The 230,506-nt window shown below is 40.1% G+C and overlaps 24 protein-coding genes and 1 long non-coding RNA gene across 47 annotated transcripts; 14 read left to right on the top strand and 11 right to left on the bottom strand.

The window, feature by feature from the left end:
• The first annotated feature begins 903 nt into the window (after positions 1 to 903).
• Wbp2 (WW domain binding protein 2) lies at positions 904 to 4,922 on the top strand. 2 transcript variants are annotated; one of them, XM_011144444.3, is made up of 6 exons: positions 904 to 1,058; positions 1,400 to 1,734; positions 1,930 to 2,082; positions 2,242 to 2,394; positions 4,023 to 4,108; positions 4,499 to 4,922. In XM_011144444.3, exons 1-6 carry the CDS (start codon positions 1,003 to 1,005, stop codon positions 4,532 to 4,534), a joined length of 819 nt encoding a protein of 272 aa, XP_011142746.1. In that variant the 5' UTR covers positions 904 to 1,002; the 3' UTR covers positions 4,535 to 4,922. The 2 variants fall into 2 exon arrangements, with proteins under 2 accessions (XP_011142746.1, XP_011142745.1); XM_011144443.3 differs by lacking the exons at positions 4,023 to 4,108; positions 4,499 to 4,922 and having other exon boundaries at positions 2,242 to 2,987.
• On the bottom strand, positions 4,894 to 7,428 carry LOC105185154 (uncharacterized). Its single transcript, XM_025304953.1, has 2 exons — positions 6,171 to 7,428; positions 4,894 to 5,835 (listed from the first exon to the last, which is right to left on the bottom strand). The coding sequence occupies exons 1-2, from the start codon at positions 6,957 to 6,959 to the stop codon at positions 5,620 to 5,622; spliced, it is 1,005 nt and encodes a 334-aa protein (XP_025160738.1). The 5' UTR covers positions 6,960 to 7,428; the 3' UTR covers positions 4,894 to 5,619.
• A 588-nt stretch (positions 7,429 to 8,016) lies between these two features.
• On the bottom strand, positions 8,017 to 11,346 carry LOC105185158 (ubiquitin domain-containing protein UBFD1). 2 transcript variants are annotated; one of them, XM_011144453.2, is made up of 5 exons: positions 11,265 to 11,346; positions 10,343 to 10,714; positions 10,039 to 10,229; positions 9,754 to 9,942; positions 8,017 to 9,667 (listed from the first exon to the last, which is right to left on the bottom strand). In XM_011144453.2, exons 1-5 carry the CDS (start codon positions 11,275 to 11,277, stop codon positions 9,557 to 9,559), a joined length of 876 nt encoding a protein of 291 aa, XP_011142755.1. In that variant the 5' UTR covers positions 11,278 to 11,346; the 3' UTR covers positions 8,017 to 9,556. The 2 variants fall into 2 exon arrangements, with proteins under 2 accessions (XP_011142755.1, XP_011142756.1); XM_011144454.3 differs by lacking the exon at positions 11,265 to 11,346 and adding an exon at positions 10,993 to 11,205.
• Hex70c (hexamerin 70c) lies at positions 10,546 to 17,682 on the top strand. Of its 2 annotated transcripts, none has more exons than XM_025304948.1 (6): positions 10,546 to 10,551; positions 15,154 to 15,484; positions 15,574 to 15,992; positions 16,080 to 16,396; positions 16,485 to 16,843; positions 17,158 to 17,682. In XM_025304948.1, the coding sequence occupies exons 2-6, from the start codon at positions 15,178 to 15,180 to the stop codon at positions 17,562 to 17,564; spliced, it is 1,809 nt and encodes a 602-aa protein (XP_025160733.1). In that variant the 5' UTR covers positions 10,546 to 10,551; positions 15,154 to 15,177; the 3' UTR covers positions 17,565 to 17,682. The 2 variants fall into 2 exon arrangements, with proteins under 2 accessions (XP_025160733.1, XP_011142758.1); XM_011144456.2 differs by lacking the exon at positions 10,546 to 10,551 and adding an exon at positions 14,557 to 14,844.
• Positions 17,683 to 20,437: 2,755 nt separating this feature from the next.
• Positions 20,438 to 24,725, bottom strand: LOC105185160 (hexamerin). The gene is made up of 6 exons (XM_011144457.3): positions 24,484 to 24,725; positions 23,717 to 24,050; positions 22,910 to 23,337; positions 22,370 to 22,689; positions 21,682 to 22,034; positions 20,438 to 21,142 (listed from the first exon to the last, which is right to left on the bottom strand). Exons 1-6 carry the CDS (start codon positions 24,694 to 24,696, stop codon positions 20,733 to 20,735), a joined length of 2,058 nt encoding a protein of 685 aa, XP_011142759.2. The 5' UTR covers positions 24,697 to 24,725; the 3' UTR covers positions 20,438 to 20,732.
• Positions 24,726 to 26,730: 2,005 nt separating this feature from the next.
• On the top strand, positions 26,731 to 31,000 carry LOC105185204 (hexamerin-like). Its single transcript, XM_025304975.1, has 6 exons — positions 26,731 to 26,977; positions 27,410 to 27,743; positions 28,119 to 28,549; positions 28,770 to 29,089; positions 29,402 to 29,754; positions 30,294 to 31,000. The coding sequence occupies exons 1-6, from the start codon at positions 26,765 to 26,767 to the stop codon at positions 30,701 to 30,703; spliced, it is 2,061 nt and encodes a 686-aa protein (XP_025160760.1). The 5' UTR covers positions 26,731 to 26,764; the 3' UTR covers positions 30,704 to 31,000.
• Positions 31,001 to 34,929: 3,929 nt separating this feature from the next.
• Hex70a (hexamerin 70a) lies at positions 34,930 to 39,570 on the top strand. The gene is made up of 6 exons (XM_011144458.3): positions 34,930 to 35,221; positions 35,761 to 36,097; positions 36,365 to 36,777; positions 37,817 to 38,136; positions 38,397 to 38,749; positions 38,865 to 39,570. The coding sequence occupies exons 1-6, from the start codon at positions 34,997 to 34,999 to the stop codon at positions 39,269 to 39,271; spliced, it is 2,055 nt and encodes a 684-aa protein (XP_011142760.1). The 5' UTR covers positions 34,930 to 34,996; the 3' UTR covers positions 39,272 to 39,570.
• Positions 39,571 to 39,845: 275 nt separating this feature from the next.
• Positions 39,846 to 46,397, top strand: spz6 (Spaetzle domain-containing protein 6). The gene is made up of 8 exons (XM_011144459.3): positions 39,846 to 40,562; positions 43,570 to 43,771; positions 43,942 to 44,059; positions 44,144 to 44,254; positions 44,407 to 44,526; positions 44,621 to 44,899; positions 45,306 to 45,597; positions 45,746 to 46,397. Exons 1-8 carry the CDS (start codon positions 40,542 to 40,544, stop codon positions 45,851 to 45,853), a joined length of 1,251 nt encoding a protein of 416 aa, XP_011142761.1. The 5' UTR covers positions 39,846 to 40,541; the 3' UTR covers positions 45,854 to 46,397.
• On the bottom strand, positions 46,238 to 49,975 carry LOC105185163 (spermine oxidase). The gene is made up of 3 exons (XM_011144460.3): positions 49,744 to 49,975; positions 48,805 to 49,345; positions 46,238 to 48,622 (listed from the first exon to the last, which is right to left on the bottom strand). Exons 1-3 carry the CDS (start codon positions 49,919 to 49,921, stop codon positions 47,764 to 47,766), a joined length of 1,578 nt encoding a protein of 525 aa, XP_011142762.1. The 5' UTR covers positions 49,922 to 49,975; the 3' UTR covers positions 46,238 to 47,763.
• Positions 49,976 to 54,300: 4,325 nt separating this feature from the next.
• On the top strand, positions 54,301 to 55,560 carry LOC105185164 (active regulator of SIRT1). Its single transcript, XM_025304925.1, has 4 exons — positions 54,301 to 54,509; positions 54,592 to 54,693; positions 54,884 to 55,032; positions 55,269 to 55,560. Exons 1-4 carry the CDS (start codon positions 54,449 to 54,451, stop codon positions 55,383 to 55,385), a joined length of 429 nt encoding a protein of 142 aa, XP_025160710.1. The 5' UTR covers positions 54,301 to 54,448; the 3' UTR covers positions 55,386 to 55,560.
• Positions 55,269 to 56,901, top strand: Nrk1 (nicotinamide riboside kinase). Its single transcript, XM_011144461.3, has 2 exons — positions 55,269 to 55,405; positions 55,957 to 56,901. Exon 2 carries the CDS (start codon positions 55,999 to 56,001, stop codon positions 56,584 to 56,586), a length of 588 nt encoding a protein of 195 aa, XP_011142763.1. The 5' UTR covers positions 55,269 to 55,405; positions 55,957 to 55,998; the 3' UTR covers positions 56,587 to 56,901.
• CSN3 (COP9 signalosome subunit 3) lies at positions 56,707 to 59,693 on the bottom strand. Of its 2 annotated transcripts, XM_011144466.3 has the most exons (5): positions 59,479 to 59,693; positions 58,909 to 59,169; positions 57,981 to 58,705; positions 57,508 to 57,772; positions 56,707 to 57,125 (listed from the first exon to the last, which is right to left on the bottom strand). In XM_011144466.3, exons 1-5 carry the CDS (start codon positions 59,531 to 59,533, stop codon positions 57,112 to 57,114), a joined length of 1,320 nt encoding a protein of 439 aa, XP_011142768.1. In that variant the 5' UTR covers positions 59,534 to 59,693; the 3' UTR covers positions 56,707 to 57,111. The 2 variants fall into 2 exon arrangements, with proteins under 2 accessions (XP_011142768.1, XP_011142767.1); XM_011144465.3 differs by lacking the exon at positions 56,707 to 57,125 and having other exon boundaries at positions 57,418 to 57,772.
• A 556-nt stretch (positions 59,694 to 60,249) lies between these two features.
• Positions 60,250 to 66,961, top strand: LOC105185166 (dynein regulatory complex protein 11). The gene is made up of 10 exons (XM_011144467.3): positions 60,250 to 60,974; positions 62,101 to 62,311; positions 62,568 to 62,845; positions 62,944 to 63,253; positions 63,330 to 63,614; positions 63,914 to 64,158; positions 64,359 to 64,646; positions 64,885 to 64,977; positions 65,066 to 65,183; positions 65,279 to 66,961. Exons 1-10 carry the CDS (start codon positions 60,471 to 60,473, stop codon positions 65,389 to 65,391), a joined length of 2,445 nt encoding a protein of 814 aa, XP_011142769.1. The 5' UTR covers positions 60,250 to 60,470; the 3' UTR covers positions 65,392 to 66,961.
• A 2,579-nt stretch (positions 66,962 to 69,540) lies between these two features.
• FASN1 (Fatty acid synthase 1) lies at positions 69,541 to 86,699 on the top strand. The gene is made up of 10 exons (XM_011144469.3): positions 69,541 to 70,069; positions 76,472 to 76,641; positions 76,742 to 77,095; positions 77,453 to 80,610; positions 80,816 to 81,293; positions 81,622 to 81,973; positions 82,047 to 83,527; positions 83,827 to 84,770; positions 85,051 to 85,287; positions 85,545 to 86,699. Exons 2-10 carry the CDS (start codon positions 76,533 to 76,535, stop codon positions 85,644 to 85,646), a joined length of 7,215 nt encoding a protein of 2,404 aa, XP_011142771.1. The 5' UTR covers positions 69,541 to 70,069; positions 76,472 to 76,532; the 3' UTR covers positions 85,647 to 86,699.
• Positions 86,416 to 88,604, bottom strand: LOC105185167 (2-oxoglutarate and iron-dependent oxygenase domain-containing protein 3). The gene is made up of 5 exons (XM_011144468.3): positions 88,349 to 88,604; positions 87,714 to 88,151; positions 87,487 to 87,640; positions 87,189 to 87,312; positions 86,416 to 87,104 (listed from the first exon to the last, which is right to left on the bottom strand). The coding sequence occupies exons 1-5, from the start codon at positions 88,501 to 88,503 to the stop codon at positions 86,968 to 86,970; spliced, it is 1,008 nt and encodes a 335-aa protein (XP_011142770.1). The 5' UTR covers positions 88,504 to 88,604; the 3' UTR covers positions 86,416 to 86,967.
• A 4,080-nt stretch (positions 88,605 to 92,684) lies between these two features.
• On the top strand, positions 92,685 to 104,185 carry LOC105185169 (alkaline phosphatase 4). Of its 3 annotated transcripts, XM_011144471.3 has the most exons (9): positions 92,685 to 92,761; positions 95,384 to 95,548; positions 97,452 to 97,554; positions 98,910 to 99,130; positions 99,633 to 99,825; positions 101,293 to 101,459; positions 101,706 to 102,017; positions 102,652 to 103,081; positions 103,327 to 104,185. In XM_011144471.3, exons 3-9 carry the CDS (start codon positions 97,470 to 97,472, stop codon positions 103,566 to 103,568), a joined length of 1,650 nt encoding a protein of 549 aa, XP_011142773.1. In that variant the 5' UTR covers positions 92,685 to 92,761; positions 95,384 to 95,548; positions 97,452 to 97,469; the 3' UTR covers positions 103,569 to 104,185. The 3 variants fall into 3 exon arrangements, with proteins under 3 accessions (XP_011142773.1, XP_025160751.1, XP_011142772.1); XM_025304966.1 differs by lacking the exon at positions 92,685 to 92,761 and having other exon boundaries at positions 95,153 to 95,543; positions 97,449 to 97,554; XM_011144470.3 differs by lacking the exon at positions 92,685 to 92,761 and having other exon boundaries at positions 95,154 to 95,548.
• Positions 104,186 to 104,286: 101 nt separating this feature from the next.
• Positions 104,287 to 107,239, bottom strand: LOC105185171 (uncharacterized). Its single transcript, XM_011144472.3, has 2 exons — positions 106,971 to 107,239; positions 104,287 to 106,320 (listed from the first exon to the last, which is right to left on the bottom strand). Exon 2 carries the CDS (start codon positions 106,307 to 106,309, stop codon positions 104,804 to 104,806), a length of 1,506 nt encoding a protein of 501 aa, XP_011142774.1. The 5' UTR covers positions 106,310 to 106,320; positions 106,971 to 107,239; the 3' UTR covers positions 104,287 to 104,803.
• A 123-nt stretch (positions 107,240 to 107,362) lies between these two features.
• On the top strand, positions 107,363 to 113,265 carry LOC105185173 (solute carrier family 41 member 1). 7 transcript variants are annotated; one of them, XM_011144480.3, is made up of 7 exons: positions 107,363 to 107,420; positions 110,785 to 111,205; positions 111,473 to 111,944; positions 112,026 to 112,173; positions 112,251 to 112,453; positions 112,525 to 112,673; positions 112,827 to 113,012. In XM_011144480.3, the coding sequence occupies exons 2-7, from the start codon at positions 110,822 to 110,824 to the stop codon at positions 113,010 to 113,012; spliced, it is 1,542 nt and encodes a 513-aa protein (XP_011142782.1). In that variant the 5' UTR covers positions 107,363 to 107,420; positions 110,785 to 110,821. The 7 variants fall into 7 exon arrangements, with proteins under 7 accessions (XP_011142782.1, XP_011142781.1, XP_011142779.1 ...); XM_011144479.3 differs by having other exon boundaries at positions 107,377 to 107,420; positions 110,782 to 111,205; XM_011144477.3 differs by lacking the exon at positions 107,363 to 107,420 and adding an exon at positions 108,623 to 108,960 and having other exon boundaries at positions 110,782 to 111,205.
• A 4,154-nt stretch (positions 113,266 to 117,419) lies between these two features.
• On the top strand, positions 117,420 to 139,331 carry LOC105185172 (solute carrier family 41 member 1). Of its 7 annotated transcripts, none has more exons than XM_025304919.1 (8): positions 117,420 to 117,752; positions 118,437 to 118,637; positions 132,639 to 132,990; positions 133,425 to 133,604; positions 135,748 to 136,187; positions 136,326 to 136,546; positions 136,689 to 137,034; positions 137,344 to 139,331. In XM_025304919.1, exons 2-7 carry the CDS (start codon positions 118,543 to 118,545, stop codon positions 137,027 to 137,029), a joined length of 1,629 nt encoding a protein of 542 aa, XP_025160704.1. In that variant the 5' UTR covers positions 117,420 to 117,752; positions 118,437 to 118,542; the 3' UTR covers positions 137,030 to 137,034; positions 137,344 to 139,331. The 7 variants fall into 7 exon arrangements, with proteins under 7 accessions (XP_025160704.1, XP_019697848.1, XP_025160703.1 ...); XM_019842289.2 differs by having other exon boundaries at positions 118,069 to 118,637; XM_025304918.1 differs by having other exon boundaries at positions 117,420 to 117,759; positions 118,069 to 118,637.
• A 3,763-nt stretch (positions 139,332 to 143,094) lies between these two features.
• LOC105185174 (RNA exonuclease 1 homolog) lies at positions 143,095 to 149,750 on the bottom strand. The gene is made up of 9 exons (XM_011144483.3): positions 149,574 to 149,750; positions 147,061 to 148,775; positions 146,431 to 146,800; positions 146,091 to 146,257; positions 145,297 to 145,761; positions 144,461 to 144,758; positions 144,207 to 144,369; positions 143,818 to 144,077; positions 143,095 to 143,725 (listed from the first exon to the last, which is right to left on the bottom strand). The coding sequence occupies exons 1-9, from the start codon at positions 149,671 to 149,673 to the stop codon at positions 143,640 to 143,642; spliced, it is 3,624 nt and encodes a 1,207-aa protein (XP_011142785.1). The 5' UTR covers positions 149,674 to 149,750; the 3' UTR covers positions 143,095 to 143,639.
• An 8,361-nt stretch (positions 149,751 to 158,111) lies between these two features.
• LOC105185177 (probable cytochrome P450 6g2) lies at positions 158,112 to 160,478 on the top strand. Its single transcript, XM_011144491.3, has 5 exons — positions 158,112 to 158,868; positions 159,008 to 159,232; positions 159,476 to 159,753; positions 159,833 to 160,013; positions 160,102 to 160,478. The coding sequence occupies exons 1-5, from the start codon at positions 158,208 to 158,210 to the stop codon at positions 160,269 to 160,271; spliced, it is 1,515 nt and encodes a 504-aa protein (XP_011142793.1). The 5' UTR covers positions 158,112 to 158,207; the 3' UTR covers positions 160,272 to 160,478.
• Positions 160,479 to 160,644: 166 nt separating this feature from the next.
• Positions 160,645 to 167,071, bottom strand: LOC105185175 (FYVE, RhoGEF and PH domain-containing protein 1). Of its 3 annotated transcripts, XM_025304956.1 has the most exons (9): positions 165,758 to 165,970; positions 164,938 to 165,326; positions 163,343 to 163,807; positions 162,485 to 163,203; positions 162,160 to 162,365; positions 161,664 to 162,029; positions 161,095 to 161,540; positions 160,804 to 160,989; positions 160,645 to 160,726 (listed from the first exon to the last, which is right to left on the bottom strand). In XM_025304956.1, the coding sequence occupies exons 3-8, from the start codon at positions 163,804 to 163,806 to the stop codon at positions 160,884 to 160,886; spliced, it is 2,307 nt and encodes a 768-aa protein (XP_025160741.1). In that variant the 5' UTR covers position 163,807; positions 164,938 to 165,326; positions 165,758 to 165,970; the 3' UTR covers positions 160,645 to 160,726; positions 160,804 to 160,883. The 3 variants fall into 3 exon arrangements, with proteins under 3 accessions (XP_025160741.1, XP_025160742.1, XP_011142787.1); XM_025304957.1 differs by lacking the exon at positions 164,938 to 165,326 and having other exon boundaries at positions 165,758 to 165,974; XM_011144485.3 differs by lacking the exons at positions 164,938 to 165,326; positions 165,758 to 165,970 and adding an exon at positions 166,545 to 167,071 and having other exon boundaries at positions 160,646 to 160,726.
• A 127-nt stretch (positions 167,072 to 167,198) lies between these two features.
• On the top strand, positions 167,199 to 171,037 carry LOC112589909 (uncharacterized). 2 transcript variants are annotated; one of them, XR_003113850.1, is made up of 3 exons: positions 167,199 to 167,347; positions 167,618 to 167,831; positions 170,999 to 171,037. It is a non-coding gene; the product is annotated as an uncharacterized LOC112589909 (long non-coding RNA). The 2 variants fall into 2 exon arrangements; XR_003113849.1 differs by lacking the exon at positions 170,999 to 171,037 and adding an exon at positions 168,516 to 168,699.
• On the bottom strand, positions 169,686 to 179,544 carry LOC105185179 (solute carrier family 41 member 3). Its single transcript, XM_011144492.3, has 9 exons — positions 178,873 to 179,544; positions 176,229 to 176,336; positions 175,657 to 175,926; positions 173,588 to 173,883; positions 172,370 to 172,697; positions 171,649 to 171,946; positions 171,347 to 171,552; positions 170,988 to 171,136; positions 169,686 to 170,896 (listed from the first exon to the last, which is right to left on the bottom strand). The coding sequence occupies exons 3-9, from the start codon at positions 175,922 to 175,924 to the stop codon at positions 170,714 to 170,716; spliced, it is 1,728 nt and encodes a 575-aa protein (XP_011142794.1). The 5' UTR covers positions 175,925 to 175,926; positions 176,229 to 176,336; positions 178,873 to 179,544; the 3' UTR covers positions 169,686 to 170,713.
• A 20,270-nt stretch (positions 179,545 to 199,814) lies between these two features.
• On the bottom strand, positions 199,815 to 212,463 carry LOC105185207 (uncharacterized). Of its 2 annotated transcripts, XM_025304937.1 has the most exons (3): positions 212,261 to 212,463; positions 211,937 to 212,098; positions 199,815 to 204,660 (listed from the first exon to the last, which is right to left on the bottom strand). In XM_025304937.1, exon 3 carries the CDS (start codon positions 204,605 to 204,607, stop codon positions 200,972 to 200,974), a length of 3,636 nt encoding a protein of 1,211 aa, XP_025160722.1. In that variant the 5' UTR covers positions 204,608 to 204,660; positions 211,937 to 212,098; positions 212,261 to 212,463; the 3' UTR covers positions 199,815 to 200,971. The 2 variants fall into 2 exon arrangements, with proteins under 2 accessions (XP_025160722.1, XP_025160725.1); XM_025304940.1 differs by lacking the exons at positions 211,937 to 212,098; positions 212,261 to 212,463 and adding an exon at positions 206,704 to 208,384.
• Positions 212,464 to 230,506: the final 18,043 nt, after the last annotated feature.

Raw genomic sequence — 230,506 nt, 5'->3', positions numbered from 1 at the left:
ATACTATGGATTGAAAATTGCAATCGCATAAATCAGGTAATCTAAATCTTGGTTAAGTTGGTTCAGCTGTAATTTTCAATCTATAGTCTAATACGGGCGTAAGATCCCTCGTTTGAAAGAAAATATGAAGGAATTGTAGGGAGAATAGAAAGGTCTGTGAAAGAAACAGAATATTGTTCATAATTAATAATAAACATATAATTTTATTTTTTAATAACTACAGAAAAATAATATATGAATACCAATATTTGTTGCAAGGGAAACTGCGGAAAAACTTTACTAATATTCTTACAATAAAATTGTACAAAACAAATAAACGTTGAAAAGAATACTTATGTTAATGTTGAACATAATACTTAGTACTATCATTAATAATATGTAAATATTTAATATCACACACTTTCACTGTTATTGAACGTACCTGATGCCATGTCAACCAATTTTTAAAAATGTTCATACCTAACCACGCTGTTCTAAATTTTTAAGCTCCAACTATCCTCTTCTCGATACCACTGGTTGAAGGTTGGTCATCCATTTTCACAGCACTTAATATTTTATTTAACAAAAAATGAACATTATGATTGCACTGTGATATCACTGATTGCACTATCACTATTCTTACACACTACATATAAACACTAAGTAACACTTACATTACATTAATTAATGATATTAAGAAATTATAATGTTGATGTGACATAACATAAATATAACATATTTAATGTTTACTGGGTAACCTAACCCTAAACCACGCACTCGCGGAAGAAACGCGGGAAAACAACTCGCGGAAGACACAGATATTTTGCGCGGGACCCTCCATGGATCCTCTGTCATGCGTTTTAAACCGTCAGTGGTTTTTGACATATATGTAGCCGTACGTCACTTCAGGCATGCGCTGTAGCGTGGGAAATTCTTTGGATCTCCCAGCACTGCCGAAGAGAGACGTCCGTTAACGGTCGTCAAAAGTTTGACATCGTCGTGTGGTTGCAGGCGTAAGCAAATATGTCATTGAATACGGCGCACACCAACGGTGGAGTTCTTCTCCATTCTGGCGAATGGTAAGCAGTGTGTTGTTAGATTTTCGTGTCGACAAATTTGTGTCTTGAGTATTCTTGGTCGTGACAGTTCTTTGCAGCGCAATATCGCCATGACTTGGCCGTGACGGCGATTATCTTGTTATCGATGTCCTTTGTACTTTATTGAAATCGGTCACCTAATTATGCAATGACGTTAATTTAGGTCGTTTAAGCGAAATGCTTGATCTACGTTTGGCGGCAGTGTTCGACCACGTAGCTCGTAGCTGACAGTCATCGTAAAATTGCGCAAATTGCATAAAGTTTTACGAGAGCCACGATATCAATCAGTCAATATCATGTGTAACATATGATTTCCTCGACAGTATCATACTCTTCTGCGACAATGTCAGTATGGAACTTCACGGGCAAGAGCAAGCGGAGTTTATCGGCAAGAAGCAAGGCAGATTGTACCTGACGACGCACAGGTTGATCTTCAATGCGAAAGATCAGAAGGAGAGGATGCAGTCGTTCAGCTTTCCGTTTGTCACGTTGAGCGAGGTCGGTGTAGAGCAGCCGATTTTCGGCGCTAATTCCTTAGAAGGCAAGTGTCGTGCTCAGCCCAATGGTAACTGGATCGGCGAGTGCAAGTTCAAGGTGAAATTTAAGAGTGGTGGCGCGATAGAATTTGCTACAGCCTTGCAGAAAGCTGCACTAATGGGTGAGAAATTCATGAAACATCCTCTGTAGTAAAGCATGTATAATGACATTTCAAGTTATTTCTGTTTCTACCTTCATTCAAGATATTAGATAACGAGATTGATAGTATTGTCCCAAGTATTTATAGATAATGAGAATTTATCAGTCTGGTTTTCGTAATCTAATGTGTTTATTGCATTACTTATGTGACCTTTAGCTCAAAGCAATGGTCCGCCGAATGATGCACCTCCACCGTACACACCTCCTACATCTGAGTGGTATCCGGCGCAACCTTCAGCTTATCAACGACCACCTTCTGGTTATTATGGATGGACGCCTCCGACTAACGTATTCCCAGATGTTCCACCAGGTATAACATTGACCTTTTAGTTATTGTCACATATGTACTGCACAAATACATCATACATACACTATGCGCGACATGTTTGGTATTTTAATCTATTACGTTTAGTAATTAATCTCATAGTAAGTTATTTAAGCTTAGTAATTCTCATATTTTTGTCTTTAGGAAATACCGTCTTCATGACAGATAGTCCTCCACCATATCCAGGTATATACTCGTATGCTTTCGGACAGGGACAGGGCCCTAGCATTGCAGTGAGACACCAAGGAGCACCCGGATGGGCAAACCCGAGTTACAACGGCCAGCCGATGTCTCAAGGTGCGTATCCCGGCGCTTACGGGCAACCGCCTCACAGCGGTTATCCGTTAAACCCACCACCGTACTCGCCGTATCCGCAAGTCAATGCACAAGGTGGATCTTATCAACAACCAGGATACACTCCGTACCCACCTCACTACTAATGAATTGTAATGAGTGCGTATAATACGCGTATGCGTGTAAAATGTGTGCCTATTCGCTTAATGATATAAGCTATAAACAAGAATGCGATAAAAAACAAAAAAAGGAAAACAATATAACGCTTCTCTGAAGATGCTGTGTCGAGTTATACCGAATGCGAGCAGTGTGCAAATATTTTCAAGTACCTCGTACTCAAAGAAACACATTATAAATGTTCTCTCGTGGTAAGGAGAGATGAGCGATTTTGCTTTGGCTTGTTCTTCGAGGCACACCATCGCTGCGTCCTCTTTTATTCATTGCCGGTGTAAAGACGATGTCGGTTCCTCCTTTGTTTGTGATTACTTTGTGAATTTTGTGATTACTCCTCCGTTAATTCCACGAAATAATAAGACACGTTATATTAGACTATTAGCAACGAACATTACGATAATTAAATGTTAATTAAAGGACAATTTGCTGTTTTTTATTTAAACCTATCAAACTGAGAGCTACATTTTCGTCGGGAAATTGTGAACAAAAAGGAAAAAAAGAAAAAAAGACTAGACAGCACAGGAATCGAAAAAATTATCCAGCCGACGGCTGAGAAGATAATCACGGTTTCGCGTGCTAAACTTGAAAGTTTTTAGTCCATTAAGCAACGCTGATTACGCAACGCGTCCTTACACGATCTGAAACAAGATTGACTTTCACTTCACTCAGTTATTATCTTATAGTTGTCACAGATAGCACGCAGACAGGCCTGAACGGGCACATTTAGCCAAGTTTTTGCGTCTTGTTATTCCTGATCTGTGTCGTATTGAACTTGAACAAACATGAACTTTAAACATATATTGTTTCTCTCAAATGTGTAAATAAGTGCGTGGACAGTTTGTCGTTCGATCTGTCAGATGATTGGTACCCAGACGTTTGACGCACGTAGTATCGAATAGCAAGTTAAAACACACTATGTGGGGATAATAACATGCATTTGCGCAAATCTTTCATCGGGAAGTTAGTGTCGCGAGAGTTAACGCGTAATCTAATGTGTGGTTGAATTGCCGAATGATCAAAGGGAATGTTTCTGTAAAATTCGGTTATGCGAGATTTTAATAATCAGCTATAAATAAACAAGTAAACAACGGACGTAACTTTCAATAATAATAAATCAAATCCAAAATTATGCCAAATAAAAAGAACTTGAGTGCATCGAGTAGACGTAACGTTTGTATGTATTTTCTTAGCATTGATATTAATAATAACACTAACGTCATATGAATTAACACATGACTACTCATCGTCATCACATCCAAATTTTCCATCTAAAAGTCAGACATTCGTGGAGTTCAATGTTTAACAAAAACCTTACGCAGTTTCTGATTGAACAAAAACTCTCATTACAGTTGTTATTATTGTAGCGATGTAATATCCTGTATATTGTTAATTTGCAACAGCCGCGAGTACTTTTAATTATATATGTGTATTCCACGTCATCCTTTTCTATTCATCAGATGCAAAGGCTACTGCAGATGCGCAGAATGCATATTACGATCCCAACAGGCCTCAATGCGCTTACGTTCCACCACCGGAATATTATGTAAGTATAACTTATTCAGAAATATAAAAGATGGCCATATAAAAAGACCGGTAACAAAAAATTTGAGATCTTTCGAGAAAAGAGACGTTTTCTCATACCTTTTCTCCTTTCGAGAAAGAATTATCCTTTTTATAATCACCGCTTTTTATAGTCGCTCTGATACAAGAAGAAACACAAAAAGAACGTCATCTTGTTATTCTCTCGTGTGGTTATATCACGAATGGTAAATCATTTCGGGATTGATAATGATAATGACTTATCGTATATAGATACGGACGTAGCCAATGTTTCGATATTACGAGTCGTTTGATGTAGTACGGTCTTAGAGGATCTTCACCTTTAGCATATGCAAAACTTTGTTTTGTCGGCAATTCTTCTTTTCTCTTCCAGGAAAGTCCACCGGCTTACACGAAGAAGTACCAGTGAGGATGTGCACATCACATCAATGAGCTATATAATACAATCGATACGCATTCCACCTTGGGCAAACACCGCAAAATTCTGTCCCGTCGCGCATTTAACGTAACAAAGCGTCTCCATGTTTGTTACACATAGCGAGCTCTCTCTCGTTAGCTGAACGAGAAATAGCTTCAAAAACGTATCGCTAAAGACGCACCACTGTTTCTCTTGATACAGCGTCACGCGATGTTTGAGCACGAGTATTGTCGCGAGTACTCGCGACAACGCCGCTACGTATTAACACCAGTATTTACAATGATTTCTAACGTATATGTTTTTTTTTCTGGAACCAATTGTATTGTGTTTCACGCGAGTCTATATTATACTATGTAATAAAAGTTTACACACATGTAAACACGCGTGAGGGATCAATTCACGTACCGACTATATACACACATCTACACACACACACACACACATATTCGGCAGAAAGTTATACATAACATGTTTTTTTCAATTCTTTATTCAAAAATACAAAAAAGAAAATATACGATACATAGCGCGAGTATAAAAAGTGGGGATCAATGTAAATCTTCCTTTGAACGATCTATATACAATTTAACGAGAGATAGTTTGCATGTTAAGAATTCTGGACGTTCTCTCGACAGCTAGCTTCATTCTTAATAATATATACACTTAATTGATTCTTTCGTTGCAACAGTTTTTCTCATCCAGATGATAACGCGTGGAGAAAAAAAAAAGTAGATCAAAGAATTATTGAGACCGATGAAACGCAGGCAAGCGGAATTTCAACAAAATTCCCATGTTCACGGATAGGAAACGACGTTTATACATTGTACGTGGACATGCGGATTCCCTGATACTTGCGGACGGATAAAAAGGAGAGCTTGTGGAACCTCGTCCGAGCAGCCCTCATCAGAGTAGGTGTCAGAGACTGAAGATTGCGAATTAAAAGTCAGAATTTGACGAATCAATTAATTTGGACTTTGGCTCGCTTCGTCACGATTGGTCAAATCTCAATCATCGATACGCATAATCTTCAGTCCCCGATACCCGATCTTAGGCGAATTTAAAAAGACGCGATTAAAAGTCTATCCATATTCCGAGGTGATCGTCAGACTGAACTCGCCATTCTCGACGTAAGTGCTGTGGTACCAGATTCGCGTGTCCAGCAACACAATGTCCGCCGTGTCGACGGAGAATTCGAAAGATTTGCACTCGCTGTCGCATTCCGGCGTGGGAGCCACGATCCACGTTTTGCTACCGATCACTTGAGCCTGCCACATGAGCCGCGAGATGTAATCCAGCTGCGAGAGATTAAACAAAATTCTGAATTCTGGCTAAAGTAATCCAAATGAACATCAAGTCGCAATTACATGCAATAATAATTTCAATCAAAATTGCCGATTCTTTTAGTTAACTGAAAGTTTAACCGCTCAATATCCAACATCGCTGAACGATCGATCTCGAACGAAATCTCTTTCCGCGGCTTGTTAACGTCGTGGAGGGAGCGAATATTTCTCAACTTGGCACTTGGAAATGTTTATTTTTTTACGCTTACGAATTTACGCTAGAAAAGGAAGAGACTCACGATCGCCGTTCGGATCGTTATTTATCGTTACTTCGTCCGCGCAACACTCACGTGCATAACGGCACCCTCCTCGTAGCCCAAGAAGATGTAATTGCTGTACGGTATCTCCGCGTCCTCCGGCAGGAAGGGGGGTACGCTGTAAAAAGGTTTCATCGCGTCCAAGATCCGCGGATGGCAGTTCTTCCAGCCGACGTACCAGGCGTTCTCGCCGTCGCGGAGCGATGCGCGCCGTTCGCTCATCGCGAACACCTCGCGCAGGTTCGCGAAGTTGCTCTTGAAACGCAGGAACTGGCACTCCTCCTCCACCGATTCGTAAGCACCCTCGGTGCGCTCGTACAGATCCCGGAAGAATCGCAGGTTGAACCGTTCGCGCGCTGGCCAATTGTAGCTCACGTTCTTGATTATCATGGGCCGCGACGAGTAGGAGTAAGCGCGAAATTCCTCCCGAGTCAAATTCCGCAGGATCAACGGCGCGTCGACGTCGCGGCAGTAGTCGCAGTTCGACACCGGCCTCGTAAATTCCCACACGAGGTAATTGTTCGGCAACAGGCATCGGGTCTCTTGGAGGCTCCTCAGCGGACTCGTCAGCGTCGTAACATTCGCAAATCGCAAATATCCGTTGCAGAGCAAGCTGTAGAGGAACGACGCCAGTAATACCGCCAGGACTCCCTTCCGGTGCGCGCGTCGCGGAATCGCGAGAGCGCGCTTCTTCGCGCTTTCGCTCGCGTTCAACGCGACAAATTTCAAATCGTGCGTCGCGGCCCCACGGCGGATGAATTCTTTGGTCAGCTTGAGAAACGCCTTTCGCACGAACTCCGCGTCGTTTTCCGACGCGGCCATTCTGGCGTTACAATTCTGGTTACAATTTGATTTTCGACCGATCTGTTGCTCGCATGATATTCCCCTGCGTGAAATGCGGGGAGTACCCGAGAGAGTTGTCTTTGGGTTCCCGCGATTGATTCTCTTCGGCGGAACAATACGATATTCCGCCAATTGCGGCTGTACAGACCGTGCGTACGCGATATCTTCCTTTATATAATTCTAATGCAGAATCTCTCAACGATACGATCGTCTCGATAACGTAACGATTAATCAGCACATTCTTCTACGACGCGTTTTTATCACCGCCTGCGACATTCTTCGCGCGTCAACGCAAACAAATTTGTTGTCCACAGATACCTACGGTAGCACAGACATCCGTGCACGATCTGTGTGAATCAGTCGCCTTACTTACATCTCTTTGACATCAACTAGTTGTTTACATTGACGAAAGATGATAAGAAGTAGATATCCGACTGGAGGGCAAACGCCCGGAACGACGTGTCATTTTTCTCACGATCACAACGACGACGACGACGACGACGGCGAAGGCTGAACCTTCGACGCAGGCGAGTCGCACAAGTTGTTAATTCTCGGCGACGAAATGAACAAACAATAAACACGCAACACTGATGAACGACGCGGTCTACACGTTCGTACGCGCGACATTTCGCTCGGCCTTGAGCTACATACTTAAGCGCGACTGCTGCTGCGGCTGCTGCCGAGGAGCGGCTATCGATTACACGGCGGAGACATTCATCTCCTGGTTGGTGGGGATCCTCCTTCCAACTGCTCGCTCACATCTGCCTTCTGAATGGAAGACCGAGTCCGCTTAGCCGCGGCTAAGTACTTTAACAAGATGTTTCCTGCGCCATGTGTCCGACACGTGTTCTTTTTCCGTTCCTGCGCCAGCATTAGAAAAATTAAACTAGAGCATCCTGGCGCGTTCGTGACAAAATACGTGACGAAACTCTATGATTCCCTGGCGCTCACTTTGTTATCTTCGGAAATCTTGTATCGGCGGAAGTGACAAGAAAATCGACAAAAGAACGGTAAAGAGAGAAAGATTGAGCGACGGTAAAAGAGCGAAAGTCTCAGAAGTATTTATTTTATCAAATCACACAACGTAATGTACAAGTCCCATTCAAACCGACCTCCGAAATAGATTTTCTCGGCACAGGTGATAGTACCATTTTATATAATAAATTTTGATTCGTTATCATCTTACGCTTCACACGCTGTTAGACAATTCGTGTTAGATGGTGGTATAAAACCTAATTTACAGTTACAATACTAAAGAGAATACGCAAGTCTTTTCTTACAGCATGGAGTTCTTACAAGTCGTGAGATAGCGATGAGATCAATTTGATCCTTTTTCTTTTTTTTTTTTTCGTTTTTGTTCCTTCAGTTCTTATATCTTGTGACTGTAGGCCAATTGCGAAACGGTTAAGTGAATTCTCTAATTTTATTTAGCGTGAAATTCGTTGTTACTCCTCCAACAAGTCGACACAATGACATCGAAATCTAAACGTGTTAACATTTCTTTTTTTCTTTCTTTCCATTTTGCCTTTTCTTCAACAGACATTGGCCGTATTTCTATTCGGCGGTGACGCAAAGTTGCATACTACTAGCTGATATTACACGAAAACAAACATATGTTTTTTTTCATTGTACAGTAAAAAAGGTATGTGTGTGTATATTCTTTTTGTCGCAAAAACTGCAATTAAAATATATAAAACTTTGTTAAAGCTCAACATGTACCAAAAGTAGATCTCGAATAGATTTCAAATCATAGCGTGTGCATGTATGTATGTTTGTATACGCATACGCACATAATCATGTCAGATGTTCGACAAGCCGAGCATTATACCGAGCATATTATATAAGAACTTTAACAAATTATTCGCGCGTTGTAGAAATAACAATAATTTAAAAGTTTGCTTATAAATGCGATATTACGACTTTAATTTATTTATAATTGCGATTTCATAAAAATCAGTGTATCTCGTTTAACCGTGAAGTGATACGTGTTGACATAATTAATCAATTCTAATTTTTATACTGCTACATGTATGTGTAAAATCAATTGTTTTATTGCTCAGATATGCAAAGAAATCAAATCATGAAATAATAAGTTTCTCTTATATAAAATTTCTCTGCAAAATCTACAATATATGAAATTTGTAAATACGACGCTTCGATAAAATAAGGAAAGTAGCAAGTAGTGTAATCGTAAGCAAACATACAATATTATCATAACGCATCATTAATTATGGAAGTTCCGCTAATCACAGTTTTCGTATAAAGGACTGCTTAACTTACATCCAATTGTGTAGGAAAAATTCCGAGTATAATTAAATCTCGACTATAAAGATGCAAAACATTAGCGTATAGTGTAATTACATCAGTTTTCCCAATAAATCAAGACTAGTCACCTAAAATATTTTCTCAGTGGGACAGACTACGTTTATTGGGTATTCCTCGATGATAATTCAACTCAAAATAAGTTATTACTTACTGTTAAAAATATGTGTGACTAGTACAGTCGTGTTTGTGTTAATGTTTACATCTGATTAAACTTTGCTTTTACAGAGATAGAAATGTCCATCGACTATCAATCAGAAGTAACACCACTTGCCAAGAATAGCGTCTTTAATAGCGGATATATACTGCGCAGGGACCCAATATATCCAATACCTTGATGCTTCCGTAGTGCCTAATTGTATTGCCTGTGGATTTTCAAGATTATCACATAGATCATTATTAATCAAGGCTAATGAGATTTGTAAAATAATAGATACAACAAGTAGCATACCATAATATGATATTCGGGATGATCGTGAATCGGTTCACTGTGGACACCTTTTATGGAATTCATAGGTATTTTGTCTGTTCTTTCTTTCGTGCCGATCCACAATTGGTCTTGCTCCAATTTAAATGTTAATCTCACCTTTCCTCCAGATTTATTTAACATTCCAGCTAGTGGAAATTCAGGCAAAGGTTCCTGTATAATCAGTTTGGTAATTTTTACAAACATTTAACATTTTAGTTTTAGATATGCAACATAAAACTAACTCAGTCCCTGTACAAATTGTCGTACCTTGCTATCTAATATTCCCGGCATTACATCCTCCGGAATTCCTTTATCTAAAACTTTCCTATGTATCTTTTGTTGTGAAAGAGGCTCCTTATTCGCCGAGGAAACAGCTTCATCATTGAGCTCCTGTTTGGTTGGAATTGACACAGCCAATACGTCATCTAACTTTGACCCAACTATCATGACTTTGGCACCTTCAATATCATACATGTGATAACGATAACTTTACGAGATAAAGATAAGTTTGCATATAGCTGTTGCTTAAGCTTAGCACTATTTTCAACATAATGATTCAATTGATTGTTACCTTTCGTTACTCCCAAATTCCTAAGAGTTTGATCATCTTTGGCTAATCCTTTGAACATGACCTTTTGCATCGCCTGTGGTACTGAGATAATTTTCTGCAAATGCGTCTTTAGGTCGGCGACTGTACTATCTAAGGCAAAATTCACACTAATTTTCTGCTTGTTGTAAATCACTTTGAAGTCTACATTTTCTGTGGGTGGCTCTTCCGAGGTGGTTGCAGTTGTATCTTGTGACTCATTAATATTGTTTTCATGTTGCTTCGTGCTTTCTTTGACCTCCGCTGCCAGGTTCTCGGTGGACTTTGAAGTTGATATCACTTCCGAACGAGGTGATGAACAGCAGCATTTATCACTATTTTCATCTTTCGCTGTGTCTAAACGGGCAAAAAAAATTGTATGAAAATTAAAACTTACGAGATGAGCAAACTTTTTTTGTAGAAATTTGTTGCATTATCGAACATGACGATTGCTTTAAGCGCAAACTGATCGCAGAATGGAATCAAAATTGTATAACTATTCGATCAACAGTATCCGCTATATCCGTGCAAAGAAGCGCGAGTGACTTCTAGGAGATCATAAGGTTAAGAATTCCAGTATGTTTATTTGAAAACGGAAAAGACACGTTTCAGAGCTAAATTAGGTGCAAACGTACGTGGCTGCATCGGTATCGAGGACAATTTGAAAGTCCACACTTGAAATATATTGCAATGGAAAATAAAATTATCAGAATCGTAAAATTATCTAGCGTACACAACACACACCGTATACAATAGTGTATTCCGGTTTAACATCGCGATATATCTAGACCGTGAGTGTGCTTTTTTGTGCGGTCGCGAGGAGAGATGGTAAAAGAGAACAAAGAAATAACCGTACGACAAAGATTTTTCCAGAAAGCATGAGAAATAAACAGGATTTAGCACATACCAACGTACTCCATGTTGAACCGTATTTCATTGACCAATCAACGTTATCACAGAGAGAGAGTTGCGCATCCGGATTCTCTCGCCTTTGCAAGGGCAATGACTTTTAAATTTTTGAATCTATATATTTACGAAATACAACATAAAATATTCAGAGAGGAAGGGGATTACTCACCTTATAGGAATAGAGAAAGGATGAGTCATTAAATTCAAATTTAGTCGACATCAAAATAGCTGAAACTTTTTTTCTAACCTCGTACAAGCAGTTTCATCCTAAGATTTGTTCAAAAAGAGTCGACAAGATTTTATTAAAGAAAGAGCAAAGCATTTTCATTAATTTACAGTGTTGTACTAATATGCTATTCTTTTTCATATCGAATTTAACGTTTAAGTAAAATGTAACTTTTTGACTGTGATTGCTCATAAAGGCTCAACAAATCATCACATAATATCTATTAACAAATACACAGACAACTAAAAGTTCCTTCTTTAAAGTTATGTTTATCTCTCTCATTATATTACTATATTATATTATTTATATTTAATATATTTTTAATACAACAAAAGTTCGACTCGATTATGGTTCGAATCTTGATTAAATGGTTCGAATCTTGATTAAAAATCTGTAAGCCGGTAAATTGTAGTTCGAGTCAGGATTATAATACAATAATTTCAAATTTTTAGCCGAGACTCGAACTACTAAATACCAACTTTGCAGATTTCCATCCGAGATTTAAACTACTAAATATCGGCTTGCAGGTTTTCAGCAGAAATTCGAACCATTAAATACCAACATATAGTTTTTCATCTAAGGTTCAAACCAATAAATATCGGCTTACAGATTTGTAGTCGAAACTCGAATTGCTTGTTCTTTTACTGTCGGCAGAATAATCAGCTTTATATAAAAATAAGCGATACATTAAATCCGTTTTAATTTTTAACTTAATGTTGCAAATTAATTTCTTCGTTACAAGTTTTCACTCATCTTATGAAGAGTCAAAGTGATGTATAGGCTAAATCTGACAGTTTTACGAGAAATAAGCAGAGAAGTAATTACACTATTCAATATTTATTATCAATATTTATCTGGATTGTAATCTAGCGAAATATCTGCAGATGATTCATGCAATATATTATGAGTGTGTGTGTATTGCATAGCAATTTAAGGACGTATTAAAAATTTATATTAAGATGTAATGTAATGAGATTAAATATGAGTGTTTTTACATCGGGGGGAAATTTAACATTATACAAGCTTAAAAACAATAAAAAATATTATCTCTCCAATTTTCAAGACTAAAAATTTAATTGGAAAAGAAAAAGAAAAAGATTCGTGCAGTATAAAATTTTATTTTACCCATCTTGAATTTATCTTTTCCCATAAAATCACAGGCTACTTAATTGTATCATTAATAACGGACTCAGACTATAATGGAAAAATACGAGTGTCACATAATCACATAATCACTCCTACTGTCTTATGTGTTTTGTTCGGAATGTAACGAAATTACTTATATATCGCGTGTGTTATCGAGCCAATTTTGTTATTTGGCAATTCAAACCGTTCGACAGTTATCGAGTCTCAAGGAATGCTAGGGGGATAAATATGATAAATTCTAGAAGACCGCGATAAATCGGCGCGTGTCGTCGATTCGTCAAACATCTGTGCTCGTATATCTCGCGACATTCGCGTGAACCTTTAAAACAAACATCTCTCGAATATCATTCGCTCAGCAACAGCTTTATCGATTCGATAATTTGACGGTGTGGCAATGGCAACTTAAAGTCATCGTTGCCACACCGTCATTTTATAAATATATATATTTTATATATATAATATATAATATATTTTATAAATTTGCATATATATTTTTTATTTCTGTAACAAAAATATTTTTTAACGCTCAATTAGAATCCGAACTAAAGCAGTAAACAAAGAATATTAGATTAACGTCTTGAAATGTTGATTTCATGTGTATCGCCTGATGACCACGTCTTCATTGCAAATTTTTAAATATTACAAAAATATTACCTGATAATATAGTCTTTTTGCATGTTATAAAAATGATTTAAAAATATCTTGCGGAATTCTTTGCAAATAATAACAGAGAATATAACATAAAGTTATAACAGTTAGTTAAAACAGCACAGGATATAGAACACTAAAACGAATAAAAACACATATTTAAAACAGAATCCAATTTGCTAAAATAGATTTAGATATTCCAGTTGTGTGTGTGCGATCGAATTATTTGATTTTATTTCAATTTAATTTCTCAACTGTACACTGTATGGAAAAAATTGAAACTAAGCTACATGGAATACAAAAGTTCCTCAATGTAACTCAACGTAACTCTAGTCTCTAATCTGTATCCTAAGTAAAATAATGTCCTTTTATGTATTACGAACAATAAGAAATTACCAAGAGCCGAGAGCAGTTTGCTCCCGTTTTCCTTTTTTGTTATTAATATAATTATGTTTACGAGCAAGAATTTCTCTGGACTTTTTATAATTTGCATATAGGTATCGTATTAATTACGCGAGTCGTTATTGCAGTAATTGCCGAGGCAAAGCGAAAACAAGTGGAGAATACCAGAGATAAGAGTTAACGAAAAGTAAACGTAATGCACGATTCGGCAATAATCTCTATTAGGAAACATCAGCTTATCCTAGAATACCGATCGCCATCTTTGAACTTTTAGCTGTACAAATTGATGTATACACAATTACGATGTCACGACACACATTATATTTTTATAAATTTTTCATTTCCCCCGGATATTTACGGAATCAAGTTGCGAACAGCTGATAATAATGCCATCATTAGAAACAGAATATTTCGCCGAGTAATTGTTCTTCAACCTTTCGATTCCCAATGCGGTAGATTTGTTCCCTCGAAAAAGAAAAGAACTCGGTTTAATATCGTTCAGATCGATCCACAAGCGAAAAAGTACTGCAACTTTGCGACACACCATGTGCGATAACGAGAGAGACGTCAAGATCGACGATGGAATTATTTTATGAAATAAACACAACAACAACTGCGAGCGAGTATAGGTCTCGGCTTATCTGGCGTTTGCAAAATCGCCGTGGAATCGCATTTTTTTCGTTTTCTCGTCACTTACGAGAGCGAGTGAGGGTGTATTCGAAAGGTGCGACGCACTCGGAGTGCAGATAACGAATGCGAGAGAACGGGAGGCACCTAAATAAATCGTTAGGGTTAAGGCCAGCCGATTAGGATGAAATCGCCCCGATTTTACCGCTATAAAAGCTCGCGTGAACCATTCATCGGCCAGCTACCCACCGCCTCTGTCGACCCGCAGAGGTAGTCGCTGAAGACCAAGGAAGGACGTCGAAGGCTGAACGAGATGCTGAAGGAACTGCTGTTATTGGCGCTCGCGGCGCTATGCGCGTCGGCGATGCACATCCCCGGTAAGACCGCGGACATGGACTTCCTGCACAAGCAGAAGAAGATCTACGAGCTGTTGTTCTTCGTCAAGCAGAACACTCTCACCGACACCGAATTCTACGAGATCGGCCGCAACTATGACATCGAGAACAACATCGACTTATACAAGGATAAGGTACTCTAAACTCAACGTCAATTTTGTCAAAGTAAACGTTCTTCAAACATAAGTATTTCTTAAAAATTGGTTGATCAAGACAGCTTGGATTGATCGAGATGCTCGGAAATATTTACTGCTGAATATTTCAAAAATTACTAACGAAAAGATCTCTCTGGAAGATTTCTTAGATTTTCTGTCTCTCTCTCTCTCTCTCTCTCTCTCTCTCTCTCTTTCACACTCACGCTTTGTGACTTAAACTTGATGAAGTTGAACGCCCGCTCTTTAACATTGTATAATTTGTTAATCTTATTATTTGATCCTCCGTAGGCGGTCGCCCAGGAGTTCTTGTACATGTACAGACAGGGCATGCTCCAGCGCAATGCCATTTTCTCGCCGTACTACGAGGAGCACCGTGAGGAGGTGAAGATGCTCTTCAAGCTCTTCTATTGCGCCAAGGACTTCCAGACCTTCTACAAAACCGCTGCTTGGGCGCGTCTCCACCTCAACGACGGCGTCTTCACGTCCGCCTTCTCCGTCGCGGTCTTCTATCGCCCCGACTGCAAGTACATGAGGGTACCGGCTCCCTATGAGATCTACCCCAATCTGTACTTCGACAGCAACGTCATCCAGGAGGCTCACCGCATCAAGATGACTCGTGGTAACGTATCTTCAACGACTCGAGGGCGGATAATGTTACGCTCTTCTGAATGTTCTTCCTAACCCTTTTCTTGCCTTGCGCGCTAACAGGTCTCACCACCACCGGCGTCGACAACTACGACAACTATGTGATCTACGCTAACTACTCCAGCAACTTTGTCGAGCCCAACTTGTACGAGGAGTACAAGATGGACTACTTCATGGAGGATCACAGCTTAAACGCCTTCTACTACTATGTCCGTCAAGTCTTCCCGTTCTGGCTCGACATGAAAGAATGTGATATCCCGCAGAACTTCCGTGGTCAGTTCTACTACTTCCAGCACAAGCAGCTGTACGCCCGTTACATCTTGGAACGCGTATCCAACGACTTCGGCTGCGTTGAAGACTTCGATTGGAACAAGCATTTCTATCCCGGCTACTACTCTACCTTGATGTACAACAACGGAATGCAGTTGCCGCAACGCCCACGCTATTCCAACATACCTTTCTACAAGTACAAGTACCTGAAGGTGAGCCCGTCCGTTGCTACTTTACTCATTCAGTGTCATGTGTCCATTTCATAAATTCACCCGGCGATTCTCACCGACTTTCCGCAGGAAGTCGAAACTTTGGAGATGCGCATCATGAATGCTATCGACCTTGGTTACGTATACGACAAGACTGGCAAGCAAGTGAACATCTACACCCCCGAGGGCTTGAACATTCTCGCCAATATCATCGAAGGTAACGTGGACTCGTGCAACCGACGCTTCTACGGAATGTACGACGCCCTTGCCCGCGACATTCTCGGCTTCAACTTCGACCATAGCCAGAAGAACAAGGTGGTCCCCAGCGCCCTTCAATGTTACAGTACCAGCATGAGAGATCCAGGATTCTACCGTCTCTACAAGAGAATCATGTCGTACTTCTTCAGGTTCGTGAACGAGCCTCTTTTACGTCCACGTCCACGACTTTCGAGTGCTTCTTTCGGTCACACTTGCCTCTCTTTCTATTTCCCGCAGGTACAAGAAGTACATGCCGTACTACACTCAAAACGATCTGATCTTGCCCGGTGTGAAATTCGAGTCCGTCAGCATGGACAAAATGCAGACGTACTTCGACAGCTGTGACACCTACATCAACAACGCTGTCGACGTGGAGAACTTCAAGGACGGAATGAAGTTGCGTCTGAAGGCCCGCCGTTACTGCCTCAATTACAAGCCGTTCACCTACCGTTTCAACATCAACAGCGACAAGGAATCCAAGGCCATACTCAAGATCTTCCTCGGACCTGCTTTCGACAAGTACAAAGAGAACGACGTGTCTTACCTCCGCGAATATTACAAATACTTCGTCGAGCTAGACAAATTCGTCGTGACGCGTAAGTCCAATTTTCTAATTGCTATTTTCTATTGCTCTAATTGCCTGCTCTTCTTAACTGAACTAATGTTGCGCTGGAACTTTGTTTTCCTTTCCCCTCAACGGCAGGTTATATGCTCGTGTCACTTTAAAGACAAAAAGTGCAGCCTATTTCAGTTAAACTAGATAAATACCTATCCTGCAGACTCTCGTAATTCTGCGAGGTCGCTTCGAGTAAATATTTTAATTCATTTCGAGTGAGATCTTACTCCGACAGGTTTGGAGACAGGTGTGCATCGTTCACGCTAAATCATGCTGTCGTTTATTGTCTTTCAGTGAGACCAGGCTCCAACACCATCGAACGCCGCAGCTCTGACTCGAGCTACACCATGCCCGACATGACGCCCGCTGACGTGTACTACAAGAAGTTGGAGAAGGCTGTCGGCGGTAGTGAACCGTTTACTTACTACGAGAAGGTCTTCGGCTTCCCCGAGCGTCTTTACCTTCCTAAAGGCAAGCCCGAGGGTATGCGCTACAAGATGTTCTTCTATCTGAGTCCGTTCGACGAGACCAAGGTCACGAACGTAGAACTGCCGGTCTTCGGTAAATACATGATGGACGGCAAACCATTCAACTTCCCACTCGACCGACCGATGAACCCGAGGAAGTTCATCACTCCCAACATGTACTACACGGATGTGTTCATCTACCATACCAAGGAGACCGAGAAGACCCACTATTGAGTCACTTGCTGACTTGATCAAAACTCCATTCAATCTGGACAGAAAATTTTAACAGAAGTTGTCGCCGCCAGTAGAGCGGATCGCGAAGTTTCTTTCAATAAACAATACTGAGAGACTACTTGATGCGTAAACATTAATTCTTCTGCCTTGTTTATTTAAACCATACCTTAATTTCCTCCCATGAGTGTGTCGAAAGTGTAAGAAAGAATCTTTTTTCAATCTTTGTGCGATATCGTATATCGCAATACATCGGTATACTCGTGACTTCTTCAGGCTCGAATGACTTCTTTTGATATTGCGTGTTATAATTAATCATGAGAGATTTTATTCTTCTGAAAATTATTATGATATTATTCCGATTACTATAATTTACTCTGAAACAAAAATTATTTGCCGATGGTTCATTTCAACAAAGTATCTTGAGAAACTGAGGAAGACATCGTATGAGAAATCTTATATAAAATTCTAGTACGTTTGAATTTGACAGCAATGTCGAAAAAGACTGGTACGGTTTTTCGTGATTCGTATATAAATTAAATTTTAAAGAAAAAATAACTATAAGCTCAATTTTCTTCCAGAAAAAAATTTGTTTCGTCATACATTCAAAGACTACATATTTTTAATATATATAGAACTATATATTTAGAATATATAGACTATTTAGGACATATAGACTATATATTTAGAAAATATGAATATAATCAGTTTATTCGAGATTTCTGCGACATGGTAGAAAATTTTGCTTATCATAAAAATATAAATGCAGAAAATAAATATAATCAAATAAAAAATAAATATTTTCTAGAATCTCATTTATCATTTGTAATATTCGCTCCTTCTCTATCTCTCTGTCACACATACATAGAATGAACGAAATATTAAATAATAATTTGATAATGATTTCGATAAGATATTCAATAGCTCGGAAACATCGATTTGTGATGAAAGTCATATGGTCGTTGAATGCAGTTTAGACTGTGAATTTTGGGGTGAACGAAAATTTAATATTTTTGTTAATTATTTTGAATTTAAATAAGGAGATTTTCACAGTGGATTTAATCACATCTACTTGAATAAAACTTATGTTGTTAAATTTTATATCAATTAATTTACAATTTCTTATGTATTATTCAATATGGTCTTTAAAGAAATAAAAATGGGTAAAACAACACAGTTTTTTAAATGAGTGTTTAAGAGATCTAAAAATGATTTTAGTTCCTTTTTTAAGGAACATTTTCCTTTCTTTTTTTTACATGAGTATTCTTCTTATGACATACAGTTTGAGATATCTTATATTCTATTTCGAAATATTCTGATATAAAATACGAAATATTTCATAAAATGTGAATGTCTTATTGGCGGTTTATATGAATACATTTATGTATAGATCGACGAAAAGAATCAAACGATATAAAAATATATATATAATTGTATATTTTGTATTTCAAGAAAGATCCATATTATAATATTATTAATGCATATATATGCAAAAAACAAGTGTGATCAATCAATTCACCTCATTTCTAATTTAACATTTCTAATATCAAGAAGCACATAATTAAATTGAATGTATCGACATATATTACATTTATAGAGCGGTATTGAATAGTTTTATTTGAACTTGAAGTTCCATATAAGTGTAAAATAGATGAAATAAAATATATTAATAGCTCGCGCGCATCGCAAATTTATCGTTAGGTTTTTTACGCAGCTGCGCCAAGATTTTTTGCATTAAATATTTATTATTGCATTGTACAACTAATTTGTTATAATAACAAATAAAATAATCATATAACTCAGTGTTCTAGTGTTAATAGTGAAGACATTGTTTTCGAAGTAACGGGCTATGTGTCATTGGGGGTTTTATCTTTAGTTTATCTTCAGATTGCAAATCGCTCTCATTTACAGAATTGATGTTGAATAGAGTTTTTTAGTTGATGCCATTATTTTATTACATCACTTTTCTTGTAGAACAGTCTTGTAGAGTTTTATTTATAGTACTCAATAGGAGAATTTTATTTAAAGAAAACCGTTACTTATTAAATTAACATATTTCTGCACAATATCGATAATAATAATTGTGACATGATTGAAACTCGGATTGAAACTACATTTAGATTTCTAATTTATCGCGGCGTATTCTCTTACCATTGTTCCCGACGTTGACGTTGCTCGCAAACAACAGAATTTCGCACCTACATATGAAGTATTTCTGTACATTTATTTATCGTTTCTTATCAAAAGATTACAACATTCATATTTGCGGCTTTGTTGAAGGATGTGTTGACACATGTGTGTTTATCGCTGTATAATTACAAAAGATCGTAAGTAACAGATTTATCGCATAGATAAATGCATCGAGTATCTTCGTGAGAGCGAACGTCGTGACACAACCATCAAAATCGTCGCATCAACAAATTTCGCAATGATGCAGACTCAGCGCATGGAGTAGCATGATTTCTCGACACGGTAATATGCAATATGATAATATCTATATCTGTGCTTAAAAAAATACAATCTCGTTTTTCTTTCGTTTCTGATTATTTTAATCGCAGCAACAGTAGCGGAGATAATCAGCGCGTTTTAACTTGCGCTTTTGACTAATTCGTTTAAATCTCCGCCTTCTGAGTTTTATCTCCCGTTACGACGATCATCATAGTAAGAATAAAAATAAAACTAAAAATCTAGTAAAGTAGTAACAAAAGGCTAAAAGAGCTCAAAAAATACATGACATAAATGAAAACAGAATATTACACAAATAAAACCGTTTAATCTTCTTTGCTGTCTCGCGATCGGATAGAAAGGACGAGAGATTGATTGATCAGTAATAGGAAAGGAAATCCGTTGCAGGTACGAGAGAGAGAGAGTCAAGATAAGGTAAAAGAATGTTTCGGAAAATTTATTTCATGTGTATAGCAGATGCATCAAACAGAACACAACGGTATGAGAAGACAATGTTGCTGCTGTGCGCGCTTCTCTTCCCTTATTAGAGTCAAACGGGCTGTTAGTTTGGCAATCGCGCGTATCGAATGCAAGCTGTAAACGAGGAATATCGTATGTATACGAGATAATACATCACATTGTCTGAAACCATAGCCAAAAGAGAAACGACAACAATGAGTGGATGCGATCGGTCGATTAAAAGTCAAAGATTGCAGGGAGATTTCTTTACACGGTAAGATTCAATTCTTCAGCCTGTCTGTGGTAAACCAGCACGTCCTTCATATAGAAGTTGGGTACGGTGAAGTTGAAGCTGTGAACATGTCTGTCGAGCGGATATCCCAACGGGCGGCCGTCGAGCACGCTCGGGCCCCTAACAGGAGATCGGATCTTGAAGGACTTGGTCTCGTCGAACGCCGTTACGCAGACGAACAGCTTCAGTGGCAGACCTTCCTTCTTGCCCTTGGGAAGTTGCAGACGGTCGGGGAAACCGTACGGCTGACTTGGGTAAGTGAAGGTCTCGTCGCTCTCGATGGCCTTCAGAATCTTCTTATACAGGACGTCGCTCGGCACCTCGTCGGGTACTACGTAGACCGACTCGTAGCTGTTGCGCTCGATCTTGTTGGTACCGGGTTTTACTGCGACAAACGACGGGAAACAGCGGTTAAAGATTTGTTTCGGACGGAAATCTCGAATCTTGTATGTCGGAAGCAACGAACACGAATAAGACATCAATGTCAACATTAGCCTTTAGACATTAGCTATATGCAATAATTACAGACTATATGGTCGATATCATAACTATTGCTGCGTATCTAATAAAGTTACTATTATTATCATTATAAAAGATTCCTTATTATCTCATTTCCCTAAGTTTTCACAGTCAACTTAAAAGTGACTTTTTCTTTCCAAAATTGTAGACAGGAGAAGAAAGTTTTTCAATTTTCTACAACTTTAAAATTAGTTTGAAAAAAATTCCGACTAAATATTCTAATCAAGCAATGTTCATTCAAAGTGAAAAGTGCAATGGTATCATAATTACTATTTTCTGAGCTCCTTTCGATGAAAATTTCTTATTTCTCGATAGTCTATTATGTGAAAACTGTTAAAACGAGCATTTGACACTTTTGAGAAAACGAGAATACGCGCCGACGACGACAAGAAGTTCGATACTTACGGTCAACGATAAACTGGTCCATCTCCAAGAAGTTCATGTAATTCTCGCTTATGTCGAGTTCGTGGCCGTGAACATCATATTTCGGTCCTAAGAAGATGCGTACGCTGGCCTTCGTATTCTTGTCGCTATTCACTGTGATATGGTAGGTGAAGGGTTTGTGGTTGAGACGATACTGACGCGCCTTGATCAACATCGAGTGAGCTTTTTCCTGGCTAGGTATCGACAAGGCGTTATTGACGAGCGAGTCGAAGTGGTCGAAGAAGGTCGTCAGTTTGTCCACGGTGACCGACTCGATCTTCACGCCAGGGAAGACAAGGTCATTGTGCGTATAGCACGGCAGGTGTTCCTTATATCTGTAAGACAATCAGTTTTTCATTATCATCAAAGCACGATTTTGTAATAACTCGTCGTTTGTTGGTTCCGTTAAATTTGTTTGTAAGAATCGTTAATAAATGTCCCCGAAATTCGCTTGGCGAGGGAAACAACGGAAAATGTAACGATTTATTATTTCTTGAGTAACGATAATGAGTTTTACTTATATAAATAAATAGATAATGAGTCATACTTCTTAAAATGAGCAATGATAAAGGCGACAAATTATTTTTTTTTACTAAGTTAACAAATTACTCTGAAAAAATTATTTTTCTAAAGCCTAGCCTTATTCATTTGCCTAGCCGCAATCACGTACCTCATCAAATAGGTAACGATGTTCTTGAATATTCCGTAGAACGCGGGATCTCTCATGCTGGTGCTAACGAAATGGAGAGAAGAGGGCACGACGTGGTACTTGTCGATCGGGTCCGGGACGAAGCCAAGGATCTTTCTGTACATATATTCCACATCGCCGTAGTACTTTTCGTTGACAGAGTCAGCATTGCCATGGATCACATTGCAAAGTTGGTTCAAGCCATCCAAGGATTCGTAGATGTTGGTACGTTTGCCGTTCTTGTCGACGAGGTAGCCGCTGTCGATGGCGTTGGATATGCGAGTGTGGAAGTCTTGCAGAGCCTGTTGGAACATTATCCAATTGTGAGCGCAGTAACAGCAACAATAGCAATGCACAAATGTCGAAAGGATCTCTTTGAATGGTGAAATAATTGCTAAAATTAAACTAGTGCTTCTACATAAGAAGTTCGTGATATCAAATGAGGATATATATTGCCGAAACATACTTCAAATCAAGGCTTTGACTAAAGTTTATTAAAGAACCGAAGGAAGATAAAAATACCTGAACGTAACGATGGACATGGAGTGGAATCTCAGAGTTAACAGGACGTTGGATAAACGGCACTCCGTTGTGGTAATGCATCGACGGATAATAACCGGTGACGATAGGTTTGTTCACATCGATGTAATCAATCTCGCCTATGTTGTTGGATAGTCTCTCCAAATAGTAGCGAAGGAGCATCTGTTTGTGCAAGTACATGAACATTTCGCCGCGAACATGCTGGGGCATGTTGTACTCGACGCTATTCATAAACGGCGGGAACTCATGGTATGACATGAAGTAGTAAGCGTTTAGGCCGATATCCTCATGGTAATAGCTCAGCTTTTGGTTTTCTGGCACTTCATCCCTGACGATGTAAGAACCGGTGTAATTGGTGGGAATATAGTAAGTATCGATGCCACCGGTCGTCTTCTTTACGCCTACAATACCTGTTGGATCAATCAATGTTCGATTGAAGTCTCATTTGTAATACTCAAGAGTGTTATTTTGCACTAACCGTAAAGTATCAAATAAGGTAAGAAATGCGTACGTCTCGAATTATAATTCAGATTCTTCGGCAACTTAATAGTCGGTATAGTTTCTCTACGGTCGATGGAAATCAACTCGACGTGATAATTCACTCGTTAACATTTATAATATTATTCTATCGTGTCCTCACATTGTCGCGAGAGGATGTGTAGAAGGATGGGAAACGGTTGGACGAGAAACGAAGAGTCAACTCATTATCGATAATGACAACCGGAAAATTTCTGTCCGAAATTCTCAAAAGATCAAGCGATTGATATCCTTATTCCTTTCGGTACTAACCTGTGTTACCCATCGCGATGTGATAAGCCTTGTGTAAGACATCTTCGTTGAAGTAGAAATTCGGGAGGACCTCGTACAATGGCGGTACACGGAGAGTGTTGGTGTCCTGGCGGTGCAACACAGCGTTGGTCAAAGCGTAAATGTACATGTATTCGTTCACGTAGAATCGCGCAAACACTGCTGTGTTGTAGAAGGTGTCAAAATCCTTGGCGGTGCAAAAGACGCGGAACAGGCAGATCATCTCGTCATGATGCAGAGGGTGCATCGGGGAGAATATCTCGCCTCGTGGTAGCATTCCATGTTTAAATCGCTGCAGGAACTCGGTAACAACAGCCTAGAACAATGATGAAAGACGTTGTGCTCTTTTACCGTAGGATCGCGATCAAAGTCGAACATTTGAAAAGTATTAAGTGTCATTCAAAGAAGCAAAGATGGGAGATTTTGGTAGAGGCGACATCTCCGTCCACAAAGATTTTTCGACGATTGCGCGAACGAAGATTTTCTCTCATTGTAGTGTGATGTAGTGTCCGTTACGATGAAACGTCCATTAACGGTTTTGTATTTGAATATTTATAGTATCCTTACTGTTATAGCTCAATCATTTCTGTTAAAAAAAAATCTTTCACGAAGGACGAACTTTGCTCTGCCGCCGTTTCGAAGGATAATGCGAATGCAGCCTTTAACGTATAGTGCATTCAAGTTTCCAATAATTCACAATTCCATAATTTCACAGGAATTGTTTATCGCCACGTCTATAAAGCGTGTACCTGGTCATTGTAGGAAGAAATGTTGTCTTCGATGCTGAAAGCTCGTGCTTTTTGGTAGAGTTCCGGATGGTAGACGGTTGGCTGGTCGACGTGTGCGAATAGTTCGTAGATATTCTTTTGCTTGACCAAGTATTGTTTGGTGGCGGTGCGTTGCGGCACCTCCGTGGCGTGGGCCAGGCACGCTGCTGCCAAGAATAACACGATCGCCTTCATCCTCGTGTGTCTGATGCACGAAAGATCGGCCGGCACCGTAACCGTATCGGTTTATATACTTGCTGTCACCTAAGGTATCGGTGAAGGAGATGCGAAAAGTTGCGGAGTGTACGATTAAGAAACCGATGAGGTAATTGGTATACCGATTACGACCAATCTTTTTTTTCTCTTCTCCTTTTACGATCTTTCCCACCATCCTCTCTCTCTCTCTCTCTCTCTCTCTCTCTCTCTCTCTCTCTCTCTCTCTCTTTATCTATCTCCCTCTTTGCTTGCTAACTTGTATAAGAATTATCGATTCTGGTAATCGTGTGCTCTTTGACACGTTGGAAATCCGGGATTCTTGCTACATTTTTGCGTGTTTGCTGCAAATTATTTAATTTTATCCCGATTATTTGCTCCTCGAAGTAATCCTTTCGCACAAATTCGCGACAAGTACTCTCGGACATTCGCGAATGAATAAGCGAATGAATTGTACTCGATATAAATAGAGTTAGAATAAGTTACATATGACAAAAGATAAATTTTATTGTAGTACATTCAATGTTATTATCTCCGCGTTCTCCACCGAGTAATCAATGCGTTTATTTCCGAAAAAATTAATACGCATATGCAGCAATACATTGCAATATACTAATTCATGACTCACTTAGACTGGAATTGATCGACAGGTTTCTTCAATTAGTGCGTAAAAGAATTAGAATATGTGAATTGTCCTTAAAATATAATTTGAGCAACTTTATGTACTTTGATTTTCGTATTTCAAAATGAGCTCTTACGCACTTTTTTCTATCATTAATAACTGAAAATAATTTCAATTGTACCTCGAACCACTCGCATAATAAGATAACGAAGACGTCCGTAAATAACATATCAATTGTTTAATACATACATGATAATATTTTTATTATAATAAAATGTACCCGTAAATTCTCTTTACACATACGGTGTAATGTTTTATTTAAGTTTATATAGTAATTACTCGTTCAATCATATATATACTATATGTTAGATTTCTCAGTTGACCCCACTATTTAGGGAGGGAGAGAGAGAGAAAGAAAGAAAAAGACTAATATTTGCTCAATTTATCTCATTTGATTAAAAAGCTTTTGCCGTACACAAATAAGAAAATTGTATGAATAACACATTATAATCATGTAATCGCATAGGTGACAGGTCACACTTACGATTTGAGTTAATCAAAGTTGTGATATGTTATTTACGTACGTCTTCGTTATCTTATTATGCGAGTGGTTCGAGGTGCAATTGAAATTATTTTCAGTTATTAATGATAGAAAAAAGTGCGTAAGAAGCTCATTTTGAAATACGTAAATCAAAGTACACAAAGTTGCTCAAATTATATTTTAAGGACAATTCACAGATTCTAATTCTTTTACATACTAATTGAAGAAACCTGTCGATCAATTCCAGTCTAGGTGGATCGTGAATTAGTATATTGCAATGTATTGCTGCATATGCGTATTAATTTTTTCGGAAACAAACGCGTTGATTATCCTGTGGAAAACGCGGAGTAACATTGAATGTACTACAATAAAATTTATCTCATTTTCTTTTGTCACATGTAACTTATTCTAACTCTATTTATATCCAGTACAATTCATTCGCTTATTCATTCGCGGATGTCCGAGAATACTTGACGCGAATTTGTGCGAAAGGATTACTTCGAGGAGCAAATAATCGAGATAAAATTAAATAATTTGCAGCAAACAGGCAAAAATGTAGCAAGAATCCCGGATTTCCAACGTGTTAAAGAGCAAACGATTACCAGAATCGATAATTCTTATACAAGTTAGCAAGCAAAGAGGGAGATAAATAAAGAGAGAGAAAGAAAGAGAGAGAGAGAGAGTGAGAGAGGGGGAGAGAGGATGGAAAAGACTGAAAAGGGAGAAAAGAAAAAGAAAGATTGGTCGTTATTAGTACATCTCATCGGTCTCTTAACTGTAAATACCGCGATTTTTCGCATCTCCTTCACCGATATCCTGGGTGACAGTAGGTATATAAACCGATACGGTTACGGTGCCGGCCGAACCTTTGTTCATTAGACACAAGGATGAAAGCGGTCGTGTTATTTTTGGCAGCGGCGTGCCTGGCCCACGCCACGGAGGTGCCGCAACGCACCGCCACTAAACAGTACTTGGTCAAGCAGAAGTGTATCTACGAACTGTTCGCGCACGTTGACCAGCCGACCGTCTACCATCCGGAACTCTACCAAAAAGCACGAGCTTTCAGCATCGAAGACAACATTTCTTCCTACAATGACCAGGTACACACTTCATAGACGTGGCGATAAACATTTCCTGTGAAATTATGAAATTGTAAATTATTGGCAACTTGATTGAACTATACGTTAAAGGCTGCATTCGCATTATCCCGCGAAACGGCGGCAGACCAAAGTTCGTCGATCCTTCGTGAAAGATTTTTTTTAATAGGAATGATTCAGGTATGACAGTAAGGATACTATAAATATTCAAATACCAAACCGTTGATGGATATTTTATCGAAACGAACATCACACTACAATGAGAGAAAATCTTCGTTCGCATCATCATCGAATAATCTCCATGGACGGAGATGTCGCCTCTACCAAAGTTTTTCCATCTTTGCTTCTTTGAATGACACTTAATACTTCTTAGATGTTCAACTTTGATCGCGATCCGACGGTAAAAGAGCTCAACGACTTTCATTATTGTTCTAGGCTGTTGTTACCGAGTTTCTGCAGCGATTTAAACATGGGATGCTACCACGAGGCGAGGTATTCTCCATGATGTACCCTCTGCATCATGACGAGATGATCTGCCTGTTCCGCCTCTTTTACACCGCCAAGGATTTTGACACCTTCTACAACACGGCAGTGTTTGCGCGATTCCACATGAACGAGCACATGTACATTCACGCTTTGACCAACGCTGTGTTACACCGCCAAGACACCAACACTCTCCGTATACCGCCATTGTACGAGATTATCCCTTACGTTTTCATGAACGAAGATGTCTTACATAAGGCTTACCACATCGCGATGGGTAACACTGGTTGGTACTGAAAGAAATAACGATATCAATCGTTTGATCTTTTAAAAATTTCGGACAGAAATTTGCCGGTTGTCATTATCGATGATGAGTTGACAATCTTCATTTCTCGTCCAACCTATCCTTCGCCACATTCTCTCGCGACTATATGAGGACACGATAGAATAATATTATAAATGTTAACGAGTGACTTATCACGTCGAGTTGATTTCCATCGATCGTAGAGAAACTCAACTGACGATTAAGTTGCCGAAGAATCTGAATTGTAATTCAAGACGTATGCATTTCTTATTTTGTTTGATACTTTACAGATAGTGTAAGATAAGACTCTTGAGTATTACAGATGAGATTTCAATCGAAGATTGATTGTTCCAACAGGTATTGTAGGCGTAAAGAAGACGACCGTCGGTAGTGTCGACACTTTCTACATTCCCACCAATTACACCGGTTCTTACATCGTCAGGGATGAAGTGCCAGAAAACCAAAAGCTGAGCTATTACCATGAAGACATCGGCCTAAACGCTTACTACTTCATGTCATACCACGAGTTCCCGTCGTTTATGAATAGCGTGGAGTACAACATGCCCCAGAACGTTCGCGGCGAAATGTTCATGTACTTGCACAAACAGATGCTCCTTCGCTACTATTTGGAGAGACTATCCAACAACATAGGCGAGATTGATTACATCGATGTGAACAAACCTATCGTCACCGGTTATTATCCGTCGATGCATTACCACAACGGAGTGCCGTTTATCCAACGTCCTGTTAACTCTGAAATTCCACTCCATGTTCATCGTTACGTTCAGGTATTTTTATCTTCCTTCGGTTCTTTAATAAACTTTAGTCAAAGCCTTGATTTGAAGTATGTTTCGGCAATATATATCCTCATTTGATATCACGAACTTCTTATGTAGAAGCACTAGTTTAATTTTAGCAATTATTTCACCATTCAAAGAGATCCTTTCGACATTTGTGTATTGCTATTGTTGCTGTTACTGCGCTCACAATTGGATAATGTTACAACAGGCTCTGCAAGACTTCCACACTCGCATATCCAACGCCATCGACAGCGGCTACCTCGTCGACAAGAACGGCAAACGTACCAACATCTACGAATCCTTGGATGGCTTGAACCAACTTTGCAATGTGATCCATGGCAATGCCGACTCTGTCAACGAAAAGTACTACGGCAATGTGGAATATATGTACAGAAAGATCCTTGGCTTCGTCCCGGATCCGATCGACAAGTACCACGTCGTGCCCTCTTCTCTCCATTTCGTTAGCACCAGCATGAGAGATCCCGCGTTCTACGGAATATTCAAGAACATCGTTACCTATTTGATGAGGTACGTGATTGCGGCTAGGCAAATGAATAAGGCTAGGCTTTAGAAAAATAATTTTTTCAGAGTAATTTGTTAACTTAGTAAAAAAAAAATAATTTGTCGCCTTTATCATTGCTCATTTTGAGAAGTAAATCTCATTATCGTTATCGTTACTCAAGAAATAATAAATCGTTACATTTTCCGTTGTTTCCCTCACCAGGTGATTTTCGGAGACATTTATTAACGATTCTTACAAACAAATTTAATGAAACCAACAAACGACGAGTTATTACAAAATCGTGCCTTGATGATAATGAAAAACTGATTGTCTTACAGATATAAGGAACACCTGCCGTGCTATACGCACAATGACCTTGTATTCCCTGGCGTGAAGATCGAGTCGGTCACCGTGGACAAACTGACGACCTTCTTCGACCACTTCGACTCGCTCGTCAATAACGCCTTGTCGATACCTAGCCAGGAAAAAGCTCACTCGATGTTGATCAAGGCGCGTCAGTATCGTCTCAACCACAAACCCTTCACCTACCATATCACAGTGAATAGCGACAAGAATACGAAGGCCAGCGTACGCATCTTCTTAGGACCGAAATATGACGTTCACGGCCACGAACTCGACATAAGCGAGAATTACATGAACTTCTTGGAGATGGACCAGTTTATCGTTGACCGTAAGTATCGAACTTCTTATCGTCGTCAGCGCGTACTCTCGTTTCCTCAAAAGTGTCAAATGCTCGTTTTAACAGTTTTCACATAATAGACTATCGAGAGATAAGAAATTTTCATCGAAAGGAGCTCAGAAAATAGTAATTATGATACCATTGCATTTTTCACTTTGAATGAACATTGCTTGATTAGAATATTTAGTCGGAATTTTTTTCAAATTATTTTCAAAGTTGTAGAGAATTGAAAAACTTTCTCCTTCTGTCTACAATTTTGGAAAGAAAAAGTCTCTTCCAAATTGATTGTGGAAACTTAGGGAAATGAGATAATAAGGAATCTTTTATAATGATAATAATAGTAACTTTATTGGATACGCAGCAATAGTTATGATATCGACCATATAGTCTGTAATTATTGCATATAGCTAATGTCTAAAAGCTAATGTTGACATTGATGTCTTATTCGTGTTCGTTGCTTCCAACATACAAGATTCGAGATTTCCGTCCGAAACAAATCTTTAACCGCTGTTTCCCGCCGTTTGTCGCAGTAAAACCTGGCACCAACAAGATCGAGCGCAACAGCTACGAATCGGTCTACGTAGTTCCTGACGAGGTGCCGAGCGACGTCCTGTATAAGAAGATCCTGAAGGCTATCGAGAGCGACGAGACCTTCACTTACCCAAGTCAGCCGTACGGTTTCCCCGACCGTCTGCAACTTCCGAAGGGCAAGAAGGAAGGTCTGCCACTGAAGCTGTTCGTCTGCGTAACGGCGTTCGACGAGACCAAGTCCTTCAAGATCCGATCTCCTGTTAGGGGCCCAAGCGTGCTCGACGGCCGCCCGTTGGGATATCCGCTCGACAGACATGTTCACAGCTTCAACTTTACCGTACCCAACTTCCACATGAGAGACGTGCTGGTTTACCACAGACACGCTGAAGAACTGAACCTTACCGTGTAAAGCAATCTCCCTGCAAACTTTGACCTTTAACCGGCCGATCGTATCCACTGATTGTTTTCGTCTCTCTTTTGGCTATGGTTTCAGACAATGTGTGATCTATTATCCCGCATACATACGATATTTCCCGTTTACAGCTTACATTTGATACGCGCAATTGCCAAACTAACACAGCGTTTGACTCAAATAAAGGAAGAGAAGCACGCACAGTAGCAACATTGTCTTCTCGTGCCATTGTGTTCTGTTTAATGTATCTGCTATACATCTGAAATAAATTCTCCGAAACATTTTTTTACTTTATCTTGGCTTTTTCTCTCGTACCTGCAACGAATTCCCTTTCCTGGTACTGATCAATCATCTCTCGTCCTTTCTAACCAGTCGCAAGACAGCAAAGAAGATTAAACGGTTTCATTTGTGTAATATTCTGCTTACATTTATGTCATGTATTTTTTGAGTTCTTGTAGCCTTTGGTGCTACTTTACTATATTTTTAGTTTTATTTTTATTCTCATCATGATGATCGTTGTAACAGGAGATAAAACTCGGAAGGCGAAGATTTAGATGAATTAGTCGAAAACACAAACTAAAACGATTATCTCCGCTACTGTTGCTGCAATTAAAATAATCGGAAACGAAAGAAAAAGGAGATAATGTTTTTTTAAGAATAAATATAGATGTTATTATATCGTACCACCGTGTCGAGAGATCGTGCTTCTCCATGCGCTGAGTCTGCATTATTGCGAAATTTGTTGAAGCGATGATTTCGATGTTTGTTTCACGACATTCGCTCTCACCGAAGATACTCGATGCATCTATACGCGATAAATCTGTTACTTACAATCTTTTGTAATTATACATCGATAAACACACATGTTAACACACTCTTTCAACGGAGCCGCAAGCATGAATGTTGTAATCTTTTGATAAGAAACGATAAATAAATGTACAGAAGTACTTCACATGTAGATGCGAAATTCTGTCGTTTACGAACAACATCAACGTCGAGAACTATGGTAAGAGAATGTGCGATAAATATGTTAGAAATCCAAACGTAGTTTCAATCCGAGTTTCAATCATGTCGCAATTATTATAGATATTGTGCAGAAATATGTTAATTTTATAAGTAACGATTTTCTATGAATAAAAAATCAAATCATTGCGTTACCCACACTCGACTACATATGTGTGTAATTTAACTTCTCCTGCTCTTTCTTTTTTTCTTCTTCTTTTTCTATCTTTTATATATATATATATATATTTATCTTTAATTGTATCTACATAACACTGATATTAAATTACGTTGTCTTCACGAGGAGAGAAGCGGTTACGCTTATGATTTTCTAGTCACAATAAAACTGTAAAACGCGGCGATTTAGCACTTATCACGGGTCATGGAAACGGCGACCCTTTGAGGATTATTAATTATCAGACTGTCAGACAGCAGACTTAATAAGTTGCGATACGTGAATTCTTTTATCATTTTAACTCACAGCTATTCATTGCCGATCTGTCGTGCGGCATTTTTATCGTCGTCCGACGCGACGATCGTATCGCCACACATCGATCATATTGCCACACATATATGCAACAAATGCATCTGTACATTAATATTTCCAAATGTGCGACTAATATACCCGTAATGACATTCCACCGGTTGCAATTTATGTAAATCAACGACCATTACGTAATAAATATTTTATATTTTAATATAGTATTAGTAAAAATGATGTCACAAAGAGTCAGCTGTTGAGAAAAAGTGTTAAAAATTTGAATAAAAAATATTTCTAAGACTTATAAAATTGTGGTGTAAAATATTAGGTGTACAAATGAATAATCCAAATTATTTTAAGCAGTTATGAAATCAATTTTAAATTTAATAAATTTTCCCGCTCTTTTGTGATTATGCAATGTTGACATATAGCTATTAAAAAGAACATATAGTTTGGCGAAAGACCCAACATAACCTTCAAAAGTATTCAGTTCAGTACAGCCGAAAATGACAACAGATAAGGTGCATATCCGACACTGCATTCTTTACGAATTCCAACAAGGAAAAAATGCTACAAGAGCGTGCGAATCGATTTGTTCCTTTCTCGGCGAAGGTGTTGTATCGTACGATGTATGCGCATTTTGGTTTAAAAGCGGTTTAAAAAATTTCAGTCTAATCGACAAACAACGCCCTGGAAGCCCTTCGAAGTGCGATAATGATGATTTGGAACAACTGCTCGCTGAGAATTCGGCACAAACACAAAAAGAGCTTGCAGAACAGTTGGGAGTAACGCAGCAAACGATTTCCAAGCGCCTACATGAGATGGGAAAGATCCAGAAAGAAGGAAAATGGGTTCCGCATGAACTCACTGAAACCAACAAAAATCAACGAGTGGCAGCGTGTCTTTCTCTTCTCAATAAGCAGCGTCGAAAGTCTTTCTTTCTGGAAAATCGTCACGGGCGATGAGAAATGGATACTCTATGACAATCCGAAACGCAGAAAGTCATGGGTAAATTCCGGGCGAATCATCAAAATCGGTCGCAAAACCCAATCGCTTCGGAAAGAAGGTTCTTCTCTGCATTTGATGGGATATCAAGGACGTGCTTTATTATGAGTTGTTGGAACCAGGTGAAACAGTTATTTGTTACTGCGGACTGCTATCAACGTCAATTAATCTGCTTGAGTCAAAAATTGGAACGAAAACGCCCATATACTGGCAAAGGAGAACGTCCAGTGAAATTGTTGCATGACAACGCTAGGCCACACATTGCTTCCAACACAAAAGACACCATAATGAGTCTTGGCTGGGACGTCTTGCAGCACGGCCGACGTATTCACCAGACATTGTTCCATCCGATTATCACTTGTTCCGGTCGATGCAACACGCCTTGTCCGATCATGCACTTCCAATCAGTGGATGAGATCCGAAAATGGCTTGACGACTTTATCGTGTCCAAAGACGTAACATTTTTCCGAGATGGAATTCATCAGCTACCTGAAAGATGGCTTAAAGTTATAGAAAGCAACGGCGAATACTTTGATTGAACAATTTAATTTACTTTCTTCTAAAATAAACCTTGAATGTAGCTGAAAAAATTGGATTATTCATTTGTACACCTAATAGTATTAAACGTTGTCATTAAAATCACTGGAACAGATCATTAAAATCTGTTTGCAACAAAATATATTATAAATTTTTTAGTGTTAAGTTGAAGAAGGCTGAAAATTTGCAAATATATCATGATATAAGAAATGTTATGGATTCAATCGTCAATTTTATTTTCTTCTCACTAAAAGCAATTTAATGTATATCATTTTAAAATCCATCGACGTTTCGAAATCCCAGGATTATTATAATAAGTGTAAACTGTAAAATTCGAGGATAAATTGCCACATAAAAATGGTGGTAAAATATATTTATAATTTGGATCGAAGTCAAAAGTCATGAGCGATAAGCGACCGTATTTATATTTACGCGGTCATAATGAAGTCCCAATATCGCCGGTCAAAAGACAAATTAAACAATTTAACCAGCGAAAGCGCTACTCGCCATAAACATGATTCCACTAAACAGGGTCCTTACGCAAATGTATTCTCGATTGATTGCGATTAGGTGTTTTCAAAGATAACACCTTCACGATGACCCCTCGCGCGAAAATGTATCTGTCCGTATCGTCGCGATTGACAATATTTACTTTAAGAACGGAGTTTATCTTACGAGACGAGGGATCGCGAAAATCATCGAAACGACATATAGAATGAACCGAATTAATATCACACTTTCCGATCGCTCTCTTCATTACTCCCATACGTCGAAAAATTCGAATGGGACATTCGATTTTATATATACGCTACGATCTTGAAGATTTACCGCAGAAAATTATGAAAATTGTTCACCTTTTTATGAGATCACGCTAAAGGAGAAGATTCATGATCGAGATATCAAAATAAATAAATATATATATATATAAATATATCTAAATAAGGGAAACTGAATGGGAGCTGAAGGGAGCTGAAAGGCGACAATAAGACGAACAAGCAATAGTGAACATCTGCAGCAATCGCATCTGCGAACAATGATTCATTCGAACAACATTGAACACTGGCGGCAGAAGAGACGGATGCAAATGAGAGCAAAAAACCTGTAGATTCGATATAAAGGCACGATTTGTCCGACGCCCCCGTGACCTATCGGTTTGATTGCGCGCTCGATGAAAGTGTATAAAAGTGCGTGTTTCGTCGTCGGAGCGTCGCTCAGAATCCGTCTCTTGAGCTGAAATTACTCTGCGACTACGGAAAGCTGGGAAAATGAAGCGGGTGGCGGTATTGGCCATCGTCGCGGCTATCTGTTTCGCTCTGGTAGCGGCAGACTACAATACCGCGAAGGTCGCCGACAAGGACTTTCTCACCAAGCAGAAGAAGATCTACAATCTCCTGTACTACATCTCGCAACCATCCCTCGTGAACCCCAGCCTGTACGAGGAAGGCCAGTCGTATAACATCGAAGCCAACATCGATTCTTACACTAACACGGTAAGCAATGACGTAATTAACATGAGATGACAAGACTATGTTGTATTAACATGCTAGAGCAAGGGTTCCCAACTGAGGGTGCGAGGAGAAGTGTTTGTAATTAATAATGATAATTAAGATGAATTCTGGAGTAATCCGGCATTTTTACCATCAAATTAAAAAAAATGTTACTAAAATTATATGTATTCGTTACGTATCACTATGCGAAGTTTGATACCATGGATAATAATTTTAGAATATTAAAATGATAGTTAATTTCTATAAAACAGTACTATGTAATAATAAATTATTATAAATTAACTTCTTACCTTAAAACCTTAACAACTAATTTTCACCATAAAACATACGAATAATTCTTTTTTATAAGGGGTGCGAAGGTTTATTGCTAAATTTTTAGGAGTGTACGAAATACGAAAAAGGTTGGGAAACACCGTGCTAGAGTATGCGCCAGGCTTCGACAAAGCCTACATATTTAATTGGTTAAATCTTACTAATCTTTCCAATCGTCGCTTTACCATCGACTTTGCATCATTTCGCAGGCTGCAGTGAAAGATTTCCTCTATCTGTACAAGTATGGTATGCTCCCTCGCGGCGAACTGTACTCCCCGTACTATCCGAAGCTCCGGAAGGAAACCGAGGCCCTATTCCGTCTGTTCTATTATGCCAAGGACTTCGAAATCTTCTACAAAACCGCACTCTGGGCGCGTATTTACATAAACGAGATGCAGTTCGGCGAAGCCCTGTACACGGCCGTTATTCGTCGCGAGGATACCAAGTTCATTCAATTGCCGCCACCTTATGAGATGTATCCGTATGCGTTCTTTAACGCCGAGGTGCTCGAGAAAGCGCATCATGCAAAACTCTTCGGCAAACTCGGTGAGTATTTAACTGACGCAGGAGGGAAACTGATTTATTTTGAAGCGTGATGCGAGAAGAAATCCAGAAAATCAGGAATCTTCAGATATAATTTGGTTCTTTTCTACTTGTAAATCTTCTTCTGAACTTGTGAGTCTTGCAGCATCAGTCACATCAGTCTGAACGATAAAGCTGAATGCGACCTGACGAAGGAGCCGCTCTTTATAATAAATTAGTTAAAAACAATTGTAAAATCATTACAAACGTTGATTTGAATGTTCAACGCAGACTCGAAGAAATTCGGCGCCTACGACGTTTATATCATCCCGGCGAATTACTCCGGATGCTACATGTCGCACGAGCATGACGTTGAGCACACGCTCACTTACTTCACCGAGGACATCGGCTTGAACGCCTACTACTTCTACTTCCGGAAAGAGTATCCGTTCTCGTTGAAGGGCGAGGAATTCGGGTTGCAAAATTATCGCGGCGAGGAATACCTGTACGCTCACAAACAGTTACTGATGCGTTACAACTTGGAACGATTGTCCAACGACGCCGGTAAGGTCGAGGATTTCGATTTTCGGCACAAGGAATTCTACCCCGGCTACTACCCGATGATGACCTATCACAACGGGCTGCCGTTGCCGCAGAGAGGGTTCTTCAGCAAGTTCCCCTACTACAAGTACAAATACATAAAGGTATGATGATTGGTCTCAGTTGTAATGGAAGCTTCTCTTTTTGTCTCATTCTGCGTTAACTAAAATGAGTGTTTGTATTGATTAACGGTTTTCTTTTCCAAAAATGCGATTTTTTCTCGTCAATTTTTTTTTTAAATTATGGATTTCATCTTGATAAAAATGTTGAATATTACTGAAAAAAACTCCAATCGTGTCCTCGAGACTTATACTTAAAATATATGTGGCTCTGAAATTTTTTGCAATTTAATAATTTCAACATGGCGACCATATGCATGTGTCACCATAGATATCCTCCGGATCCTTGGGAACTCGGTCGAATAACTCGTTATGAGTTGCATTTTATCAAAAATTATCCAAAATAAAAGTTGTCCCGTTGACCGAGTTCTTTCACGTAATAGGTCCCAAATTTGGGTCCGATGTATTTTTTAGACCTAACGGGGCCCAAAGTTGATTTTTTGGTGCAAAACTTATATTTTTTATTACAGATTTGAAAAGTACAGAAAATTTTACGTCCAGATATATATTTTTGAAATTACAAGTCTCGAGGACACGATTGGAGTACTTTTCAGTAATATTCAACTGATTTTTATCAAAATGAAATTCATGATTTAAAAAAAAATTGACAAGAAAAAATTGCATTTTTTGGAAAAAAAACCGTTACAAATCAAACCGTTACAAACACTTATTTTTTTATGATTTTCGCAGCGGATTCCGAAAGAGTACTCCTAATAATGTACTTTGGATTAAAATTTTCGAGCGTTTTCATAAAAATTCATAACATTGAAATCAACGCGAAATTTCTGCCCCAGCTGGCATTAATGGGTTAATAAATTCGATCTAGATTTGCCTCACATTTTTCACGAGAACGGCTCGCGTAACAGTCAATCGAGATGTCTGCTTGTTTATCAATTCACGAAAGGAAACAATAGATTTTTCTGTCGTATACTTTATGACAGAAAAATGCTGTCGTAAAGTATACGACAGCATTGCTAAGCTGGTGATGGTGCAACTTTTTCGTCATTTCTCTGATTCCCTATAGGAAGTAAACGAGGTAGAGGCTCGAGTCTCCGCGGCCATCGATTCTGGATATATCATAGATAAGAGCGGCAAGTTCATCAACATCTACGCACCCGAAGGTATCAACATCCTCGGCAACATTATCGAGGGCAACGCCGACTCCTGCAATCCTGATTTTTACGGCAGCATCGACGTTCTCGCGAGAAAAATCCTCGGCTTCAACCTGGAGCCGTCGACGCCTTATCAGATTATTCCAAGCGCCCTCGAACTTTACAGCACCTCCATGAGAGATCCCGCGTTCTATCGTATTTATCAAAGGATCTTCGACTTCTACTACAACAAGTACTCGCACTTGATGAGCATTTACTTTCTAATAATTCTTCGAAGATAAATTTTCCGAGAGAAACACGATTATATTTTTTATAGTAGACGTATATAATAACGTATGATTATACGTGGCCATTTAGAGATGCAATTCATATATAATCATTTCTCTCGAGTTTTCTGTCGAACATAACACGTTCTGAAGTCGGGGAATACTTATTTCCTCCACTTCGTTCGCATTTTACATTTTTGACAATATCAATTTGTTTCGCGTCCAGGTACAAGATGCACCAGAAACCATATAACAAGAACGAGATTGTCTACCCTGAACTGAAGATTGAATCGTTCACCGTGGACAAGTTGATCACCTACTTCGATCAATTCGACACCTCGATCAGCAACGGTCTCGTGATAGACGATGCGAAGGAAGCCGAGAGCATGTTGATCAAAGTTCGTCAATATCGTCTCAATCACAAACCCTTCAGCTTCCACTTGTCCATCAACGCCGATAAAGCCATGAAATCCGTCATTCGCATCTTCCTCGGCCCTAAGTACGACGCTCACCACAAACCACTGGACTTTGTCGAGAACGCCAAGTACTTCTACGAAATGGACAATTTTATAGTCGACCGTTAGTACAAGTTCATTTTTCTTTCGTACAATTTAACTCGATTCAAATTAATCAGCTCTTGTCTTGGTCCCTATCTTCCGATTGTCTAATTTTCTCCTTTTCATTACATACGCAGTGAATGCCGGCGTAAACAAAATCGTGCGCAACAGCCAAGACTGTTTCTTCGTTATACCCGACCCGGAGCCAAGCGAGGTGTTCTACAAGAAGGTGATGAAAAGCTTGGATGGCTCGGACTCCCTGTCTTACATGGAACGACTTTACGGTTTCCCAGAACGTCTTCTGTTGCCCAAGGGCAAGAAGGAGGGTATGCCCTTCCAGATATTCGCGTACGTAAATCCGCTCGAGGGTGAACCCGTGCCTTACATGTCCCGCATCTTCGGCGGTTACAAGTTCGACAAGAAGCCATTCGGATTCCCGTTGGACAGGCCCGTCCTCAATTTCCGCTATGACGGACCGAACATGCAATTGAAGGATGTTCTCATCTACCACAAAGACGAGATGGAGCTGAACGTCACTTACTGATGGCTCGATCGCATTAAGTTTCCTCTTCCCTCTCCACTCTGATCATTTAATTCGATGAGTAGTGACCATTCGCGACTGAACATATGTTTGAGAATGTAACACACTTATCTTCTCGTATGCAATCCACACTGAGAAGTTCCAAATATGATACAAACATGTGTCAATTGTTATTCACGCAAGGCTTAAATCAATTTTAACAAATTTTAATTCATGTTTTAATTCACTTTTACTGACTGACAGTTACCTAATTTTTAAGTAATTATTTTTACAAATGTCTCTATACTCCCTTCCCGATGCCGTTTTTCTTAGACACTACTAAACATCTTGTTATTGTTCACATCTTGTAATTCGTTCAATTTGTCCTTTTTTAATCCCGGTTTTAGTTTTTATCTATAAAATTAACAAAACAGTATATATATATATATAAAATCACTCATAAGAAATTACTATTAAAATATAAAGAACATAAATAAATCTAAAAAAACATAGAATTAGCTATTCCCGTGTATGAAATGATAGTCTCGAGAATAATCGATTTAAACGAGAGAAATAAAATAAAATAATACAATAAAAACGATGCGTCAAATTCAGTTTGTGTTAGTGCCGTTACCTCGGGTTCAACGAATTAACGTTTCTTTAATTGTATCCACATAAAAACGAAAAATCGTGTAAACTTTTTTTTTTTAAATACATGTTAAAACAATATTGATTAATCCACGAAGCAAAGCGTAGTGTATACTTCAATATTATCAAATATCACGCAAAAAGGTAGTCGATTTTGCCGTACAATGCACAAGGATGTGTTTAATATTGAAGCATTTTTGTAGACAGAAGGAGAATCAGAACTTAATTAGAGCGATGCAATGATACATATTCGTTAGTTATTACGTGAAAAGTAGGCGATAGTTAATGCATCCTGATTGTAACAATGGCTTATCACGATTCTTCGCTTTTATCGTAATCATACATAAAGATTGGGAGGGGAAAAGAAGCCTTCCCCCTCTTCGTGCCTTTACCTTACCGGCGGTCAAGTACACGGTAAGCAAGGTGAAGGCGGACAGGGGGGCAGGTGAGTGGCCCATCGCACAGTGTTACGCTATAGGATTGCAAGATATTCAGTTTTGCTATGATCGTCGACTGGTAGACAAGCCAGAAGACTGGCTCCGCGAAGACAGTCTCGAGGAAAGTTCGGTGGCCTCACGATTATCGCGGAAAACGCTCGTTTTCTTCTCGCTTTATCTTTTCTCACGTCGTAGCTGATAAACGCGCCATGGAATTTCGCACCTTTGTCGTAAGTTACGAGTATTCCTCATCGTTACGATCAGGATACACTAACTATCATCTACTTTTCACGTAATAACTAACGGATATGTATCATTGCGTCGCTCTAATTAAGCTCCGATTCTTCTTCTGTCTACAAAAAATGGGTAATATTAAACACAATATTAAACACATTCCGGTTGAAGGGAAGAGAATGCTGCTTCTTCTGTAAATCAAAGTCTAAGGGTAAACAATTTTGTTTCCTTCGACCAAAATGCGTGTGAATGAAATTACGTTCATTGTCGCGTGAACTCTCGACTAAATATTTTTCTCCGTGAAAAAAAAAAAAAAAGAAAGTAGATTGCATAACACACGCGAATGTGAAAGGAACGTCTCAGAGATGCCTTTTGGACGTTTTGATACGTCAGACATGTCTTTGAGACATCTTAATTTTCTTTGGCTTTTTTGCTCTTCTTTCTGCGATATATTTCTCGCGCGCGGTCGAGCCTATAGAATTTTCAAACGTCCAATTCCGCGATGTTAGAATGCAACACGAGGTGCGCGGAATTTCAAATTAATCGGGAAATTAATCTCGAATCAAGTGGAAAGTTCCGTAAGCACGGTCGTGATGAATCGAGCCTACCGTTTCTGTTTCAATACCGGTTTGGAGACGTCACCGTCCTCGTAACTGTATCGGCTCTTCCTAACGCCTCGGACCTACCGTAAGAAAGTAGGACGGACGTCCACTTGGCGCGGCAACGGGAAGAATATCTACGTGAAAAGTTTTCTATGAGGGTCGTCAAACACGATCCGCATCGTTCTAAATTACGAGAGTCAACCCGCTCGTTATTCTCGTTGAACGCGTCGTCGCAAACGTCGTGCAGTCGGCGCGCTCGATGCCCGGCGAAAAACTGAAAGCGCGACGCGCGAACAACGGTAACGGAATTACGGTATTCTTATCTTGAAAATCGGGCTACCGGTACCCGCGCCGACATGCATATATTTATATTCAATCGCGCGCATTCGCCGCGTATGTACGCGGTGGTAATAAATTGCGGAGCAAAATTTGCCACAGGAGTTTTATCTTTGCCTAGCATAAGATCTCTTCCAGTCACTCGAGACGTCCTAAAGCATTTTTCCTTTTCAGGCATTTTAGATAACGCGTTTAAGATAATGGAATATTTTATGCTGTTTAGGGGTGATAGTCGCGAGAGCACTTGAGTACTTGGAAGTATTTTCATGTGCCGCGTCTTCTAACGAAGTAATTATATATTGATATGTGTGAAAATTGCTATTGGCGAAAAGATGAAAGATTATTTTGAGATATAAATTACTTTATCAAAAACAAGACAATAAAGTAAGCTTTGAACGGCTTTATGTTGACGCTCAGAAAGGTTAAGGGATGAATAAATTCTTGATCGGCTGTCCATTCGAGATAAGACGAAGCGTAATAACTGAACGACGAGAAAACACCTCGACAAAAGCGTCCGCTCGTTCGTTAGGAAATCCAAGATGATCAATGCGCCTCTCGGCGATGTTTGACTCGGCTGATCGGCAATCACTCGGTAAAACCGCGGAACTCGGGATGGGTAAGACCGATGTGGAAATTGCCGTGAGAAATTCGTCGATAGAACGGTACAACGCCTCGGTTAGTAGGGCAACGCTCGAGCAATGCGCGCGATCGCATTATAAAATAGGCTGAGCGGCCCGAAGCGAGGAGCGTGGATCATGGACCGTATACCGTTAACATCGAACGCATACTTCGGTACAACTACGAGAGGCGATACCGTCCCAAGCGTGCACCGACACGGTGCGTCGACGTAACGCGATGTAACGTAATACTTGTTACCTGTCTGCCGTTACCTGGCTGCCTTGCCGTCGCACGCACGCAAATCTCACACAAGCGCCGTCGTCGGAATTTCTTCTTTCACTCGGGCCGTGGCACAACAGCAAAATGCCTCACACACACACACACACACTCTATAGCCTTGACATACGAAGTTTTTACTTGCTCTTCTTCTTGCTGATGCTGATCAGGAGACCTATTCTTGAACTACTTGCGTATACGTAAGTGGCAAGTTTCGACTAATCCCTAGGAACCGTATTCTTGACAGTCACAAGTGAAACGTATATGCAAATTACCATTCGCGATGCAACGAATGGGTAATATCATCCGTTTCTCTCTCGAAACATATATGATACGTTATGCAAAGTACAGAAAGTAGAGTATAAGAGTACACATAGAGACACACTGTTATTAAGAAGAAGAAGACTTCGACGCTAAGATGGCTGAAAGAGTGGAAAATAATAGCTGACTTTACATATCCGTAAGAGAAATAATAAATACGAAATTTAAGAGAAAATAGTATATAAATTTCACTGCACTTTAATTATAGAGTGAAACTGTATAATGGAAATAATGGATTTAGACGATATAATAGTAAACATACCAGTTATATACGCGTTAGAACATGCTGAAATAATGGAAGAGCCAAGAAGATTTTTCCATATTAGTTCCATATTTTCCACTTTATTCTGCTGAACGCAGCCAATTAAAGTTCGTTGTATCGTATTTTTTAGGTCGATATTTGCAAAAAGTACATACTGTTTTCCAATGTTGTCAAACGTAATTAAACGCAACGTAATTAAAGCGTACACGTTTCTAGTTGCGAATACTAATACAATTAAGTTCAAGAATACCGTGTCACAGAAACGTATGCGCCGTATTTTTACCGTTCGCAACGTATGTACATACGTAAAGTTGCGTATACGAGATTCAAGAATAGGGCCCCAAAGACTGAAGTTATGCCATTTTGACTTTCGCACGATACAAGTTATATCGATTACATTGATCGCATCAATCGTATCGATCATCGACATCGATACGAAATTAATCGATGCGGGGATTGCCGCGGTGTCCTGCCGAGGTGGGAAAAAAGTGCTGCACTTTCTCTTTTCGCCGTTTCGAAATTGCGCCGCGATGTATTGCCGAATGGCGCGCGTTCGCTCGTTTTTCATTTTTCGCTTTCGTACTTCAGATGATACTCTTGTGTGCGTCGTCTTATGCCGAGGATTACGAGAAACTCAGAAACAACAATAACAAACCGATCGTCAATGATAATGAATCTGCGGGAAGAGACGAGCCTCCCGAGGGTTACTACGCGTTCGTCGAATCGCCGAACGCGGAACCACCCCGAGTTCGACCGCCGCCGTACATCGACAGCGATAAAGAGTGTTATGGTATCTAAATGAAGAGGAAAACTATAATTATACACGCAAACAGACACACACTTTGAACGGAATTATTATTTTTCCAACGCGCAAACACTCGTAAAACACGAAATGTTTCTTTTCTCGCTGCCAATTGCACGCATGAAACAAACTTTTCCAACGTGGCGTTCAAATTTTAGATAGCGGTAAGCAGGGAAAGGGATTCGTCTCGATACATAATATCTGCGGCGACTTGAACAAAGGTTATATTCCGCGGAATCCAATGAAACAATACGTAAATGGTTCGTCATATCCCTTGTAAGTAATCACAAACTATTATCATCGAAACCGCGCCCAGCGATGCGATTGAGACATACAGCTGTATACGAATCTTGTTCGCAGCGCGTTGATAAAGAATCATACCCTCAAGTTTCTCAGCAAAGCGTTACCGATTCTCAAGGCCGACGACTCGTTGCCGAAGGTTGCCAAAGTGCATCAGTTATCGCAGAATTCGTAAGTGATTTGAATTCTAGAAATTCTCCGAATGTTCGATGTATCTCGAGTTATTTTGGAGCATTTGTGCTATCAGGGCTTATTTTTCATTGATTATCGGATATGCTAAAACTTTCGGCGTAAAAATCGGCTAACAGTGTGTCCTTTCGTAGCGTCGATACAGACGAGGAGGAGAAACGCGGCAGAAGCAGAAGATCCAGCCCGACAGATTCGACTGTGGCTGGGGATTCCAGCCGAAACGGGCGCAAGTTTTGTGAGAACGGCGGAGGAGTGTAAGTTGTAGCGCGATTCCAACATACCAGTTCAGCGTGTCGCGAGTTAGTTGCTACAATCGATCGTAACGAAACTACTCTCTCCGACGAGCAGGGTATGCATGTTGTACAAGGCGATTCAAGGCGAGCCGATCGCGCCGTCAGCCTCGGTCATCGAACGCCGGGATGAGCCGTCCCCATCCGAGTATCGACGTGGTGAACGCGTACCTTCGCAGGAGAAAACGGAATACACGGGCCCACCGACACCGTGCCCGGCTAAGGTCGAATATGCCACCCCAGTTTTCGCCAAGAATTATCAAGGTGTCTGGAGATACGTGGTGCAGATACCATACGAGGGTTACTTCACGCAGACGATCGAGCTCACCAGATGCATGTAAGATACCGGTTGTAGCCGGATCTTATCCACTTGCTCGCGTCGGCTAAGCTCAAGGTCAAGTTCGAGAGGCCGAGTCTCGTGTTACTCGCTCGTCGTAGCCGGCGTACGACGTTTCAAACAAGTTTCATCATACTTGTCCAGATGTTTGTAGTGAAATAGTCGCGGAAGTAATTAAGTAATAATAACGTCAAATAAAGTAATTAAGTAATAAATACGTCAATATTTTAATTCGCTGCTCGATAATGTAAGTGCATATCATATAATATACGTCGTATGTCGATGTAACAATTACATCGTTGAGTGCGAAATTATAATATTAATGTAATGTCGCTAACGCTAGTTCGCGTTTACTAAAAAAGTATAGTTGAATGCTTGAGCTTGAGCCAGACACGTGGTTACACAGGCAATCGAGATGTCATTACTTGGACGGGGGATGCTTGTCGTCGCCGAGATGGACAAGTTTGTTGGTTGCCGAGATCTTTTATCCGGAGACGTTCATAGAAGACAATCAAGGTTCCAGCCCTGGAACCTCACCTGGGACACGAGAGCCTGTCGCCGGATCGCCGCCACCAGTCCATGATTTTCAAAATTATCAGCAATACCTGCAGAAACGCGCGAGTACTGGGGAGGCGCGTAACAACGGTAGCGTTCAGCAACATCACTGCGACGGTGTCGACGAAATGGGTTGCTTCCAGGTGAGAACGTGATGCACAATCGCGTCGAAGAAGTCGGCAATCTTCCCCCCATCCCTCCCCCCGTCTTGCTTTGTATTACTTAATGCTAGATTTGAGAAGATTGTTAAATTTCTATCCGTCCTAATTTCCTTATTATTATTCCTTTCAGGTACGGCTATATTACGATTGGTTTTTGGTGCCGGGGAGCTGCAAATGCTGGCGGCCGGATTACTTCAATCGATACGTTCGTCGCAGCGGTTCCAATGTCGAATTATGACGAGGTTCGTGAGGACACTTTCAACTCCCCTCCGAGAAAGCCTTTAGGCCGCGTAATTGCATCGATTGTAACCACACGCGCTGACGAAGCTGACAGCGACTCAGCTGAATCGCTCGATACATCGCGCGCAACCAAACGTTGCCACGTGTTTACACTTATACGAGATACTATTTATTCAAAGCGCCACATGTGCACACTGTGTCAACATAATTATTTGATTTTCATTAGTTTGTAAAGGCGATAATTTCGTAGGCTGTAACGTTAAGACGATCAAACGTGTTTGACTATATTGATAGACTGCCAGCATCCACGACTTGCTATTACATCTACGTCAAAGAAGGAAGGTCTGTATGTATGTTAGGAAAGATATAAAGAGACATCACAATCGATATTCCCCACAGGGAGGGAAACATCTCTATTACATTTGTATTAAAAAAAAAAAGGAACATGAAGATCATACGTGTTGCGAAGCTTTTCTCGGCTCTGTATGTTAACGTACGTAATGTATGTTTCTCGAAGCTGGATTCACGAGAAAACACATATACACATTCTCTCTCTCTCTCTCTCCTGCCCCCTCTCTTTCTCTCTCTCTCCTGCCCCCTCTCTTTCTCCCTCTCTCCACAGTTTCTTAATGCAACTGGATGTACGATATCGCTGTGATTTTGTCAACGAATTTGGTCGAGGAATCTGCTGTTATTTATCAAATGCATTTTCTTTCATATTTATTTCAAATTCAATGACTAGATTAATGTGTTTTTGTCCATGACGGAATCTCTCTTCGCTAAATAATAGGTACTAATAGGTGATAGGTGATAATAAAGAAGTCAAGCAAGCAAGTAAACGCGTACGATCGAGAATGGAATTCGCTGCCATGATGCGCTCTTCTTCGACCTCCCTTAAAAATCTCACTACTAATTCGCTGTATATGCATGTGCATTCTTTACGTAGGACATATATACATATATACGTAAGATATCGCCTACGTAAAGAACAATTATTAGAAATATCACGCGCGCGAATATTGAAAAATTGTTTAGGCTAGCCTCGGATCCGATTGGACTTAATATATTTATCTACATCGATTTAGCGAACAACATTGTACTAAATTCGTCCGTTCTTTATATAAAATAAACGTTTAGGTGAACACGTAAGAACGTTCGCCGTCAATTTCCGGATGTCGGTCCCACGCTCGATACCTTACCTTACGTCAACGGAGGAGACGTGAATATCGCTAAACGTAAAAAGAAACCAAATAGTAAATAAGAGTCTTATTGGTGCGCAATATAAATTGTATATGGCAGTAAATAATTATACTCTCTTTCTCTTTCTCTCAACAGTAACCAGATATTGACATATTTGTGTCAATTCTTTTCAATGATTGTACAAATATCAATGATTAAAAATGATGTCGATTAAAGTATAATTATATTATACTATTTCTTCTTACGTTTGAACCTCCTAAAGCCATATTCAACATTCACAGCAACAAGTTTTCCGTCGAATGCGTTTGTGGTAACCATAGTGACAGCCTGCGATACGTCTCGGTGTCGCTATCTTATTTCGACTCGTCAACGAAATGAAATACACGCATTAGAAACAGCACGATAAATACACGAGATAAATCATCGCTCGTGAGTGCTCGCGAATATCTCAAAGTTTCCAAAAGCACCGTTATATACACGACATTGCGTATGTGTGAGAGACGACAGTGTGTGTGTGCCTCGTTATACGACATATTTACAAAACAAAAATGTAAAGTCGCGCAAAAGAAAAACGTAGATTGCGCGTATATGTATAGCCGCTAAAAATACAACGTGTCTATAAACGTCCACGATTAAGGCCTAACCGCCTGAACATAGGAGCCTGTACGTTGGTTCCTTAAAAGAAGAAGGAGGAGAAAAGAGTGCGCATTAATTCAAGGAGATGCCTTGTATCCACGAGCTGAGATCGCTGGTCTCCTCGCAACTGAGACTAAGCGCCTGCTTCTCGCCTGGTTTCGCATCCAACAGCAACTCGGCGGCCGTACGACCGGTCAAGTACGCGCCGTGCACCGTGCTGTAGAACGAGGAATGGGTGTGTTCGCCGGCGAATGCTATCAAAACGGCTCTATTCGCGCCGTCCTTCTCGCCGTACTCCCGCACGAGAGGTTCGGCCATGCTCCTGATGTCCAATTGACTGGCACCGACGGCCATCGCGGTGTAGGAACCTCGTGTATACGGCTGCGAGTGCCACGAGGTGCGCAGGCAGTTCTTCGGGGTCGGCACGAAGGGGTCGTTGAGAAATCGCCGCAAAATCGTCGTGCACACTTCCGTCACCTCCGTGGTGCTCAGCTTCTCCATGTGCTCGGCCGCGCGGCCAGATATCCAGCCGAGTAACAGCGTGTCCGTGATCTTCGTGAACGAGTATATCTTCCTGAACCAGGTCTTACTGATGTCCCCCCTCTCAACGTCAGACAGTCGGCTGTCGTCCCAGAGAAGCATCACTTCCGACACACTGGGGTTTAGGAAAGGTCGCTCGTACTCGAGGTATATCTTGTCCACTGTACCAAACATCAATCTGTCTATCGCCTCGAGTTTGTAAGCGGGTAACGACGGTTCGAACATGTCCTGAGCTGTCCTTTTTAAAACGCCCAACGGCAACGTACAAACCACGTGTCGTGCGCTGATCGTTCGTCCGTTCTCACATTGTACTTCCACGAGGTTGTCCGTTTTAGAATCGAGGTCCTCCGTGGAGTCGGCGCTGATGCTAGAACGCTTCTGCTTCTGCCACCTGATACATAAGGAAGGAACGAGCTACCGATTACTTTCTCTCTGCCGAGTTCGTCACGTCGGTATATATATAATTCTACTTCTCATAAATTCTCGAGCGCAATAAAATTCAGCGTATTAACCATAAATACATATTAATATGATCAACTGAAGTCCTGACAGGAATAATTGCTAAGAACTCACCTGATCTTTGTCACTACATGCTTGGTAAGAATACGACTCTTTGGTATGTGCTTCGCGACTGGCTCCAATATAGCACTGTAGCCATCTGGAAGACTAATGTTGCCACCTTGAAGTTCATCATAGGAGCCCATCTCCAAAAGATCCACCTCGTCCATGGTGTCGCATCCCGTGACGCATGTTTCTCTCTTGAGTAGACAGTCGAATAATAACTGCCTCACTCTTCTCTGTTCAGGCGGCAAAGACGACAGGTATATCTCTGCTTCTAGAGCAATATGCGCTCCCACACTGTTTATTCCATCCGGCGGACTGTACGAGCTCAAGAAATACTCTTCACATCGTCTCAGAAAACACACATAAGCTTCATAGATTTCACGCAATACTGGAAATGGCAGTTGCTTTCCGTCCTCTAGTGCCGCTACTACTTTATGAGGTTTTGGAACGCTTACAATGTCTATTAAGCCGTTTGCCATTGCCAACTCGAACATTGGATTTCCCAGGACACCGTGGATCCAGTTCGCTCCTAATTCAACCTTCTCATTGCCTAAACCATGTGAACAGACAAGGGGATAAAGATTTGTGTATGTAATGTGTAAAATATATCGTAAAATGATATGTAATGTGTGAAATATATTGTATTCAGTTTCCAAAGAAGATTATACAGAATCAATATTGAGTAATTTTCTCTCGGAAAATTTGACTTGTTCCCTTCTTCGCAGCATTGTCTCAAGTATATTTGCTCAAGTCTTATATCATCACTGACATTTTTACGATTTGTATGCATTCAAGAGTTAAATGGACACATAATAATTCTAAGCATCCTAGTGTATTATTACTGTAATTATAATATTTGTCAGTGCGATGTTATGCTGTCATGTTGATCGAATTTACAATGAAAATAAACGCTCTGACAAAGTAAAGGAGAGGTTACGTCGATCGTACCGACTTGCGCAGCAATAATCCGTCCACCTATCCGTCCGCGTGCCTCTACGATGAGAAAATCTGTCTCGTTGTTCTTTAACAGATGATTCGCTGCCGACAAACCGGCCATACCAGCACCGATAATCAAGATTTTACACGAGAGTCGGTCATCGTCCAAGTTATTCGCGGATTCCGCCATGTTCGTTGATATCCGTCACATATCAGCGATCCGTCATATATCAGCTGACTACAGCTGATAATAACGCCCGAGTTTAAATAAGGAGAGATAGAGACCAAACTCACACATGAGGCCGGTTAGACCTGTCAATTTTCATTAGTACCAAAGTCTCTTCTGAGAGTCGCTACTGTCCAAAGGATTATAACTAAAATAAAAAAGAGATGATAATGAAGTGCTTTGAAAAATATTTTGCAGCTTAGTTGCTAATTTTAAATAATAAGAGATTGTTGCATATCAATGTATATAATTGCTGAAAAAGACTAAATTGTGATTGGAGTCTCGGCTAAATTTAAAATTTTTTTAACCAAAACTCAAACCACGAAATACCGATTTGCAAACTTTTAGTCAAGATTCGAATGATGAAATACCGACTAATAGATTTTAAGTTGAAACTCGGTTGATCGATTCTTTCGACCTTTTCATAGACTACGTTTACACAGCCCAATTTACGCCAAAGTTATAACATCGATGATGCCGTATAAACATTCCTTTACGACGAAGTTATTATATTGATGTAGTAACTCAGTCATTTGGTGAAGAGGCTTAAGGTCATTCTACAATACATGTCGTAAGTTGTAAGCCGTAAGAATTGGCGAATCACAATCGATTATTACAAAAATAATCGGCTATAATTGGTCAATTCTTACGGCTTACAACTTACGACATGTATTGTAGAATGACTTTTAGGCCTGGTCTACAATATGTGTTGTAAGCTGTACGCCGTAAGAACTGACCAATTATAGCCGATTATTTTTGTAATAATCAACTGGATTCGCCAATTCTTATGGCTTACAACTTACGACACGTATTGTAGACCAGGCCTTAAGGTCATTCTACAATATGTGTCGTAAGTTGTAAGTCGTAAGAATTGACCAATTATAGCCGATTATTTTTGTAATAATCGACTATGATTCGCCAATTCTTACGGCTTACAACTTACGACACGTATTGTAGAATGACCTTCAAGACTCATCTACATTAGCTATAAGAGTAAGGCTGTAAGGTTGTAACGTAAGCTGTCAGCGAATGAAAATATTTCATTTCGTGTCTTGCAACCTTACAGCCTTATTCTTACAGCTAATGTAGACGAGCCTTTAGAGTTTCTACATCGACGTAAGGAAGACGTGTAAACGGACGCAGTGTAAATATGACAATAATACCAATATAAAAATTGAACATCTTAACTTGATTGTAAAATTGATTTATGTCGTGAAAATTGTAATACGGGTCCGAGATCAAGCAAATGATTTGGTGTTAAATTCAACAAATGTTGTAATATAATTTCTTTCTGACGCTTTCGCCGTTTAATAAAAATATTTCGTACATATAGTATATATTGCATCGTCATATTTTCTACTATTTTCAAATATATAACAACAAATGAGCGTACGCTTTCCATATTTTCCATGATTAATTTTTTCCAAAATTGATAACCTAAAATTTTAATTTCATTTTTAGTTAAATATTATATTTTATTATATAAATTTTACTATATAGACTACGTTTACACGGCTTCTAACTTCGACTTAGTAACGCTAATGTTATAATAGGATATAAATATCCTACTTAAGGTAAGTTGCGTTTACACATTTAATCTTATCTATTTGAAATAACATAATAACTTTCGAGTGAGTCAAGGATTTCCATTAATACCAATATAAAAGGCCGAAAAATGAAATGATTGTGATTGTAGTCTGAATATAAAAGAATTAGAATATGAAAAGAATAGTATGTAAATAAATCAACAAATAAAGTGAACTTTTAGGTTATATTATGAATTTGAAAATTATAAAATATGTATATATCTATATAGTAAAATTTATATAATAAAATATAATATTTAACTAAAAATGAAATTAAAATTTTAGGTTATCAATTTTGGAAAAAATTAATCATGGAAAATATGGAAAGTGTACGCTCGTTTGTTGCTATATATTTGAAAATAGTAGAAAATATGACGATGCAATATATACTATATGTACGAAATATTTTTATTAAATGGCGAAAGCGTCAGAAAGAAATTATATTACAACATTTGTTGAATTTAACACCACCAAATCATTTGCTTGATCTCGGACCAGTATTACAATTTTCACGACATAAATCAAATTTAAAATCAAGTTAAGATGTTCAATTTTTATATTGGTATTATTGTCATATTTACACTGCGTCCGTTTACACGTTTTCCTTACGTCGATGTAGAAACTCTAAAGGCTCATCTACAATAGCTGTAAGAGTAAGGCTGTAAGGCTGTAACGTAAGCTGTCAGCGAATGAAAATATTTCATTTCGTGCCTTGCAACCTTACAGCCTTACTCTTACAGCTAATGTAGACGAGCCTTTAGAGATCGTAATTGCTATCGTTCAAGTTAGGATCGTCTACAATAGAGTCGTAAAGTCATAGAATATGGTCGTAGAGTCGTAGCTGGTCGACTGAAAGGTTATTTTCGATCGCAAAACGCTTACAAGCACAGTCGCTTGAGTTGGTTCCAATCCAATTTCAGCGACTATTGTGACGACTTGAACTACAATAGACCAATCAGAGGAAAGATTTTATATATCACGCTATGTAAACAACGTGGGAAAATGATATCGGTGTGTGGACGGCATTTATTTATTCATTTTTGATAAAGTCACCTTCACAAATTTCATCAGTATCACAAGGATCAATAATAAAGAATTTATCAGCAAAATCGCCTACTTGCAATAAAAATTTTATTAATATTTCTGAAGGCAAATGATTGATAAATTACTATTTTCCACAGAAAACTTAATCATTAATTACATTCTTAACACTTCTAAATAAATTTCAGATAGCGAGAATATTGATCCAGCAAATAAGCATAACCTCAAAGTGCCTAACAGATTAAGTGCTAAAACAGATATCAGAAAAAGGAAGAATATAAGTCTTAATGTGAATTCTCTAATTATGAAATCCTCACAGGCTGTTACTGCAGCCTGTTCAGCTTTGCCAGCATTGCTGAACAGTACGACTTCCATGCCAGATACAGAAAAAGAGAAAAGTATGGTGACAGTCTTATTACATGGAATAAAACGTGTATCTATGCAACAAAGAATAAAATGTTTTATCAAACTGTTTGAAATATTGGAATCATTTCAGCATGAGTGAATAATTATATAGTCATTGCTGATAGAAAATATTAAAAATATAATTGTCTTGTTATAGCATATGTTATAGTGTAGTTGGATTCTATATGGAATATTGTCAGCAATCAGCAGAGAAAGTTATGTAAATGTTATAAAATTTATCTGATTGGTATATATTTTTAAATTCAATCAAGATTAAAAGCATACCATTAATCAGATTCACGTATTTTTACACAGTTGCAAAACTTTCTTCTCTATATTCTCTATATAACAGTTGTACTGTTAAAAAAAGAAAACTCAATATGAATATTAAAAGTAATACTTTTGTGGAACATACAGTTTAATCATGAAATAATAGCCTTGCTTTGTGGTATCAACAGATTTTCATAAGATATATCATCTTATATAAGATGTTATAAGATCTTATATAAGATATATCATCTCCTTTTTATATATCTTTTTATATATCTCCTTTTTCTAAGAAAAGGTCTGACAATATGGCACAAATAATCATATTGGACAGGTGTCATTCGTGTCATACTAAAAAATTTTTCATGATCTGTCTCATATGCCTCTTTGAATTGTTTATTGAAATATCCTAAATAATCTCTGCTTCTTATTTATAGGTCTTATCCACTATCTTCTTTGCCTTTTTCGTTTTAGATATAAATATATCGATATTAAATTCAAATGGTAAGCATTTAATAACAAAGAAATATTACAAATTGCATGGAATTCCATTATATTTCTATTTCAATAACACACATAAACACAATCGATCATTCGTATTATTGTACGAGCAATATCCTGCTCACTAATTAGTTTACACTCCGATCCAGCGACTAACTGAACTTTATACAAGCATCGCCATAGGACCCAGCTCACGACTTTACGACTTTACGGCCGGTATTCATAGTCGGATCTTATATTTAAGACCGTCTTAAGTTTATCTTCAAACTCTGTATAAAGCATTTCATTGGCTATAGAGTATCTGAAAGTGAATTTAAGACGGTCTTAAATATAAGACCTGACTATGAATACTAGCCTACGACTTTACGACTTCACGATTTTACGACCCCATTGTAGACGTAGCATTAGAAGTCGTGTAAACGTAGTCATAGTCGAGTCTTATATTTAAGACCGTCTTAAGTTCATCTTCAGATACCCCGTAGCCAATGAAGTAATTTGTACAGCATCTGAAGATAAACTTAAGACGATTTTAAATATAAGATTCAACTATGAATATTGGCCCTTATATTTGGCTGTAGGACCTTTCGAAGCAATCAATGGTAATGTTACTTACAAGTAAAAGCAGGTGAAAATTCATATACAGCACAGTTTAATATAAAAATCAAGTTGTTGTAATAGTCATTTCAAAGGAATGTCTAAATCACTCGTGTATAAAAGTTTGGAAATATTCGACGATTTATATGAGGATCCAGGTTAGTTTATTGCAGCCACGTGTAATATTTATGAATCGACAAACTTACAGAAAGATATTTCGTACAAAATAATGCTTTGCAGATAAGAAGAAGAAAAAGAGAAAGAAACAGGACTCCTTGTACACGGGTACCTTTGAACTGATTCCTCCTAGGCACAGATTTACCACTGAAGAGGAGAAAGCAGGTTAATATTGTTGGTTAATATTGCTGATCATCCAAATTATATATATATATATATATATATATATATATATATGGATCGTTATACACAAATCGGCACAATAGTCTTAATAACTATCTGGTCCATTTTTATAAGTGATTTATATAACTATTTTCAAAATTATAATATAAATTTTAATTTGTTTCCTCAACAGCTGTAATTCGTATGCTGGGTAGATCCAACAGACTTACTCCTCAAGAGGCTAAGAAACGTCTAGCTGCCCAAAAAGATCGTACTGAAGAAAATGTACAACGACTGCTCTCACTCAAAACTAATCAGTTGAATTCTAATATGTCAAACAAGGTATAAGAACTTGATTATATTTTATGAATTTATTAATTCCATATTACTATTGTTTGCTGTGTATATTATTTCCTGCTCAGTATTGTATTAATGAATAATTAACATTGCAAAATAACTATGAACTATATAATAGATTATACAGTAAGCTTAGTAAACATATGATGCAAACACAACACAGTATTACAGATAAGTACTTTAAAAGTTCCCTGAATAGTTTCCGAATTCATTTTTTTTAGCTATTACAACGTGCTGTAAAGAATCGTATAAAGAAGCAAGAGAAACCCAAAGAATCAGAGAAGACAGCTTTCACGGAAGAAGATTTCAAGAAGTTTGAACAAGAACATATAGAGTGATTATACATCGAATTATAAAGGTAGCATAGCAAATTAACGAAATTAAAGTATAAAGCATCAATGATGTTTAGCACTGACTGCCAAAGAGGAAAAGCGATATTGATATTAACTTCTGTTCTGTTTTTCTATTATACCGTCTGGGTAATTGGCTTGCCGTTCATCGACGACGATAGATTGCGATCTCTTTTTTATTCGTACAACCTAGCTCTGACGGTTCCCGCGAGTTTGGGTTTAATTTTCATCGGCGGTTTGATGCTTTTTACTGTATACCACGTGAGGCCATACTTGTCTATAGATAAGACTGAGAAGATGGAATAGTAATTTAAGCAGTAATTGTCAGATCACGTGGTAATGCTCAGCAGTAATTGTCAGATCACATGGTAATATCCGCAGGCTATATCGCGTAATCGTACACGTCGTGCCTTTGTGTGTATACAATCCGTGTGCAAATACACATGATTTGTGGCACAAAACGTGTTGGTGTAAACGTTGTACGATAAGTATCGATTATATAACGATCTTACACATCACTTCTAGTTCCGGGCTCTGCAATATCACTTCACTTTTACAGCATTTATCGTGCCGCATTGTAAAGTGTTCTCGTTAAATAAAAATGGCAACGACAAAGCGATGGTTTGTTATTGGAATATCTGGAGCTACTTGTAGTGGGAAAAGCACGTTGGCTAAAAAAATTTACGACAATTTCCCGGGATCTGTCATGGTGCAGCAAGACGATTACTTCTTGCCAGTGGACGATCTGCGTCACGTCAAGGTGGCAGAATTGAATCATATAAATTGGGAAGTGATGACAAGTCTGGATATGCAGAAGATGCATTCCGATGTTCTAAAGATACTCGAACTTCACGAGAAGAGTACCGCGCACTCGTCGGGAAGAAGGTTGCTGATACTGGATGGCTTTTTGCTGTTCAAGCACAAGGCTATCACGGATTTGTGTGATCGCAAATATTTCTTGACGCTGTCGGAAGAACTATGTTGTGAACGGAGGACGAATCGTCCGTACGAGCCGCCTGATCCGCCAGGATATTTCGAGAAAGTGGTGTGGCCCGAATATATAAATTACAAGAGGGAAATTACAGGAGATAACGAGCTATGCGCGACTATAACATTCATTGATGGATCTACTGACGTGGAAGAAATTTACGAGACAGTCTCTAAAGAAATTAGTCAATTGTTACTTTAGAGGTACTTCAACTTATCTTTTATAAACAACAAAATCGACACGTTTAAATCGACAAACGTGTCAAGCACGGCAAATAAAATTTGTACACATTCCTGAAAATTACAAAAAATAAAGACTCTCTAGTTTCAACTGAGTTATTAATCATTATGATATCCAAATTACAAAAGAATAGAGATTCCAGTTTCAGTTACGAGTTATTAATTATTGTTATTCAATAAGAACGAAAAAAAAGTTGCATTAACTTGTAACTTGTAAGCTTGTACGATGTTTTTCCGTAAGACTTTCGCCAATTTGAATAAAAGTTTATGTTTTTAACACGTTTTATACACGATGTATGTTGATCACTCTGCATCCATATATGTTGCGTATAAAATCTAAAATTATTATCTGTCTGAAATAATGTGTTTCTATTTTCCAAAATAGTAAGATACTTAACATAAGAAACTAAAGTTTAAACGCGTGCGAGTAACGGTGTTGCAAGTACGCAGTTGATAGTTCACACATCGACGTATGTTTCTCAATTCTCTAAAACGTGTAGCCTGCAACGAAATATCGCAATATATTAATCACCATGTTTGACATGTATACGGTTCGTCGGTAACTTTGATAACAAAGCCTGCTTTAGACGCATTAACGACTTCGACGATATATTTTACTCTGCAAGCCGTATTTACAGTATGTGCGATTCTTATTTGTAAAGATTCATTTTCACGGGACAGATAACATATATCGTGCGAGTTACAAAGGTATCTCTCTCGCATTGTCAATCATCCAAAACAGGCTTTCAGATAATGAAATCCCGATTTTCAACAAGGTCTCCATGATTACTCATTTTTTTTCCTTTTCTTGTCCTTTTTTAATAAAGATAACGCACAACGACATGTGTATGTTACATAGAATAAGTATTGTGTTTGGTTTGACCTTGCGCATTCGTAACATTCGTTGGTGTAGGTCCGGCAGCTTGATCATCCTGGTCATTCTGCCCACACGCTTTGCGTACGTATTGCGGCGTAAGGATAACTTCCTCTTCCATCTCTTGCACTCGTTTGTCTAATTCAGTGCACGCTGCCATCTCCTTCTCAAAGTTCGCTAGCATTTGAGGTGAGTTATATTTCTCGGGGTCGTCATGAAACACAACCATGCCGTCTTTCTGATTGATGGTTGCGAATATCTCGCCATCCTCTATCTAAAAGCACGCGGAAAATGGAGGGTGAATGAAGATCTCGTCCATGCTGATTACATGCAATGTTATTATAACAACCAGTTCTCCAGTGATTTTCGAAAATACAACTTGTGAACTATGAATAAAGGACAAATTTCATATCCTCTTCATTCGATTATAGAATACTATAACGAATATTCGGCACACGCGTCGTACGACGATGGAAACTCACCATGTTCAGAATATAATTCTCCGCGTCAGCAGGTCCCGACAATTGAACTCTACTCGCGACATCACTTAAACTAAGTGTTAGAAATGTTTTTGTCAGCCTCTGTATGTTCTTCTTGTATAAGTAAGCGAGCACTTGTTTCACAAGTCCCAGATTATGATCTCGGATGAATAATTGCTGATACTTGGTGATGATGCTCTGCACTTCCTCGCAGCTGTTGATCGAGTAGGCTGTGGCTAATTCCTGATACTGCTGACTCAATGGTTTGATGTATCTGTTGATCACTTGGCTCGTGTACCTCGGTAAGTTCAACACCTTCCCGTGTAATATTAATGAAACCAAAATGTACTTCTTATAGGCCTCCAGCATAATGTAGCTCACAGCCATCGCGGGCGTCGTTACGCACACTTCGAAGAAGTACAACGCTCGATCGTAATTCTTCAACGCTGTGTATATCATGCCACCATAATAGTAGTACAGTAAGAAGTATTTTGAATCGAACTGACCACCTTCCTGGCTAATACCCGTGACATCTATGTCGAGGAACTCAAGCGCTGGCTTCATACATTTGGATAAGAGGCATAGCTGGCAAAGATCGGCGTGTATCGAAGTCAACTGGCTATCGAATAGCTGTATTTTGCGTATTGCACGACGCAACAATTCAATCCCACGTAATGGTGCTTTCGACTCCACCAGACTTTGTGTAAGCAGGTGACATAATTCTGCATCTGTGTGAATATAGTTTATTAGCATCATATAATGTATTGTAACAGTGTGAGTGTGATTGAAACAAAGAGTTTGCTCGCTATATCTAATAATTATATCAGAAATTTTCACAAAACATATTAAACTGGAATAGAAATGTTTTCAATTAAAACAGGAGCAATCAAGATACAAATGAAAATAGCAACAAAAAGATTTGCATACTTACATGTATCTGGAGCAAGTCTAACTTGTTCTCCATTGCATCCTATAATAAATTCCTGAACCTGATTGAACAATGATTTATTTGCATCGGAGTTGTTTCCACCATTAGGATTGGGTAGTGAAAATTTTGCACAGAGTACTGCTAAGATACCCAATGAGTGTTGCTGTAAGTCTAATGTTTCCAAAACGTTATCCAAATGTTGTCCATGTTTTGTTAACACTTCAGCGCTCTTGCTTATGACCTCACACAGTTCCCTGAAATTTCCTGGGGGAGCAATTGATGAGATATAATCTAAGTGTTTGATTCCCTTATCACACACACACACATATATATATATACACACATATATATGTATGTACATATATGTACACACATAACATAAATATATATGTATATATATATAGTCTAACAAGAATTTATTATTTATATTATTTATATGAAGTATAATGCGCGAATCGAAAGCTAGGTACCAGATTCCTTTCGCGGTGGCTTTCAACAAAGAACTTCTCACACCGTTCTTTGTTGTGAGGTTAAGCCTCCCGTTTTCGCGACATCCATGAATTTTCGGCGTACCTTGTTTCGAGAGCGTCCGAACGTTATTTACAAACTGCTCCAATGCCGATGCCATTGTCGCGTATGCCTACTTGTCATTACCACTCTCGATTGGCGGATAACGCGTGACTGTCTATTTACAGAAATTATATTCGCAAGCAAGCACCCAGTCGAGATGACGTTTTGAAACGAGGACTGGAGAATGCAGCGCTGGTCTGACTGATAGTCGGTAGAATTGCGCGCGACTATCGAAAGTCACATGGATATCGATATACACGACACCTCGAAGTGTACGCGATGTGTAATAAGATATTTTTCGAATGTAAAATCCATCACGATTCGTAATTTATGATACAATTTGAGAGATGGGATTCTACTTACGATTTTACACGTCGTGTAATGCAGCAAATACGTTCGAAGATTTACAGATAATACATCGTAAAAAGCGAAAAGCAAAATCAAGAAAACAATCTTAATATACGGGAAAAATAAATGCAAGAGCACGAAGGATGTGTAGTTTTTACGTATTTAAGCTAGAAATTTAAGCTGTTAAACTGTTATTTAGTAAAAATCATTTCAGATATATATATCTTTTGTATCTTTTTTCATTTTTTTTTCTTTTTTTCATCAACACTGATCACTGATCTAGCGAGTGTTATAACAAGCGTAGAAATCGACCTGTAAGATACATCGAGATTTTTTCCTTTTTATTTCATTCATTTCATATTCACTTTAACTTGAATATACCGAACAAATATAAACGTAAACGTAAACAAAACGAATCGGATAAGCGCTCATTAAACTCGCGTGACTGCTTCCAATTTTTATGGTCTATTTGTCGCTACGGCAACAAACGTCCGGATCCTCGTCTCCTCCGTCGATTTGAACTGGTTGCTCGGCAACCAAACAATCGCTTTCCCGTTCTTCTGGGGTGCCCAACAATCGGCACCTTGTCGAACACGAGGAAAATCTCGACAGGTGCATTCCCCGTGTAAAACGGCGTCGAGACAAAAATGTCGAGCACAACGTACGACGAGCTGTGGATGAAGGCACAGACGTTGCTCGCGGAGACGATTCAGACAGACACGGTACTGCAAGGTGCGAAGCCCCAACGAGATCGTAAGAAAGCGCACGACCTCGTCGCGGCGTTGTACGTAAGATACATATTGGCGTGCAACAAACTCGAGCAGTGCTACGACCAGCTGGTGCAGCCGCAGAAGCGACTACTGCTCAAGAAGTCGTTGAACGCGAGTCTCGGCAGGGTGCTAGAGTTGAAGCACGAGCTGGTGAACATCGACCTCGCCGAGCACAATTATTACGATGACGTGCTGATCGAGCGCGGTGTCACGCCGCAGGAGGCCGAGATCCGCGTACCCAGGTACTTTAGACATGAGCGAATCGCGGAGATCGAGGAGAGACGTAGGTTCATGGAGGACACGCTGAGAAATCTTGGCGCACTTCGGGACACCGTCATGCCAGAGAAGATCACCCAGTCGCAGGCTATACGACTTATCCAGGTGTTGTGGGAACCGAATGATGCATACTTACGTTTATACAGGGTATCTGTTCGACCCCACCCCTGGATCTCGGAAACGGCTTTAAATATGGAAAAAATATTTCAGACAAAAGTTGTAGGATATTGAGGGGGACACATGATAAAAATATGGATTTGACCTTGAGTTGACTTTATCAAGGGGCCAGGTCAATGTAATCGATATTTTCTTAAATGGAACCTCCTATTTTTTATTGCATATTCTTGTAGCCCTTGTCGAGACGTTTTCAAAACACTACCTATTTTTGTTTTTTGCGCAAGCCATTCCCACGATATGAAACTTCAAAGTTGACATACTGCCGGCATTCGCATTATCCAAGGTGTACCGCGTGGAGGTTTCACGGTCGGATTTACGCCTCTTGTGTGTGCGTGTGTGCCTGTGTGCATGTGTGCAAAGTAGAGATAAGGTTCGTCACTCCCGTAATATTTTTTGATTCCAAACCATCTCTACTAATGTAAGGGGAAGAAGAAGAAGAAGAAGAAGGTGAAGAGAGACAGTGAGAGAGAGAGAGAGAGAGAGAGGGGGGGGGGAGGGAATTTGATTGAAGAAACACATACACACACGTGGAGAGGGTTTGGAGTCAAAAAATATTATGGGAGTGACAAAACGTGGGATCCTTATCTCTACTCTGCACACACATGCACACAGGCAGACACACACACACGCACACACAAGAGGCGTAAATCCAACCGTGAAATCTCCACGCGGTACACCTTGGGTAATGCGAATGTAGTATGTCAACTTTGAAGCTTCATATCGTGGGAATGGCTTGCGCAAAAAACAAAAATAGGTAGTGTTTTGAAAACGTCTCGACAAGGGCTACAAGAATATGCAATAAAAATAGGAGGTTCCATTTAAGAAAATATCGATTACATTGACCTGGCCCCTTGATAAAGTCAACTCAAGGTCAAAGTCCATATTTTTATCATGTGTCCTCCTCAATATCCTATAACTTTTGTCTGACACATTTTTCCATATTTAAAGCCGTTTCCGAGATCCAAGGGTGGGGTCGGACTTTACCGATACCCTGTATGAAGTCCGTCCTTGATACACGATCGTTCACACCGTACTCATAAATTCTGAACTTTAGGCTCACGAGCGAGCGAGGCAGGGTAGACTTCGATATCAATTTATGAAGGAAATTCGCGAGATGAAGGAGAGATCGACCATTAAGCCGGAAGCCGAGGGGGAGGACGAGGCGAGCGGAAAGCTCGCGGCGCTGAAGATCCAGAAAGTATGGAGGGGATACATCACCAGACGTTGGGTTCGCAAGAGACGTCTCGAGGAGATGTTGCTCATAGGTAACATGGAAATGAGAAAAGATCAGAAATCCGGAGTAAAGTAGCATCGAGTAAATAGCGACTTTTCATCCATTCTGCGGGAATAACACGTTTCGTTCAACCTTCGACTTTTGAGTAAGCGATTGTCTGAATGTCGACAAGTCAATTATGCCTTCGGAAGCAATCATTGAGAGCGGAAAGAAGGGAAAGCATTCGCTTTTCCTTCCCGTATGACCCGATGCGAGCTAATCGTGTTAATCGAGAGTGGCCATCAAAGGTATGCTGCAGCCCAGCCAAGTGATCACGGAAAATGCCAGGCAAGTGGAGAGACTGAAGCAGCAGAGGCGCGAAAAGCAGTTGGACTTTCAGCGGCAATACGAAGCTCTGCTGCTCGAGGCTAAGGAGAGAATTCGTAGTGAGAAGAGCGCCGTGATGGAGGAGAACATCAGGAGCGAAATTCGAAATTGGATCGACACTTACTTCCAACAGACCGGAAAGATTCCCGATCTACCGTCCGCTGAGAGCGGCGGTTCGCGAATGATTTTCAGTAGGCAGGTGATGCGGAAACTCTCGAGATCGAATGTCCTAATATTTTGCTAAGCGCGTCTTCTATCTAACTTCATCCTCACGATCAGTTCACTTTCTTACCGCAGGGAACCGAGAGTACCGTAAGTAAGTCTACGGCGGTGTCGTCGAAGGACTCGAAGAAATCGAAACGCTCGAAGTCGAAGAAGGACAGCGAGACAGAGCAGTCGGAGGACGAGACTGACGTAGGATTCAAGTCTGTACCATCCAACTTCCTGTCGGAATTGGTGCATGCGAATCAAGAATATCAGGAAGTCTGGAGAGACAAGGACGAGTCCGGGAACCGCATGCAACTACCTTATCTCGATATGATAGAAGCGGATAAGACCAGGGAAGTCGAGGACGAAGTCAGAGTGGGTGTGGATCAGACGATAAGAGGTGAGTGAAGAGTTACACATTAATGAATGAATTTCTTAAATAAATAAATAAATTAATTGATTACACATACAATTAGGTGATATAGAAGCACTTCAGGCAGCGCTGGATAGGGACAAAGGCTTCAAGGGGAAACGTGCGAAGAAGCTTCAGAAGCGAGTGCGCAGAAGCGGTAAGAAAAACAAAAGGAAAAAGGAGAAGGATTTAACGCCCGACAGAACAACCGAATCTCTCTTCGAGGAGCTGCTTACTCAGGGTATCATTAAGCTCAACCAGGAAGTCTTGCTCGATGAGTTCAAGGGTGAAAAATCGTTCGCGAATTACGACCTCCGCGAGAAAGAAAAGGATCCTTTGCCTACGCTCGGTACACACATTCGACCTTTCATTCAATTATGTTTTCAATTTATTAATTCGAACTCGATGGCCGTGACTTCTTACATATTGAATATTTCTATCTTCACATCTGCCTCAAAGCAAAAGATCCGATTGATTCAATTTTCGTTTAATTGCATTCCTTTTGATTTAATATTTTTAAATTAATCAAGTCTGTAAAAAAGTTTTACTTTATAGAAAGTACGTTTTTTCTTCGTCTTAATACGACGTCGGAATGTCGATGAACGAGTTGTTCTAATATCATAATGGATCGTATTTATTGTGCATCAGGAGATGTGAGACAACTCATTGCCGAATACTGCATACTTCCGTTGGGCGATCATACGCTGAGAGAACTGACGCCTCTCGTGAGGTCGATTTTGATAGCCGGTCCGCACGGCAGCGGTAAGAAATTGCTGGTGAACGCAATTTGCACGGAGCTCGGCGCCACGCTCTTCGACATCACGCCGGCGAATATCGCCGGCAAGTATCCTGGCAAATCAGGACTAATTATGCTCGTTCACTTGATCTCGAAGGTTTGTAAGCGAAGTTATGGGTGGCGGTCGGTTGCGTCGAGCGACCGAGCGTTAAACTTTTAGGTAATCAAATTAATTAACTTCTTTTTATTGAGTTATTATACGAGAGATTATCGGGTTAATATTCTGCCGCTTATGAGCTTACGACCGGGCGATTTTCCGTACACGAATCACGTGCGAGAACTCTGTCGTTGGCGAAGGTGTCGCGACTACTGCAGCCATCGGTGATCTTCATGGACGACGCGGAGAAGCCGTTCGTGAAGAAAATCCCGAAAACCGATAAGACCGATCCGAAACGCTTGAAGAAGGATTTACCGAAGTTGGTAAAGAGCATCACGGGCGAAGACAAAATTTTGCTCGTGGGGACATCCAACAAACCCTGGGACAGCGATCAGAAACTCCTGTATCAGACATACGACAAAGTAGTGTACATCCCTAGGCCGGACTACGGTACTGTGTCTCTCATATGGAAAGATTTGTTGTACAAAGTGAGTGATGGCCACGAAGATGAAAACGTATAGATATATCGCTGATACATTTGGTGCGCGAAGCAAGAAGATCGGTTGAATTAAAATATTAAAATATTAAAATTATATTAAAATTATTAAAATTATTAAAAATATAATATTAAAATTATTTTAATATTAAAATATTAAAATTGTAAAACATTAAAATATTTTTACATTTATATCTACATTTACATTTATTTTTTTGACCTCTTTTTAGTATTCTGGCATTAATCGGCAATTCGATACACCGGCCATGGCGAAAGCCTGTGACGGTTTTACAATTGGCACTATCTTAGAAGCAATCAGTGAGGTATCGAAATTGCAAATCTATTTCAACGTTATCTTAAGTATTCAGTTTGAAATTTTAATTAGAATGTATCAATTCACGTTTGACCCAGGTGATGACCACGAAGCGTATGGTACAACTTCGAACTCATCCCCTGACACATGTCGAACTGGTGAACGCGTTGAGTTTCAAAGATCCGGTGTATCGCGAGGAGGAGGACGCATTTCTAGGTTCGCGATGATGTATAGTAGCACCGCGAGTGCTACACAAATATGTCAAAAACTCGTCATCTTATTCTTTTTCATGTTGCGACTTAATGTTACAGGCTGGTTCTCCAAGACACCGACCTGCCGACGCAAGCAGAGGACTCTCGAACTGGAACTCGAGAAATTAAACGAGGCAAACGAGTCGCAGAAGAAGAAGAAAGGAGCGAAGTAACTGATGAATTTGTTGCTGCATGATAAAAATAAAAACAAATCCGCCGTGCTTTACATTCCAAGGTTAAAAAAGTTACTTTTGAAAAATAATTCGTTATCGTCTCTTATCGTTGCATATTCTTGAGACTATGTCTTGATAACCCTTCTTTTTACCATTCACTGATGCTCATTCCGTATATATGTATGTAACGGAAAAAATAGAGTCAAGATCGTGCTATTAATGAGAGAAAGTGATAGCTAACGGTGTTACAAGTAACACGTTATTTTTCATCCGCTACATACACTGAATTTCAAAACGATTTAAACATTTTTCTTAGATGCAGTTTAGAACGCAGCAAATGTCCAATGAGGGAATTTAGAGAACTTGTTTTCAGGGAGTTTTCAGAAACAAGTTTTCTTATTAACCCATTGACTGCTTCCGCGTTCCGACGTGCATTTAGAAAAAGAAAAAACAATTGTAAAAAAAACATTTGGGGATTTATTATTATTATTTATTACGTTTCATGTGGAATCGGTGAGATCTTCATTGAGTGGCTCCTGCTCGATTTCTTCTTTTTTTCTCTTCTCTTCTCTTTTCTTCTCTTTTCTCTCTCTCTCTCTCTCTCTCTCTCTCTCATTCTGTTCACGACGATATATTTCGCTTACATTAAGCACAAGATTGGTAAAATTAGTACGATTTCGTTTTCGTAATAGTTTTCACGTAGTATATCGCGTGATGGCATGTATGAGACCGCAGGTCGAATAATCAATTGATTATTTCAGTGGCGTGTATCATCGCGCGCGCCAGACTGTTCTCGGCTTGCTCCTCGAGCCGATATCAATGTCAGTTTTGATTAGCACAACTGCAATTTGTATCGTCGTCACTCACAAAGCCGCATCTACGGAGCTAAAAACAGGATGCTTTGCACAGATACTACAAAAGTCTTCACCGTCACCTAACCGTTCGACCGTGATCCGTGTCTCCTGCATTTTATTCCGACAAATTATGTTTAATTATATATTCATAGATGTCTGAAATTACGGAAAAAGTTCTCGAATAGCAGAACGTATAATACTATCCTTACTTTTTCTCGATGGAAATCAATACAACCTTCATTTCATCATTGTTTAAACATACATAATACAATGTTTTGCGAAAATTCAGGAATTTGAAATTCATCATTGCGCACTGACATTCAGTGATCTTAATCACGAAGCTTTGCATGCTAATCGCGATGTACACGATAAGTTCCGATGTTTTGTATATAACCGTATATACCGTAGTAATTTTACATAAACAATATACCGTCTGTATATATTTTCGTAATAAGCTTATTGAAGTGCAATAGGAATGAACTTATCATCATCGCAAGAAATCCGACTTTAAGAAATTTTTGTAAGAGATACTGGATACCCGGTATAGTCAAATGTATTGACAGTCAATATGATGCAAGTATATAACTTATCACTTTCTACCCGTATGTAATACGAATCTCGTGATGATAAGCGGAAGATTTACATTTCTTAAATATGCCAAGTGCTATCGTGCCTTATCTATATTTTTCTCTATTTCTGCAACGGCTTGTTACATAAATATCGTATGTTAAGAGAGATTTACATTTTTCATTTGTTTAGTCGTCTCCACGTAATTATATACGAATTGTGAAAACAAAAGAAGTAACTTATATTAATTTTTTATATTATATTTATATTAACTTATATTTATTTATTAAACTTATGTTTATTTTAAGACTGACTCGTTTCTTTGACAAACAAGATAACGAAACGTGATTTCCATAAAATGTGATGTAGAAAGGCGAATTACGCTCTCTATAAATATAATATAAAAAATTAATATAAGTTACTTCTTTTGTTTTCACAATTCGTATATAATTACGTGGAGACGACTAAACAAATGAAAGATGTAAATCTCTCTTAACATACGATATTTATGTAACAAGCCGTTGCAGAAATAAATAGAGAAAAATATAAATTCCACGACTTTTAGAAACGCGTTGATATAGAGATTGCTTGTGTGATGTCGTTGTCGTCACATCCCGATCATGATATGGAATCGAATGTGGATGAAATTGATTAGAATAGAGTAAAGTTGACTTAAAATTGACTTAAAATTGACTTAAAGGTAATCGAAAAATAGAGCCTCGTCGCGTATTCGTTTCCGCTCTCGGAAGTTTTGTCGATAGAAAGATATTAACTTCGAGTTTCGAGCGTAGGGAAGCAGCCTTTTGATCGTCAAACAGAATCCAAGTCTCCTTCGGTCTTCTCCTATCTATCATTTTCCCTCTGTTTGGTTGGTCTTTCGATTAGAAGTTGATTGTTCTTCTACAACGGGTTCGGGCAGGTTAGCTAGTAGTAGCGTGTTTATATTTCTGCATATACCGTATTCTCTAAAAGTGAATCAGTGAAACTCACTGTCAATCAACGATTATGTACTGATTGTCAGCGCTAATATGTAACTAAATATACGTAACTAAATTTCGTATTACTGAATTTTTCAGTGGTATACTTAGCACTTAGCGCATAATCGCTGATTGACAGTGAATTTCACTAATTCACTTTTAAAGAATAGAGTTTTCAGATGTGGTAAATAAGGAATTTTCGCAATACCGTCTCTCAGATACGGTAAACGTAAATCGTGAACGTTATTCGTTCAGAAATAACGTCGCAATCAATAGCATTGGGGAATTTTTGCAATACCGTCATTCAGATACGGTAAACATAAATCGTGAACGTTATTCGCTCAGAAATAACGTCGCAATGCATGCGACCAATAGCATTCATGATTTCCCTGTATAAAATGTCGAACTGAAACGTATTAAAAAGCATTGACATTTTAAATACGTCTAAATTCTGCTTTCTGATCCGAAGAAAGAGATTGAAAAGTATTAGTTCCTATTAAATTTCACCGCGCTAAATGCGAGACGGCAGTGGTGAATGCTTCGCATTAAAAAGGATTCAATTCATTTCAAATATGCCTTGCATTCAATCGCAATCGATAATTTTCAAATGCGAATTTTCGCATTGAAAAGTATTCATTTCTTCTTTTAATTGTTTTCGGATTCAGAGGCATACGAGATTTTCACGTTCTATTTCCCGTAGCATTGAAAAAAAGTATTGGCCCGCGATTCAATCCGAGATTTCCGCAAAGCAGAATTCACGACGAAATCTCGTGAATGCGAAACAATACTTTTAAATGACATTTTTATACAGGGAATATACCGTAGAGTTTTCAGATATGGTAAATAGGGAATTTTCGCAATACCGTCTCTCAGATAAACGTAAACTCAGGTAAACGTAAATCGTGAACGTTATTCGTTCAGAAATAACGTCGCAATGTACGCAATCAATAGCATTGGGGAGTTTTTGCAATACCGTCACTTAGATACGGTAAATGTAAATCGTGAAATTGGTCGCGTATATTGTAACATTATTATTTCTGAGCGAATAACGTTCACGATTTATGTTTACCGTATACCTGAGAGACGGTATCAGGGAGTTTTTGCAACACCGTCTCTCAGATACGGTAAACGTAAATCGTGAACGTTATTCGCTCAGAAATAACGTTGCAATGCACGTGAGCAATAGCATTCATGGTTTACATTCACCGTATCTGAGAGACAGTATTGCAAAAACTCCCTAATGTCACGACAGAGCATTACCATGGTGAAGTGAGGCGCAGCGCTGTGAGACGAGGCGAAGCGACGCCGACGCGGCGACGCGCGCTGCGATATATCGATCCACTTAGCTTTCACGTGCTTCAGGCTGGTGCGGTGCATCGAGCCGCACCACTCCACGCCACGCAACACCACGCTATACCACGCCACGCCACTGCCCCTGGCTGGTAAAAAGTGTCATCATTTCCTCGATAACATCCCCGACGTGTTGCGCAAAACGAGAGACGCGAGAACGGGACGACGATGGTCCGCGGGATGTCGCCGCGCCGGAGAGCATGTGACATTCGCATGTCCACGCACCCCGTCGTCACGAGATGTGTCGCGACGCCGGGCCGGGCCGGGGAAGCGAAGACGCTAGAACCACGAATGCCCGCGCACGACGGGTGTGGACAGACGCTCGGGCTCGGATCCTTCCGTTCGTACGGCGCAGATTCACGTTCCGGGATACATTCGTCTCGCCGTCCTCTTGCAAACGCGCGCGCGCGCGCGCGCACCTGACAGCGCGGCACGCATGCGCTCGCCAAATCCGCCTTCCCATTGGCCGCCACCACATGGTCTGATGTCAGACCACGGAACCCATCCAATTCAATAATAAGGAGATGCCCAAGAGCCGGGTTAGACGGCAGCCAGTCCTCCATTTAGTCGCCGATGTCGAACGGTTGCCTTCGCAACAAGATAGACTTGCTCGCACCGTGAGTCAAGCGAGTGCATTTATTCCACGCGACTTCACGATAACATTGATACGCGTAGCTCAGCGAGGAAGCAGCGCAGTCAGTCAATCAGTCATCAGTCATCAGTCAGCCAGCCAGCCAGCCAGCCAGCCAGCCAGCCAGCCAGCCAGCTAGCCAGCTAGCCAGCCAGCTAGCCAGTCGCCGCGGTCACATTCAAAAGATCGACGCGATCGCGCCACCGCGACACGGACGATCTTTTCCTCCTCTGCCCCTGCGACGACGTTTCTCGCTTCGCTTTCCGTCGGGATTATATTTGCACACGAAGCTAATTCAGGTGAGTCCTGGCGATCGATATCGGCGATCGGCGTAATCGCGCCGTGCATCTCTTCCTCCGAAGGATTTATTCAACGGACGGCGTCAGGCTGCGGCGGAAATTCTGCAACACAGTCCACGCTGCGCCACTTCTTCATAAAGCCCGTGTCAGACTTGAGGCCGGTCGTTACAACTTTTCGGTAAATTAACTGTGATAGTTAAATTATATGTTTGTCTTTGTTTTTTTTACAATTCAGAGAAAGACAAACATATGCTTTGATTATTAGATAACTTATCAAGAAGTTGGAACAACTGGTACGTTGAAATTTTCTTGTCTGAACCAAGAGTGTATTAAATATTTAGTTTAACGTTGAAGGAAAAAGAAACGTTTCAGTTGCAGTACAGCGGTAGTTTTGTTACGAAAGGGTAGGTCTGAGAGTATTTGAACTTTGCGGATTAGAGATTAGAATTCGAGGAATCGATTATCTTCGAGGCTTGGTTTTCTTCATTCCGATTCGAATTTCAAGCTCTCATTCGCAACCTTTTATTTTCGGTACCAGAATCTCTTTGCAGAATGCATATCAGACAAGAGTCTGTTTTCTTAGCTGAACTACGTTGCACTTTCGGCCTTTGGAGTGAAAGAAGTAAGCAATGTAACGAGATGCAGAATTACGGATCGGAGAAAGAGAGGAGAATTCGAAGAATTCACTAACTCTGATCTTGCCTTGCTTCGTTCGCAAAATTGTCGTGATTAAGTGATTAAGTCTTTCGTCTACAAAGTTTGGTTTCTGTATATTTAAGTTATTAATTAAACACAGACTTAAGATACGTAGAATCGTCGTAGCTAGATAGACGTTTCTCGGTGTTCCTCCGAAGTACAATGCGTTCGCCGCGAGGAGAGTATAATACCTGGAGAATATCATGCGTTACGCGATTTCTACGTCGTACACATCGGGTCGCGATTGGCTCTTCGACATGGAAAAATATTGGATTAATGCACGCGCATTTGGCATAATCGGCCGGCTTTCCTCCGGAAATTGCCGACCAGTATCGGGCGGAACAATCGCATTGGAAACTCCCAGTAGAGTGTATCTAGACTCTCGCGCAAAATTAGAATAAAAATATAAATGTCTTTCTTCTCTTCAAGCCTCGTTGAGACGTCTGGAAATTTATACGTTGCGAAAGTAATATTCATATGAATTATATAAACGCACCGTGAAAATTATTTCGAGATAAAAAGAAAACTTTACGAAAACATATGTATCGCGAATAAAAGTTTTGTTGCACAAATAGATAGCGGGTTGCACGAATAGATTATATAAAAAAGAAAAACAAAGTCCTCTGTACCTCATAAGACGCAAGAGTGTTGTGTGTGACGCAGCGCGCAATCCGTAAAGTAACGGAACTGACGAAACACAGAAGATACGACGATTGTGGTAGCGAAATTATTGTCCCCCCTGATTGTTTCCGATCGTACACACTATCGTGTATACATGAACAGAATATCGCTGAGAATCGGAGTGAACGGAAAGGCAGGGCAAAGTACGAAAAAACTCTGTTTTTTTCCTTACTCGGTTTTACGCGTTCACGCAATCACATGATTCGTACGAGCGAGAAACTCTAGTTTGTCATTGTTGAAAGAGGGCACCGGGACATTGCTTTCGTTTCTCTAGCTCTGCTCACACCGCCGATTTCGCTAAAGTTAGAGTAAATAACGTTTCCATTAACGTTTCTGCATAACGCGCGAGGTCTTACGTGTGCGACGTAGTAACGTAATGATTTCTGCGAAAACCACCGAATTGTGAGACTGCAATTTTCTCTTAAATCTGGACACGTAAAAGCAGAGTGTATTTTTAATTGATGGATCATTACCCTTGTCCTAAGAAGAAGACAAAGTTGCATTGTTCTTGCCTAAGCGTTGTCGAAATAATACAGTATAGTCATATAATACAGTATATTGAAAATTTCAATTAAGAATAAACGGGAAGAATGAAATTTCAGTGAAAATAATTCTTAACCGGTGTAAACTGATTCTTAAAATGGAAAAAAGTTTCCGCTTAACGCTGGGCGCTTTGTGTATCTGCAGTATTCGAATTTAGATTTTTCTTCATTAACATTTTACGAGATAGTGGTCCGTTATCTGTGTGCTGAATTTATTTTGCTTAATTTATAGCCATATTCATAGAATTTATAGAAATTACAAGTTTGTGCCTTTTTGCGTTGTTTTTTTAATTCTAATTATATGTAAAGCCGACGTGAAGAATATAATTTAAGCGCGTATTCGTCTTTCGTTAAGTATAAATACAAAGTATCTTCTAAGTTTACTTTGCAGCTGTCTTGCTTAGTCGACCCAAAGAATTATTTTGAATTAAACGTTCTTCTTAAGTTTCTTCCTTTACTTTTTTCTTTTTCTTTAAACTGATTCCAAGTGAACAATTTATTTAAAATATCTTCACGTGCCGACTTCACAATCAAGAGACGAAGAACTCCGCATTTGAAATTTAATATTGAGAACCCGCGGTATACCGAGTACCTTGGTCTTTACTTCACTTACTGATATCGTGACTTACTGATATCGTGACTTTCATTTGGCGCTGCACGTTTTTCTAAATTTCCACAGAAATTTCTTAAATTCTTCCTTCGAAAGTACGTTATAATTGATTAATTTCTCAATTGTCAATTACTGTCAAACGCGCGTGTCCGTGCGAATGCGTGGGCCCATCTCGGGAGATTCCGACGGTTCTTGGTCGTGTGAAGATATGACACTTGGTCATTTGCCGCGGTTTATTTCTAATGGCATGATTTAATAAGGCTCAACAGGTCGAGCGACGATTAATCGAGCGACGAACAATGTGCCTTCATGCGCCACAAGAGACACGGCAGCCAATGATCAATAATTAATCGCCATGGACAATTAGTTTTCGATTTCGTTGTCGATCGCATTATCGATGCGAGCGTCTTCAAATCCGTCACTTTGCGATGCTAATGAGCCGTATCGAATTATTTGTGCGGCGGTATTATTATCAGCCGTTTACGGTGAGCTGGCTACGGCTACGGATGTTATACGAGATAAAACGAGCATGAACGAAGTCGATGAAATCGTCAAAAGGCACGCGCAAATTTCAAAAGTACGGAACGAAGGTTTGAGATACGCTCGAGATGGTTTACTCACACGATTAACTCACTGTCAAGTGCAAAGAAATCTACACGACACTCGATTCCTTATTTGCCGCACGCGTCATACTGTCTGAAGTTCTCGTTATCGTACAGATAGGTGCAGGCGCACTATGCAACTGATTAATCGCGATTATGTTTGTTATATTAATGATTAATCTTGTACAAGAATAGAGTGGTGCTGGTAAAAGAGAAAGAGAGTGAGAAATATATTATCGGATCGTTATAGATCGGTTTCTCTTCAAGATCGTTTTGAAATTTGTCAAGAAGATATTGCGCGGATAACACGTAGTGTTTCCAGCGTTTATGAATTTTCATAAAGGATTTAAAAATCGCTCTAAAGAAAAAAATGCAGATAATTCTACTTGTGAAAAAAATGATTAGTTTTCTTTTCATAAAATGTCAATGTCAAATGCATATGTATATAAATAAGTATATGTATACAAATAAGCATGTTTAGAGATTATAAATATCTACAACTTTTACGTGCTAACATTTATAATTTCTAATTAACAATATAATTTATCATATATTTGTATACTACTCGACTGTTTAACGTAATATTTTTCGCTCTTTCGCATGAAATAAGGTTTGAATATCTAAATAATAGGCACATATCACACACACAATAAATAGTCAAAGATAAAAACTGTGATAATTTTTATTTCATAATGATGAATATCATATGAATGAATGCAATTATAGATTTTCGAAAGAAGAACAAGAGAGAAGGAACGAAAATTATTATGAAACTCAGTTGATATATTTACAGACGGAAATTTGAACGTTTTTAACTTTTCCTATCCGAGTTTCGTTTCCTAAAATTTGAGATGCTAAGAATGGAGAAAACATTAAAAAGTATCGATAAACTTGGACAAAATTACTAAATATAACGCAAAGACAGTTATCGCGCGAAGTAGACGCGTCACGTTTAGCATTGCCAATTTCACGAGGCTAGCTCGTGTTGTCATATTACCATGTTTTACCACATAGCGTATACATATCACATATAGTTTCAAGGATAATCCGCTGTTTACTTACGTCGAGTATGTCATAGATATAATTTTTGCATCGCTTACGTCGCTTCAGAATATCGTGAAATTTGAGGAAAGCAGTTCGTTCTACGTAAAAATACCCTCGGTATCAAACCACATCTCATTAACAGACGCGCGGTATACTTGCTTGCGACACAGTTTAGACAAAAGCAAGGTGCTTATCAAATTATCGCAATCGAATCAAAGACTAGCGACAAACGATTGTTAAAAAGAAAAAAAATTGATTTTTGTACTGATCTGAAATCGAAATAACTAAATTAGATTTACTAAAAAATCGATCTAAAAGCCGCTACATTATTTGACGCGGCTCAGACAATATTCTGGCAAAAGAATTTTGACGAAAAGGAGGAAAAGTATTCACAAACCGTTTCAGAAGCGAACGTACGTCTCGATATTTAACAATCGCGCGATAGGATTTATTTCGCGGTTGCGTGCGCTTTGCGTCGCATAGCGACGCGATAATTCGATGTTAAATTCGACTTTTCGATTAGAAACTCTTCCCATGTGACGACAAAAGATGAATGACATTTTCTGTTATCTAGCAATTTCACACGATCGATACGACATGGTTTGTTGCATAATCGTTCGTTATACAATGTATTGGCGATCTTACGTAGGAAATATTCATCATGCACGGGAATTTTCTTACCATAAGTCATAGGTTTGATATAAAAAGTTTTCGGTGATGTTATGCGAAAACTTTTTCTCCTACACAGTATTATATTTGACATGATGAGTGTGAAAAAGGAGAAATTTTTTCCGAGTGTTTCGCAAGAAGTATCTGCAAAAATTGCTCATGCGATCGAACGAAAATCATCGGGAGGTCTTGAAAGAAAATATGATATAACTCTAACGCTTATGCAAGTATGATTTTTCGCTGATCTCTAAATATCGAGTCGATGGTTATGTCATCGCTGGATCGATCGACGAATTTTTTGAGTCGAACATGCAACGAACGTCGCTGATGCTCGCTAATATGTACTTTGTAATTACGATTGTTATTACGGTAATGTCGACAAGCGATTAATATGTGTCGTAGAATTTTCCCAAATGTTATGTTTGGTATGAATATTCTTGAACATGTGGATACCTCGATTGCAGCAACATCAAATGCATCGCGTGTTACGTCTGAGATGTTTTTACATTTTCAATTACGAGAAATCGATTCGTGTATAATATTGCCGCTAGATTATGCGGCTATGCTAGAACGTATTCGACTGTGTATAATCAAATCAAAATTAACTATATAGTTAATAACAGACCAATGAATATGTGCATTTCGAATGTACGCATTTTTTGCAGTTTTTATTGAATTTGAACTTAAGCATTGTAGTAAGAACGAGCGGAACGATTGGAATCAACAATCAGCGCAGCAATTAGCATAGCAGCCAACAGCAATAATAATGTTAATAATTCTAAAGATATGACAAAAACAAGGTCTTCTCCCGATACGAGAAAATTGTCTTCCAAAGAAAAGTGCCTCTGAATTTTGTTCGACGAGATTGAGACGAGACACGGATGGCACACAAATAATCTATCGTGCGAGTATCGTGTACGATGTGATACTATACAAAGTTTCTATCGACCCCGGGTCATCGTTCCTCGACGCGTTACGATATATTCGGAGCATGTGTGTGCATGTGCGAGGTGTGAAAGAAGAGAGAGGGCGATGAAGGAAGGCAGAGGCAACGAAAAGGGGAGAAAGAGCGACACCCGCGAACAATCATAGCACAGAATTGGTTTATCTCCGGGTGAAATTGCTCAATTGAGATTACTCAATTAGATATGCTATGCGCCAATTGAACGTAATTGCGCATAATAATTGTTCACGGGCTGGTCGCCGCTTAGCTAGACTAGACTAGCTCTGTCAAGCAACGAGTTCAGATGTCGCTACTATGAACCCGCGAGAATGATATCCCCGTCTTCTGTTGATTCGCCGAGAACCGCCGCGGATCTCGTGATAACATCTCTCTGTGCAGAAATTCTGTACGCGTGAAGAGAAAGAGGGCGGTCATTTCTTCGTCTTCTGATTCGCGACTGCCTGAACTGACTGTCTGAAAATCCGACCGGAATTGAACCGAGAACAATAGACCGCGATCAGAAACCTACTGCACAGAAATGTTTCTGCCATTGCTCTGACAAGACTTGTCAGCGTTATATCAGAGAAACGTTCAATTGTGATGTCGTATTTGCAGGTGAAGACTCCAAGGACGTGAGGAAGGACTCGAAGGGCCAGATTCAAGCTACTCAGCAAAGATGCCCGCCCAGTTCGAAAGTGTTAACAGTCCCGTGACGCGGGAACCCATGGTAACTAATGGAGTGCCGTATTCCCTCGACAGTGACATCGTCATCACAGGCATTTCAGGTAAACATCGTCAAGAGTGTACCCGGCACATCGGAGCATCGACAGAGGGAGATCGTCGATTTACAGCTGTGTGACACATCAAATCACGCACTTGTTTCAGGTCGTTTGCCTGAGTCGGAAGATATCGAGGCGTTCAAGCAAAACCTGATGGAGGGTGTGGACATGATCACGGACGATAATCGCCGTTGGCCGGGCGGCATCTTTGGGTTACCACACAGAACCGCCAAGATCAAAGATCTCAGCAGCTTCGACGCCTCCTTCTTCGGGGTGCACCCGAAGCAGGCGAACGTAATGGACCCGCAACTTCGCATTCTATTAGAAAGCACGTTCGAGGCAATAGTTGACGCTGGCGTCAACCCATTCACCGTGAGAGGAACACGCACCGGAGTGTTCGTCGGTGTCTCCTCCGCGGAATCGGACGACTTTTGGACGAAAGATGCGGAGAGTGTAAACGGTTTGTATGTCCTCAAGTCACAAGTAGGAGGTAGGCGGCTACATTTTGCAAGGACGTTTTTAAGTGCCGTTATTATTTAGTTATCGTCGCGTACGGTACAGTAAAAGTCGCGGTAAACAAAGATAAAGTTGTGCAATGTCATTGCAATAATAACGGCACTGTCCTTAAGAATTACAGAACAAGTTTACTGGGGCTTATTGCCGGCCGATCGATCGTTGAAACCTCTCTTCGAGGCGTAAAACGTGTCGATGCAATTTTGATTCGAGCAAAAATAGAAAAAAAGAAAACCAAAGAAAAAAAGACCTAGGTTATCAATTCTCTTGCCTCTTTTGTGATTATTATTATTTCCGCTCACAGGATACGGATTGACCGGGTGTTGCAGAGGTATGCTCGCCAACAGAATCTCCTTCACGTTCGACTTCACCGGGCCGAGTTACGCCATGGACACGGCGTGTTCGTCGTCCATGTACGCGTTGTCTCAGGCGGTCGCAGCGATGCGCAGCGGCGACTGCGACGCTGCGATCGTCGGCGGGGTAAATCTCCTGCTGAAACCCACGAATTCGTTGCAATTTCATCGGCTGAACATGCTGTCCCAAGACGGCAAGTGCAAGGCATTCGACGCCGCCGTCAACGGTTACGCGAGGGCCGAGGCAGTGGTGGCGTTATACCTGCAGAAAGCAAAGGATGCACGTAGGGCCTATGCCACGGTGGTTCATGCGAAGGTAAACACAGACGGCAACAAGCCCGAGGGTATCACATACCCGAGCGGACGTATGCAGAACCAGTTGATGCGCGAGGTGTACTGCGAGGCGGGCATTAATCCCGCGGACGTGGTTTACGTGGAAGCGCATGGGACCGGCACGAAGGTGGGCGACCCGGAGGAAATCAACTCCATCGATCAGCTATTTTGCAAAGACAGAAAGACACCTTTGCTGCTCGGCTCGGTCAAGTCCAACATGGGACATTCGGAACCGGCGAGCGGTTTGTGCGCGATCGCCAAAGTGTTGATCGCGATGGAAAGCGGCGTGATCCCCCCGAATTTGCACTTCAACGTTCCGAATCCAGACATACCCGCTTTGATCGAGGGACGTATTCGAGTGGTCGACAAGACCACACCGTGGAATGGCGGACTCGTGGCAGTTAACTCATTCGGCTTCGGTGGCGCAAACGCGCACATTATTTTGCGTAGCAACCCGAAACCGAAGCTATCGCCGATGCTGAACACCAGCGAGCCCGTGTTGAAACTGGTCGCAGTGTCAGGTCGCACAGAGGAGGCGGTGCACGCCATGTTGAACGAGGTCTGGGAGCATCAGAACGACGACGAGTTCCATGCGCTGCTACACGCCGTGCACAAGAACGACATATCAGGTCACAGGTTCCGTGCTTACGAGATCTTCGGTGTCCACAGTTCGCGCGAGGTCGCCGAGGTAGCGATGCAGGACGAGCGACGTCCTATCTGGTTCGTGTTTAGCGGCATGGGCACACAGTGGCCGGGTATGGGCCGCGCGCTGCTCAGCATCGAGACCTTCCAACGTAGCCTGCGACGGAGCGCGGACGCGTTGAAGCCCTACGGCATCGATCTCATGAACATCATCATCAACGGCACCGACGAGAACGTGGTAGAAACTTTCGTGTCACTTGCAGCTATCCAAGTCGCTCTCGTCGACGTGTTGACGCTGATAGGCGTCCAACCGGACGGCATCGTCGGACACTCCGTCGGAGAATTGGGCTGTGCATACGCCGACGGTACGTTCACGCCGGAGCAAACTGTCCTGGCCGCTTACTGCAGAGGTAAGGCGATCCTGGACACCAAGCTGAAACCAGGAGCTATGGCGGCGGTCGGTCTGAGTTGGCAAGAGGTGAAGGAGATGTGTCCGCCCGACATCATCCCAGCCTGCCACAATGCCGCGGACTCGGTCACCATTTCTGGCCCGGTCGAGTCTATGCGAGCGTTCGTGGAGCAAATGAAGAGCAAGAACATCTTCGTCAAAATGGTCAACAGCTCCGGCATCGCCTTTCACAGTAAATACATCGCGTTAGCGGGGCCGAAGCTGCGCGCTTCGCTCGACGAGATCATAGCGAGTCCGAAACGCAGGTCGGCCAAGTGGATCTCCAGTTCGATACCCGAATCCGCATGGGGCAGCCCGCTCGCGCAATTCAATTCATCCGCGTACCACGTGAACAATCTGCTGTCGCCGGTTCTCTTCCAAGAGGCGATCGCGCACATCCCGGTGAACGCGATCACGATCGAGGTCGCGCCGCATTGCCTGCTGCAGGCGATTCTGCGCAGGTCGCTGCCGCCAACGGTCACCAACCTTAGTCTGCACAAACGCGATCATCCCAACAACTTGGCCTTCCTTTTGTCCAACGTGGGTAAGCTGTACATGACCGGCGCGCAGCCGGACATTGCCAAGCTGTATCCGCCGGTGAGCTTCCCCGTTGGCCGTGGAACGCCAATGATCAATTCGCTGATCAAGTGGGATCACTCCATCGAATGGGAAGTTGCGTCTTTCAAGAATATGGCAAGTCAGTCGGGAGAGACCATTATACAGGTGAATCTGTCGAACGAAACGGACGAGTATATAGCGGGTCATCAAATAGACGGCCGAATCCTCTTCCCAGCTACCGGCTATATGTTGCTCGTGTGGAAAACATTCGCAAAACTGCGCGGAGCCGACTTCGAGCAACTGCCGGTGGTCTTTGAGAACGTACACTTCCAGCGCGCCACCATCATACCGAAGGGGGGCCTGGTTAAATTCGCGATCAACATCTTCGAGGGTACGGGTAATTTTGAGATCTGCGAGAGTGGCACGGTCGCCGTTAGCGGAAGCATTCGCATGTCCAGTAACATCAAGGAGGACCAGCTGACGTTACCACCGCCGTCCGAGACTATCGACGAGGGAGTCCTGCCTCTCAATACCAATGATATCTACAAGAAGTTGAGGCTGTGCGGTTACGAGTATCGCGGTATCTTTCAGGGGATCAAGAGTGGTAACGGCTACGGGACTATCGGCGAGCTTTCCTGGGTTAACAATTGGGTCTCCTACATGGACTCTATGCTCCAGTTCAACATATTGATTTCCAAGCACCAATTGTTGTATCTGCCGTCACGCCTCCAATACGGTGCGATCGATCCCACTGTTCATCGACAATTGCTCGATGCATCATCGAAGGACGCCAGCTTGCCGGTGTATAATTACAAGGATCTCAAGATTATTAAGTCAGGTGGCATCGAGTTCAGAGGCTTGAAAACGTCTTTGGCACCGCGTCGCCAGCAGACCCAGGTCAGTCCTACACTCGAACGATATACGTTCCTGTCATACGAAAATCCGTCCAGGTTTGCCAAGGAGGACTCTTGGGACAAGATGCACACGTTCAACGTGCTGCTACAAATCGTTCGCGAGAATATGATATCGTCCAAGATAAAGGTGGTGGAGGTCATGGGCGAGCGAACTCCGAAAGATTTGTTGGCACCTCTTCTGCTCGAGTGCCTCAATAGTACATCTTTAATTAGTGTGAGTATGGTACTCTAATGAGCAACACACTGTAATTATTTCAGAAAATTTCTGAAATTATTTCACAGTTCTTTAAACAAGTGCAAGGCTGCGAATGCAAGTCAAGCATAATACCGCATCGGTGTATTGTTGTATCATTCTTACATAGATTGTCACGATGTATTTATTTTTGAGGAGCTTACCGAAGTTTTTTGACTGATTCTAGGCTGTCGAGTTTCAAGTAGCTGTCGTCTCACCGGATAATCATGCAGCGAGTCTTAGCAAAATGAAGCTGCAAGTTGTAGTGCGAGATGTGAAAAATGTACCACCTGCTCAAGATGTTAATCTCGTTGTGGCGGCGAACGTATTGTCCGATCAATCATGTAACGTCCTGAAGAATCTAACGGCTGCTTTGAAACCCGACGGTTTCGTTCTTCTGGAGGAGACCGAAACTCAACTCGCTCAAGTTGACCTGAGAGCCATGCTCAAGAAGGCAGATCTGGTGTTGGTTAGCAAGCAAATCAACTCTGCAGAAAATATCTACTTATTGCTGAAGAAGCGATCGCAAAAGAAGGGAGAACCGATCGTCGTGTACATCACGGAGAAAAATCTCTCCTGGCTGAAGGAACTGAAAGCAGCACTGCAGAAATCCAATGACGAGCAGCAACAAGTGCTCTTGGTGTCCCAAGGCGAAGAGTTGCTTGGTAAAATCACGTGAATTGGTGCATCATTTGCGTAAACTCATTTAGGTGTCCACTTACGTGAAAAATAACATTAATTTTTATTTTTATTTAAATATTCTTTTCTTTTTGTTTATATATTTTTGTTTATATATTTTATGTAAAGCTTTATCTTCTCATCACGTGTTTTCACGTCACATCATCGTGTCACATTCTCACTTGCTCTTAGAGATTTAATCCCTCGGACAGGGTTGAATTATCGCGAAGTAGTTTGCAGGAACAAACTCTTGATCTGACTGATTGACGCGGGTGATCGTGGACCTGTTACAAATGCGTAACTTCTCGTTTACAGGTCTAGTTGGGCTTATGACATGCATCCGACAAGAGACTGGTGGTGGAAACGCGCGCTACATGTTTATCTGCGACAAAAACGTTCCCAAGTTCGATCTGAACGTAGAGTTGTACGCCAATCAACTGGACAAAGGACTGGTGGCGAACGTGCTGTACAGAGGAGTGTGGGGCAGCTATCGGTTCCTGCAATTGCCTCAACAGAACAACATACCATGCGTACAAAGCAAGAACGCCTACGTGAACACGCTGGTCAGGGGTGACTTGAGCAGCTTAAGATGGGTCGAGAGTCCGTTGAAATACCGTCAATCCGACAAACTTCTCTGCGAGGTGTATTACGCGCCATTGAACTTCAGGTAAGCTCGGAGCGAAGGAATTTCGTTGATCTCTCGACTGAATCGATGCGACAAATGCGAATGAATCTTGCAGAGATATCATGCTAGCTACTGGAAAGCTACCGCCGGACGCCTTGCCGAGAAAGATGGCCACGGAGGATTGTATATTAGGACTGGAATTCTCCGGAAGACTCGAGGATGGCCGTAGAGTGATGGGAATGGTCGAGGCTCGTAGTTTGGCGACTACTCTCTTAGTTGATCCCGGTTTCCTCTGGGAGGTACCCGATAAGTGGACGCTGGAACAAGCGGCAACGATACCGGTCGTTTACTCGACCAGCTACTACGCTCTGTTTGTACGGGGTCAGCTGAAAGCAGGCGAGAGCGTATTGATTCACGCCGGAACTGGCGGCGTCGGCCATGCGGCGATCACCATCGCCTTGCACGCCGGTTGCACTGTTTTCACCACTGCCGGCACACCGCAAAAAAGGAAGTACCTCTTGAACACCTTCCCGCAACTGAACGACAAGCACATCGGTAATTCCCGCGACACCAGCTTCGAGCAGATGATTCTCACGGAGACACAGGGACGTGGAGTGGATGTAATATTGAATTCGTTGGCGGAGGAGAAACTGCAGGCCAGCATACGGTGTCTCGCGCAAAACGGTCGCTTCCTGGAAATCGGCAAATATGATATGTCCAATGACAACTGCGTCGGAATGTCCATGTTCCTGAAAAACACGTCCTTCCATGGTATATTGCTGGAAATGCTGTTCGACGAATACGCGGAGAAGCAGGTGATGCAATTGGTCACGGAAGGGATCGCGAACGGCGCGGTGCAGCCACTACCCACGATCGTGTTCTCGGAGCAGCAGCTCGAGGACGGATTCAGATACATGGCGGCGGGCAAGCACATCGGCAAGGTAGTGCTGAAGATTCGTAACGAGGAGCCGAAGAAGTGTGTGCGGCCGGTACCGATACTCGTCCCTGCCGTGCCGCGTACTTATATGGATCCGAGGAAGTCGTACGTGATAGTCGGTGGCCTTGGCGGCTTCGGTCTGGAATTGACGAACTGGTTGATCGCACGTGGCGCCAAGTACATCGTTCTCGTGTCACGTTCGGGCATACGCACCGGCTACCAGGCGTTCTGTGTGCGACAATGGCGCGAGAACGACATCACGGTCTTCATTTCTACGGCGGACGCTACGACGCTAGCGGGTGCTGAGCGCCTGTTCGCCGAGAGCAACAAGCTCGCACCGGTGGGCGGCGTATTCAACTTGGCGGTCGTGTTGCGTGACGCCTTGATCGAGAATTTGGAGGAGGACGATTTTAAGACGGTGATGTTGCCGAAGATTGACGTCACGAGACACCTGGACATCGTGTCAAGGAAGGCTCACGTGCCGTTGGATTATTTCGTCGTGTTCTCCTCCATTTCTTGCGGCTGCGGCAACATAGGTCAGACCAATTACGGTTTCGCGAACTCGGCTATGGAGAGGATAATAGAGGACAGACATCGGAACGGCTTGAAAGGCCTTGCGATTCAGTGGGGTGCGATCGGAGACGTCGGCATAATTACCGGTAAATACAAGAGAGACCATTTTATTATTATTATGTCCGAACGGACAGGAGACTCGCTGTTTCTATTTCGGAAGTCCTGAAGTTTTCGGTTTGGCAGCTCTCAATCTTCGACCGAATTATTATCCTAGATAATATATTATGAAAGTAATATAAGAATTGTAGTGAATTGTTACCTTTTGAGTAACGAATCACTTAAAAAAAAGAGACTCAATTGTAATGAAGTGTACTACTTCTTTTTTCTCATTACCCGCTCCTTACAACAATACATTTATGCGTTTTATACGTGCTTGTGTTTCCAGAATTAATGGGTGACAACGACATCATGATAGACGGCATTCTGCCGCAACTTCTGTCAAGCTGCCTCAAGACCATAGACAGCTTCCTATCCATGGAGCAACAATACCCGGTGCTATCTTCCATGGTGATAGCTGAGAAGCACAAATCCGATGACGGTAACAAAATCGGCCTCGTGGAATTGATTGCCAATATCCTGGGCATTAAAGACGTGAACTTGCTAAATCCTAACAACAGCCTGGCCGACGTGGGCATGGACTCGCTGATGGGCACGGAGATCAAGCAGATTCTCGAGAGAAATTACGACATCATACTGTCGCCGCAGGATATTCGCACGCTGACGATCACCAAATTGCGAGAGATGTCATCGGTTAATAACAAGACTGTTGTTAACGAATCTTCTGTCGTCGCGAATGAGGACTCGAACGAGTCTTACAATAATTCCGTCGACATGCTGCTGATGCAGTGGCCGAGCGATGACCTGCTGCCGAAGGAGGCTCTGGTGCGCCTGAAGACGAAGGGCTCGAAAGGACCGGCATTGTTCGTCGTTCACGCGATCGAGGGCCTCACGAATTCGCTCGAGCAAATAGCCAGTCACATGGAAAGTCCGCTGTGGGGTCTGCAGAGTATCGAGGTGGCTCCCCACAACACCGTATCGGAGTTGGCCAAATTTTACTTGAATGTCATTAGAAAAGTCCAGGATAAGGGGCCGTACAACCTGGCCGGTTACTCGTTCGGCGCGTGTATCGCTTTCGAGATGGCCATACAATTGGAGTCTGCTGGCCAGAAGGTGGCTTTGACGCTGATTGACGGCTCACCACTATACGTGAAACAGCAGGTGGAGATGATCGGTAAGATAGACATGAACGAGGACTTTACTTCGGACAGTTGTATGAAGGCGTTGGCGTACTTCACCATACAATTGAACAGGGATGTTACTTTCGGTCAGGTGAGCATGGCGAACGCTTAGTACACTTCGGGGTGTTCCTCCTCTTCTTCAATTAAAATATATACAATGTTATACTTTGTATTTATTAAAAAAAAAAAAAACATTTCTTTTCCTCGATGTGCCCCTTGAATTATCTTCAAAGAGAGAGAGAGAGAGAGAGAGAGAGAGAGAGAGAGAGAGAGAGAGAGAGAGAGAGAGGAATTAAACCGAATAATTGGCAGATATGCAATCTGCTAAATGGAGACGTTTATTTCGCTGATCGCGACGTGTCTTATTTCAGGCATACAAAATTCTGAAGACGACAAAGACGGACGTGGAGATGTTCGACAAAATGGTGGAAATTATCGGTAACAAACGATTCTCGAGCGATGATCTAAAAATTGCCGGATATCACTTGTTCAAGAAACTGGCGGCCGGCGCGATCTACGTTCCCACCAAGAAGTTCAATGGACCAATCACATTGATCAAAGCGACGGATAACTTTATACCTCTGGAGAAGGATTACGGACTGTCCAAAGTAAAATTTCTATTTCTTAACGAGTTTTTAAGTTTTTTCTAAGATTTCTTTTGTTATTCGATCTTTATAGTTTTATTTTCTCTTCTTCTCTCTTATTAATATTGGATATATTTTTTTAAAAAACCTTGTAAATGAGCTTCTGCGACAGCAATCGATTCAGATATATTGCTGATGAATATTGCTTTCGGAAATGTTATGCATGTAATATGTATAAATTTTCGAATTCGACTGTGTTCATCTTGACTTTTTGTTTTCAGACATGCATGCAGCCGGTACGGATAGAAGAGATAATCGGTAATCACAGGACGATACTAATAGGAGAAAGTGCAAAAAAGATTGCGAGTATCCTGCAAGCGTAGTTTAAAAAACATACCGTTGTTCCAGAGCTTGCGCGAAGTTTAAGAATTACGCTCGATGATGTTCCATGTGTGCGGTATCGAAGTAGAATTTAGCGATCGACTTCTTACTTATGTATAAGGACATTTTCTCTGTATATGCCTTTCGTAATTTTATTTCAATGTTGCGATGTTATCGGAGGGCCTCCTGTTTTTTTTCTTTTTTTTTTTTGCGAGCAAAAATAGATCGTATAAAATGGGGAATACGCAAATAAAGCGGGACGAGAGGTGTAGCTTTTCATGATAGTATTTCTACGTTACCAATTAATACGAGTTATATATAATCTAATATGTTATCGTAGTATTTAAGTTTACGGGTACGTCTTTAAGTTTATTTGAAGAATTTGTTTTTAAGACTATATTATTAAGCGATTATTTCAAACGAAGGATTTTCGTTGAGTCTAAGTTTAACCTGTATCTATTTATTTAAATTATTCTGATAACCGAGAGACCTATCGCGCGTTATTTCTTTTTTCAAATAGTGATCAATCGGTACTTTAGTTTTTTTTTACGCAAATTAGTATTGTTCTTTCTAGCCGCTATGTAACAAGAAAAAGCCCTCCTCTCCCTGTTGCTTTTCATCGCACGATGAAATTGTAAATAACAATGACAAAATATACCAAAGCGCAAATATATCGACGCAATTATTAATCAGTGATAAACTGTCGCTCTCTCATTGTTCCTAAATATTGTTATTAAAGCGTTATCGTGTCATGAAATTAGTCCAACGGTGTATAATAATCTCATATATTGCACATTCCGTTAATAGTTACAGATTCTCGGTACAATGACAAGAGAAAGGGGCTAGGTCTGCGAACATTTCAGCAAGAATGTTGTATTTTCGACAAACTTGGAGAAAAAGACGTTAAACACGCTATGTGTATTATCTGCTAACATCGTATCCGCTTACGTATCGTATTATTACGTAAAAGAAAATAATCGTTATAGAAATATGCGAAACAGCACCTTGTATAGTTGATGTAATGTTCATTCCAATATACTTGCATTTTAATTCAACTCGTCTACGATCATATTTCTATTTCCAAACACAAACCACGTATAAAAACAATATTTGTTTTATTAATCTTAATACTGTTGAAAATACTGTTCGGTTAAGGAAATAAGACAAATAGTTTTACATATATAAATGCCTTTTACTTAAAACGAGATCAGCAATTATATTTGTGCCGATTAACGCGCGAGCGAAAAGATTTGAGCTTTTTATACTGACACGAAATTATAAATGACACAAAGTACAAATCGACAAGAGATGCTATTGCAAATTTTAGATGAAATATGTGTCTGATATCGCGGAGTTTTTATCGCATGTGAAGGATATTGTCAAGGCGTAGCGAGTGCCAGACTTCACTTTTTCGACTAGATGCAAATTTTCACTGCCTGATGTGAAGATCGATACCCTACCTGGAAATATTGCATTTCGTGATTATCACTCTAATCACGGATCATTTACAGTTGCGTGTAAGCACTCTCTTGTATGTACTTTACCTTTTCTCGGTTCTATCGTCGAATTGACGTACTTGTCCATAAATACGAATCGACCGCCTTCAAAATCTTTGTCATAGTCGTTCAAATATACCAATGATGTATAATAAAATGATTCGTAAGTCTCCTGAAATGTATAGTCTTACATGTAGCTTACAGATACAGATATTTCGCCTCTTTAAATATTCCTGAAGCGCCACAAAGTAATCATAGTAAATGAATAGTGAAAAAATGAAACTGTTTACAATTAGTTTTGAAAATTGATGCATTCTATAAAATAAATACCTAGAATAAAACATACCTTATCGACGTGTGGATGCCAATATTCATCATAAATAGTCTGTGCAGGCTTATTAGTCATTCGCGAAAAAAAAGTTGGTTTAGTTAAATATATTTTTTCGACATCTACACCAAAGTTTTCCGCCACTGCACGCTGTATCTTTTCTCTCACTGCTCTGCAAGTTAAATGTAACATTCTTCTGCTAAGTAATATTCTTTTCCTCTAGACATGTGATAACAAATTGGTACCTGTATATTGCTAAATCCACAGAATTGAATATTTCCTTTGCTTTTGATAGCTCATAGACATTGGTAAATTCCTGGCCCTTACATAGAGCTCCAGAATAAAGATCCAATGTACTAGCACCACCATCTGAGCCAGCTAAATTTAACGCACTTTTAGCTAATTTTAATAGAACATCAACTTCTGTTGCTGAGACAAGCTTGTCAGTGACAAACCTGCCACATTTTTCTGATATACAGCCAGGGTATGTCTCTAATTTGGCTATATAATCTGCAGAACAGTCAACATTCTGCGAACGACTTACTAGCACATCTTTCTGCTTTGCCAGAGATATCTCTCTGCCGTGCTTACCATTGTACCAAACTATTAACAATACCCCAAGTATTAAAATGCTTCTAGACCATACCCTCTGGTATGGAAACGATACAGGAGGTCCATATTTCCTATGAAAAGAAAGCAGATTAGATCACCGGGTACTACAACACTTTGATAAACACTAGACAACACAAATTAGTAAAAAAATTTAAATGAAAAAAAAGAATTGTGTTATTCGGATTGCTACATATAAACATATATATATGAAATACAACAAAGGATTTTTCTTAAAAGATAATTTATTAAATTTGAATTTTTTACTTACAAGTCGACTGGTGGTCTTTGAATCTTGTTCTCCTCTTTTTGTTTCGTATTTTTCTTTGGTGTGCCTCCTGCTTCTTCTTTTCCAAGTGCCTGTTCCTTCTGCGACGCATTTTTCTGTGCATTCTTTCTTTTCATTTTCTTTACCTCTTGCACCATTTCGTAACCACAGCTGACTGCTTCACGTTAAAGTTTTATATTAAATCGTAGCTGTCAGACTCGCGTGTAGCACTTAGTGCAACAGTACATTATCCTTTGTGCACTTTGCTTCAAGCAGATGGAGGATCAATTGATCTGTTCTTTTTAAGGGGATACTGGCAGCTGGAGTAGTCGTCAACGAACTTGCAAAGCGTCGATAACGTAGAAGCGATCGTCAAAAAGTAGGGAACGTTATCATCTGTTATCGACGTTAGTGAATTTTGGTACACATATGTGTACACAGGGTGTTATAAAAGTCCCGGAAGAGCAGAATAACTCGAAAAATATGAGTCCTAGAAAAAATGCGAAGTACTGGGTTTTTATGATTTTTTCCAGGCTATCTGACGGTGACCTTGGATTTGACCTCGACAATGAGCTCGAAGGTCATTTCAAGGTCAGATCAATTTTTTTAAATAGGACCCCATACTTTTGACCCTAGAAATGAAAAGAGTGGAAAATTTTACGTTCGGATATGACCTTGAACACTGCCAAATTTGACCTCTGTAGGTCACATAAAGGTCTAAGCTTGTTTTAGGCTGAAAACGCGAATATCTTCGAAAATGCACCTGCTTTACGTTCGGACATGACGTTCTCAACCTTGTAAAATTTTTCAATCTTGACACTTTTAGATCAAAAGTATGGATTTTCAGTCCTAAAAAAGTCCGGTTTAACCCTAATAATAATCCCAACTCATGACCTTGAGAATAAGAGCAAGATCACGGCTGAATGTCCCTCGTTGACGTCTACATTCTTATTCTTATGCGTAACATTGCTCCCTAGCAGGTGCATTTTCGAAGATATTCGCGTTTTCACCCTAAAACAAGCTTAGACCTTTATGTGACCTTCAAAGGTCAAATTTGGCAGTGTTCAAGGTCATATCCGAACGTAAAATTTTCCGCTCTTTTCATTTCTGGGGTCAAAAGTATGGGGTCCTATTTAAAAAAATTGATCTGACCTTGAAATGACCTTCAAGCTCATTGTCGAGGTCAAATCCAAGGTCACTGTCAGATAGCCTGGAAAAAATCATAAAAAAAAGTACTTCGCATTTTTTCTAGGACTCATATTTTTCGAGTTATTCTGCTCTTCCGAGACTTTTATAACACCCTGTATATATATATATATATACACATACATATAAATTATAAATTAAATTATATATATATTTATATGTATATATATAGCTAAATTAATTTAAGACATTACATGTGAGGTTGTGATTGATGTGTACGACATACGTGTGGAATATAACAACGTCTTCCGACTAGATTGTGAATGCAACCTAATAAGCGTGCGATCGAGGGAACAAAGATACGAGAGAGTTTCAAACATTAATCTTTTTATTAGCTGTACAGATTGAAAAATCCTTTTGCACAATGAAAGTAACTTATAATAACGAAGACCGGAAAACAAAGTTTCATATAAAATTCAATGAAAAATTTAACAATTATAGTTTCCTTGTCATAACATTACTCCACGCATGAAACAGACAAGGATAGTACGATTGTGTCTGCCTGTACTACCATCGATCATGATTATGCGGAACTAATCTACTGTTCTGTTTTATCCAAAAATGTAACAAACACAATTCCGTATGCATTACATTTTTCTCAAACACTATTCTTTTTACACTGACTTCTAAGCTCATTTCTGTTACTTCAGTATTATTCTTTCATATTATGGCTAGTCCGGAAGTAAAAGCTTTTGCATGGATAAACTGCAGAACTTTTATAATTAATAAGTAAAGTTACGAGCTGACACAAAACATGATAACGAAACTGTAATTTTGTAATTTTTCATTGAATTTTACATAAAACTTTGTCTTTCGGTCTTCGTTATTATAAGTTACTTATTATCGTTATTATAAATACTTTCGTTGTACAAAAGGATTTTCCAATCTGTCCCGCTAATAAAAAGAATAGTGTTTGAAAAGATTGAATCAATGTGTCGGTAAAACAGACGACTCCAGGATTCCTTAACTGCACCGGTTTTTAACAGTTTTTAAGTTTTTCAGACTCAAACCGCTAAATACCGGCTTTATAGTTTTCATCTGAGACTCGAACCATTACATACCGGCTTACAGATTTTAGCCAATATTCTAATCACTATCGGCTTACAGACTACAGTTAAAATTCGAATCACTAAGGCCCAGTTCCACAAAATCAAGTTTAAACCGTGATTATCTGAACTGACGTTACATTTAACGGCATGGTTAAACTTATATCGCGTTCCACATCATGTTTTGTCACAAACTGTAGTTTATTTAAACCTATAGTCTGTATGAAGAAACTGTCAGACTTCTCTTTCTTTTCAAACGTAGAGTATGATTGGTTGTTGCTCATAGTGAAAAGAGGGAAAAATGAAATAAGCTGGATGCTATGACATCTAGTAGAGAGCAATATTCTGTTATCAAGTAAACACTAACCAACATTAACATTTGCTGTATTTGTATATAAAGTATTAATTTATTAAAAGGTGGAAGTCCAGTGTTAATAATAATCAATTAGTTTATATTATTGATTTGATTGCATTTATCATATAATAATTGATTTGATATATATAGTTGCTACTCTGTTTTAGAATATAATCTGTCGAAGCAAAAAACCCAATATTTTAAATTAAATTTATATACTTACTATTCTGTTTTATGAGAAATTTCATGCTCGATTTCTGCTAGAACTGCAATAACAGATTCTTTTGATAATCTAAATCGTGCATGAAAATCGACATTATCAAATTCTTCCAAGTATGGTGGTCGTCTTATTCTTATATTTCTTGTCCGTCGATAAATTAAGTTTTCAAAATCTTCATCTTTAGATGAAGATAATATGTATTCTAAAGCCATATCTCTTTGGTGTTCAAACGTTCAAAATATTTGTCAACTGAGCTCCGGGATAGTCATAAATTGTTTTCTGAAATTAATGGTGCTGCAGTGTTAAACTTCGTTTAAATTCATTAAACGCCCAAAGTTTTGGGTTTAACTTTAACTGTGAGAAATCAACGTTAATCATGGTTTAAGGCAATTGTGGAACGCAATTTTTCGTCTAAACTAAAGGGTTAGCGAGTTAAAGTTAAAGTTAACGAGTTAAACTTCGTTTACAGTAAGTTGTGGAACCGGGCCTAAACAGAAGAGTAGCGAGTTTATTAGATTTCTGTACTTGATCGATAACATGTTTTATCATTCTATTAATCATTATTTTATTGCTGGATATATTACTTGTATATTATTGTATATATTACGTAATTCGAGTAATTTGTTCTCTCTTATCAATATTCATATCTATCGTTATTTTACATACTTGAAATAATTGTTTCAAGCTTATGTTAAATAAGCTTATTTTAAATGTTGTATTTCGCAGCACAATATGATTTTCGATTAACCGACGGTTCTTTGAATGTCGTCAAATACGATGTTTTAATGAGTCCTAAACTTTAGATGCCTAGAGATAGCCATTGTTCCACATTGTATCTGTGTTGATCCCTTTACGATTACCGTACGTTGCGATAAGATTCGCGATAATAACGCGATAACATCGCGTACAAAATAATTTCTGGATTCAAATCTTTGCTCCGCGTGTTATACGTCAGCCAATCAAATGTATACCTATACTTTGATAGTTTCGCAACTTTTTATACATACGTATGTATGTACTTCGAGCGGCAACGTTTAGCGAGCAGAAACAATATTTGAATGGCGGACAAATTATCTGATGCAATACTGCGCTTTTACTGATGATTTACAGCAGTAATGAGAAGAAATCTTCCGCTATCCCCGCTTTCGTTTTGCATAGCGAGATACCCGCAACTCTAATCGTCAGCAGCCGATCACGACGGCATTATCGTAGAAACGTGCTTCACCGCGTTATCACGTGCTCTGTTCACGAGCCGGAATCAAATCATGCACGTGAATCACACAGGTGAGACACTCGTCTGTCTGCCGATATCTATCGCCAATCACGAGTCCGCTTAATTTACTTCTCGGGACTGCAGATGGTTACGAGTTTGCAATTGGCCGACATTATTTTTTTCAAGTGTCTCAAATACAATATCTGATAGTATCCGAATGCCGTCCTAATCTCGTGAATTACTATTTATACGGAGTTCTACCGCTAGGTTGTTATCGTCTACTCTCCGTCGATCGTTACACAATCGTAAGAAATAAAATGTGCGTTGATCTCTCAGTGCACCATCGACGACGTCAATGCCTCCTGAAACATATATCGTAAATATATCGATCTAAAAAATTCTATTTATTCCCTATTTGTGTTTGTTACTTTTTTCTCTTTGCATTCTAATGAAAAGGTTCTAGGAATCGCTGAAGATAGAATTTGCTGGTCGGCGATGTTCTCTCTATAATGCGCACATAGGTGTCGTCTTACATGTTCTGGGGAAAAAAACATGCGCTTAAAATAGTAGATACTAGTAGCTCCTGACTATATCTAAATGCGTCAATCGGGAAAAGATCTCACTCGTCGATAAATATGATAATGCAATCTTTGATTTAAGAATCTTAACAATAATAATTCAAACGCACGAGAGAGAAACAAAGAATGCACTCGCGGCTTGGGTTAATTTTATTTTATAATTAACTCACAAGACAGATCACATGCAGATTTGCACGTCAATGTTAAGGTTTCTCTTATCTTTTCACATATTCTTATTTTTTTCTTTTTCTCTTATCATTCACCGTGACGTAAGCTTGCGTTCATCACGTGCATTTGTAGCGAATGCGTATTCAATTGTGGGACGATAAATTAAAAAAGTCGCAATAGTAATCTCTATGCAAAGTCGCAACAAACTCAGTCCATATAAAGAAACATTTTACCATAAATAATTGCATATTGCGAGAAAATCTTGATATGAGGAAATCTAAAAATGAGAATACGCGTGAGTAAACGTTATAAATCCGATCAACAATAGATACTATAATAGGCGCCATTAGTCAGCAGATCCGAATCGCTATCCAGGTATTAATACGTATTACGACAATAATATTACGCATGCCACAAGACGTATTATTATTTCTAACGATTGAACGTTGCTTGTGAGGTAACATATTGCCTTGAAAAAAATTCTCTAAAGCCTCCGTGTGAGGACAGACATTAGATAATTTTTAGATTAATGTTGAAATATTCATCTTGATTAAGAAACACACTATCAAACGAATATTTACCTTCTTATCAACTAATGATTAGATATATTGTTAATTTGTGCATCTGAACAATTGAAATTATAAAGTTGCTTTTTGGTCGCATTGCATTTCCATCGTTCGATAAAATTAAAAGATTAGAGATAATGAAGCGGACACGTGTTTCTTTTCTTTTTAATGATAAAAAACTGACTGAAGTTGCGACGTAAGGTAACTTATTTTCACAACAGAACTGTGCAATTGCTTGGAATGTTTGAACATTTTCAAGCTTAATTTGACTGGCTAAAGTGTCATATGTTGGCATAACGAAACGCAGTCTGAATATAATATCGTAATACTGTATATTAACAAGGAATTTGATGAGCTAATTTTGATGAGCTTGAAATATGTTGTATTTTAGATTCAGAAAATTGGGGAAGTGTGTGTGTGTCTGAAAAATTGTGCGGTCCGTTACGCTAAATACCTTGTAAATGTACGAAAAAATTAAGGGGAATATGTCTATTGTGGATGTAATAATTAGCATTATTATTATATTGTTTTTGTTATATATTGAAATGTTGTGCAGTTACAAAGTTGGTATATGTGTACTTGTTATTTCTTACTGTGATATATGCAAATTGCATCATCTTATCGTACGAGCTATTACACAGCTAATGATAGCGCATAAATGGAAGCGTTTCTATATATTTTTGCGAAAAGTTCGTATCTTGGAAAATAATATTATTATGCATCATTGGATTTGGCGTAAAGTATTCTTTTTTTGGTGAAAACAAAATTCTTAGATTACAAAAAGAATCGATGAAATTTTTCGAGGAAAGGCGTCATTATAAAATATATTCCAAAGACCAATAACATCATTCTAAAGTAACTTTATGAAACCGTTATTATAACGTCGTTATAAGATCGAAAGATCTCATTACAAAGTATATCCTTAAAATCCTTTTATTTTATTGATCCTATTATTTTATCTAGAAAAATTTTTCTTAGTTTCACAAAGCTATCGACCCTGATTTTAACGACAATTTGAAAGGGACAATCCTTAATCCAACTTGGAATTGATTTTTAATAAAAAGGAATCGGCCAACCAATAACTTTTCTTAGCTCAAACGAGCTGAAACGGGAAATGTATCATTTGCGAATAAAATTTCAAAGACGCAATCAGCTGGCATAATTATTACGCTCGTGAAAGCGCCTACCGGCGAAATAAAAATTCCTCCAAGTCCGATAGCCGATATTCCAATTCGTTGAAGAAAAAACAAAGGAAAAGACCGCAACGCGATTCTTATTCGCGTCGTTGCGAGATAGAGGAAGAATTCGCGGCAAGGTGCTCCCGCGTCGGATACACGAATTAATCTGTATCGCGGACATAAGACAAAATGGCACCGAGCCGGTCAATTACGGTCGGATTAGCAGTACACGAGGGGATCCCCTTCCCCTTTCCGCACGTAGAACCCGCGTACCCAGTGTCCCTTGCACGCTTCGCCACCTCGTGCACAATCTGCCACGGCCTTTGAAACGCTATATAAAGTGACAAAGCTGGCTCGTTCGCGGGTATCTCCGCTTCGGCTTAAACTCGCGCTTTCCGGCCGCGCCGCGATTCGGGAAGAATCACGGCCGTGGCTTTTTTCACAAGTTCCTATCGGCAGCCGTTCGAGCAGAAAGCGACGAGGTGATTACACACGACTCGATTTAAAGGACGCTACTCGCAGTGCCGTGCGCTTCGTTCCCGAGGATGTCACGTTTCAAGTCACTCAGACGACGTTGAATTGACGTGTCGCTAGGCATCGTCGAGTTGACACTGTCAAACATTACCAACATTCTTGCCAATACGGACACCGCTTTCTCGACACTCTTGCTCAGGTAGGTGTGCCACAGGTTGTTTTTCGCTTATTTATCGCGCGCGGAATTAAAGCCGATATCGCTCTTCGGGGTGCATGCGTGAACATGTGCGAAGAGAGTTCGACGGACACTTCGGCGGTGCTAAGGAGGCGGTCAACCAGGAACTGGGTCGACATACGACCCTATTCGTATCTGCACGCTAATATCATAAGCTGTGTATGCTATGTCGAACGGCGTGAACGAGACGTTTCAATTAAATTACAATTATGATCGATTGTAGAACTATCTATTGTAGAACAAATCGGAGGAGATTTTACGAGATCAATCGGAAAAATGTATATAGCAGATAATCGTTGTAATTAACCGTAAAAATGTCATACTTATATTAAATATAGCTTGGTTAGCCTATTATTATTTCAATAAGAAACGCGTATAAATTTTTACAATATTTTATATTTAAAAAGGAAAGAGGAAGAAGGAACGCACTTCCTTTCCTATAGGGTGGAAAAAACAGTGAGATGATCATTAAAAGTTGTCACGAAAATTATTGTTTTATAATTTAATGTTATTATTAATATTACTATTTATTACTGTAACACGCAGGAGGCTCGGTAAACATCTCGTTAGTAAATACATTATTTCTCGAATTCTTCGATATAACGTACAATACAAGAATATAAAGATTGCGCAAAACGAGTCGTCGTCACACATATAATTACATCCCATTACGTATTATCGTAGCAAACATTTTTAAGCCGAGACACCTGCGACAACGACGACACTTTGTAAAAAGAACCATCGAGTTGCATAATAGTTGTTATTCACGAAGAAATAATATTTACTGCGGCTTACGTAAAGGTGGAAACTTTTTACGCGTAGACATGTCTATCAAGCAAGGAGAAATTTTTTGAAATAAGAAACTGTGAAACTGAAGACGGCATAGAAATAAAAACCCTGGATAGAAACTATAGACGAACTGTAGAAGAAATCGTGGAAATATAAAATACATTCGAAGTTGGAGTTTATTAGCTTGATGAGTGACCCCTTTCTTCTTGCAGTTCCCCTTTGTCGCATACGATGGTTAGTTAGAACAAATTCAACGCAAAACTAATTCAACATGAAATTAGGAACAGCCAATCGAAAAGAATCGCGATTATATTAAATGCGATATTAGGAAATACACATTATTATGGATATTGTAAGAAATGAGACTATTGGACAAGATAATTGCAAGTCGAATTACGTGACGAATGAAATGACGTAAAGCGATACAGAAGATGCTTTTTTCTTTCCGGTCACTTAATCTATGTAAAGACATTGCGCCGTGCGTGAAAGATTTCAGTTTCAGAAGCGCGACAAAATATCAGCTGGCAATATTTTCCTGGAAACATGTTTTCCAAGAAATAATTACATGCGTGGTCATGAATAGTTTGTGAATATTTATGCTAGTAACTGCTTCGAGATAATTGTTCTGTCTGTTGATACAATTTGTACAAAACAAAATATAGCAGAGATGCTTGAACACGGTGGTATTTTCAGCGAGAGTTTACTTTCGGATCATTCGACACGTGAATTAAATCCAAAATAAAAAAAATTAAATAAAAAATAGAGCGTGATGGAACAGACGCATGTTCCATTCAATTATTTATTTTACGTTCATCGTAAAGACTACCATTGGATAGATAAAGATAAAGAAAGGGCTAAAAAAAGGGTGTGAAACGTTGTGCTGAAACAGGTGTACCATTGAAGAAACAAAATATTCATTCGTCAAACCGATGCTTTTTCGGAATATATTTTACGTTAACGAAAATTTCTCGTAGAATTCTGATAACGGTCGATAAATATTATTCGATGTACAATCGAGCGAACTCGAGCAAATAATTCTCTTCGAATAATGATGGATTATTTTCCCGACATGTTACAGGAAAAAGATATTCGCAATATGAAGCGCTGTATTCTGTTGTTCTGCGTCCTGGCGGTTCCACGGGACTCCGAAGCGTTGCCTCAAGAATCCACGGATTATGAAGGTCTATTATAATTGACAATTCCCGAAATAATTGTTATTTCGATTAGCATCTTCATATTCACTCAATGTGACTCAATATGAACTTAAAATCTCTCAAGTTCTCTATATTCTCCGTATTAGCGGGCAAACATGATACAAGTTACAAATATATAAAAAAAGAAATGTACATGCAACCTACATTGCACGTGGATAAACCCTCTGGAAAGATATAGAAAATAGGTCGTTCTTGTTGTTAAAATTCTCTATTGTTGAAATACCTTATCATAGAATACCGATAAAACAATACGTATAAAGTTTCTTATACATGATTAACGTTTCTGTCTATCTTCATCGGCACTTGCAATGTCTCACAATTTTTCCGCGTCGATATTATTTGCTGGATAACGGGCACATTACATTCTACATTAATAGGAAGAAGTTTTGAAAATATACTGCTCAAAAGAATTATGGCATAGATAATTTATTGCCGAAAATTAGCCAACTTTGACTGGCGATTACTTCGCGAAAAATTATTGTAGACTAATGATATTTTTTTCAAAATGAAGCTTGAAGTCTCTACTTTAAGAATATATCTCCATTTTTTGCATGCGATGCACCCTTACCCCTGTAACCCCTGACATCTGAGGGCATGTTTGGTATATTGAAAATTGCAAAGTTTGACGGAATGTACGGACGTGGACAATTTTTTTTTCGGGGACGCCGTTTGCATCGTCATAAAGTTCAAATCTTCCCCTTCAATTTGTAGAAAAAATGGAGTCGCTACAATTTTTTTCGCAAAGTTACAGCTCTTCAAAAATATCATTGTTTCTGGTCTTCGGGCCAAGTGTGCACGCATGTGTATGTGTGTGTGTATGTGTGTTCGTGACAAAAGAGATAAGGATAAGGTCCTTGTGATTCATTACTTCCACAGTTAATAATTACTGTGTAACTATCGCCAGTTAAAGTTGGTCAATTTTCGGCAATAAATTATCTATGCCACAATTCTTTTGAGCAGTGTACTAATGATGTAACTTTTATCAACACTGTTGGTCCTTTTTCCTAATAATCTTGTACTACCCAAAAGTGCATATTGCATGCATTTGTATTTTCTTACATTTTCCTCCGTTATTTATATTGCAAGTTAGATTATAATCTAGAAAAGAGCAGGAAACCACTCCAAGGGGAACCTATTTGTCAACACTATTCGCTAAAGACCGTCACTAAAAGACCTACAATTCAGTTGATACGTGTTCTTGACAAATCTTTAAGCTGTGTCTTCCGAACCTCTCTTGACGTTATTTGCAAAATCTTATTTTACGCATCACGATAGATGTAAAAATTCTTTAGCGACGAAGCGAAACTCTAATCTTTCGTCAGATATGTCCTTCTGGCTGAAGTCTGGCCAAGAGACCTTGCACAAGATCCTGAACCACCGGAACAACGAGAACCGTGCTAAGAATGTAATCATCTTCATCGGGGACGGCATGGGTCTGTCCAGCATCACGTCCGGCCGAATTTATAAAGGTCAGCTCAAGGGACAGGCCGGCGAAGAATATCAACTCGCGTTCGAGAAGTTCCCCAACACCGGGCTCGCCAAGGTATTTAAATCGCACCGTCGGTCGCGTCTTTAACTCGCGACAGCGGCAGATCGCGAAGGGTGATATTGGGAAATCATGTCACGTTGAGCCATTTAATTCTGCGCTTTGATAAGAACGTCGCGTGTATTCACAAGATGAGAAAATACGACAAACGCGATGCTCGTATTGCAATTAATCTGCGTTAGTCTGGCAATCGTTTGTTGAGTGCGAAGGTTCGTTATTCGTTGTTAATTCATTACATGACAACAACGCGTTAACGACACGATGATTCACGGTATTATTTTACTATTTACATAACGATACGTAAGGATATATTTGACGATGCCGAGATTCAGAGAGTGATCAAGTGCTTGATTAACCGATAATCAACGTGATATCAACGTGATGCGCTCAAGAACGTTCCCTCAAATCAATTTTTGTCGGTTCCCCAAAAAGTCACATATTGTATATTAAAAACAAGTATAATTTGAATCATAATATCGTGATCATTACACGCTTGCAGACTTATAACGTGGATATGCAAGTACCCGATTCCGCGGGAACGGCCACCGCTATATTCTCCGGCGTGAAGTGCCGATACAACGTTATTGGACTAGATGCAAGAGCCCAGAAGAAGAAGTGCGACAAAAAGATCAATGAAGCTAGCAAATTAACCACAATAGCCGACTGGGCGCAACAATCTGGCAAGGACACAGGTAAGAATTCTTCTGGTAATTATAAAGTCTTCCTTTTCTTTTTAAATAAAGTATCCGAAGAAATTATATTCTGTTTCATCATCATTTCAATCATTTTGCAAAAGTTTTTCTCTGCAATTTTGTCTTATATGCATCTCTTTAATCGAACTTAAAATATGATGACACGCTTGCAAAAGAATTATATATATGATATTGGAAAATTCCAAGCTGTGCAGCATAACGGGGACAACGAGAAAACCTGGTGCGGTTAGTTTAAAACTATTTATAGAATTATGAGACATACATAATTTTATGGGCAAAAAAGAGAAAGTCTTTATAGTTTAATATTTTATCTGCAACTTCAATACCGGAAGAAAACTCGCGAGCTAATCGCAAACTCAATCATGATAATAAATCTGTCATTAACCACCGTTAATAGTTCGAAACTATCATCCGATCGACGAATAGAGAACTTTATAGATAATCTACAACTATTAGTAGAACCTTGACATGGATTTATGTTTGAAATTTATATATCTTATATTATATTTTGATATATAATATTTTGAGAATTCAGAAATATTGACTTGAAGAAAGCAGATTAAAATGTTTAATCGTCGATGTTATCAGTTTATCAAGCCACCAAATGAACAAAGCTTCTTGTGGATAAGACATTATTTCAGCAATATATCAAAATCTTCCAGGAACACCTGTATTTCCGGTAAAATAACAAATTTATCGATCATAATTCTCAATTTCAGTATACAATATCTTACGCAATTAAATTTAAATCTATGCACGATATCACATGATGATATAGACTCAAGCAAAATTGAATATTTTTTAATGAATTAGTAATGAGAAGAAATCATACGATAAAAAGTAAATAACGATAAAAAATTTATCTTATAAAAATGTATCTCTTTATTTAAATCGAACAAGGTTTCTAATCCAGACGTTATAAGAAAGAAAGTATATATTTTAACAATTAATAATATATTAAGTTTTGACTGTAAAGAGATTTAATTTTTTTTAGGAAAATTGACTTATTGACGACGTTCTCTGAATAACACTTGGATATTAATATCACAGTCACAATAGTGTATGGTATGCGAGTAGAGTGTCAATTCTGTAGAGAACACGTGTCACGCGCGATTGACTATTCCATTAACATAAGTGTTGGTGCTGAGTGGACCTCGTTGAGGTTATACAGTGAAAGTCTGTTCAATAAAACTAGGAGGTCACATAAGTCGACCTTCCACCTTGTCAAGGACGATTGGTCGGCCGTGACTGATTTCTACTTTGTCGAAATGACAAAGACTTTTTGTATGACAAAGCGTGTAGTTCTTGTTACAACTAACACCATCGCAAAGTATTATCCCGAGATATGAAATGAATCTGAGACATATATTTCTAATATGCTGAATTACCCGGAGAAACGATATAAGTAAATTAAAGTTGATAACATGATCAACTTACAATTAACAGGATTTGTTACCACCACTCGAGTGACCCATGCCACTCCCGCGGGACTGTACGCGCATACCAACAGCCGGGATTGGGAGTGTGATAGTAAAATGACGAAATCCCAGAGAGATTGTGTCAAGGATATCGCGAGACAACTCATAGAGGATGAGCCGGGAAGTCATTTCAAAGTAATTGATCTTTCTCGTCTGCATTTACATATTTGTCAAAGGAATTAACGCGATTCACAAATTCAGCAGATTGTGAGAAAATCCGTTTGACTAAAGATATCACAGACAGATGAAAAATATTTTATTTTTGTTTGAACATTGATGTAAAAATTATTATCAGTATCAAGAGAAGTTATTATTATTATATTAGTGATTAATATAACAATATGACAACCTGAAATTATAATAAAAAATATCTTTCACAAGGTCATCATGGGCGGCGGTGGACAATACTTGGGCATGCCTTTGGAATCAAACGAGACTGATACTTGCAAACGAGACGACGGTAGAAATTTGGTGGAAGAATGGCAGGCAGCTCATCCGCAAGGGAAATTCGTCAATAATACGCAAGACCTAATGTCTGTCGACATCAGCAAAACGTCTCACATCCTCGGCATCTTCTCACCTAGTCACATGCCCTATCATGCCGTGAAGAGCAGTGAAACGCCATCGTTGTCCAATATGACCTTACAAGCTATCAGAATGTTGAAGAAAAACAAAAACGGATTTGTTCTGATGGTCAGTAATCGCGCAATGTCAATTGCGATGAATATTTTATGCCAAACATAGGTCAGTTTGTGACGCAAAGCGAGTATTAGGCACAAAACTAGTTTGCTCTGACGATGCGATTCTTATGCTAATTGCGCGGTCATTTTCGCATAATCTGTTCCTAGGCATGTGTTCCTAGGGTTTCGTCTTCCCGGATGCTAATCTAGATCACATTACTAGAATGTATGATTTTACGCGTGATTTGAAAACGCCGCAACCTTTGCGATGAGTAGAGAAGAGAGTGAAGAGTCAAATCGCGAAGAACGTTTGATGATCGATATTTATAAACGACAGATCAACTATTACAAATTACTGGCTCGCGTGTGAAACGATGAAATTGTAAAATTAATTTTCTGGATCTCAGCCAACTATTCTAACAAATTTCCTCTTCTTCTTATGTAAATGTACTTCTTATGTATCTTCTTATGTAAAAGATTAACTTTTTTTTCTCGTCATATCCTTCGCATTGTAACAAAAAAGAAACTGTGCACATATTATATACACGTCTATATATACAACGTGTATATATAATATCCAAATGACTATCAAAATGGATAAAATTACACAACAAAATGCTAATTTAATGTAATCTTTTATTCTCTAGGTGGAGAGCGGCAAGATCGATTTAGCTCATCACGCTAATTTTGCGAAATTAGCAATGCGCGAATTATCGGAGCTCGAAGAAGCGGTTCTAGTAGCCCTTCAGCAAGTGAAAGTGGAGGAAACGTTGATCATCGTCACAGCTGATCATTCGCACTCGTTCTCATTGAACGGATACCCTAAGAGAGGTAACGACATCCTCGGCTTCGCTAATAAGCCCGACGAGCCGAATACCAAGCCCTACGAAACACTGGCCTACATCAATGGTCCAGGATTCTTTTACCATCGAAGAAACAACAGCAATAATGTCAATGAAACTTGGAGGCAAGTCGAGCAAGATGAAACTCGCGGTGAACCCTTCTACAGGAACTTCGCCGGCATCTACCTCAAAGACGAAACTCATGGCGGAGAAGACGTCGGAGTTTATGCTATCGGTAAGAAATTTTTTCGGGCAAATTTTTGAACGAACTGCTGATAAGATAATGACTTCCAGTCCAGAGTTTCGTAAAAAGCATTTAACTTAATTCCAAGAAACAACATTTGTATATTATATCACTTCAATTAACGACTATACAGCTTGTTAATTAATTCCACATATAAAATGCTTATATATCTGAGAAAAATAAAAGGAGATGTTTTTCATTATTGCAATAATAATGCAAAATAATGTATTTTGTAGGGCCCTATGCGCACTTGTTCCGGGGTACTTTCGAACAGAACTACATTGCTCACGCCATAGCATACGCGGCATGCTTCAAAGACTGGCCATCTCATTGCGACGACGCTTATCATCGTTATTTTTATGCCATCAATATGCCAGAACAAAGCATCAAGTGGTCCAATTCGGCAAGACAAAACATCGTATCGTTCACGACTACAATAGCTCTCCTATTATCAATGATATTTTTACGATTTTGTTAAATGTAATTGCACTAATACATATTTATGATTAGTTAGAAAGAAAAACTCTCTCTCCATAAATTTATCTGAGGAATTATTATTTAATAATTATTTAAGTAAGATATATTTATAATATATATATATATATATCGTATAACGTATTAAACGTAAGTGCTGTTTAATACTGCCGTTGAAACATGAAAAATACGACTTTGTCCAATATTTTTCATACATTAAATTTCGTGATATGCGATAATCAAAGCCACATAAAAAGATACGAAAGACACTACAATATAGAAAATTGTGTATATTTGTTTCGAAGTATAGGCGAAATGGAACAGATTTATGTACTTTTGTGCGTTACTTATACAGAGAAAATAGATTTTTCTATGTATATATATTGTATGTGCATCATATTATTACATGTTTTAATTATAGACGGACAAACGAACTTAGCTTAGATGGCGCAATTGTACAGGCTGACCCACGTGAGGCTTAATAATTTAATATCCTAAAAACTGTGCGATTAATTTTAATCGTTCTGATTTTGAATTTCATCCCAGAAGCCTTTAAATCTGTGTAACTTCCCGCATTATCTTTTGAGATACGAACAAATACATACTCTATGTTTCAGAGAAGTCGTCTGTATAAAAAGAATATATATATGTATATATATTTATTATTACAAATATATAATTAATTTTATATATATAATATTAATATTATATATATTTAATATTTAATATTATCATAACAAAAAGATATAAATATAATGTCAAATTAAACTTTCTTAAAATTTTCTGATAGTCTTATAGTTAAGTTTTACACGTGGGTCACTACATGTATAAATTATAACGGTATGTGATTAAAATATAGTTCCTCATAAGTTTTATATTATAATAATTATGTAAATACATAAATATGTATGTGCGAATAAGTCGCTTAGATGATAATCCAAATCGAAGAAGGTTTAATAACAAAAACTGATTTTATCGTTATGTACATCGAATTTAGTATTTTTTATTATTGTATTGACGAACATTTTTCGAAATTTCTTTATAGGTTTGGCAAACACATACAAAGCTGGAGCAATGTTATAAAATAAAATGTACAATATATAAATATATCTTCTCATAAATATTCAAGGAAGACGTGCAGTCGGATGCGAACATTCGGAAAATATAAATGCGATATAGATTCAAGAAAATTCAAGAAAATCATTTTCAACATGTTGCCTCATCATTTCCAAATGTTTTTTACGATTTCCCTCTCACAATAGCGAGATAATAATTTTTATAAATTAGTGGCGCCGTATCGTCGCTGACGAAATTTCTATCGGGTTTAATCGAAGCATATGGATTTCTTCGTGGCTCCAAAATTGTCTTCGCATCGGCGATTGATTTTATCCTCGTCATTTCCCGAGGAATTTCATGCTTCGTGTAAGATGTTATACAAACGGGAACACCCGTTTTGCAGAATTCTCTTATCGTTTCTGGCCATGTATCTCTACCTTCGAAACCAGTTTGCCGATAAAGACCCGGATTAAAGAGACACACGAGATTCGGTTTTACGAACTGTTTTGAACGACAGAAATCGTGATAGAATTTACCAGGGTGAAACGAAACATTCACGTGACGATCGAACGACTTACAGGCCGTGCAGATCTTTACAGCGGCCAGCAGATTCAAGGGAACTGTCGGCAGTCTCAATTCTGGCCCGACGAACATCAATCTAAGACGTTTCAAGTTTGGAATTAAATGCAGGAAGAACTTCTCCCACACGTGCAGATGTATACATTCGAACTGAAACTCTGCACCTATCACGTGGATAACAAAAGTGTCGACAGTTTCCCAGTTCTGACACGAAATTTGCATGGAGTACAGAGCGGTCAGCGGAATGGTCGATATGTGCGAGAGGCTGCAATACGTGTAGCAATCCATACTGCGATAATAAGTTGAATTATCATAAAGACGCGCCATCAACGAATCAAAATTGTCCGGGAGACGGAGCGGATTTTTCTGTAAGGTATCCGGTATTTCAGGGTCGACATAGCCGTTTTCGTACTGCATAAGCAACACTCTGCGAAAAACCTGAAACTCTCGACACCATTCCTCGTGTCTGCCGTCGTGATTGTCGCAGTGCAACTCGATCTCGCACGTAGAACAGCTTCGAAGCATCTTGGAGAAGAGACGACAGCTACGACATACACGGGAGTAAAGAATAATCTCTTTCTCCCAGAGCTCGAGGGGTCTACCTAAACTGCATTCGACGATCTCGATCAACTTCAGCCGGTAAACGCGATACTCGTCCGGGGTAAGTTCCGGTAGCAACGACAAGCCTCCCCCACTGACGCAGACCTCGGTCAAAACTTTGCACAGGTTGCGATGTTTCGGCCAGTCTTGCTTCTTGTGCTCGTCGCTGCAGTAGGAAACCATGCTGCAAAACTCGCAGGTCACTTGCGATCCCTCCATGCAAACGAGACACAGGTTTGACGCAAAAACGAAGCGCGGCCAAAAGTCCAGCTCGAGAATATCCTCGTCATCGTTCTCCTTGTCACCTAACGTTCGATGATGCGTCGACTGCACAAGTGGCAGTTTCAAACGTGCATAAACGTCAATCGTGCTTTCGAGTATAAGATGATTTTTCCCTTTCTGTTCTACGACCTTTGTTTCATCGGAATTCGATTTTCCCGGCGATTCATTCTCGCACGCTTTGTGAAAAAAGTCCGAGGTTTTTTTCGAGCTCTTTTTCCTGCGGCCCATCGTCGGAAAAACTGAAAGAATATACAACGAAGTAAATATAATTAATTGCAGGCCAATGTTACGAGTAGGATTAATTTGTTTCGATTGTGTAAATTGTTATAAATTATATGTATAATATTTGTATATGCTAAATTATATGAGATTGATTAAAATGTATCGATTCCTGAAATTAATTTCACTTTCTTTACCAACGATTATTCTAAATTATATGACGAAACAATGTTTAATATATTTCTAGTACGACATATATTCGTGTTACATAAATCATCCTGTCAAATCATCCCGTCAAACATTACGTGGATGGATTTTATTATTTTAGCATATTGGGACACGGATTGAGGTCATGTAAGCGCGTACATTGTTAAATTAAAAGGATCACGATATTCTTCAAACGCTAATAATTAACCGACCGCAGTCTCGTCGCTTCTAATGAGTTCAGTCTATTTCCATCGTAAAGAAAAAACAGTTACCTCCCAATTTAGCACGTCGTACCCAGCCGTATACCTTACGCTATTATTGAAACTGAACTTTCGTTAAATCGGACTTTATCTACGATTTCAAATTGCTGACGTCACTATTTTCCGCGCGCGTACGTTAGTAACAAATTAAATTTACATACTAAATAGATGTAGAGCTAACTATTGAAAATTCGAGTACTTACCTCCTACAAATATTCACTCTTCAAAAGCAACGATCTTTGATGTAATTTTCAATTAAATAATAAAGACACACAGAAACTATAATTTCTTTATATGCAAAGGTACATTAAAAAGGGCACACGATTGTACACGATGACGTGTTTTGATGATTTATACGCCGTCAAAATGATCTTGATTCCGACGTTTTTACAAAAGATACGATTTAACGTTTCGTTGTTTGTCCCTCAGCACGACGAGCACCAGACAGCTCAACCGTTCAAGGCGTTGTAAGACATTGTCAAAAGGTGCGAGTACGTCGATGGGCACTATGCCTAGTCGCCCAGACTAAGGCGATATTTCAAGCACCGCATGCTGGCAATAGGTATTCGAAGACGAATAGTTGTATTTGAGCGACGTTTAATGTTCGAGGGCCAAGCGGCACATTTCGGAGCGATCGATACGTCAGCGAACAGGTAAAAAGCTCGGACTAACTAAAACTCTGCTCTAATAAAAATTCGCATGCTGCGCTTCATATTCGATAATACGATTAATACGAGTGCGAGAAGATAAGTCGATACGAGTGTGTGCGCCCTAAGCTATTATTAACGCTAGAAATAAGTTTGTTACGAAACAACTCGCACGCGTGGCAGCATTTGACGTACGTTCAACCCTTTCGCCACCTCGACCTTCGCGAAGAGTGCGCGTGCTGTAAAAATAATCGATGCGCGTAGCGATATTGTATCTGAATGTGAATTCAGTAACGAGTAAATAATATATTTTTAAGCGTTTTTTATAAGTATTTCTTTGTGAACAGACGGATAATTTCTACAGTAGATTTCTTCACGATTTTGCTCGTTATTTTTATTATTCGCGTTATAGCATATTTTAAGACAATGTAAAGCAATATTATCAGTACCAAAACACATATTCCAGAGACATTTTTATTATCTTGATATTCAATCCTTTAACTGCTACGGTCGAGATAACTCGAGTGTGGAAAAAAATGGCGGCCTTGCTACGATCGAGTTTTACTCGATTTGGACTTTCAATGTTTGTGGTATTGCGTGTGGTATTTCTTTTTAATTTAAAAATGTGAATTTGTGAAAATCTGGATCATCAGCAAATTATAAAATATTTTATAATTGTAAAAATAACACAGCAAAGGGGGTCATACTGGTCATTTAATATCTCAGCAGTTAAAGGGTTAAATGCAAATATCTAAAGTTTCAACGTAAAATATATGTATAATTCAGCAGGTATATATTCAATATAGTGCGCGCGCGAATATGTGTGCGTATATATGTGTACGTATATACATATCATGTATATGCAAGTTTCATTTATGACGCCAAAAGTACACGAGAAACGGTTTTCGGACAACAATCTTTATCTTATGTTGATAAAAACTTCCAGCTTGATTATTGCATTCTTGTGACACCCAAATACGATATCGACGGAGAAATACAATACGACGCTTTCCGCGAAATATGTTTATACTTGAAACAATTGATCTCTGAATTAATCTCTGATTAATCGGAAATCATGATAGAGGTCATAAAATTGACCTCTAATATGAAGTACAGCATATTCAACGGACGCAACAGAGTTCAACGATGGGAACGCGGGACACATAGATGTCTCCCGAGTCTTCCGAGCTATCCCAACTCATTTCGACACTTCATTTTATATTTTCCATATATATTATTTCCGCTGCTGTTTGATTTCACGCGATGATACGAAAAGAAATGCCGCGCACTCGTGCAAGTGGCTGGCGTCGAGAAGACGATTCTCGAAGCGATCTCAATATCGATAGTCTCGAACAACCGCGCGACACGTTGATAGTTGAGTGTGGAGAGCGTAAATACGTGGTATGGTTGGTGATAAGTCGGTATCAGTCAAGAAATCAAAATACTACGAGAGTAATTTATAAGGAACAGAGATACTACACGTAGAAGCTACGCTTATGGTCGGCCGATGGAGGAGCACGCGAAGGAAGATTGCTGCGTATTCGAGGTACGTAATGCATTTCGAGGTTATGGTACCGGGCTGTCAAAATGCTCGTGAGGGCGAAAGAATTTGCTTTTTCGACAAAACGCTCGATTTTTCTATGAGAATTCTCACGACAACATAACAATATAGTGGTGATATTGAAGTAAAGCGTATATGCAATTAAATAACATAATATTGCGGGGGGAGATTATAATGTCGAGCACTGCGAATATCTCGGAGCGAGAACATATGTATCTATATTTCACGTAGGAACGAGAGGATATTTAGACGTATTGAAGGAATCTCACTCCGAATTGTAGGTGAGACGTTAGAAATTGTGGAAACATATTTACTTAAGAGTAATGAAATTATACGAAACGATGTTATTTATTAGTTATTAATTGAAGAAATATATTTCTTGCTAGATGTTCTGTTATGTGCATATATATAATAGTAAGTAACAGTAATTAATGCTGATTATACATTTTTATGTATAATCATTCCATTCGTATGCGTTATATTTATTTTTATATTCACAATAGTGATTATTATACTTGTTTTCCTTATAATATGCGCACGTAATTAAATTTATGGCCAAAGAATATTTTGTAGAAATGGATATGTAATATTTTATATTTTGGTTACATAAACTAATTATTAGCGATGTGCGATCGAAATTTATTTGGTTTCATTATATATGGAATCATCCGAATGTAAAAGTAAATGTCTCGTATCGCGAACACGCTTGACGATGCTGTACGTGTATAACAGATATGTCACATATTCCGTGATAAAACGTCATCACAAAATTTTATCTCTATCATATAATTTTAAATATTGAATTTTGCATAATTTTTTCATAATATTACGATTTAATTACTTTTTACATTATTTTTATGTGCAATTTAAATGTGTCGGAGAATTGTTTCAGCAGATATGTCGATAAGCGTGAATTATATAATATTTATAAAATATTAGATTATTTCATTAAGATGTCAAATTTTGTTATTGCAGTTGTTTATCAATCAACGAGTTTGCTAAAATTGAACTTGAAAATTAGACTTGGTAGTGGTAAGCGGTGCAAAATTATAAGCGTTTAATATATATTAAATATATTCGCTTTTCTCCAAACCGTTATAACAAACCATTAAATCAATAACATGAGCTTCTTCGCATTACTCGTCTTCGAGAATTACGTATACATATGAGCAGACTATATAATGTCGTCTAATAACAATAAAAAGAGAAAAATCAGTGAGTTGCGAAATCAACGTCTGGTTCTAAATTAGAACCAGCTCTATCAAATCCCCGGGCTAGAGCGAGCGCTACGAAATATATGTTGCTTACGTGACTCTAGTGCACATGCAAGTCATGGTCAGTGTTAGATAATAGTATTATTAATATCATAAAAAATGATACATTTTTTAGTATTACGTTCGAACGTTAATACGAATGCTCTAAAGCAATTTGGGTGTCTTAATGATCTGCTGAAAATTTTATTAATAATGTAATTATTATTTACTAGTAATTACTTTTTCGATATTATTTTACTCTTACACAAATATTTATTTTTTTCTATGATAAATATAAAAAAGCTGCATCAGGTATCATGCATGTATTAAAATATTCTTCCTATGAACAATTAATTTGAAGCATCATTTGGTGTCATCATGCCATTGAAATTACTTGTAATTATCTTGATGTATCATTTACGAAGATAACTAGAATAATAAACTAAAAAAATAATAAACTAGAAAGAGCATCGAACTTAAATTTTCCGCTTGTAACTGTCGCGAATAGACTCTTTTGCGATTACTTTAACAAAATAATCTCTCTTGTTGGTAGCAGTACACGTCGGTGATCCACGAGAAGAAAGTTGACGATAATGCACCATGCGAAGGCGCAAGACTACCCTAAACATAACAGAGTCCGTCACAGAAAATCTGGGAAAAGCTCGCCACCTAGTAAAATGGTGGGATTAGGTAGCGAAGAATTGTTCGTCTCAAATATTGCCGACACTCCTATGGAATTAGAGATCAGTTCTGAAGATGAGGGTGAAGGCAGAGGTGATATGCAGCGATTGATCCCATCATCAGTTGGCACTATCTGCGTTGATCCAAGTAACAAGAATGACGACTTGAGAGAAAGTGAGCCAGAAAACACAGTAGACGATGAAAGCGTCTGGTCTATCTCCATCCAGATGTTTATACCTTTCCTACTTGCTGGCTTTGGAATGGTAGCCGCTAGTTTGCTGTTAGACGTGGTACAGGTATCGAATCGGTTTTTAGATATATATTCAGAATAAATAAATAAATATTTAATCAATAGTATACATATACAATATATTTATTGAATAATGAAAGAGCGAGAGAGAGAGAGAGAGAGAGAGAGAGAGAGAGAGAGAGTGAGAGAGAGAGAGAGAGAGAGAGAGAGAGAGAGAGAGAGAGAGAGAGAGAGAGAGAGAGAGAATTTGCTGCTATTCTATTAATAATTTTTTTTCTTATTATCTGAAGTTGTAACATTTCTTAAATTTTAGCACTGGCCAGTATATCAGGTGGTATCGGAAGTGTATATATTAGTTCCTGCACTATTGGGTCTAAAAGGAAATCTAGAAATGACGTTAGCCTCCAGATTATCGACTCAGGCTAATTTAGGTCAAATGGATACGAAAAAGCAGAAATGGACGTTGATCGTCGGTAACTTGGCCTTAATCCAGTGCCAGGCTATGGTAGTGGGTCTGCTGGCATCTTTGGCCGCCATCATCCTCGGTTGGGTCCCTGAGGCTCACTTTGATATGCACCATGGGCTTTTGCTGTGTGCCAGCGCCTTGATCACTGCCTCTGTAGCCAGTTTCCTGCTAGGCCTCGTGATGGTCGCGGTCATACTATTATCACGGCAAATGAACATCAATCCTGATAACGTTGCTACTCCAATCGCGGCCTCCTTAGGCGACTTAACTACTTTAGCTCTTTTGTCCTGGATCTCTTCTCTTTTATACGACGCGATAGGTACAAATACTAATCGGCTTACACATCTTTTGTTTTGATGATATTTTGATGATACTGACGGATGAATATAACTTTCCTCAGGTAACGCTCCATGGATAGCGCCGATATTAATAACATTTTGTGTATTGGCAACTCCCGTATGGGGTTACATAGCAGCTAGGAATCCATTCACTAAAGAAGTATTGGATACCGGCTGGACGCCTGTGATATCCGCAATGTTGATCAGCAGGTAAATATATGATTCGTATGTTTGATGCAAGATCATTTCACGGGACAAATAGCTCAAAGGAATAATATTGATTTCAGTCTCGGTGGGCTGATCTTGGATTATACCATATCGAGTTACAAGGGCATAGCGGTTTTCCAATTAGTGATTAATGGCGTCGGAGGGAATTTAGTTGCTGTTCAGGCCAGTAGAATATCAACATCTCTGCATAAAGACTGTCAGACGGGTGTCAAAACGATACCCAATGTTTGCATCAGTCCATTCCATGCATTTTTCGCCAAAGGCAAGTTTACCATGAACGCACATACACGGTATTCGCACGTTCGCCAGTGTAACAAAAGATTTTCGTTATAGGGGGACATGCAAGAACAGCTAGAGTGTTGCTGATGATGGTGATACCAGGGCATTTGATCTTTAGTTATACCATTAGTTATATTCAAGCAGGGCATACCTCCTTTACGCCTATATTTATTACGATATATTTAATCGCTGCAATGTTACAAGTAAATATTAAGACTTATTTATTTAACATGATAGAAATGTTTGACTATGAAAACATTTGTATTATTCAATTATATTTTATATTTATAAATCCCCAAATATGTCATTAGTTGAAGTTGAAAAAGAAATTGAACAAATGTGTGTTTTATTTCTAGGTAGTCCTATTGTTATATATTGCGCAATTGATGGTTGTTTGGATGTGGACAAGGGGTATGGATCCTGACAGCTCCGCAATACCATACCTGACAGCGGCTGGAGACCTTATAGGAACTGCCCTCCTTGGAATTGCCTTCCATATTCTTTATGCCATAGGCGACGGCGACTCTGATGTAGGAGACTGATTGCTCCGAAAATACATGCAATGTTCTGAGCCTCTCATAATGTTACAGATCATAATTTTCGGAAATAGGTAAGACGACTATGTGGTCAGTTTAATTTAAAATCGTAAGATTAGTGATAATTTAACACCACCGGTTTCAATTCTAGTAAGTTCCACTTTTAAATTTTCAAAACTTCCATCCCTTCATCCCTTTATATCTCTTTGGAAGGATATGTCAAGAGAGTACAAATTAAATTAATTGTATATTTATTATATAAAAGTACAGTGTACGCAAAAAAAAATTGCAGTATTCATCAATTATAGTTTTTTGCTTTAGCGATAGTTTTTTAATTACAATAATAAAAGCTGCGATAAATCTAGAAGTTAATATACAGTTTCGAAAAGGAAAGATTGGCTATATGTATCGGGTGAATGCAAAAATTCGTACTCGATTTCAATAGATATTATATTACACATTGTTGTATAGTGGTCATATTGTTGTGGCCGATCCATATGTTGCCAGAACGGAAAAAGATTATAAAGAATGATGGAAAACATTTGGTCAATTAGATAAACAGAATAAAATTTTGTATTTATGTCAAATCAAACGACTTATTGAAATATGGGCATGAACTTTTGCATTCCAATAATTATATTCTTTTTATCAAGACAAACAAAAAAGTTTCAATAAACAATGTTTAAAATGCTTAATTAGAAACTTGATGTTGAGTTAAAATTAAAAAAATTATTTTCGATGTGATAATGTGATATATACAATAATATTTACTTAAATGAATGAAATTATAATATAATATTTATATATATTAAAATAATATTTTAACAAAGAAAATGAATTTTGAAAGCTAAAAGACAAATTAAAGGAAATACTCAAAATGTTCACCGAATGAAACATAATTAATGAATATAATTCCGGATTCTTTGCATTGTAGATCGTCTTGTGCATTTAAACACTACTAAAGTATTGCGTTTCGTTTGACATTCATCTTCTATTCTTTGTAAAGTTGTTATTTGTTGTCAATGTTATTGTAAGTATTATGTTAGCATCGAAATTATTTCTCTTAATCTTGACTCGACATTAATTTCCCGATTAAACGTTTTAGATATTACATTTATATGATTTTATATGTTTGTCTTGATGAAAAGAATATAATTATACATAACATGTGTGCCTACCTTTTTGAAAACACTGTATATGCCAGTAAATATATAGCCAATTGTAAATAAGTGCACGTATCTTGCTACTGCATTGACCAAACACATTGCCATAATAAAGTATTTTTTTAATATTCAGACAGATATACTAATAGATTTTATTGACATCTGTCTATTATAATACACGTGTCAATAATAATTTCAACACATTGACAACCGTATTGTAAACAACATTTTGAATTATAATGGTTTGTATGGTATCACTTTAGTCGTAAAATGCATATATAAACTGAACTGATAATTTGGTTCGCTTGTACCAAATATGCAGATGCACATAACTGTTAATCTATGTGTGTATATATATCACACTAACCAAATAATAAATGAGAATTTTGTACACTGTTTTTTTATATAAGTACTTATATATATATATATAATATATATATATATATATATATACATATACACACACATATATATATATATATATATATGTTGTCAACTTTGTACGTCTTATGTCACGTCATATCTGACAAAATAGTTAAATGAGTTATAACATATTGCATCTAAATTTTGATAAATTTTTTCATGATACACATTTTGAGGCTCTTTTACTATAAAGCAAAATAAACTTTTTGAGCAATATACTATATCTAAACAAGAAATGAATATATTTTATATTATATTACAAAAAGGAAATCTCACGCATTCTCTTTGTTATGAGTAACATATGTGTAATAACTTAAGTTCCATATTTTTTAGTAGAAAAAATATACAAAGAATAAATATATAAACATCGCGGTATTTTATATTAGAGTTATGTGTATATATACAGGGTGCCTTAAAAATACCAGAACCCCCGGATAACTTTCCAGGATCAAGTTTTCATGAAAAACCTTAAATACAAAAGTTGTAGAAAATCGAGTAACGGACTTAATGGTGATCTTGAATTTGACCTTGGCCATGACCTTCAAGGTCATTTGGAGGTCAACTTGCGTTTTTTAAATGGGAACCCTTATTTTTTATTACATTGTTTTTTTCTACCAATTAATTTGAACAATTTTTGTCTAAAACATTTTTTTATTTATTTAATATTTTTTGAGATATTTGAGGAAAATTTGATAACTTTTTCAATATTTACGATATCTCGCTAACTATTTGTCAGAAGAAAAAGTGGTACTAGACTTTCTTGCTTTATTTTGCTGACTTTTCTTAATTTGATGATTTTGAAATTTCCAAAAGTCAGTAAGTTAACAAAAGTCAGGGCGCTATTGTAACAATATATTCTTGAGACTAAATAAAATAAGAAAGTCTAGTATTACATTTTCTTCCGACAAATAGTTAGTGAGATATTGTAAGTTAAATATTAAAAAAGTTATTAAGTTTTCCTCAGATATCTCGAAAAATATTAGGCAAATAAAAAAATGTTTTAGACAAAAGTTGTTCAATTTAATTGGTAGAAAAAAACAGTGTAATAAAAAATAAGGATTCCTATTTAAAAAACGGAAGTTGACCTTCAAATGACCTTGAAGGTCATGGCCAAGGTCAAATTCAAAGTCACCATAAAATCTGTTACTCGATTTTCTACAACTTTTGTATTTAAAGTTTTTCATGAAAACTTGATTCTGCAAAGTTATCCGGGTATTTTTTTGGTATTTTTAAGACCCCCTGTGTGTATATATATATATACACACATATACACTCACACTATTTTAGGGGAACATATTCAATAATAATCCAAAGAATCACACATCAAAATAATATATATGACTTTGTTTGATATCACTGAAAAAAAAGAGATAAAACACCATTCAATTCTTTCGTTACAGTATTATAAAATATTCTTACTGTTAAATTATACATGCACATTGAATAATATAAGTACATAAATTTTCATATCTGATGCATTCACTTGGTGATGCGATGGAATTAAGAATGTGATATATACAGGATATTCAATAATTAATTATAAACAACTTTTTGGTGTCCATATATATATTCTTGAAATAAGTTCCCTTCAGAAACAGAAGCTGCGCATCCTTACTGTAAGGAAGATAAAATATTGAGATTCTTTGTTAACATTTTCTATAGTGCCTAAATATGATGAGTGACAGACTGAAATAATGGCGTCGTCTGACGGAAAACATTTACCAATTATACATAAACATACACAGACATTACATCACGATATGCAATGTACTAAAGATAAATTCTAGCGCAACGATTTGTTACGTTTTTACGAAATAAAATTTCCTCTTAATGAATAGCTAGCAGATTGTATCGCTACTTATCTCACGCGCATAAGCAAATTTTGCATGGTATTGCGTGTAATAAATGAAACGATTTGAAACAAGACACGCGTGAAGATTTAGAAATTAGGAATTACGTTGCATAAATACTCCAAGTATCTTTCTCGACTTTTGGGAACTTACATGGGAGTTATAACGATGTGATGCTCATGATAGATTTTATGACCAAAATGTTGCTCTACGCTTTGATCTGTTGATTTGTTGACGAACAGAAAACCCGAAATGAAGTGATGTATTCGACGTTCTTTCGTAATTGCTTGTTATTCTTAAGTTGTGCTTGCATTTAGACTAATTGAAACTATTTCTTGTTGTTATTTAATTAAATGTTTAAATTGAATTGCGCATATTTGTGTATATTTTTGATTTACGCTATTCGTGTGTAATCGTTGTATGTTAATCGTACCGTTGCGCCAGTCGAAAATTTAAAGGCCGATAGAAAATTTTTCGAAAGCTCATCGAAGAGCGAGAAGCGTTTACGCGCCGCACGCACGACCGCACGCAGGCAGGCAGGCAGGCAGGCAAGCAGGCAGGCAGGCAGGCAGGCAGGCAGGCAGGCAGGCAGGCAGGCAGGCAGGCAGGCAGGCAGGCAGGCAGGCAGGCAGGCAAGCAGGCAGGCAGGCAGGCAGGCAGGCAGGCAGGCAGGCAGGCAGGCAGGCAGGCACGAATACAAAGCGATAACACGCGTATACCACCCGTGTTCAGGATCTGTATCTTCTCGGCTCCAGTTTAGAGCCCCGTCACATTCTCCCGCTTGTTCTCGCTCGTATAACCACCTATACCGTAATCGCGCCGCGCGTCGTCTCTCGTGTGCGTCCGTTCATTCATCCGTATCACCGTGTCGACGCGTGCACGTGGACGTGCATGTAACTTACACGCACACGGCGCGACGACGACGACGACGCGGTCAAGCCCGACAACGACGACGACGATTGTGAATGAAATAGTTGGATCTGTCAGTGCCAACTATCGCGTCGTTCCCGGCATACACAGTGTGCCTCTCTTAGATCTTATCTATCGCCGCACGTTATGCACAGCGCGCGTAAAAGGGTAGAGTGGCCGCGAAAAGAGCGCGATTAATTCGGCTTAAGGTCGCGCGCTTCGTTCGCAGGGATCGAAGCCGCTCTGATCTCGGTGAATTCAACTCTCGTCGCTGTCGACATCAAACAAATTGATCAACCGTGACAATAGTGCTCGCTCTGCTACATGACGACCCGCGCAAAAGAATCCGATTGACAATTAAAGTCGCGAGACAGTCGCGAGTGCGTCTGCTTTGTCGAGGAGTAAGAAGTATCTTGGATTTTTGATAACTCTTTCTCTCTCCCCCCCGCCCCCGTCTCTTCGCGCAAAGCCTAAGAACACGGGCTTCTTTTCTCTCAAGCGTCAGAAATGTAAAACACAAAGCACTCGGATAGAAAAATGCGAAAGACTCGGCTAGACCGTACTTTTGAATCTGACCCTGAGCTATTCTTTTAATTTACGGGTTATAGCCGATGAGATTTTCTGATTCCTGAACTCACTGAAATTATATCAGTTTCGATCCCTGGGCGATAGCTTCAACGAGGACCTTCCTTGTTTTATTTGTCTGGCATCTCACAGATCATCGATATTCTGGAAAAATTCCCGCTAAGTGATAACATCGGGAGACGACCGATAACGAATGAAGTAATCGACCGCGCGATGACGGTTCCAGACGTGAGACGTTGATCTTTGGTACTAAAAATAATCGCGGGCTTAATGCCGCATCAAAGAATGACTCCAGTTATAAAATTTAGCGTCGCGAAGCTGCTTTTTCGTTTGCAGCTGTTTATCGGTGATTTATGTGACTCATTCCAAACGATGCTACCTCACGTGAACGCGAACGATACAATTCACAATTTTTGCTTCAATCATTTGATCGCTTCTTTTCTTTCTCGCTGATCACGCTGATCCAAGCGAGATGCTCGTTTGATCTCGTCGCGGCGAAGAAAAACGAAGATACGTATGATGTGCAGCTCTTCCGGGCAAAGTGCAGCCTCCTCGTAACATTTTCACGTGGACGATCGGGTGAAAATCGAATGCGAGTGCTCTCGCATGCGCGTTCGTCAAAATGCGGTACGACATCACGATCGTCTGGACTGTGCCGACAAGAAAGAGCATCATCACCCTTCGGTGCAGCTGACCATCGTGTGAGTATTAATGAGAGCACCTCCATGTCGCACCTCGCGTGCGATCTTTATGCGTCTTTGGCTCGGCAACGAAAATAAAATAATAGCGCAGCGTGCAAGAGCGAGAGTGCGAGCGGACGGACGGACGAGCCGGTGGATAAGATACGGGAGAGACGAGAGGTATCAGAGCGTACGTTAAGTTATTGCCCGTCATGGTCGAACTTAAACACGTGGAGTAATTTATCAATCTGCGAATATGTTACGGAAGCGCTTAGGCGCTCGCGTCGCCCGGAGAACAGTCCGCGACTTCATCGCGCCGACGAGCTTACGGAAAAGCGTTGGAAAGCGATGTTGAAGGCGCGAAGACGACTTCCGGATGTCCTGAAGCACGTTTCTCGATCTGCTTTAGTAATGAATAAATTGAATAGAAGAGTGACTCTCTACTGAATAAATTGAGCAGAAGAGTGATATCGGGAGCAACTTTTGCAAGAGTTTCTTGGATTTTCAACCGTGTTTCTTTTATTAATTACAACGAAACATGAAACATGAAACGCCATGTTCGGTGAAATAATCGGCCATCGTTGTTCATCACTTCCTGCCACCTTTCAGATAATTTCAGACCAACTCCACGTCTAAAAAGTAATTCATGTCGTTGAAGATAATGACGTCATATCGATGGCCCGTTGAATGTTTGCAGTCTTCTAGTAGAGAAGGAAAAAATTTCAAAATTGAACTTGTAAATTCTCAAATATCCTTACATGCACAACGTGCAACATCCGCATCTGTAGAGGAGCGTCGTCGGAGCGATCGATTTGAGGAGTACTGGAGAATGTCCTCAATCTTAGTCGTGAAGAAATTTGTCACACAGCGTAGCTAAGAAATTAAAAGGTAAAACACTCGGTGGTGAGGATTACCGACGACACCTCGCCATCGTGACAGACTGAACGCTGAAGTCTCAGCTTAAGCGATCGATAGATTTTCCCCGGCCCATTATACCCGGTCCGGTATAAGCGACGTAAAATGAGCGTGCTCGCGAAGAGGCCTTGTCCTTATCACCACGAGGTAATTGCGAATAAGACTAGACATTCGCACAGGCGAGTTCCGTGTTTTCTGATACGCGCGATGCGGAGAGGCCGCGCCGCGAATGCAGAATTGCGAAAAAGTGAGGGAATTTCAGTAACTTGTCCGTCACGTCTGTAGTGCAAAGTGACGAGCAGGCCGTCTCGGGCGCGTGTAGTAAAAATATCGCGACGGAGAGACGTCTCGGATCCCCGGCGGCGCCGAGTCGCTCGTGTTTTCGCCGAGCGAGCGTGTGCACGCGCGCGTGTGGATGATGCGGATCCACCGCGTCGAGAGACGTCTTCTCGAGTTGCACGCTATAACACTTTGCGCAAACCGGTCGCGGCTTCCATGTAAATCGATGCTGATGGACATGTGTCAGCTTATCGGTCCAGTCGCCACCTATCGTATCATGACATTGCTCTCGACGGCAGCACACCGAGAGTTCGCGCAACTGGAGAACCGAATGTAAGAGATAGACCCGATCTCAAGTGTCGCGTTTAATTAAGAGACAACAATGTATAAACTTTTGAGCGGACCGCAACGATTCATACCTTCCATATCGTTTACGCAGTTAGAGATATGTCAGCGCTATTTTACTTCGCTTCTTTGTTTTTCTCGCGAACTTGTCTCGCCGCCGAGACCGACAGAAATTGTATTTGTTGCATATCCGAGTGAGTGAGAAAATTATCTGCGCAACTTCTTTCAATCTTTCATTGTCCGTGCGAGGAAGAACGACGTGCTTTTGCTTGATATATTAATAAAAAAGGGAACTGACTATTTTTGTAAAGCAATATTTCTGCTTCTCCATAAGTAAGTTTTGATCGATTTTTAAAGAAGATGAGGTGCACTTTTCTTCAGTCCACTGCGAGTCTTCTCATTGATAAAGTCATTATTTTTACTTTATGACCGCTCGTTGAAACAGTCACGCGACGAATATCTGTTTCGTCCCTCCTCGATCTTGCTATTTTTGTAACTGACTGTAGTGCGAGCAGCTAACTGTATATAAGGGTTCGCTCGTAATTGAAGAAGCAAGTGTAAGGTAGCGCTTGCGTAATGCCTTCTCGACGATGCTCTTATTGTTGCCCGCCAACGTGTTTACGATACGTGGGTGGTGCACGGAAGAGTATAAAGGAATACGCATACCGCCTGAACGAAGAGAGAAACAGAGAGCGATAGCGTCGATATAATTTGCCGAATTATCATTAATTAACAGCTGGAAGTTTCGCCGTAAAATTTAGCAAGTTCCACGAAAACGTCTACCCACACGCGACTTCAAATGAATCCATTCGTTAGTGAGTTACAACGATCCATCGTCGCATTAATGACACTTTTCTCAGTTAATCGCACGTATCATCGTGAATTACGGAACATGACTGAACTGAAATCGCGTCGTGATGGTCGCGACTTAATTCCAATTGGATCCTTGAACGTAACTTTCGATACACATGCTCGAACGTGAGAACTGTGTCGATCGCTGCGACGATGAAGTTATTTCTAGCGAAGTATAACACATTAAATCATCGTTTCGATATTTCATTGTGCTATGAGAGGCATTTCAGGTGAAGCAAACGTCACTGTGAGTGGAGTAAAATACAAAGTGATGAGTGGCTCGAAGCTCACGAGCTTCAAGCGCACGAGCGAATTAATCAGGACGATAGCTCGTTTAGAGAGCAATTGTTTTTATTTCATGACGGGTCTTAATTGAAAACCGTATGCGATCGATCTATCGGCACTTGGCAACGGCGATGAGCTTAAAATTAGAATGTTGATTATATCATGAGTCTGTTACAGGAAGAGCATGCTGGTATCGATATATATTTAATTTACCTCTCTCGTTTATTCAAACCGCACTCGCGACGCACGTCGCGCGCGGCAGACTTTTCGATGAGTGATACTTTTTTGTCGACACTATTAATTATTATCTCATTTTATATTTTCCCTACATTTTTTTTATATATTTTTACTCACAATTTCATCGACATGCACAGTCATTAAACCGCAGCTATGTAACAATTGGCGTATTGCATAAAGGGACGAATTCTTGAAGGGCAACATAATCGGTCGAATAATTGCAAAATCGAATCAACAACATCCGGAAGACGATGCGCCGCTAATGCATTAATTGGGAAAAATTACAAAACGGCTAATAATTCTTCACACACGTACGAGGGTAGTCCTGGAAGTACCTGACCTCTGACGTATAGATGGTGGTTGTTGCTTGAAAAGAATGACTATGGTAGAAAGTACCAACCTTATAAAGCTTAAGTTTGAAGTTTGACGACGCTACGTTGTTTAGTATTTGTTTGGCAGCCATCAATAGCGAACGCTCTCAGTGAATTTGTAAACATGGAAAAAATTGGTCATCGTTATGTGATACAATACGTACTTTCATTTGAAAGGCCTCAGTCCAACCAATATGAAAGCGGAGATAGATTCTACTCTGGGGGAGTCTGCTCCTTCGTTTACAGTAAAACAGTAAAATATTGAGTGACAGAGGTTTAAACGACGCAGCAGTGGTCGACCAAATGAGGTGACCACGCCAGAAATGGTGAAGAAAATCCACAAAATGGTATTGGATGACCGTCGCGATTGAAAATGCGCGAGTTAGCAGACATGGTAGACATTTCAAAAAGTGCTGTACATTGCATATTGACTGAAAATTTGGACATGAGAAAGCTGGGTGCGCGAGATGGGTGCCGCGATTGGAACAGCGTCGTGAGGATATTTCAATCGAGTATTTGGCGAAGTTTCGCAGCAATAAAGCCGAGTTTTTGCGTCGATTCATAAGCATGGATGAAACATGGGTCCATCACTTCACACCTGAGACGAAGTAACAGTCAAAACAATCTCCCTGAAAGGGGAGAATCGGCATCTCCAAAGAAGGCGAAGACAGTTCCATCTGCAGGCAAGGTCATGGCGTCAGTTTTTTGGGATGCACGTGGGATAATTTTCATTGATTATCATCAGAAAGGAAAAACAATCAACGGCGAGTATTATGCGAACTTATTGCAGCGTTTGAGTGATGAAATCAAGAAAAAACGGCCGCATTTGGCGAAAAGGAAAGTCAAGACAATGCACCAGTTCACACATCCGTTATCGCGATGGCGAAAATCAATGAGTTAAAGTTCGAATTGCTTCCTCACGCACCCTATTCGCCAGGTTTAGCTCCCTCGGATTATTTTCTGTTTTCAAACTTGAATAAATGGCTCGGTGGTAAAAGATTTTACAACAATGAAGAGGTGGAGTCTGCGGTTGATGGCTATTTTGACGAGCTCGACGATTCCCACTATAAACAGGGTATCGAAGCTATTGAATCGCTGGGGAAAGTGTATTGAGCTAAAAGGAGACTATGTAGAGAAATAAAGATATTTTTTCCCAAATTTTTTGTGTTTTCTTTGTTAGGTCAGGTACTTCTGGGACTACCCTCGTATAACGTATAAAACCTGCAGGAAAATACTCGGTTAGTCCACAAGTTGGGATTATCAGTTGTCGAAAAACAAACACTTCGACGTAGAAGTTTTATCGGGTGTAATCTGGGTAAATCTGCATCCGCCCGATAACGAAACGATAATCTTACTTTATTCGTAATATCTTCCGCGCGTATCTGTTCCCTCCCATCTGTTTTTGTCCTTCTTGTGTTCTTCCTGCATATCTGAGATGCAAGTAAGAAGCAAATGATATATTGGTGTAACAAGGTCACACGTATTAGCAAAATCTTAGGTCTGTTGGACTATTTACACATAACGGAAAATCTCCAAAGCGCGGCTAAATTATGCATACGTGTGTGAATACGCGCTCTTTTATTAAAATCACCAGGAAAATCGTCGCGTATTTGAATACCAAGAATGTGTTCCGTCTGCACAGTTCATTCAGGTCTGGTTTCAATGTCGACCTTTGCCGAGTCAAGAGCGGACCTTACGTAATCGCCGCTTCAAAAGGAACCACGAAAGGTGTGTGTATGTGTGTGCGCGGATGGATTATATCGCGTTAAGCTGAACATATGCCAAACCTACGCTCGGCAAGAGCTTCCCTTTGAGTCAAACTTGCCTTAATAAACGGTGCTTCCCAAACCGAATCGACGAGACTTAGTTTACGCTAACGCTACGCTTAAGGTTTACGCTAACCGCGAAATATACTTCAAATAATTCTTCAGGAACGCCGCGTTATTTGTTCTCCTTAACTCCTATAATTAATACGGATTCAGTGGGTCTTAAAGAATAAACGATTGCTGAAAGATGAAAAATGTTTATTCGTATTGCGAAATATTTCTTTCAAATGTCTCTGAATTATTCGCAATTAAGTATGAGGAAGCCTTGGCAAGCTGAAGCGAAAATGAACGACCCAAGCTACGCGATTCCCAAGCTCAATTCCAACTCGTTTGCGACAGAAACCAATTCGATTCGATTATTGCATTGTTATTATCGGAGCGCAAAACAAAAAATGAACGAATCGAAATTGAAGTTTTGTGTTTCAACGTTTTAGGCAGCTCCGAAAGAGAAGCGAGATCTTAATTCAACCATTTTCCAATTATACGTTCTTAAATTAGATACGTGTGCACTTTTATAGTTAGCACACTTCTCGCGCTGCCACGAGGTTGACAACAAAAATTGTTTAAACAATTCCAATGACAGCACATTATCGTCGTTCAAAGTTGCACGACGCGAACGAGCAGTAAAGTAGCCGATAACGTGTGAACGATCGACCTCGGTTAACAGGAAAAAGAAAAAAGAGCCCGCGATGTTCTCGTCGACGTCGCAACGCATTATCGGCTCTTGTTGTCGCACTCTCTTATTCTTTTACTCCTGAACGTGCGATATCGGACCCAAAGTGACTATAACGAAATGTGCGGAAGAGCGGTCGCTCAGTACGTCGCTCGATAAGACATCGGCATGCACTATCAACTCGATCGCGAATTCTCCGGCCGACGAGCGCGCAAATTTGCGAGAATTTGCGAGAATTTGCGTGGCCCCAGCGAGTGGATGGATTTCTTCATCTTCATAAGATGAACGCAAAATCCTCCCGACGAGTTTACCGTCCGTAACGTAACTGGTGAGATATATAGAATTAAAGTATACTCCGGTGAAATCCGATCGAGCTCGTAAGACGATCTCAAAGGATAATCAGAAATCGTTAGCGATACAGTGTCGATCGTGACAATCGTCAAATCGGAACGATGTGTAATCTCGGCTTGTTGACCAAAGCGACCACGGATCGACAACTCGAGTGAGTATTGTATTCTGCAAACTCTTCATTACCGACACCCGTGTATCAGATAGGTTTTGACGCTGTTAAACGTATGAAAAAACGTGTCGTGTCGCGTTTTCTTTCTCTCTCTCTCTCTCTCTCTCTCTCTCTCTCTCTCTCTCTCTCTCTCTCTCTCTCTCTCTCTCTCTCTCTCTCTCGCTCTCTCTCTCTCGCTCACTCGCTCTACACACCACCAAGGTGTTACTCATCAATGCGTAAATTACAAACAGCCGTTAGTCGTTAAAACTATCGTCAGAGAGTTGATTAGGATGTATTTAACAGCGATCTCCCGATCTCGTCATTATTTCTACGCTGTCGCGTCCTAAACGATGCGATTAGCGTTTTATCTCTGGTCTACATTCGGTGATTTAAGTGTTAGTCTTTGTTTTAAGCTTTAACGTTGCTTCAAGTTTTAAGTCTTAATAAATACTTTTAAGACAAGCCCGTCTACAATGTGTTTTAAGCCGTAACAAATAAGGGTTATATTTCGTAGTGACAATTGTTGGTGTCGGTGCTACAGAAGATAAAAAAATATGGATCAAGTAATATTACCTATTACTGCTTTAAATCAATTAAACAATGTTCTGTTGTATTTATATTTACAAACAAAAAATAGAAGAAGATGGTGGATAAGAAATATAAATCAACAAAAGTCACAGAAAGGAATATATAATATGCTATTCAGAGAATTATATACAACAGATGAAGAACAGTTTTTTGAATATACAAGGATGAGTCCAAGACAATTTGATCATCTTTTTTTTTGTCCCCCATTTCATTTCTTTTAATTTACTGTCCTTAAAATTTTTGTTATTCTTTGCATATAAACACGGATTTGCTTGCACAATAGAAATTAAAAGTTCATCGTTAATTTCAATATTTTGTTCTTCGTCAATGTCGTGACATTGTGGCCACGCGTTCAGATATTTACTATTAATATTAAACTAATAAATTAATAATAAATCAATAATAAACTGAAAATTTATTGTATACGTTTATAAACATATATATAATAAACTATAAGTTACCTGTGTTACGAAGTAATCTTAAAATGTCCACTTACTTCTTTCATTGGCTGACAGAAATTATATTGCTCTTAGCCTCAAGCCCTACGTCTTAAAAGATAGGAGTTGGCCAACTCGCTTAAAGCTCAGGGACTGAGGCTTAGAGCAGCGCGAGAAACGCTTTAAAACGGAGACTACGTTGTACGGTTTAGAGCTTAAAGCATAGGGCTTAAGGCTTAAATCACTGAACGTAGACCAGGGGTTAGCGAGTCTCAGGCGAGTCTCGTGCGATGTTTCAATTCTGACTTACGATTGTAGATCGAATCAGATAGATGACTAGTAATAACTCACTCGACTTTTTATTCTTCTTTCAAGTTATCGCGTGATGTTTCGACTTGTTCTTGGAGAGATTCCGCAAAGAACTCTGTTGATTTTAGGATAGAATGCAATTCTACGACGCAGTCCGATGATTAAATGCCGATCGATCCGCTTTTCGGCCCGCTCACCGTTGCTCTCGGCCATGTTGTCGACTCTAGCACGCGTCTTTTTACGTCAAGCTGTCGTGCGAGAGGAGAGTACGTGCGCTTCAGCGGTAATAATAATTAGGAAAGCGGGACTATACATTCTAGCGTGACCTAATCCTCAAGTTACCAGAATACAAATTGCCGTGTCACGAACGGTCAGAGTGTTACCATCGCGCTCCTACACAGGATACGATCATAGACGGGCCAGTGAATCCTACTCGTGCGTCATTGACCGACTGACTGTTATGAGCGAATTTTTCCGCTCCAGTTTAAGCAAGGATTACGTTGAATTGATGAGATGCACCCCTTGGATCGATAGGTAGTAATCTCGGCGCTTATTTACTCTGGGGGGATGGGAATACAATAGAAATTACAAACGTACATATATATTGAAAATCGACACAGAGATTGACGACAAAACGGAAGAGGATGATCAGGCGCCAGTCTCAGTGCGGCTTCTCTGATTTGGAAGAAAGAAATCAGTCTCTCTTCTGAGACAAGATCGGATGAAATCGATTAGCTGGAAAAAAAAAAATAGACAAACGACAGATATATGGCAATCTTTTCTGTTACTTCGCCAGCCAATTTAATCGGTAAATTATTTCAATGTATTCATACCTGTTTGTACACCGATCATCAAGCAGTCGAGCGATGCAAGCGTGCTTTTTCCCATCGTATCATATTCATGGCCGACGCTTGCCGCATTGACGCAATTATCTAACGCGATATTGCGCAGGTAAAATCGAAATTACGAGGAAAAAGGAACACGAGGAAGCAATGGCCTTGCGATACCGTAAAACCGTAAAAGATAATGGGAAAATGATACACACCGACTCGCACACGTGTCAATCGTAACAATGATTCTCCGCAACAGAACGGAACGTTGAAACAACATAATTGTTTTGTTTGGCACTTTAAGCGACTACCGGAAGTCACACAATAGCTTTAATCGGAAATTGTGTGTAATTAAGAAATTCTGTAATAAGTTGCGTGGACAAAAGTGTATCACGTGGTCCGCGCGAGTTAATGTAGTCATGTAATCTGACGTAACGCTCTAATGGACTCGGCAGGGCAAAATGAAAATTTGCGGCAAATCGTTGCTAAGATCACGCAAATTGTTGTTATCGTTGAATTACAGCGCGCAACAGCGAATCGATCGCAAGTCATCGAAAATCGCGCGTAACACCGACGATTACGCAATGATTCCTGCAGGCGCATCGCAAATCCATGAATGAATCAGAAGCTTTTGCGAATGCGGCGTCAGCTGTTGATCGATGACGTAACTGATGGCTATATAACCGTCACATGTGACGTCACTTGCGGACGGATGGATTGCTCCGTATCGTGTTTTCTCAATTAGGAGCCTCGGCGAGTAACTAAGAAACCAAATGAGATAAACGCTCGCACCTTAAAAGCGACGGTCAAGGATAGAATATGCCGATCGACGATTCGATAACATCATAAAATAAGTTAGTATATCGCGAGAACCAGCTGACGCGAGATCGCTGAAATTCCAAGTGCGAGGCGATTCGTCCAGATTGTGCAAAGGGCAACGAGGAGTGAATAAACCGGCGCGGAAAGTACAATGGAATCACATGTGAATCACACAATGCGATCGCAGAATGCGAGGAAACGAGGACGCAAGACGCAACAACGTGTGCGACAGAACATGCCGAACGAGCGTCACTGGAATTTCAAATGTGAAGACAGCCCTTCCGGACTCGCCGGGGAAACGGCGCGGCGAGGGGGGTTAACTAAAGTCAAGTGTACCGCATGAGAGGTGCAATAAGATCACTGATAACACAATATTAATACACATAAACCATGACGCAAGCATCGTTGCTCGGCAGGACATTCCGGCAGTGACGTCAGCAGGACCTCCAAACTTCTGTTCTAGGGAGAGTTGTAGCAACGCGACGCGAGGGACGCGAGCGAAGACGAAGAGCCGACTCGCCATTGGTGAATGACGACGGCCAAGTAGTGGTGCAGCCGAGGAGTTTGCGGACGGTCTAACTGGAAAGTGGATCGATAAACTCGCGCCTGCCCCGTCCGGCACTGCCGACACACACGGATACCCCGTATGTGTCCCCAAACTAGTTTTAAGAAGGCGAGCGTGATGCACGATCGCGATCAGTCGCGATGTAACCGCAGCGTGAAACGGCCTCGCACCAGGCCACCGGGTGACCACCATCAGATGCTCGACGTGGGCTGAATTCGTGCCGAAGAACCGAGCTCACCGGGCTCACGAAGCCGGCGATCAACGATCTAGTTAGGGCTCGACGAAGGATTCTCGTCCTTGGGAACGGGCGTCCGTCGAAATCACGTCTGAGAATCCAGGTACGCGAAGACAGCCGCAACGTGTTAGCGTCTGTTGGGACATCTTTTAGTGAAGAGAGAGAGAGAGAGAGAGAGAGAGAGAGAGAGAGAGAGAGAGAGAGAGAGAGAGAGAGAGAGAGAGAGAGAGAGAGAGAGAGAGAGAGAGAGAGAGAGATACGGTGTCGTTTGTAGAGTCGATGTTTGCAAATTACATTTTGTTCAGCGAAAAAATCGCGGGATATTCATAGTTGGTCGGCTTGAGTCGAGTTTGCAGCACAGTTGAAATAGTTTTATGTCATAAGTAGAAAGTAGCAGCTGAAATGGATTTTCGACGAAACCTTTCGTCGGCTGAGCTATAATTTAGCTATATAGCTGTAATTTAGGAGGACATTAATGTGTGTGTATAGTAATAACGAACAGAACAGTGACTGGAAGGATCATTGAGACAGCTGGGACAGCGGTGACTGATTTTCAAGATTGAAAACAAAATGTTATAAATATATGATTTTGCCAAGTGCAAAATCGAGTACAGGATTGGGGACGTTTTTCTCGGAGGTTTTGTTTGCAAGTAGACGAGGTGGCTATATCGAGCCGATCCCTTCAACTTCCCGCAGCCGTGACGATCGGTGACGACTTTCGTCCCTTCAGGGCGTTACCTAGTGCGCGCATGATGTTGAACTCGATTGCACGAGGCAAAGTACATAGAGTACGAGGAAGATAGCTGGCTATCTCGGGTAGTACGCGCAGATAGTCGTCGATAACGCGTTATTAACCGTATTCCCGAGGGTTCTTTTAAGGCCAGGTTCACAGCGGAAGAAACGCGGTGGGAGCGGCATTCCGAGCCGAGGATTTTTAAGCGCGTACGAGAATCGACTGCTTTCGCGTTATCGACGCTACCTGTTCGCCGATGATTCAGAAGACGGACGCGAAGGACGCGAGATGCAGATAGTGCGGTGATAGTCGTATGCGCTCCGAGTCGAGGTTCTCCGGCTGCTTGATTGCGCGTAGGTTAAGGTTACGAGAACTCGTGCAATCCGTGCGCGACGTAACGTGCTTTTCAGAGCTGTCCACGCTCTTCCACTAGCCGGTCGATGCATGACGCAAGGTGCAGCTAACCAGACAATGAATATCAAATAATCACGTGATCGATCACGTCAAACGACCTCGCCGCGTTGCGCATTGATCTTTATCTACGAAATTTGCATCTTCACCGATCACTTGTGATTAAGCTCTCCTTTTTATCTTTATCTTCGCTGATAAATACATTAACCGTCTCTCGTCGAACATAATAAAGATTCATTCATTTTAATAGTGTTCTACTTGGTAGAAATTGGTCTTCAAGAGGTAGAGATCTTTAATCTTCTCGAGTCGCGAATGCGATGAGTGGCGATGACTGAAGAAACTGAAGAAAACACGGAGAAGAATTCGACAATTTTGAAAAGTCACTTTCCGATACTCGGTTTTTTAACTCAGGTTGTTGAGTCTCGTCTAATTTCAGAACGAATTTCTTTAACACTGAATTTTCATTCGTCCAACATTGACGAAGATTATGATGATTTTGCGCGCAACACACGTCCTTTTTTGCTTTCTGCTTTATAACATATGCAGTGGTGCAGATTGTTCCGGTCTCACACACGCACACAGTGCACCAATATTGCAGGCAGAATTACGAAAGACGTGGAACACAAAGCAAGATTGCTTAATCAAATGACCTTAATCGAGCAGTTTGCAGTTTCAATTTCCGCGCGTAACACACCGACCGACGATTGAGCATCGTTATCGCGGTCGTCGTGACGTGTTCAGCGCGACGATATCGAGTCGCGTTTATAGATTTCAGATGTGGACACAGACGAAATCGGAAATTTGCCATTCGCGCAAAAGTCGGTTCGTATCGACGAACAAATTAAAGAGTCGCGATGCGGCGAGCGGCCGCTGATTTCTATAATCACGTAATGATACGCTCGTCACACATGAATGTATCGCGGCGATACAAAACGAAGTGTATCGTGACGGAACTTGACTGTGGGTGGGAAGGCCGAGCGTGTTACATATTAATTAAGAAGCGAAAACATGTTTGCAATATCATTTATCTGATCTACATGTAGGGTAATAATTATTCATAATTACACGACACGCAATCAGAGTATCTTACAGCCGTAGTCGAAGGCAAACTGTCGTTTGCACGCGGAACATCATTTCGTGAACGCACTTACTCTCGCACGTTGGGATTGATTATTGCATCTTAAAAATCGAAGTTGTCCTCGACGATTGGAAAATTCCAAATTATGGATCGTCAATTATGGCATCCTACACACGGTGGTACGTTCTCAAACAGATCTCGAGTCTCCTCGAGTTTCCGAAGAAGAGTTTACGTAGGCGAGTCTACACGATTTTATTATACACACTGCGTGCTCGGCTAAGCTCGCGATTACATTAAAATGACGATTGTTTGACAGTGGTCCACCGCAGTAAGAGGCTTTCCTACTTTCTTGGATTGATATCGGCACCGTTGGATGGCCCATATTTCGATTTTCGACACATGATTAACAGTGATTCCTGAAGTGAATCTAATCGACGATCTAGAAGAAAGAAAGAGGAAGGGAACGAGAGAGAGAGAGAGAGAGAGAGAGAGAGAGAGAGAGGGAGGGAGAGATAGCACAGCTCCCCTCGTGGCGAGATTACGTAATTTGCATTGTTTGTGTCCTGAAATATAACCGTCTCGTCGGCGAGAGTGCGAACGCTAGCGCGCTTACGCGAGCCTTATCATTCTCAAAGGAGAATGGCTATATATTCGCGGCAGCGAGTATCACGCAGCCCTCAGTAGGAAGATGATAGAGGGCCAGGTGCATCAACATCCGGTACGAGTGCCGCCCGACAAGCCACAGCATGACCAGACGAGTGCCGGGTGCGTCAAGTTCGAAAAGTATGTCTGATATCGGTATCGTTGTCCGTTAGCCGACGAGAACGTGCGAGGAACGGTGCGGAAATCCGTCCGGAAAATTGATGGAGTGACCAAACACGCGAGCGAATCGCTGAAAAACGTAACAGCGCTCTCGCGAGCGCGTCGTTATTTCTCGTCGGTGCGCCGACGTTTTTGAATGTCGCGGGATGAACAGTGTCCATGGCATGGAATCGTGATCGCGAAATCGCGCGGCAGATTTATTTAATTGTGGAATCAGCACGCACACACGCACACACGACACCCGCGACAATTGATCATCATCGCGCACATCGCGATCGAAGCCGCCGCACGCTTCTCATTCACTCAGTGCCGATCGCGATCCCTGTCGCTGTCGCTCAGCACGCAGCTTTTGTCTTTATCTTTCGCTTCTTTCCTTTTTCCTTATCGCTGAAAACATGCGCTAATCATGACAATCGAGTAATTTTAACTTTTCACCCGAGCAACAATCCAAGGCAATTATCTATGAGCAAATAAAAATTGGGACGGACTCTTTTAAAAAGTAAAACTTTTTTTATTGCATCGATAAAATATCGTTGAATCGTGTGAAATATGGAAAAAAAAACCTCTTTTTCCTTTCCTTTTTTCTTTTCTTTTTTCCGTAGAGAGAAGACTGTTTGGAGATTTATATTGATTACTTATTCCATCATTCTTCGCGAGTTGACACCGGCGGGAACTTCTGTCCCGTCAGCTTGACTTTCCCAAAGTCACAGAGTGACGTTTCTCCTGGTCCCATTTCAAGATACCATAATGCTTTGAGCTTATCGCACACCGACGATTGTGGCCCAAGGGTTAACGAAACTCCCGTAGCAACGGCACACTCTTATTTCTCGACACCAGCTAATACATCTCTTATGCGAGTCGCCAACGAAATCAGCGTCTTATTCAGCAGAAATCTCCTTTCTGTCGATAGTGAGCAATGTAAAGAGCCTCTGCTTCCGGAGAAGCAAAACTCCATCAGGATGACACCGACGGATAGCCGTTCGCGAACTACCTCCGAGTCGAATACCACCACCAACGGACAAGCCGGTCAAGCGAACTCCACCGGCAGCGGGCACGCTGACGAGTGCCTGGAGGTAACCATCTTCGACGAAGCCGCCGACGGCGGCCGGCTGCCGGACGTCGTCGCCGAGAGCAAGATCTACGGCGTGACCGAGGACGAGCCGCTCGAGTCGTACTTGGCGATTACGATCCAAGTCTTCATACCATTCCTTATCGCCGGTTTGGGCATGGTGGGCGCTGGATTGGTCCTCGACCTGGTTCAAGTACACGATCGTCTCGCCTCCTTGCCTGAGTGAAATATTTCATGAGGAACACGATCGATCGATTTCGTGGAAACGTCGCTGCAGTTCATGGCGGGGGCGATTCAGCGGCACGCGACAGCTGCCGCCGCCGCCGCCGCCGCCGTGCTTTTCAATTAATAGAATTAATTAATAGAATGGACGACGCGTATCGGCTTTTCCTCAGCCAGAATTTCAAGTCAACAATGTTAATTGTCTCGGACAAATGAATTCTCCCCGATGACGCAAGGTTCGCGTGTAAAATTATTTGCGCTGGTAAATACTTCGCTTTCGCTTTATTGCGTATATGTATATCTCTGTATTTAATATTATGCATGTTTTTTCCTCATGAAAGATGTTCAATTAACTCGGTAGAGTCTACTTTTCTTTTATCGCTAACTGTTGGCGTTTGCTCGCAGCACTGGGTAGTCTTCGAGAAAGTTAACGAGCTCATGATCCTGGTGCCGGCGCTTCTAGGACTGAAAGGCAATTTGGAAATGACCCTCGCGTCCCGTCTTTCTACTCAAGCGAACCTCGGTCACATGGACATGCCGAGGGAGCAATGGCACATGATCGTCGGGAATCTCGTGTTAATACAGGTGAGAGTAACACCTTCGCTAGCGTCGAATGAACCATCGTTATCTTCTTCAGTTCAGTCGCAAGACGTTTGACCTTCGATTGACGCGTTTGCAATTTTTACTTTTTCCATAACACGATGCAGGCACTGAGACTGCGAATCGCATAAGCGAGAGCGTGACTTAAAAACTATGGTAACGTAGGCACTGATTGGTGATCGTGAAATATTTATCATCGAGAGGAGATAACAATGTCCGACCTTAGCGAATCTACGCGCGCGAGTCGTTGTTCGATCGGACTCACGCGCTGATCTTCTCGAATTTATTGATCCAAAAGTGTTTGAATTAATTACTCAATTAATAACTTTAATGATTTAATTGTTCTCTCTTTTTTGCACCTCGAGTAAGTTGCTTCGATCGAGTAATGGCTGACATGTGCCTATTGCGTTGCTACTTGTCATGATAAGAAAGAATTAGATTGATTGCTTGATTTCGAGTATCTTAACTATATTGCATTGCAAACCTCGCGCGAAACGATGGCGAATTTCATGCAAAATAGCACGGGTCATTATCGCCCGCTCATCTGTCGATCTCGCTCACACTTCGTAGACACTTCATTTTCGACGAGCGGAGACTTTATCTTTCGTTCTCGTTTTCACATCGAATTCATTGTTTTCACCGCATGCAGACCCACTCTCTCTCTCTCTCTCTCTCTCTCTCTCCCTCTCTCTTGACAGTTCTCTTATATTCAGACTTTACCTCCGCGAAACTGGTTCTAACTAGTTGTTCCACGCCGATATTTACCACTTATCATTCAAAGGAGTCGTAACTTCATTCCGTCGAGTACAATGGCGAGATGCTTGATTCGGTCCGACGTCGTTTATTTTTCTCCTCAAACTTCCGCCTTCGCTTGCGCGGCGGTTTTCTCGCCGGATTTTTCCCGGACTCTTCCATAGAGAAGCTCGCCGCGTTTTGTTTAACGAGTTAACTGCAACTAGACAATGCGCGCGTGCGCGCGCGCGCGCGCGCACTCGTAAAAAGATCTCATCGCTGTTAATCATCCGCGACGTCTTATCATCTGCCGCATCGTAAATATATCCGGCGCACTCCTCGCGCCTTACCTATTTCTTTTTTCCCCTTTAAGTTTAAATTCAATCGCGAGGATGTCTACTTCGCGTGTACGGTAGACTGGCGGGCACGAGTCTAGTGTCGTTTAGTGACGAGTCCGTTGTTTGACCGCAACGGAGAACGAGCGACGGGTTTAATCCGCAAATTTCGACAAATTATCGCCGCTCGCGCTAATCACGGAACGATGATCGTTCGGTCGGTACTTCCTGGAATTTGCGAATTGGCAGAGAACACAACGATGCGCCGCGCCGCGGCGATTTGACGGCGGTGGTTAGCAGCGGTTAATTGCGAAACGGCGGGACGATTCTGGGAAAGCAAGTAACGTTTTTCCTAGCCGCTCGATTTAGCAACGATTGAGCTACGCGTTCCGGCCGTCTTATCATCATTGGCGCCACGATTTTATTTTATTATGTGTTCAACGCTGACGGTAGGCGGCAACCTTCGGCAAGCCGACTGTTTGCCGTACGATCTTTTGTGCATATGCGCGCGTGCTACACGTCTGATTACTTCACAAAACATCGCGCGATAAATTGAATCGTGCACCGTGCGGGGAGTCTCCCGAAGGGTTAAGCCGGCGCCGCCGCGGCTTGAAGTTTCCTCATAAAAATCCACGGAGCTTCGTCTGAGGGAAATTGACGAGGAGGATATATTCTTACTCCGTCCCTCGGCGAAATTCTCCCGCGGCGGATTCAGTCTGGATTCTTCCTCAACCTTGTAGATCTTGCGGGAATTCATCAGCGCGACATTTTATTTCCCACACATTCCGACAATTAAAGCTTTAACCCCTTAAGACACGTTCCAATTAAGATTAATTCAGAGACGAGAGCTTTCCCTCGTGTCAAAGCTCCTCGCGTTTTAACGTCGCGTGACGCTTGCAACCATTCGTACTTCATCAGTGAAGCGTTCGTTGAAAGGTTAACGGAGGAGATCAGTAAGAGAGGACATAATTTCACCTCCTCTCTGGTGTGATTCTCTCCCTTGCACCTCTAGCGGGGCAAAAGCGAGCTGTTGAGAACCATTTTGATTTTCCCTGCCAAAGTGTCAAGCGATAGTGGTGGGCTTCCTGGGTTCCGTGGTAGCGATCGTGATGGGCGCCCTTCGCAACGGCACAGTCTACCTGGATCACGCATATCTGCTGTGCGCTAGCAGCCTGGTCACCGCGTCTCTCGCCTCCTTCGTCCTGGGCCTTATCACCGCGGGCGTCATCGTCTTTTCCCGTCATTGCCATATCAACCCGGACAACGTGGCTACGCCGATAGCCGCTAGTCTCGGCGACATCACCTCGTTGGCCCTCCTCTCATGGATCTCCACCATACTCTACGAGTCGATAGACAAACAAGACTGGGTGGCACCTCTCGTCATAGCCTGTTACGTTCTCGTCATACCTCTCTGGGTGTGGATCGCCAAGAGGAACAAGTATACCAACGACGTGCTCTACTTTGGCTGGACACCGGTCATGGTCGCCATGTTGATCAGCAGGTAAAAGGAATTTCTCAAAAATATCTTGTCAGCTTCGAAACGTGTATGAATAATGCTGATGAAAGACTTGTGATTAAACTTGCGCGTTGTAACGAAGCTTTCGAGTTGCATATAATATGCGGGATTCACCCACCACAGCTGCGGTGGTCTCATACTGGAGTTCATGGTGTCACGCTTCGAGAACCTGACAGTGTTCCAACCGGTCATCAATGGTGTTGGCGGGAATCTCGTGGCTGTCCAGGCTAGCAGAATATCCACGGCGCTTCACAAGCAAGCGGAGCTCGGCACACTTCTAATCCCACCGGGTCACACCCATCCTGTCATCTTCATCACACCTATCGCCAACTTCTTCGGGAAAGGTACCTCCTCCCTTGTATTTCATCAAGTGACAAGTAATTATTCGAGAAAATCGAGAAATTATTTCTACCTCCTTCTCTCCTCCTTTTTTCTCTCTCGACCTGAATCTTCTCGTATTTTCTCTCGTTTCCTTCTTTTCCTCAGGTATGCACGCCAGAACCACGAGAGTCCTAATGGCGATGGTGATACCCGGTCACATCATCTTTATTTACCTGATTAATTATATGAAGGACGGAGACACGTCGATGACGCCGCTCTTCGTCTTTGTTTACTTGTGCGCGGCGATGCTCCAGGTTGCGGCGCTCCTCTACATCGCCTACATAATGATCCACTGGATGTGGAAGCGGAAGATCGATCCTGACAACTCGGCGATCCCGTACCTGACTGCGATGGGTGACTTACTCGGGATCAGCTTGCTCGCGATTGCCTTCCAATTTCTGTACCTGGTCGGAGATCAAGATTTCGATGCGCCTATCACACCCTGACCGTAGTAAGACTAATTTTTATGTGACTATGACAGCACAGTCGCCGACGATAATGGCAATTGTGTACGCGTTCGCTATTTGCATACTCATTTCTAATTTTTCTACTTGTATACTACTGCTACTCACATTTATACTTACATTTGCGATAAACGGAATTTCCTGTGTTTGTAACCGTATTTTCAAAATTCGCAATGTTAAGCATAATTATGATACTAATCATCGATACAATTACGTGGGAAATCGAAGGAAGCAATTATTCAAACGGTGGTATTTCGCCATGGATTTTCGCATAATTTTACTACGATCTTTTGCAGGTAGTCACAAACTATAGCGTTTTTTCGGGCGGGCGAGCCGCGCAAAAGTTGAAATTGTCAGACCGAATGGGCATTCCTACGAGGCTGTGGTCGTCTGAAAGTATACTCCTGCGAATCAGTCTTTGATCTGCCAGTCCGCCGGCGAGTTCAATGGACGGTTGGTCGCAAAAGTGACTGCCGTTTCACTGTCGCAAGAACCGGCTGTATTATTTTCCTAAGAAGCCTGCGAAAGAGCCGTTATTCATGCGGGTGTCACGACACTCGACGATTGGTGAAATCCTCGACGAGCGTAAACGGAGCCTTCAGAGATCCAGCACGACGATAGACGAAAGCGATGGATCGTTAATGCCTTGTCAGTGTCGAGTGGGCGTACTCAGGTTTTAATTAGCTACTAATATATCAGAAGATAATACGAGGTCGATGTGCGTTTCGGTAGCACATGGCGAGTAAATTTACCTAGGGATTGCAGGTGTCTCGATAGATAAGGAGATTCTTTTTCCAGGAAATTCACTTTATCATCGAACTTCGAAAGCCTAAAGAGAGTACGAGATTAATTAATTTCTTTCTCAAGGCTGATGAATGAAGATAACAATATTAAATTTTTCGAATTACTTTGCACTTTGAAATAACAGCGCAATGTTGCAAATGTTTCAGCGATATATACTTGGGGAAATATCTTCCAAGCGCAACTCAAAGCCTAACTAAGATTAGTTTCGCATAGAGCTGAATGATTTTCAAGACCGACACACTAAATTTTCACGAAAGAACGCGCAAAATTTTTCGCTGCAACGCGAATAAAAATCGAAATGGAGATTCTTCTCCATTTTTCGAGAGTTGTCAGTGAAGAGCGATGCAGCCATTTTTATACTACTGCGTGAACTATTAGGCTATATATATATATATATATATATATATTCATTAGGCTCAACAAGGTTTTCAATTTTTCCACGGAACACGCGTGAAAATGATAGGGAGATGAAGAAGAAGAAGAAGAGTACGTGTAGTTGTAATACCAACGCGTATGTGTCTTCGAATAGTTGCCTTCGTATACGACGAAATTTAGATAGATGTTAGAAGCTGCCACGCGACCTATTTTTCGAAGTTTTAGATGCTCTCGGATTCGTTTAATCTTCAAACGCAGATCCGCCGATATAAACTTCTGCTGCAACTCGTGTGCGACATGTTCAATCGGAATTTAGTCTTCCTGTCGTACGGAGATAACTAGTCACAAATTTCATTTTCGATTTTCCGAATTATTTGTCGGAAGGGTATTCGCGGAAAGTGTTTCGGCTTTATGGAACAATCGTCCGAAGAATCAGTCACCAAACATATTATCGGTCAAATAAAAAAAAAGATAAAACGAGCCGATTGTGTCATAAGTTATAGTAAATTCGAGAGCTAACAAGACGCAAAATTTCGTGTGACAGAGTGATCGATAACTTCGCTACTAAGTTTACTAGCACTATAATTTAGTCCAGAATTACACGAGTACATTTTCCAAAGTGTCACGCGTGGATTAGATATTGTATTTTGCAGACGTATCGTGATGTTTTACTGGAAGTATCGTAATTAGACGAAAGAAGTACACATGCGAGATAATCGAAGCGTATAGTATCTAAAAGAGACGAGCGCGCAGTTATAGAAAAGTAATTAATTCAAATTTTGCTGGATTCAAATCACACCTAGGAATATCGTTAGCCAAATAGCAAATTGCGATTATAAAGGACGGGCAAGGATGAACCTTGGCGAAATTGTGCACGATCCGCTTCGTGTCGCTTCGAGGAGGCAGCGATCGGTAGTATTTAAGCTGAAACGTGCATTTAACTAGTGTCTCGTTGCGATCAGTCGACATTATGCAAATAATTTGATTCACCCTGACATAATTGCGAGCGTGGCGTATGTAAAACACACGTTCCTGTGTTCAAAGAAAAAGAGGGAGGAGAAGAGAGAGAGAGAGAGAGAGAGAGAGAGAGAGAGAGAGAGAGAGAGAGAGAGAGAGAGAGAGAGAGAGAGAGAGAGAAAGAGAGAGAGAGTGGAGAGGTTTATTTAACGTTAAGACGGAGATATACTTCGGCCGAAATTACTTTCGCTCGATATACCTGTCGGCTTACGGTAGCACATTGTATAGTACATAAATTAGGGTATTCCGTGAGAGACGAAAGGCCTCGTCATATTCCCATGTACATATTATTGTATAGCGTATTATACAGAGGCATCGTCGCGCGTCGAGGACTAATATTTAGTCTTCGCGGCAAAGAGAAGGATTTTCACATTTGAGTTGATATTGCCTTTCGGCACATTCTCTCTCAGTATTATCGCTTTACTATTGCTATTGGAATTGCACAGTGCGATTATAAATAACAGATATATCCGGTCCCGCCGAACAGAACAGTCAACATGCGCTTCCCGACACGTGTGTGTGTGTGTGTGTATGTATGTGCGTGCGTGCGTGCGTGCGTGCGTGTGTGCGTGCGTGCGTGTGTGCGTGCATGTGTGTGCGTATGTTTTAACAGCGAAAATTGCGTTCAATATCAAGATCCGATCGAGATAATACATAATATTTTGTCAGAGGAGAAAATTACGGGGCGCGATGAAATTTACGATTACATTAGCGCGGTTAACAATGCATGAATTCGTCCGACGTTCGTGCTGTCCAGATATTTCTCACTCGCCTTGAAGATCTGATACGTGGTAATGTTGCCTCACGGTGCTTTTATCAACGCGATTGAAGTAGCGTCGCGTAAAATCCGAAAATGTAGACTCGCATCTATTTGCCAAAATAATGAGTTCTTTTAAGGATTCTGTTTTCTCGCCGCAGCCATCTTGAATGATAACGTTAGAAACAAAGAAATCTAAAATATAAATGCTAAAAATTCCTACAGAAATTATGTCGAAATAAAAAGATATATTCATAAAATGGCACTTGCGATCGATTGAACACATTTCTAAAATGTTCCAGAAACCTCTCTTTTTGTTGAAACAATTAATAAATAAACGAAGAATGAATATGAATGAAAATTATGAGAAAGGGTAGATTAAAAAAAGAGATAGATTTTGCGTATTATGTTAATTGGCGGTTATTTATTGATTGTTAGAGATTGTTAAAGAAAGAAAGTTATCGGAGTGTTTTATAAATGTATCCAATCAGTTGTATCATTTTATCTTTTTCTTTCGATATAATTCGTATAAATTTTCTCAGTATTGATTTCCTCACTGTTGTCCGTAATCAAGCGAGGATTCCGCGGCGAAGGGCCAGGAATTTTAAATCACGTGCATATATTTTATTGTGCGATCGTGCGCTTTTAAATATTTCACCGAGTTTTTCGCTCATAGCGTCATAGATGGACGTTATATTTTCGCTTTGTTTCATCAAGCGATATTTGTTTTTTCTTCTGTTTTTATATGCACATGTTTGTTAATTCCGACAATCATAATGATTGTATTAACGAGAAGAAAAATGTGCTATAGATATGCAGACAATAATATGCAATTCGAGGACAGATACATAAAAGTATTTTGTATGTGAAATTGACAACGAGTATATAGGATTCATTGTACAAAAGCGACTTTTGTAAATAAAAAGAACGGAAACGAGATATATTCCAATCATTTTATTTGTGTGTAATACACTTATAATGAGGAGGATATCGTAAAGGACGATGCTGCCACTCGATCGTCGGACCGTAAAAATTTTCATCTCGGCGTAGTAAAGTATCTTACGAACATGGGAAATACTTGAGGAAAGTTATCTGTAGCCTAATATAACGTTTGCACCGTAAACTAGAACGACAAGCTAGTACGTGCAGACAATAATATAAGCAGCGAGAAGAAAAAGAAATATTTTGTATACAGTATCATGTTATAAGAACGTGCGTTTTGTAGACGCGAATTTAAGATTCGGTTTCGACACAGAGAGATTGTGAACTGTCCCGAAATATATTCCTGTACGCGTTCTGTGTTAAAGTTGTAACGAAGAGGAGATATATAGATATTTCACGTCGTAAATCGACCTCGCAGATATATAATGACGATTAGTCAACTACGACGTTAATCAAGAGTTTCATAACAATGAAGTATGGAGCACCGGTGAGTAATAATCGCGATGTCTCTAGTTGAAATTATGCTTTCAATCGTTAAATGAAATTGTCGAGCAGCATAGTAGTCGAGAAATATTTTAACGCAGATCTCACTGAACAGTGATGTAATTTTGTAAAATATGTATAATAAAAAGAAAATGTACAGAAGACAATATGACACATTTTCGTCATTTCACCGATCCTTTCTTTTTTTTACCTCTTGTTTTTAGAACGACCATGACACTTATTTGTATGTAGTGATATAAAATGTCGAAAAAGAAAAAAAGAAGTGGACAAAATATATAATGTCAAGTTATATAAGATCAAACGGTATACCACCTTGCGTTTATTCGAGTCTTCGTTTCCTTCATTTCTAGAATCCTCAAATTACATACATAAATTATACAGTTCAATATCTCTTTGAATGCATTTTATATAAATTACTTAAATATATACAGTTATAATACAACTTAAGTTTCCATTTACTATAAATTGCATACAGTCGTTACTTTCTTTTTACTGCCGATTGTATCATTATTTTTATTTATCCACATATATTGTTTACCTTCTCTTTTACTTTGTTATAAATTATTTTTTTTATTTCACTTAAATTTTTTTTCAATATTCTCGTAATGAATATAACTGTCATACTGTTATACATTTCGTATAAAGTTTTGCCTGTTTAATGTCACGGAAATAAATACACATGTATCATCATGATACATATTTTTTACAAAGTCCTGAGAGATTCTTCTCTGATTGAGCGGATTAAAATATCGTATTTATCGTGAATGTAGATTGATTATTAACACGTTGACTGCCACGGAATTTTTCACGATTCCGGTCGAAAGAGCCAATTTGATTTAATCATGTTATATTATTAAAAACTTTAATAATAGTACATAGTAATAATCAAAAAGCTTAAAAAATGTTTTTTTTTAAAAACATTTTTTTTTCTCTTTCCTGAGGCCATCTATTCATATTTACACTGTTATGCTACGAGTTTCCTCGTAGCTGTACAAATATGGCAAGTAATGAAGGGACGAGATAACTCGTAGTTAGGCGTCCTAGGCAAGTAAACAACCTACGAGATATCTCGTAGTTGGCAGTCAACGTGTTAACAAGAGTAGTTCTCACAAAGTGGATATATTAATCAATCAATTCGATAAAATATGAAGAATTAATTGCAATATAAAAAATGAACATTCATTTGTGTTTAGAGAGTAAACACAAGAAATATCCATTAATAATCCTTATATCTGTGTGGATTTATTTTTTGCAGGTCATCTTGAAGTGTATATATCTATATATTGCAAGGTTGGGTCAGTAAATGAACATGTGCAGTGTCTCGACCTTTTAATGTTTTAAAGTATAAATAAGTAATAATAACGAAGTACAAAAATATTAATTGAAATATAGTGATGCGTATATCGATAGTACTGGGCATTCACATTTACATCCTTCAAGCAATTTAATCCAAAATGTTATTTGAAACCTAAAGTTTTTGAATGCCTATGTACTGATAACAGACAGTCTAGTCTGTAGACATATCTAGTTAATTTTAATAGACGTGTATATATATATATATATATATATATATATATATATATATTTATATATTTATATATATATATATATAGATGTGTGTGTATACACATACATACGTACACATACCATACATACATACACACACATGTTTATATATATTTCGTGTGTATGTGTGTGTGTGTATTTACATAAAGACTTTAACATTATTGTGACAACAGTGTTTGGCGATAATCGTGTATACAATAGATGATCTTTTCAAGATTCTCAAGAATTTGTAACAGCGAATGGCTTACGAAGCAGCAATTCGAGATTTGCACCACATATTCGAAAATGATTTGACGCATCCCGAGCATTACTATGTATCGGAACCGGCGAAATCTCACGTCGATTTTCCATTGACAAATGCGCTCTTTTGTGTTTTAATAAATGTCAAGAGTTCATGTCGCGAGTATGAATCTTATCAGCTACACAATCCCGAATTTAACCTGAAAAGAGATCTCAAAAGCAGACGCGGTGGGTGTATATTACATATTTATACACAAGATATAATACATACGGCAGTAAAGTATGTACCGTTCAGCATTACGTTACAAAAGAGTCAGACTGTACTGGCGTACTAGCAAACGCGATGACATTTGTTCTTGTATTTCAAATCTGTGGACATAGTTCTATTCACTGCACTTTCGCTTCTTCTTTCACTTTCCACAGTATTAATTCCATACAAGCGACAGCATCCTCTTTGCTGTCATGCCCACCAACTAAACGAAAAAAAGATCATCATGAAGAACGCATTATTTTATCGTTCAATGATCGTCCTTACATCATATTTACTATCAAGAATCAAACTTACTATCATTTTGTATAAGTTTTCTGAGATATTCGGAACAAAGATTTTTCAATGCCCGTTTTTGCGGGTATCCATTCTTATGCGGAAACATAACACTGGTGTCGACGACGGTATCGTGGAGTAATCTTAGAGCCTTAAAATCGCTTTCAAGACTATGACCCACCAAAATCGTTTTGTCGGAGAACATTGTAAGAAGCGTAGCTTGTACATCCAAAAGAGTCGTTGTTACGTCTTTCATATCTTCTTCTGTGATCCCTGAGAACCTATTTCGACATAGATAATCACTCATCGTATAAACCGGTATTTCATCAATTTATCATTCGCATCGTCTCAAAATTTTTGATAATGTCTAACCCGATCTAGTCTGACTTTAAATCCTGCTACAGTCTCACCTCGTGTTATAATCGATTATTGGATTTTGCGGCTTCACTAAAGTTTCATATATGACGTTGCAATCATCGTTAATAACCGTCACCCTGGTTAATTCTAAGCCGTATGTAGTATAGCACATTTCACAATCGAGCGCATAAACGCCTTGTTCTTCCACAGGAACATCTTCGCACAATGTATAAAATTCATCATAAGTCAATGAGAAATTAATACGTCTAGGACGCATCGACAGTATAAGAAATTGGAAATATCTCACCTTTCGGTAAAGTTTTAACGTAACCGCGAAGATTCTCGTAATCTGTATAATCCCATACGTGCGTCTTCGCGTCACAACAACCAGTGGCGGAGCCGTATTGCTGGCAACAACTATATTTGCCCTCGCCTCTGATTGTAAATTTTCTTCCCCAGTGATATATACAGTTTTGTTGTTGCACAGCGAAGGCGTGTCTATCCACCATGTACGCTTGGCCACAGCGGCTGCACATTCTTTCGTTAGGCACTTTTGACAAAACACTTTGGTTTCGTGAATTTATTACGTACACTTTCGCTCGTCCCTGCAATATGTAAGACATATTCTCATTGAAAATCGTCGTTTCAATCGAGGAAAATGATTACCGCCGCTACAAAAACCAACGCTACAAAATTGCAACGATAAAATTCAACATAGACTTACATGTAAAATGACAATTTGCATCATTAGTAAGGTATCATATTCATTTTCTTTACATAAAATTGTATTAATTTACCAAATATATATTATAATTGATATCATTACTATTATAACACTTATAGCTCGGGTAATCATTATTATCGTAAATTAGTGATATATCATCTGTTTTGTATACATTTTTATACATCCCGCATTTTTATTTATCTTATTGTGTGTCGTTTCATTTTTCAGCCATTTAATATTGTTTTATTGTTAATTGCTCCACCTTTTCGATAATTTATTAGTTTTTATGCAATCATTTATCGTTTTATTTTTTAAGCGTTTTATTTCCGTTTCAATACTCCATAATTTTCAGTAAATCTGCATTGATATTATCTTATTTTTGATTTGTAATTAAAAAAAGAAAAAAAAGAACTCTTCACCTTTGGACCATCCGGATGACTACGTGGGAACCCATTTTCTCTGAGTTGATTCTCCGACATAATCCATTTCTTGAGCATACCGTAGAGTGCAGATCCTTTATAATCTACGATATTCCTTTTGGTCTTAACCACGCTCCAAGAACCCTTCGACTTGCCGACGAGTACAGCTTCGTGAGATACCATGCCGCAACTCGACCCAGCGGACTTTTCTTCCGATCTGTTCTGATCGATCTCTTTCTTCAGTCTGTGTGTCGCTAATATACACGCATTTTTGTACACCGCGAGCGCCTTACACCTCTCGTGACACGCGAGTTCCTCTTTGATAGCGCGCTCAGCCGCGTCGTCACCACTCGTGTAAATCTGCACGCATATGTCGTGCATAATATTAATATAATACTGGCGGACGTTCAAAGGAAATTTTTGGGTGGCTACTTGAAGCGGTTCCGGCCGTACTAGCTGAGGTATCTGCAAAATCACAAGGCGTTATGACTTGGACACAGGACGTGGTAACTCCGAAGAACAACGTGATTCATGCGGTGACCAATCAACATCCTGCTTTTTTCCGGAAATAAATAAGACACAACGGAAAGCGATTGGCTACCGCGGCTTTTCGCTTTTTGCCGCGAATAACGCGTTACCGCGTCCTGTATTATGCATGTAGTATTGTCGTTTTGTATCATATCTTATCAAATGCCGTGTGCGTATCTCGACTCAATGTCGACGAAACTCACACTCATTTAAATTGCGCCAGAACAATTAATAAACTTTCGAAAGTTTGCAACCTAATCTCATACCGATTGTGGAACATGTGCAATGCGTACGCCGCCCTTCGTGGTCTGCGCCTTTGTTTTGCTCTCCGTTTCTTCTTTCTCGTCTTTGCTTTTTCCTGATATCACTGCAACTTTCTTCTTTTCCATCGCGAGAGACTTCGCGTACGGTACAGAAGAAATCCTAACGCGACCTTTAACACGTACATTGTGATATTAATATGAGACATATGCAAAATTAATTAAACATTACACCAATTAGCCCAATTAGCCCAAATTCCGTACACAGCGAGTCGTGTACACGGTCGTGTTTCGCGCTAAGCGCTCGCGCGCTTAACGCTGCGGGCGAGATAGTGAATCAACTTACCATTCCCATTCAGCTGAGAGTAGCTGTTGCTTATCGATGAAGTGGAAGACTCGATATGCTCTTTGCGTGCGTTACTGGAGGGTGGAGGCGCTGACGCGGATGTAACTTGAGCCTTTGCGTCAGCTGCTGCCTTTTCCGCAGCCTTTTCAGCTGCTACTTCCCTCATCAGACGCCATCGCTCGTACATTTTCTGCTGTGGAGTTATTGTTTTTTTCGGTGGCTGACTAGGACCTACATGTTTGGTAATGCTTGTGGTCGCAGAGGGATGCGCGACTCTCTTTCTACCGATTTCCTCTACATCCTCAGCAGACCCGCGTTTCGATGGTTCTTTGATCGATACTACCTTTGGATGATCGGAGACTTGATATTCCTTAAAAATGAGTAAATATCTTTCTATAGTGTGCTAATTAAATATGTCCGAAATGCTTTCGTTAGTGCAAAATCTTGCTTTTCAACGAATGAAGTGGAGAAAATTTTGATACTTTCGTTTGACATAACATATGTTGATCAGAGTAAAAATGATAATATTAAATTATAGTAAATGATAATATTAAATAGAATAATCGGAGGAGTTCGCGAAGTAGCGGCTAGCTTCTGAATTGTAACGATATAGATATACAGATTACTCACCTGAAAAATTTTTAGACATTCTTCTTGCACATCATGATCAGAATCTGACATTCCTAGAATTTCGTTGTCTACGAAAGGATGTGTGTTGTTCAAAGGACTATCATCAAATCTGTCAGATGAATTTCTTTCGCTACTGCTCTCTTTGTGCTCGTTGGATTTCCTGGAAGAAGTGCTAGGTCTTCGACTCGATTCCGAACGGTGTTTCTTATCGCTTTTGCTCGATGTATGTTTGCTCGACTTAGAACTAGATGAGCTTGTTTTGCTTGATTTATGCTTCTCGTGCCGGCTGGATTTTTGGTGATCATCATGATCTCTCTTCAAAGAATTATGTCTATCCCTTCGTGAATGTTCTTTATCTTTATGTGAAGATTCTTTACTATCACGGCTGCTTCTCCTTCTATCTTTGTCTTTGTCCTTGTTAGAGGAAGAATGGTGTCTGCTTTTGGAATCCGATTTATGCCCGGACTTGTCTTTGTCTTTGTCTCTCCTCTCAGAACTGTGATGATCTCTTCTATCTTTCTTCTTACTTTTACTATGACTTTTGTGTACTTCTTTTTCCTTATCGATGTCCTTCTCTTTAACACCTTCTTTCCCTTCATCTGACGATTTGCTCGTGTCATTTTCCTTATATTGCTTAGACTTATCGCTACTTTTTGTATCACCCGTTTTAATATCGTAATGATTGTTGTGTATCTTATTATCCTTATTGCTTGATTGTTCATCAATCTTAGCATGTTGCAAATTCTCTTTCCCTTTTTCGTTCACATCCAATGTTTGTTCGACCTTATTGACGCTTGCGTTACCTTCGTCTTTAGATATGTCTTCGACCGGTTCGTCGTCCGAGAATTTGGGTTCAATCTCCAAAGAATAATCCTGCGAGTCCTCGCTGGACAACACTTTGGTCTGTCCCAATACATTAGGAATAGTGTGACTGGCAGTCAAGATCTCGTCGATCATATCAAATTCCGACTCGTATTGATCCACAGTAACGTTGTCTAATTGTTGAGCTGTTTTCAACGGTGTTTTAACCATTTTAGGAACATATTCCTCTCTCCTCTTCTTAGATTTCGGGTAATACGCTTCTTTGAATTTCAATTGATAATCGTTCGAGTTACCGTCATCGTACGAATTCGACGTGGATGAGTCCGATTTAAATGTAGGTACATAATCTGGTATGACATCTTGATCGGTTATGTTAACTATAGCAGTAGGTTTGTACGTAAGTTCAGATTGCTGAGAACTGCCAGATTCTTGAACTACATTCAACCACTGTTTAGCCCTCTCAGGAGAGCATTTACGTTTCACAGCCACTCTACTTTCTCTAGTTGGCATGTACGAGACTACAGGTATATGCCGTTTCTTCAGTTCCGCTATTGGTGTGGGATTGTAAACGCATGCCACTGGCTTCGTAATAGGTGCGGGAATCGCAATATGTTTTCCTATTATATTTGGTGTAGTATTGCGCATAGTGGCAGCGGAGCTGGAAGCCAAAGTCGGCTTGAGCTCCTCAACCACTTGAGAGACAATATTCTCAGGGAACTTCTCCGCATCTGTGACTTCCTTATCCGCGAGCACTTTTTTCACAGCTTCAGTCACTAGGTGTTGCAGCATGTCAGAATTTTGTGCTGCCATAGCAGTGGTTTTGTTTTCTTGCGCCTGGCCTGATGTCTGGGCCTCCACCATTCCAGCCATTCCTGCTGAGCTTCCTCCATCTTCTGTGTAAAATACAAAATAGTTTTTTTATTTAAGATACAGTTGATAGCTGTTACGAGTAAATAATTTGATGTATACAAATATATATTTAAAGTAATAATTTTTTGCATGGATTCAACATATTATATTGTATCTTTTTTAATAATAAATTCAACACAAAAAGTTTTAAAATTATCCTTACTAACATAACACACAATTGCTAATCCTTTAATGTTTGTTTCTATCAATATAGCAGAGGAATAATCTATTCATGTACATAAATATATTTTTAAGACAATTTTTATATAAATTTAAAACAGATTAGTGCCTTATAGTATTATAAATCCAATTCAACTTTCATCTTCAATATACAAAACTTTCGAAATTAGGGAAACAATAATAAAGGGTTCAGAAATAGTATAAAATCAAGTAAAAATCAAGTATAAAAATCCGATATGGTAATATAGTATAAATGTAAATACAAACTGTTTCGTGATCGTTCTTATTAACATAATATAGAATTGTTGATTCTCCAATCTTCTTTGTCTTTGTTGTCAGAGTTCATTTGCTTCAACCGACGAAGCTTCTAAATATTTAATTTTTCGCACGCAATTCGGTGACACGTGAGAGTAACAGAAAATTGAAACGAACGTCATACGATGCATTCGAGAAGTTTGTCTCAAAATCGTCAAAGAATCAAAGAGAATGTTAAATTTTTTTCGCCCAATCTCGTGAATAGGTTATGATACACGGGGTTGCGCGACCTGGACGAAGAGAGGCCCGTGAGGACAAAAGGATTTTGCTTCGGCATAAACTCTTACCACGTCTGGCATGTTTGAAATGACAGTAGGGACGGTCGCACGATCCGCTGTCATAAAACGGGCAATTTATCGTCTTGAAATAACCGGTCGACGGCAACATAATAACTGGTTCATTGCTCTCCGCGCTTCGGGAAGGCCATTCTTCGTGACGGATGCGCGATGTATGCGTATACCGAAGTGTGTAACGCGACTAAGCGTTCATCGCGCACGGAGATCGTATTGCGTCGTTGATTCTGACATGCCAATCGATCGATTTGCTCAACACAAACCGCTGCGTTCTTTCCCTGCGTTCTTTACGCATAAAAATCGATGCAACACAAACGAAACTACGCTAATACGCTCGTACAGGTCACGGCGATAGGTTATGTTTCGCCGTCTAACGCCATCATTCTCTCATCCTTCCTTCCTTCCTTCCTTCCTTCTCGGTATGGCTAGAGTTCGAAATCCCATTGGTCAGTTGTGTTTTGACCAGAGTTGTGGATATCGTTGGGTGCATTCAATACTACAACCGTTCACTGAGCGCTAAGTGAGCTCTTGCATCTGATTGGTGTATATTTTTAAATCTAAAAGAATATACCAATCAAATGTAAAAGCTCATTGAGCTCTCAGTGAGCGGTTGTAGTACTGAATGCACCCATTCACTCGCGAATGAAGATCGATAATCGACCGACGAGTCGATGTTCGATTCTTTCTTTCTCAAAGAATCGATTGTCTTCATTGGCCGCGTTCAGTAGAACAAAGGCTGCATTCAGCAGACTCAACAGTTGGACAACATTACTAGATTTTTCACTGAATCTCGCTCCTGATTGGTAAATACTTCTGGGTCTATGAAGAATCTAAAAGAATGCTCCAATCACAGACAATAATCACTAAGCGCTCTCTGATCACTTTGTTCTACCGAACGCGGCCAAAATGATCAGAGAGCGCTTAGTGATTATTGTTTGTGATTGGAGCATTCTTTTAGATTCTTCATAGACCCAGAAGTATTTACCAATCAGGAGCGAGATTCAGTGGAAAATCTAGTAATGTTGTCCAACTGTTGAGTCTGCTGAATGCAGCCAATGGCTGCATCTAAAAGAATCTAAAAGAATGCTCCAATCACAAACAATAATCACTAAGCGCTCTCTGATCACTTTGTTCTACTGAACGCGGCCATTGATTCAAGTCAGAGAGAAGTCTGAATTTGCGTAACCATAGGTGAGAATGGAATTTCAAAAAAATTCAAAAAAATAAGGTGTCTTCTGAGCAAATAATATGTCAACCGTGGTTTGTATATTGAGAGCGATTATCAAAGAGTGTTAAGAATCATCAAAGAGTGTATCCTTCATAGCATCAAGGTCACAATGGAATGAGATCACAGAGTCTCCACACAGCACATGATATTATTCGTATATACTGTTTTCATACTAAATATATTATAGATATATCTAATATACTGAGAATATCCCTATAATATTTTTCGTAGTATATTATTTTTCGTATATTTTTAGAATATACGTAATTCATCAATAATATTCAGTTTATTTATCGAATATTCTGGAAATATTCTAATATTATCAACAATATTTTAATCATTAATCGGACATATCCCTTCTACAATAAGCAATTAGTCATAAGCCGTAAGCAAATTAACCAACCACAGTCGATTATTTAAAAAATAATCAAATGTGATTGGTCAATTTGCTTACGGCTTTTGACTAATTGCTTTATATTGTGGAAGGTCTCTAACAACACAGGTATCCAAGAAACGTTCAGAGTACATCCTGAAGATGACCTCGGGATGTTTCTTCATCCTCAGGACGTCCCTGGAATGTTCTTAGGAGATCTTGTGCTGTCTGGAGCCACCCAATCAGAATCGGGCGGAGGCCCGATTCTGATTGGATGGCTTTTAATGCTTCTCTACTCCACTCTCTGCTTTCCGTGTCCATCTGAACACACGTAGTCACGTCGTATACAAAGATCTTAATATAAGGTAATAATTATATAATTATTTTATTTATAAAATAACATTAACTATTATGCATTAATAAATTTGTACCTCAATAGATATTTTGTTAGATAGGCCAATTCGTTGTATAAAATTTTATATTTTTTTCAACCTGTCTTTCAGGGTTATGTGGCACAAGAATAATTAACTTCAGGTTATTACACTATTTTTCCTATTTTCTTGATAGTTATAAGTTATTCAGACTGCGTCTCAATTTTCCTCCTTAATCCATATAATAATGCTATGTTTATCCCTTATTCTTTTTTTCCTTAATTCTTCGTCGTACTTAACTCTTTCTTCATTATATTTACTGCACCACTATATCATATAATCAATATTTTCTCTTTCATATCTACAGTCACACTTAGTGCTATCTATATATACCCCTTTCTGTGAAGAGACTCATTAAAATTATAATAGTTAGCTCTTAACCTGTTGATGAAAGTAACAAAATATCTTTCTTCGTTGAAATTCCTAAATCATAGTTACTTCTCTTCTCTGTTGTAAAATCTCCCAAAATATTTAATATCTTTGAATCCTGAGTCTCTAATAAGACTCTTTTGTGTGTTAGACCATATTTCTTGTTTAAAAGAAACTCTTAAATCTTTAAAACGCATTATTCCTAACAGCACAGATATCCAGGGAACATCCTGCATATATTCTGAGGACAGAGCAATATCCTCAGAATGTTCTTGGGACATTCCCAGAAGTTCTTGTGCTGTCAGGGATAACTATTCATTATCATAATAACAGGAAAATATTCGGAACATTTTACATATTTTTTTGACTCGATTGGAAGAAAAATTGTTGTTTAATAGACATATCTTTTTATTTTAACGTATGCTGTAATAATTTTTGTCGTGCAATTTCTCACTTTTGACATAATTAAATAAAGATAGTCTCAGAGAGGATCTATAGAGTCATAATATATATAAATTAATAAATGTCATTAGACGAAATATTGAACTAATATTAACTCTGTACTTACATTTCAGATTAAACAATTGGTTCGAGTTGTATGCGAGGATTTGAAAACATCGTGTATAAGATTAATGAGACAAATCTTCAGCAATGAATTAGCCATGGAATACAGCTGGTATGGAGCGAAAAAGAAATATGTCTTCAGCAACTTACAATTGTGTAAAGTAATTATATGTAAGTAAAATATACAATCAGAATATACATACAGAATTGTAAGTCTTAGTTTTTAATTAATAGCATAATTGATAATTATTTAGAAGAAGCACGCCACCTCCGATTTTGCTAAAACTCACATATTTTATGTATTTTCACGTGTAGAAGCCGAATCTGAATTAAAAAAAATCATTGCTCGGCTCTACAAAGCGAGAAAAATATTGTTTAAGATAGAATATGATAGGTTAAGAAACTTGTCATTGCAAGGTAAAGTCTGTTCGTTATACTTATTGTATTAGTGTAGTGCAGTATAACAACTAAATGAAAATACTTAAATTAAGAATATTTATATAAATAATTTTGTCACATGTTACCTTGCATAGGGGCCTTTGCTAATCTTTTCAGAATTTGTCATTTTAATGTATGGTAGACTCATTGATTTAGTAAGATTTAAAGAAGATTTAAAGATATATTCTTTTATAATTATTGTACATAAAATAGGAGTTATTTTGTCTACAATTCAAAATAAGACCTATCTTGTGTACAATAATTGCAAAAGAATATATTTTTAAATCTTTGCCTTACTAAAGTGATGAGTCTACCTTATATTAAAATGACAGATTCTGAAAAGATTAGCAAAGGCTCCTATGCCAAGGAGAATGTATCATGAATCAAAAGCGGAAGAATCATAGCATATGTTATTTTATTGCGTAACGAGAGGAACAAGATCAGTCCTACATAATGAGATAGCATATACTTACATTCTTCTGCTTCTGATTAATGATACACTCTCCCTTGTGTAGGGGCCTTTGCTAACCTTTTTAGAATCTGCCATTTTAGTACATATAAGGCGAAGATTTAAAGATATATTCTTTTATAATTATTGTACACAAGATAGGAGTTATTTTGTGTACAATTCAAAATAAGTCCTATCTTATGTACAATAATTATAAAAGTTTAGTTGTATACTGCGCTACACTAATACAGTAAGTACAATGAAGAAACTTTACCTTGCAATGACAGGTTTCCTAACCTATCATACCTCTATCCTTAACTTAATTTTTTTCTTGCTTTATAGAGTTGAGTAACTATTTTTACTTTTGGATCCGGTTTCTATGAGTCAAAATATATATGATATGTGAGTTTTAGCAAAATCGGAGGCGGTATGCGTTTTCTAAATAATTACCAAATGTTTAAACAAATATTTAAGTAATCTCTTTATTTATATATTTATATTAACATAAAAATTTTCAACTTTCTTTTAAGCAACTTAAATGAGAACAGATATTTATTTAATGAAAACACACATTCTCTCTCTCTCTCTCTCTCTCTAATTACATTGATTTTTAAATATTATATTCCAGGTGTGATAAGAAAGTCGCATACAACTGCAACAGACGAAGAAATTTCTGCTCCCATCAAGATCTGGCTGGCTCATGCAAAGGAACGTGCAAATAAACAAAAAAATAATTGAGTTATTTTAGATTTTACATATATATATATATAATTTATGAAGAGTTATAATTTATAAAGTTTATAGTTTATAAAGGCAGCACAAGTTTGTTAAGAGTTCATTTATATGTTTATTTATATATGTATAAAGAGTTCATTTATATGTTAAACTAATTAAAAAAATATATATTATAACATATATATATAACCAATTTGTCATTTTTATTATACCTAAGAAAGCCTGCAGAATATTTATATATTATATAAATATTCTACAAATATACTAACAATAAACTAATATTTCTAATCGATACTAGTAATATTATTAAAATATTATTTAGATATACCTACAATATAATACGAAATATTCTCAGTATATACTGAGTAGACTGCGGAAGCGGACATAGGAACATTCTCAGTATATTCTCAAAATATTACAGTACGTATTTCGGATATTCATGGAATAATCGCAATTTACGTTTGCGATATACTGAGAATCTGCTTAGAATCTACCTGTGCTGATATCCTAAGGACGTTATATAATAATATCCTGGGGACATACAAATGTCCGTTGTTTTAGATCTCACAGATATCCTACAAATATCTCTTTTAGTAATAATTTTCCGGAAACTGTGAAAGTTTCTGAAAAAGAACTAAAGGTACTAAAAAGGATATCCGTAGGATATCTGTAGGATCTAAAACAGCGGATATTTGTATATTCCCAAGATACTCCCAAGATACGCAGTATCCCAGAATGATGTCTGTCGGACGTCTCTGAGATAAAATGTGAGATATGTGGGTGATGTACGAATGTCTGTTTTATTATAATAAATGTTACGTTCCTCACATCACATTATACTTGCAAATTAGCGAATAAACCGGATCCGATTATTGATGCTACGAGAATTATAATTAGCATAATTAATTTTCCTGCACGCTATGAATACATGTAGACCATTCTGCACCAACTCTTTCGTTCTTCAATACATTTCGCGAGTCGGGATGCAAAGCTTATGATGAATTATTGAGAACTTTAAAATATATTGATAAAAAATACAAGGATGTTACATAGTTTACGCTGAAGAGATATCATAAATATGTGACAGCTGCAGCAACTGGGTCTTTACGTTGTAGATCAGATGCTTTCGCTACATTCATTTTTTCTTTTCTTTGTTATATAATATATAGATATACCATATTATTTAATACAATTCGTTATAATATTGCATCGATGCTGTATTTTATCCCACACAGCACACTTTATCTCAGGGACATCATCCGACACCAATACCCTGGGGATATACAAATGTCTGTTGTTTTAGATCCTATAAATATCTTATCTCTTTTAATACCAATTTTAAAAAACTGAAAGTTTCTAAAAAAGAACTGAAAGTTACTAAAAAGGATATCCGTAGGATATCTGTAGGATCTAAAACAGCGGACATTTGTATATCCCCAAGATATTCTAGAATGATGTTTGTCGGACGTTCCTAAGATAATGCTGTGTTGGATGATACAGGTTGTTCACCAGTCATTCGCTTATTAAATTAAAAAGAGCTTTTAAGGTTATTTTAAAATTGCTGAGAGGACGTTTTCTTGAAGCATTTTTCATGACATGGACATTTCCGAAATAATTTTGGGTCATCGTATGCTGTTTTAAAGATGACAAATGCTTCAAATAAAACGTTATCATTAGCCACGAGAAAGTTCTTTTTCTCTTTATCAAGAAAATCTTTGAGCAAATATTTAATTTTATGGATCAATAGATACGACCAGTGTTTCAATGTGAGTTAATTCTCCGTACATACATATACAATGTTGGAACAGCGAATGCAGTAACGTATATAGTAAGAAATATGTCATGAAAATGAAATTTTTTTGGAACATGCGTGTGACGATGGACAAATGATCTAGGTTGTATGAAATTAAAAAAAATAGGTAAGATATATATAAAACAGTGCTCGAAATTATTTTTATCTTTTAGGTGATTTTCGGGATTTTTCCCCATTTACTTTGCTTTATTATTCTCTCCGCCTCAAGGTCGTTAACATCATAACATCTACGAGGCGCAATTTATTTATTATATATAGCTATATTGGACTAGTGACTAGTGACTTTAACCATCCAGTAGCTATTTATAACAGTCAAAACACTTCGCCATACAGGCGCCAAGATAACCTGGAGATGGAGAACATAATTGATACATCTGCCAGGTGAGCGGTGTAGTAAGGGAAGAGGTAAAGGGAAGTAAGTCGGGGAAAACTTTCAAAGATGAAAATTGAAAGTAATTCCAAGCAGTGATGTATAATATAAATAAATAAATATATATGTATATATTATGAGTACAAATATGTATATATCATATGTATGCGTATTTTTCTTAATTTTATTGACATTATATATTGAATTTATATAACTTTTGTTTATATCAACACATTACATTCTTATTTTGTATTTTATCTAAAAAATATATTTTGTGTTATAAATATTGGTAAGATTTTTAGTAGTTTTCTTTACTCACAAAAAATATACAAAAGATATACAAAAAATATTAGTATTTTTTTTACATTTTTTCCAAATAGATGTATTTTCCTCAACATGTAAAACATTATGTATAAAAAGTTATATTTCAGTATATCTCTCTCTCTCTCTCTCTCTCTCTCTCTCTCTCTCTCTCTCTCTCTCTCTTTCTCTCTTTCCTCCTTTAACTCATATTTATTTTAACTCATATTTATTTTAATATTATGTACAAAATACGAGAGGACTATTTTCTTATATACATATGTATATATGTTGTCATCTATACATATGCATTTTGTAGATTATTTAATATAGTCTCCCCTAGATGTACCTTTGCTTTTTTAAGTTAGATACTTCGCTGATATTACCCTTGAGCATGTCCTAAAAATCCATCTATTGACCATATCTAACCACAAGATATGATAGTATTTTATATTGGGTGATGTGCGCACATTAATGTTGATATTACGTAGTATACATATTCGACGAAAAAACAGAAATGGCTAGCGATTCTGATAATGTTATCGCTACAGTATCCAGCTTCTTTGAAAAACTACTAAAAAATCACAAATAACAATTTTCAATTTTTCCACATTTAATTGACATGAATGAGCTGATTATTTTTTAATTCTATTTTATTATTAATAACAAGTTTCCGAATATCGAGTTAGTTTAATTTTAATTTATTTGCTTATAAAAGAATATTCATATTCTTAATATAATTTATATATACAATAAATAACTAGTTTATAGTTAATTTATATAAGAACACACTTATGATTACAATATGCATAGAAATAGAATCTGTAGTATACTACTGAAGTAAAAGAAATAAGAGCCGATCACAGATATTAGTGTGAATAATTTTAAATTACGAGGAGGTAAATGTTTGAACAATGTGAATGCGAATTTTTTTTTATAATCTACATCTTTTGGACGTGACAATTTCAAGCGAATAAAGAACAGGCTGTGGCGTCTTGCATTTTATATTCGACAACCGGATGTAATTTTAACGGAAATACCAGACAGATATTAAGATATATATATATATATATATCTGGTGCTAAATCTAATATCCATCATGTTACGATAGTCATCGCATTTTCTACTGTGTGCTCTAACAATCGTCTTAATCTTTTTATAAATCCGAATCTTGTGATAGTGATAAGCATTTTGGCAATAACATGCTGAATAATTATCATATCAAGCTGAGAAATTTGATCATGAATGATACTATATCCGTTTTTTAAAGTACAATTGAATTATCGATTTCCTTGGTTTTATATTTCGGTTCGTTTAGTTCGCATCTGATAATACGATTCTACGATTGATTTTGACGATAACTAATATACGTGAGTAGATGACTAATTCATGAATATCCTGTTATTGAGATAATCAGTTGAACTCCACTTAAGGTTACACATATATAAGCTCATGTGTGTATATTGATTTAGTATTTTTATAAGCGAGGAGCGCTACAACGAATCAGTTTCAGAGAATCACCTCAAGCGAAAAGATACTTGAACGAGAGTCAGCTGACCATGGAAGTGATAGAATCAAATCGCTACATCATTTACTGCACGACAGCATTGGCTATATCCGTCGTTCTCTTCTACGCATATGCTAAATACAAACTCTCCTACTGGAGCAGACGTGGGGTCAAAACACCACCAACGCATTTCATCTTCGGTAATTTCAAGGATTTAATTCTTTTAAGAAAAGCACCTGCGGACTTGATACGTGAGATTTATGAGAGTGCCGACCCAGATGATCCTTACATCGGTTTCTACATTTTTCATAAACCCATGTTACTTTTACGGAGTCATGATCTTATTAAGCAAATAATGGTCAGGCATTTCGATGTTTTTCCAAACCGGCGATTCGGCTCATTTGATGGCTCTGATACCATGGATTTATATAATCTTCTTGCTGTTACGTCACAATCAGTATGGAAGTATTTGAGAGCGAAATTGACTCCGGCCTTGACCGGACAGAAATTGAAAGCTATGATGCCATTAGTGAGAGAATGTACGGAACCTATGCTAAAATATATCGATGGATTACCAGCGGATCAAAATGGCTGGAAAACGCAGGATACGCTGGAAATTACATCTTGTCACATCAACAACGTTCTCGCCTCTGTGATATATGGCATCAACGTAAATGCATTCGAAACGAAGGATCGTGGATTTTTTGAAGCAGGTAATATTTTTTGTTGTTTTGAGCTTTTTCATTTTTCGCCGCGGAGTTCTGGATTTTCATTGAAATAAAAAGATTTATAACTTTTGTACTATCAATAAATATATATACCCGTAACACTGACATTGTTATTCTATTACAGCTCTACAGGTTTTCAGAGGCTGTACACGTAGCATAGTGTTCATAGTTTATTTCTTCTTTCCCGATTTGATTCCCATAATCAAGCCGTTCTCTACATGGCCTGTGAAATATTTCCGTAAATGTTGGAACGAAAGCATAAAATATAGAGAAGAAATGGGAAATAAAAGAGGAGATTTGGTGGATTTTTTGATAATGCTTAAAAATGGAGAACAAAATCCTATTTTTAGTAAGAATTTTTCAGTCTGTGGAATAATTGAAATAATTATATGATATTGATATATAATATACTACTATATTGATATTATATATATATATATATATATATATATATATATATAAATTTGTCGGTATTACTACTATTATTATCAAATTCATTATTATTAAGTTGAATAAATTAATAAATCAATGAGAAATACCTGTTATATAACATCAATAATAACGTTAATCAATAATATTCACATTATTACAGAATTCGAAGGTGACAACTTGCTGGCGCAAGTAATGGCTTTCCACATTGCTGGATTTGAATCGACTGGGACCGCGTCTGCGTGGACTATTTACGAGTTGGCGCGTAAACCAGAATATCAAGATATTTTATATGAGGAAATAAAGAACCACCTATCAGGAAAAGAAATAACTATGGAATTGATTAACGAGATGTCCTTTTTGGATTGTATTGTGAACGAAGCAATGAGATTGCATCCTCCCCTACCGGTCACTGACAGGACAGCTATAAAAGACTTCGTGGTAATACATACGATTCTATAAATGATCAAACAAGTCATTAACATGAGAATCATTTTCTTAATTATTACATTATCATTAGGTGCCGGAGACTGGGTTAGTAATTGAGAAAGGTGTCTCGATATACGTCTCTATAAATTCAACGAATCAAGATCCTAAATACTTCGACGATCCCTACAAATTTATTCCATTAAGAGAGAAAACAGAAAACAAAAAATTCTACGAATCATTGGCGTTCGGCATTGGACCACGATCATGCATAGGTCAGTTGTAAACATTTATTACACATCAGTGATATATACTGATTTTCTTTTTTGTCCTTTTGTTTTAAATTTTATTTCAAATTTTCAGGACAAAGACTGGCTATATTAATAATGAAAATTACGTTAATCACACTTATTTCGAATTATTCTCTCGTTTGTGAAAATAAAAATATGAGAAAAGAAGTCGCCGTTCATTTGTTTAAATATGCAGTTGATAATTTCAATGTGAAACTCAAGAAACGCGAACAAGAATTGTGAAAGAGAATATGCCGAAAAAAAAGAAAGAAAAAAGAACGCGTTAATTGAAATTAGTGTCGACATTTTGTACAAGTGTATCGTGTTAGTAAGTGCTAAATTATATTTGAAATTATATTTTTATACGTATAGTCAGGTAGGATCTGTGCTTAGAGATGTTTAAAAAAGCCATGTAATGTCGACTACAATCAAATAAATTTATTAATAAGACTGTAGAATTCATTATTCGTTCAATAAAATCGACTTTATCGTAGCTTAGACAACGCATTATCACTGAAGCGAGTAATTCATTCCTCAAGCATCGCCTTATTGACTCCTCATTGCGAAATTACAGACAGCACAGCGTATCATGATCGAACGACATATATATTTATAAATATACTATAACAGAACATTATACAAAACAACAAGCGTTTCGGCAGCGGCCGCTATTGACTCGATTTCTCTTGTAGTGTACACTAATAACAAGATATATATATAACATAAGTTAACGTCATTTTAAATATAGCTAATTAACTACTAACGATTATCTTACATTGCCGTGTCCTTCTCTCGCTTACGAGTATGATAGTAAAAAAATTGGCTAGTTTGGTATAGATAAAAAGGTACAAATGTTCATTGTACATCGTTCATCGATTGACTTTCTTGTGCGCTTTCATTCTCCGTCTGGTTAAAATGAGGTAGTTCAGCCTTCGTAGCCAACTCCAACGCGTGCATCCATCTGAAATATCCCATCAATAGAGTGCGTATTGTCATTATTATTATTATTATTATTATTATTCAATAGCAGAGAATCGTAATCTGCGTAAAGTGCTGTGTGCCGTACTTGTCTTTGTCCTCTTGAGAAGATGCTTGGAGATAATAGCACTTTCTAGAATGATGCATCTTGAATGCTCTAATTCGATCCTTTGTGTTCAGAGGGTCCTCATCAGATAATTTTGTACCTTCGGTGACCATGAAGCCCGGCATAGGTGTCGCTGTCATGGCCATACTCTCTGACTCAGATTTGAATGAATACAGAACAAAGTCGACATGTAATGCGAACCATCGTCTGATCCAGGGTTTACTGGCCTGCGTTTTCAGCAACAGATAGCCGGATAATACTGAAGGCGCGCTCGCTGAAACCTGCAGCAAACTTGGCACTGGTCCAGAGGGTGATGTTGGTGATTTCGCGAGTGGCTGAGTGAGTGCGGCATGACATAATCTGCATACTCTCATATTCTTATTGTCTTCAAATAATAACTTCTGATTTGAGCATTTACTACAAACCACCTGTGAAGAAAGAGCACAAGGAGATTGTAGATTATAATAATTGTGTATATTATTATTATTATGCATTTTATATTTTAAAAAGAATGAGAAACTCATCTCAAAAATGGATATATGTATACTCACTATTCCACAAGCCCGGCAATTATGTTTTCGTTTCATCACAGAGAAGATAACTTCGCAAACCATGCACCTAGTTACGTCGTCGGCCTTAACTAAGGAAGTCTTAACATTGCCAGTCTTCAGGCTGGCTTTACGTCTCATAATCTCTTGCATCGTTTGGAACAATGCGTCCAGCCATGCCGCTTTCTCCGCAGCGGATTGTGTGTACAATTCAACACTTTTATTTTCGTCCCTTATGTAAAAGGTATTTGCCGTTTCTAGATTGTCCCCTTCAACTACTTGTAAATTTTCCACCATAAATTTGGCTCTTAGTCGGTACAAAGGTCCGGGTATCAGTCTTATCGAGCAGAGTAATAATAAATCACTAAACTGGAAAGATAAATGATTGTATTCTCTCATATGATTCTTATTGAGTGCTTCACAGACACACACATACACACACAGATACGTTTCATATAAGAGATATCAATATATCTTACAGTAATATATTAATAATTACCAAAAACAAATGTCTTTCCTGATGATCACCGCTGCGCGCGGAAATTTTCACTATACGCCCTTCTTTTACCAATTCACGAGTCGCACTAACTAGATCAGTCGCATCGTATATACTTTCTTGAATCTCCAAAAGTTTCTTAAATTTATCGATTTTTTTCATTGCTTCATTCGTATGATTCGCAGCGGTGGATACCAATTCAAGAGCCTCTGTATAATAAATCATAAAATATATTACACTTAATTAAGCAATCGCGAAGCGAAAATCATATCCAAATACACGGGATATTTAACGGGATTTTGAAAAATATACATATAAATTTATTTACTTTTCGTATCTTCGTAATCTGGATTATCTTCTGTAAGATTTCGTAAGTAATCCTTGAGAAGCAGCTCATATCGCGGTAACCTCTGTATCGGACTCAACATATGATGAGGTAGCGACAATTTAGCGCACTCGTCAAGCTTCTGAATTTCATTAATGATCGCTGCAAATCTGGGCACTTTACTTTGCAACGAGTTTATCAGATTCATAGCGTAGTCGAAATTCTTCACATACTCTGTATACATCTTGAGGAATGGCGCAAAGTTTTTCATTATGTCACCGATTCTCGGATTCGAGTCCCAGTATTGCATTCTCTTCTCGAATTGCGGCAACAGAAAGTCATTGTGAAATTTGTAAATAGACTTAATATTAGAGAACATTTGCTGAACAGTCTCTGGAGGGAACATTGGATGCGCTCTATTTTCTTGGTCGACTCTGAATTGAAACACCTGGTCGATCAGATGCAGAATGTTCACGTAATTCTTCTCAGTCGCAAGCAACTCCTGCGCCACATGCAGTGCCTTCTTCCTCTTCGAATCCGAGGAACCCTTCTTTGCGAGCAGTTTGGGCTCCGATATCGATATGTCGTCTGTATGATTTGCTACTATCGCCGAGTCTGTTTCCGAAGATCTCGTCTCCTCTGACTCCTCTTCGCTGTCGGATTCGCTTACCGCATACGTATCTAATGTATACTGATGAGACCTCCTCTCTGAGGCTACGTATCTGTATTTAATTTTTTAAATGTTTTAAATTTACACATGAGAACTCTTTCTCAATCAGAGAATGATGTGTGCATTGTACGGCTTTTATATTATTGCTTCTGCATATATATGTTCTTTCTTCAAACCAAACTTGCACTTACCTGCTGCTTCTATATTCTAGGACGCTATGCGACATCTTAATGTAGGACGTTTCTGTTGACGTTGCCTCGTGCCTCGTGATATCGAGGCATTCGGCCGGCGTGGAAGCGGACATGACGAACGGCTGAAATCTCGGGAAGCCGCCGAAACTGGCGATCCTGTGGAAGGAATGTCTGACATACTGTTGTTCATCGGCACCTGTTGCCGTGTCTGAATCCTGCGAGTTTCCATCCTCGCTAGTCGCGCTCTGCTGCTCCGACAAGCACGGTGTCTTGGAATGTTCGTCCTTGTGAAACTCCTGTTTGTCCTCTTCCGTGATCTCGAGATCGGTGTAAAATGTGCTGGTGGGCGAGCTGTTTTTCGAGCCGAACATTTTGAACCCGTCGATTAGGCTACTACCGTCTCCAGGCTCCGGGAATAGGCGCGTCATCCAGGACGAGATGTCTCTCAACTGACTTCGTTGCATCCTACGGTGATGTCGCTAATTGTAGTCAATTATCGTGTACCTTAATATATACAGGGGGCAAATGGGGAACGCAAAGGAGAGAAAAATGCATGTAGCAGATGCATCGTGTGTGTCACTTTTAAAGCAATCAAGTGAAGCAAGCGTAAAATTATGAGCATTAATTGTTGCTAACGAGTATTAATTGCCGGGAATGTATGTGTATTTTCACATTTCCGACACCAATTACCCGATAGGCGATAATTTCTTCGTATTAAGCTCATTAAGCTCTCACCATGAATAGCGATAAAGAAATCTCGGGCTCGCGCGCGGCTTCTGTCGTAACGCAGATTCATGGGATTGAACGCAGGATTTGATTCGTTTGACAAGTTAATATTCAATTAATATTAGCTTTGATACTTTCACGGAATATCAACCGTTGCTCTGAATTATACACTCGATTGCCTCGAGGCAAAATAATACGAGATGAAGTCTAGTCGGCGGGTCATCGTACGCTCGCAATCGCGGCGAGAAAAAATACTTCGAGCGCGGCGCGTGGTGGCTGCTTCGAAATAACAAGCGTGCGATACATCTCGACGAGCAAGCTATTTAAAAACGCATCCTCCTCTTCTAGATCGATCCATTACGCTAAAATTAACGTGCCGGCTCATCCCGGCACGAGCGTCCGTCGGAACGCCCGTCAGCATCACTAATTGACACTCGGTGCAAGCAACAACCGTACGCACGTTGTGCGTGCTACGAGAGCATGCGTAAACACACACACACACACACATGTACATGTCGGACGTGTCGCGCGTCTCGCCTCAAAGGCAGCTCAAAGAGAGCTCTTAATTCACGGCGATGTGACAGAAGGAAACTCCATAGATTCGTCTCTCTATACACCCGGATCTCGGACGCGCGTCCGTATGCATAAATCGAAGTCAACATTTTCGTCGAGCATTTGTATAATGTATTAGGTAGCGTGTCGTGTAATAAACGTTAATACGGAGAGGCACGTCCAACGACGTTCATTTCCAAGTTTTTCATCGCCCGACTAAGAGTACATTTTCGCGACTTGGAAAAAGACAAGAGAACCAACGCAAAGTAGCGCGCGCGGTCAGTTTATTAATAAAAATTTATTAATAAAAAACAAACCTCTAATCACGACGTTTCGAGCAAGATCACGAGATGAATCTGCACAGGTGCAGATCTGTCGAGGCAGATTTTCAAGCTTTTTCAAACTGTAGAGAGAAGATCGGCGGCTACCTTTTTAGAATACACCAATTTCCGCAAGTTTCGAAGATTCGCGTGCGTACCAAGTCACGTTTGAACGCTAAACGTGCAAATACAAGCCACTGTGTTATTCTCCATATCAGTACGTCAGAGCGGTCACGTAATAGAGCGAATGCACGACGGAAATTCTGGAGCGATTAATATGCCGAGATTCACATTCAGGCGATGTCGAGTCGAACGCGGACTCTGTCCACTTTGCACTCTGTATATTGTCGCTTCTCCTTTAGTCCTTTATGTTCCAGTCATGATTACTAAAAGAGGCGATTTATCTACATTTATTTACAACATCGCGGTGGTGTGTTCCAAGACGCAAAATTAGTCCGACGAGTCTCGCGTCAAAGTGGTCGGTTAGGTGCCGCGGTCAAGCGCAATCTACAAATAGATTATCCAAGCACATTTGTTTGACATACAATCCGAACATGCAAAAATGACTGAAAATAACAATTACTTTTCATCTTGTTGCTTGGAAACATTAAGAATGCAAAATTCACGCGAATTTATATAATTTATAAAGTACAGATTGACTTTAAGGAAGATTTTAGATTTAATATCTAAATGTTATAAGTGACCGGCTTAACCTCCTGTTTTCATAATGAAAGTTTCAATTTAAAAAATTCGAATCTGAAAGTCACCAAAGTTCATTATCCGGCAACTATGTGTCTAGTAAATGTAATTAATATACCATAAAAATTGCTGGTACCCGAGTTTTCAGCTCGTACGGCGGTTTCGTCCATCGAAAGCAGCGTTATAAACACATTTGTAGCAATCAAAGAAAACGGACAACATTAAGGAAATAATCCGTTCACTCCCGCCACTCTTCTTTGCCGAAATTCAGAGACAACTGCAACTGTTTGAAATACAGATAAACATTGATTTCAAGCGAAATTAGAAATATAGTTAGAGACAAACGAGACGGTCGAGACGAGTGATCGTCGAGTTCAGTCCGATTCCGCGTCGACTTGGTGCGACTTTGAGACGTAAAAATTCCAGTCTAAAATAACGAATGCTAGAAATAACGAATGCAATCACCGAACAAATACACTCAAGGAGAGAGCAGGAGCAAGCGCGGTGTACTTCGTCCCGAGACGAATAGATAACTGTAACAGATTAGAAAAGAACAAGATCGACAGCAAAGAAAGGGCTACTAGGGCGGCAGACTTATAGGGCAGGCGCTTCGTCACACACAGGTACTACGCCCTTCGTTACCCGGCCGAGGCCGGGAATCGGCGCGGTGTAGTGCAGGCAGGTCTGCCTGCCCTCGCAGCTGCGCCCTATCCTGCATTCTTCGTATTGAGAGGGCGAGAGGAGAACGGAACTTTGCACAATGCGAACATGCACAAGCACAGGAGAGCAAAGAGTGCGGAGGTTACGGAGGAAGCGCAGTTACGAGGAAACGGCGATCTCGTCGTCGTCGGAGCCCCGGAGTTTCCAGACTCGGGGTTCCGGGCTCGAATCAACATCATGATTACCTTTTGCCTGGAGATCGCTCACGCAGCGGGGTAGCAACAGGCGCGCGCGAATCGGCGCGGGCATAATGATTGGCTCGATTAGGCGAGATGAGATGAGACGAGACGAGACGAGACGAGACGAGGCGAGGCGAGGCGAGGCCGAGCGTCGATCTCTTGCAGCAGGACAACGGAGAATCGGCTGTAGGAACGGACTGGCTGCTCAGCGGAATGCCGCGAACACCGTGGTGTATACAAGCCGACGATGTGTACACACTCCTACGATGACGATCGTCGACGCGTCGTCGCGGATGGCCGTTCGTCCTGCAGCTGAGACCGCGTCGAGGTAGCGCGATCCTCAGCGATCTCGGTGAATAAAACGATGTCGCGGCGCGCGGATGACGTCGACACGATCGACGAGCGGGATTATACTTTACGAACCTGTACACACACCGTTATCGCAGACCGCGTCGGCCCAGGCTGTGGTGTGCCAGCGGTCAGGTATTACGCACAGGTTCGCCCGTCGCTGGCGCGTCGATACTTTGACCGCCGCGACGACAGCGCCGCCGGCGGCGCGGCGCGGCGCGCAGTCAGGACTTCTGCCGTGCTTCCATCGTCGGCAAGTAAGAGAGGCTTGTTCCTCCTCCAGAGGTCATGTCGATGCAACGTTCAACACCAGAGGTAGTATCGATCGCGAGGCGTGATATCGAAACACAATCTCGAATGATTCGTTTTCGAAAGGGGTACAACCGTTTTTCTCATATGAATTCGATATGACGGAGTTCGAGTCGTCGTGAAAGTGCTGGAACCTGCTGTGATACAATCAGGTAATTCGGCGAATACTTCCATTATTGTGAATCTCTCTCTCTCTCTCTCTCTCTCTCTCTCTCTCTCTCTCTCTCTCTCTCAAACGCAGTTTCAATGTCATATAATATAGTTTCAGTATAATAATTGAGATTAATGAACAATTTCGGACGATACCATTGATTTGAGTGTTTTAATTGTTAGGGTTATCTCGAGCAATTTCTGTATTTCGTGTTGCGCAATTATATAATAAATAATAAGTTAAATGATTTCGTTGTGATTCGATTTTGTAGATCTCAATATCACAGCGATAAGGTCTGGCGTTATAGACCGTGGCGTCGGCAGCCAGAACATTCAAAAAGAAGAACAATCCATCGCGATGTTTATGGTAGATTCGGAATGGATTATGGCGCCATTTCGGGCTCAGGGAGGACGTTTCTCGCAATTTTCATTCACCGAAAGCGAGTCTCATGCTGTGATACATTGTGATCGCCGAAAATGCCGGGGGTAAGTTTCTATAGGGGGGGTATTTTCCATAGAAGAATATCGTTAAATAACCAAATAGAAAGTATACATCTCGTGGTCAGGTGTAAAATGTTCCAAGTACGTTTTGTCGTAACACGATACGTTCGGGAGATTCAAATTTTTGCTTTTTACGCTTTTGACCGATTGAAAGATAATCTCGCGTGAGAAGTATCCGAGCAGAGTGGCCGAAAATATATTCCGTGCGTTTGACATAGTAGTAAGATATCGTTGAGACGCCGTCGATAAACTCGTTCGATAATCTTATAGCCCTAAAATACGTCTACCTAATATGGCGTTTACTTTTCAAATGAACAACCATCAGATAGAACATAGTGTATAGATAGAACAAACGGTATATTTGCGATTGCTTTATATTTATTTTTTAACTAACATAAATTGAAAAATTCAAAGATAAAGAGACACAAAGATAAAGAAACATCAAATTTTGATGATTAAAAATTTTTTGTTAAAAATATTGCTTTGCGGTCATCTACAGTTATTTCGCATTTACAATGATTTTTGGATAAATAATTCGCTATAAAATATATGAAATTTACTTTTTTGTTTACAATTTTATTAATTAATCACTAAAACGGTTTATAAATGTCAAAGTATTTAACACTATTATTCAATAGAATGATGGCAGATAAATACATTTCTTTATAGGGATTCATAGGGATACTATGAGGGGGTAATAAATACTATTCACAAGATGATTATACCTGAGTTTGTATAATTTGTACATTATGGTGTACATGTATTCATTGGGAAAAATGGATGATTAATATAATAATCAACAACATAGTTTTGCGACTCTCAATATTAGATAATAATAAAACAGTGAATAATATTAAAACTCATTGAAAGAAAAATGCTGTTACTTTTCATGTGAATCACTGATAGTCCAATTGAATAGAATAAAATGCATCAGGTTCTTAATCAAACTGCTGTAACAAGTAAAATGCTTAAAATAACAGAAATTACTTTCAAAAGATAATTAAAATGCCTAATTACGTAAACAATATGTACGAATTATGCATAATTGTCCTGAAGATGCATACAAGAGTATATAAATATTATATGTTACACACATGATACTCAAAAATGATTTGTCCTAAAAATATTAAAAAAAAAACAAAAATCGAGCAGATTTTATATCTTACATATTTGACAGCTTTAAAATGTTAAATATATTGGTTAAATTTTGAAAATTTTGCATGCGGTATGTTTGCAATATTAAGTTTAAATTTCGTGGGTATAACGAATATTGGAGAAAAGAATGAACGTTGTTAAACTGTTTCATTCAATGATGATTTGAATAATTGAGAAACTTCAAAATTTAGTTAAATTGCGTTAACATTGCTGTGAAACAGCGTGGAATATCATGATACTCTAAACATCAGAAATGCATGGTAAAAACGTCAATTCTTTGCGTGTTCGAGGACTGGTAATTGACGCAAACTAATTACTTGATGTTGTCCAATGTGTATTATGTAACCATTGATTCAAAGACTACTTACGCAATTAAATAAAGTAACTACGTAAGTCAGCGGGAGGGAGAATCACGATCAACATTTGCTTTAATGATGTGCAGTTAGCGTAGCACTGGAATGTCATTTTGACAGTCGCAATTGTATAACGTTACGTATATGATAGCGGACAAAATGTATTCTCAAGCTGAATATGCGTTTGTAAATACATATGTATATATTAGCTATATATTAGCACATATATAATAATTTTATAAAAATATATCGAAAAATTTCTTGCTTATAAAAATGTACGTTTTATAAATATATTAGTACATATATAATATATACTAATATATATCTTCTATAATATGTATTTAACACACGTTATTTGCAAATATGCATATTCAAAACTGCTCATTCATTAAGTCCATTTTAGACAATTTGCAGAAGTCAGCGCAGATACAAAAATTTATAAGATAAGATGTATAAAATCAGAAATATATTTGCTTCGAATGTTTTGCACGTTACATGAAGTTAAAAATAAATTTTATTATTTTGTGGAGTTACAGATCGACTAAAATGGGCTTATTCGTGAATATCTTTTTGTTTAACATTAGTACATTATATTGGCAGATTGTCTAGCAAGGCCTCAAGATTACGATTTCTTGGAGATGCATTCGCTTACTCACGACTGTTCATGATTCTATATAAATTATGACTTTTATCTTAAAATTAAAACTGCGTCGCGCAATGATATTATGCCTCTGTCTTATTTCCAATCGCGACTATTATAAATAAGACAGTATAAATATCTAAATGATTTCTAAATGACCGACGTTTTAAAGATGTAGCTTATTCTTTAAACGTCTTTTAGATGTCGTTAAATTTTTGCTAATACATTGACTAGGATCTATTAATTTGTGAGATGTTCATGTCGTCGGGAAAACGGGTGACATGCTGAAGGAAATTACGCTTCCTAAAATTACTATAATTATCGCGCATTAATTTCGACTAACCAATCTTGCATGAATAGCGTTTGTCCTGCAATCTTGGATCATTCGTTCACGCAAACAATGATTGTGTAAACTATATTCCTAATGTGAGTATTTTTCTCTCTACATCTCTCGTTCTTATTTCCAATATCGTTCTGGCTGTGTTGCGTCTTTTTTTTTTTCGAGAATACTAATCGAGTTGTCTGGCTATTATTTCTTATTCCATCCTGCCGGTCATTACAAATGCCGTGAGATAGTGGATTCAAATTGTCTTGGTGACCATTATTAATTCATTTATACTCGTTAGTAAGATTATCGTTAAAAGTTGTCATTTACTAAACGCTTTCTTTTTGTGACCGTTTTGGTTTGAAGTTTAATCGTCCTGCGTTATACCACAAATTTATTCACTCGCGCAGTATTGCTTATTTATTGCGTATATGAACCAAAAGGCCAATGCTAAAAACAGCGATCCGCTGAGATCTCCCAATGCCGTTAAGTATGGAATCGCCGAGTTATCAGGATCCATTTTGTACCGCCACATTGCATGGATCATTATGTGCGCGATGTATAATAGGAACATTACCTGTGAAATAATAAAAAAAATTGTTATATCAGCTGGCTCTTGTATTTCTAATCAGAATAGAAACTTATCGAGTCTCTGTTGCATAACTTACTTGTATCACAGAGACAATCAAATAGGCGACTACGAAGTATGCGTGCAACGTGCAGTTATCATCGTTCACGTAATCGGCGACAAAGACGAAAATTAACTGACCGACGATCGCCATGCCAATAAGCAGCCTAGCAGTCTTAGCAGTTGGAACTGTTTACAAATAATAAAAACTGTCAGTTGATGAACAAGTATATGACAAATTTTTCTATTAGAAATGTTATTTAAGACAAAGTATTTGTCTGCTTAAACAGAGACAGAAATATAATGGAAGGAAAATATACGTATGTACAGAAGATTGAGCAATAATAATTTTAGCATAAATGCATTTTTTTTTAAAGTAGACTTGAATTAATTACTTACGTCCTTTGAAAAGCACTCTCCATGGTGCTACAAATATTTTGGCGCTTGGTGGCAGAATCCCCATGATGGAAGACTGATGGAGCATTGTAGAAGTACGAGATGCTTGTACTGACACAAGGTTGCCACCAATACCGTTAATAATGGGTTGGAAAATAGCAAATCCTTGGTACACGTTGACAACGCGATCAAGAATTAATCCGCCGAAGCTAGGTATCAGAGAATTAAACAGAGAATTAAATAGAAATTATATAGAACGATATTTAACACGAAATATTAATCAAACAATGCTGAGTTGAACTAACCCACTGATGAAGAGAGCGGATAATACCGGAACCCAGCCAGATTTCAATACTTTCTTGGTGTATTTGTTCTTCAGTACAATCACAACCCAGCATGGCAAGAGCATGAATATATAGACCGCGAGAACGACGTACAATATCCATATCTCGTTGTCTAACCTAAGGTAGAGCTGCGATGAGATACCGGATAAAACGCTAATGGACACAACGTCACCGAAGGATGCCGCCAAGGGAGTCGCCAAGTTGTCCGGATTCATTTTAAATCGGTAAGATAACATGATCACACCGATCAAAAGGAAGTCTGCGAAGGAGAGATGATTGGATCTTAATGAGAGGGTAGCATGAATCGCATGCATGTGAAACGCGACAGTTCGCGTGATCTCTCAGCTAGATATTGGAACGTTCGTACGCTTGAGGCAGAAAAATTTCCGCGTTGGCATAAAAATCCGTAGTGCACAAAAAGAGGAAAACATGTGGATCTTTATGTATCGCGAACATATTAAAGTGCGCATTTATAATTAAGTAATGTGCATCTAAGTTGTAAGCTGCGACAGCAATCGTCGCCAATCAAATGGTCGACGATCAAATGGATGAACGGAGACAACGTTGCAAACGGTCGCACACGGATAATCTCTCGACAGGTCTCTCGACAGGTGTCGACTTATGGGTGCGGGCGCAAGCGGCATTCGCTAATTAATGTTAATAAAGCAGGTGAGAGGTTTACCTAAGATAAAACAGGAACTGGTCGCTGTGCTGATGCTCGAGGTCGCCAGCAACACCGCATGATTCCAGACGAAAGTATTATTCATGGTGATAGCGCCCACCGTCATAGCGAACAGCGCCACGCAGGTGGCCGCGACAATCGCCTGGATTTGCACCAGGACGATATTGCCGATAATCATCTTCACAGTCTCCCGAAAGTTGTGCATGTTGCCCAAGTTTACTTGCGTGCTCAGCCGCGATGCCAAGCACATGTCGAGATTGCCCTTCAAACCAAGCAGCGCTGGCACTAAGATCAGCAATTGAGAGACTTCCTTGAACACAGGCCTGTTCTGAAATCGAACATAAGAGCGTTAGATGCGAAAAAACATTAGAATTTAAAAATAACAATCAGAACAATTTGAGGGGGAGTTTGACGTGAGTCGATTATTTTCTTGCTTCTTCGTGTGCTTCGGCGTTGATTATAATTCAACGCATTCTAGAAATTACTGTTTGCTAATTGTAACGCTGCAACGAAAAAAAAAAAACTGAAAGAAATATCATAGAAATTTATTAAATTTTAAACGATTGATGAAAGAACTTGCAATTCAACGAATAGTTTTTATTTGTTCTATATAGACGTGTGTGTGTGTGTGTGTGTGTGTGTGTGTGTGTGTGTGTGAGATTTGTTAGTCTTCCTTTTTCACTCGTTTAAGAACGTCATTACAATTACAGGAATTTGAGATATTATTTTATGCCGTGGTAAATGTGTTCTATGAAAAACAGATGAGTCGGCCTATATATCGTTGTTCGGGTATTTGAAAGTGTGGCATGGCTCAAAAATAATATAAATTCACGATAAAGCCTGACGTGCGATTATCTGGCTTTACTAATCATACGGTTTTATGATCTTGAACAAGCTACAATCGCAAATCTCTGCTAGAGATCAACGTTACTTAAGAATGTCGGCGGTACTTGAGATGCTTATACAATTGCGCCAGTGTCATGTCAAGAACGACATCGTATTCTACTTCTCGTGATCGATAAAATGCATCAGTCTCGATAAGAGAGAATGGAAGCGATCTTTGGCACAATAGATCTACATTCTTTTATCTTCAGACGATAGCGTATTTGCTATCGTCTGAAGATAAAAGGGACAGTCGAAGGAAAAAGAGGATATGATTTATGCTACTTTCGAATTCTTTCTTTCCCGACTTTACATTCGTCCCAACACAATTCTTACCTTCACTGTGTTGAGAATATAGCCGGCACCGATAGTGCCGACACCAGCCACGAAGAAAGGCACCGAAACTTGTAGGATTGTGTAGCACCATTTTTCGGTCCTAATGTCTACTTTGTTCCCATTTCCCTTCGGACCATTAGGATCATTTGGATCGGGTCCCGAGGTAGCAGAGGCCGACGATGTGATTGTTACGATAGAGCTGCCGCTAGAAAATGATCCTCCACCTTTGTCGTCAGGGTTGTCGCCAGACATTCCTTTGTTATCCTTGTCTTGGCCATTGGAACACTTTAAGCCAGCTGCCAATACATGTTGTAACATGTTATATAAATTGTCAACCAATTAACGGATGGAAATATAAAAGATTTAATTAAATAGAATTACAAATATAATTGAGTTAATCGGGGAAAATATATGTGGATATTTGGGACCCGTTATCGTATCGTTATACGTTTTAAAAGTGAAGAACTAGAAAATTGGCATCTGTGTTAATTGAAAGTCACATGTACGCGGTAACATTTTTTGTCCGGACTGTAATTAACTGACCTTGTACTTGTCTTTGAAATCATTCTGACCTGTCGTCACATTGTGTTACATAAATCGTTGGCCCATTAATTAATGGGTGGAGGAATAAGAGATTTAATTAAATAGAATTATAAATATAATTAGATTAATTGAGGGAAAATAATTGAAAATTTGGAACTTATTATCGTAATGTCGCGTCATTACACGCTTTAAAAGTGAAGAAGTGGACAATTCTCACGTGTGCCGTCTGTTTAGTCAAGATTTAGTCAAGAAAAGGAGACCTTAAATGAACGGAGATTGAAAAATTCACCGACTCAGATAATTGGTTTTCTGACGGCTTTCAACGTTTCGTTATCTGCGTGTGAACATATGAAGAATTACATTTAGCCTAGACGCATAAGCGGCACGACACGGTCACTGAACGCACATCCTCCCCGTTGTGAACCAGTGTGATTTCACGCTACTCTGAATTCTACGGTCATGACACATCATTATTGAGACAGTCATTTCGTCGTCATTATCACTGTGTATACCGCGGAACCTTTCGTCATTGTATTCATGAACGATTTGTCACACAACGAGCGACGATTAATTCATTCACCTCTTCACCTCGGTGCAGAATTCCGCGTGTTAGAGAGACACGGAATGGACTCACGGTGTTATCGGTGTTATCGATTATGTTCGGGATTTATCAAGCCTTAACTGTCTACTGAACAGACCGCGTCTCGCCATATTGCACTCGTCGTTCGCTAATTGTGCAAAACTGCGGGAATTTATATCTCAAATAAATTCGCGCGACACCCGCAAATTTTACGTGGCGCAACGTGGACGTTCAGTTCGCTTTGTAGGTGTACAGCGTTTTTCATATATCGCTGTTGCTTTCAATTCAAGATCGATATTCAGTTTGGCGATGTACCCTTGCGCTCGTCGTTTTTGTTTTCGTTAATAAAGTCAAATTATCAAAAAAATAAAAAAAGATTTGCGCTTGCCGGTAATGTAATAATAGAGCAAATGGAAGTAATAGAATATAGACTAAGAGGAAAATGTGAGAGGAAACACGAAGGAAATAGAAGTAGCACAAAGCTATTACATGTAAGCCAATATACATCTATAAGTCGATAAGTGAACCGTTTTGTTTCGAGCACGAAATTATCGGTTTTCTAGCATAATTTGCTTACCTCATAATTTATTTGCCGTAGTTTCTATTTTTCTATTAAGTGTTGTTCGGTTTTACGTCATCGGTCAGTCTAGTCACATACACTTTGCATCTCATTCTCAGTAAAGTTTTACAAAGAATAAGACTCTCAAGTACACACTTGATCAAAGATTGAAAGTGCTGTTGTATCAAGGTAAAAGTATGTCTATGTGTCCATGTCCATGTGTGTCTATGTGTGGTCATGTTCTTAATTCTGAATACGTTCATCGTTTCGGTCTTGGAGTCGGAATAATCAAACTTTTAAGGTACTAAATGTGAGCCAGTAACTCTTTCAAATATGTTCAAAGCACAAAATTACAATATGAGTGTTAATCGCGGTGATATTGCTTACCGGCGACTTTCTTTACAATGACAGGTTCCGCATTAATGTTTTCCTTCGAAGTGTCCATCTTGCCGATCTTATCAATGTTCTCGATCTCCAATGCATAATTAGTCTTTCCATTCGCCATCGTGACACGGGGTATGGTAAATGCCTCATCTTTCACTTTTCTGGGACTTATACTTTCCGGCACATCAATGCTAATCTCGTAATTGGGTGGCCTAAGACCATCACCGTTTAGGAACACTGGTTCAGTCACGGAGTGCGGAAAAACGACCATGGCTGAAATCGAACACTTTGATCAGACGAGAATACTCTTTTCGACATGCTCGTTAAGCAATCGTTGTATCATTTAGCTATGCAAATGAACGAAATACGCTGTTAAATATAAAATATTTCTGTCACTAAAATTATGTTGAATTGACATTATCAACGTCAAAATTCGCCCAAAAATTCATTTGCAAATATCACACGGATATTACATGCAGATACTTGAACTCTAAATATTTTGCTTAAGAATTTCACGAAATATATAGATTTTGCTTATATAACCTAGTAGTTTGTTTTATAAATTCAACACATACCGAGGTTGGTATTGACATACAATGTTGTAATATCTTGTAAAAGACCTTAGAAGGAGGACCTTAGAAACGATCCGCCATAAATTTACATTGCTTCTGCCTATTTTCAACCTATGGAAAAGAAAATACGATATGACAATTAGAAGCGGAAATGTAAAAGTTGTTTGTCACTGTACTACATATACTAAGTATATAATAATAAGTTAAACTTATTTTGCTGAAGAAGGAAACAAAAGAAGTGAAGAATGATCAACGACAAGAACACGAGGATGCAAGAAAGATATGGAGAGACTATGATTATAGAAATCACAAAATCCGGTCACATGAAACTATTACGTATACGTACACGTAATGCGATTCTCTTGGGACGCAGATGGTGTCCAAGAGCTTAAATTAGACCCGTGTTTCAGGAGCGGAAACCTGAAAACTCGCGCGCTCATCGTGGAAATCTTATAAATGTATGAAATCGATGGTTTAATATAAACCTAATCGTTCGTCAAGAGAGAGGAGGGAAGAGGGAGAGTAGCATCTCGCATAATTCATAAAACGGACAGCAAGAACGTTCATTGGGTAGAAAATCAATATCAAATAATGTCGAATAATTTAACTTGGGCTTCTTCTTGTGTGTATTCTTTGCAAAGATAATGTTAGGTACAAACTTGTATATCAGTGGCGCCTTTCTACTTGTCGAAACTCTTCTAGAAATTACAAAAATATCAAGTCTTGAGTCAGTAACGTTACTTACTTGATATGATAGAATGTTAGGAATTAAATTAACATCGACTGTTTAATCGGTCAATGATTAAAACTCCTATCCACCATCGTTTAATCTAAATTGTTCGAAAGTAAATATAAACTTAATTAATCAATACTTAATTAAAAGACATAATTTACTTCTTTGAGAAATGAGAAAAAAGAATTTTTTTTTGCTGTTAACAGAGCGCCAATCTTGTCTATATATAAACTATATTGTCTTATTATCGATACTCTAAAAAAGAAAATTAAATCGCGATATGTCTTCGGTGATTGATAACGCGATAATTACGACCGGTCAAGTCGTTGCTCCGACCAGCCAACGTTCTGAGGTCTCGCGTAACTTTATATGCAGAATCAGCAAGAGCGCCGTGGGGGTGATAGACAACTCGTTCTCTCGCGGCGCGATTTAATCTGATCGCACGTGTCGCCAGAATTGAATTACGCGTGCGCGTGCGAGAAAGGGACGCACGCACCTTTTCCACGTTCGAGCGCAACAGTTCCGCGATCTTTAATTCGCGAAAATATAGAAATTTAAATCGAGCAAAATTGACCGCACATGCATTCGATCAGGAAGATTAGGAGATTTCAAGATGATTGGGCCGAAATAAAGGAAAAATAATCAAGAAACGATAATTAACAGTATGACATAGCAATTTGTCAATTTTTGCTGACATGACCGATGAAATAAATGAATGATTAATTTTGACACAGAACGTACTTTCTCTCTCTCTCTCTCTCTCTCTCTCTCTCTCTCTCTCTTTGTGTATGTGTGTATTAATTACCGCCGAAACTTCTATCATATTATTATTCATCTGCTCAATTAAGCTCGATTAAGTTCAGTAAATAAGTTTGATATTAATATGATATAATTACGATAATTTGGTTTACAGTCTGCGCCCGACTATACACTCCGTCATTTATCAATCATTTTGTAAACCATTGTACAAATATCCTCGTGATGCATTATCAAATTATCGCTGTATGTCGAACGATATAATCCTTGCAAGCCGCATATAATCCAGACAAACAATACACTTCCACTTTAGACTTCGTTCACGGTAATCATTATGTTCAAAATCGCGTTTATCGTATACGATAATCGTTTTCAAAGCACGTTTATTTTCACACAGACAATAAAAGACTAAATTTTTAAATCAAATGGTTAAATCGTTCTTTTGAATGCCTCCACAACATTATGGCGACGATAGATAGATACATTAACTGGTAAATTAAGAATGCATTACTAAGAATGACTTATGTTGACTTAAAAAAAATTAAACATCGAAAAGGCTTTAAACGTCATGTTGCAGATTTTGCACTTTGTTTCATTATATTGAACTGATCTTCAAGAAATATCAATCATTGTATATTTTGCTTTTGCATTATGCAATTGTTAATTTTTAAATATTTAAACAATATTGTAAAATATCTTTTCCAATTCTTATTTATCATACAGTTTAATTTGTTTTATTCAAAGTCTACAAAATGTTATTAATTTATTTTTATTCTTTAATGCAAGTAAATGATTCCGTCCTTTTTTCTTTATACATATAAGATTGGAACGTGCTATAAATGAAAATTTACGGGCGCATATATTTTCGCGCGCTGGATAAATCTACTTGTATTCTCGTGGATTAAAATATACAACAGCTTTACTTGAGTTACATTTATCGATAAATTTATCTGTCTATATTTTATCGAGGCAATGAAACTATCTATACGATTGGCAGACAATAGAACTATCGGAATTGCACTAGCTACTAATAAAAAAAGGGAGAGAGAGAGAACAGGAAAGTGAAAAGAAGAAACAAAGGTATAAGACGGTATACATACAATATATATACATACATATATATACATGTATATATATATTAAGTGTGTCAATACTCACAAAGATATCTCAAGTTGAATGTGCGCCAGCGTGTCCAACTTCTTCAATAGCTCTTCTCTTGTGGAAAATCCGTTAATTACGATAATTGCAAAAGCTTTCACACTTTTGATGATCTTTGATGAAAATTGATGTGGTCTTTTTTCCGTGTGCAATTCACGTAATTTTTTTTCACGAGAAATTTCACAAAAGGCTGCCCGAAGATATAAGAATGCGCGAAGTATGTCGTCAAGATTTTAGTGCTATGACAAAAACCATATGCACTAAATATAAAAACGGAAACGTTGCTTCCTCCGGTTTTTGAGCGCACGATCGGTGTGTCGGTTGATCCGTATACCTCGCACGGTTCGGCTTGACTGATAAAAGGAAGCCGTAACTCGATTGTCACTACCTCCTCGTTCTTTGCTCGTATACCTGTCTTGACGAGTATGCACGTGCGCTATCTCGTCAGTCTGGTGGAAGGTGGGAGTCGAATTCTAAGGTAAATTACGAATCGCCCCGTGAGCGCGTCAGAAATTAATAAGACTCTCTTCTGCGTTGCCCGTGTGAGTTCCAATGAACACTGATCGCTCAACTGAGAAGCACAGGAAACTAGAGACTAAGATCTGTAAATGATCTGTAAAAGAGGCTAGAATATACAAGTTCGTTATGTACTGAACGCAACAACACAGAGTGGGGACCTCTCTTCCCTCTTTCTTGTTTTTCTTTTGTGTACCACTTTTTATGACTAGGAACTGGAATCTTATTGGTCGACTGTGGGATAGAGTGGGGTATACTTCATTCCTATTTGTTGTTCAAAACATTGATCTTATAATCTCTAAGGAGTCGATATTTTCTTCCAAAAAATTTTCTTATAATCGATATTCCAACGTGAATTACTTTCTTTAATAAATATTATCTAAATATAACATTCGTTTTTATAATTCTTTTTTATTTTGGATTATTTTCGAGCATCATATATTGGAGATTTTCGAAATATCGTCAATCTAAATTTTTCAGTACATCAGTTCAGATTCAAAAGTGGATTTCTATCATAAAAACTATTCATTCAGTTGGATTGAAAGTCGGGTTTCTCTGTTTTCTATGGAAAGAGAAAGCTAAGAAAATCACACAGGACAATAGTTTGAAGTAAGGTTTCTCCAAGGCCATTTCAAGTAATAACGTTGTGTCGGCAAGTTTTAGAATATTGAAGGTTATTGAAATAAACAAAGTTGCATTCGTATTTATTTAAGTATTAATTGTCTGCTCGTCGACAAAATTTATTATGTATAGAATAAAAGAGAATAAAAATAAAATCGTGGGTAATGTGATTCTATGTGCAAAGAGAGAAATCACAGAATAATATTTGATTATATAATTTTCAGATTTGTACTGTATCCATCTTGAATTTGTTTTCGACATTTCGTGTACATTCCAGTTCACGAAATGTTGGAAACAAATCCAAGATGAATATCGCATACACAGACACATACAAACCTGGAAATCAAATCAAATATTTCTCTACACCGCGAAATCTAAATCATCGCAGGTTTATTTATTTTTGCGTCAACGTTTCGTGAACAAATTCACGAAGAACGTGGCACTATTTCGGAAGCTAGATTAAATAGTAAAAAAATATTCTTAACGAGTATTTAGTATGAAAGTTTAATTTGTTGCTATTTGGTTTGATTCAATAGGAATTAAAAATTAAAGAATGCTAGCCGACGTGCATTACTTTTGATCGACAAATTTTTATCAGTTATCATATTTCTCTTTGTTTCTCTCTCTCTCTCTCTCTCTCTTTCAGTTCCTGACAAATTGAGGAAATATGATAAACAAGTCGCAATTCGTGAATGCGTAAGCTTCTCTTATTAATCGATAAGTAATGTAGGATATTGAGTAGATTATTGGCTTTAAGATTAGGATAAGATCACGCTCATTCATTTATAAATATAAATTATATATATATATATATAAACATAAATATAAGTTGTTTGTTAGCATTCACTGGCATATTAACACTAATGATATTTGAAAGATTCATTACTATTATTATACCCGTCTTCTCTAAACTTAGAGAAAGGGTCTTTTCTAAACTTAAAAAAGGGTCTTTTCTAAACTTAAAGAAATAAAATCATTTATCATGTGACACTAGCTTAATAAGCTTTCTGGCATGACCGTCACGTAGTTCATTTAATGACCTTCCAATGCAGTCACAGTGAGTTATAGCGACAAATGGTTTTGAAAGGTCGGAAAGGACAGGTATAAAAATATACAAGGCTCTTGTTGAAATCCTATTTTGAGTACGTTGAAACTCTGTTTTGCATTTTTTGTTTTTTTAACTCCCGTGCATTATTCTTCGAAATAAACATACGGTCTCCACGTTTCTCAAAGATTTCAAAAGATCATTATCTTTCAAAGGGTTTTCACAAAATTTCACGCTCTGACTTTCATTTCTAAGTTTTCCACTTTTAAACTTTTCACTTTAAAATTTTTTACTTGGGAATACGTTTCTTTCTAAAAGACTCGTAAAATAAATTTTTATAGACCATTCCTACGAACGATGACGACACTTAAGTATGACGTAAGTCAAACGACTTGCGTCTTAGAGTTTTTAATGAGGTTTTAGGATGCTCACCTCGGCGAAACGATCGTCTATGCGCGTATGCGCTCATGCAAACTTTAACTCGCTTGTTAACGAATATACGTTTCGTCCTTCCATGCGTACGCTATGAGTATTGCGTGCGTCATGAATATCGCCGATACGTTATGTAGTTGGCATTCCGTGCACGTAAATACATACGGTCTCTACGCTCGGGATTCACGTTACTCCATGATGATCGTTACATTGAAACGGGGAAATACCGTGTCTGCCGATAAAACCGGGTGACGCTTATTTTCTGTAGGATTTATTGTGAATTTTTCTCTCGTCGATTTTTGCACGTGTGTCATTATTCGGTGATAACGATTGACGGTATCTTCACCTATGCTGCCATTAATTACACCTGTTGCTTGACGTACACCGTCGGCAATTGCATAACTTGAGCGCGATTATGTCGCAAGTCTGCGGGAGAATGCACGATGCGCGCGAAAGTAATTCTTCGTGAAAAAATTTGAGACATTATTCAAGGGATTATATTCTTAACCTTTCTCTTTTGAATTTGATTCTTGATTTTTAAGTTTTAAGTGAGACCTTATTTATGAGACGTACCTTAAATAAAAAATGCGTTTCCCTTAACAATTGTCGTTAATTGCACTTCTCTCGAGGACGCGCTCGGCGACAAACACGTGTAATCTGATGCAGCTCGTGGAATCGGGTGCGAACTGATTATCACTGACTGCATCCGACTGTTAAATATCGCGGTTATTATCCCTGCGGACGTTCCGTGCAAGCTTATCTATTAGACGATATCGTGCGTATACTTGCGCACGTTTGTAACGAAAATATTCGTTGCTTGTTTGAAATGATGCTGCAATTATGATTGTGCTGCAATTATGATTGTCTGAAATGATGCTGCAATTAAATACGCGACGAAAATCGATGTGAACGTATTCCTGTCTTGTGTGCCGTATCTGTGATATTTGTCAGCATTTTAATTATTGATAAACATCGTACAATGACGGCAAATCGATGTGACATTCTCGTATTATCTGAAACATAGTCGAAAGTCGATTTGCTGTTATACTCATATCGTGAGATATTCCATCATATTTAAAGGTACTCTTCGTCAAAAAACTCTTTTAAGGTGACGGAAGATGCGCTACTTTAGTGCATTTTTTAGCTATGCTAATTTTTCAGGTCATACCTTGTTGTTTGTTTGCAACAAATAAGATGTCTAATGGATTCATTCGCCGAGATTACACAGATTATAAAGATCCCAGATTTTGTTGCTGTAATGTATATCATCCGATATCGTTTCATAGAATGTACTTTGCACTTATGAAATGTGGAGAATATGTTTAGCCGTAATTTTGCAATAAAAGACAGAGCCGCGTAGGGGGCTTTAGAACTCACGGTTTGTTATCGGTATCCGGCGTTATGCTCACTAAGATTATAAAGTCGATTCGAGAGCTACGAGTAAATAATGATAAATCGTCACTTAGGTCAACTATTTACTGCGATATTTGAATTGTTATTCCAACGATTAGTGTGTTATATTTTCACGTTTCAAGAAACAGAATAATCTGCGCGATTTAGGTCTGTAGTGGAATTTGTAATATGTGCTACAGATATAGGGTATGACTCATGCTACAATAAAATTCTAGTTTCTTTGCAGCATGTTTTATAATTTTATGGGAAGCAGTTTAAGATATCAAGTTGGTAAAGACAATTCGAATAACGTAGAACGAATCTTACTCGCAGGAATATCTGGAGAAAGAAAAAAAATAATCATTGGTAGAAATAATATTAATCAAGAAAAGAAATAATACTAATCATTGTGCTCTCTCTTGGAACATGTCAACGTTACACGAGAAACAAATGCATGAAATTTAAGTGTGATCTTTGAATATGATTTTACTTTGGATATTTCTCCTAGATATTATCGCTTTTATTTTATCTTAGAGTGAAAGCACTAAAAAATAAATGATATGTCAACACAAATTCCATATTCTTGCGCCAAACAAGTAAGAACTAGGTAGAAATCGGAATTTAACTCGGAATTTAAATCGGATATTAACAAGTCGCATTTCGCGATGCGACGCAACAACGATTCGCACGCGAGAGCGCGATGTTTGATACATTTTACAATCGAGCTTACCGAAAGAAAATGAGCTCTGAATTTACAGACGTCAAGAGTCACGCAATAAAGCAGTTGTAAAATTTGTTTGTCCTGTGTAGCATTCTGTACATGACAAAGCTACGACAACAGACAACAATCATATGCTTGAGCACGATGCGCAGCTACCGCGATAAAATGATATAAAAGGTTTTCAACACATACATTCAACACATATATCTCGATAACAAGGGTACGGCACATGTAATTATGATCGCGAAATCGTTTTTACTTATTGATAAACATATGCGTGCGTTTTTCTCTCGCTCTAAATAATAAAAAAAAAAATACGAACGAATATCCGCGAAAGGTATGTAAATGAGTCATGTCTAGATCACGTTTAAACCTCGTGTACTCGCTTTCTGTAATCACGATGTTAATGCACTTCGAGCACTGTGATTAAGGTTATCGATTTTCCTCCTCGCTGGCGAAATGTTAATTCCTTCTAATAAAAGTTTTTCTGCACTAATGAGATGTTATCGAGTCATTAAGCAGAATAGTTTGACACGGATAGAAAGAACATTATTACGTAAAATATTACATAGCTAATTTCCACAGTACATTACATTATCATTAAAAAGTAATTATATTGTAAGAAAAATGTTGATGTGTGATAAAAACATTTCTCTCAGTTTCTATATGCAAAATTACACTCGAGTAATGGACTATAATAAGGGAATTATTACGGCATTATAAGAATCTTGAAGCAAGCATTGAATCTTTTTGTGTGCCGTTCACATGTCATATACCATCACGCGTTATACCATTACGGCATCAGATAATATAATTGAAACCCAAACTATGGTTGCTCAGCAAGTAGCGACATTATTAGTACGATTATCATCGTACTAATATTTGAAACGTAGTCTATTTCTTATTTTCTTTCCCTCTTTTTTCCCAGTAAATAAAGATAATTTCCGAGTTTCCACGATGACAATGAGCATTTAAAAGCGCATATAGTGATATATATATGTATATATATATATGTATATATGTGTATATATATATATATATATATATATATATATATATATATATATATATATATATATAGTGCATGCTTCTTCATGGAAAATTCTTAGAACTGAGTCGCAATATTATCTTTATACCCGGTAGAAAGAAAAGATATCCTGTAGCGATTACGTATATACACATTTTACATGAATCATCGATCAGGTAAAAAATTTCAATAAAGCTCGTAGTTATACAATGGGCTTTCCGCGCGAGAAAAACTATACGTTCCTTCAGAATCTGCGAACGTGTTCTCTATAATTTTTCTTGGCGGATGACAATGTCGGTTGCAACTATTTCTTACATAACGTTGGCAGTCATTGTGTTGGCTGAAACTGCTTACTGCGTGCGTATATGATGTAATTTTGCAGAAACGTTTATCTCGTCTTCTCCGTCTGTGTGAGGTAACAGGAGAATTCGACGTATTAAGCGTGTTTTCGATCTCACTATATTTGCTGTTTGTCGCGAAAGATTGGAATTTTTTGTCACTACTATTTACATTATCAACAAAGTACAAGGCCAACAAGGTTGAAGATACACATTTTGAGATATATCAAAGGAATATCCCTTGATAGATGATAGATGATAGATGATAGATGATAGATAGATGAAGAACAAATCGATTATAGTGTTTCGATTATCATTATGACTGCGTCATGAAATTCCAATTGTCAATTCGCTCAAAATGTTTTACAATTTTTATTTAAAAGACATCGAGTGTTAGTTTTATCTAATTTGAATTAAAGGTATTTGGAAAATATTTTGCAAAATTATGTCTTTTGGAAATACATATACTCTTCAGTATTGAATTTCGAAGAAAATGATCTGAATAAAAGTTGTAGGGATTTAAGTGACTTACCTTATGATGACCTTGATTTTAACCTTGACCTCTATTTTCAAGGTCATTTGAAGGTCAACTTGCGTTTTTTAAATGGGAACCCTTATTTTTTATTACAATGTTTTTTCTACTAGTTAATTTGAACAACTTTCGTCTAAAACATTTTTTATGGTTCTAATATTTTTTGAGATATTTGAGGAAAACTTGATAACTTTTTCAATATTTAACTTACGATATCTCGCTAACTATTTGTCGGAAGAAAAAGTGGTACTAGACTTTCTTGCTTTATTTACTCTTAAGAATATATTGTTACAACAGCGCCCTGATTTTTGTTAATTTGATGATTTTGAAATTTCCAAAAGTCAGTAAGTTAACAAAAGTCAAGGCGCTATTGAAACAATATATTCTTGAGACTAAATAAAGCAAGAAAGTCTAGTATCACCTGAACTGAATGAAGAGTTATTAGGGTGGTCCGTTACTTTTGGGACACGCTATATATATATACCATGTTATATGTATACACATGTATAAACGTACACATAATACGCTATTTGTTTTCCATGATGACATGGTCAAAATTACTTACATATTTTTGTAATTAACATCATGTGTTTCACATCATTGTAATTAATATCATGTGTCGATTTATAAACAGTTAAAATTATTAATCCTTGTAGCGACGAATTTCTGCATGCACGAAGAAGGTTTTGCATTATTATTTTATAAATTATTTATTTTAATTAATATGACGTTTTGACATTGCAAACCTTGTTTGCACCGAAAGTGGTATAAATATCTTCTCACGTTTATTATGTAAAGGAGAAATTGCCTCTTGTCATGCAATAAGATTTTTTAATTAAATGTATAAATAAGAGATATAATCGCATCGATATATAGATGCGATTAATACAGAGAACTATATTACTGGGATTTTATCACTTCTTTAACGTAGTAGAAATTCATCATAATTATGACGTAATTGATTCAACGATTAATACTTTTTTATATTGTTGCTGCTTGTTGTCGATTTTATCGGATGTGTGGTTTATCGCAACTTATCAATACTCTGCTCCATTGTCGTGTGTTTAAGTGCCATTTCTTTGATAATTGTTTACGTATGTATTATTATCATTTAGGTTAGATAAAGTAAAAACTCCGTCACAAGAGAACATGCACTTAAACTTCTGGTAAAATTACGCATTAATATAGACCATTTATTTGTGCCATCTTTATAAATCAGGAATTAATATATGTCCAATTTTTCTTTTCTTTTTATTTTGTCTTCATATCCTATGATCTTCAGTTGCAGATAAAAATTAGGATCATAGAATATATCCCGGAGATTATTAAGATTGTAGTAAAAATATGGGACGGTAATACGGGAGGATGAAAGAATAACAAGCTTAATGATCGTTAGACTATATTATTGGACGTGTCCAACTATCCTTGGCTAACAAATAATATTGATCGACGAACAATGAATCTCTATAAACTTACAATGTAATTTTGATTTTGAATATTTTGATTTTGGATTTTCTAGCTTCCGCTTTTCATCTTACACTTTGTACCCTCAGTCGTGTCGGCAATTGCGCCGACAGCCGCTCCGAAAGAATGTCGCACACGGAGGAGAGATATTATAATGAGCGCAATGATGTACGAACGAAATTACCCCTATACGACAAATTATCGTCATGATCGCATCGTAAATTTCAAAAATATCTCTCGGTCGAAGGTAAAAATACTTTTTGACACCGAAGCGCAGTACTCTCCGTCCATATCACGTTCTAATTTGTGTAAAAGAAATAAGCTTTCGTCAGTGTGTCTCTTATTTTCAGATATTATGTTTGCATATTCAGTCTGTTTCGAGTGAACAGGGAAACGGGCATGTGGGCTTTATATTTAAAATATACATATGCGCTGTAAGTATGTGAGATTTCGGGTAAGAATAATTGATGCAATCTTTTACACAAATTAGTTACAGAAGTGACGTGCACTCTCTCGCGCGCGATAGTTTTCATCCTATTTAATTTAATCATACACACATCATAATTTATATTCTCAGTTCGTTATATATATATATATATCTCGCAAATATAGATACACAATAATTCTTAATCTCAGTTAAATCGTACTAAATTTATCGTACGTAACTAATATCGTTCGTTATTTTTCCCGAAAATACGAAAACGAAAACGTTACAGAGAACATGGTGTAAATACTACAATTTTTATCGCATAAAATATCTATAAATATATATATATATATATATATATATATATATATATACGATACTTAGATGAAAGCATTATAATAGGAACATTTGGTTTGCTGCTATTCTTACATTAAATTACTGTTACATTTAAGGGATGAGAGGGGAGCGGCGGTTACACCGTAATGAATCGATCGATATCTCCTCGTTTATAAAACGCTCGCGTACCGCGTACAAAAAAGTTAGCGCGTAACTTATGTGCGAGCCTTATCGATCTATAGAGAATATTGGCAGAATGTTTGGAAATTAATTCGTCGTGGGAGAAAATTTTGGCAAAAATTCGTAACAAGACACGTTTAACATTTATCCTTTGCGAAATTAATAACGTCAGTGTTGACTAAGCGACTGCGATATTTAAATTAAAACAATTGTTCACCTGACATTGCAAAATTCCTATTGAAAGAGGCTATAAATTCTAAAGAGTTTCAAATTCCAAATGCTATAAGAATAAAAAGAAAAATTAATTTCGGAGAAGAGGGAGATATTTGTTTTAGTCTGATTCGTCGCACAGTTATACATCAGCATTTATCTCTGACGTATAATTGTGCTTTGACAATCGGCCAGAAGCTGAAGAAACGTCGCGTGGTCGGAAGATGAAGCAAAATTACAGATGTGGACGTTTTTTGTTCATTATGTAACCGTGGTTTTCGATTTTATGTTTTCCATCAGATTTACACGATAGTCGCTCGTGTTACACTGCATTATGATGTAACGTAAGATATTACGATGCCTCTTCGTCTCGGTCATTTGTTATGTACACATTTTCTAATGCACACTTTGGTAAATATATACTTAATAATTCGTCATGTGTCGACCCGATGTCCTCTCACGCTTGTACTTTTCTTGTTTACCCAGTAGATAAATTTAATTATGCTATTACCGTTATCGGCCATGGAAAAAAGTAATTAAGAGACCCTGAATCGTGATGCTTATTGATCGTATTTAATTTACGTACCTATCGCCTTGCCAACTATATTTCCTGCGTGAATCACCTATCTATTTTTAACCACTAATTTTGATTATCCTCGAAACTTATACGTACATGTACATGCGTTACGTATATTACGTATCTTAACTATACTAACTTCGTTCTTCCTTAAAGTAGTCCTTAATTTTACAATATCACGCAGTTCGCACACGGACAATTACGCTTGCAATTGAATCGACAAATGAAAAGAGAGCCTACGTACAATTTCGAATCTTGCTTTTAACTTATATATATACAGGGTGTCCCAAAAGTAACGGACCACCCTAATAACTCTTCAGTATTGAAGTTTCAAGGAAAATGATCTGATCATTTTCCTTGAAACTTCAATACTGAAGAATTATTAGGGTGGTCCGTTACTTTTGGGACACCCTGTATATATGGGACGTTCCACGTTCAAGTGGGACAAGTGTCTGGGAAAAATTCATGAAGTCAAAATAAGACACTTGAGAGCTTAAACTTTTCGTTTTTTCGTTGTGTAGTTTAAGAAAAAACGTGGCTTTTTGAAAAATTAAAAACGACCGCACTAATACGGCGGCTTGAGTAGATGAAAAACTTATTGAAAACATTTAATTCATTGATCAGGTGGTTAAAAATTCATTCGATTTTCATGAAAATTGGTATCTGGGGGTTTTCGGGTCATTCATGAACATTCCGTAGTCCATTCAGGTGTCCGAAATTGAATTTTGGAATTGGCGGATTTTTTTTGTAAGCGTTGCAGTCAATTCTTCATCCATTACAACCGTCATATTAGATCCGTCAATTCCGAAATTCAATTTCGGACACCTGACTACGGAATGTTCATGAGTGACCCGAAAACCCCCAGATACCGGTTTTCATGAAAATTGAATGAATTTTGAACCACCTGATCAATGAATTAAATGTTTTCAATAAGTTTTTCATCTACTCAAGCCGCCATATTAGTGCGGTCGTTTTTAATTTTTCAAAAGGCCACGTTTTTTCTTAAACTACACATAAAAACGAAAAGTTTAAGCTCTCAAGCGTCTTATTTTGACTTCATGAATTTTGCCCAGACACTTGTCCCACTTGACGTGGAACGTCCCATATGTATATATCTTTTTATAATTTATTTTATTTATTACTATAAAAAAGACCGTGGTTCTTGTGGTATACCATACGCAGTGGTATACCTCCAAACATTTACCAAAATTATTATATAATAATATTATGTAAGATAGACCTTTCGATTTAATCATATAACATAAGAACGGGCTTTTCTTTCGTTTATCGATTAAATTACGTACATCCATGTACGCGCGCGGATAGGATACGGTTGGTCCAGTTCTATCGGGGCCATCTTCCTTCAGCGAATCTACTAGACCGGACTAACCTGGCGTGTGTCGCTTGGTAAAGCTCAATTTAGGAACCTAGCCGTTTACAATATAATAGGAACTGAATTGTTCGCGCGACATACACCTTCGTATGCACCTTCGTTGTTATCGCTCTGCGTAAGGTCGCCTCTGATAAATGCCGCGATAATCGCGACATTTTTCCCGCGCGAGTGCGAGTTTCGAGTGTTCGCGGCGTTTTGTAATGTTTGAACAACGCGAATTTCAAAAATTCATTGCTGAGGTAGCCACGCGATTCCTGAGGGTCAGCACTTTGCAATTGCGTTACTCGAACGTTATTACAGTGTCATACGAGATATCGAAGAAATCGATTTAAGGACTGTATAGTATAGTGGTTTGGCAACAATATATGTACTCTATAAAGAAATCATTGGAACATTATTCTTACGCGATTGAGTGGTTACATAGCTAAAATATCGTTATTAACAAAAGAATGGATTTTGGCGTGGGAGCATATGTTCGGGGTATGGAAGTGGTTTAAATAAAAATTGAAGTGCCGCACACGGTCTCTCTTAAAATACCAAACTCCTATTTTTCCATCGACATCCTGTATATTCTTCTGTACGTACGGAACATAAATGTCGCTTGTTTCCAGAGCTATTATTGTTACGCGCAATTGTTATTAACTAGCTATTGTTGTTAATGCAAATGCAAGCTAGAGATTACCGAGCTATTAATAGGTATGGGTCGACTAATTGCCGCTAACAAGCATCGAGTGTCTGACTCTCGTGGTCATTATTCGCTTGAAAAACTTAAAAGCATATTAAAGAAGAAAGAAGAAGAGGTTAATTAAATTGTTCGTTCAGCTGGGTGTCGCTCCATTGGTAGTCGTTAATACTAGAGTCTGATATAAAGCAACATTGTTCGATATTAATAATCGATGTTGATTAATGATTTCGTATTAACGCATCATCTTGGCTTGGCATGGCCAATAGAATTTTAGAGAACAACGCACAATCGATGTCGTTAGCTTTATTGTTACCTAATCACATTTCGATTCAACGATCGGTGTATGGATGATCAAATTAAGATTTCGTTCTAATAAAAGATAAGATAAACTCGATAAAAAGATCGCACGATCTTTTGTAACTCGTCCCAAGTCACCACTCGGTAGAAGAGTCCACGCGAGTTCACACTGTTCCGTGTCTTTCGCGCGCGATTAAATCCCAAATAAACTTCAACTCCTTAGAAAGCTCTCCAGAAAGTGTATAACTTTCGCTGTCGCGCGACTCTTCTCCCTCGCGCCGCTCTCCTCGAAAAGAGGAGCGAAAAAACGCGACACGTGTCGCGCCGCGCGTCCGTTCTTTGGCGTTTTTCACGTTTCCACGCACGAGCGTCAACCCTAATTTTACGAATTCCGCGGCGTTTTACAAACTTTTTTTGCATCGGTTCTTCACGACACATGTGCGTTCACCCATCTGGCGCGATCGGTCGTAACGAAAGGGGCCGCAGTAGACTAACAATAGCTGGTCCACGAGCTAAGCCGACGGCTACAGGGAGGGGACAGCGGAATCTTATAAAGGATTTCCAAAATATTGTGTAAATCGGCTAGGGGGGAGGCAGCGCGCCAGCTGAAAATTTGGGGTGAAATCTATCGAAATGGGGAAACCGCGCGCGCCGCTCGCGCACCCGGCACGTCACGACACGTGGACGCGGCGCTAAATAAATAAAGGGTTGTGTTCGAGGCTTCAACTCTGTCCCTTTCCGCTCTCCCTCCTTCCTCTTTCTTCTTCTCCTCCGCCCTGCCTCCAAGGGTGCACACCAGCTCGGACAATGCCCCCGTTTACAACCCTTCGACATTTTCGATTCCCATTTCGCGGATTCTCCGCTTTCACCCTCTTCTCGTGGAATCGCTCGGCTGGAAATATTTCCGTGTAACTCGCGGCACGTCGAAAAACCGTGAAAGGGTTCTCTCCACGCGGCGATTCCCTATTTCTGCGCTCTTTTTTCTCATCTTTTTTTTTTGCATGCAATGTTGAAGGGTTTGCTCGTAACAGAGTCGCGGGACAATGCTTACAGAACGCCGCGTGGCCAGCGTGCACGATATTTCATTGTCGAATATTCGCGATGTCTAGTGTCGAGCTGGCGCGACAATAAATCCGGAATTAGGTCGGATAAAATTGAAACACGAGCGCGCGCGGGTTTTGTATTCTTCCTCAACGGTTTTTGTACCTTTCGTTAGGATCGAACGGGAAATCGCAACTAGCGTTTCAAATCTCGCGTTACGCAGTCGTTACGCACAATGCAGTTTTGTATTTTTTTGTGTGGGTTGTCTATGTTGCAATTGCATTGAAATTCTATGTAACGTTGTAATTTGTCCACTTGGATCGATCGATTTATCGGTGTTGTAATTTTTTTTCTCATATGTCTTGTTTAGACAGTTTGGAAAATATTCGAAAATTCGGAGACATTCAGTTATTCAGGAGTTGCTGGGAATAATGTTGAAAATGTCGGTTGCCTTATTCGGAAGGTTTAATCAATTAATGATTTTGGGTATCAAATTGATCGTGATAAAATTGTGCGTTTCGATGTTATCGAGCGTTTCGTTAAGATCGCGACAATATAATAATATAATTTTTCGTTGACCGTTCAAGAGATTACGATTTTATGTTGGGTCGAATTTTTTTAACATTATTAGGCAAGATTCATCGATTATAGAGTCTCGAATTTCGATATTGTTGGTGCAATTCAATGTCATTAATTTATTAATAAGATATCAATAGATGACGATATAATTTTGCGGTTGAAGGATTATGCCTGCTTGAAGTAACCGGTGAAAAGAATAAATTGCGCATGAACAATAATATGTTAAATAGTCAACTTTTAAAAAATATTGTACAACAAGAAAGATATAATTTAATTGCTAATTTTGCTGTTCGCGCGAGGTTGACACTGTTATAATGCTTCTTTCCTTCAAATCGAGGGTTCATTTCTTCGACCTCGGCGTCGTTGTGTTTTCGCGGGTTCTCCTGCGCAGAAAAGCATTTCGTCGACCCTCGTCCCCGGCCTTCGTGGACTTCTTTGATCGTCCGAGACGTCGATTGTGGTCGTGGTGAAGTTTCGGGACGGAGAAAAGGACGGTAGGGGTGGCGATATCGTCGTGATGGCGGTGGCGGGATAGTAGTGGTGGTGAAATTATTACGGAAGGATGAAATTTCTACAAGTTGGCGTAAGACGATAGGGGAAGAAAGTGGACGCAGCGGGACGAGATCGAAGGGTGGTTGGTGGTAAGGAGGAGCGAAAGGAGAACGGAGGAATTAAGAAGGGGAGGCTTTGATAATTGCAATCCACTTCCTTGTCGGAGTATAAGCAGGCTGTGTTGGTTGATGAGTAGGGGGGGGGGAAGTAGGGTGGACCAGTGTGAAGGGAGGGGTGGACGGTTCAATACCTTTTTCTGAAATTTACTGTGGACCCTGGCACGGCAGTCCTTTTGTAAATAAATGACGAGGAAACAAAACGATCGCGATTATTGTATTCGGGGAGAGTGGAATACAGACCGGGAGGAGAAATACGGCAGCCATCTTTAAGCTGGCCGAAAAGCAGCTCGCAAGTCCGAAGATCAAGGTCTTGGAAACAGATCTCTCATGTAGCAAAAGCGTATACTTATTTTTATGTTAAAGATACTAATCAATATCTTTAAATATCTTTATGATATATTAAGGATAATAAAATCTCTTTCTCTCTCTATAATCACATGGACATTTCTTCCAATATCTTTAAGACTTTTTTACATTATAGTATATCGAACTAACTATAGTAATTTATAGTAATGGAAAATATTAAAGATCTTTAAATTAATAGCTCTTTCGTTAAATCTTAATATCATTGGCATTAAACATGCTTAAACATTATACGCTATAACAATATCAGTTTCCAATTGTTCTCGGACTATTCGACCGTTGTATTCAGTCTCAAAACTCTCCCAATATACCGTTTCACAAATTCCATTTGTATTTTCTTTTTTTGGAAATATCCGACAAAATTCGCTTGACGATCGGTCTGACGTTCGGACCGTTCGTTCTTAGATTCTGAGGTTTTCTATCGAGCGATAACAAACGAAATAACGAAATATCCTCCGCCTTTTGTCTACAGTAAAAGATCTCCACCCTTGCGCCGTGCGTTCTCCGTCGATTTTGGTGCTCTTGGAAACCACAAGATATTATTGATTTTTATACATATCCCCGCACCACGACGCACATACGCACACGCACATCCCCGGTATACGTGTGCGTGTGCGTGTACGTGCGGGTGGGTGGACGTCCGTTTTTCGAGCGTGTGCATGCACATGTCTGTGTGTTTACGGACGCGAGAATAGAGGGGCTGGCTGTGTGTCATTTACTCATCGTCCGCGCGGGTCGGTGCGAGAAGGATGGACGGGTCCTTCCGCCTTCCCTTTTCAAATCGACTTGACTCCAACCATCAAGCGAAAGGAAAACTTCTGTATGGCGCAAGCGCCCCGTGTCGCATCGACTTGTGCGCGTCCCTCCTGATTGAAAACCATCGCGTAGACGCTTTCCCTTTCGTTTGTCCGGTTCGATAAAGCCCATCGCCCTGTTGTCGGGAAATAATGTTCCGAATCATTCGTCGTTACTTATAAACAATGGGAAACGATCAGTATTGCCCAAATTCTCTGCTCTCTTTCGTTTGCACACTCGGAGTCGGTGACTCGGAATAAAACAACAATAGAAAAATATTAAAGAAGAATAATATAATTTCTATTTCCCAGCTGAGTTTGCAAACATTGCAGATGTGCGTTTATTTGATCACTCGATAGATGCAACAATTTTCTGCAGTGACGTGCGAGTTTAGAAAATTTTGTTTGAAATTTGTTATTGTAATTTTTCTGTTCTTATTCGGAAAACCATACAGAAAATTTTACTTTCGACGCACGTTTTGCTTCTTCTCACGTTTTAGAAAAGATTGAGGTACTCTGGCGCAAAAAAAGCAAAGGGGCACCAATTTGTCACATTTAATTTGTTTTTGAGATATCATTTGTCAACGGTAGTAAAAAGACACCCTAGGAGCGACACCCTTAAAAAACAAAATCAATGAGTTTGCGGGTCTAACGGCCGTCCATCAAACTGAATCGAGTAACTCGATATCTTAAAATCACCGATTGAAACCGGTGTAATTCCAGCGAGTTCAGATTTCGATGCTCCATAGACACAGGAGAACGATCTCTATGTTTATTCGTGACGACATGAACGCCCCGTTATCGATGCGATGTACATTTAGACACGTAGCACCTCTTAACGGTCGAACTTGCTAAAATTAAATTAGTTTGAAAAACGTGACTTGCAAAAATCAAACAAAGACAAGAAAGTGGATCGCAATGCAAAATAAGGGAATAAACACAAGGAAATAAACAGAAATGAAAGAAAGAAATTTTATTTCCACTCTTAAGTTCTTCCTCTTGTCGAGATCACACGTATTAAATCATTAGAAAGATAAATAATTGAGTGAGGGATCAGACTTACATAAAGAGAAAAAATAAATATATAAAATAACAAAAATAATATATGTCCGATTTCTTCGCGCAGTCTTATATAAAAATATGCGATTAGTCGAGTAACGACAAATTGTTCTTGCGCCCGCAATCGACTGACTATATCGTGTGACTAGATCAGATATAGGAATTGTAAATCACTTCCAAAATGACTAGACATGCTAATTAATCCCCCTAATTTCATGAAATATACACTATATCGTATGCTTGTACGCTCCTACCGCCGTTTTACACGGATTACCCGGTTTTGCACGGGCGTACATACGCGCATGTGTGCGCGTAATCCTTGTTCAATATCGTTCATATATGAAATGCACTTATAGCCTACGACGCTCTTAATATAATCAATAATATATATTAATGAACAATATATACTTTGTGTTTTTTTTTCTTTTTGTTTGGTTTACGGATAAAATTTTGATTTTGCGCTCAATTATGTTATTACGAAGGCAATGCTGATTTTGGGCATGCGAGTCGTCAGGACTCCACTCAGGACTTCGTTATAATTTCCTTGGCCTGCTGGTTATATCGACACGCTTGGTAAACCGACTACAATTAGCATCCATCCGCAACACTTGCCAAATCATAAATTTAAATGTACAGGATGTTCAGAAAAACTAGCTTCCAAACTAGTAGGACTCTCATTGTACTAAGTGAAAAGTGCTCAGTAAAATGATGAAAATCGAAAGTCAATCCTTTCAGAGTTACAGATTAAAAGAAAAGACGGAAAAACGTCTCTAACCTGAAAGGGTTGATTTTTCGATCTATGTTTAAGCACTTTTCTGCTCGGTATAACGAATATTATGTATTCTGTAAGTCTGAAACCTTTTTTCAAACATCTTGTATAATACACAGATGCAGGAAAAAATTCCATATTAATGCCGATGTGACCGAAGCACAATTTTCAACTTTCCTCTAACGAAGGGAAATTGTTTCACATGTGCATACATTCTTGACGCTCGGCAGAAAATGCTCAAGATTTTATAAATTGGCATAATTTAACGATACAATATATATGTGTGTGTGTGTGTGTGTATGTGTGCGCGCGCGTGTGTTATTCAAATACCGGTACAGATTCGTTTGATCAAAAAATGGCATGTTTATCGATACGATTGTGGTCGAGTTTATCAGCATTCAGTGTTCAGTAATATTTTAATTTCTCTCTCATTTCGAAAAATATACCCGATTTTAATATTTCGTATTATGAGACCCGGGCCTGTCGCGCCGAGACGTCAAAGAAATTATCTCGCGCCCATCGCGCGATCGCTCGCTTATACGGTTGTACGGAAATGGATGTAGCCACGTGCGCGAAAATTCACGGTGTTCCCCGGCGTCGCTCGGATTTATTATCCGCCACCCCGTATGTACATGTGTGTCCTTCTCTCTCGCGATAATAATTAAAATCCGCGTCCCTCGTTCTGCACAGGCCATTAAATGCACAATACACGTATCCGCATGGGACGCAATTAAGAGCGGGGTGATGTGGCCGTTTTGCATGTCACCGTGCTGTGCACGTGGGGCAAGAAAAATGGGCGAGCCAGCGGAAAGCAGGGGGGAGGAAGGGAAAGGTCGGGACATTGCGCCCTCTTTCCCGTCCGGATCGTTTCGTTCTCGAACTTTTTCGGAAAAATCCCTGTCAAGGTCACGGCCTCTTCCTCGCTCTGACCTCCTCGCCAGGGGGACCAGATGTGGGGGGGGGGGCCCGTTTGTCCGGGTCCATCTCGACGGCTCGACAAAGCCGCCGAAAATTCGTTTTTCCCCAACCGATTTTTCGCTCCTTCTCCCTCCGTCCACAACGCTCCTGCGTGTTCCTCCTTTTTTCTCTCTCCTATTTCCCTCGATGGGTTCGTAATAGCCGATCGCCTCTCTCTCTCTCTCTCTCTCTCTCTCTCTCTCTCTCTCTCTCTCCACCCCTAAGGTATGTTAATGCGCGCGTGCGCGCATACTAATTCAGACGAATTTTCGGCAACGGTCACGGGGTGCGGATTCGCTCCGTTAAATGACGCGGCTCTCGAATTTCAGCTGCGCGCGGGGAAATTTTTATGGCCCATGAGACAAAAAGCAACTCGTGCCATGGAAATCGCTCGGAATAAATCATGCCGTCTCTGACGGCGCCGGATTCGCCGAATTGCCAGAATGCGTCGACCTACGACGAATGTTGCATTTCAGTGGGAATCGATGCGTCTATCCGATCACGTTATTTATAACCCACCCATTATTTTCGACAGCGGCTGTACGATGCATAATTTATCTTGCATGTTGCTGCCCGTTGATGCGGATCTCGAGAATTGCAACACGCGGGTCAGTTACAAGTATTTGCCTTTGAATATATACGGTTTACGCAGCATGTGTACAATTTTTTTTATATATATCTTGCATAAACATATAATTATGTTTCAGTATAATTTATGTATCTTAGCTATCAAGGAATATCTTTTCCCCATTGTTTCCCACTCTTTTATCGTTGAATTTTTCTTTCGTTCCCGAAGACTAGCTAGCTAGGTGTAAGTGTAAAATGAGAATTATTTAATATTTCTTCCAATAGTTATTTCAATCATTATGTCTTGGAGAAGAAAATATTTGTTCGAGTTATCGCTGGGGCAAGCGTAGAGTAATTTCACCGTGCAAGCAAGATTGTTATTTCACAATGGAATATGGATAACATCGCGCGTGGGCGTACGTTGCATAGGCGGAAATGTGCATCGTGCATGTTTGTTCATCGGAGAGGGATGGGCGAACCGCTGCTGTGCACTGCGAGAACAACGTATTTTGGGAAGCTAGGCAGGTTAGAACGGCTGCACGCTTCGCTATCGAGTGGTCACTGCAACGACAGCTGCCTTTGCGCACAGTATTTCGATCGAATTCGGGCCCTGACCGCTGCCGAGGAAGTAGCCTTTTACTTAAAACTTGGCTCTTTTACAAAATCAGTCCAACTTATAATTTACCGAACGATTCCTCAATAAGAGCCGCAATCTCAATTAGCAAATTCTTAGAAAAACACACAACAACGTACGATTCTATTTTCTGGCGATCTTTCCTCAAATTTCAAGGAAAATGATGATATTACGATGTGAAAGTTTTAATTTCTTCCTCGAGTTCGTGGAAGAACACGTGATAGACACTAGTATTTTCATTGCCGCTGGAGGTTTTACGTAGAAGTAGGATAACATATCTAAAATTATTCTACGTTGATTAAAATGGACATGTATGTCACGAGGAAATCACATTCGCGCAATACATTCTGAGACGTGAGCACGTATAGCGTGTTTCCAAGAAAAGATTCCTCGGTTATTTCCCGATTATTTCCTCGAGACGGATGATTTTTCAATTACGCGTCGTTACACGCAGCGTAAGCGATCGACTATCACGATCCGATCGAGGGAGAGCACACTCGAAGGAAACAACATTTATTCGCAACTGACAGTCTGTTGCGTCGGATATATTTATCGAGACTTGTGTCGATAAACGAGGAAGTTCGCGATAGATGATGCGTCTTTTGCTGCAAAGCTGCAAGGCACGAATTTGAAACAGCTTTCAGGGAGGAACTTTTCAGCTCGAACTGTAGCGCGTCCGCGATACTTTACCTAGATTGTGTATTTCTTAGTTAAGTAATGCGAGTTGTGTTACGTAGCTTTAACCGTAGATTAACCGTACAGTACCGTATCGTAAGTCGGGGGCCGTTCGTTCGAATATACTTTGAGTGGATCAAGCTTGGTCGTTTCGAGACCCCTTCCCATGACCAGGAGGGGATCGATCATATATTGATATCCGCGGAACATTTACGCGCGAGATACACACGCTATATCATTATATTTAAAAAGTATTTAAAGTCTATGTAATGTGTTGGCTGTGTATACGATTGTACTTTTTGTTGCGGGTTATACTGTGTCCACCCCTGAGTTGGTTGGCGATTCTCTGCACATTGATATATTCAATGCTGTCACCATTGTAGGTCATGCTCTCGCCCTTTCGGCCGCACACGGTGTGACGGTAATTAGCAACCGCGCTTAATCTGGCGCCGTCCGCCAATCTCTCGGAGAGTCTGGCGTACTCTATATGTTGTACACGATAAATACCTCTCTAAATCTTTTCTATCTCTGAAAACTCTGCTCTTATTTATATATATATATATATATGTATGTAAATATATATGTATTTATATATAAAATATTGACTAGAACAGTCGCGAAAGAAAAAGTCAGTAAGGTAAGGTGGTGCGCTTATTAGTGCTGATCAAATGCGATTATGCTCGATTTCACGCGCGAATTGGTTAATTTGAGCAAAAGCAAAACCGAGGCTAAAACAAGTGGGAAGAATGGGGAGAGGGGGGGAGGCGGTGAGAGAGAAAGAGAGGGGGAAGAAAAGGGGGAGAGAGAGAGAGAGAAAGACAAAATGAAATGCGGAGCGAAAAAAGTGGAGACCCCCTTTATGCCTTTAGGCGAGCCTGTGTGTGTCGCGCTTTAAAATAGGAACTTTGTCGATCACCCGTTCGTGTTAATTAGTTGCGATTAAGTATTTACAAGAGTATAACGTGTTCCCTACTTAGAACAATAATATAACAACCGTCACATTATTTTCCACCATCGTTTTAGCGGTCTGCCAATCTCGTCGTCCTCGGAGGGCATCTCGAAATAAAGTAAAATAATATTTCTACTATTCGCCAGGACTCCAGGACGACCTCTCCGTGTTTCGAGCGTGTGAGTGTCGATGATGTGTCGCGAAATGTGATGAACAATCTCACGTTATGCGCGACGAGTCTTTCTCATGAATGATCACCATCGCATATCATCGGAATCGTCTTCGTGATCTTTCACGAGGATAACGTTGTAGTGTGATTAAACCGACTTCCGGAATCGATGAACGTCTGAGAAGACGATTCAGAGATTCTGCGAAAATTTCCTCGCAGATGATCGATCGCATCCTCGAATATCAAGCGATTTCAGGATCAACTTTGACGCGAGATGCGAGGGCGTTACCTCCGATGTCATGTAGATGTCTGACTGCTCAAATATCGCGTTAATCGCGTCGCTTTTTCTTGCTTGGCGTCGATTCGAGTAACAGAGAGAGAGAGAGAGAGAGAGAGAGAGAGAGAGAGAGAGATTTCGCTTAATCGATAATAGGAAAGCGCTGCAAAAGTTCCTAAAAATACGCAAAAATCAGTGAAACGTCAGAGTATTACGGTGCGAATAACACTTGCCGGCAGCTCGCTCGTCTTATACGATATAAATAGGAACCGATACCACGTGCTTAGGTCGCAGATGCGGATGTTGCCACCGCCGGCGTCGGCGTCGGCGTCGGCGTCGACGGCAGCTCGCCGCTGTTTGCGAGATGCAGCCGCGAGGAATAGCGCAATTCGGCTAATGTACTCAGGCAGGGGTGAGAGTGAAGGAAGCGGTCAGGGCGTTGCTGATTCTGGACTTGACCGGCAGGTAGACCAGAGCCGGTGCGAATCTCTTCGCCGAGCTCGACTCAGCGCCCGCCTGCATGAAATCCTGTTCCTCGATGAGGAACGGTTGCATGATGGTCTTGTCGGGGTTTGAGTTCATGTCCTGCGGCATCGCGTAGCAGGCCGGCATCTTTTGCTTGTTCGCCACCTCCTTGAGAGTCTTGCTGAGTTCGGCGATCACGGTCTCGGTCGGGTCGCCGATCGCTTTGTGATCCTTTCGCACGTGCTTCTTGATCCGATTCAGATTCGTCGTCGCGTATCCGCATTGCGCGCACTTGTACACGCCCTGAGGCGTCACCTGCACCGCGGTCTCGTCCTGACGTTGGTTTCTCGCAGCACCGGTCTCAGAGACACTCTGATCCTGACCAGCCTGAGGACTGCATCCCGCACGGTCGTCCGCTTTTACGTCCGGATCGTTTCTCTCCTTGGCGTCGCTCGGTTTCTCCATGTCCGGTCTGAAGTTGTTCGGCTGCTGCATCGGCTGCTGGAATTGCGAGAGCAGCGTGGGGAACTGATGCTTGGTGAGCAGGTGCTGGTGAAACAGTTCCGGCTGATGGAAGTCCTGCGAGCAGATCGGGCACTGCAGCGATCGGCCTTCGCCTTCGAGGTTCTCCTGGGGATTCACGTGGAATCGCTCGTGAAGAAAGAGGAACGGCAGCACAGGCGTCGTGAAGTTGCAGAAGGAGCAACGGTAATTTTTCAGCTGTTCTTCGGACGACGACCCGAAGAGATTCGAGAACACCTGATTGCCCAAGTTCGCGTAATCCGCGCATTTCTGCTGCGGCAACTCGAAGCCGTTGGGGATCTTCAGATTTGAGGATTGTTGGCCGATACTCTTCGCCGAAGAGACGCTTTTACCGGCCGTTCTGGCGGTTGCTTGATACTGTTGTTCCAACTCGCGCCATTTGTCGATTCCTGTTTTGCCATGGTCACCCATCAGATGGGCCTTCAGCCACTTGACGCTGCGAAATCTTCGATTGCAGATCGGACAGACCTCGGTGAAGTGGGTGAAGTATCTGTTACTGAGGTCTCCCAGCTGTTCCGGCTTCAGCGCCGACTCGTCCGCGGCCGAAGCATCGTAAGATACATCCTGTCTATTGGTCGAGCCCGAGGTGTTCTCGTCGACGATACCGTGAGTGTTGTGCTTGTGCACGCGCAAGAAGTACTTGCTGCACAGCTCCTTGTTGCAAATGTTGCAGATCACGCCGCCTATCTGCGCGCCGTTCTCAATCTCGATGCCGTGCATCCGTTGCATGTGCGTCTTCATGAAGTACTTGTTGCAGAGCTCTTTGTTGCAGATCTCGCAGTAACTCGACGTGGGCGTCAATGACGTCACTTTTCTCTCCGTTGTCGTCGTCGTCGTCGTCGTCGTCGTCGTTGTCGGCGTCGTCGGCGTCGTCGTCGTCGTCGTCGTCGTCGTCGTCTGGCCGCTAGGGATTTGACTAGTTGGCGTTGAATTGGCGACCGCCGTCGGAAGTGCCGGCAAGGCAACGACAGCTGACGCGACAGGTGACTGATGCTCCTCGTTGATGTGTCTTCTCAGTGCCTCCTGGCTGGGATAATCCTTCTCGCACACTGTGCAGAAAATGGCGGAAATAGCAGCGGGCGACTTGTCCCGCGGCGACGATGGGATCTCGTCGCTCGTGGCGCCGTGCTCCGTCGCCATATGAACGCGCAAGGCCGACCTTGAGTCGCACTCCTTGCCGCAGACGGCGCAGGACGTTCCCCCCTTGGCCGGGTCCAGGCCGTTCAATTGCAGTATCATCGTCTGCAGCTTCTGCAGGTCCTCGGAGATGGAGTCGGAGGTGGGTCGTGGGTCCGAGCTATCCGGGTCGTATTCCTGCTTCGGTGAGCCTCGCTCTTCGCCTTCGTGCATCTTCTTGCAGTGCGCCTGGTGTAGACCTGCCGTTTGGAAGCGGATACCGCAGGGCCTGCATTCGTGTTCCTCGGAAGTGACACGGTCGTTTGACTCTGAGCTCGCGGTGCTCTCGGCGACGATCAAGTTCAACGGGCTGGTTTGCACCTGATGCCAAGTGGCGGTCGTGCCGGGGTTGCCGGGTGACTTCTCGTTGTCTTGCACGAAGATGTTGTGTCTCTTCATCTTGTGCGTGCGTAGGAAGTATTTGTTGCAGTACTCCTTGCCGCAAATCTCGCAGAACGCTTCGGGATTGATCACGCCCAGGCGACGCAGACGCTCGACGTTGAAGCCGGAATCGCGAGCTTGTTGAATGGACTGGGGCGACAGGTGTCTGGGTGCTGGCATGAAGCTGGTGTCCTCCTGCTCGACGCCGTATTCCTGCTTGAAGAGCGTTTCTATGCCGCCAGGACTGTCGCGCGGGGTCTCGCGGTCCTCCTCGTTCTGCGATAGAGACACATACTGATCCGACTGATCGGCCGACTCGTTGTGAACCTTTTGCTTGTGCTTCCTCGCGGACTCTTCGTTGCGGAAACGCTTCTGGCAAATGTCGCAGGCGGCGCCAGTGGTCGGCGGCGTCGCCAGCGGCTCCAGCTTCACCGTCGTCACGTTGCCGTGGAAATTCGCGCCGAACACGACGCCGGGCACGTTCCCCGGGTCCATGGTGCTCGCCGACATGGTGCTCGCTGGCGAGTCCACGTAAATGCCGTGCTTGTTGGCCTTGTGCGTCTTCAGGAAGTACTTGTTGCAGAATTCCTTGTTGCACAGGTCGCAGTACGCGTCCGGGTTGAAGATCCTGATCGTCGGCGTCGGTCCCAGGGATGACTTCGGGAGCTGTTGGGGATCCGCTAAGGAGAAACTTGGTAGAGGAAGGTACTGCGCGAGAGCGCCTGGGAAAGCCGAGAGTGCCTGCAAGTGATTCGTCATCGTGGCGATCTGACTGACCGAGCCAGGCCACGAGTCCTCGCCCTGCGCTTGCATCTGCGCCTGCGACTGCACATGCTGACCGCCGGAGGTCAGCCACGTGGCGGTCGAGGTGGCGAAGTTCTTCACGCTCAGGAGACTAACGGGACCTTCGGTCTGATCCGACTGCTGCGTCGGTTCTAACTTGATGGCGACGGAGCCCGGCGTCGCCTGATTCGCGGCGCCGTGCTCGCCGTCCACGTGGACGTTAAGCGTCTCTTTGCTGTCGAAGAACCGGCCGCAGTGCTGGCAACGGAACTCGTTGTTCAGGTTCTCGTCTTTCGAAGACGGCGGGTGTTCGTGTTGTTGTTGTTGTTGTTGTTGTTGTTGTTGGTGGTGGTGATGGTGGTGATGGTGGTGATGGTGATGGTGATCATGGTATTGGTCGTGGTGATGGTCGTTGCTCGGCAACGGCGATCGCGACGACGACGGCTTACCTTCGCTGTCCTCGTCCTCGTGCTCGTCCTCGCGCTCTTCCTCGTGCGCGCCGGTTGCGAGCCCGGACGAGAATCTTACCGGTGTGGTCTGTTTCCGGCGCTTCTTGGGCCCGGTCGGGTCACTGTCGCCGCGCACACGCTTTCGGGGGTCGCGCTCGCCGCAGCTCGAACCGTCGCTGTCTAGCTCCGCTGCCTCCGCCGGCATCGCCGTCGCCTCGTGCGACGTCACGCTCGACGACATCGCTCGCTGGGTCTACGCGACAAGTCTGCGACGAGTCCCCAGATATTGCCGGTCTGGTGAAAAGAAAATAGATTTCTCGCGTTTCAAGAGAGGACGCACTGGACAGCCGCGAGCCGCTCTTGCGAATGAAATGTTCACGAGCAATTTTGCTAAGTACGGAAGACTGTGTGTGTGTGTGTGTGTGTGTGTGTGTGTGTGTGTGTATCCTGTCTGAGACATCTTTCGTTCCTCTCGACTTGAGGCTTTTCACAGCACACACAGTTGTAGACTATACAGGGTGCTAAATTTCAAACGTAACAGGTAAAAAATCTCGAAAACTATGAAAGATATTAAAAAAAGCTAAAACACGTGCTCCATGATTTCGACGGGGAAAGAGAATGGCATTATCAGTTTTTTATTTGGAGGGAATTTTCAAGGTCAGTTGAAGGTCAACTTAATTTTTAAAAAAATAGAAAGCCCAATTTTTTATTATATCCTCTTTTTTTTACCAATTAATTTGAACAACTTTTGTCTGAAACATTTGTTCATTTGGCTAATATTTTTCGAAATATTCAAGAAAAACTTGGTAACTTTTTCAACATTTAACTTACGATATCTCGCTAACTATTCGTCGAAAGAAAAAATAGTATTAGACTTTTTTTTTACTTTATTTACTATCAGGAATATATTATTATAATAGCGGCCTAACTTTTGTTAGTTTAATAATTTTGAAATTTCCAAAGGTCGATAAGTTAACAGAAGTTGAGGCACTATTATAGTAATATATTCTTAACAGTAAATAAAGTACAGTAAATAAAGTAAAAAAGTTTAATACTATTTTTTCTTTCGACGAATAGTTAGCGAGATATCGTAAGTTAAATGTTGAAAAAGTTACCAAGTTTTCCTTAAATATTTCGAAAAATATTAGGCAAATGAAAAAATGTTTCAGACAAAAGTTGTTAAAATTAATTGGTAGAAAAAGAAGATATAATAAAAAATTGGGTTTTCTATTTGGAAAAATTAAGTTGACCTTCAACTGACTTTGAAAGTGCCCTCCAAATATAAAACTGATAATACCATTCTCTTTCCCCTTCGAAATTATGTAACACGTGTTTTAGCTTTTTTTAACATCTTTCACAGTTTTCGAGATTTTTTAGTTACTGTTACGTTTGAAATTTAGCACCCTGTACGTTACGTTTGTACGTGTTATACCTACGCTGTTAACGATATTGAATTCAATTGAACGTTTAATCCGGAGATAAATCCGAGTAAAACTCGCGTGGATATAAATCCACGAGATACGACGAGATCTCGAGGACGCGGAGGATCGCGAATGTTCGCAGAAAGCGACATTAATTCGGCAGGAAGATCATAATGATTTCGCTCGGCGGAGCTGGAGCTGAGGGCTGGGGTCGGTTAACGAGCACTTCGTGCTCCGTAGGAAGACGCACGCGAGACTTGACGAACGAGACACGGCGGGATACCCTCGCGCGCGCGATGGACATGCGGTCTCGAAAAAGGGAGACGCGATATCGAGGGGGAGGTGGAGACACCCTCATGACTCATATCTACGTCCACCCCACGAGCGCATTCGGGGAATCCGGAGGAGAGAGAGTACGAATATGCATTTCAGAAGCGCGACGTAATTACTAATTCAGGATGACAGCCGCGTATCGCGGTAAAAGCGGTAAAAGCCGTACGGTCAGTGAACCCCCGACGATACATCCGCCATTGTCCGGCCTGTGCGTGATACATGCGTGAGAAAGATCGCGTGAGCTGCGTGTGCGGAATATCGGAAAGTTCAGAAACGTTTCAGTGATTCTTATGGTTAGACTCTCTCCGTTATCGTGGTGGCGCGAAGGGAATATATAAATTGTGCGGAAACCCGACGACCCTCGTCATCCATCGAAGCCGGCGCGGGCGCTTCGTGTGAATAATGCGCCCGCTTTCAAGTAATTTACCTATTAATTCACGGACTTTGAATATTTACATTCTACACGTCAATTTTCGTCGTTGCAATGTCTGGCAATGCTTCGATTCGCACGACCGTCACGTGAATGTTTGAAATCGCTTCGGATATCGGAGTCGCGATAAGATACATTTCGTTAATTCCTCACCCACGGGCGACGCAGTTTCTGCTCCTCGAGATCCCGAGCGTCTCCGTCTCATGACCGTTGAACCATGGAAGTTGCTCTCATACTGAAACGAGACACCTCGCGAATCGCACATTCGTCACCGTGATGAGTCACGCATCTCCACGTCGGGCATCTCGATTGCGAAAACTTTGCGACGTTTTACAAACTCGAAGCAGCCTACGACGGTACGATCGCTTCGCCTCCCGCGGCCGCTTCCTTCGTCTTCAGACGACCGAAAGTGCCGCGTTATTGGCACATGGCGTCGTCGGGGGTAAGTGAACTCGAGCGAGGACCTCGGCTGTCATTGGTCAAGTGTGTCCTTATTGGCGAAGATATTTCCATCTTCACGTCGTTCCAGCTCTCCCCTTCGAAAGTGAGGGCTCGAGGTCGCGCCGCGCGCGCACTGCAGAATTTTCATTTAATATCGACTCTCCGCGGAGGTCCGCGAACATGTAGGACGTTGGAAAAGGACCTCGCGTCTCGAGGTCAAACGGACGGAGGGCAACGTTAATACGAGACGACGCGAGACCGCTGGATTCAGGAGGAAGTGAGAAACTCTCTCTTGGAAACGAGCACGGGCTGTAACGCGGGAGAGATCAGGTATTCGCGTGCCTAATCCGCGGCCCTCGGATTCCGCCAGGTTACTGTTAGGTATGGGCACGATGCCCCACGAAGGGCCTGTCACGCCGTTTTCGTCCCTTCCACCTTCGGAGAAGCGATACAAATCTCCCCACCTCGCCGGCGCCCCGGTATTGCGTTTTGCTGCATTCTACGGCTAGATGGTTCGTCACATTATTTGATCCGCGCCAACGCGGTTAAGATCGCCTCGTGCGAGAGTAGTATTTCGACGGAACGACTGTGAGAACTTCCGGCGATATTTGCGCGCAGACAATTGCGAAGTAGACAATTTCGATCGGATTTCGCTACACGATTAATCAATCTCACGTGGTTTGGAAAATTATGCTTTTTGCACGCACGAATGCAATTATCATCGGACGCTTGTGTGTAATTATCATACACACACACACACACACACGCATGTACGGCTGACTTTATTATTCTCGGAAGACATCGACCTCGTCGAATCGGAGCAGCTGGAGATTACGAGGGTTTTCCGAGATGAAATTCGTGATACAGGATTTGTCGCGCTGGCGGAAAATAATAACGTTTCTTCGTACACGTCAGATAAAGACGAGAAGTTTGATGCTTCAACGAGCGTCGCTGTTAATAACGCATTAGCGGTGCGGGTCTTATTGTTGTTCATTGCTCACACTACCAATCGATAGGAAGCCAACTTGACAGCGAGCAGCGATCAAGTCGTAAAGGACCGTGTTTTCTCAGCTCTTGTGGTCAAAGGCTATTGTAACACATTGATGTTCTTACGATCGGCAAAAATCGGCGCAAAAATGCGTGTCATTTCTCCGCCGTATGTTATCAGCTTTGTTATCAGCTGCATTGTGGACTCACACGCGAGAGGAATTACTTCTTGACGGCGAGTGTAACACGTACTGCTATGTAATAAATACCGACGTGTTACCTCTCCGATTGTTTTCACAGGTGGCTCTCGTTGGACTTGAAATATGCCGATTTGCTCCGGTGACTCCGCCGATATCGTCAAACTGATATAATATGAAATTGAATATTTATTGATCTATATGATTCATCGACCGGTAATTGATTAATTACGAAATGAGCGTACACACACACACACACACACACACACACACACACACACACACGTGTTGTCCTGCCGCGAGCGTGGGATTAAATAAACACGTCTTTCGGCTAATGCGCGTCCGGGTATTCCGGTCGCAATTACGTCCAGTCAACTCGACAACCGTTTCACGGCTTTGTTTTCCTCTCGTTCCCGCGATTCGACGGATACGCGGTTTGCCGCGCGTAAAGAGAACAACGGTTATTATTCGCAGTTGGCGCGCGTACGTGCGCCGACAGGACGGAAATTGGATTACGGGAGGGTTGTAAAGCAATCGCTGACGCACGCGAAAGAAAGAGAGAGAGAGAGAGAGAGAGAGAGAGAGAGAGATCGGAAGGGGGCTTCCGCGCGAAACCCGTATATTCCTGCGCAACCTTTGACAGATTTTCCAAAAATACGCGTAAATACGCCCGTATGTTCGCGCGGGGAACGAGGCTCGCCGCCGAAATTGAATGACTGATCGAACGAAGAGGGGGTTGATCCGAGGGGAAAGGGAACAGTTTGCGAAAGGGTGTCGGGAAAAACATGTTGTTGGAGATGCAGGGGCGAGAGACGGGAGAGCAAGACGTCTCCACCCCGAGAATTGTAATATTATTACGGGGGCGACTGTTGCCGATTTCCTCCAAATGGAACGGCTGACGCGCGGCAAACAACGTTGCATTTTCGCGAAATAACGAATGAACGTATGCGGAGTATATTTCGCCGACTACTCCACCGCGACTGCGACACCGACCAGCGAATAAAAACTGTAATGAAAACTGCACGATGTTGATGATTTCGGCAAATGTAAAAACGCAACCATCCGCGCGCGCGCGCGCACACACACACACACACACACACGAAGCGACTCGACTGTGTCGCGGATGGAGAACGTGGTGCGCGTTGCGTCGGCACATGAAAATGCCGTGCGATATCGAAATTTTATGACGGGAGGGTGAAACACGCGACTATCAATCATATCCGCTCTATTTTACGATTCGGAGATAAAGGCAAATAACGTTAGGATGCTATACACTATCGGAGATAAAAGTAAACGAGGACTCGCGAGGAGAGCGAAGTCTCACGTATATCTAAAGGGATATGAAACTTTGTTATTCAGTGTTATCCATCTCTTCATTTTCAAGCCGTAAAATCCAATGACCGCGAAAACACACACACACACACACACGTGGCGCGTTAGGCGGCGAGACGATTGCGTGACGTATCTCGTCAGAGAGATTTCATCTCTCTCGGAATTTGACTTACGATACACTTTACCGACTCGTGCAAGAAAAAGACATTATTGCGATGATATCTGTACAAAAGCTGATTAAAAGCAGGTGGACGAAAGCGAGCGAAAAACGGCGAATCAATCGAACGCGACGCGAAGCGATAAAAGGCTGGGGGACATCAAGCGGGCCCAGAGAGAGAGAGAGAGAGAGAGAGAGAGAGAGAGAGAGAGAGAGAGAGAGAGAGAGAGAGAGAGAGAGAGAGAGAGAGAGAGAGAGAGAGTGGCGGAATCGATAGCGGCATGGACAGTGAATTATGAAAGCGCCGCACCTCTCTTTCTCAAAGTCGAAAGAAAAGCTCGCGCGAACTTTTCTCGCGTGGATTGGCCCGGCGCGCGCGCATTCTGCGTGGGCGTGTGCGACACACGCGGCTTCGTTTATGTGTGATTTCAGTCGAGGCCTATTGATCGAGCGGCGAACTTCGGCGGTTCGCACACGCGCATAAGTCTTCCCGTAAACAAGACAAATATCATCGCGCCAGTCTTGAAAATCCACCCACACCCGCGCGAACCCTCCCTTCGTGCTGGAACGTCCGACGCGATTCGCCACCGGTCTCGAGGATCGACGCTGTCGAGGCTTTCAGCGAAATGTCGCTTGTTAGCGATTACGACGGCGCGGACGACTCTCTCGATGCCGTAAAATATAATATATGGCGTTTTGCAGACGACGTTTCAAGGTTCCGCCGCGGCTTCCGCGGCTGAGCGATGATGTTCCTGCAGATTTCGGGGGAAAAGCACGCGGATTTGAAAACTCTCTTCTTCGTGAAAGTATTTCTTACGTGCTTATTGCAGTAACAGTAAAATAGGATTAGGTACACGCGTACATATGCCTGAATATTTATTACAAAACTATGAATATTTCAACCGAGAAATAAATATTTTCCTTCAATTTCCTTCTAATTTTAGCACGATTCTTGGCTTGCAATTGTTGGTCTTGCCAAAATTTAGTTTAATTTTTAAAATTTATTTTACCAACGTCTAAAGAGCTATAATATTTGCGCATTAATATAACATCACAAATGTGTTTAAAAAATGTGTAGTAAAGTATCGTTGTAAGACGAAAATACACCGTTAAAATCTTTTGAATCTTTTGACTTTAAAGGATTGAACTTTACTATCTAATTTTTAAAATTGAAAGAGCACTCTTTCGTACAAATTAAATTTGCGACTTTAAGTGAAATAAAATTTTCATCAAATCAATATTTCTTTCTCGAGAGTACGTATATAAATAGCGGAAAATCGGAAACGCGTGCAAGGAGCGCGTGCTCGCTCGAAATCACAAATCATGCCGGGAGAATCGTGAGCGAGACAGCGACAACTCGCTCAGTGACAAGCCGCAACGATATGGTAAAAGGTGTGATTCGCATAAAGGTGGGGATCGCGGAAGGTCGGATCTGCGCAATGCGTGTCGCCGGATGAACCACGTGGAGTATTCGCATGCAAAAGACGTCGGCGAGAGTACCGGTCGGTCGGTACTTTTAGTTCATCCTGATAGGGGAGCGGTGCAGTATCGTTCCGCGCATTCGGCAGCTCGTGCTCGCTCCGACGATGGAATTCGGCAAATCCAGGACACGCGCGTCTCAATCGCGGTTTTCGCATTCGTATGAGGAAAAACACCGCTCGGAAATGTCGTTTCGATCATTCGCACGGAGGAGAGCAATGCCGTTTTATGCCGCGTCGTCATTTGGCTCGATCGGGATAATTGACGGGGTAATTGAGATAATACACGCCGGGGACGAGCGCTTTTATACTGTGAGGAGATTATCGTGTGACAGTAATCTGTCATTCGAGTGTCAAGTCGTTCTGCTTCAGGAGAAAATCGTGGCAATAAAGTTCCAGATAGGTCGCGCTCATGACGAGCGAGGTTTACACTTTGCGACGTTCGATCGACCATCGTTTAGCGTATATTCGAGTCGGGGCGACAAATTTGTCGAGTCGAGCTGTAATCAAGTGACATGAGGAGCCGAGACGAATCGCGCGGTGCAGTTTTGGTGAGTTCAGATCTTGACGGTATCGAAATGCGATAATTATTATCGCGCACACATTCGTGTGAGCTGTGTGACACGCGCAACGACAGCTGCAATTTTCTCCCGTATTTGCGTGGCATCGCAAATTGAACTCAGCAGGACTACACCGGTTTGAATCCTCGATCGATATACGTGGCACACTGTACAGCCGAATGAAGCGCGTAATCGCGGATAATCTCGATCGCCGGGTATGAGAGAGGTACTCACCGTGATCAGCAGCGTGACTCGTGAACGCGAAACCACCCCAGAAAATCGCAACTCGTCGATCCCTCGTCGCTATCCATTTGTTAAGCACCGCTGAGGAGGCTGAGGACGAGAGTGATAGTGCCGGCGATAACGCGACGATAACACCACTTTGTTCACTGCGCACTGCAAAGCCGAGAGCAGGGTGGAATAATGGCGAAGATATCGCGCCTCGTCGATAGCGAGGTGGCAATAATTAAAGAGCGAAATGGGAAAAAAGGAGAGAAGAATGTCATGGCGGCGCGACGATACGGGGTGAAAGGATCGCCCGCGGCCTCGGCTACTTACTATTGTTTTGACCATCGTGCCACGATGGCGGCCATACTTGATATGAGAAAGTATCCCCCACATTGTCCGCGACCATCCACTAATTCCCCCATACACCCCCGCGCTGATTCAACCCTCCAGCCCTCCGCGCTCCGCACCTCCGCGCCCCGCGTTCCGCGATTCGACGTCCCTCCCTTACGGAGTTACCCCGCTGCCTTCCTGCCTGCCTGCCTGCCTGCCTGCCTGCCTGCCTGCCTGCCTGCCTGCTTGCTTGCCACCCTGCCACCCTGCCACCCTGCCACCCTGCTTTCCACCCCCACGTCCTTTCAAAGTCAGGGCCGACGCCTGTCTACAAACGTGGAGGGGTTCACTTTTCTCCTTTTATACATCTTATATATATTTTACCGTTGAAAAAATGTTTCCAATGTCGCACAACACCCCTTGATAAATTTGTAAGATATTTCAAGACGGCAGAATCGCATAATTTTTCGAGTGATTGTCGAGGTATTTGTTTAACGAATAAATAACTCACTTCTCAAGCGAAGGAAAATGTTTTCTTATTTTTCTTCGTCAAGAATTACAGAGACATTTCGAAGATATTTACGTTTCCCGTGATCGCATATACGTATAACGACGTCACTCTGAAAGTTCACATCAAACGTGTATATCGCACACGAGGAACATTTGACATATGAAGTCGAAAATGAAAGTACACGCAATACACTTGCATGGTGCGTGATACATACTCACCGGCCGCGCCGATGTGCTATATAGCCACATATGTGCGAACGAAGCGAACGTCATCGGGAAACGCAAACGTCATCATCAGTGTGAAGAAATGTCGTTGCCTCGGGAGCTCGGGGAGTTGGGCGAAGGCTAGCCATCACTGTCACGGAGCTCCTTCGTCGAGGCACTTCCTCCTCTCCCGAACTTACGCACCTGCACACACGTGCGTCGAGAAAAAACACGCGCACTCACACACTCGCCCGCAAAGTACGAGCGTCCTCCTCGCGACCCAGCACGAGCAGTCTTTTACCCCAGTTCACAGTTCCCCCTCGGGTGGCACTGAGGTCTTTTAAGGGGGACGAAAGGGCGGGGGTGTCGGAGCGAAAGGGAAAGGATGTTGAGGTTGCGCCTCGGGGAGAGCGGCCGGTGGGAGAGGAGCGGGCGAGAGGAACGGCGAAGGAAGCGGAGGAGGGCAGAAAAGGGGGATGAAAAGGAAGAGAAAAGCGACGTTCGCTTGGGGTGGCACTTTTACTGGTCACTTGGAATTCGGTACCCCACCATCGCAGTATCGGAGCCCCTTCTCTTATCCCCTTGACCCCCCTGCCTCATCCCTCCGCCCTGCCGTTCTCCTCTCCGTTCCCCGGACGCGGCTCTGGTCCGTGTCACCCCACCTAGGGGTCCCAACCGTCACCCTCGCGTGGCAAATTAGTTTAGCCTCACGGACAAGTTCGAGCCGGTTCGAGCCTCTTCTCTCAGGATCTTCCTCCGATATTCCACGACGGAAACGACACGCAGGTTCTCCCTTAAAACGCTCGAGCCTAACGCTAGAGTGGCCTTTTCCACGGCGAGCCTTATCGATCAACCAGCATCGCTCGTTCTACAATTCCGCGTTTGTTTCGTCGAACTGTATAATTTACTATCGATAATTGAATTTTCAGCCAGTAGAATTGAGGTTACAACAACGATAATCAAATGTAAATATATCGAGCTGTAGAAAAATTCAATTCCGATTTTATTTCGCAATGGAACGCGCAGTTTCGTATTCTCCTCTCTCTCTCTCCCTCTCTCTCTCTCTCTCTCTCTCTCTCTCTCTCTCTCTCTCTCTCTCTTCTCGATTTGCGAGTGAATAATTTAATTTTCAGAAATTGAATTATTTGGCGTTTTTTTTGTTGAAGTAATATTTCGCTGGGAGAACAAAGTGATTAACAAATAGTGCATATTAACGATGATGAGAGATTATAGGAAAAAGTGAACGACAAGATACGCGGAGTAGGGTCGATTCTTTTATATTTTGCACGAATCAAAAATCGTTATCCTTGCTGAGATCCTGCATAATTCAAAGAACAAATTAAGGATCGCGGTAGGGCGAGCACGTTCATGTGTGGCGGGGGACGTTCCGCATCTGCGGTCACGCACTTGTCACGCGATTCTATACAGTATTGATAACGATAATGAAGCCGGTGGTCTGCATCGGTTCCTGCAAATTAATGGCATTACGCAACGACCGCTATCGAGCCCTAGCCCGATAATTTCCGTGAAGTATTCGAGTCGATAATCCGTGAGAGCTTATGCCGGTGCATGTGTTCCCATCGTTACACCTTAAAATGCGCCGGAACGGAGAGATATCGGCGAGACGATATCGCTTCGGAGATATGCGTTGAAATTTTTTATCCATCGCTACTTGTAATTGATTCAATATATACGCGTACGTTTGAGTCCCAGCGATTAATGATGCGAATTAACTCGCCGTGAAAAGAAGTACCGTCGTCGATTTTAGTGGAAGTGTTTCAGGGTAAAAATTATATGAAAAGTATATTCTCGATCAAAGTACTTTCGATAAAGGAGCGGGGCACTGCTATTGTATTTCTATAGGAAATTAATTTTGCATGAGAGTAAATTATATGTGTCACGTCTCTTGTAATAATAATGTAAAAAGTTCCCTTATGCGAAGTTTGATGGAAGCACACAAGCGAGGATATCTTTCTTGCTGCTCGCTTGGGCTGAACTTCCCTCTCGCACTTTTTGCTCCGCGCCCCTCCGGATGAACGAATCGTGCGGTAAAAAAGTGAACAAGTAGCCGTGTCGTCCATGACCATGCGTCACGCAGATGATTGCGGAATAAGCGGTTGTTCGGGCAATAAGGGCGTCTTTGCTCTGAGATGCAATATTTCGAAAAAAACAAGTACGCACAAGTATGCTTTCATGCACGAGTTGTCGAAATCGCCTTTTCCTAAGGAAATGCGAGAGAGAGAGAGAGAGAGAGAGAGAGAGAGAGATGATTTAATTTAATGAAATGCTGAATGCTAAATAATAAATGCTAAATATTTATAATAAAATTGATATTAACTTTTTTTAATATAATGCTCCAATCCCACATGATTTCGATCAACTCGGGAGTTCTTATTTTCTTCGATCTTCGAGTTCTTATTTTCGATCGGATATAATTCTTATCGCGTGTATAACGCTTGACAAGTTCTTTCTTTGCGATTAAATTCTGCGTCACTTCTTAACTTTATAGATAGGGCTTATACGTGACATCACGTAGTCGCGATTATAACTGCGGTCTAAAAGAATAATATTGTGATTTGTGATGGAGATAACGCAAATCGTGAAGTGAATGAATATTTTCGAGAATATGATAGCGCGCGAGTTTTGCGAGTTTCATTAACGCGTAGCGTATCGATATTCGTGCGTTGGAGAAATTCCATTCTCGCCTCGCTCGAAAAATTTCAATGCAGTCGAAATAAACGCATAACGAGTGTACATATGCTATTGATCTGTTAGCATTTTTTTAATGTCCACTTTCGTTCTCCAAGTTTTTTTCTGCTTTTTCCTAAATTTTATTCCTGCGCTCGCGTTTTGTTTTGCATTGTTTGCAAAGTTTGTAAATTTAGCGTTCTCTCTACGAGATATCCGCTTTTATCCGCCCACTTTCTCCGGTTCAGAGGTCTCTCGACGTCGAATTTGATTTCATGGTCCGTCGTTACACGACACGATAACGTAGCCCCGTTGCACGGGGCTATTTTGCATTTTATCGGACGATCGCCACATTCGACGTCCGATGCACATTGACAGACAGACAGATGTCGGACGCGGGCAGCCGGTCGCGGAAAAAATCGAGTAAAAAGTTGGGTTTCTCGACTATCCATAATAAAAGGCAAGCGCTCGTGGCATCGCAGTGAAACATAATCGCCAAAACGTCCCGGATCAATTCGGTATTATTAGCTCGAGCTAAAAGAGGGTCGTCCATTACCGGACAGCTGGACAATGGTCTCTCCACCGTCGATTTTTATCCCTCGCCTCTGAATTCTCATTTCTGCTTGAAAAGCGCGCTCGCTGCAATATTCATCCGACATTATACACGTGACGCTGGCGCGTGCAAATTTTTTTTCCACTCAGATAAAAGTCGCGCGGTTAATTTTTTAATTTATCGTCATTTTTTAATTTATCGTCACGCCTTGGAGACCGAAGTCGTGACCTCGGCAGAAATAATAGCCCGCTGGTAATTTCCATTTGATGCATAATCGTGGAATCTGGGGGCTTTATCTCGCTTGTAAATTTTTGCGGTAAATTTATCATATAAAGGAAAAAAGCAAGTACATTCCGCGAGAAAGTATGAAGGATTGTAGGAATTTCTATTGTACATTTCCACCAATAAATAACTTTTATCGTGGATTCAGTCACCTTTTTGTTTTCAATTTTCAGTCAAGCTCTGATACACTATATAGTGTCGGTTTTATTTTATTTTAGATGCATAGATTAGCAATAGAAAAACAAATGATTTCTCTCGAATATTCATTCGATATTTCAAACACTTCGTAGAAGACAATTGTCAATAACAAATCCAAGTACAAAATATATAATTGGATCGATATCGAATATTAATACTACCAGTTAAATATTTTAACAATAAATTGAAACATTAAAAATTTTTTTTACATCTTACACTGGTTACATCTACCTACTTCCTGTCTTATCTACAGAAGGTAAACGAGGGATTTTATTACCTGATATTGCGATAATTAATGTTTATGCTCAATAATGAATATTCCACATAACGAATAATCTAAAAATATCTCTTCAAAATTGCTATTCTTAAATATTCTTAAATATTTAGCATATTCAGGCGTTGAGTGTCTGGCAATACCATGTGTTATTACCATGTGTTGGTAGGATAAGGCTGTCTTGAAAAATGGCGTCTCTATCATTCGTAGATAAACGATAGACAGAACACTCGCTATCAAAGCTATTTGTGCCATCATCAATGCATAGCGCGCAAATTTAAAGCCGCCCGACGTTGTCCGTGACTGCATAGTCTCTTCGTTGAAATACCTCGTTAAATACCTGGATAATTCTGATTTTTAAACAATCACGAGAAAAGTCGTTATCACAAACACAAAAGAAATCTCCCCTGTGTCTGCTTCTGATATAAGAGCTTTCCTTCCCCTCGTTTGATATGAATCGCAAGCCGGCAGCGCGTCGCGGGGGAGAGAGCGACCCCTTCGATAAGGAAGACAAAGGACATTCTCGCGGATGAAGAATAGTGTTACTTGATCCAGTTACGAGCAGCATTCCTTGAATGGTCAAGGGCCCAGAAGCGTCAAAGCGCATCCTCACGCACACGCATGCCCACACATACACACACAGGGTGCTACGATGACGCCCTTTGTGACGAGAGCGGTCAGGCACAAAAAAGGTGGGCTCGAGCGGGCTTTCATGGGCGCGCTAAAATATTCATTGTCTGAAAATGGGCGTTTGTAAAGAGATACGGAGGTGTGCGTACATGTATGTGTGCGCGCGTATGTGTGTGTAACTGTCACCGCCGATGTGTCGCCACGATCTCTTCTCTCCCTTCTCTCTCTCTCTCTCTCTCTCTCTCTCTCTCTCTCTCTCTCTCTCTCTCTCTCTCTCTCTCTCTATCCTTTGCAAACACTGTGAAACACAGCTAGACGCGCGTAAAGACAACTTATTGTCCCAGAATTTTGTCTTGGAAAGAGATGAAGAGGGAGAGAGGAGGGAGGGGACGGGGGGAGACAGGTCGACCCTCGCAACCGCGTCGAAAATTCAATATCTTGTTACTCGGACGGCGTAACGGGCAGACCCCATCTTCTATCGGCCGGAGCCGCGAAGTCGATAACCATGATAATCCGCGGCTCGAGCCAGCCGTCGGATATCGTCCGATTTTCCGTGAACTTTTCTAATAATAAAGTCGACGAGAATCTCGTATCGAACGATTAGAGAGACGGGTTTTCATAAAGTCACCGTTCTTCCGATGCGCCCCGTTATCGCCCCCGTCGTATTTGTATTCTTTCTCAACGTAGAGTCCGTAGAGTTGCAGTTTGTCACTTTGAAGTTTGTAATGTCTTCGTATCGTATCGATTTCTCCAAGTTCCTTTCATTTACGGATTTCCTCGATGGATTTTACTGACAGTTCGACGATTATTGCGATTATACGCGTGTCTCGGAATATGTTACTGTTGACGATAAAATTCTGCCCGTTCTTCAAGAAAAGCCGAAGAAATGATCTAATTAGCAATCTGTTCCACACACATACACATGCGTACACAAAATTGCGCAAAACGCATTGTAATTGTAATCGCAAGCTGCAGAGACGCGTGAGCGGCACCAAGTTTTAGGAAAGTTAAGCAAAGTCGGATTCTCTTAAACACTATCTTTAAAGCGATATATTTTTAAGTACAGCTATCGCGCGCGTTAAATCGCTTACTTTCGCCTCGCGGAGCCGTCCGTCGTCTCTTTCTCTCCATCTCCAGCGCTGTTTACTTTTGTCGCGCGGCTCGGAGACGGTCTTTTAAACGGATTCGCCATGTAACTATTATTATGCGACTGTTGCGTGTCAAAAGAAGCAACACAAACAATAGGGCAAAAAATCAAAGTATTCATAAGAAGTACAGTCGGCGAACTTAAATCTCGGTCGTTCATGAAATCGAGCAAATAAGTGGCGTTTGTGTGACGCCTTCAGCAAGTTCATTGTATCTTTCCTCTCTAAGTGTCTCTCCAAGTGTTCCCTGTTACATAGTGTAAGAAATATTTAACTATCATGCAGTAAACGCGTGGGAAAACAACGAAACAAGCATGACAGATAGTCAGGCTTATCGGCGGCTCTAAGAAGCGGGTAAACAAAGAAGGAAAGAAAAAGAAGATAGAGACAAACAAAGAAACCAAGAGTCGGATGGAGAGAAATCTCTAGTAAAAGAATGAAAGACAAAAGGATAGGGGCTTTTTGGCCTTTTAGCTTGTTTTGGCTTCGACTCGTTACGTGTAACAATCTTTGATCGTTCAGCAAGCATTAAACAATTCGTTAGCGTATTTGAGCAGCTACGCTTTGTTCCGCAGGCATTTAGTATTTCTGCGTTTAGACCAAGTCCTTTTTTTCTTTTGTTATTTTTGTATACGCGTTCACATTTCACGTTTGTCAAGTAATTTGATTAGAGATATTATAATTGTTTACATATTGAAGGGAGTAATTCGTTTCCTTGCCTATCTCCATCATAAATTTCCTACAAGTAGTTTCTTATCAAGGGGCGTAGCAACGATCTGTTATCAAGATGATTTATATTGATCCGAATGGCTTGAAATATAATATGTATTCATTTAACATAAACATATTTTGTTCGCTCGGTCATGATATGCGGCCAAATAACTCGTGCGGATTTCGTTCCATATGCATCACTCTATATATTTCATTAGCAAATGCTTGCTAATTGTGTTAATTATCGTCGATATTGCGTTGGAATGAAATGTGTAACGTCCTTTACCAGCGCGGAAAGTCGCGCGATATAGCATAGCATTCTCTCGGTTCATTAATGTAATCGCGAGAATATCACGAAATAATTGTACGCGACTAGTTCGCGGAATTAAATATATTTCATTTCGCGTGGGCCGATTAATCAGTAAAGTTGAAATATTTTGTGGCTCGCAGGCATCATACCGCGAGCCGCGGGGAACCGCTATTAAAACGTGCAATAAAATCAGATAGCGATGCCGATCGAGAACGGACCATTGATCCAATTATAAAGTAATCGCCATTACAAATCGCACGGGCGAGCGATGTGACCTAAGTTGAGATGAAAACGGTGTATCCCGCGCAAAGTACAGCCACGTCCCGGAGGCAACGCATTTTTAATCGCCCCGCCCCCCCCCCCCCCGCGCTCGGCGAAACGGAACCAAATTAAAAACAGCTCATACACCAACTCGCGCGGCATCGCCGAAAGTTTCAAAACGTTTCTTTCTATTCACGAAGCGAGCGATATAAGATATAGACTTTTTAATATTCCTCGCTCCCCCCTCCACAAGTCAGTCGGTTAATTTCATGGATGTAGATCCGTTGCTTGCGCCCTTCGAGTCAATCGTTCAAGCCGTCGTACATGTTTAACCACGTTAGAGATTTTCCGGTGGAAGCGTCGGGGTCCTCTCTCCCTCTCTCTTTTTCTCTCTCTCCCTCTCTCTCTCTCTCTCTCTCTTTCTCGGTCGATGCACCGCGAGGAACGCTTTCGATTTCTAATTCATCAATTCAACCGCCCCAGGGTGGCGCGGCGGGGAGCGAAGCGGGATCGAAAGGGGTTGGCTCAGCTGCGTCACGACGCATCGCTACGTCGTCGCTTTCTCGCGATGAGGCACGTTGCATCCTCCGAAGAGTATGGATTTTATGCATGAATAAGAACGGAAGCACCCTTCGCCACCCTCCAAGTCGTCTGGCCCCTCCGTTCGACTAATTCAGGTACGCCGCGCAGCACGGCTCGCAACCGGCTCGCCGTACCTGAAAATCTGCATGCGCAAGCACGGCGATCTGCGCGATGTTTGCGGACGTGCGGAGTGCTCGATACCGGTGCTGCTGCTGGTGCTGCTGCTCCCGCAAAATTTTTTATCCGCCGGCATGTATACACGCCGCCGGAAGCGGTGGCAGGGAGGGGAGGCGAGGGAGCCATCCCGCCCCCGACCCCGAAGTAGCTTCCAAAGCGCGAGTTCTCTCGCATCTCCATAATGTTCGCCGCGATACGTATCTAGGGCTCGATTGCGGCCGAAGTTGCTTAGCATTAACCGACCTCGACCGTATTTCTCTTTCTTTCTTGTTTTTTCTTGTTCGCCGCCACCGCCGCCGCCGCCGCCGCCGCCGCTGCTAGCCGCTGATCCAGATAGAAGAGTGGTCCAGATAACGGAGCGTGGATGTAACCCGAGGCTCCGTGAAACGCCAACGTTGTCTTGTCGGCGCAACGGTGTATAAATGACGCCGTGGAATTTAATATTGCGCACTGAGCCTCGCGCGCTGTGATCGAATTATTTATCGTGAGTGAGACGCGCAATGTATGCTCGAAACTGTGGCGGGCCGACGGCGAATGCGTGGCACGTGGATCATCCTTGGCGTAACGCCGCCGCGTCGCGTATCGCGAAACGCGCCGTTTTCTCCGTCTCTCGGCACGCCCCGTGTATCGCCGTTCAGGAAACAATACCGCAGGATTGACATTTTTATTGTGTTAGCGGCATTTCTCGATTGAATTTCGTCGGGATAAAAATCCTCGGAAAAGGATCGCGCCCTTCTCGCTCGCTCGCTCGCGGAAATCCCCTCGGCGCGCCTACATCGCGTAAACATTCCGCTCCGACGGCGTCGGTCGTACTAAATGCCGATATGGAGCCGTTCGCGTTTTCGCACAGCGGGGATGCACAGGCAGGGGATGCGCCGTGCCGCAACGCAGCTTTCCGCATGCAACGGCCGGCCATTTTTTGGAAGTACCGTTCGCGTTCACGAATCGAAACCGCCGCCCGGCACAGCTCGCGCGCAGATTGAATCGATTTCCAATTCGGACAATTCGGGGATTTCTTCTCTGCGATGAAGTATGGACGTAGACGACCGGAAGAGTAGAGGCAAGAGGGACAGAGAAAGAGGGAGACAGAGAGAGAGAGAGAGAGAGAGTAAAATGGGTAGGAGGAGAAGAAACAAGAGGGAGAAAGGTAGGGGAGACAGGAGTGAGAGCAAGGTGGCTGCGCGATGTGACAACGTCCGTTCGGCTGAGGACGAGGATCTGGGGACGCCAGGGGTGAAATCCAGCAAGTTCGCTGCGTGTGTTCACAGCTATTCAGAATCATGCGGCATAGCTCGTAAATGGAATAATCAGTGACACGAGCGAACACGGGGAATACATCGTTGTCCTGGTTAACCCGGCCCTTCGCTCTTCGCGCGACCTGCAGCGTTCCTCTTCTTCCGTTCTTCCCCTTTACTCTCTTCGCCCCGGTTCAGAACGGCAATGCTCCCGCTGTTATCCCTGTGGAAGTCTGCTCTTTCTCTCTCCCTCTTTCTCTTTTTCCTTCTCTCTTTCTCCCTCTCTCTCTCTCTCTCTCTCTCTCTCTCTCACTTCCTCTCTCTCTCTTGTTCTCTCTCTTCATCTTCTTCTTATTCCCCATCCTCAACTTCCTCTTTTTCCTTTCTCTCTCTCTCTCTCTCTCTCTCTCTCTCTCTCTCTCTCTCTCTTTCTTTGCCATGGTACGCACAAACTATAGTAATGAATAATCAGCGACTCGATGCGTCTCAACGTTCTCTAAGTCGCGAAGTTACAAGTAAAAACAATCAACCACGACTGTATTCGCTGCTTGGCGAATGGAAGCGTTGGAATTTCAAATTGTAGTTTAGTTTATTTTTCTTAACTTCTTTCGCTATTTGTTTCTGTTGTGAGAAAATTGACGAGAGTTATCTTTACAGAGTAGAAAACGATGGATCTCGCAGATTTGGCGTTTTAACGCCAACAATATGACACACGGAATATTTTTTTATAATTTATAATAATTAATAATTTTTATAATATCTTTTTATTATCATTTTATAATAATTTAATATAATAATTTAGACACTTTCGGGACTTTAGCTATTTTTTACTGATACAAGCATGAAAAGTTATGCTCAATTGTAAACTTAGAGGAAATTGGGTGAAATTGGGTCCAAGCGTATTGATCATACGTTTCGTTTATATATTTATTGTGAGAGACGAAAGTCGAGATGAAATCGATCCTTCTCGAATATACACACATACACACACACACAAGTATTTTTTCTCTATAATTTAAAAAAAATATTTTGCGATTTTTTATTGCTTCTCTAACAATAAATATATGAATAAAACAATGAATAAAACACATGACCAAAATGTCCCTTGAATCAACTTAACCCACAACAGTCTTTTAGAAATGAAATAGCGTTGGCGCATTAATAATGTAAACGTGACAGGAAGAACCTTTTATTTCGTTGAATTTCCAGCGAATATTAAGGAAAAAATTTGATTTAGAAAACGTGTTCTACATACCCAACGGATTTGTTTGATTCGTCGTCGTCAACGAAAAGGACTAGGATCATAGTTTGATAGTCGTTGACAGTCGATATGTTTTTATGCAAAATATATTCCCTGTTTGCGGAGGCCGATTAATAGCCGATTCCTTCTGGGATCATTCCAAAGAAGACGTGACACATTGGGCGTGAGCGATCCTTAATTAGGTCCTCTGTATTATGTTAATAGGATTCGCGTCTACAGCCAGGAAGCCTTTATTCGAGGCTTAATATCCCGGCTCGCACAGGTCAACTATGGCAGCCACAAGGACCCTCGATCAAGGAGTCCGCCGCGCCGCGACAGGAAGATGCGCGAAAATGACTTCTGCGACGAGATGAAAACGAAAATTCCCATGGCACGTCAATGCGAGAGCTGAAAACGAAGACGGGAGGGACGGTCTTTCCCCCCAGGGAAGGATAGAACTCTGAGACGTAAATTGCAAATGTTCCGGAGATTCGGATAATCGGATAATCAGCCAGACTGTTCCGTCTCCGCTCGCTGCCGCCATTTCCAATATTCCGTTTTTCTCGACACATCGGCCAATTGATCCGGAATGAGTTGCCGCTGGAGTTGCTGGAAGAAAAGCAGGCGCTGCCCCTCGCTGTAAGTAGCTTGTTGCTTTCTGAGTGTGTTAAAATGACTGCGCTTTTCTTTCTTAATAGCGAGGAATCTTTGCGATCATTTCGGTAGACAAAAGTCTCCATTACAATTTATCGCGAGCGCGCGCGCGTGTGTGTTGAATCTTTTTGATTAATTTCTCTATGACTATGCACGATGAATTGAGTAAATCATGATATATTCGCACCAGAGAATGCACATTCACTTTTAACAAAAGACGTTCAACCTTATTATATGCATATAAACACGCTTTGAAAATAATATATCAGTTTTCATAAATATTCACGTGAATAAAATAATCCAGTAGTCAGACTGTTAGATTTTGAAAGACACGTATTGTTTATGAAAAGACACACGTTGTTAAATCAATTGTTGTCGAGTCACCAATCTTGTTTCGCCTCGCGTACTTAACAATCATCCGCGTGAATATGATTATTTTAAACAACGCGGAAAATCTACTGCTCGGTTGTAGCTTCGTTGAAACTTGAAAGTGCTAATAATAATTCTACTTATAATATTCATCCTAGTGCCTTAAATATATATATACATATATATATATATATGTATTTAACGTACATACATACCTCATATAACATATTTCACACACATACATATGTATTTAACATATATACATATCATATATGCACATATAAGATACACATATATCTAAACATGAATTATTTTTTTTCGTTATGCACTCGTATCACGTCGTGATCATGTGAAAAGTGTAAAGAGGCAACAAGGAAAATGGCAAAATAATTATAAGATGACATATTTGAAAGCACCTTGTTTCATAAGATTAAACGAATTCAATCTAGTGTGTTTTCGGACGTTCACCTTTACGCAGATCATTGTTGATCATAACAAGGACGCATGTTCTCAATTCTGTCATCACTGTTCTTCAATCCGCCAATTCTAGTTTACTGTTTACTGTTTTCACTTCGTACTCTTAACAGTTGTCTCTCGATATAGCCAAGTTAAACAACGTGAAAGAACTACTCCTCAGAGAGAGAGGGATAATCACGCTGAAAACTGTAATTCCGTGGACGCGATGGTAGAAATACTTATACTTTTAGTATTTTTCATAGTGTTTTTAGTTATATATATAATCATATATTATTACTCATTATTAATCTTTCGTGTCATGACTGTGAAGTGTGATCAGTGGGTGAGATGACAAGAAAAGTCATAAAAATAATTACGAAGAAGGTATATACTTAAAAACTTATTTTGTCATAAGACGTTACATAGAAATTCAACAATCGAGTGAACAAATCCAGTGTAATGTGTTGTTGGACGTTCATAACAAGGTGCGTAAGGACACACGTTTCCTTTTAATTCTCTACTGTCGGGTCACCACTTGTAGTCTCGCGTTTATCTCGCGTTCTTAACAGTCGCTCTTATCAAAATGTATAATGAGGTAGACGAACATAACTTGTCCAAGGATAATGCACGCGATGATATTGAATCAAAGTACTCAATGCAACTTATACTTCTAATAATCGCAGTATTACATATCGTTGTGTACATAACGTTATATAATATGACTGTATAATATAATTGTGCTGTGATCGTGAAGAATATCATCAATGAGGAAGGCAACCGGCAGAGGAGAAAGGCAAGTGAGTGATAAAATAATTATAAAGATAATATACTTAAAAGCGTATTTCGTCGTTAAATTACTTCAAAATCCGACGCGAACGATGTCGGTCTAGTGTTGTCGACCATTCACCTTCAGGTAGATTGTTTTTATTGATAATAAGACGCGTAAGAGTACGCGACTTCAACACTCGCGCGTTTCCGAGCCACCAATTTTAATTGATTTCCATCCTTAACAGTCGCTCTCAGTGATATGAATTTATAGGGTACGAGAGTGATAAAATATTTACTTCCCGAATGTAATTACGTTGTTAAAACACATCTCGATTGGACGTTGTTACTTTTAGCCATAGCATTTACTTTTGCCGATATATTCATACATTTTATCGTATATCATACGCGCGCGTGAGTGCGCGAGAAGTATAACCAATGACAGAAGCAACAAAGAGAATGATAAAATTATTATAAAAATAAATTTCGCCGCATCTCTCTTTTAGCAAACATTGCGGGCAAATCGCGTGAATAGCGTGCGTTTTTCGACTGTAACCGATAGCCGGGGAGGGAATAAGAAAGTTATAAACGATTCTATTGCAGATCAATCCAACTTTTTCGTACGCGGAACAGGTATCGTTCTATTATTGAACCAGCGTGTGTGCCTCATGTGTTCACAATGTTCAATATCGTGAACCGCAAACCGCAGGCCGCAAACCGAGGACTCGGAGGGAACCTGTGCAATGGGTGCACTTGCAGCGAAACAGCTGATTGGCCGGCTCGACTCGCGTACTTAAATTTGGTCGAACGCGTTTCGTTTCCATTCGACCGACCGCGCGACCGATCGGGCATCTTTCCGAGACATTTATCTTCCCCCGCTGCAATGCCGATGATGTTTGACTTTGATTTCATTCGGTATTACTTTGCCGCCAAATATTGAACTGTTGACTCCTTAAGTCGCGACGCGCAAATTCTCACGCTCTCTTCATCGCCGCGGCGTTATTAGACACGAAAGGCAAGTGTTGAGCGACAGAATTACGTCCGTTGGATCGGCGTTATTCAGAAGAACGTGACAAAGAGACGGTTAATCGTTAATCCGAGTTAGCGCAGGGAGAAATTTGAGAAATTGCGAAAGAGTTGTGAAAATTGAAAAACTTTTATAAATTGTCTTGCCAATGTCTTGCAATTACTGTCAAACTTATCCGTATCCACTTTAGCATGGATCTCATTCGCCTTTATTCAGCTGTTTCTTGCAGCATTGCGCAAATGTGTCGGCGGGACATATCCTAGACTTGCGGATGCGCAACGGCGGCCGCGAGGCTAGGTAGGAAGAGGTAAAACCGAACGACACTGATAACTGGTAGCCATTAGTGATAACTTCGGGCCCGACGAATCGCTCTGCATCGCGGAACTGTCTGTAACTGCCAACTGCACTGCACTGCGTTGGAAATAAACTTCTGCTCGTCTACCTCTGGCCGACGAAGTTCTTGCGTTTTCCCCTCGCGTGGCGCGACATTTCTTTGTCGACTTCTCATCGAAGCCTTGAAAAACTGCCAAAGTAGTCTCGCGGCGTGTTTCATCGAATGCGCGTATCGCGGAGCTTCTCGGAGAAGTGCCATCGCGACTCGTTTGGCGAAGACGGCAAGATATATTTCGTTTGAGTATATCGCGGAATCGTCGTAAAAGGATTACGGGCGTGTTCCATTTTCTCTTCCTTTTGATGCCCAAGTTAAAAATATTATTCATGGGTAAACTATTAAACTCACAGATATATATATATATATATATATTTGTCCCCTTAAAAGTCCAAAGGGATATTAAATAATTTTGAAATAAACACTTTCTCAAACTTCAGCATTGCAAAACGATAATAAATAACCACTGGCGACGATAGAACAATAGCTTGTACGGTGCGGTTTTTCAAGATTCTCCATTAATCTTTCAGATATCCCGACGAGATATTTGCGAGATTAATTGTAGAACCGAAATTTTTACTCGGGTCGTCTGTCGATCGATCAATACGGTATACAATTCACCGTGCGCTTCATTTAAAAAGAAATCGAATATAAGCAATATAAGCGAAAGCGATTTTGTCAGAATTTATATCTCCTCTCGGTCGAATCCCGCAGTGTCGTCAATATTTCGAGTTAGTGATCAAATCTCGCGACTAGAGAGACCTGCTCGCACACGACAGTTCGCAGATTAATATCATGCCTCCGCGAAAATACCCGCAAGTCTGTCCTAGTTTCTGAGATATTATTATCATCGCGGAAGCAGGTCGCGCGAATTCGCGTCCGACCTCGTGGGGACTCGACGTGTGTATCGTTAGCGCGCGACATTCGTGGTTGTAACGAGGGAAACGGACGCGCGCAGGAGGTGCACGTGCACGGAGGTGCGTGAGGAGTGCTGATGCGGCCGGGGGTAGTCGCACGGAAGCCTTTTGTTCGCCGAGATATCTCGCCGGTGTCTTTTCGCCATCCGATGCATTCGCCGGAGCATAGTCATAGTATGCAAATGATTGCGGCTGCCGCGTTTATTAGAGCCGCCGTAAATCCTGGCGCGGGAGGGTGATTGCCGCCGTCTTCCCGCTACGACGAGGGTTTGACTGCGCCAATGGCAGCGGACTCCTCTCAAAGGACGAGCTTCTAACGTCACGCGGACGGAAGGGTCCTGGAGGTACGTCTACGTCGGCCGACGCGATGCGACGTCGAGCCGTGCGCGGATATTAATAAACAAACCGCCGGATTAATTAGCCCGCACCCCGCATAACTTGCGACAGCACCTTGTCTCGTGAAATATTTTGTTAGAACCATCTCGGTAGGGAAGGATACGCGCGCTATTTAACGCGGTAAGGGTTGGTAGAAAAGAACGGAACACGGACGAGCGTGGGAGTCGCTTGAGATCGTCTCATGAATATTCCGTCGATTTGTTTCATTTCGCGTGTTTCGTATGCAAAATACCGAGGATATCGCGAAAAGCATCGCGCGCGCGCGCGAGAGAGAGAGAGAGAGAGAGAGAGAGAGAGAGAGAGAGAAGAAGAGGGGAAGAGGAGAGAGAGAGAGAGAGAGAGAGAGAGAGAGAGATATCTATTACCTACAGTTTGAAAATGATAGCGTACTATAAATACGGGGTGTCGCGGGGAATAACGCGATTCCAGATCTCATCAGGAAAGCCTGAATTAGAATCGAAATTTTGCAGTTGAAACTAAAATTTGGAAGAGAAGAGTCTTTAAGTGTCGAGCGTAATATTGACGTTGTAAAATCGCGCAATATATTGTGCGATATTGTTGAGAAATAATTGACCAAAACATTCGCAAGTAGAGCATGCGATATCGTTACATTCTGCACGTGCGCGAACGCGTAAGGACACCGGAGCTGAAGGAGATGGTCGAAATTATTTGGTACGTCCGTTTTCGTGCCGTGCGATCTCAATAAAGAAAAGGGCAAGGTACGATCTTTACAGCCGGAAATGCTACAAAGGAAATGCCGCGCCGGTCGGAGCTTCCGCGGGTAAACTGCATGAACTATGTAACTTTGCACGGAAACAACGCGGCAGTGATCGCCTCCGGTCAAACCTCCAATTACATCGTGTAATTGGATACTAAGGCAATGACTACATCAAGCAGCTGCGACTACTGTTTCGTGTGATCGCATTGCCCTTTGTGCAATTAATTATTATCAGAATTTCTCAAATCGATCGAGCGTACCTTCCTGGTATACTTTCAGGACTCGATGAGAGAAACTTGAATCGGTCTCTCTCGCCAATTAGCCATAAATCGCACGGAAATGAACCTATTGATAATTATCGTTAAACTCGGATGATATTTCGTGAAACTCTATTTTGTATCGATCATATAATTTCACATATGTTTTCGAGTAACTTTCTCCTCCGTGTGCCATATATTTTTGTGCAGTTTACAAAAGCGCTTCTTTCTTCGTAATACACGCTATTTTACGAAATTTTAAATGAAATGAAATTAATGTTTTCAAATTAAATTTAATTCATTTCTTTCCCCGTACCGACGATTCAACTTCAACTGCAGTGATCTTTTTCTCATCTGATCGCAACTGACCTTTTTCTCATATAGTAATTATTTAGACTTAATCTTATTTATATTTTCGTTTGTTTTAAATACGCAAATTTACAAACACTTATAAAACGAGACGTATCCTGATTCGTGCGAGAAAAAGGATCTCTCTCTCTCTCTCTCTCTCTCTCTCTCTCTCTCTCCTACTTTTTCTTTCTTTCTCGCTCGCGTCTTTGCGGTGTACTCCGTCCTCGCTTTCTTCTTATTCCCTTTACGCTATTCTCTATCTTGTCCGCCACCCACCCCTTCAGCTCGCCGTCGACGGTTTCTAGGTGTCTCCGTTGCGGGTAACCGTCGGAATCGCTTCTTTTGCTCTTCTAACCGTCGCGCGACTTTGCTTTCTTTGTCGATCTCGTTCTTCCTCCTTCTTCATCTCTCTCCTCTTTTTACTTTTTTTGCTCTCCTTTTGCATTCGGTCCGCTTCAGACAATCGGTCGTGGTTCTCGGAGGGAAACGGGTAACGATCGGCTGAATTCCGCGATAATTGCTGGAGACTTCGCCTCCGCCTCGCAGACACAGACGATTCCGCGACCGGGCGGATGCATTTTAATCTCGCGGCTCTTGGAGGCTCGCCCGCTGATTCGATCCGCGGATATTTTCCGCGGATGTTTATTGTTTTCGCACTGACATCCTCCTCGCCCGCCCGTGCCCCCCCCCTTCTCCTCGTCTCGCCGCGCAGATTTCCACGTCACTGACGAGCGCCTCATTTTCCTCGACGATTTTTAGTCGCGGGAGCGCATCTGGATTCATCGGAGGTTCAATCGGCCTCGAAAATTATCTCGAGATGATTACTCGCAGAATTGTGAAATTTAATTCACGACAATAGAATCAAGTTCAAGAGTATCGCAACGTAGTGAATAATTATTCAGGTCACATTAGCGATCGAACATTGAGAAATATACAAGCAGAGAGGGA

This window comes from Harpegnathos saltator, unplaced genomic scaffold, assembly GCF_003227715.2.
Source record: "Harpegnathos saltator strain DR-91 unplaced genomic scaffold, Hsal_v8.6 scaffold659, whole genome shotgun sequence".
NCBI lineage: Eukaryota > Metazoa > Arthropoda > Insecta > Hymenoptera > Formicidae > Harpegnathos > Harpegnathos saltator.
Note: the sequence above shows the minus strand (reverse complement) of the source record. Positions and strands in the feature narration are given on the sequence as shown.

Coding starts and splice junctions, on each gene's coding strand:
- LOC105185171 (XM_011144472.3), bottom strand. CDS start 106,309: ATGGGCCGCAGGAAAAAGAGCTCGAAAAAAACCTCGGACTTTTTTCAC.
- LOC105185164 (XM_025304925.1), top strand. CDS start 54,449: ATGTCTAAATCACTCGTGTATAAAAGTTTGGAAATATTCGACGATTTA. Junction 54,510..54,591: donor CGATTTATATGAGGATCCAG/GTTAGTTTATTG, acceptor AATGCTTTGCAG/ATAAGAAGAAGAAAAAGAGA. Junction 54,694..54,883: donor CACTGAAGAGGAGAAAGCAG/GTTAATATTGTT, acceptor TTTCCTCAACAG/CTGTAATTCGTATGCTGGGT.
- LOC105185158 (XM_011144453.2), bottom strand. Junction 10,230..10,342: donor GAATTTGGGAGTAACGAAAG/GTAACAATCAAT, acceptor ATGATATTGAAG/GTGCCAAAGTCATGATAGTT. Junction 9,943..10,038: donor CGGGAATATTAGATAGCAAG/GTACGACAATTT, acceptor CTGATTATACAG/GAACCTTTGCCTGAATTTCC.
- LOC105185177 (XM_011144491.3), top strand. CDS start 158,208: ATGGAAGTGATAGAATCAAATCGCTACATCATTTACTGCACGACAGCA. Junction 159,754..159,832: donor CAGCTATAAAAGACTTCGTG/GTAATACATACG, acceptor CATTATCATTAG/GTGCCGGAGACTGGGTTAGT. Junction 160,014..160,101: donor TGGACCACGATCATGCATAG/GTCAGTTGTAAA, acceptor TCAAATTTTCAG/GACAAAGACTGGCTATATTA.
- LOC105185160 (XM_011144457.3), bottom strand. CDS start 24,696: ATGAAGGCGATCGTGTTATTCTTGGCAGCAGCGTGCCTGGCCCACGCC. Junction 24,051..24,483: donor TTTCTTCCTACAATGACCAG/GTACACGCTTTA, acceptor TCATTGTTCTAG/GCTGTTGTTACCGAGTTCCT. Junction 22,690..22,909: donor ATGTCCATCGTTACGTTCAG/GTATTTTTATCT, acceptor ATGTTCCAACAG/GCTCTGCAAGACTTCCACAC.
- LOC105185172 (XM_025304919.1), top strand. CDS start 118,543: ATGCGCGTTCGTCAAAATGCGGTACGACATCACGATCGTCTGGACTGT. Junction 118,638..132,638: donor TCGGTGCAGCTGACCATCGT/GTGAGTATTAAT, acceptor TTCTGTCGATAG/TGAGCAATGTAAAGAGCCTC. Junction 136,547..136,688: donor CGCCAACTTCTTCGGGAAAG/GTACCTCCTCCC, acceptor TCTTTTCCTCAG/GTATGCACGCCAGAACCACG.
- LOC105185174 (XM_011144483.3), bottom strand. CDS start 149,673: ATGTTGCCGTCGACCGGTTATTTCAAGACGATAAATTGCCCGTTTTAT. Junction 146,258..146,430: donor CTCTCAGCTGAATGGGAATG/GTAAGTTGATTC, acceptor TACGTGTTAAAG/GTCGCGTTAGGATTTCTTCT. Junction 145,762..146,090: donor TTGCACATGTTCCACAATCG/GTATGAGATTAG, acceptor GTGATTTTGCAG/ATACCTCAGCTAGTACGGCC.
- LOC105185167 (XM_011144468.3), bottom strand. CDS start 88,503: ATGGTGCAAGAGGTAAAGAAAATGAAAAGAAAGAATGCACAGAAAAAT. Junction 87,641..87,713: donor GTGGATTTAGCAATATACAG/GTACCAATTTGT, acceptor TTTAACTTGCAG/AGCAGTGAGAGAAAAGATAC. Junction 87,313..87,486: donor GGCATCCACACGTCGATAAG/GTATGTTTTATT, acceptor TATACATTTCAG/GAGACTTACGAATCATTTTA.
- CSN3 (XM_011144465.3), bottom strand. CDS start 59,533: ATGGCATCGGCATTGGAGCAGTTTGTAAATAACGTTCGGACGCTCTCG. Junction 58,706..58,908: donor TAGACTTGCTCCAGATACAT/GTAAGTATGCAA, acceptor ATATTCACACAG/ATGCAGAATTATGTCACCTG. Junction 57,773..57,980: donor AGAATTATATTCTGAACATG/GTGAGTTTCCAT, acceptor GCGTGCTTTTAG/ATAGAGGATGGCGAGATATT.
- FASN1 (XM_011144469.3), top strand. CDS start 76,533: ATGCCCGCCCAGTTCGAAAGTGTTAACAGTCCCGTGACGCGGGAACCC. Junction 77,096..77,452: donor AGATGCGGAGAGTGTAAACG/GTTTGTATGTCC, acceptor TTCCGCTCACAG/GATACGGATTGACCGGGTGT. Junction 83,528..83,826: donor AGACGTCGGCATAATTACCG/GTAAATACAAGA, acceptor TTGTGTTTCCAG/AATTAATGGGTGACAACGAC.
- LOC105185179 (XM_011144492.3), bottom strand. CDS start 175,924: ATGGTCGTTTTTCCGCACTCCGTGACTGAACCAGTGTTCCTAAACGGT. Junction 171,553..171,648: donor TCCGCTCTCTTCATCAGTGG/GTTAGTTCAACT, acceptor TCTGATACCTAG/CTTCGGCGGATTAATTCTTG. Junction 170,897..170,987: donor TGATTGTCTCTGTGATACAA/GTAAGTTATGCA, acceptor ATTATTTCACAG/GTAATGTTCCTATTATACAT.
- Hex70c (XM_011144456.2), top strand. CDS start 14,629: ATGCTGAAGGAACTGCTGTTATTGGCGCTCGCGGCGCTATGCGCGTCG. Junction 14,845..15,153: donor TCGACTTATACAAGGATAAG/GTACTCTAAACT, acceptor GATCCTCCGTAG/GCGGTCGCCCAGGAGTTCTT. Junction 15,485..15,573: donor CCGCATCAAGATGACTCGTG/GTAACGTATCTT, acceptor GCGCGCTAACAG/GTCTCACCACCACCGGCGTC.
- Wbp2 (XM_011144443.3), top strand. CDS start 1,003: ATGTCATTGAATACGGCGCACACCAACGGTGGAGTTCTTCTCCATTCT. Junction 1,735..1,929: donor GCAGAAAGCTGCACTAATGG/GTGAGAAATTCA, acceptor TGTGACCTTTAG/CTCAAAGCAATGGTCCGCCG. Junction 2,083..2,241: donor ATTCCCAGATGTTCCACCAG/GTATAACATTGA, acceptor TTTTGTCTTTAG/GAAATACCGTCTTCATGACA.
- LOC105185169 (XM_011144471.3), top strand. CDS start 97,470: ATGAAGCGCTGTATTCTGTTGTTCTGCGTCCTGGCGGTTCCACGGGAC. Junction 99,826..101,292: donor ACAATCTGGCAAGGACACAG/GTAAGAATTCTT, acceptor TACAATTAACAG/GATTTGTTACCACCACTCGA. Junction 101,460..101,705: donor AGCCGGGAAGTCATTTCAAA/GTAATTGATCTT, acceptor ATCTTTCACAAG/GTCATCATGGGCGGCGGTGG.
- LOC105185175 (XM_011144485.3), bottom strand. CDS start 163,806: ATGCAACGAAGTCAGTTGAGAGACATCTCGTCCTGGATGACGCGCCTA. Junction 163,204..163,342: donor CTAGAATATAGAAGCAGCAG/GTAAGTGCAAGT, acceptor AATTAAATACAG/ATACGTAGCCTCAGAGAGGA. Junction 162,366..162,484: donor AGATTACGAAGATACGAAAA/GTAAATAAATTT, acceptor TTTATTATACAG/AGGCTCTTGAATTGGTATCC.
- Hex70a (XM_011144458.3), top strand. CDS start 34,997: ATGAAGCGGGTGGCGGTATTGGCCATCGTCGCGGCTATCTGTTTCGCT. Junction 36,778..37,816: donor ACAAGTACAAATACATAAAG/GTATGATGATTG, acceptor GATTCCCTATAG/GAAGTAAACGAGGTAGAGGC. Junction 38,137..38,396: donor TTCGACTTCTACTACAACAA/GTACTCGCACTT, acceptor TTTCGCGTCCAG/GTACAAGATGCACCAGAAAC.
- LOC105185166 (XM_011144467.3), top strand. CDS start 60,471: ATGTCGAGCACAACGTACGACGAGCTGTGGATGAAGGCACAGACGTTG. Junction 60,975..62,100: donor AGGCTATACGACTTATCCAG/GTGTTGTGGGAA, acceptor TCTGAACTTTAG/GCTCACGAGCGAGCGAGGCA. Junction 63,254..63,329: donor TGTGGATCAGACGATAAGAG/GTGAGTGAAGAG, acceptor ACATACAATTAG/GTGATATAGAAGCACTTCAG.
- LOC105185163 (XM_011144460.3), bottom strand. CDS start 49,921: ATGGCGGAATCCGCGAATAACTTGGACGATGACCGACTCTCGTGTAAA. Junction 49,346..49,743: donor GATTATTGCTGCGCAAGTCG/GTACGATCGACG, acceptor CACATGGTTTAG/GCAATGAGAAGGTTGAATTA. Junction 48,623..48,804: donor CATGTAGTGACAAAGATCAG/GTGAGTTCTTAG, acceptor CTTATGTATCAG/GTGGCAGAAGCAGAAGCGTT.
- LOC105185207 (XM_025304937.1), bottom strand. CDS start 204,607: ATGTCGTCGAGCGTGACGTCGCACGAGGCGACGGCGATGCCGGCGGAG.
- spz6 (XM_011144459.3), top strand. CDS start 40,542: ATGGAATTTCGCACCTTTGTC. Junction 43,772..43,941: donor CAGCGATAAAGAGTGTTATG/GTATCTAAATGA, acceptor TTCAAATTTTAG/ATAGCGGTAAGCAGGGAAAG. Junction 44,527..44,620: donor TGTGAGAACGGCGGAGGAGT/GTAAGTTGTAGC, acceptor TCCGACGAGCAG/GGTATGCATGTTGTACAAGG.
- LOC105185204 (XM_025304975.1), top strand. CDS start 26,765: ATGAAAGCGGTCGTGTTATTTTTGGCAGCGGCGTGCCTGGCCCACGCC. Junction 28,550..28,769: donor ATGTTCATCGTTACGTTCAG/GTATTTTTATCT, acceptor ATGTTACAACAG/GCTCTGCAAGACTTCCACAC. Junction 29,090..29,401: donor ATCGTTACCTATTTGATGAG/GTACGTGATTGC, acceptor ATTGTCTTACAG/ATATAAGGAACACCTGCCGT.
- LOC105185173 (XM_025304974.1), top strand. CDS start 110,822: ATGCACCATGCGAAGGCGCAAGACTACCCTAAACATAACAGAGTCCGT. Junction 112,174..112,250: donor TCCGCAATGTTGATCAGCAG/GTAAATATATGA, acceptor TATTGATTTCAG/TCTCGGTGGGCTGATCTTGG. Junction 112,454..112,524: donor CCATGCATTTTTCGCCAAAG/GCAAGTTTACCA, acceptor TTTTCGTTATAG/GGGGACATGCAAGAACAGCT.
- Nrk1 (XM_011144461.3), top strand. CDS start 55,999: ATGGCAACGACAAAGCGATGGTTTGTTATTGGAATATCTGGAGCTACT.
- LOC105185154 (XM_025304953.1), bottom strand. CDS start 6,959: ATGGCCGCGTCGGAAAACGACGCGGAGTTCGTGCGAAAGGCGTTTCTC. Junction 5,836..6,170: donor AGGAGGGTGCCGTTATGCAC/GTGAGTGTTGCG, acceptor AATCTCTCGCAG/CTGGATTACATCTCGCGGCT.